This window comes from Nematostella vectensis, chromosome 10 (assembly GCF_932526225.1).
Source record: "Nematostella vectensis chromosome 10, jaNemVect1.1, whole genome shotgun sequence".
Taxonomy (NCBI): domain Eukaryota; kingdom Metazoa; phylum Cnidaria; class Anthozoa; order Actiniaria; family Edwardsiidae; genus Nematostella; species Nematostella vectensis.
In genome coordinates, this window is record NC_064043.1 from 3077901 (window position 1) to 3360400 (window position 282500).

Consider the following 282500-nt stretch of genomic DNA (forward strand, 5'->3'; position numbering starts at 1 on the left):
TCAAGTTCATGCATCCTCAGAAGTTTTCTCAACAAATTGCACTTATTGGGGATTTCTGGGAGCATTTCTGGACTTGAGTTATCATGCCATGGTTTTCGAAAGTTTCCATTTTCGTCCATCCCCACAGCACCGAAGGGGTATTATCTTTAAATTGTTCCACTCTAGCGATCGTTTTCAAATCGTTTTGATGTTAATCATCGTTTTCTCGTTTCTGTGTGGACGATACCCGTATCCGTAACAGAAAGGTTGCGTTTTTAAACAAAAACGGATATGTGGGGATGGGGTCTTAGTCTTACAGTATATAAGAATTAAACGATGCAAAGCAGAACTGTGAAATAATCTAAATACAGTATATAGAAGTTCATCACGCTTGGTACAGAAGAAGCATGTGGGTCAAACAGAATTGAATTTATTATGAAATACCAACTTAGATGGTATATTTGTGGCAGCCTCCTTGGATTCAAGCTATCAAGATGCCTGAACCAAGTGTGGATTTAAAAATTTTTTGGCTGAAGATGTGATACACAACACAATATTAAAATTTGTTTATTTTTAACAAAGGAAAACAATACATTTACTCAATTTTCTGGGCACATCCTGTTTGTAAGACCTCATACAAACAATAAAATTTGCATAATACTTTTCAGAAGAACTTTTGAAAAGTTTTAGACTTGAGTTAAGTGCAATGGATCTACACTATCTGCAGGAGCTTCAGTGAGATGCACCAGATGTTACTAATTTCTCCATGGCTTTCATCACTTCCTCGCTCTTCATGTCTTGCAATGAAACACTGCTCTCCTTGCCATAATCTGATAAGATATTCAAAATATGATACCCTTAAGAGACAGACTTAGGTTTTGAGACTGAGTTTTGAAGAATACCAACCCTCCCAATTTAGCTGTCTCCAGACTCTAGTCCTTCACAACAGTCTACTGGCTTAAACATCATCTCTCTCATTCAAGACATTCTAGATCAAGCTGAATTTGGCAAATTTCTAAGGTTGGTTTCTAGACCGCAACACTGTTTCTGTCAATCAAATCTCTTGAAGCTAAAGTATTATATTTGTCAGTTAGATATGGCTCATTAAATACCCCGAGGGGGGGGGATATTGAGGGGGGTGCTCTGAAAATTTTTAACCACCATAAGGGGGCTGGGCCCCAAAAATGGTAATCTAGTTTTTAGCAAAAATACAGATTGTCTTTATAAACCATGATATAGATACTTCCAGCTTTCAGTGTACACCTATTTTAATTAATGTTGTCTTTGCAAATGCCAAATGGCAGTTCTACGACCTAAAGGTGCTTATGGGTATTGATTATCTGTAAAAGTAAAGGTAGTAAATAAACTCAAGCGATGTCAGAAACGTAAATAAATTACATTCAATGGAGAGTTGTATATTTTATCTATATGTTTCTGAATTCGGTCATCATCGGTTTTCATTTCGGTCTTAGAACAGGCATTTGTCAATCACCATTTGCCATTTACACTGCCGTTTTTTGAAATTGGTGTATAAGAGTTGGATTTACCGATACTGTTTATAATCAGTTAACAGGAAATAAACTTCAGTGGTGAAGCATGCAAATCCACAAAAGGATATACATAAAATGTTTTATTCAATTTTTAATATATACAAATGTATATATTAACTCCTTCATGATGTATGTATAACTCCTTCACAGGCATCCTTAGGGGCGGACCATGTGACTTTTTTTTGGGGGGGGGGGAGGGGGGATGATTTGGAAAAAAAAAGTTCCTGCAAGCAACTGATTAAGAAAAAAACAACCCTGCACCATTTATACACGATTTTACATGCAAATGAAGATTATGAAATCATGAAGGCCGAAATCGAAAGTTGTCAAGAAAAGATCTCAGGTTCTGAAATGATGAATTGACTGGATCATCAACTCAAACAAAGAGGGCAATTTCGCAGCAATAATTTTCCAGATTTAAAGACTTTTGTTTATTGAGGTCGTAAAGGGAGGGGGGGGGGGGGCACTGAAAATTTTGGGGTCTGAAAAGAGGGGAACAAAAAAAATGTTTACAATGAAAGGGGGGCTTTGAAATTTTGAGGTGTCTTGAGTGTAAAACTTAACTCCCATACCATATCACTGTGTGATATTTATCAGGAAAAAAAATGTAATGCTGTCAAGAATTCAAGCTTGATTAAAGGCAGCCAGTGACATTATTTGTTGGTGGGAGGGGGGGATTGGCTGACAGTATTATGCAAAAGGCAACTACATTGGATGCACAGCATACATATTTTGATAGTGAGGGCTTAAAGTGAAAATGTATCACAAGCAAAGGGGCATAAAATCCCCCATCTTCACGGAAGAGGGTCTAACATCACTACACTTCTTAACTCACCAAATCTTGCATACATCTTAGGCTGGATACCACTGCACTCTCTTATCAATATTGGAAACTTTGGATTTGCTTTTTTGATATCAACATAGTTCTTCTCGATAAATGACCTGAAATAAGATTTAGAATAAATTACTTCCTGCTGAAATTATGCCAACTAGAAAATTATAAATATGCTTTAAATATCACCACCATGTTACTGTAGGGTAAAGCCTTTCGCCTTAAGGTACTAGCAACGGCTGTTTTAGGGTATTTTGGGCTTGATATAAAATTAAACTGCCACAGAATGGATCAAAACTGACTATAGATATAGAAAAAATAGTTACTAAAGATCAGTTTGAAAAAGGGTGGTTGATGAGATTGACAGCTGAAGGTGTTAATTTCATTAAATAGTGTGTGTCCTTTTTTCACTAAATTTGCGTTTTTTACCTTCGCTTTTGATAATAATAAGATTTTTTTTAGCAATATTCGATCACAATGATAAAACGAAGAATCTAGCGGGAGTTTTTTAAACAATCTTTTTGCTGGAAAAATAGAGCAATTACAAAAAATTCAAAATATCAGAAAACATCATGCGTTTGTATTATGGAATTTTGGAAAAACTCCAAAAAATTATTCATCGCTCAACGGAACAGGGCTTCAAAATTCTTTACTTGTTTACCTCAATACCCCTAGCAGTAACTGCAATATTTGGCTAAAATTACTTTATTTATCATGTAGATATACACCAAAGAATATAGTTTGAATCCCCATAATTTAATTATTTTGCAGAATAAGCATGCATTTTGCACAAAATTCAACTAAAAATCCAGCAAAACTATGTGCTAGCATCACCTCCAGTATATTTTCTTTGAAATACCGCTGGCTTTTGCTCTAAAAGTTGCTCCTAGCCCTCCCCAGAAGGGAAATTCTGTGACTTTTTGCACTTCAATACTATGTAAACTTACGATGTTGTACAAGCATGACCTTATCTAAGTGTTGACAGATGTGCAAAGCTACTAATGACTCACATCCACAAAAACAGCGAGTTTTGACTCCCTTTTAGCAAGATAACTTTTTGATGTAAAGAAAAAAAAATTGCATATCGAAATCGAAATCGATAATAATCGATACTCACAGACAGGAGTACTTAATCATATTGATTATTATCGATTAATATCGGGTTTTATCGATTTCTTATATTTAAAACTGACTGCTGGAAAATTGAATCTGTAATCAACCATTAGCATCTGGACCTGTGTTCATCTGTAAATGTTATTTCATCTCAAGTACTTTCAATATGAGTAATGATACAACATTTGAAGTTGTCATGAAGGGATTCCACGACATTCCAGTTTCAGAATTTCACAATTAGGTCCAGCAGGCAAAAGCACGAAGTATGAACAGGGCGTTAGACATCGTATTATACATACTTCGTCTTTATACATCGTAGGGTTGCTTTCCAATCAGCTAATATAACGGCTGAGTAGTGTTCAGAAATATCTTTTCGAGAATTATATGGAATGTTTTTGTTAATATTATATATCGTGAATGTGGTTTGCAAATGGTAAAGTTGAGCCCTTTTGAAGCGATATAAAGACTCACTTTGTTTATCTTATCTTGTCTATCTGATTTTATTTGAAGAAAAAAAGTCAAGCAATTCAGTCAATCGATAATTTCAATATTTTTCGAAATCGATAATAATCGATAATCACACAGTTTCATGTTATCCATTTCTATTGATTTCCGATATTAATCAATTGATTGATATTGACTTTTATCGATTACTATTGATTATAGGAATTATCGATTGGTAGGGCCGGGTGAAATGCGTTTTGTATGGCACAAAATAGACAACAATCAAATTCTAAGCACCATAACCGTACTTCGTCAAATAGATAAGCTTACATACCTAACTCCTTGGCTACTTGGTGATTTCTGACACAAATGAATGCGAATTTCCTTTGCAAACTTGCCCAACTGAGATCGCCAAGCAGCCGCCATCTTGGATTGCTAGGATTACCCATAGTACCCCTCCGGTATACCACAGGGAACCCGCAATCAGACAAAAAAGAGCAAGGTTCCTGGAAAAATAGCCAGCTCACATTTTCTAGACTATTTCTGCGATTTAGAATTTTCATGATACTCAAGAGTACATGAGGGGGTGGTAGTGGCATTTAGCATATGTTCTGCTAAAATAGAGCAGAAATGATGCGCTGAAAACAGTATCGCATCTCTAGATATATATAAAGCGTAAAACCGTTTGTTTGCATCATGGTTCGCGCATCCGCATACGTTCTTCAGCACTGTCAGTTAGCCTTCGCCAACTCGTGTAGCAAGTGCGAAGAGACCGCGCGCGCCTGGGGAAAGGAGGAAAGAAAGAGCTCCTTTTTTTTTTTTTTATTCCATTCTACTACGATATACGCGACTACGGTAGGTGTTTGATAGAAAATGTGTTTTCTTCTATTCTACTACGATATACGCGACTACGGTAGGTGTTTGATAGAAAATGTGTTTTATTCCATTCTACTACGATATACGCGACTACGGTAGGTGTTTGATAGAAAATGTGTTTTCTTCTATTCTACTACGATACTACGGTTGTATGGTAGGGGTTTGATGGAAAATTCCTTTTTTGTTTTGTCTCTTCTACGATCAAAATACTACGATAGGGGTTATTTAAATTATATTTCTACATACTTTAATATATGGCGAGATTGTTCGGTAAAATAACCCAATTGGATGTAGTATTAGATCAGGCAGCAACAAGGTTGTGAGCTGTTGCAGCGAACCTTTCTCATATGCTCTACCGATTTGAGTTGTTGCAGCGAGTTTGACTTTTGACGCTCTACTACGGTACTACGGCCGTAGTAGAAAAACTTTGGTTATATATCGGGCCCCTCATGGCTGTACCCCCCTCCAATATTTTCTTTAAGTTTCTGTATCGCCCTAGTCTGCTTAGCAGCCGCTTTTAGTGTCACCTGCTAAGCAGGGTGACCATGAGACACCCTGTCACGACAAATAATTTCAATAACTTTTTTTTATATAAATAATGTCTTTTTTTTAATATTTTTGTTCTGCTTGAAATATTTACACTCGTTTTTATAAATAAATGTTTTACTTAGAATTAAGTTTAAATTTGGCTTGAGTATAAAATCCATATACATGCGATTACCGTCTTTATTACGTTTTTATCGTAATCATGGACGGATAAGTTTGACAAGGACAAGTGATCGTTGGCTCGCAACAGGTGGAAGAGCTTGTCCCCAGATTTAGGCGATGTGTCTCATACTTCGCCTTCAGACTGCGTTAGTTTTCTCATATGTTAACTAGTTGTTTCCTACCAACCCCAGACAAATAAATGACATGTTTCCACCTGTGCTACGGTTCCGATAATAGAAAACTTGCGGATAGAAAGCTTCTGACTTACATGGGATAACAAGTATTATAAGGTCTCTAAGGAAGAAAGGATGTCTTGTACTTGTCTGGAACAAGAGTTAAGTCTCTGATGAGGCTTCCTCAAGAACACACCAAGCATTGCTCTTGTAATGTCATCGGTTAAAAGACGTCGTTGCAATGCACATTTTATCAACTCCAGGGCAACTTTCATATTCCTGACGGGCTCCAAGGGCACTTCGCTCTTCAGTAATCCCAAGTACACAAGTAGAAGCTCTCCTGTTCTGACTCTTCTACGCAATAGAGCTGCTTCTTGAGAATCTAGAATAGTGACCCAACACTCCACTGCGACATCCCAGAATTGACGAGGAAGCATGTCTGATATTTGCTTGAGTCCTCTCCCAACAACAGAGGTATCTTTAGATGATGACAAAATGTTCTTTAGTAAAGCAGCCGTTAAGGCCTTCTTGAGAAGTTCTGGATGTTGAGATAATCTTGTATTTGGTTTTGTAAGAAATGCGACAAAAAAGCATGTAAGAGATTGAGGAAAATAGCTCTGCTGAAAGACATGTGAAAGAGCAAGGAGTTGTCTTTCCAAATCATCACAGTACTCTAAGCCGCCTTCATCTTTTAGCAAGCCCATTCGTATTATTACCCTAGTAAATAGCTTCGTGTTGTCACAAACATAACATGCTTTGCTAAAAAGGAACTCGACAACCTCAAGAAGTATATGATGGCTTTGTACCCCTTTGCAAATTGCCATAAACAATTTGGCGACTAGATCTTCGTCCCAGTTGAGTAACGGGAAAGTCTTAATGATTAGAAATGTCAACAATTGTAGGCGACGTAAAGCGAATGTACATAATCCTTTGGGGTTGTCTAGCAAAAGTTGTAAAAGAGCAGACGAGAAAGATGGAGGAGAACTGTCCTTTTTAGCAATGTAGTGAAGGATTAGTAAAAAGGAGCAGTGCTCTTCGACAGAAATATTCTCCCATGGTATACGTTTGGTCATTTTTGTTTCCAATAGGTTTACTCGACCCAGTAACGCGCACGCAATGTCTTCAGGTGCCACAACACTCGAGAAGACCAAATCAGTAGCGGCATCGACAAGCAACAGGACAACCTTAGGGCGACTGTTGTACTCTTTGCTTACTCTAAATATAAGCTGGGCGAAATCGTCAGGTGTCCAACTCATTGTTTTTCTGCTGAATTTCCAGTTTACGGGTAAAGAACGACATCTTCTTAAACGATAACATCTAGTTCCATTTCCTTCGTATGATGACGTTCTTATCCCCATTAGAAGCTTGGACAACAGCTCTCGCGCTGGTAATTTTGTCTGGTCACATAGCTTTGTATGCCAGTCGTCCGGGCTCCATTTTCGCAACGGGAACGTTTCAACTACAGAGGAAACAGTTCTTTCATCATGTTCAGAAGTCGCGCGCGAGGCGTTACTGATGAGAATAACACTACATTCTTCCTCGACTTCTTTATTCCCTTTACCATTTTTTTCCATGGACTTGATGTCTTCCTCCTCTAACTCCTCACTCTTTACAGTTCCATCCACTGTCACTGGAGTTTGTAAACCATAATATCCACATCTTTCGATAGATTGTTCTTTTAGAACAATCTCAGACTTACTTTTTCCCCCGTTCATCTGCTCATTAGCGCCTTGACTTTCTTTCATGTGGGACTCTTGTTCGCTATCGCCTTTACTTACTTTTAGGGCTTTCCCTATTACCATCATATCTTGACTTCCTACAACGTGGAACTCTTGTTCGTCTTCATTTACTTTTAGGGTTTGCCCTATTACCATCATATCTTGACTTTCTTCCATGTGGGTCTCATGTTCGCCTTCATTTACTTTTAGGGTTTGCCCTATTACCATCATATCTTGACTTCCTTCCATGTGGAACTCTTGTTTGCCTTCATTTACTGTCAGGGTTCTCCCTATTACAGTCATACTATGCTCGTCTTTGTGTCCTTCTCGATCTTTCTTATACTTATCTACTAGAAATGGCTTTTCGATGTCCAGATACTTAGCACCGTTATGCGGATTTCCAGGGTCCGCTAGACCGTCCAAATATTCACTTCCATCAAGTCTGGATAGTTTTTTAGCTTCTTGAAATTCACTTACGCAACCATGCGCAACGTATTCCTCGTCAGTTTTCGCGAGTTCCACTCCATCTTCGACTACTTCTTCGCTACTAAAATCCCCCTCATTGCCGTACGCGCCTTTGGTTCCTTTCAGATCAATCTCGTGAATGGTCCTATCTCCTTCGATGGTACGTAGTCTACCATGATTCAATGTCCCTTCAGGTCTTGAAGTTTCTTCTTCGGTCACGTTTACTTCAAAGCTGAGCATCTCGCCTATATTTTGTGTATTGTGTTTCAGCACGTCACCTCGGTACACTCTACATTCATCGCAGGGTCTCTCGCGGAAATTCGGAATATCATCGTGTGTTCGTGTCTCGTCGTTGTCCGCTTTAATTTCATCACAGGGTCTCTCGGCGAAATCCGGAATAACATCGTGTGTTCGTGACTCGTCGTGGCCTGCTTTCTTGAAATAGCTCGGCTTTGCCTCGGCCTCATCGTGTTTTGGCGTCATGTCTTGGTTCTCCTTTACTTCACCACAGTTTTTCTCGAAGAAGTTCAGAATGTCGACGTGTGTTCGTGACCCGTCGTGTTTAGCTTTCTTGTCATAACAAGGTCTAGTGTCGGCCTCATCTTGTTTTGGAGTCCTCTCGTGGTTCTTTTTTACCTCAACGCAGGGTCTCTCGCGGAAATACGGAATATCATCGCGCGTTCGTGTCACGTCGTGGTCCGCTTTTACTTTATCGGAAGGTCTCTCGCAGGAGTTCGGTATGCCATCGTGTGTTCTTATCTCGTCATCTTTGTGGTTCGGCTGCCCAGGGCGGTTAGTTGTGTCATCCAATATCGGCTTCTCACGTTCTACCGCTTCTTCGTAACTTGACCTCTTGCCGTTATTTGCTCTGTCAATGTGCATCTCAGCTTGTAATTTTTTTTCTTTATGTCTTAATTTCCCGTCATTTTTTGATGTCACATTATTTTGAGGAGACTCGTTGAGATTTATATTTCCTTCACGATTTGTTCCGTGGTTCGGTGCCTCCTCGTTGTGGTGTGAATCGTCATCCACCATTTTCTCATGAGGACTGTCCTGGTTCTGGGTCTCGTCGTAGTTCAATGTCTCGTCGTGGTTCTGGGTTTCGTCGCATTTCGGTGTCTCGTCGAGGTTTGTTGTCTCATCGTAGTTAAGAGTCTTGTCTTTGTTCGGTGTCTCGTTGTGGTTCTGGGTTTCGGCGTAGTTCAGAGTCCCGTCCTTGCTCGGTGTCTCGTCGTGGTTCTGGGTCTCGTCGCAGTTCGGTGTCTGGTCGTGGTTTGGGGTCTCGACGTAGATAGGTGTATCGCCGTTGTTGAATGTCTCGTCGTGGTTCTGGGTTTCGTCGCATTCCGGTGTCTCGTCGAGGTTTGTTGTCCCGTCGTAGTTACGAGTCTCTTCCTTGTTCGGTGTCTTGTCGTGGTTCTGGGTCTCGTCGCAGTTTGGTGTATCGCCGTTGTCCAATGTCTCGTCGCAGTTCGGTGTCTGGTCGTGGTTTGGGGTCTCGTCGCAGTTCGGTGTCTGGTCGTGGTTTGGGGTCTTGTCGCAGTTCGGTGTCTGGTGGGGGTTTTTGGTCCCGACGTAGTTAGGTGTTTCGCCGTTGTTCAATGTCTGGTCGTGGTTCTGGGTTTCGTCACATTTCGGTGTCTGGTCGAGGTTTGTTGTCTCGTCGTAGTTCACAGTCTCGTCCTTGTTCGGTGTCTCGTCGTGGTTCTGGGTCTTTTCGCAGTTCGGTGTTTCTTTGTAGATCGGTGTCTCGTTGTAATTTGGGGTATCTTCGTAGTTCGGTGTCTCATGGTAGTTCGTTGTATTGTCATAGTCTGGTTTCTTGTCCTTGTTTAATGTCTCGTCGTGGGTCTGGGTTTCGTCGCAGTTCGGTGTCTCGCCGAGGTTTGTTGTCTCATCGTAGTTAAGAGTCCCTCCCTTGATTGGTGTTTTATCGTGGTTCTGGGTCTCGTCGCAGTTCGGTGTCTCGTCGTGGTTTGGGGTCTCAACGTAGTTAGGTGTTTCGCCGTTGTTCAATGTCTCGTCGTGGTTCTGGGTTTCGTCGCATTTCGGTGTCTCGTCAAGGTTTGTGGTCTCGTCGTAGTTCACAGTCTCGTCCTTGTTCGGTGTCTCGTCGTGGTTCTGGGTCTCTTCGCAGTTCGGTGTTTCTTTGTAGATCGGTGTCTCGTCGTAATTTGGGGTATCTTCGTAGTTCGGTGTCTCATGGTAGTTCGTTTTCTCGTCATAGTCCGGTTTCTTGTCCTTGTTTAATGTCTTGTCGTGGGTCTGGGTTTCGTCGCATTTCGGTGTCTCGTCAAGGTTTGTTGTCTCATCGTAGTTAAGAGTCTTGTCTTTGTTCGGTGTCTGGTCGTGGTTCTGGGTCTCTTCGCAGTTCGGTGTCTGGTCGTGGTTTGGGGTCTCGACGTAGTTAGGTGTATCGCCGTTGTTCAATGTTTCGTCGTGGTTCTCGGTTTCGCCGCATTTCGGTGTCTCGTCGAGGTTTGTTGTCTCGTCGTAGTTCAGAGTCTCGTCCTTGTTCGGTGTCTTATCGTGGTTCTGGGTCTCTTCGCAGTTCGGTGTATCGCCGTTGTTCAATGTCTCGTCGCAGTTCGGTGTTTCTTTGTAGTTCGGTGTCTCGTCGTAATTTGGGGTCTCGTCGTAGTTTGGTATCTCTTCGTGGATTGTTGTCTCGTCGTGGTTCAGAGTCTCGTCCTTGTTCGGTGTCTCGTCGTGGTTCTGGGTCTCGTCGCATTTCGGTGTTTCTTTGTAGATCGGTGTCTCGTCGTAATTTGGGGTCTCGTCGTAGTTCGGTGTCTCGTTGTAGTTCGTTGTCTCGTCATAGTCTGGTTTCTTGTCCTTGTTTGGTGTGTCGTCCTTGTTCGGTGTCTCGTTCTTGTTTGGTATCTCGCCGTAGTTCGATGTCACGTCGTAGTTCGGTACCTCGTCGTGTTTCGGGGTCTCGCCGTAGTTCGGATTCTTGTCGTAGTTCGGTGTCTTATCATGACTCGGCGTTACGTCGTAGTTCGGTGTCTCGTCATAGTCCAGTGTCTGGTCATAGTTCAGTGTTTCGTGGTGGTTCGGTTCCTCGTTGTGGTCAACCTTTACTTCATGGCTCGGTTTGCCGTTGAAGCTTGGGACTCCCCCTACATAATAGAATTCACCAATCTTTGGCTTCTCATCGTATTTCGCTGCTTCTTCGTGGCGTGCCCTTACACCGACTTTCACTCTGTCATCGTTTTTCGGCATCTTCCCTTGATACGTGTTCCCTTGACGGCTTGGGTTTTTGCCGTTATACATTGTAATATCGTTTTTCCGGATTGACTCCTCGGGCTCCATCTTTTCTTCGTGGCTTTGCTTTACGCCAGCACGTCCGTATCTCGACATTTCGTGGTCGACCACTTTTTCCTCATTACTTGGGCTTTTGTTGAAGTCTGGTGCCTCATCGTATGTCAGTTTTTCCTCAAAGTCCAACTCTACTTCAAGAAACGGTATCTCACTACAACAAGGGATTATTCTTAGATCATACTCTTCATTCTCTTCATGACTTGTACCTGTGATGCAGTCTGGTGTCTCTACTTCAAGACGCGGTACCTCACTAAAACAAGTGATTTCCCTCAGATAATAGATCTTTTTATTTTCTTCCTTATCTTCATGACTTCGTCCTTTGATCTTATCGTGTTGCTCGACCTCTTTATTATTCGGCCTTCTGCTGTAGTTCGCCGTCTCATCGTATTTTGAACCTGTAGACTCGCTTTTTGTTTCCTTTTGGTCTTTGGCGTCAAGATGGTTGGCCCTTCCATAACAGCACGATCTGTTGATGTAGTCTTCTCTCTCGCTGGGACTTGACTCCATACTATACGTCTTTCTGTGTTTTGGTAGCTTACCACGGCTCATTACTCTTTCGTGGTCTGCTGCAACAGTTTTGCATAGGCTTGTATCGTAGCTTGGCATCTCTTCGCCATTTGGTGCCTTTTTCATTTTCTTGATGCAACTTGGACACCTACTGGCAGGCGTGTCGTAGTTGTCTTTCTCACTGTTGCTTAATAAAACGACATGGTCCGCTGCCTCATCCTTGTGCGATCTTCCATCTGTTGTCTTGCTGAGGCTTTGATCGAATTTCAGCATTTTGTCCTGGTTTTGTTGGGCATTATTATTTGTTGTATCGCTTTGATCCGTACCCCGGCCACTACAAATTTTGTTACCATTGTTTCCCGTTCTCTTGTCGTGATCTGCTTCGTAATCCCCTTTGTGTGTGCTATTTCTTGGGTTGTGGTGTTTGAATTTTTTGAAGGTTAACGGAATCTGTTCGTAGTTCGATAGCGTGTATTCCTCAGATGGTGTTACACTAAGCGATAAAGTTGATGTCGCCGATGTCCCATTATTCCTCGCTGTATTTTTGCAAAACTGTGTCTCCTCGTGATTCTTTGTCTCGTCGCATTTCGGACTTTTTTCTTGCAGCGGCTTCAAGTATTTGGTGTTAGTCTCGTTGATATTCTTTTCCAAGTGGTTGATTAGCACGCAACTAATATTGTCGTGGCTAACCCTCTCGTCTTGAAATAAACCCCAAAGTTTTTCTAATGTCTCAACTTTCTCGGCCTTTCTTGATTCCTTGACAATTCGTTTCTCTGGAATGTAACGAAGTAAGAACTCCACGCACGCGTGGTGTTCAAAGTTCCTAGCAAGGTCTACAGCTTTAGCGCGGAACTTATCCTGAACATCTCTTTCACAGCCTGCATCGAGCAGCACCCTCAGATACTCCAGATAACCACGTCTGGCAGCAAGATGTAATGCTGTTCTCCCAACCTTGTTTCTTATGTTTACGCATGCGCCTACTGAGCAGAGCGCTGACACGACGTCCCGACATCCATCGCTGTCGCTTGCTATATGTAGCGGGCTCATGCCTTCCTGGGATAAGATAGATAAAAAAGAGAGAGTCACCACACAAACGTATATCCATGGTTTTATTAATGAAAATGATAGGGAAAAACAATCAAAGATCTTATTGGTGAGTGAGATTATGACCTATTAGACCAAAATAAAAAAATACTAATATTTGATGAACTCATACTGTTTCCTACGGAGATTCAATCCTTGATTTAATCAGTTTTGTCTTATATGAAATAGGATATATTTCAAGGCAAATGAGACAAACCTTCTGCTTAGCTCAACTTTTTGTATTCTTACACGATGTCTGACAAGACTCTCAACTTAAGTCTCTATGCTCCATGCGCATAGTTAGCATTTGTGCAGGCAATGATCGGTTAGATCGATTAATAGTGTTAGGAGATGGGGGGGGGAGGATTCAATAGCAGGGTGCCCCTGCGCTCAGAACCAGTACTTCATACAAGGCCCAAAAGTCAGTACTTCATGCAGGGATAGGGTTTGGGAGTGCCAGTTCTTGGGGGGGGTCTTACATAAAGTACTAATTTACAGCTTACCCATGTCAGTGTCGTTGGATCGCTGCCTGCGTTGATGAGCCTCCTTACAAGATCAGCGGACTTCTCCAATGTCGCAACATGCAACGCAGTAAAGCCATTGGAGTCCCTTTGTTCAAGCTCACAGCCAATAAGAAGCAAGGAATTGAGATACTCTAAATCACGTGATATAACGGCAGCATGTAACGCAGAGTAGCCATATTCGCTACTACAGTGGCTGCCTGTGTCACTCGAGTCCGAGTGGCTGCCATATTTAGACTGGGCCCTCACTTTTGTCAACAAATGGGAAGCCATGGTTCGGAAACCGAAATAGTGTAAAGTTATGACGTGGCTTCATCGGTCTCTCTGAAATGAAATAAAATTGATTGTAAGACAGTAAGACGCTTATAAAATCATGTTTATCGGTAGCGTAGATGGAATTCTCGAAATCTAGGGAGAGTGCGTAGGCATAGATATGATATAAAAAGGCTAATTTGTGTCTCATATAAATTAAAGTGGGGTCAACTGTGCGTGGATAACTGGAAATGGCTCACTTTAACAGTAACAGAAGGGAGCAAAATATGTCGCGAAAATCGCACGAACAATGTCCTTTTTAGTGCAACCTCGGGAACCCAGGGAAACGCGGAGACCAGAAGCGGGAGTAAGCGCGAAGACGAAAGACGACGAGGGAAAAAAAGGGGGAAAAGACGTCTTTCTTCCCTTTCTTTCGTCTTCGCTGTTACTCCCGCTTCTGGTCTCCGTGTCACCCTGGGTCCCCGAGGATGTTTTAGCTTATATTCTTTATAGGGCTATTGTAAAGCAAACAGTTTTATTTCTAAGATATGCTATTATTTAAATCTATTATTTTAAAGTAATAAAAAAAAAAGCATCAAAATAATACAGAATATTTAAAAATAAAGTTTGAAGTTAGTACAAGGCGCAACCGAAGAGATGAGAAACACAATCATGAATCGACAATTATTACTTATTACAGAAATATCCAAAGACAAACGTATCGAGTGTTTCGTTGATTATGCCAGATATTTCGAAAATTTGTCATCGCGTGACAGAGAATTCCAAATTAATATCTCCTGTGGAATCTTTCAGGACCACATTAGTGGGTCAAGTTATTTTCAGACAAATTTCTTGAGATAGACGGCGCAAGAGGCTAATGTGTGTGACCTCGGAGTTGAAAATACGAAATCAGAGAATGACGATTAGAATATTTCAATGTCGTCATTTGAAAATTATGAATACGAATAAACGACAAACCGTTTAAAACGAAAAAATTCTTACCCGTGCCCCTAAATACTTTAGGGGTTTAAAGTCGAGCGCACAATTATTTCAATTAACAGTGTTATGAAAATCCCGTTTTACATAGACAAACAATGATCTTGTTTATATCTTAACAAAATGGACAAAAAATTTCACCAGAAGAGTTATACTATTCCGGCTTTCGTTATATATAATATATATGATATATATATATATATATATACATCGTAATGAAATTCGAGGTAAGTTACTATATCCCCCTGTACTTACAAAACTGGGTCGCGTAAATCGCCTCAAATGAGTGCAGAATATTCCAAACCGCAAAACATTTTGACACACTGAGGTCCAATTTACACTTCGTCTTTAGTTGTTCGTGTCTGCTTGTGGTATTTGATAACCAGTCCTGTTGGTTAAAGTTTTGGGATGACCAGATGGTTGACAAATGACTAGGCTGATAGTTCACATGCGATTACGAAGATTTAACCCATGACATGTGCCACAATTCGTGTTTAATGCGCGCAACCGGGATGCGACCGAGGTTTCACTTAAAACTCCCCCCCCCCAGGCCGAGTGCTCTAGAGTTCAAAGCAAAAAAGCATCACGCTAAAACGCACAAGCCTCGAATGAAAGCGAAAGACAGGTCAACTCGTGTTTGTGAATGGACAGAACGAACGTCTATTTGAACAAGTTAACAAACGGCTTTTTTAATAAAACAGGTCAAGTTTACTTACTTTTCCACGGCTTTTAAGATGAGGTTTGAAGTACAAGCAGCTCCAATTTGTAGCGTAATACCACACCATTGGGTTGCGACCTTAGTGGGTATATTGCTGTTGTATTATACCATTTGGACTGGGTATTTATGGCTTGCTGACGCGAATTGCTTTAACCTTCTGAAGTATCTTGAGTTGGAGATTTGTTTACAATTTTCTACCAGCGTTGAAGTGCAGCGGTTTAGCGCAACGCTTTGAGTCTTTTGTTCTTTCTTAGTAATTGATGGTTTGATTATTAGAATACAAGATGATACCTCAAAGAAAAGAATGCCTATGATACGCAAGGGGCGAGTTTGAACCGCGCAAAGAGTTTCTTCACATTCCTTTGGTACATTGCAAAGTGACATATTTCCGTTGTGTCAATCAGATAGCAAATAAAATTACAATAAGCTCAAATTTCAAAATATATATTAGAAAGAAACGAAGAATACCCGTGATTATCCAAAATAAAAGAAAATTCCCTGAGATCAAGCAGACAAACAAAGTCTTTCGAAATAAGCCGAAAGCTTCTCAAAAAACACCATCTTACCAAATTAACGCGTCTTGTTAATAGATAACAGAATTTATGTGTAATTGTTTTACTAATGTACACACGTGTGTTTGTATGTTGTGAGGTCTTCAAGGGCAGATTCACCTGTGAAGTGATGACACGTCCCATGTGGCCTTGCAGTTAGTGAACGATGACGGGTGTCCCAACATGCCTTGCGTGACGCTGTTGTTTTGTTAAAAAGTATCTTTATCATCATGAAAAATATAATTATCCTGCATTTTATGCTATAGTAACAGAGCAAAGGCATTCGTATTGTAGCAACTCCTTGTACATATGTTTCGTGTCTTTTTTTAATTCAAAAGAAAAAGTCGACAACAACGCGGATTTTTTAAAATATATATCAATATTTCGGCGGGCCAGTACGTGCCTCCTGCATGTGTTACATACAGAGTGTACAAAAGTTAATTGTTGATTAATGACTAACAAAAAATAATAAAAGAAAATAGAGAAGTGGATAATGACAAATAAAAGGGTATAGATTTAAACGGTATCTTCTCGCTGGTTGAGGCCCCCGGGTTCTAAAGTGCCAGAACGAGTTATCAATGCGGCTTCTCTTCATTTTTTTTCTGCTGGAACGGAAGGAAGATTGGTTGCCACAGTGATGTGTCGCAGCAAATGTCAGACGTGTAAACAGGAGGTGGTGCAAAATATTACTTACTAATATTACATACACGTGGATCATATGAAGAAAACTTTGTCGTTATGGGGGTCTGGTACCGAGGAATCTTGTTTATTTTTAGATAATTTTTTTATAGACTAAAGATGGTCACAGTCACTGTTTTTCTCTTCTGATTACAAGTCATAAAGTTTACGAAGCCCCTGCGATACGACAACCTGACAAGAATCATGCAGCTTTTCCTTATACGGAAGTGACCGCGTTTGGCAAAAACGACAATTTTTGGCTGAATTTTCTCGACATGCTTGGAGAAAAAAGGAAAGCCGACAGTAGTTGGGACTCTTCGTACAGGGGGGGATTTTTTTTAATTTCTGGGCAGTTCAATTTCAGATTTTTTTTAAATTTCTGGGCAGACGATCTGTTTTTATATGTCTTTTGTAAAATTCCTGAGACTACGTAGCTGCTAGGAGCCCACAAGACTATTTTTAGACGCGCAATTAGCCAATCAGATGACAAGCTTCGGGGCGGTTGCAAAGGATGATTGCCCATACTTATGGGCCCCTGTTGGGAATTATTTACAAAAAAATGTCCTGTTGCTCGTTGTTGGTCCAATTTTCACACAAAATTGCTCGACTCTCGGCTAATATACAGCACTTTCGGAATTCGTTACGTATGTTCGGCACCGCACCCATAATCTTGACCGTGTGGGACTGACACTAGCCCACCACCGCTGACCAGATGACGTCTTCGCAATGGCCGCTAGCTGAGCCGCGTGGCTGCGAATATCCCAAACTTCATCGATTCGAATAACTAATCCTTTCCCGAAAACTCGACAACTTAACCACAATGGGCACAATGTTTTAATTCCCTTTAAGTAATTCGACCAGGGCGCCGATAACTACCTTCAAAATGCCCACTACTTTGGCGAAAAGAAAGAAAAAGCCAGTTCCAAGCAACGCCAATGTAGGGACGTTTAGCGAGCCTGCAATGGACGATTACTTGGCGAAGAGAAACTTATACAGAAAGCCTATCGCCAAGGACGGTTCGTGCCTGTTTAGAGCCGTTTCTGAGCAGGTATTACACTTCAACTAACAAGTAATTTAGGTATTTTTTTTGACAGAATGATCTAGTATTTAATTGAGTTGTCTTTTGTCTGTAAAGACAAGTTTTTACCATGCGGTAGGTCCGGATAAAAAGTCCTGTATTGAACTTTGTGAATGCCCTGCTTCCTGTATGATCGGGTGACTATATTCACCATTTACTGTGTGTCAAAAATTGTGTGAATGTGAGGGGGGTGTGACCGGCGTTTTGGTGGTGTTCTATAAGTTGATCTGCGCTATCTTTGTACGTGAGATATTATTCAATTACGTCATTTGATCGTCCCTCCTTACCATTTATTATTATACTACCTTACTGCTAAACTTAGATAATCGAATCAAGTTTAAATTCCGACTAACTTTCTTATACTATCTTACTATTTGCTTGTAATCTCACTTCCTTGGAAGTATGTACTTATGTTGTTGTTGATCCTTTGCTTTTGCCAAAAAGAGGATAAAATGATATTTTTAAACTCAATCATTTTATTAGCCTATTCCGAAACCGATTTTTGCTTTACTAGTGTTTTCCATTGAAAAAAGGATATTTTTGAATTTATCATATCTTCTAAGTGAAATTATACAAATCGAATCTTATCTTGATTGTGAGTTCATTTGAATTTGGTGATTTTTGTTTTAATGGCCAAACTTATCCAAATCAATTAGCAATTGCATGCTTGAATATGCAGCATACTTAGCGGGCGCTCCCAAGAGGTCACCCCTGCGTGAGAGGCGCTGGAAAAGTTTGTAACAATTTTAAATTCTTTCTTGAATTTAAATAAACTTACGAGTGAAAATTTGCCTGCTGGAGCAAACAAATGCTAAATTTCCCACATTTTGTCTACAACAGCGTTTCTTCTCAAAAAGACAAATCCTCACTATTCTCTCTGTTTCATTCACTAATTACACCATCTCATTTGATGTATATTTGTCTTTTTAATCATCCATCATTTCTGTGTTCTTTAGGTGTATAACTGCCAAGCCAGGCACCTTGATGTTAGAAGGGACTGCATTCAATTCATGAGTAGAAATAGAGAGCAGTTTGAAGAGGTTTGTTATCTGAACTATGATAGTGACTTTGGCCTCTAGATTAACCAGTATGCTTTGTTTGTTGATATATTAAACTTGTAACATTTGTGTTCAGTTTGTAGAGGGACCATTTGACCATCATCTACATCAGCTGCAGAATCCCAAGGAGTGGGCAGGGCAAGTTGAGATAACAGCCATCGCCATGATGTATAAGTATGTTTGTTAGATGTACAGCCTAAGATAGCCAATGCAGTGCCCATGTAGCCATTTATAGAGGAAATTGAAGGAGATTAATCCTCACGAAACTATTCAAACTGATTGCCATTTAGTCAATTATGTTTCCTAGCAGATTTGGTACCAAAATAAGCTTCTTGATTTGTTGTCAGGTTAATGCCATGTCTTCCTTTTCCGAATCTCTTACAGGCTTTGGTTTGTTCACTTGGTAAAATAAACCCAGGCAAAAAAGTAATATTTCAATAAAACAAAGAAAAGTAACCTACTGATATTTTGTGGCTTGGGCGGTTTTGAAAGAGCTTTGACCTTAGTCTAGAAAAAGGTGACCTATATTCTAAATTTATTCTCATTAGGTTTTCCCACACCTCAGAATTCCAACCTGAATGATATAGCAAAAGCGAAAAATGCTTTCTTTCTTTAATTCCAGAAAAGACTTTGTTGTATACCAAGACATCAATTCTGCCCCAACTAAAGTTACAGACTACGGGTTTAAGGACAAGATTCTGCTTTGCTACTCAAATGGTAACCATTATGATGCGGTTTATCCTGCCAAGTACAAGAAGGATGCAGCCTTCTGCCAATGTGAGTACATAAAAAATAAAAATACTAAATATAGACATCACACAAACCCTACGCTGTGCACTCAGTGTGTATATAGACCTTCAAGTGAATGTCGTGGGAAAGTTTATATTTAAGAAGGCCACACCACCGGCACACATCCTCCTGAATACCAAGTGATGTGCAGCATCCATTTTCATTGGTTAATTCAAGCATGCACCTAATATAGTTAACCTTGAGTATTCCTTATTGAGTATCAGACTTTGTAAATGGTATGTTAAACCTCTCAGTAGCAGATTGTGATGTTTTCGAATGTATAGCAACAGTGTGGTTGATTGACATTTTTAGCACCATCATGCCACCAAATTATCAAGGGCTTTATGAGTTTATTGTGCATTTTATAGCCTAAGTTTTTAACAAGATGGGAACTTCATAAAAAATAATAATTATTATAATTTATTTATTTATTTACAAACTAGCTTTGGTCTATGAGCTGCTGTACAACAATGTATTTACTGAGCTTGACAAGCGAGAAACCAACAGCCTGAAGAGGAACACAAGCAGTGGACAAAAAACAATTATTGAGATGGTCAGAAATGGTGACATGGTAGCAGATAGCGAATCACAGGACTCAACTGAAGATGAAGGCTGGACACAGGTCAAGAGTCGCAGTAAAGGTAATTGAAATTGCACTGGACAGAATGTAAAGTCACAAAGAATTGTATTCTGGTCATGCAAGGATTTAAGACCTTTTAAACCAATTTTCATGGGTGCTTGCATAGGATGCATGAATTTTACATTTTTTTTCATAAGTATAGGTCATACAGTACCCCCCCCCCCCCCCTTGCATAAGAAAATACTTGCAGAAACTGCATTATGGGTTCTCAAACCTTCTCCCAAAAATAAAAATTACTGGCGTTATCATATATTTTTATGTCTCTTCCTTAGCAAAAGTGGCCAGACAGGTAAAACCAGTGGAACAAGAAGAAAGAAGAGAAAGAGAGGAAGTAAAACCCAAGCCAAATCAAGATCAGAAGTGGGTGTGGGAACTCAAGCGGTCTCTTGATGTGGAACTCTTTCGTAATGTTGCCTTGGAAGTTTGGGAAGAAGACAAAAATGAGCAGAACCAGCAAGACCTGGCCATGGCCACCTCACTGCAGTTCAGAAATGGAGACAAGTGTTTAGTAAGAGGCTTCTTTGTCTACAATAAACACTGTTCCTTGTTGATACAATGAATTATTGATCAGATACAAGTGTTAGAAAGAGGCTTCTTCGTCTACAATAAACCTTGTTCCTTGTTGATATGATAAATGATTGATCAGATACAAGTGTTTACTGAGAGTCTTTTGTTTGTTTGCAATATAATCTTGTTCCTTGTTGATATGGGGAGGGGGCATAAATTTGGACAGATTTCGTAATATTCTGTTGAAATTTGTCCTAATTTTTTTTTCTTTGTTTACAATGCTAAGGCCAAATTGGGACCACCAAGTGCTCCTGTTGAAAAGAACTATGCTGTTATTGTGAAAGAGGATTACACAGGCTCTGGAAGTATTTTGGTAAGCAAAGGATATGCTTTGTGTAATGTACATCATTTGTTTGCTTCATCATTTGTTCACATGACTTTCACTTTGAAAACACTGACGTGGGCTAAAGACTCATAGAGTTATTCACTTTTCATGACTCAATATATTACCTTACTAAGCATGTAGAATATCTATTTTATTACATATTGTTACAGTGAATTGTTTGGGAATCTGGATACATTCAAATATGTAGCTATTTGAGTTGACCTTTCTTTGCAAGCAGTCCACCGTCACCCTCCATGGCCAGATCTATGGGGTGGGCCCACTATTGTCAGTGATCTTGCTTTGAGATATAAAGAAATATAAGGAGATCCACAAAAGAAGAGTAAATCCCCTCTTACTAAACATCATTGCTTTGGCACCCAGTTATTGAAACCCCAATAGCAACCCCTGCCCTCTGTAGCACGCCTGTTATTCAGCTATGAATTACTATTATGTTTTTTATTAATTAAATTGTGTCCACATTTTGTCTCAGGTTTATGTCCATGAACTCAAGGAAAGGTAAGAAATTATAATAAACTGTAAACTGGTATGGCTAAAAAAAAACAGACAAGCTGAACAATAACTATAGGTGGTTTGTGTAGTTGTTGTGGAATCAGGGAAATATATCAACACAACACAATTTCAAGTGTTCGCACTTTGTTTGAGCAAAATGGCTAATGCATAAAACTACTCTGTTTTTGCAGAGGCATAACATATCCCATTTCAACCTTGCATTGATTTGTTTCCCTGATTATTAACCAGATTATGAAATGAACTGTAATCGGCAATCAACCATTTCTTACAGTGCTGTTGGACTTTCTAACTGGTCACAATTATTTCTCCTTATTTTCAAGGTTGACTGTTCCTATCCAATGCCTGAAGCCTTCTGACGTAAACCAGGGTACATAATTTGAGTAAAACCCTTAACCTGCGGTATAAAAGGCACGGACCTGGTCCGTCATTCCTGCTAGACCATATATCTAAAAAGCAGAGCTGTAGATTAAATTTAATCACTTTGAAGTTGATAATATTGTTCTGTATACACGAGGCAATAACGGCGAACCTCTTATGAGTAAATATATGGTAACAACGACATAAATTGTGATTGAAAAATTATTCAAATATTATTCATCTCATTTGAAATGATGCTATTTTTTAGCACACCCATGAAAATAATGAAACCTGAAAACTTTTTTGCCCGCCATTCTCTTATCCGTCCGGTCACTAGAGCAGATTGAAAGTTTGCACTATTGATGTTGAAGACATTATTTCCAACTTGATCGTATTTTGCTTTTTTTTATGGAGCTCTAACTCTTCGGGTTTAATCCCGCAACTTCTTAAGTCACCTCCATTCAGTATTTTTCATAGCTTGTCTAGTCTTCCAAATTTGGCCCAATATTTTTCCTGTTTTACCTTTCAATAGGCTCGTAAATTCATTACTTCATTTTAGGTTTGATCCCATTTGCAGATCCATCATACAGGGATTTGTCGGGTTATTACAAGAAGAATGAAACTCCTAATGGATCTGCTAGTGAAGGAGGTACAATCATGAAATAATCTTTTACGTCATTTCAATTATCTGACAACAGTATACTGTGTAACATTTCTTGATTTAAGCATTACAAATCTCTTCATCAACCTTTCTTTTCCCTAGATCTCAAAGACGATAAAAACAAGAAAAAGAGGCCTCCAAGAAATCGCAGAGGAGTTGGTCGGGTAAACAAATAAAACCATTGAGATAATGTATGCTTATTTGTGTTTTTAAACAAGCCCTTATTTTTTTATATTTTTTTTTTCAGGGAGATGAGCCTGGCTCTTTCACAGTAAGTCAAAAATCTAGGGAGGTAGCTGGCATAACTTTGTTTGTCTAGGTTGTTCCTTCTTTTGTATCCTAAATTTTTAAATAGGGTGATGAGGGGGGCAGAAGTGCCACGCCTGTCTTAGCATATTACCCCCCCCTCCCCCACCCTTAAACACCTGTCTTCTTAGCATATTACCCCCCCCTCCCCCACCCTTAAACACCTGTCTTCTTAGCATATTACCCCCCCCCTCCCCCACCCTTAAACACCCCTTTTCCAACTCCTGGCTACGCATGGCAAAATAAAATGTTGTTGGTTTTAATCCCAATTCCAATTTATTCTTTGCAGGATGATGGCCCTCGTGGCCGTGGTGGGCGTGGCTTTGGCCGTCGAGGGGGGAGATTTGGGCGGGGCAGAGATGACAAGCTGCAAAAAGATGATGAAGAAGCCAGGTTTATTGCTGTGAGTACTGTCACAGAAAAAATAAGCAATGTCATGCTAATTACCCATGTGGATAAAACGCGAGTGCATATAAGTTGTGGACATAGGTAGGCGTCTCAGGCAGCTCCCATACAACTTATGTCTTGTCACAAAACACAATACAACTTATGTCTTGTCACAGAACACCATACAACTTATGTCTTGTCACAGAACACCATACAACTTATGTCTTATCACAGAACACCATACAACTTATGTCTTATCACAGAACACCATACAACTTATGTCTTGTCACAGAACACAATACAACTTATGTCTTATCACAGAACACAATACAACTTATGTCTTATCACAGAACACAATACAACTTATGTCTTATCACAGAACACCATACAACTTATTTCTTGTCACAAAACACAAAACAACTTATGTCTTGTCACAGAACACAATACAACTTATGTCTTATCACAGAACACAATACAACTTATGTCTTGTCACAGAACACCATACAACTTATGTCTTATTATAGAACACAATACAACTTATGTCTTGTCACAGAACACCATACAACTTACTGTATGTCTTATCACAGAACACAATACAACTTATGTCTTATCACAGAACACAATACAACTTATGTCTTATCACAGAACACAATACAACTTATGTCTTATCACAGAACACAATACAACTTATGTCTTATCACAGAACACAATACAACTTATGTCTTATCACAGAACACCATACAACTTATTTCTTGTCACAAAACACAAAACAACTTATGTCTTGTCACAGAACACCATACAACTTATGTCTTATCACAGAACACAATACAACTTATGTCTTATCACAGAACACCATACAACTTATGTCTTGTCACAGAACACCATACAACTTATGTCTTATTATAGAACACAATACAACTTATGTCTTGTCACAGAACACCATACAACTTACTGTATGTCTTATCACAGAACACAATACAACTTATGTCTTATCACAGAACACAATACAACTTATGTCTTATCACAGAACACCATACAACTTATGTCTTGTCACAGAACACCATACAACTTATTTCTTATCACAGAACACCATACAACTTATGTCTTATCACAGAACACAATACAACTTATGTCTTGTCACAGAACACCATACAACTTATGTCTTATCACAAAACACCATACAACTTATGTCTTGTCACAGAACACAATACAACTTATGTCTTGTCACAGAACACCATACAACTTATGTCTTATCACAGAACACCATACAACTTATGTCTTGTCACAGAACACCATACAACTTATTTCTTATCACAGAACACAATACAACTTATGTCTTATCACAGAACACAATACAACTTATGTCTTGTCACAAAACACAATACAACTTATGTCTTATCACAGAACACCATACAACTTATGTCTTATCACAGAACACCATACAACTTATGTCTTATCACAGAACACCATACAACTTATGTCTTGTCACAGAACACCATACAACTTATGTCTTATCACAGAACACCATACAACTTGTCTTATCACAGAACACCATACAACTTATGTCTTGTCACAACCCACAATAAACTTATGTCTTATCACAGAACACAATACAACTTATGTCTTATTATAGAACACAATACAACTTATGTCTTGTCACAGAACACCATACAACTTATGTCTTATCACAAAACACCATACAACTTATGTCTTATTATAGAACACAATACAACTTATGTCTTGTCATAGAACACAATACAACTTATGTCTTATCACAGAACACCATACAACTTATGTCTTGTCACAGAACACCATACAACTTATGTCTTATCACAAAACACCATACAACTTATGTCTTATTATAGAACACAATACAACTTATGTCTTGTCATAGAACACAATACAACTTATGTCTTATCACAGAACACAATACAACTTATGTCTTGTCACAGAACACAATACAACTTATGTCTTATCACAGAACACCATACAACTTATGTCTTATCACAGAATACAATACAACTTATGTCTTATCACAGAACACCATACAACTTACGTCTTATCACAGAACACCATACAACTTATGTCTTATTATAGAACACAATACAACTTATGTCTTGTCACAGAACACCATACAACTTATGTCTTATCACAAAACACCATACAACTTATGTCTTATTATAGAACACAATACAACTTATGTCTTGTCATAGAACACAATACAACTTATGTCTTATCACAGAACACCATACAACTTATGTCTTGTCACAGAACACCATACAACTTATGTCTTATCACAAAACACCATACAACTTATGTCTTATTATAGAACACAATACAACTTATGTCTTGTCATAGAACACAATACAAATTATGTCTTATCACAGAACACAATACAACTTATGTCTTGTCACAGAACACAATACAACTTATGTCTTATCACAGAACACCATACAACTTATGTCTTATCACAGAATACAATACAACTTATGTCTTATCACAGAACACCATACAACTTACGTCTTATCACAGAACACCATACAACTTATGTCTTATCACAGAACACCATACAACTTATGTCTTATCACAGAACACCATACAACTTATGTCTTATCACAGAACACCATACAACTTATGTCTTATCACAGAACACCATACAACTTATGTCTTATCACAGAACACCATACAACTTATGTCTTATCACAGAACACCATACAACTTATGTCTTATCACAGAACACCATACAACTTATGTCTTATCACAGAACACCATACAACTTATGTCTTATCACAGAACACCATACAATTTATGTCCTATCACAGAACACCATACAACTTATGTCTTATCACAGAACACCATACAACTTATGTCTTATCACAGAACACCATACAACTTATGTCTTAACACAGAACACAATACAACTTATGTCTTATCACAGAACACAATACAACTTATGTCTTATCACAGAACACCATACAACTTATGTCTTATCACAGAACACAATACAACTTATGTCTTATCACAGAACACAATACAACTTATGTCTTGTCACAAAACACAATACAACTTATGTCTTATCACAGAACACCATACAACTTATGTCTTATCACAGAACACCATACAACTTATGTCTTATCACAGAACACATCTTAAGGGTTTTTTTTTCATTTTCTTTTTTATTTATTTTTTTGGGGGTTGAGGAACCGAGGAGATTTTGTAAAAAAATTCTTGACCATTTTAATTGGGTTTGCCCAACAGGAACAGCTTCAACTTGTTGAGATCCAAGAGAAAGATCCCAAAGCATTTCCAGCCCTGCCAGTACGAAGTGGAGGCACTCCAGTACCTCAGCCACCACCTCCAGCAGCCGACTCCATCCCCACCCCGCCCCAGCCACAACCCCCTGCTACTAGTCCTGAGGTACAAGAAACTTAACTTTTTGTGCGCTAATTTTGCACGTTTTTTGTGTGTAATTTGGGTGTAATTAGATTCATACACTCCAACTACACGCACCTTGAGTGGACTACACACACGACTATTTATTTATTTATTTATTTAAGCAGGCAAGCCTAATTCAGCAAAAGCTGGTTTAAATAGAGGCCTGAAAAATTTGATCGAAAGTTGCTTGAATTAGGGGATGGAAATGGCTTCCTTCAGTGACTCTGTAATGTGCAAGTGCCAAGTCACTAGATTATTTTATGCATTTTTAAAGGTTGAAGAAGTGCCAGTCCAACTGGAACAGGCTCCCTCTGTTGAAGCAGGGCAAGAGCCAAGCCCTGCAGAGTTCTGGAGTCGCCTGAAAAATGCCAAGACACAGTCCAAGCAGACTGACTCATCACCTAGCACATCTAAACCAGCTACTCCCGTCACTTCACCTACAGAGGGAAAGCAATCACATTCACAGCTCCCAGCTGACAAGGGCCAAGCCTCTGTGGTGGAGGAAGATAGTGATAACGGAAGTTTGGAGTTATCAGACATTGTTGATAAGGGGCCATTATCTATACAGAGTTTGAATAGACTTAATGATGAACAAAAAACTGAGCAATTCCACGACGCACCACAGATAAAGCCCATGGCTGTCAGTAGTTCTGTTGCTGTCAAAAACTGTAACAAACCTGATTTTGATAAAGGCCCAGCAGACTACACCCCATCAACAGATGAAGAAAATCATATATCTGATTACCAACAATTGTCAGAAAAACCCAAGAATGAATTAAATAAGAATGTTATTGCAAAAGAGGGAATGTCTGAAAAAACTGATATCTTGATGAGTAATGAACCAAAGAAGAATGAACTTTCTAACAATGACCAAATAAAATTTAAGAGAACTAAAGCATTTGAAGATACAACGCGAAAAGACAGTCAAAGACAATCGCCTCTTAAAGATGATCTACCAAAAGATGAATCCCTCACTGTACAAAAGAGCTTCAGTGATGAAATTCCCATCAAACGACCAATGCCAAAATCAGTGCTAGTGACTGAAAATTCTGGCAATAGTAGTCCAGAGAGAAAGACAGTTACTTTCGCTGATGAACCCAAGGAGATCCCATCCAAAACCAACAACCAACCTGGAATACTTTACGTAAATGGTGCCAACAACCTCAGTAGGAACAGAATCAACCCAGTACCTTCTGAACCAGCGGATGACATCAAAAGGGATACCGGTAAGTGCTGGAGTGTGCAATGACGAATGTATAAAGACTGTCAAATCACTTATAGACAGCACAAAGACAGCAGATACTGTAATTCTGTTACCCAGTGTGGCATTTGAGTCTTACTATTGCTGTCTAGAACTGACCAAAGTTAGTGAAGTTTTAAGGGAGAACTGACATTAGTGTTGCTCAGTAACGACGTTGCTACGCTGGTGGCGTTGAGCGCGTGCATAGATAACACGGAATTCGTCATTCGCAAGCTTCCTTGAAGTAAAAGAAACAAAAATATGCATTCCAAGTTTCCAAGTATTGACTTTATGTTGATCTCAATCTTTCCGGGTCATAATATTTCCAATTTCTGTAAAAAACAAACAAAGTGAAGACTTCAAGCCAACGTTTTTGAAGCCCAAGTTTTCAATTCTTCACTTACCTGCGTGCGCTGCAAACACAGGTTGCAAACGCTCATGCACACAATGAAAATATTATTTCAAAGTAGTGCATGCTGTAGAATCTTAAAATATTTTTTTCAGTTTGATCATGACATTACGGATATTGTTCTTAGAAATAAAATACTACAAACACTTTTGGAATTTGTTTTTAAACTTCATTTCAATTCATGAAATCATCATGTGAGATATCTGTGTGTCTGGCCGTCTGTGCCTGGGCCGGCTTTGGATTACTTCTGGTTCTGCCTTTTAAAAAAAGCATTTATTGTGGCCAAAATATTTCAAAACACAATATTTTTTCAGTATTCCTTTTCATTAAAATCACCTCAATATAGACAAGCATGGATTTAGCGTTAATCTAACAGAAAGTTAAATTATATCAAATAATCTAGATTTCATGACCATCAAAAAAAATATTTAAAAATAATTCCTCAATCATTTTTTAAACGCATGCTTGGCTTAATGCACCCATCCCTCAAGATTCATATGACATATTCAACATTTGTTTTAGAGCAAGTTTACTTGAAATATTTGCTTTTTTCTGTATCTATGACGTCACGTGGTAACATCATAATAATAGTCAGCACACTTTTGTTGGTCAACTTGGCAAATATCAGACCCTTCTGATACAAGGCACACTTTTGTTGGTCAACTTGGCAAATATCAGACCCTCCTTTCTACAAGGCTTTTATGCTATATTCAATTTTCCTTAGCAACAGATGTCAGTCCACCCTCAACATACAGACTTTGGACAGATCTTTTCCTCCCTGCTAGAGTTGGACTTGTAAACATGTCTTTTCTCTATCTAATATAGCTATTTTTACAGTCTTTGGTCTTTCCATACATCTTTTCCCTATATGCTAGCGTTGGACTTGTAAACACATATTTTCCTACCTGCTAAAGTAGGACTTGTAAACACATCTTTTCCCTATCTGATAGGGTAGGACATCATGCATCTTCTGGAGAAGATGAGCACTCAGCTGTTACCTGAATTGATCTAACTTCTTTATTTTAATGCTATATTTATTTTTATTGCAGCCTTCAAGGGAGGTTACAACATTCCTTTGTCTTTTGCACGAGAAGAGAATGCTTCACCCCAGGTATGTACCGTTTTACTGGAGCTTAGTAAATACATTCTTTTTTATAGTTCAGTATTTTGTACTGTATAATGCCATCTGTCATACCATTTGTTATGCCATTCCAGCTCTATTGCTAGGGACATTAAGCATTGACCACAACAACTTTACATTTGTTTCTAACCATAATATTTTGCTTTTTCCATTGCTACTAGTTGGGTGTTGAATGCCAAGCACGAAAGCATAAATGTTTTTATCTTGTCACCATTGTTGTCGTCTTTGCTTAAGGCCCCTACTAATGCATGTACTGATGTCCTTCCACTTTTGCAATTATTTCAAGACTCATGAACAATCTCATTTTTTCCACAGAACAATGTATACAAGCCTTATAAAGACTTAGAGCCAAAGTCATTTACAGTCAGTCATGTGGACAGTGACATGGATCCATCAACCACACTATCTCTAGATGCGGAGACGGAAGGAGACCAGCAGGCAGACCCACAGGGTCAAGCCCAATTCCTACAGATGCCCTACCATGGGGGTCTCCCACCCGCTGCCACGCCCTCCCTTGATCCTACAGGTGCAGACCTGCCGCAGGGTAAGTGAATAACCCACGTCCACAGGAATTATATGAATGTATAAGGTCAGCTGCAGGGTAAGGGAATAACCCACGTCCACAGGAATTATATGAATGTATATGGTCAGCCCCAGGGTAAGTGAATAACCCATGTCCACAGGAATTATATGAATGTATAAGGTCAGCCCCAGGGTAAGTGAATAACCCACATCCACAGGAATTATATGAATGTATAAGGTCAGCCCCAGGGTAAGTGAATAACCCATGTCCACAGGAATTATATGAATGTATAAGGTCAGCCCCAGGGTAAGTGAATAACCCATGTCCACAGGAATTATATGAATGTATAAGGTCAGCCCCAGGGTAAGTGAATAACCCATGTCCACAGGAATTATATGAATGTATAAGGTCAGCCCCAGGGTAAGTGAATAACCCACGTCCACAGGAATTTTATGAATGTATATGGTCAGCCCCAGGGTAAGTGAATAACCCACATCCACAGGAATTATATGAATGTATATGGTCAGCCCCAGGGTAAGTGAATAACCCACGTCACAGGAATTATATGAATGTATATGGTCAGCCCCAGGGTAAGTGAATAACCCACATCCACAGGAATTATATGAATGTATATGGTCAGCCCCAGGGTAAGTGAATAACCCACGTCACACGAATTATATGAATGTATAAGGTCAGCCCCAGGGTAAGTGAATAACCCATGTCCACAGGAATTATATGAATGAATAAGGTCAGCCCCAGGGTAAGTGAATAACCCACGTCCACAGGAATTATATGAATGTATAAGGTCAGCCCCAGGCTAAGTGAATAACCCACGTCCACGGGAATTATATGGATGTATAAGGTCAGCCCCAGGGTAAGTGAATAACCCACGTCCACAGGAATTATATGAATGTATATGGTCAGCCCCAGGGTAAGTGAATAACCCATGTCCACAGGAATTATATGAATTTATAAGGTCAGCCCCAGGGTAAGTGAATAACCCACGTCACAGGAATTATATGAATGTATAAGGTCAGCTTATTTACTAGCCGTTTCTGTTAATCCATTGGGTGGAAGGATTATATGATGGCAATGCCTTGGCTGGAAATACAGCCTGTGAATAGTGCAACAGTGGTGATATTTTTATTTATAATTATATGATTTTTTTTATTCTTCTCAGACATGACAGTATTGAGGTTCTTCTATAATTTTGGATACCAACAGGTGAGACTGGCCGAGTGTGCTATCACGTCACATGGGTCAGAAACAATCCTTCAAAGTCCTATTATGAATTTCATGCTTGTCTAGCAACAACATATTTCTATGTACAGGACCACCATTGATCTCATTTTTATAATGATTTTTTAAATAGCGTATTATTGTGTGACGTGTGCTTCTTTGGCCTCCTTGACAGTAATTCAACAAAAATGGGAAAAACATGCTTATCTAATTAGCATCCACATGTCAACCATGTGTTGTTGTTGCGCGAGCTCACGTTAGAACTTGTTGTGAAGTTCATGACAATCTCTTATGCTACTGTAATTGGCCGACTTTCTAAAAACTTTGTCTTTGTGGCTATGGTAACGCCTGTCACACTATAAGACGTCAGATTGAGTTTTAGCCTTAACTTGTTTGTTGTTATTCTGCAAGCTTCACCTGCTGAATTTGAATCTAAGAGGAACAGATAGTAAGACGTCTAATTTTAAGCCCAACCGAACAAATACAAGGTGTGACTGAATGTGGAGTCCTTCCTTGGCCGATGTTTGATGCCGTTATTATATTTCTAGTACATGCAGATGCTTCAGATGAACCAGCCCATGGTCTACATGCATCCTGCAGCGATGCCTGACCAAATGATGCAGCCCGTCACGTCCATGTACACAGGGATCCCACAGCAACTCTACCAGCACCAGGGCCTGCAGGTGAGGGAGGGGCTGAGAATTGAAGAATTTCGATAGACCACTCCTCTGTTATTGTTGACGTTTGGAAATACCACAGGTAGCCCAAGCTCTTTATTTGTGCCCATTTACATTACCTAAAAAAAGAGAAATAAAAATAATAACTTGCTGGAAAGAATAATGTAGTTTAGTATTGTGTTTACTGAACATTGTTAGAATCGTGATTCTTCAAAACACCAAAGACACCAGAGAACAGAGGAAAATGACCGCAAAACACGCAAATCGTGAACATAAACACAATATAAAATTACATTTTTCTTTCCAGAAAGTTATTTTTTGTTTTTCACTTTTTTGTGTTTCGTAAAATGTTTACCGTAAGGCACAAATACAGAGCTTGGGCTCTACCTTTGGAAATACTAAAGTGTTTTTGCATAGAGACGATTCTTGAATGAAGTCAAATACCTTATTGCAAATATTTTTTTAAGCATCTCAGTTACTCGCTTGAATCAGTCGATGGAAATAGATTCTTTACGTGAGTCGGTATTAAGCGGGAGCATAAAATGGCGGCGTGATTGGCCTTGTCTATTTGGGTGCGGAATGGTAATCTCTAGGCGGAAACAAGATGGTAATCATCTACAACTCTTTGTTGTTCGTTTCGCATTGTTTACTCTGATTTTTGTTGTTTTAGCAATGCAATGGATCAAAATCACTATCTTATTTTCTTCAAGATTGTACTAACAGATCTCAACATGCGCACTTGATCGTATTTAGAATATTAGATTGTGCAATATAAAGTAATATTTACATTGTTATTGGCGTGACCCTTAAAACTGTGTTATAATACATCTCTTACAGTCGTATCACCAGCCTTACCAAGTGCCAACTTCGTCGCAAGAATCACCCATCCCTACAGATATCCGAAACACCGATCGCACTGCTCACACCCCTCAGCAGTCACAGCCAACTCCCCAGCCGCACCAGCACCAACAACAACAGCAGCAGCCTCACCATCAGATCCATCTCACCCAACCGCACTTCCAGGCTCAGTTTCAGCCCCCAAACGGTCAGCAGACGTGGCGGGGGCCTAGGCCTCACTTTAGCTCCAACAACAAGCAGTACTACAGTAGCGGGCAGCACGGAGGCTCGCCCCAAGCTCCCAGGCCCTCGTTCCATCAAAACACGGGAAATCTGCGCCAGCAGCACTTTAACCAGAAGCCAAGACGATCACAATCCAAAGGCCACCGCAATGAACAATTCATGCCCCACTATAACTCCGCATCCTCTAACCTACTTGTCAATCATTCTCAGGCAATGGGAGCACCTCCCCAGGGGAGTTATTACTCTGTAGCTGGTGATCAGAGTAAGGGACAGGGCGATGTTTACGCCCCGAGCCCTCAACCCCTCTATGGATATCAACACCAGGCACCAGGCACCACAAGACCGCAGTACAACTAGGGATCCCATGCAATCTGCCTCATTAATGACGTAACGCCACGGAGGTGACCCTACCCAAACCACTGTGTTCCTTTTTGTAAGAGAAATTTCAACAAAAGTTTTCGAGCTATATATACATCGAAACATGTAACCTGAACAATCAAGTGGTTCAATGGTTGCCTTATGTGAGAACATACGAACAACTGGAGAGCACCGTACATCACATAGGTAAACAATGCCCTTGTGAAACTTAATCAAAATGCCACGCAGTTACTTTGCAAGTTTTCGCGCCTAAACCTTGTAGTTACCGGATCATCACACCAGATAACCAAATATGGTGTGCGGTGCTTGTGACTCCTCAATTTGTGCTATCAGTTTTGAACAGCGCCAACATTGCTGGCCCGGTGAATAGACCACTTGCATTGAGAAATCACGTGATTTTTGTATAGCAAACTCGCCTTTAGATAAGCACAGAAATGGCTGTGGCCGTCATGCCAGAAAACGACAAAAAATATATTTTAATAAAAGCCTTTCTCGCTGGTTTGGAAGCACAGAATGACTTCACATTTCGACTGAGCGAGCTTGTTTATCAATGCTAGGCAATGTCGGTGCTGTTTTTACCGAGCTTTCTCCCTTCGTTTCACTTCCATGTCACTTCCGTGCTATTTTGTCGGCTCAAGATTGTGTTGTGTTAGGCAATTATTTTTTCCTCGGTTATTATGGGGATGGGGGAGGGTGATATCGAAGTGTATATGATTTAGTTTTTCCTTTTCATAAAACTTCGAACGAGATACAAAAAGTTGTTTCACAATTTTTGCTTGATGGTGGTTTTCTAGAAATCTGAAAATGCGTTGGTTCTTTTTGAAAAGAAACGTTTCCTTTTTTTAGTTTTCAAGCCAACATACAGAACATGAATATGTTTCCAAATACGGCAACATATAGCACATAGAATATGTTTCCTAATAAGGCAAATAGACATGTATTTATCTATGCAGCACTGAAAGCACATCCTTTGAATTAGATTGTGTTTTTTTTGTACGTTTAATGCTGCTGTATTACTGCATTTTATTGCGGTTGTGATAGCACAGATTTATGCCAGAAATCGCCTGGTTTACCAGACGTTTTGCCAGACGCTTGTAGAAGTCTGGTAAATCAGGCAAAGCAGAACTAGACAGATGTTAATTCTCATTTGGGCACTGGTGCCATATGTCCCAAAAATATGTTGAAAAATTATAAAGAAATGACCTGAAGAGGCGAGGCGTTGCAACCATCTCCCCCCCCCCCCCCAAAAAAAAAAACATTGGGGCCTGCTACATCTCTGAAAACATTATTAAGTATTAAATTGGTTTAACGTTTGTTTTTGTTTGTGAGAGAGTTGACACCAAACAAATCGAGTGCAGTATCTGTTTGAGTGCTTTTCTTGTAAAAACTTCAAAACGCGGAATATTCTTAAAAATATAATTTTTTTGAGCTTATTTTTTTAGGAGGCTTCTAATTTGAAAGTATTCCTGAAAAATGTGTCTTATATATACACGAAAAAATCATAGCAAGGTTGGGAAGGAAAATAATGGGATAAATGGAATATGGGATGGATAATGGGAAATATTGAATTTATATGAATTTATTAACCTTCCCTTTAAGTCATACTACACTCCTAGTTGATATGTTAAGAAAAGTTATTATGAGATCCTTAGATTTGGTGACTTATGGTTAGGATGATTGTCCTATTGACCTTTTGAGAAGGGGGGATTGTGGAGATTCCTGTTGTGTTAGTTTATGCCATAAAAATTCCAACAATCCTTGTATTATGTTACTCTGAACCACTTCAGAACATTGGTAAGTGTGTGTGATGGAAAGCATCTCAAGACCACGCCTGTCTGTTTGGTGAAGCTTAAATATTTAATGTCTGTTGGAGTTTAGTCAATGTAAATAGTAGTTTGCTTGTATTTTCGTCGTTTGTCACACTTGTAGTCTTTGGGAAATTTTATGTTATTTGTCATTACTTATTTTATATAAAAACATCAATAACAAGAAAAAAAGGTGTTAAATATTATTAACTAAATCGCCAAGTGATTGCAAATTTGTTCATGCTGTCTGTCACTGACATTTGTCTGCTTTTTGTTTTATTGTTTTTAAGTGCTACCTGCTTGTAACTCTAGCAACGTTATTGGTAAAATCCCAACCAATAAATTTCATTTAAAAAACTGCTAAGAATTTTAGTTTTTTATTTTATTTTGTGGTCTGTGGTAAATTTAAACCGATCAAAGCAATCGTCCATACGCCCATATATCATGCCAAGCACCCAGATGTTCCCATCATGCCAAGCACCCAGATATTCCCATCATGCCAAGCACCCAGATATTCCCATCATGCCACGCACCCAGATATCATTCCCATCATGCCACGCACCCAGATATTCCCATCATGCCACGCACCCAGATATCATTACCATCATGCCACGCACCCAGATATTCCCATCATGCAAAGCACCCAGATACTCCCATCATGCCACGCACCCAGATATAATTCCCATCAAGCCAAGTACCCAGATATTCCCATCATGCCACGCGCCCAGATATTCCCATCATGCCAAGCACCCAGATATCATTCCCATCATGCCAAGCACCCGGATATTCCCATCATGCCAAGCACCCGGATATTCCCATCATGCCAAGCACCCAGATATTCCCATCATGCCACGCACCCAGATATTCCCATCATGCCACGCACCCAGATATTCCCATCATGCAAAGCACCCAGATATTCCCATCATGCAAAGCACCCAGATATTCCCATCATGCAAAGCACCCAGATACTCCCATCATGCCACGCACCCAGATATCATTCCCATCAAGCCAAGTACCCAGATATTCCCATCATGCCACGCGCCCAGATGTTCCCATCATGCCAAGCACCCAGATATCATTCCCATCATGCCAAGCACTCAGATATTCCCATCATGACAAGCACTCAGATATTCCCATCATGCCACGCACCCAGATATCATTCCCATCATGCCACGCACCCAAATATCAATCCCATCATGACAAGCACCCAGATACCATTCCCATCATGCCACGCACCCAGATACCATTTCCATCATGCCACGCACCCAGATACCATTCCCATCATGCCACGCACCCAGATACCATTTCCATCATGCCACGCACCCAGAAATTCCCATCATGCCACGCACCCAGATACCATTTCCATCATGCCACGCACCCAGATATCATTCCCATCATGCCTCGCACCCAGATATTCCCATCATGCCATACAAAGGTAGTGGGTGTTTGCCAAGGGGAGTAATTTTCTTGTTAGCTTCTTGCAGAATGTTTAACAGTTTAAGGTAAAACACATCATTAGAGCCTTTATTTCCAGCCGTCTTTAGGCCAACGGACAGTCGGCTTACGGAAACGAGAATGAAATCTAGGGAACCCCAGAAAGAGACAAATCGGTACGATAAGGATTTCTCGAAACCATAAGATTGGTATCTCAAACCGCCAAAAGAACGTGGGAAGTACTCAACTAGCAGTTGTACCTTTTGATGTGAGCAAGGAATGAAGATATTTAGAAAAAAAAAGCGCTTTTTTATTTCTACCATTTCATGACGCTTTGTACAAAGACACAGTTGCAAATCAAGACCTATAAAAGCGAAAAAAAATATATCAGGAGAACCCCCATTATCCTTAAAACACTGAGATAGACATTTTTAAAACATGGCTAAACAAAGACTGAGTAAAAGGAATACGAACAAGCACGTAAAAAATAGCGAAAAATCTCACCTTTGTTTTCCCGTACTCGGACAACGCGAAAACATGAAGTTTGCCGTAGTAGAAAGGCCGGCTACGGCAGGAAATGAAAGCTCCTTCGCGGGTTTCCCCTGCGCGCATGCGCAGTATTGCACAACCTCATTTCCGGTTGCCGTAGCGTCCCCAAATCCGTCGGTGCTAAAAGTCCCTATAAATTATACAACGACAGCCGTAAATCGCGCGCTCTGATTGGTCAAGTGTCCATGAGTAATTAGAGGACACACGAGCGCCCAAAATTACATGGATTTTTTTAACAGAACGACTGCGAGGACAGCAAGAAGTCTTAAATTTAGTAAATGAGGCATACAGCTTTGTTTATGTGGTTATTTTACAATTCTTTTTTCATATATCTATATAATAACGGATATTATTTCTGCTACCAGCTGGTTCCTCAATCCTTTTTCCTCTGGAATTCTTCGGAAGATTTATTTTTCCTTGAACGGCCAGTCAGATATCAAATGGTCGGTCACTCAAAATGGTCTAACTTACTAGAGCTCTCTAAAAATAATCTACTGAAGCCGAATGTTTATGCAAACAAGTAGATGTGTTATCACAGATCCGTTTGGAACGTCGAGTTTTCAAATTCCATAATCACGCTTCCACTGTCGGGGTCCCAATTCATTGGGGACGAGGATCGTTCGATTCCCACAATCCTGATCTCCAGGATATTTCTTCCCCTCCCCTTAATCCATCTAGCAGATCCCTCCCTTGGGTCATAAAATTCCTTTTTTCCAACGTTTAAATCTCGCATCGGGTTATTTCCATTGGTCTGGTAGTTTCGGAGTTTTGGGCTGTTGATCTCGTCGTTTGGGAGTCTTGGGCTGTTGACCTGTTTCTCGTATACGGTGTAAGCCTGACGAATTCTTTGCTGATGTTGAGGATGGTGGTTCATGACACACCGACACGCCATTTTGAACCCATCCCTGTAATTTTGATTAAAAAGAGCGTAAAGGTAAGGATTCGCCGCGCTGTTCCCATGACCAAGGAAAAGCGATACAAAGTACAAAGCAGTGTTGCTGGTATCAGGACAAAAGGGAGCGAAAAAACTTATGAAGCTAAAAACATGTAATGGTAGCCATGAAAATGTAAACAACATTATAACAGTTATCAGCATTTTGATAACTTTTTTGCGTGAGACTTCGTTTTTTGAGCTCGCTGAAGGGATGACTTCCCCGATTCGCCTTCTTCGCCAAAGTTTTCTGACAATGATTGCGTAAAGGACCGCCATAGTTAGCATCGGGACAGCATACAACATGACAAACAGTACAACCGTGTAGTCACGAGGGGCCGTCTTGGCGTCAAAGGCCGGTGTCCAGTCCTCAGTACACTGGTTGTTATGAACTTTAGTAGCGTAAATCAGAGGTGCCATTATCCCAAGGGAAAGAGACCATATTAGCATGATAATAGTCTTTGCCGTCTTGAAGCTCATTCTTGGGCGAAACGGGAAAATAATAGCGACGAAACGGTCCTTTGTTATAGCTAACAGTGTTAACACTGAGCTACCCACGGAAACACTTTGAAGGTACACCACTAGTTTACACAGAACCGTACCAAACATCCACTCAGTCGTGTACAACTCGGTGATTTGATGAGGCATGCCAAGGAAGGTTATGAGGAGATCGCTTGCGGCCAGATTTGCGATGAACAGATTGGTGACGCTTTTCATGTGTCTGTTCCGACACACCGTGAATATAACGACAGTGTTACCGACCAGGGACAAGGCGATGATCGTGGCGTAAGCTAATGTCTTACAAACCTTCTCAGGTTGAGTGTAGACATGCGGAATACATCCCGATGAAGTATTCTCGCTGGCCATTTCCGTGCCCTTTCTACGCGTATCTGGGTGTCTTTACTGACTGCTTGTTATTTCATAACCCTCATAACCTGGACTTAGCCAACATGTTACTTGTGTAATGAGAATCCCGAGTTTTCCAGGAAAATTGAACGACTTAGATCACCACTCCCGGATCCTTCGTCGTAATTACCTTAAGGTATTCCAGTCGATAGTAAGTTATCCTTGTAAATAAGAAAATCCGATAATAACATCCCCTTATGTCCCTATTAGCAGATGAAGTTGTTTTCTCATGTTTGGGTGATTCCGACCTTATTAAATGGTCGTCTCAATGGTATTTGCCCAATCAAAAAAGACCGCGCTAGTCAATAAATCCTTCAAGCGTGTTAGTCTAATGCGTACTACTTTTGTTCCTTAGAGATGAAAATAAATAACTTAAGCTGTAAAAGGTTCGCTGTCAAAAGCTAGGCTCATACAAAATGCATAGGCATTTATTAACTTTCAAAAAAGTAATTACCAAAAACAAAAGATTTCAAAACCAATATTGATCAAATAGATACATATAATAACGAATTGTGATAATATATATGTATGCAGCCTCGGTCGATATAAGCGCTAGACCTCCGGCAAGATTAATGCTTTGAAGAGGTGTTTCATTCGGCACTACTTGTGGCGAAACTGCGTGTTTCTCGTAAAAATCAAATACGTATATTTTAACATTCTTCAATTCCCTGTCAAACACCACCGTTAGCTACAAAAGTTGGATGATGACATTAAAGTACTATTTCGCAATCTCACAAACAAAATAAAAACCAGGTGATATTGAAAAAAAATGCACGTACTTTTTTTCATGTACCTTAGCCTGTACCCTAGAAGCCAAACGCTTTAAAATACTTCACTAGCAAAAAGAAAGGAAAAGAGTCCGATGCTGATCGCACAAACATGTACCATAGCCTGATGGTAGCGCGTGCGAAAGGCTGCATGTACCATTTAGTAAATGTGGAATACATCCCGATGAAGTATTCTCGCTGGTACATAAACCCTTTCTTGCGGCTGGGATATCGGCGGATGATGTCTAAGGATGCAAAATGGTAGGAAGATAAACTGTGAAATTTTGAGGATTATTGCTTTATCCTGGAAGTCAAAGGGCTAAATTACGAGGACTGAAGACTGCTAGAAGATATACATATGTCTTATTACAATTACAAAGATTTGCAGACGTTTTGTGTTTCTAACCTGTTGAATAAAGCTACAGGCCAATCTATTTATTCTTTCTCGCGCAAGTACATGCAAGTCATGTCTTGGGTAGCTAATAAATTTCTTGCATGGAGATGCGATCTTCCAGGAAAGTTCTAATAGATTTTACTAGCGATGAAAATGAAAACGCTTCGTGTGGACGCAGACCTTTTTGAAAACGGAACAAAAAGGTTGAGTTTTAATTGAGACCGGATACATGCGAAGGGGTCTAAAGATCGTCATAGAGTTTTGTAAGGGGGGGGGGAGGGGGGAGGCAAAGGTGGAGGGCTGGGTCACAGGAGTCTGTGGAGCATGTAAAACGAGGTGATTCACAGCATGTTATTCTTTTCTCTCATTTTACCCTGCAACTCCCACAACTCCTCTTCTAGATGCGTTTTTGTTTGTTTAATGTTTTCGAAGAAAATAAATAGCAAGATATAACGACAGCAAACACCCGTCGCGCTTCCCCCGTCGCGGCGCTGAATTCGGAGACACAGGAAGACCAGAAATAGAAAGCTGAAATGTTCATCGTTGTTAAGCTGATGTTGCGGATGCGTTGACAGAACATTTCTACATCTATGAAAGATAATCAATTTCTATTTATTTGTCAAAGATTACGCTCCATTTTTCTTTCAGGCAATATAAATGGGTTAATTTATTGAGATCTTAATATTAGTAATGTATTGTGATAAATAGAAGCTGTATCGTTTTGAAGAGCATGCTCAGATTCTGACTAGGAATGTTAAGGCCTTCGGTAGCAGCGGTCAGCGGGAATTTTTATTTGAGCAAGTGTGAGCCAACGGATTCCAAAGCCTTCTTCAAGTTTTTTTTTCTTCTCCAAGCGGCGAATGGGGAAAACATTGATACAAATTGTGTTTGAGGGACTACTGTCTGTACGACAGACTGTTAAGTTTCTAGGCTTTGTTTTCTATCAGTTTTTAATTGTTGCATGGTACACATAAGGGGGACCAAGAGAGCAGAATAAATCTTATGATCTCTTAGGGGGGGTATTTGCACGACGCTGGCAAGAGGACGCGGTCTCGCGCGCGTTCGACTGCACACGCATGGAAGTCCTATGTCCATGTTCAGGACGGGATTTCATGTTTTCTTTTGGCCTCTTTAGGACGCGGAGCAAAACTCAGCGTGGCCGCGGAATCGAACATACCCGAGCCGGCGTCGTAGATCTTAAGCATCGTGTTCCCGCTTTACCCATGGTACACTGCTAATCCCGTTCCAGGATACACCGCGCGCCTATCACAGTGGTTGAATTTAGGTATCTCTTGATGAGGTTTAACTTTACAAGTAATCCAAGCAATACGAGATTCCTAGGCACACTTATCAAGTGATCCAAGCTTTACGAGATTTCTCGCACCTCTCACCACGGGCTTGTAACCTCCCCTATATCGGTGCCAGAACTATATATACTTTATATATCAAATCTATAGTCATATGTCCATTATCTGCTTTGTGCGTACTTCTTATGGTGCTAACATACATTACTATCTGTACAATTCTAATTAGCACTGCTTCCAAACACTTCCCGCCACGTTACCGAACTCTCGTTGCGCGACGTGGTTGTTTCGTGACATTGCTAGAAGGGGTAGCGTGACACAAAGACGTATAGAGTACTGCGGTACCGTGACTCTAGTTTTCCGCCCACGATCACCTCCCCGTAGAACTGCAGCACGTATTCCGCCTCCTCCGTCATCGTGATGCGAGTCCAGATCTCCACTTGATTTTGGTTCAGCCGTCGGATCTCGAAGTGGCCCTTCTCGTTACCGGACGCAAATCGATATTGAATCGTGACAGTTTCTTGGTAGCCTGAGAATAAAAAGAAACTCGATCGATATTGAATCGTAACAGTTGTTATACAAATCTATATATCATCGTACATGTTTGTGTGTTGTTTGAAGACACGATACAGGAATCGATACTTTTCGTAATAGTTTGCAAGGTTGAGAGAGAGACTCAAGTCGATAGTTTATCGTGTATGTTTGTGGGTGGCCTGGAGACGAACACGATACCCGAATCGATACTCTGTCGCAACATTTGGTTCATACTCTAAGGGCGAAGAGCATCGTAAGAGAAAAAGCACTACTGTAAACCTGAAAATCTTTTGCGCGCAAATAATTTCGCGCACCTTGTCACTTATGGCAATAATTTTGATATGGCTCCATTTTAGTGTGATTTCTGATATGGTTCAGCTCTTGAATGTTTTCTTTAACAGCTATTTCGTGCGGAACAATAGTAACCAGCAAATAAGAAATGTATATCCCTCCGATGATCTCTATCACAAAGCGCCACAACTTTCGTATGTTGTAATATTGAGTTCAGTCAGAATTAAGTGCGTGTTTTTAGTGGGAAAAAAATGGTCAAGTCATTTTTATCTTTGTAAGGTGGAGTGACGGGGGCAAGTTGACTCTAGGCTCTTACCGAAAGTGCTCGTTAAAAAAGCATTAAATGCTAAAAGCAGTGCTTGTTTTTTGCCAAAAAAGTGCTAAAATAATGCTATTTTTTTAAATGCTTGTGGATTAAAAAAAATGCTAATTTTTTCAGACTTTTTTTAATCATATAGAACATTACATTTTCAGATTTTCGCTCACATGTTTTAACATCAAAATTTAACGATCAATTTTTTTTTCCATTTAAGTCCAACACACGCTTCTCATTGGGTCATCATTACCCATTTTAGAAGTTAGTCATCGCTTGTTGTACTGGGTCATCACACTTGCTTGCAGATAGTCAACTAAGGCATGCTCCTGTTGGTCGTTGAATGCGGAATTGAGAACAGAGAATACCCTTTCTGCTGCAGCCGAGGATGGCTGCACCAACAGCACTTTCTTCACTGCAGAAGCCCAGTGAGGGAGCTGTTCCTTGTGGTCGTGCCACCATTTTACCTTTCGCTCTTCTGTGTTGATTACCACATCTGCAGTGGCAGCTAAGTAAGCAGGTAGTTCAGCTTTTAGTCCGTTGATAATGCAATTATCATTGAGAAAAGGGAAGATTCGCAAGGCCTCTACTGAGTGCTGAGTTGGCTTCAGCCACTGGACGCTGACCGGACACATATACCTCGCAGCCTTGAACGCTAACACTGTGTTGTATAGTTGGACATTGAACTTTCTCAGAAACCAATCTATGGCTGGTTGAACACATGCCTTTGCCTGCTGTTCGAGGGCTGCTACGTTTTGGGCAGGATTTTCTTCAGCGATTGCTGCTGCGACTGCACGCACGTTTGGAAAGTGAGGGGCTTGGCAGGCTTGGGCGACAGCATGGAGTTTCTCATAACACGAGAACACGAGAGGGCCATCACCTTCCAAGAAATAGGTCGCTTTTACAAAGTGCTCCCCAACATCGATGGTGATGGCGAGCTCGAGCTTCAGGTTGATCACTCGATCAGGATCGGAAAGTATTGCCTGGAGTTGAGGGAGTAACTGTGGACCAATATTAGCGGCTTCTGCTTCTATCAAGAATCCCTCAATATCTCCAAACTGCAGTAACATTTGTTTGTAGACTTCCCACTTTGACCACCATCTGGTCTCACTGTATGATCTCGGTCTTTGCCCAGTCAGATCTTTCCACAACAGCTTGTATCTATGGCGGAACAGGCGAAGCCACACTCTACCGAACTCTAGAAAAGTTGGAATGACAAGATGATTCCCAACATTGTCAAGCGTGTGTGAGAAACACACAACGTTGAGCAGCTTAGGAAAGATAAATGCAATCCTATCCAACGCCGCCTGGTTCACACTTGCCCCATCTCTAATGGCTGCGAGTAACGAATTGGCCTTGACACCATAATCAACTGATAGGCACTGATTAAGAACTTGTGCAAGATCATCCGCATTCACTGACTTGGAACATATATCAATTTTGACGAGACGTTGAATAATCGACCAATTCTCGTCAAGGAAACGCAGGATGACAGCAATTGCTTCTCCTTGTCGTGTACTTCCGTCAAAGATCATCGAAACATCTCTTGTCATGCCAGTCTGGCCAGGCAAAGTCAGTTCATTTTTTATCCTTTCGACTTCCTGCTTGAGAACAGTTGAAATGTACTGACCAAGTTGAGCACTTGCTGTGAAACGTTGGCCATTCTGTTCTAAGAGGGAGCGTAGCTTATCGATTTTCCCAAGTGGGATGCCTTCCTTCAGCAACTCTTCGACCGCTTCGAGTCGGTAGGCCCGTTCAGATATTGGTAGAGTGCTGTCTTTCTGCGTCATGTAAGCCGCTCTAAAAGCCTCCATAATAGTCTGATCCTTCAACTTATACTTCTTCAGTTTCTCTTTACCATTTCCATGTTTCTTTGAAGCCAAGTGTGTAGTTAGAATACTCTTCTTCGAAGACACTATTTCGCGGCATGCCAGACAAAACAACTTCCCGTCTTTGATTGTTAGTTCCTCTCCTGAATATTGCTGAATCCGATCATGTATGCTTATGTTCTTTACATCACAGTTCCCCGTAGTTTTGTTTTTTCCACTGATTGATGGCAGAGTACGCTCTCGAGCTATCTCTGCCTTGCTTGGCTGACTTCCAGTATTGCTAGTGAATGACGCCACCTTGGAACGAGTCACGAGGAGGACTGACGAGAAGGACCGGGTTCTAGAAGGCAACCGCTGACCTATCAAACATATTCCCCAGCCTCCTCGGCTCCTTTGACGAAAATGAATTCAAATTGCCGCTTTGGACGACATATGTGAAGTCAGAGTGTGCTGATTAACGCGAAATTATATATATAATCAGTCGATAATAAGAAAAAATGCTAGCAGTGCTTTTTGTGAAAAAGTGCTCGCGAAGCCAAATAATGCAAAAAAAGTGCTAGCACTTTCGGTAAGAGCCTAGTTGACTCACCTCTGGTCCAAAGACTGTAGTCAAAAAGCTTCTTGCTCTCCTCCCCCTTGCGCAGGGAAAACGTGTAAAACCGCAGACCCTTCTCTCGGATGGAGGCGCAATCCGGGATCTCGCTGCACGTGTCGATAAGCTTGCATCCGCTGAAAAGAGAAAAGAGTACGCGGGCTCAGTAAAAAATGAAAGAAATTTGTCTACATAAAATGGGCATTGGTAAGATTTGTTGCAATATCAAATGTCGTAATTTTTCAAATGCTTTTTATCAAGTCCGTAGCCTATAAATATACTTCGACTATGACATTTGTTTTGACGCTCTTTTTCGTTTTATTAGAACACCTTTTTTTATAAGAACGTCCAGGCTTAATTTTCACCGAGAACATGCTAAGAACATGCCGAGGCTCAGATAGCAGAAAAAAATGTCTTTTTTAGTCCTGATGCGTTCTAAAATGCAGAATCAAATTGTACTCATAGTAACAACCTTATCATTAGCGTTAAATCTCATCCTAATAATTCATTGGGTATTATATTCTTATATACACTAAAATTTAAGAACCTCGTTAAGAACATATTGATCCTTAAAATGTCCCAAAAAAAAGAACGGTCCTGCCTCAACTGGAAATTGGATGTTCTTATAAAAAAAAGGGTGTATTCGAGATAAAAACAACCGCAATAGAGCATACTAACATGCTATCAGATGCCATTTAATTAAAAAAGTAAACTGACAAAATGAAAAATATATATATGCAACTGGGTGAGTATCGAACTCGCACCAATATTTGAAAATCCAATCATTCAGACATCCGCTGAATCACCGTATAGGCTGGAGATTTCGGCCCCAACATCGCTATCTAGCGAACAGTACACCACAAATGTACTGAGGCGCCCGCGCATTAATGGGGAGGCAATAACCAGGTTCCTAGCCCTGTATTAGTCGGTTACGCCACGCACAGCTCGCTGTGACGTATGAAGACAAATATTGAGATCTATTCTTGGTGCCTTGGTCTCTTGGTGGTCCCTAAGGCTGGCCCATAGCGGTGATGAAATCGCCATGCACGTGCTTATGAAATCTTTTATGCACGAGACAACAAAATTCAACTCGTTTGTGAATAAAGATTATGCCACTTTTTCCAAAACAAAGATATCTTTTCCCAAAGATAACAAAAATATATTTTCCCAAAGATAACAAAGATATCTTTTTCCAAAGATAACAAATATATCTTTTTCCAAAGATAACATGTTTTAATAAACGGTGGATACTAACAGAGTAGGTCGAGATGAAACTCGTCGGTTCTTCAGCCAAAGAAATGGCACATTTCTCAACATTTTATTTTACATGGCACGGAGAATGTAAGAGGACCTTTGTGCCGTATATGTAAGGGGACCTATGTGTTGTATATGTAAGGGGACCTTTGTGTTGTAATGTAAGGGGACCTTTGTGCTGTATATGTAAGGGGGACTTTGTGCCGTATATGTAAGGGGACCTTTGTGTTGTATATGTTAGGGGACCTTTGTGTTGTATATGTAAGAAGACCTTTGTGCTGTATATGTTAGGGGACCTTTGTGCTGTATATATAAGGGGAACTTTTTGCTTTATATGTAAGAGGACCTTTGTGTGGTATATGTAAGAGGACCTTTGTGCTGTATATGTAAGAGGACCTTTGTGCTGTATATATAAGGGGAACTTTTTGCTTTATATGTAATAGGACCTTTGTGTGGTATATGTAAGAGGACCTTTGTGCTGTATATGTAAGAGGACCTTTGTACTGTATATATAAGGGGAACTTTGTGTTTTATATGTAAGGGGACCTTTGTGTTGTATATGTAAGAGGACCTTTGTGCTGTATATGTAAGGGGACCTTTGTGCTGTATATAACATACTTGTCTCCCTCTTTCTTGTAATACTTGGGGGGACACACAAAGGGGATACATCGGTAGTATCCGAAAGCGTTGCGGCACACCGTGTCGGGTCGTGTGCAAATATTGGGCGTCTCGGTGCATTCGTCAATATCTAGGGATCAACATAATCATAATCAAATTCGTGGTATTTAAAAAATACTACGTCTACATGAAGTAGGCACCCCCCCCCCCCAACCCCTAAGCAAACGTAAGCCCCCTCCCCCTTACCCCTACGTCCTTTTTATTTGTTTCAGGGTCATTAGAAGAGAGGGGAGAGGGGGGTTGTGCTAAATGTCTCTGAGGGGGGGGATGAAGTTTTCCCGGCAGTAACATTTCATTTACATTCCTACATTCCGATTGCGGCACCAATCCTGTTTTACGGGCCTAAAATTAGGCGGATCTGTGGTCTGTTGGATCTTGGAACCTGCCGTTGAATTTCATTCAACGACTACCTCACGAGGAATTATGGACGTGTAGTCGTACAATACTCTCTTGCCGCCCACACACCGTAGTCCCGTAAACAATAGTTATGCTAATTGCAATCTACTTGCAGCCCTTCTTGCTGACAAAAACTAGTAAGCCATCCCATAGAATACCCCAATCACACCGGCCACAACCTGTCAAAAACTAGTAAGCCATCCCATAGAATACCCCAATCACACCGGCCACAACCTGTCAAAAACTAGTAAGCCATCCCATAGAATACCCCAATCACACCGGCCACAACCTGTCAAAAACTAGTAAGCCATCCCATAGAATACCCCAATCACACCGGCCACAACCTGTCAAAAACTAGTAAGCCATCCCATAGAATACCCCAATCACACCGGCCACAACCTGTCAAAAACTAGTAAGCCATCCCATAGAATACCCCAATCACCCCCCTCACCCCGACTACATCCCTTGCCACCCCCCTCACCCCGACTACATCCCTTGCCACCCCCTTCACCCCGACTACATCCCTTGCCACCCCCTTCACCCCGACTACATCCCTTGCCACCCCCTTCACCCCGACTACATCCCTTGCCAACCCCTTCACTCTGACTACATCCCTTGCCACCCCCTTTACTCTGACTACATCCCTTGCCACCCCCCTCACCCCGACTACATCCCTTGCCACCCCCTTCACTCTGACTACATCCCTTGCCACCCCCTTCACTCTGACTACATCCCTTGCCACCCCCTTCACCCCGACTACATCCCTTGCCACCCCCTTTACTCTGACTACATCCCTTGCCACCCCCCTCACCCCGACTACATCCCTTGCCAGCCCCTTAACTCTGACTACATCCCTTGCCACCCCCTTCACTCTGACTACATCCCTTGCCACCCCCTTCACCCCGACTACATCCCTTGCCACCCCCTTCACTCTGACTACATCCCTTGCCACCCCCTTTACTCTGACTACATCCCTTGCCACCCCCTTCACTCTGACTACATCCCTTGCCACCCCCTTCACTCTGACTACATCCCTTGCCACCCCCTTTACTCTGACTACATCCCTTGCCACCCCCTTCACCCCGACTACATCCCTTGCCACCCCCTTCACCCCGACTACATCCCTTGCCACCCCCTTCACTCTGACTACATCCCTTGCCACCCCCTTCACTCTGACTACATCCCTTGCCACCCCCTTCACTCTGACTACATCCCTTGCCACCCCCTTCACTCTGACTACATCCCTTGCCACCCCCTTCACTCTGACTACATCCCTTGCCACCCCCTTCACTCTGACTACATCCCTTGCCACCCCCTTCACTCTGACTACATCCCTTGCCACCCCCTTCACTCTGACTACATCCCTTGCCACCCCCTTTACTCTGACTACATCCCTTGCCACCCCCTTCTTTCTGACTACATCCCTTGCCACCCCCTTCACTCTGACTACATCCCTTGCCACCCCCTTCACTCTGACTACATCCCTTGCCACCCCCTTCACTCTGACTACATCCCTTGCCACCCCCTTCACTCTGACATTTCGAAACTTTCCTTAACCCTGAAAACCCCATAGATACCCCACCCCTTCAATCTGACCACACCCTGACGTACCGTAGCAGTTCCTTCCTCCTGACAGCTTGTACCCGGCGGGACATGTGCACCTGTAGCTACCGGGGGAGTTGAGGCACTGGTACTGGCACGGACTGTATAAACCGACAGAAGAGTACTGCTGCCCTCGGCACTCGTCGATATCTAATCACCATGGTAACAAGCATTACAATACACTTAGTGCAACTCTTTACATCCTTTTTTTTTGTAAGATGGTCACAGTGGCTTTAGTCACAAAACCAAGGCCTCCCTATTATGAGCTGTGCATGGGACCCCTGTGAGAAACAGGCTTCCCTTCACAGGTTTGTTTGGGCACTGGCGGTGTTGCCATATTAACAGTAGCATTTACAACCTTAGTACTATGTGGTCCCTGTGGTACACAGGCTTACCATCACAGGAGCGTTTATCGGCGGCTAGTGTGTAGCCATCTTTGCAGTAGCACTGATATGATCCATATCTGTTGCGGCACTCATGCTGGCAGGGAGGATTAGGTAGACTGCACTCGTCTATATCTACAATAGGAGAATTCAGTGTTGATTATAGACTATTATAGAGTCATTAGGGGGGAGGGGTGTGTAGGGAGGATTAGGTAGACTACACTCGTCTATATCTACAATAGGAGAATTCAGTGTTGATTATAGACTAATATAGAGTCATTAGGGGGGAGGGGTGTGTAGGGAGGATTAGGTAGACTGCACTCGTCTATATCTACAATAGGAGAATTCAGTGTTGATTATAGACTATTATAGAGTCATTAGGGGGGAGGGGTGTGTAGGGAGGATTAGGTAGACTACACTCATCTATATCTACAATAGGAGAATTCAGTGTTGATTATAGACTATTATAGAGTCATTAGGGGGGAGGGGTGTGTAGGGAGGATTAGGTAGACTACACTCGTCTATATCTACAATAGGAGAATTCAGTGTTGATTATAGACTATTATAGAGTCATTAGGGGGGAGGGGTGTGTAGGAAGGATTAGGTAGACTGCACTCGTCTATATCTACAATAGGAGAATTCAGTGTTGATTATAGACTAATATAGAGTCATTAGGGGGGAGGGGTGTGTAGGGAGGATTAGGTAGACTGCACTCGTCTATATCTACAATAGGAGAATTCAGTGCAGGCCCATAGCCCATAGTCAAGGATTTTACGCGGGGCGGTTCGTTTAACCATAAAGCGGACCATTTTCTCATAGGTAGCTCGCAGTGGCGCTCAGTTTTATTACCCGTCCTGTCTTTAATCCCTTCTGATTTTTTACCCGCCGTTTTTATTTATCGGCGTCCGCTGTGGCTTACCTCTGCAAGATCGCTTGTCAGGCTCCAGCTTAAAACCACGCCTGCACGAACAGATAAACGAACCAGGTGTGTTGGTACACTCATGCGCGCACACGACTCCGATACGGCATTCGTCCCGATCTGAAATACGAAACTGAGACTTATACAAGCCACACGACTCCGACACGGTTGATATACGCCCCCCGGCCTGTTACACATTCTAGATTGTGTTGTTCCAGAAAATATCTTTACCCCCCCCCCCCCCCCATCCCCCATTGCGGGGATTGGAAATTCCGGGGGGTGGGGGGTTTCAAACGCCCAGGAATTTCCAGAGGAGAGGGAGGGGGGTAAATTGCCCTTTATCCTTAACAGTTACTGTATTTATTTATTTCCAGGGGGTTGGAAATTCCAGAGGGGTGGGGGGTCATACCTCTGACCCCCCAATAAGGGGGGGGGGGGGGGGGGTAGGTACGGATATTTTCTGGAACTACACATTGACCTATACCTTTGCACGTATTTGTGATTCTATCTCTCTCGTATCCGGGGGGGCACTGGCAGATATAGTGCCCTAGGCGATTGATGCAGGTCTCCCCCCTGTTGCAAGCGTTCGGTTTCTCCACACATTCGTTGATATCTAGGGAACAATGGCCATGCATCGGTTAGTGTATATCAGAACTGGGTAACAGGCAAAAGAATTACATACAGAAAGACAGGATGATAAATTCAACTCAATAACCAGGTAGCACCTACATGAATAGTAATCGTTAACCAAAAACTAGTACTCGACAACGAAGTTTGGCAGTGTCAAGTACCAGATTTTGGTGAACCATATTCAATATTCTGGTTAACGAACACGGCTATTTTAGTACCGATAGCTATATATGGTAGTCAATCTTTTTTTAAATTCTACTTATTATGCTACTTCCATCTATGTTTTCAATTTCGAAGGGTATATTTTTTAAACTTTTTCATCTCACAAATAGCTATTGATGCCTTGAAACTATTATCTCTACCTCTAGTAGGAAGGGCAAATTTGAGCATTTTTGTATCTTAACGTAATAGCATTGAGAAAATTCCATTACTCTATAATTATTACCTTCGCACGTAGGGCTTCCATTTTTTACCACGCATTTGAAGTTCGCAGGGCACCTAAAGCGGTCACTCGAACACGGATTGTCCGCTGTAGAAAAAATACAAGAATATTTATTGATGACTTTGATGCGGCAAACAATTCAACAAAAATAGAACACTTGATCTACTTCAACGGGAATTTATTTTGGTTCTAGTTCGCAAAGCCCGGGTAAGCGAGGGTTTCTATAGCTACTTCAACGGGAATTTATTTTGGTTCTAGTTCGCAAAGCCCGGGTAAGCAAGGGTTTCTATAGCTACTTCAACAGGCATCGGTTTTGGTTCTAGTTCGCAAAGCCCGGGTTAGCGAGGGTGTCTATATCAACAACGAAAAGCCCAGGTTAGCGAGGCTGTCTACATCATATATAAATAGCTTGATCCACCAAGTTGAAAATCAGCAAAGAAATCTGGAGCCAAAAAATTGTCAGAGTGTTTTATGAAATGATATGATTCGACGGCTGTATGATTATAATTTCACAGATTCTTTGTCTTTAATAAATAATTTCACTTTCATTTAACTCTTTTAATGAAGGAAATTATAAAATCAATAACGCGCTGGTCTTAACCCCATGGGCCGCGAGTTGAAGCACATGGGCCAAAGCGTAATAAAGACAATCAATTACTCACCGTTACACATATCCACCATCTGCCAAACTACCTTATTTACTTCATATTACATCGGGGTAAAACTTATTAAAAATAGCAAGTGTTACTTACAATGTTTGTTTTGCTTCAGATTAATCGAAAAACTAGTTAAATTTTCTCTTTCAATCAATTTGATTTGTGTCACCGCACTATTTAGTTTATCATTCATAAGTTTGCATTCTATACCCCGAAATGCCTCGCAATCGGTTTGACTTTCAGTCGTTTTAACTCGATTTAGAAGAGGACGAGAGCTCCGTCGCATTTTAAAATGGTTAAACGAGCACGAGGCCGAACGCATTAACGCTTTTCTGTCAAAATGAAGTGGATTTAAATTAGCAAACACAATTACAGGCTGGGGCTTTTCACGAGAGCTCATTAGCGAGGATAAATTTTACATTGTCTTCAACCCATTGAAAGCAAAACAAAAACAAGATTGAAAGTCTCGCTTAAGTACTTTAGAAAATAATGTCGTAGAAAAGCTGAAATTAAATGTTGTCTTTGTCCGGCTGTTACGATAATGAATAACAGTATTAAATAAAGGCTGGAGGCTACAAAACTGTAGATTAGTAGGGCTGCCCGGATAATGAACCACCATTCACACAAATTTAATATTCTGGTTACAATTAGATGAAATTCGCCAGGCTGGCCATTCACAAGTCAGCCTCGCCGGGAGAAGCCGCACATAATGATGTCGCTACGACATAAGAAGCTAAATTAAACGAGGTAATTTCAGTTTACATGCGATACTGGAAAGGAAAGGATAAAAACAACGACGCGTGGAGTTAAAATCGTGAACACGTGATAACGCGAAGATTTACGAAAAGGAAAACTTGCCAGGAATTATAAAACGAAGTGACTGCTAACATGGGTAAGATTGGATTGATTTTCTAGAAAACTCAATTATCAACTTGAAATATAATGTATCTTTACTAGAAAAAGCGATTTCATCTTCGCGTATGCTAAATTTCTTTAAGGCGAAAGTTAAAACGCAGAATCATAAACGACGAAATGTAGTTTCGTTTTTCGCCGTGAAATGCTAATACATTACTATACGTTAAAGTATTAACGCTAGAAATAGCCAATTAAGAATATCATTTTTTTGTTCAACCTTGATCTTGAAATTAATGTATGGCTGTTCTAAACCAACCTCGGGAAAGAATGCACCCTGAAACACATCTCGTAAATGAATCGTAAATATTCCCAAGTAAAAAAAACATGCCTCATACGACTGAATGTATTTTTAAATCGCCTTTAAAAGTTTATTGCTTGAATATCGAAGAGTCTTAATTAAAAATCTGCTTTTATTTCCTTTTAAATCCCAACAATAGCTAGGATTATGTAGGCAAGTCAACATTTTCGTAGGCGATAATTAAACAGATAACACCTGCCAGTGACGCGTAAAAAAGATCAGAGTTAATTTAAATTATCGATGGGTAAGCTCTATATTCTTTCTACGCAAACTTATTTAATAGGAATGTTTTCTTGTATCTATCGTTCTTGATTTGCCTATTTTTTCTTTAAAAATATATATTATTTTAAAACGATAATATTTAAAACAGAAGACACGTTCTCTTTATATATAATACGGCACACATAATACGACTTATACGCCATATTTTTATTTTAGCGTGGTTTTCATGATGCCAGTCTCTCATTTTATTTACCTGGACAAAATTACAGAGAATATCATACTTAATGATTATTTTCTCGCTAATTTGTGTGTGATATTATATCACATATTTGCACGGTTTTCCTTGTTCTTTTCCAGTTTTTCATATACACATGAAGCAATTTACTGCCAATTTATAAAGATCATCACATGTTTTTGTTTTTTTAAGACCCTGACCCAACAACGTCGCCGCCGCCATTTTTTTTTTTTTTTTGCAAAAAACCAAGCGTGAAAGCATCTATTTTTATCGGCTGATTGGGGAAAGCTATTGACAATAGTAGAAGTACAGTACTATTTTGTATCGAGTTTGGTAGAAGAGTAAAATTGTCTTTAGATGGATATTTCGAGGTTTCTTTGCATAATTTGACCTCAAATATTAAGTGAAAACAATCACAAAGGCGCTGCTGTCTTTGATCTCATCCTTATGACTTTTAAATTTCTCATCAGCTGCGACAAAAGTAGCTTTCCTCGACATCCCGGTGGAGCGGAGACTGTGCCGGAGTTGCAACGAGCCAATCAGCGACAAGTATGTGTTGCAGGCCCTCGGCTCGTACTGGCACGAGGGATGTCTTAAGTGCGAGTGTTGCGACAGCAGACTTGGGGACATCGGGTCTTCCCTCTACAGCAAGGCTAACCTCATTCTTTGCAAGAGAGACTATCTTAGGTAACTATTCATGTGATACAAAAAGGGGAGGAGAGGAGAGGACCTGGTATAGCATATAACTCTGTTCTTGTTTGCAGATTGTTCGGTATCCCAGGGGTGTGTTCTCACTGTAACAAACCGATTGCCGCCTTTGAACTGGTGATGCGCGCCCGCAATAACGCCTATCACATCGAATGCTTCGGGTGTCAGCGGTGTCGCAAGAGACTGGTGGTCGGGGAAGCATTTTGTTTCCATGACAACAAAGTGTTGTGTCTTGATCGATGCGCGAAAGAAGTAAAGGGACATGAGCCCGCAAGCACACAAAAGACAAAACGACCGAACAAGAGAACTGCAAAGACCTGATTGTACGACAGTCCTTGAATTAACGCCTTGTGGTTGAAATTTTGTCCAAGTAACCAGGCATCAGCTACAAGAGAATTGGAGGAATGGCCAGTGCTGAAAAACGCAAGACTAGTTCCAGTACCGCGCGGTTAAACCAGCCTTTTTGTTTTGAAATGGCGGCTTTTTACCGATGAACTGTCACATTTTGGCGAATGCTAAGAAAACTAGACCAAACCTAAGGCTATAATTTTCTTTATGACTCCCTTATTATCACACAAATCTGTCACCTTTTGTACAGTATGGTTTTAATGCTGTACAGTTAGTCAAATCAGCGACTGAAGTCAGCCTTTCGTACCTTTTCTCGAACGATTCAACACTACGATTGTGCTTATTTTCGCCAAAGCACGCACATGCGCATACGTTATTCAGCACAGTCGGCGGAATGTAATATCTTGCGAAGATAGGATTATTGCCCTAAATTGCATTGACAATTGGCCATCTCTAACCTTTGCAGCAACAATTAATATCTTGCGTAAGAGAAGTTAGGAAATTGTGATGTGAATCACAATCTGATCAAGATTGGCTCTATTCTTATAGTATAGTATAAGAATCTCAACGGAAGAAACAAAATTCATACTTCGCAACATATATAGTGCGTAGGGGTTATGTCCTTTGCAACATATATTGTGCGTAGGGGTTATGTCCTTTGCAACATATATTGTGCGTAGGGTTATGTCCTTTGCAACATATATTGTGCGTAGGGGTTATGTCCTTTGCAACATATATTGTGCGTAGGGGTTATGTCCTTTGCAACATATATTGTGCGTAGGGGTTATGTCCTTTGCAACATATATTGTGCGTAGGGGTTATGTCCTTTGCAACATATATTGTGCGTAGGGGTTATGTCCTTTGCAACATATATTGTGCGTAGGGGTTATGTCGACATATCAAGAAAAGAACAAGAGGCACTTATGCATCCACGTTTGTTATTCTTCAAACGCTATGGTGTACAACCTAGAGGTTTCTATTTTATTGCACAGAACTAGATAAAAAATATGTTATAAGTTTATAAAGATTAAAAAATCACGTTTAAAATGAAACTCAATAAAAGTAACGTCTAAAATAAATGAACCAGGCGTCTGTATGGGTAGAGTGCTATGGTTACGGTGTGTTCACAGATAACTTAACATCGCAGTAATGAACACCGCAGCACTTCTTGACCAGGATAGTGAAGCCAAGTCAATCAGAAATCGTGTTTCTCGTATCCTATTTGGTTTACTTCACGGGCCTTACAAGGTGGCTATGGTAGCGCGCGTTGTCAAGGTGACCACGGTAGTGCGCGTCGTCAGGGTGACCATGGTAGCGCGCGTTGTCAAGGTGGCCATGGTAGCGCGCATCGTCAAGGTGACCACGGTAGCACGCGTCGTCAGAGTACTTACATTCACACACGCCGTTGACTCGGATGTAGCCGGAAGGACACGGCATGGGCTGACATGTAAACCCGCCCACGCGGTTGACGCATACCGTCCCTGGTTGGCAAACCTTGCCGTCCCCGGTACACTCGTTTATATCTACAATGTGACGGAATGAGACGTCAACATGAACCAGAACATCTTTAACACGACGCCACCCTCAAATGAATACCACACATTGAACTTGCAAATCATTTACCGCCTCCTACGATGGTATGACTAGAAAAACTACAGGCAAGCTTTAGAATAAAAAAATATACAAACAGTGACGCATGGGCTTCCTGGTCAATGCGCAACATTGCAGATTTCTCAGGACAACGCAAAAAAAAACAGTTGCATTTTACGACTGGGCTACCACAGGTATCCCAGTAACAAGATGGTATCACTAGAAAAACTACAGACAAGGTTTAGAATACAACATGGTATGACAAAAAATACTAAAGACAAGCTTTAGAATAGCTAGGTGGTATGACTAGAAAAAATACTACAGACAAGCTTTAGAATAGCTAGGTGGTACGACTAGAAAAAAACTACAGATAAGCTGTAGAATAACTAGGTGGTCTGCGTAGGCGTGGTGGAATCAGGGAATAAATAAACACAAGGTTTAAATTGTGTATATTACGCCTCAATGAAAACCGAGTAGTTTTGCTGCCGTTTCGAGTGTTAGCCCTTCGTCGGAGCAAAACACGATGAAGAGCCAACGTTTGAAACGTTTTCATAGAGGCTCAAAATATACTATCTAAAATTTGTTTTGATTTATTTCCGTGTTTCTTTTCCATTTGCATCGCCTGATTTATTGTGATATTTTCGATAAAGTTTAATAGATAAAGCATATACTTGAATGCAATGATAAGGTTTTTTCTCATAATTTGTCCCCAAACATCGGGGTGAAAACATTAACAAAGGAGTGGATAACAAGGACGCTTTTAAAGATGGTATTACTGCTCCAAGTCTCACCTTCGCATTTCCCATTAACGGGCTCAAACCCTTGCTGGCATCGTATAGCCACGCCCTCGCATCGGTAACCCCCAGCAAGATTACGGCACACTGTGCCGAGCTGACATCGCGCTAGCCCCTCTCGGCACTCGTCGATATCTGCCAGCGCGAAGGGAGAGAGATAGATAAGAGATGGAGACCACATGAGAGAAATGCGCGAAAGGATGATTATCCCGTGAGAGAAATGCGCGAGAGGATGATGATCCCGTGAGAGAAATACGCGAGAGGATGATGATCCCGTGAGAAAAATGCGCGAAAGGATGATGATCCCGTGAGAGAAATACGCGAGCGGATGATGATCCCGTGAGAGAAATGCGCGAAAGGATGATTATCCCGTGAGAGAAATACGCGAAAGGATGATGATCCCGTGAGAGAAATGCGCGAGAGGATGATGATCCCGTGAGAGAAATACGCGAGAGGATGATGATCCCGTGAGAGAAATGCGCGAGAGGATAATGATCCCGTGAGAGAAATACGCGAGAGGATGATGATCCCGTGAGAGAAATGCGCGAGAGGATGATGATCCCGTGAGAGAAATGCAAGAGAGAATATCATGTATATGATATCTAACTCGAACAACCCTTGTAATCTAGCCAAAGGGCTACAATATGGGCAAATAAATAAATAAATCAATTAATCAAAGATCGCGGGAGAAAATGCTCAATCAATCAATCAAAAGATGATGACCACGTGAGATGAGAAGAGAGAAATTAATTGAGAAAGCAAAAGCCCCGTTGCCTAGCTCTCTTCTATGTCGCTTATACTTCTCTTCCTCTCTTTTACTCTTGCGTTGAATTTGACACCGATGGGGTATGTCCCTTCCCACCGAAGGGGTATGTCCCTACCACAGAAGGGGTACGTCCCTCCCACCGAAGGGGTATGTCCCTCACACCGAGGGGGTATGTCCCTCACACCGAAGGGGTATGTCCCTCACACCGAGGGGGTACGTCCCTCACACCGAAGTGGTATATCCCTTCCACCGAAGGGGTATGTCCCTCCCAATGAAGGGGTATGTCCCTCCCAATAAAGGGGTATGTCCCTCACACCAAAGGGGTATGTCCCTCCCAATGAAGGGGTTTGTCCCCCCCATTGAAGGGGTATGTCCCTCCCACCGAAGGGGTATGTCCCTTCCACCGAAGGGGTACGTCCCTCCCAACGAAGGGGTATGTCCCTCACACCGAAGGGATATGTCCCTCGCACAGAAGGGGTACGTCCCTTTCACCGAAGGGATATGTCCCTAGCACAGAAGGGGTACGTCCCTCCCACCGAAGAGATATGTCCCTCGCACAGAAGGGGTACGTCCCTCCCACCGAAGGGGTACGTCCCTTCCACCGAAGGGGTTTGTCCCTCCCACAGAAGGGGTACGTCCCTCACACCGAAGGGGTACGTCCCTCCCACCGAAGGGGTACGTCCCTCCCACTGGAGAGGTACGTCCCTCCCACCGAAGGGGTACGTCCCTCCCACCGAAGGGGTACGTCCCTCCCAACGAAGGGGTATGTCCCTCACACAGAAGGGGTATGTCCCTCACACCGAAGGAATGTCCCTCGCACAGAAGGGGTACGTCCCTCCCACCGAAGGGGTACGTCCCTCGCACAGAAGGGGTACGTCCCTCCGAAGGGGTACGTCCCTTCTACCGAAGGGGTACGTCCCTCCCACCGAAGGGGTACGTCCCTCGCACAGAAGGGGTACGTCCCTCCGAAGGGGTACGTCCCTTCTACCGAAGGGGTACGTCCCTCCCACGGAAGGGGTACGTCCCTCCCACCGAAGGGGTTTGTCCCTCCCACCGAAGGGGTTTGTCCCTCCCACCGAAGGGGTACGTCCCTCCCACCGAAGGGGTATGTCCCTCACACCAAAGGGATATGTCCCTCGCACAGAAGGGGCACGTCCCTCGCACAGAAGGGATATGTCCCTCGCACAGAAGGGGTACGTCCCTTCCACCGAAGGGGTACGTCCCTCCCACCGAAGGGATATGTCCCTCGCACAGATAGGGTACGTCCCTCCCACCGAAGTGGTACGTCCCTCACACCGAAGGGTTACGTCCCTCCCAAAGAAGGGGTACGTCCCTCCCAACGAAGGGGTACGTCCCTCCCACCGAAGGGGTACGTCCCTCCCAACGAAGGGGTACGTCCCTCCCAACGAAGGTGTACGTCCCTCCCAACGAAGGGGTACGTCCCTCCCAACGAAGGGGTACGTCCCTCCCAACGAAGGGGTACGTCCCTCCCACCGCAGGGCTATGTCCCTCACACCGAAGGGGTATGACCCTCACACCGAAGGGGTACATCCCTCCCAACGAAGGGGTACGTCCCTCCCAACGAAGGGGTACGTCCCTCCCAACGAAGGGGTACGTCCCTCCCACCGAAGGGGTACGTCCCTCCCAATGAAGGGGTACGTTCCTCCCAACGAAGGGGTACGTCCCTCCCACCGAAGGGGTACGTCCCTCCCACCGAAGGGGTACGTCCCTCCCACCGAAGGGGTACGTCCCTCCCACCGAAGGGGTACGCCCCTCCCACCGAAGGGGTACGCCCCTCCCACCGAAGGGGTACGCCCCTCCCACCGAAGGGGTACGTCCTTCTTACTGAAGGTGTAATAGCGACGGGCACAACATTGCATCGATATAACATTAGCAACACAATAACGATCATGCAAGACCAACATAACAACATTGCATCGATATAACATTAGCAACACAATAACGATCATGCAAGACCAACATAACAACATTGCATCGATATAACATTAGCAACACAATAACGATCATGCAAGACCAACATAACAACATTGCATTGATATAACATTAGCAACACAATAACGATCATGCAAGACCAACATAACAACATTGCATCGATATAACATTAGCAACACAATAACGATCATGCAAGACCAACATAACAACATTGCATCGATATAACATTAGCAACACAATAACGATCATGCAAGACCAACATAACAACATTGTATCGATATAACATTAGCAACACAATAACGATCATGCAAGACCAACATAACAACATTGCATCGATATAACATTAGCAACACAATAACGATCATGCAAGACCAACATAACAACATTGTATCGATATAACATTAGCAACACAATAACGATCATGCAAGACCAACATAACAACATTGCATCGATATAACATTAGCAACACAATAACGATCATGCAAGACCAACATAACAACATTGCATCGATATAACATTAGCAACACAATAACGATCATGCAAGACCAACATAACAACATTGCATCGATATAACATTAGCAACACAATAACGATCATGCAAGACCAACATAACAACATTGTATCGATATAACATTAGCAACACAAGAACGATCATGCAAGACCAACATAACAACATTGCATCGATATAACATTAGCAACACAATAACGATCATGCAAGACCAACATAACAACATTGTATCGATATAACATTAGCAACACAATAACGATCATGCAAGACCAACATAACAACATTGCATCGATATAACATTAGCAACACAATAACGATCATGCAAGACCAACATAACAACATTGCATCGATAATACAGTATGGGAGTACAGAAAACAGTGAAATAACATATGTAACAAATATAACAAACGATATTCACCTACGCAGCGGCCGTTGGTGAAGCGATATCCAGTCCTACATGTCACACAGCGGTACGCACCCTCCACATTCTCACAGAACTGCTCTCGGCCGCACCGAGCAATACCCGAAGCACACTCGTCGATATCTACTCGGAAAAAAACGAGTAAAAGTCGATTTTGTATCGTTTTGGTCGTAATACAATGGCTCTTGCATTTGGTGCTATTATTTGTCATTGTAACGAGTTTTTGTTTTGTTTTGGTCGAGGCAATAGTTCTTGCAATTGGTAGCGTGTATTTGTCATTGTCCTGTTCTTCCCGTGACGTGGTACATTTATCCTAGATGGGCGTGGTTTAATAGAGGTAGACGCCCACACTACTCTTGAGGTAATACATTCCCCTAGATGGGCGTGGTTTACCTTGGCATTTGCCCCCCCTGAACTCGAATCCAGGGGAGCAGCCGATGGGAAGACAGCTGTAAGAGCCTTCCGTATTGACGCACGACTGGCCACTAGGACACCTAGCGAGGCCACTACTACACTCGTCAACATCTACAAACAAACGCAACATATAGGCAGCAACATAACAAGGAGATCACGCTACCACAGGGTGACCAAGCTACTACAGGTAAATGAACAAACCACGGAGCCACAAGGAGACCCCGCTACCACAGGGTGACCACTGGCCGCTAGGACACCTGGCGAGGCCACTACTACTACAACATCTACAAGCAAAGGCAAAAGATAGACAACAACATAACAACCTAGCAAGCCCGGTGACAATGGTACCACAGGGTGACCACAGGGAGACACACCAGGAGAACGACAAAAAGACAAGAGACAATGAATACACAGGAAGACCACGATATTAAACAAACACACCACGGGTCTACTGGTAGAACACGCAGCAAAACATGTAGACCACACACACGCCCCAGAAACACGGATCTACAAGTCCTACGAAAGACTACGTTACCACAGGAAGATCACACTCTTAACGCAACAATGGTACCACAGGTAGACTAGGGCATACTACGGATATACTAGGCCTAGTAGTGAGCACGCTACTACAGGGAGACCACGACAAAAGACGACATGCGCATGCAGATCCAATCACAGACTACTTTCCCATCACGACATAAAAAGGGGTGTTCACCTTGAATCTCTTTAACCGCAGGTAACGTGAGCCTTACCTACGCATCGGCCGTTTTGAGGCTCGTAGCCGCGGCTGCACTTGATTGCAGACGCCTGGCATCGGTATGACCCGAACACATTCTGACAAGTCTGGTCCGCTGCGCATGGATAGCTCCCCTCAGTACACTCATCAATATCTGCAGGGGAATGGATATAAAAAAGCTTCTATACTAGACTCTGGTGCGGAGACACATTTAAACCGTGTTACACGAAGTACTAGCGTTTATCTACCGAGCCGTGTATCTACCGAGCGGTGTATCTGCCGAGCCGTGTATCTACCGTGTATATACCGTACCGTGTATCTACCGAGCGCTCTATCTACCGAAACGTGTATCTACCGAGCCGTGAATCTACCAAATCGTGTATCTACCGAGTCCTGTATCTACCAAGCCGTTTATCTACCAAGCCGTGTATCTACCGAGCCGTGTATATATGGAACCGTGTATCTACCAAGCCCTGTATCTACCGAGCCGTGTATCTACCGAGCCGTGTATCTACCGAGCCGTGTATCTACCAAGCCCGGTATCTACCGAACCGTGTATCTACCGAGCCGTGTATCTACCAAGCCCGGTATCTACCGAACCGTGTATCTACCGAGCCGTGTATCTACCAAGCCGTGTATCTACCGAGCGGTGTATCTACCGAGCCGTGTATATACCAAGCCGTGTATCTACCAAGCCGTGTTTCTACCTAGCCGTGTATCTACCAAGCCCTGTATCCAAGCCGTGTATTTACCAAGCCGTGTATCTACCAAGCCGTGTATCTACCGAGCTGTGTATATACCAAGCCGTGTATATACCAAGCCGTGGATCTACCAAGCCGTGTAACTACCGAGCCGTGTATCTACCATGCCGTGTATCTACTGAGCCGTGTATCTACCGAGCCATGTATCTACCAAGCCGTGTATCTACCGAGCCGTGTATCTACCGAGCCGTGTACCTACCGAGCGGTGTATCTACCAAGCCGTGTATCTACCAAGCCGTGTATCTACCGAGCCGTGTATCTACCGAGCCGTGTATCTACCGAGCCGTGTATCTACCAAGCCGTGTATCTACCAAGCCATGTATCTACCAAGCCGTGTATCTACCAAGCCGTGTATCTACCGAGCCGTGTATCTACCGAGCCGTGTACCTACCGAGCGGTGTATCTACCAAGCCGTGTATCTACCAAGCCGTGTATCTACCGAGCGGTGTATCTACCAAGCCGTGTATCTACCAAGCCGTGTATCTACCGAGCCGTGTATCTACCGAGCCGTGTATCTACCGAGCCGTGTATCTACCGAGCCGTGTATCTACCAAGCCGTGTATCTACCAAGCCATGTATCTACCAAGCCGTGTATCTACCAAGCCGTGTATCTACCGAGCCGTGTATCTACCGAGCCGTGTACCTACCGAGCGGTGTACCTACCGAGCGGTGTATCTACCAAGCCGTGTATCTACCAAGCCGTGTATCTACCGAGCGGTGTATCTACCAAGCCGTGTATCTACCAAGCCGTGTATCTACCGAGCCGTGTATCTACCGAGCCGTGTATCTACCGAGCCGTGTATCTACCAAGCCGTGTATCTACCAAGCCATGTATCTACCAAGCCGTGTATCTACCGAGCCGTGTATCTACCAAGCCGTGTATCTACCGAGCCATGTATCTACCAAGCCGTGTACCTACCGTACCGTGTACCATGCTATGTGTTAGACTTCTGTTGTTAAGTTTCCACTTACCTGCGCATTTGTTGTTGACGACTCGCGTGCCTGAAGGACAAGTGACGCAGCGATATGAGCCGTCGGTGTTCATGCAGTAAGCGTTAGCCTGGCAGCGGGCAGCCCCAGTAGAGCACTCGTTTACATCTAAACAAAATGAAAAAGCAATCATGGCTAGTGCAGTTGACAGAGCGTCGCTTTGTAGACCCTGTGGTTCTCACCACTTGGTACCGGGTTCGATATCCGGTTTTGACGTGAGTGGAGTTAGTTAGCCTCGCCTTTGATCCGAGGGGTTTTCTCCGGGTTCTCCGTCTTTTCCTTCTCTACAAAAATCATGCAGTGCGATCCTGAACTGTGTTCCGTGGGTCGTATGAAGGCCGACTTAGGCGCCTTTTTTGCCTTCGACTCGACCACGCTGCGCTCTTGTAATTCAGCATTCCAGCTAGGTCCTACTAGCTTCACAAATTTGTATTGTTATTATTATCATTTTCAATCTTAATCAAGCATCAGTCGAACATGCTGATTTATTGCGGAATCTTATCGGTCATGCAAAGAGACATAACATTGTCCTTCAAGTTACATTTCCCGACCGATGTCTTCTCACTGTTACTATAACTCCCCGATTCTATCAGTGCATCTTCGCTTGCTTCTACAGAACCGGCGCCTTGTTTGACCAAATGATGGTCACCTTAAACTTCGACGACAAAAACAAACACTGCAAATCCATGGAAATCCATTTGGGGAAGCTCAAAAAGGTTTGATGCATATACACGCCGAGCAGCTTTTCACGGACTATTAAAAGTACGAACGTTTTATTGTAAGCTCTTCTCTATTCATCCTGGGAACTTTATGTCGTTTTTCGGCTGTAATACTTTTATCGTGGTCTTGGACGCACCCCAGCAGGCGTCCCTGGTCAAGTTGACTTGCGCCAGCAGGCGTCCCTGGTCAAGTTGACTTGCGCCAGCAGGCGTCCCTGGTCAAGTTGACTTGCGCCAGCAGGCGTCCCTGGTCAAGTTGACTTGCGTCAGCAGGCGTCCCTGGTCAAGTTGACTTGCACCAGCAGGCGTTACTGGTCAAGTTGACCTGCACCAGCAGGCGTCCCTGGTCAAGTTGACTTGCGCCAGCAGGCGTCCCTGGTCAAGTTGACTTGCGTCAGCAGGCGTCCCTGGTCAAGTTGACTTGCGTCAGCAGGCGTTACTGGTCAAGTTGACCTGCACCAGCAGGCGTCCCTGGTCAACTTGACTTGCGCCAGCAGGCGTCCCTGGTCAACTTGACTTGCGCCAGCAGGCGTTACTGGTCAAGTTGACTTGCGTCAGCAGGCGTCCCTGGTCAAGTTGACTTGCGTCAGCAGGCGTCCCTGGTCAAGTTGACCTGCACCAGCAGGCGTTACTGGTCAAGTTGACTTGCGCCAGCAGGCGTCCCTGGTCAAGTTGACCTGCACCAGCAGGCGTTACTGGTCAAGTTGACTTGCGCCAGCAGGCGTCCCTGGTCAACTTGACTTGCGTCAGCAGGCGTCCCTGGTCAAGTTGACCTGCACCAGCAGGCGTTACTGGTCAAGTTGACTTGCGCCAGCAGGCGTCCCTGGTCAACTTGACTTGCGCCAGCAGGCGTTACTGGTCAAGTTGACTTGCGCCAGCAGGCGTCCCTGGTCAAGTTGACTTGCGTCAGCAGGCGTCCCTGGTCAAGTTGACTTGCGTCAGCAGGCGTCCCTGGTCAAGTTGACTTGCACCAGCAGGCGTTACTGGTCAAGTTGACTTGCGCCAGCAGGCGTCCCTGGTCAAGTTGACTTGCGCCAGCAGGCGTCCCTGGTCAAGTTGACTTGCACCAGCAGGCGTTACTGGTCAAGTTGACCTGCACCAGCAGGCGTTACTGGTCAAGTTGACTTGCGCCAGCAGGCGTCCCTGGTCAAGTTGACTTGCGCCAGCAGGCGTCCCTGGTCAAGTTGACTTGCGTCAGCAGGCGTCCCTGGTCAAGTTGACTTGCGTCAGCAGGCGTTACTGGTCACGTTTCATTACTCATGCAACGTGCAAGGAATAATAAATTGATACCTGCTCTTTTTGATAATGCATGCGAGTTCCATTATCCATGCAAGCTATTGTGACGTGCTTGCTACTCTCCGACACAACCGGTACCCGGCTGACGGGTCTTACCCGGCCATACGAGAATTTGTGGCTGTCTAGCGGTATAAGGCATGCGAGTTCCATTATCCATGCAAGCTACTGTGACGTGCTTGCTACTCACCGACACACCCGGCACCCGGCTGACGGGTCTTACCCGGACCACACGGGATTTGTACACACTTGTACGACCCATCGGTATTTACGCATCGTGAACCGCTAGCGCAAATATTAGCATTGGTACATTCGTCGATATCTGATGGGAACGCAACACACCGATCAAAACCTTAACCTCGTAAATATTAGTACCACCGCATTTATTGATATCTGCCGGAAACGTGACAAATTTGTTTGAGAAAAATCTCGCAGCTTGGTATCAGATTAGTAGCAACAACAAAATATGTGTATATGGAAAAATTAGATTTTTTTACTGATAGGTTTCAGACCGTCTAAAGCTCATCGGCAGTACCTAGTGGTTGACTCACCTTGGCACTGATTACCCTCAGCCCTTGTGCCTGCGGGACAAGGCGCACAGCGGTATGAGCCGTCAGTGTTCACACATCGCGCCGTGGGTGGACAGCGGGCTTGCCCAGTAGCACACTCGTCAATGTCTGACACGGTAAGAAACACGTGTGATTACATGAATAGTCGTATTCCTGAATTTATAACCTAAATTTATATCCTGAATTAATAATCTTTTTAACCATGAGTCATGCAAATCTCGGCAAGTCAGTTATGCATGTGATTATTTATGTAGCTGATTCCTGGCTAATAGACCGACAATTTCAGCTATAGGCTTGTGCGCGCATCATGCAGCGCGCGCCTTCAAGCTTGCACCAGACGAAGCGCGCACTGCCTGACGGTAGCTGAGGTGGGTTTGCATGTTGAGTGCAAGCGCATGCTTTTAGCTGAAATGGACTTTTACGCGGACAGAACAATGGACAATATTCCTCCTGGTCACAAGCTTAGGCTGATGGTAGCGGTTATGAGCATGTGAGATTCTTTACTGGTGTGAGCCTTCGTCCTCTTTATAACGGGTCTTTCCCGGGTCAACGGGGATTTGAGGGTGTCTAGCGGTGATAGGGCATGCGTGTTCATTATCCATGCAAGCTGCGGTAATGTGCTCGCTACTCACCGACACACCCGGTACCCGGCTGAAGGGTCTTGCCCGGGCCACACGACATTTGTACACACTTGTACGACCCCTCGGTATTTACGCATCGTGAACCGCTACCGCAAATATTACCATTCACACATTCATCGATATCTGGTGGAAACGCAACACACCGATCAAAACCTTACTCTTCAACTAATATAGATCTGAAAGGGCTTTGAAGACTTAATGTTCAGTGACCCCCCCTCCCCCTACCGTTACCGCCAAATTGTTCTGGCTTGCATGCTCGTCGTAATGTATTGTATCTGGCTTGTTACAGATAATATAGTTTATTGCTTATTGGACAGTCCCCTCTCGAGTTCATATTCTACACGCTTCTTACCTACACACTGATTGTTCTCCAATTTTCTGCCAGCAGGACAAGGCACACAGCGATATGAGCCGTCTGCATTCACACAGCGCGTGGTTGGTGGGCAGCGGGCTTGCCCAGTAGCACATTCATCGATGTCTACCAAACAAAGGAAATTATGGGATATGTCGATTATGAAAGTCCTATAGAACAAAAAAGTTATACGTTCACTGAAGTACTCACCGGACTAGTGCCGAGTTCAAGTTCTCACCTGATTAGTACCGAATACTTACCAGATTAGTACCGAATACTCACCGGATTAGAGCCGAGTACTCACCAGATTAGTGACCAGTACTCACCGGATTAGTGCCGAATACTCACCGGATAAGTGCGGAGTACTCACCGGATAAGTGCCGAGTACTTACCGGACTAGTGCCGAGTACTCACCGGACTAGTGTCCAGTACTTACCGGATTAGTGCCGAGTACTTGTCGGTTAATGCCGAGTACTTACCGGACTTGTGTCCATTAGTCACCGGATAGTGCCGAGTACTCACCGGACTTGTGTCCATTAGTCACCGGATAGTAACGAGTACTCACCGGACTTGTGTCCATTAGTCACCGGATAGTAACGAGTACTCACCGGACTTGTGTCCATTAGTCACCGGATAGTGCCGAGTACTTACCGGACTTGTGTCCATTAGTCACCGGATAGTGCCGAGTACTCACCGGACTTGTGTCCGTTAGTCACCGGATAGTGCCGAGTACTCACCGGACTTGTGTCCGTTAGTCACCGGATAGTGCCGAGTACTCACCGGACTATTCCGTATGCTTACCGACACAATCGCTTCCCCTCTTTTCCTTGCCCGCAGGACACGTATTAGGAGAAGAGCAGATGTAGGTTCCAGGTAGATTCCTACAGACGTTTCCGGGCGGACAGAACGCAATCCCGGTGGCACATTCGTCCACATCTTAATACAAAACACAAATGTTTCAATTACATCATAAATATGGCGGCTTGTATCCTATTGCTGGTCAAAAAGGAACTGTACGCGGAAGACCGCTGGTCAAAAAGGAACTGTTCGCGGAAAACCGCTGGTCAAAAAGGAACTGTACGCGGAAGACCGCTGGTCAAAAAGGAACTGTACGCGGAAGACCGCTGGTCAAAAAGGAACTGTTCGCGGAAGACCACTGGTCAAAAAGGAACTGTACGAGGAAGACCGCTGGTCAAAAAGGAACTGTTCGCGGAAGACCGCTGGTCAAAAAGGAACTGTACGAGGAAGACCACTGGTCAAAAAGGAACTGTTCGCGGAAGACCGCTGGTCGGAAATGGAGTGCGCGCGGAAGACCGCTGGCCTGTGATCTAGAAATACAAAATGAGCTCAAACTTGACTAAAGGCTTTCAAAGTTTGTTTTGTAAGCATGACTTCACACGTGATAATGACGTCATATAAAAGCCTTGACTAAATGCTCACCGACACATTTGGGTCCTTCGGCTTTGTAACCACGCTTGCAGATGCAGCGGTAGGAGCCTTTCGTGTTTAGGCAAATTTGTCCATCACCACAGGTAACCTGACCCGTGGCACACTCGTTAATGTCTACGAACCATCAGACAATAAAGAGAAAAATATCAGTCTACTGGATTTACTTGCGTGTCTGCTCGAGCTCAGGCTTCGCGTGCGTGTAATCCCGTGTCTGAGTGCGTGTTATTGCGTGTATGAGCGCGTGTAATTGCGTGTTCGAGTGCGTGTAATTGCGTGTTCGAGTGCGTGTAATCGCGTGTTCGAGTGCGTGTAATTGCGTGTATGAGTGCGTGTAATTGCGTGTTCGAGTGCGTGTAATTGCGTGTTCGAGTACGTGTAATTGCGTGTTTGAGCGCGTATTAATGCATTGATTATGTACAGATCAGAGTTGATTGTTTGTGTTGGTGTTAGTGGTGTTGTTACTTTTATAATTAAGGACACTTTTTAATCTAGGTACCTCCTTATCCTATGAAAAGTAGTGTTATCGAGCGTTTGTATCATGGCTTTGTATCATGGCTGTTTCGTGTTTGTGTTGTGCTGTGTAGTGTTTGTGTTGTATCGTGTCGTGTTGTGCTGTGCTGTGTCGTGTTTGTGTCGTATCGTGTCGTGTCGTATCGTGTTGTGATGGGTTGTGTCGTGTTGTGTTTGTGTTGTGATGTGTTTGTGTTGTGTTTGTGTTGTGTCGTGTTGTATCGTGTCGTGTTGTTTGTATATCTAATAAGTGGCAGATTACCTCCTTGGTCACAGCACTCATTTCGCCCTGTCGTTTGAAGGGAAGAACACATTACCTACCGAGGCACACTCCATTTGTGAGCTCCATTCCCTCGTCGCAAGGGTTCTTGATATCTGAGCCCGCAACACAGCGGTAGGACCCGCGAGTGTTGATACATCGTTGACTCCGGCTACAGGGATTGCGCCTACACTCATTCACATCTACACAAAGGATCAGTGAGAAAAGATACACATTCACATCTACACAAAGGAGCAGTGAGAAGAGATACTCATTCACATCTACACAAAGGAGCAGTGAGAAATGATACTCATTCACATCTACACAAAGGATCAGTGAGAAAAGATACACATTCAAATCTACACAAAGGAGCAGTGAGAAATGATACTCATTCACATCTACACAAAGGATCAGTGAGAAGAGATACACATTCACATCTACACAAAGGATCAGTTAGAAGAGATACACATTCACATCTACACAAAGGATCAGTGAGAAAAGATACTCATTCACATCTACACAAAGAATCAGTGAGAACAAGAGACCATGATGTAAGAGAACGAATCCCCCGTATTAGGGTATGTTCCAATGATGACGTCCGTGAAAGCTATTTTTAGAACAAGCAGTTATTTTTAGATACGCCTCTGATTGGTTAGCGCTCACGTTTCCTAGCAACATGAGTCAAACGCGCGATCACATCTTGAGCGATGTGAACCGGCAGAGGCTATTATGGAAATCTTTTTGACCGAAAACCATCCTTTTTTACAAACGCTGTGAAAATGATCTTCCATGGAGTACGCTGGATCCAATCAACCGTTTCTCGGACATTGAAATGCATAGAGTGCGTGATTTTAGGCTCGGGGATCAACTTCACCAGTAACAGTTTTCACGGCTGATTCGCAAATTATAAGTAAAACAACAATCAATCATAAATCTGTGTTTACAACACACAATTCTCTTTCAATTCCCTTTTAATGAAAAAGATATATCCAGAACTTAATACCATTATATTCACACCGATATTGTGGTCATTAAGGCAGGTATTTCACAAATAAAAGATTTCAAGTCTCCATAATGAAGTAAATCTTATTCCGGTGACAAGGGTTTCTCGAGTGACATGATTTCTGAACATTTGCGTGAAGAAAAGTTCATTCATCATCTAAAAATATTGTAAATCAAAGAAAAATAAAGGCCTTCTTGTATTTAAATACATAACATAGACTGAGAATGCCTAAGTTTTTCATCTCACCGTATTGAAGAGAAAAAGAACTTTTTAGGAGTCAGCCTGATGCATCTTGAATGACATCCAAACTCGCTGTTTCCCCGACGTCTTCCCGTTCAATATTTATATAACATTTAGATAACTTAACATTAGATAACTTAACAGATACCAGGACACCATCCTACAAGTAGCATTGTAATCATGAGCTATGAGAAGCAGCTAAAAGGATAAAAACAGGTAGCGAACGAAGTCAAGAAGTGCAGAGGGAAAAAAATTGGGAAAATGTACTATAGCTCGCGAGGTGCCCATAACCAAATATGGCGCGATGAACCATATATGGATGCTATGATTGACAAGCTCGCGCAATCTAAAAAATAGCTTTCATGGACGTTATCATGGGCCAAGGGGGATTCGTTCTCTTATATCATGGTCTCTTGGTGAGAAATGATACTCATTCACATCTACACAAAGGAGCAGTGAGAAAAAATAAAATAAAAATAAAATAAATAAATTGGAGTAGCTAATCACTTTCATTGCAGCTGGGAAGCTGAATTACGAGAGCGCAGATTCAGACGTGGTCGAGTTGAAGGCATATAGGAAGGCGCCTCAGGCAGCCGCCATACAACTCATGTCTGACCACGGATCACAGCTAAGATCGAAATTGTTGGTTTTGTGGAGGGATGAAAACCGGAGAACCCGGAGAAAAACCCTCGGAGCAAAGGTAAGAACAACTAACTCTACTCACGTCGGAACCGGGAATCGAACCCAGAACCCAGTGGTGAGAGGCACAGGCACTACAGAGCGACGCTCTGCCAACTGCGCCACCTAGGCTCCCAACTCCCAAGATACACATTCACATCTAAAGGAGCAGTGAGAAATGATACTCATTCCCATCTACACAAAGGAGCAGTGAGAAAAGATACACATTCATATCTAAAGGAGCAGTGAGAAATGATACTCATTCACATCTACACAAAGGAGCGGTGCCACTGAGCTATGGCTTCAGACTCTAACCTACCAACGCATGACTCCTTGTCGTTTGTGAGTGAGAATCCACGCCTACAATAACACATGGGGATTCCATTATTGCTCTCTCGGCAGATATGTTGACAGTTGAGCTTAGCACAGCCGCTAGCGGGAGCCTTGCTTGTAGAAGGTGGAGGGGGACGGGTCCCAGGGGGCGGCAGTGTCCCAAGCGGAGGAGCTGGCGTGACACCTGCACGCACAAGCAAAACACCAATTAAAACAAGTTAGCTCCGATTAGTCCGACTTAGAACGCCCTGCAAGCACACAGACGTCTCTTGGGCTGCCTAATCACAAAAGCAAGAGGAAGGGGAGGGGGCTAATTTGTTACCCTGTTATCCACTACATAGGGGGTAGGGGGTTCAAATGGGGAAAGGGGGAGGGGGGCTTACCCTACTTACCATTGCAGCATTTAACGAATAATCTCGTGGGCGAGAAGGGGGTACCCTGTTTTCTAAACCCAGGGGGGTGGGGATGGGGGCTGAGATGGGAGGGGGTAGTGGTTAACCTTACTTAACATTGCAGCATTCAACGACGAATCTCGTGGACGAGAAGGGGGGACACCTTACTTACCATTGCAGCATTCGACGAAGACCTTGGCGCATGGGTTGGTGATGGACGAGAAGAGTATGTTGAACGTAGAGCAGTTTGTGTTTGAAAACCGCGCCTTGATCCCTAGTTTACAACAGTCACAACACTCCACATAGTCATCACCACCGATATGTGCTCGCCTCGGCATGCACGACTTGTCCTGGCTACAAAAAACGACATAAATATACACATAAATATACACCTTACACAAGTCAACAGCCTAAATAATTTATCATGTTGTTAGTAATTATTGTAGTTATAATAATTCATTGAAAAAAGGGTAAACAGCAATACACCGCACATTTGATTTAGAAATGACGAGGTGTGGAAAATGAAGTAAAAAAAAAAAAAATGAAGCAAATTTCCGTCCTGTTTTTAATGTGAGCTATTCCATTACGTTTTAAAGTAACACGAACTAAGAATATTTGCGCGTGTATTAACCTCGCATGTATTAATGTCGCGTGTATTAGCCTTCGTGCATTAACATCGCGTATTTCGTATGTATTGCGTATTTCATTGGGTTCTTACTAGGCCGTGTGTTTGCCATGTGTGCAGCTCAACTCGTATGTATTGCGTATTGCGTTTTTACTATGCCGTGTGTTTGCCATGCGTGCAGCTCAACTCGTATGTATTGCGTATTGCGTCCTTACTATGCCGTGTGTTTGCCATGCGTGCAGCTCAACTTGTATGTATTGCGTATTGCGTTCTTACTATGCCGTGTGTTTGCAATGCGTGCAGCTCAACTTGTATGTATTGCGTATTGCGTTTTTACTATGCCGTGTGTTTGCAATGCGCGCAGCTCAACTCGTATGTATTGCGCATTGCGTTTTTACTATGCCGTGTGTTTGCCATGCGCGCAGCTCAACTCGTATGTATTGCGTATTGCGTTCTTACTATGCCGTGTGTTTGCCATGCGTGCAGCTCAACTCGTATGTATTGCGTATTGCGTTCTTACTATGCCGTGTGTTTGCCATGCGTGCAGCTCAACTCGTATGTATTGCGTATTGCGTTCTTACTATGCCGTGTGTTTGCCATGCGCGCAGCTCAACTTCTGGATTTCCTTCATGCAACACATTCGCTCTGACCAGCGGCAGATCATCCGCTCCATAGCTTTGAACTGGCTTCTCCTGTCAAGGTCGTCATGGTTACACACATCAGGGTCGCCCTTGGAGATGACTGCCTTGTGCATGCCCTTACGACAGCAGCGGGGCGCCCATGTCTGCAGCCCTGCAAAGCGATCAATCAGAGGCTCAGTTAAACGTTTTGTAGTATATATGCAAGTGGCGCGCAATAGGTTGTCGTATGTTATCCGCGCGCGATAGCTTGTGGGATGTATGTTATCCGCGCACGATAGCTTGTGGGATGTATGTTATCCGCGCACGATAGCTTGTGGGAAGTATTTTATCCGCGCGCGAAAGCTTATGGGATGTATGTTAGCGGCGCGCGATAGCTTGTGGGATGTATGTTATCCGCGCGCGATAGCTTGTGGGATGTATGTTATCCACGCGCGATATAGCTTGTGTGATGTATGTTATCCGCGCGCGATAGCTTGTGGGAAGTATGCTATCCGCGCGTGATAGCTTGTTGGATGTATGTTATCCGCGCGCGATATCTTGTGTGATGTATGTTATCCGCGCGCGATAGCTTGTGGGATGTATGTTATCCGCGCACGATAGCTTGTGGGATGTATGTTATCCGCGCACGATAGCTTGTGGGATGTATGTTATCCGCGCACGATAGCTTGTGTGATGTATTTTATCTGCGCACGATAGCTTGTGGGAAGTATGTTATCCGCGCGCGAAAGCTTATGGGGATGTATGTTATCCGCGCACGATAGCTTGTGTGATGTATGTTATCCACGCGCGATATAGCTTGTGTGATGTATGTTATCCGCGCGCGATATAGCTTGTGTGATGTATGTTATCCTTGCGCGATATAGCTTGTGTGATGTATGTTATCCACGCGCGATATAGCTTGTGTGATGTATGTTATCCGCGCGCGATAGCTTGTGGGAAGTATGTTATCCGCGCGTGAAAGCTTATGGGATGTATGTTAGCGGCGCGCGATAGCTTGTGGGATGCATGTTAGCGACGCGCGATAGCTTGTAGGATGTATGTTATCCGCGCGCGATAGCTTGTGGGATGTATGTTATCCACGCGCAATATAGCTTGTGTGATGTATGTTATCCGCGCGCGATAGCTTGTGGGAAGTATGTTATCCGCGCGCGAAAGTTTGTGGGATGTATGTTAGCGGCGCGCGATAGCTTGTGGGATGTATGTTAGCGGCGCGCAATAGCTTGTGTTATGTATGTTATCCGCGCGCGATAGCTTGTGGGAAGTATGCTATCCGCGGGCGATAGCTTGTTGGATGTATGTTATCCGCGCGCGATATCTTGTGTGATGTATGTTATCCGCGCGCGATAGCTTGTGGGATGTATGTTATCCGCGCGCGATAGCTTGTGGAAAGTATGTTATCCGCGCGCGAAAGTTTGTGGGATGTATGCTAGCGGCGCGCGATAGCTTGTGGGATGTATGTTAGCGGCGCGCAATAGCTTGTGTTATGTATGTTATCCGCGCGCGATAGCTTGTGGGTTGTATGTTATCCGCGGGCGATAGCTTGTGTGATGTATGTTATCCGCGCGCGATAGCTTGTGGGATGTATGTTATCCGCGCGCGATAGCTTGTGGGATGTATGTTATCCGCGCGCGATAGCTTGTGGGATGTATGTTAGCGGCGCGCGATAGCTTGTGGGATGTATGTTAGCGGCGCGCGATAGCTTGTGGGATGTATGTTAGCGGCGCGCGATAGCTTGTGGGATGTATGTTAGCGGCGCGCGATAGCTTGTGGGATGTATGTTAGCGGAGCGCAATAGCTTGTGGTCATACAAGTGGAGCGCAATAATTTAAGGGAAGTATGTAAGCGGTTTTTGAGGAACGCGCAATAGCATGTGGGTTGTATAGGGTATGCGTTGGATTGTGACATATCAAGTTCTTAAGGTATCAAAGTCTAACAACTAAGCTTTTATTCCAAGTTCTGTGCCACTCATTGAGCATTTCCGAGTATTTCCTGGTAAAATCAGATGTTTCCCTTTGCCAAAGCTACTTTTCCCTACGGTTTCTATTTGTTTTGATTGTCATTTTTGCATCCGACCCAAATGTTTTATTCGCATACATATTTTAGGAGACATCCTCCTCCTCGGGAACAAAGTGGAAGGGAGCCGATAAGTCACAGACTCTCACTTTATATCGTGACATGCTCAAGTATTTCCTGTTGATTATCCTCAACAACATGATCCGAGATTTGTGGCGCAAGCTTGAGTCTAGTCGCAAATGACAAGACAAGCAAATGATCATGTGATTAAGCCTCTTTCTCCATCCCTAAGTTGCTGTACATATTCATAAAAAGGTGATTTGACGTAGTATACAGAGTACCAGCGAACCAGAAACGTGTGAAAAGGTCCGGGATATCATTCTGATAACGCTCAGTAGATGTGGGTACAATAACCTACACAAGGAACTACTGGGTGGGCGGTAAACACCTTTTTAATCTAGTAATATTATCGCCATGGCTTATGATAAATGTCTTTTTTCTGTTAAAACATTATTATCAGCTTAGATGGTTATGAAGAAAAGACAAAAATATTTCTTTAGTTTCTTCGTCGACTCTCCAATTCAGCCAAACACATATTACTAAGTGCTAAGTTTCCTTGTTTTTTTTTTATTTTATTACTGTTCTTATTATTTGCTGTTGAGTTTATTTTAAAATGTATTGAATTTCGCGCGATTGTCAGCATTATTTGCTGTGACGAGAGCGAGAAGAGTGACAATACTAGAAGACTACTAGGGGCCCTCAGTGCTGACATCTCGCTATGTGACCTCTAAATTACAAATACAATTACGATGTCGTACAAGTCTCAACGGCAGCGAATATCAGTGCTGCGCAAGCGAATTGCTATAGAGTTATGAGACCACGTTATGTAACGTGCTATTACCGTAAAATTACGAAAAGCTTGTTAAATTTGTAGCATCGTAAGAGTTCGTTAGAAACAAAAGTATATTGAAGTTCTAGGTGGGTCTTTAAAGTGCGAAGATGCGTGAAAAGTTATTGCATTAAGGGATCGCGATAAATCATACCTTAATAATGATAATATCGACATTTGCATTGTTTACATTCTCTCGTGCAATTTAATCTATAAGTCTTTAAACAGTTCTGAGGGATCCTTAAGTTTGAGTGCTTATTTTCCTGGGCATTTGTAGTTCGATACGAATGACTGTAGACTCCGCGATCAATCCGTCTAGGGGATCAAAAGTTCAGGTTATTTTAGCCTAAACCATGGGCTTGTCTGATAACAAATGCAATACTTCAAACTTTGTGGTTTCCTTTTCCGATACAAGAGCAGTAGACAGAACACCCTAGAATTTTCAGAGCGAACAAAACCCATTCACTAAAGGGGTTCTTAAAAGAGCCACTTAGAGACTCGACTAGCCGCTCTATTGGCTAGCTCCCATTTTATATTACTCGCATCTAAGTGTTAGATAGTTTAGTAAAAAAAATGACGCGTTGTTTGAACAAAACTAAAATGTTACGATGAATTAACGCGTCCAGTCGAGGATCCTCAATGGAAGCGTGCGCTTGTTAAATGCAATATCATTTAAGTAACTTACAACTATTAAAGGTATGTGTTTGGTTTGGAGCTTTGTATGACCGCGTTCCATGCATCACATTAGCTCACTATTGATCACTAATGATGGTATTACGGGCAAACTGAGGATAAGCTCCCGCAATTTGTGGTCAGAGGATCCTTACCTTGACAAAACCCGACCCAAAACGCACAGAAGAAGACGAGAATCAGGCAGTGATGCGACGCCATTATCCCAAGAGTGTTGTTAATCACCGACGGCACACGCGTGCGTGCGTAAGCTAAGGCTACGAGATGAATTCCTCCAGTGCAGATAACATGCGCTGTCAATCGATACTCCCGCATATGAAATCCGATATACACATTGGGCGGGAATGAGGGCACTCGGGTCGCTTCCTCTAATGCTGCTGCGCGTGTGACAGAATTTGCTGTTCAATCTTATCGCGGGCACCGGAAGTGAGTGGCTTCTGATGAATAACGCATAAGCTTTTATGCCTATCTGAGCAAATATAATGCAATCACGGTCCTAGCGAGGATAAGACATTTTCTCGGGCGCACCCATAGACTAGCTGCCTACTCCAACCCTCCACTGTTGAAATAACACGGAGGGTGGTATAGTTTTCTTTCAAGTTTAGATCACGCAGTCTCTCGCCACTGTCACGCAACCTCTGTCACGCAATGCGCTTGTACTTATAAGGATACAAGACGAGGGATGATACTTATAGAGCCATAATGACAATACATAAATGCTTGGCTAGAAAGCGCGAACACAAAGCTCCCGGAAATTCTTTCACGCGCGCATCAGCATTAGAGGCGTGGTGCTCGAGTTACTGAGTTCGAGTTATCTGAGTTCTAGTTAGAGGGGTGCTCGAGTTATCTGAGTTCGAGTTAGCGGGGAGTTCAAGTTATCTGAGTTCGAGTGAGCGGGGAGTTCGAGTTACTGAGTTCGAGTTAGCGGGGTGCGCGAGTCATCTGAGTTGGAGTTAGCGGGGTACTTGAGTTATCTGAGTTCGAGTTAGCGGGGAGTTCGAGTTATCTCAGTTCGAGTTAGCGGGGAGAGTTCGAGTTAATGAGTTCGAGTTAGCGGGGTGCTCGAATTATCTGTGTTCGAGTTAGCGGGGTGCTCGAGTTATCTGAGTTCGAGTTATCGGGGTGCTCGAGTTATCTGAGTATAAGTTAGCGGGGTGCTCGAGTTATCTGAGTTCGAGTTATCGGGGTGCTCGAGTTATCTGGGTTCGAGTTTGCGTGGTGCTCGAGTTATCTAAAAATGAGTTAGCGGGGTGCTCGGGTTATCTGAGTTCGATTTATTGGGGTGCTCGAGTTATCTGAGTTCGAGTTTGCGGGGTGCTCGAGTTATCTAAGTATGAGTTAGCGGGGTGCTCGGGTTATCTGAGTTCGAGTTAGCGGGGTGCTCAAGATATCTGAGTTCGAGTTAGCGGGGTGCTCGAATTATCTAAGTTCGATTTAGAGGGAGGTTCTTGTCATCCGAGTTCGAATTAGCGGGAAGTTCAAGTTACCTAGTAGAAATATTTGGATGACCTTGATGCGTTAGCGGGGCTGTATTTTATTGTTTAATTAATAATTACTCATAAATCAATACCATTATCTCTCACTAGTTTCAGTGTGTCCTAAATAGAAAGCCAACAAGAATGACTTCTTTCGTGGTCTTCCATTTTGTTATCCGTGTCCCATTAGAGAAATGGCAGGTTTTCCTGAGAACATAGAAAGTCCAGGTCAGCGGTTGGCACTCGCGGTGACAGAGTTTGCGGTGGCAGAGTTTGCCCTAATAATCCAGTCTCGTACCCAGACGCCGCGCGATGCATTTTGGGGAGGTTGAATAAGCGCATGGTGCATGACGGTCAGGGTGCGGTTTCGGGGTCGGAGGGTTCCTGTGGATGTCCCCGCAACAGCAAATGACGACTGGGTACGAGTCTGTTAATACCCCCTAGTTTCGTGACAAAAAATATTGGTGACATTCTCCTTGACAATTCCTTGTGAAAGCATAAACTATAGAATCGGAACCCTGTTCAAGACAGAGTGGCTTAAAATAATTCCCTTGAATTGCACTGCGCACCCCTTCTGCGCATAGTGGCGCGCGCTGTTTGTTCTAATTGTCCGGTATAAAGTGCGCTCTCGCGGGCCACAGTTGTGCAAGAAAACAAAGCAAAAGGTGCACGTTTTTTACTTAAAATCGCTTTGACAGAAAAACGAAGTCGGTTACCCCCATTTTTTATTTGCTCAAATAGTTAAAAATATATTTATTTTCTCTTAAAAGCCGTAAAAATACTTCAAAATTGCGCTTTTTACCGTATAAATATTTGCGAAAACAGTGTCTTTTAGTGCGATCTCTTAAAATGTGATTTGTTTTGAATAAAAGCTACTACGGGTTATTGTTTAGGAGATCGGATTTTGGCAGCTCCCAAACAGAACTTAATTTTCTAAAGATTATAGGCACTCATTTAGAAAACTAAGAAGTGGGATTTTCCCTTCGCGCGATCAGTAAAAACGCGTCAACTCTACGCCCCTCTGATGTGAAAACGAGGTCGGTACCCTCATTTTTTATTACATTTTTTGGAAGCCCTTAACATCAATATTGTTTATGCCAAGTTTTAAAAAATTCTGGGTTGTAGAACTATTTCAAGGGAATTACCTTAAATACCCCATTTAAGATAAATAGCTTTAGATATATAACCTGAGTAGTAGGGTTTTGGCGCAGCTGGCGCAACTTTTTGATCTCCCCAAATTTCATTCCAAAATGGCGCGAAAGTCTCCGCGCACCTCCGCCAAGCCTCGCGACCTGCGCATGCGCGAGTTTGCTAGAGATCTCTTGCACGACCACGCCCACCTGTCAATCACTTTGTCACGTGACGACCACGCCCACCTGTCAATCATTTTGTCAAAAACCTGTCAATCATTTTGTCGAAAACCTGTCAATCACTTTGTCACGTGATAGCCACGCCCACCTGTCAATCACTTTGTCACGTGATAGCCACGCCCACCTGTCAATCACTTTGTCACGTGATAACCAAGCCCACCTGTCAATCATTTTGTCACGTGATAGCCACGCCCACCTGTCAATCATTTTGTCGAAAACCTGTCAATCATTTTGTCACGTGTCGCATCTAGGGGGAGCTCGAGGGGGCTAACCTCTAAGCTTCACATCTAAAAAAAAGCTTTTGAAAAGTGGTTTAAAGACATGGCTGGTTTGATAGAAATGGAGAACCTGAAGGTGAAAGATCTGAAAGCCCTCGCCAAGGAGCGGGGTATCCCAAGATATTACTGGATGCGGAGAGACGAGCTCGTCGGGGCGCTGACCAGCACGTCACCACCACCACCACCCCGACGGGTTCCTTTACCCAAACTTGTCAAAGGGCTGCCACGACCACCCCGCATTACCCCGTCCAACACGTCGGAGAGTATTCTCGACGGCCCGGTACCTGAGATTAATGTCCCTATTCTAAAACCCTCCCAACCCCCACGGAGTTCCCGCGTCCAATCACTCAAGCATTTTGCAAACAGGGCGGCCAACTCGATCAAGAGCGAGTTAGACAAGTTTGTGGATTGGATACTATCTTATGTCCCCGAGCCCGTCAAAAAGACCGTCAAAGAGGCTGCAGATAAACGGGTCGAACGTCTGAAGGAGAGGATTAAGCGTCTACACGAGGAGGTGGAAGATCGCTTCACACCCAAGGAACAACAGACGGCGTTGAAGGGGTATCTTAAAACCCACGGAATAGCCGGGCAGAGAGGTTACGACCCCAAGACATTCATCGCCAGAATCAAACCGAAAGTCTTAGAGCTCATCAGTCAACAAAAAAAGCCTATCAAAGTGAAGTTTATCTTTACTTGCGGGTTTATAAAAGAGGATCCGGCTACAGCTCAGATCGAAGAAGAACTGGGATATTTTCATACAGAAAAGCCCGAGATTGTGACAGAGTCGACTGATCTCTCTGATTTGTTCGATACGATGACAAATTATTTACTCGGATTAGTTGAGCTGTTCCAGAAGCAAGGCTCCGGATGGCAGTTTGACCAAGTGGAATACTTTGACATCAACATAGATCCCTTTGAACCGCTTTCTGGGTCTTCCTATATTCCGCTGCCGCCGAAACTAGCGTCTAAGAAGGCGATCATCAATGTTAAGAACGAGAATGATCACGAATGTTTCAAGTGGGCAGTAACCTCTGCTGTGTATCCTAGGGAGAAAGATCCTCAAAGGTTCAGTAAACAAATGATAGAGAACTCTGAGAAATTCGACTGGTCAGGGATAGAGTTCCCCGTCTCACTAAAACAGATTGACAAGTTCGAGAAACAGAACCAGTATACGGTTAATGTGTTTGGATACGAAACCAAAATATATCCATTGAGAATCAGTGAGAAGGATCCAGATAATGCGATCAACTTACTTCTCATCTCGGATGATGAGACGAATCATTACTGCTGGATAAAGAATATGATGAGATTAGTATCTACTCAAATTGATGAGTTTCATCATACTCGTTTTTTATGCTGTAGATGTCTGAACTCGTTTCGGTGCAAACAATCATTAGAAAAACATTCTGAATGCTGCGGCAATCATGAAGCGGTTGGAATAGAGATGCCTAAGATAGATAAGGATGGAAATCTACCCCACATTAAATTCAAAAACTACAACAGAAAAATGCGTGTCCCCTTTGTTGTCTATGCCGACTTTGAGAGCTTCACAGAGAATATAGACACATGCTCCCCAGATGGGAGTAAAAGCTTCACTAAGCAATACCAGAAACACAAACCGTCTGGTTTCTGCTATCTCATCAAGTGTTTCGACGGAGATATATCCCCACCCGAGCTTGTACGATACACAGCTGAATCTCCAGACGAAGATATCCCACAGCTTTTCGTAGAGTCTTTGGAGTCAGACATTAAGAAAATTTACGATAAGTTCAGGTTCCCTAAGAAGGTGAAAATGACTCCGAAGGACAAAATCGCCTATAACGACGCCACTCACTGCCACATCTGTGAGGGTGGATTAGGGGAAGACAAGGTTTTAGACCATTGCCACCTTACAGGGAAGTACAGAGGTGCTGCTCACAACGCATGCAACTTAGATCACAAAATTCCAAAGTTCTTTCCTGTTATCTTTCACAATCTGTCTGGGTACGACAGCCATCTATTTATCAAGAACCTTGGTACATCGGAAGGTAAAATAAACTGTATACCTAATAACGAGGAAAAGTATATTTCTTTCACAAAACAGATTGTAGTCGACAGTTTCACGAACAAGGAGGGCAACAAGATTGATGTTAAACGTGATATCAGATTTATCGACAGTTTCAGGTTTATGTCGGCCAGTCTCGACAGTCTAGTGGGTAATATGTCAAGGGAGTGCTTCAAAAACCTGGCGGAGTACTATGAGGGGGAGGAGCTCCAGCTGTTGTTGAGGAAGGGTGTTTTCCCTTACGACTGGTTCGACGGCTTTAGCAAGCTCGACGCAACACAGCTCCCACAGAGAGAGGCATTCCACTCCAAACTTAACGACACCGACATATCGGAGGAGGATCACCTGCACGTGCGGAGAGTGTGGGAGGTCTTTGGGATGGGGACCATGAGGGATTACCACAATCTGTACCTAGAGTCGGATGTGTTGCTTTTAGCTGACGTTTTCGAGAACTTTAGGGACGTTTGTCTCAAGAATTACGGTCTGGACCCCGCTTGGTACTACACAGCGCCAGGGTTGGCTTGGGATGCAGCGTTGAAGACCACCAAGGTGAGGCTAGAGCTTCTAACGGACTATGACATGTTGCTCATGATTGAGAAGGGCATCCGTGGGGGTGTCTCCATGATAAGCAACAGACATGGGGAGGCAAATAACCCTTACATGAAGGAGTATGACCCTGACCTACCCACAAAATATATCACCTACCTTGATGCTAACAATTTGTATGGCTGGGCGATGAGCAACCCTTTACCGACTCACGGTTTCAGGTGGATGGGTGACCAAGAGATGTCAGGTTGGAGAGACCGCCCATGCATTCTGGAGGTTGACTTGGAGTACCCTCACCACCTACATGACTTACACAACGATTACCCACTAGCCCCGGAATCTATCGGGCTAGGTAATGTGGACAAGTTGGTCCCCAACCTTAACGACAAGACAAAGTACGTTATCCACCATGAGACTCTGAGACTTTATGTGAGTTTTGGGCTAAAAGTCACTAAGATTCACAGGGGTGTCACTTTTGAGGAGTCTGCTTGGCTGGGGCCCTACATTGACTTGAACACCGATCTGAGAGCCAAGGCGACAAACGATTTTGAGAAAGATTTTTTCAAGTTAATGAACAACTCCGTCTTTGGTAAGACTATGGAGAACATTAGGAACAGGGTGGACATTCGGTTGGTGACGGACGAGAAGCAGGCCAAGAAGCTCATATCAAAGCCGAACTATCAACATCGCACCATCTTTTGCGAGAATCTAGCCGCCATCCACATGAAGAAGACAAAGCTGATCTTCAACAAGCCTGTCTACTTGGGCATGTCCATTCTGGACCTGAGTAAGACGCTCATGTACGATTTCCACTACAACTTCGTCAAGCCCAAGTACGGTGAGGATGCAAAGCTCTTATTCACTGATACTGACAGCCTGATGTATGAGATCGAGACGAAAGACTTTTACGAGGACATCAGCGGGGATGTGAGGTCCACGTTCGACACCAGCAACTTTCCGAAGGGTCACCCATCTGGTATTGAGGTGGGTGTGAACAAGAAAGTCATCGGAATGTTTAAAGATGAGGCTGGGGGTCAGCAAATCACAGAATTTGTAGGACTGAGGGCCAAACTTTACTCGTACAAGATGGATGAAGGTAAAGAAGAAAAGAAATGCAAGGGCGTCAAGAGAGCAGTCGTCAAGAAGAGCATCGGTTTCGATGACTACAAGGATTGCTTATTTGGTAAGAAACCTCAGATGAGACTTATGAATGTCATCAGAAGTCATAAGCATGATGTTTACACTGAAACGGTGAACAAGGTCGCTCTATCTCATGAGGATGATAAACGGGTCATCTGTGATGATGGTATTCACACCTTCGCTCACGGTCATTTCAGAACGCTATTAGGTGGTGGCTCAGTATCTTCAGGGACGACTTGAAGTTCTTCCCTAACGAACGACCTCCTTGGAGCGCCTTCGGAGAGGTAGTACAACACAGGCTGTCCAACTGAAACAACACTGCGTGATAGATCAAACACTTTTAAACTCCAAATAGGATCTGTGGCTCGTCTGCGTTCACCTCCTTCCTCTTCTCCAGGAGCTAACAGATATCTAACTCTAACCCCTGGTGGTAGTCTAACTTCATCAAGTCCAACAGGCCGCTTATACGTTGGAGGGTCAATATCAACCTCTTTCAAACCAATAGATTTTGCAGGCTCTTTGCCAGTAATTCTTATGGGTTGACTATTCAGAGTTTTCAAAACATCTGGCAATCGTTTCACCCAAACTCTAGACCGATCATCGCTAATCATTTCTTGAGCATACTGATGAGAAAACAACCTCTCCGCCAGTGTTCTATTGGCGCGTTCGACAAAAGCCTGTGCGCGATGGTTCCCAGCTTCGCTTCGCTGGATGGTAACCCCCTTCTTTTTCATAATCTTCGTTACCTCTCCCCTAAATTCTGTCCCCGGGTCGACAATCACCGTATGAGGCCATTTAAGTTTTCTGGAGTATATCTTTTCAAACCCTCTAGCAATTCCACTCGAATCCTTGGTAGTCAGTGCTTCTGCATCTTTATATCTCGAGGCAATATCAATCACGACCAACGCGTAACGGTAGGTTTTTCTGCCTACGTTATCGTGGGGCATAAACAACAGATCGGCTTGGTGAATCTGATTAGGTTTATTCACAGTCCAATGCGGTCTGGGGACATACTTTGGGGCTGGGAGGTAGATCTGCCACAACGCCTGTTTTTCAAGCCACCTCTTAGCCTCGGCTTCACTGACTTTAGCGACACTAGCTAACTTAGAAATAGCTGAATACCCTTTCCAGTATCCATCGGTGGAATAGTATATTTTTGATAACCTGCTTTCGTTACTCATTTAAAGATTATCTCTCTTTTCTTAAAATAAAAGATGGCACAAGCGATATCAGAAAAAATTAACCCAAACAGGATCCCACGGGAACCCTTCGGCCTGAAAGCGGAATCGTCGCTGAATCGGATTACATTCAATCCCTCATCGGCAAGTCCTGGAGAAACCCTCTATATAAATATTCCAAAACTTGCTGAAAATGTAGTGATTGTTCCAGGTAGTGTATCCTTACTATTTGACTTAGACGTCGCAGGACACGCGAATAATACTCTCGTCAACAACGTTGGCCGGAACCTAGTGTCAAGACTCAAGATTCTTTTCGGTGGAGAAACACTACAGGATACTCAAAGATACGATCTCTTCCAAACCTATCACGACTTATACTTACAAGCTGAAGATCGTGAGGATAGAATAAAACAAGGTATCTCCTCTGAAAACATGAGGAAGCTCAGGACAAATGCAGGTGACAAAGCGACATCAGATGCTAAGGAAGTAGCTCTTGCAGCGGTTCACAACACCAAGTACTGCATTCCACTCGACCATCCTATTCTCGGCGAGCATGGGGTCTTTTATCCAAAGGCGTTACCTCATCCGCTAATCTTTGAAATTACTCTAGCCCCAGTTTCCGACGTCGTTGTTTATGCTGACACGGTCAAGACTCCAACGTACACAATCACAAACCTCGAGTTGGAATATGCTTGCATCTCAAGTGAATACTTGGCTCGTGAGGCGTTGTCGGCTTATCAGGTTGGTAGAGGATTCTTTTACGAGAACGTCATTCTCCACAAAACGTTCACCATCTCCAAACCTAATGATGGTGTCATAAACGAGCACATTAATCTGCCGAGGAGGTCAATGACAGGGATATTGTGCCTGTTCACAGAGAGCTACACCGGAGGAGCAAGGGATTCCGAAAAGTTTGTCAATCCAAGCATCACATCGATCAACATTAATGTGGATGGCATGCCAAACCGTCTCTACTCCAAGGGGATGACACCGCCGGACCTCTGGGAGTCGGTAAAGAAACGTTTCGGTAGAGAGGGTGTTAAGCAAAAGGATTTTTACGCTAATAACAAGTTTGCTCTGTGGGTCGACTTGAGGGCACATCCAGATAACAGCATTCACGGAGGAGGTCTGGTCTTGAACAACACGCGGGACGGAGTAAAACTAGAAATGAAACGGAAAGTTGGAGGAACGGGAAACATCACCTGCTACATGTTTGTAGTAGCCGACGCGTTGATGGAGGTTATGAACTCGAATTTGAGAGCAATCATGTATTAAAAAGGACTTGTGTGATAATACAAAAAGAATGGAAGAATTACGGGAAAAAGTTCCTTTTCATTGTATTATCACAGGACCTACTAATTGTGGGAAGACAAAGTACCTCACGGAACAGCTCCGAGGGCCGTTCCGGCATGTGTTTGAATACATTGTGTTGATTTGTCCGACTTATGCGAAAAACAAGTCCTATCGTAGATTTGCTCACGGAGATAAACGTTTCTTGGTATTATCGCCGGATGCTAGTAACACCGATGAGATTAACGAGTTACTAACAGATTGTGCGGTGCTATTTTCTGGTACAAATACGTTACTCGTTTTGGATGACTGTGCTGTATCGAAAGATCTAAAGCAACGCTCGAACAAGTTTATCAATCTAGCGTTCTCAGGGAGACACGAAGGATTATCAGTGTGGGTATTGACGCAACAATTAACATCCATAGCAAAGCCCTTCCGTGATAACGTCGCCTGTGTGGTTACATTCCATAATCCATCTCAAATCGGTACCAAAACACTGTTTGAAGATTATGGGGGTGACTTAGACGTCGAGACTCGTAAAAAGTTTGTAGAACTGCTGAAAACTGAAAAGTATTCCAGACTCTGTTTCTGCCTACGACATCCATTCCAACGTTATTTGGAGATTCCTGCCACGCGGTGAGAGCTCGAGGGGCTGACCCCTCGAAGTGGTTTAAAAACATCTTGGTCTACTTACAAAATAAGATGGCAAGCATTGAGGATTATATGGAAGAGGAGCCTAAGTCTAAGGGGAGCTCGAAGGGTGAGCCTCTCGAAGACGATGTTGAAGTCAAACGAGAATCGCTGGCTATTCTCGCATCTCTTGGGACTACGAAGGAATTTCTTGGTGTGGACATGAGTTTAGGGGATATCAAGAAGCTCTCGGCGAAAGACGTCGAAAAGTACTTTGTTCGCTACCAGACTGTCTTAGGCAAACAAGTTACTGATGGATTAGTAGAATCAGCACTTCAAGTGGTGTCTCAAGTCATTTCCTACGTGGTTCCTGTAGATGACACCGAAGCGCTTAGCAAAGACTTACAGAACGACGAGTTGGTTAAACGCGAATTGTCAAACTTTGCAGGTCTCTTGGTATTGAAGGGAGGAAGGATGGTAGCACTTGCTAGTGCCCTCTTTCGGGTCGCTAAGCATGTTAAACTAACACCTTCACAGGAGACTTCCAACAAACTTCAAGAAGTTTCAAGCACAACTGAGCAAACTCTTGACCACACCTGAGCACACCTAAGCAAGCTCTTGAGCACACCTGAGCACGTCTAAGCAAGCTCTTGAGCACAACTGGGCAAGCTCTTGAGCACACCTGAGCAAGCTCTTGAGCATGATGTGATTTAAAGATTCTTTATCCAGAGTAAAGAATCATGTCTGACGAAAATCAAGAGGTTGAGCAAATCACAAAGGACCCTCCCCCCAGGAAGAAGAGTGCCGCTAAGGAGAAAGATCCTATAAAAGTCGCTTCTGGTAAGAGAGTTGCCGAATATAATAGGAGGTGTAGAGAAGCACTTGCTAGGGAGATGAAACGCGAGGCGGAGGCGAGTTCAGAAGACGCTGCACGAGCAGAGACACCCCACCAAGAGGGAGCTCGAGAGGATAGCCTCTCGGACGCTTGGATTCCAGAGCTATCGTTTACAACTGTACTGGCTCTAGTCGGAATAGGGCTCACCGCATTGGATATGTATATGCGTTTTTACAAAAAGACGCCTAAGATCAACGCCAACGAGACTGAAACTTTCGAGAGGCCTGCCGCCCGAGGGGCTAGCCTCCCGAACGCGACGCCAAAAATAGGAATGTTGTGATTTAAAGATTATCTGAATCTGTAATAAATAAAATCATGTCAACTGAAAACAAACTTGTGAAAACGATCACCGACTCAGCAGTCATCATCGGATTAGCCGCCGGTATGGGTTATGTTGCTAAAAAGGCTATGAAAGAGTCATTCATCAGCGACCCTTCGTCAAGTGTTACAAACTACGCTAAATGGGTTGCTGTCCTGTCCGGTAGTATGTATCTGAAAGATTATCTGGAAACACAAAAGATTTTGCCAAAACCGCTGTAGGTGACTTAAAGATCTTATAGATTGATTAATAAATGGCGAGTATAGCATTTATGATTGGTGGAGCTATTCTTAATGCGACGGCATTCGTTGGAGGGAGTTACCTAGCGAGATACTTATCTTCTGACGCTACTCATGTTGATAAAGAAAAAATAAGACACGATAAAGCGCTTGAAAAGTATCAACAAGCAATGGGTGATTGGCAGAAAAAACGACAGGAATATCAGGATTGGTTGGGGGAAGAATATAATAATAAACTTCGTGCAGACCAGAATGATAAGGAGACCGATCAGGCTTTCAAACTATACGCTCAAACACATCCAGATTTTGATTTGAAAGAGCCTGAGCTCTCAGATTACTACAGACCAAGTAGCAACCAAAAGATGGGAGAGATGGCATATGTTGGAGGTGGAATGTTAGCTCTTGGCTATGTAGCGAGTAGGTGGATATGAGCCGGCACGACTTAAAGATTTCTTATTTTCAAACAAAATAAGAAATGGATATAGATTTTGATCCCACAACAGAAGAAGGTAGAGAAGATTTGAATACTACCGTGGACGAAGAATATGATTCTCTTCTTCCAAACGATGATGAGGGAGTAGAACCATGGATTAAAAGGATCTCAACTAGATTCGGTAGAGCTACAAGCCACGTGATAGGGAGGTTGCGTGATTTATGGAAAACACGAAACCCTGGGAAGGCTGTCCCCGAGTACATGGAGTTACAGAATATGGGGGGTTCTTCTTCAACGGACGCACTTAGGGTAGACCTTTTGTTATCGAAATATCCAGATCTTGATGAAAATTTAGTTCAGATTTCAACGGATGAAAGAGGGAAACAATTCATTTCCTTCTATTCTGCGAGAAAAGGTGGTTGGACTAGACCAGAAAGGTTGTATAATGAGGATAGAACGGTGCGGAAGAGTGTTGACGACAAAATCAGATCCGGAAAGTACAAGCAAATTCAGATTCAACTCGATGAACTAGACGCTACAGGTAATACACTCAGAGAAGAAGAAGAGAGAAACACCGAGCAAATGAGAAAAAATAATGAGGAACGAAGTGAAACAACTAACCAAGAAAGACTAAGAGCTATAGATCGTAAAAATGAAGAGCTCAGCGAAAGAAATTCTGTCATAGATGAGACTTTGGAAGAGAATCAATTGGAGAGAGAAAATCTTGAAGAGAGAATGCCGTTGAAAGATCGTGTCAAAGCGATTTTTAAGAAATACGGATTTACAGTCGCTGCTGTCGTTACCGCTGTGGGTGTTGTTATCGGTGTTATCGTCTCTAACCTGAAGACGGGTTTGACAAGTGTTGTAAAAGGCGTTGGAGACGGTCTTAAAACAATAGGCAAGAAATTAGGAGAAATACTCCCAGGAATGGTTGGTGCGATAGCTAGTTTCATCTTTAGAACGGCAGGTGAAGTTGTTGGCTTTTTAGCTAAAAACGCATGGCTTCTCATCGTCGCTGTCGTCCTGTATTTCGTAGAACGATTTAAAAGGAGACGGAAATCATAACAAATGGTATTACTCTACATTGAAGGGAACGTTGGTGACTTTACCGTCTATTTAGAACACCCTATTGAAAAGCCGCGGTTTATCGCGCTGCGAGGATGTGCGTTTCATAATCGTTGTAACAGTCTCTCAAGCGAGGGAACGGTCTCCAACGGTGAGAACATTATCCTTAGGATCCCCGCGGGGCAGTATACGATCGAGACGCTAAAACGTCAAATAGATGGGGGTATGCGTCTTGGTGAAAAGTCAGTCTCTATTAGAGACTCGTCACTCGAAGTTCATCGGAACGTCGTGTTGAATGAGCCGCTCGCCTGCCTGTTAGGACTCAAGACCAGGGAGCTGGAAGCAAACACTCGCCACGAGATAAAGATGATAGGTCACGAGGCTATTTTTATCCACTGCGATCTTGTGAACGCGTCCGACTCCCTCCAACAAGGGGCGCCCTCACAAATCCTAGCAAGTGTAGAACTTGATGAAGGAAAGATATACCTCAATCCAAGCGATCCGGTACGGATTAGTACCACATCAGTCGGTTACGTGAGTAGTCTCCGTCTTAGTATAAAGGGCGGTGACGGAAACACAATAGAGCGCGGTCTCTACCCGATACGTCTAATCTTAGAAATTACTTAAAGAATAAACTCTCCCCATAATAAAGCTATGGAAGAGTACAACTCGATCTACCCGAACGTACCCCGAGGGGTCAGCCCCTCGGGTGATAACTTCAGACTCCAAAAGACCCACGATGTTTTGGGAAGTTTGGAGCAAGAAGTTAAACATTACGAGAACGTGAGGAAAAAGTATAAACGAGGGCAGAGCGTGTTTTCAAAGTTAAGTGTGGTCTTAGGACTCTTATCCGTCATTCTTGGGTCTAGTGGTTTGGGGACTTCTCTGTCAGGTTTGGGCATCATCGTTGGAGTTCCGTTGGGTGCTTTGGCTGGTGTTTTCGGTCTCACCTCTGTAGGCTGTGCGGCGGTTTCTAAACGGCTGTCGCAAAAAGTCTCCAAGCACGACCAAACAGCGGCGATGGCAAAGGCAAAAGTAAATAGCATACGCGACCTGGTCTCTAAAGCTTTAAAAGACAACAAAATATCAGACGAAGAGTTCTCTTTAATCTTGAACGAGTTGGACAAGTTTGAGGCTCTAAAGCTCCAGATCCGTCAAAAGTCGGTAAGAGAGGACGAAAAAAACGTAAACATTACCAAGCTGAGGGAAACAGTAAGAGAAGAGATTTTGAAAGACCTGGCGAGTCGACCCGCTCGGTGAAATTTCTGTACGAGAGAACCCCCGTCGGATGGATCTATGAATTGAGATGCGTAAAGGACTGATTTAAAAACATCTTATATGTCATATAAGATGAAGTTTACAGAATTTGTGAAAAGGTACCCTTACTATTCACGCTTAAGGTTCTCTGCCGACGAGCACGGCAATGCGCAATTCGTTTTCAATGGGGACGAATACGATCCATTCGACAAGAATGGGAATCTAGTCAAAACGTTATATCACTTCCCTGGTAATAGCTGGAAACCCGAGAATATCCAGGATTTTCTAGTCGCCGACGACACACAAGCATACAAGGAAACGATCCAGCAACTGTTTGGGTTCCCAAAACAATACAGACTAGACGCGCGTGCAGAGTACAAGATATTGCCGTTGGACGAAAACCCTACGAGAAATAATTACGTCTCTTTTGATGTTTTTATAACACCAAAGGTGAAGACACACTTTGTTTTTAGGGACATATTCACCGACAGCTTGCTAGTATTCAGAACAGCAAAGGAGGCTAGTAGGTGGCTCGACGCCCCGAACCTCAGTTATTGGAGTCAAGCCTTAAATTTTGCTATGTTTTGCGCGACTGCTGGATGTGGTGTGACGCGTGACATGATTGACGGCTCTCAAGTGGGGTCATTCTACAGATTTCACATCATTTTCACTATCAGACGAATATTAAACGAGCTACAATGCCCTCTTCCAAAAGATAGGCTCTTTAGTTGGAATAAAAACTTCTACAGCGAAGCGGCTTACCAAAAACTAAGAACAGAATTCCGAACTGGTGACGATTTCCGGTTCCTCGGACCGATAAATCATGGGTTAGGGAACGTTTATAATTATGATTATCACGGCTTGTCATCTTCTAACGACAAGTATAAGCCTTATGACACCATTGATCAATTACACGACGAATGGGACGCTGCCAAAAGCGACCACGAACACATGAATCACTTTGAGATCGAATACCTGAAAGATCTTAGAACTGGGTTTCAGTATGAGTGGTTCTTTCCGGAAAAATCAATGGGGTTAACCAAAGCTGGGTTGTCTAGGATAAACCAGAGCATCGAAGCCTTTGTTTACTGTATTCTAGGCGCGCAAGTTCAGACCCGGTCGTCAATCGTTGGTGATAGCGGTTCAGCTCAGGAAACGAAACAGGTCTTTTCGAAACTCTTTGAAAGCGCGGTGGTGGAAAACAGTATATCGAAAAGTATACAACGGTATCAGTCTGCTTTACAACAGGCGAGACAAAAACTAGACCTGGCTTTCGCCCTCGGCTGTTGGTTAAGTCCATCGTATCTTGTGATAAATAACAACACTTCGATCGCTGGCTATAATAACAAGTTACAAAAAGCCACCACAGATATGAAACTGGGGTTGAATCCGATAAATAACGAGATAAAAACGATCCCAAAACATAATATGGGTCATTCAAAGATTGTGTTACCTCATACCGAGTCAGTCACGGCTCACAAACCGGAACCGGAGGCGAAAACTAACCCAAAGCCGGACGTGATTAAACCCACGAACACACAGCACGAAACTAACCTTGCCACGATCACAGCCTTTACGGCTGGTTTAGCTTGGTATCTATTCCGGTAACATGCGGGGTGCATGTGGACGGATGTGACGTACCGCAAGAAGACAATACCTGTTCACGTGCCAAACAATAGACTGCATACCAGACCACCCTGGCGACCGCGAACTCCCAATGTAAATACAAAACCTATTTTCAGAATCGCTAGTTGTTAGGGCGATTAGGAATGTATGTGTTTTGTAACGTGAGACGCGTTACAAAACTGAGTGGGTCAATGCTAATTTCCGTTACACGTTCTGCAATGGTGCTTTTGTCTATCGTGTTCGCATATTTGAGACCCTCCGCATAACTTACAAAAGGGTCTCTGTTTGCCGTGTCCACACATCCCTTTCCCCTTGCAGTCTTTACAGACATATCTTGCTCGTCTGTGCTCACAAATGCTACCGCCGTTACATTCTCTGCACCGCGTTTTTCTCCGGTTGTGAGGGCAGATTTGCGATCCGTGACAATCTTTGCAATAATATTTCACTCTACCATGAAGACACTTATAATCCGTTGTTCGCTTTACGGGGGATACTTTCGGGTCTTTCACCGTTTGGTTCTCCATTTCTATCAAACCGGTCATGTCCTTAAATCACTTTTCAGTTTTTCACGCCTCGATACTCACCCTCCTAGCCGGCCGACGTCTACCTGGCGAAACACTCTTCCAACATTCCCTTCTCTTGCTCATCCATGCACCAATCCCAAAACCTGTCTGGGTGCCAAGCTACTGGCATTAGTTCGTCCTCCAGCTTTCTACGGAATCTCACCTTGTGTAGCTTCTCCGGGAGCTCCTCATGCACGAGACTCCACCCCCAAGCTGCACGTATCACCGCGAGAATCTCGTGTAGACCTAAGAATCGCGCGTAGTTCATATGTACAATGAGATCGGTCGCGCCCCACTCCAAGCACATCCTGACGACCTCGAGGTTGCCAGATTCGGTGGCTGGTGTTATAGCATAGTCCGGGTCAAACTCGCTGAAGTTTTCTCTCAGCAACTTTAGAACCTCAACGTGACCATTGTACGCCGCCTCAGCGGTGGCCCAACCGACATCGACATCGGCACCTAGATCTATCAACAACTCAACAACCCCCACCTGACCTTCCGCCGCCGCAGCACCCATGGCCTCGGTCATGGCCTCTCCTCCGTCGGCACAATACTCGCCCATCACCTTCAAAACCTCTACGTGCCCGCCTTTCGCGGCCATGGACGCTGGATACATGAAGTCACAGGCGCCCGACTCACAACACATCTTAACGATCTCGGCGTGGCCGTTCATTGCGGCCCTGACCATCGGCTTTTCGAAATCCGTCGCACCCCAACTCTTACACAACCTCACGGTCTCGACGCACCCCTCCCACGCCGCGCGCTCCATAACGGCGTCAAAGTCTGCGGCTCCCCACCTCGCTAAGGTGGCGGCTTGATCCTCCACGGTGAGATTTGTAAGACTTCCAGCACTTTGCATATCCATTTTGTTATTACATCCACGTCTTTAAACCACTTTTTTCGAATTTTTTTAGACGTGTTAATTCACATCTACTCCGAACTGACAGTTTTCTGGAAATCCTGATTTCTCTGGAAATCAGGAAACATCATACCACACCAGGCGTACCCAGGACTGTGGCCACTTCTCTCGCTTTCCTACTGATGGTTAACTCGGAGACGCCCGTTCTTTCGGAGAATTTTTTAAGTGTAATATCGACCCCCTTTAGCCGTACCCAGTAATAGGTTAAAGCGACCGCAAAGGATTGTGGGCGAGCGCGATTCAACTCAGACGAGCGGTTCTTAGATCTGTAGTAGAGCTGGACCACCTCTCCCTTCTGTGCGGGGGACGCCGAGAATCTGTCCATCACGTCGTGAATGTGATGCACAACTGTGGGAGACGCTCCATGTAGTAAGTAATCTTTAGGCGCGTTAACACTAAAGATTTTTAGACCCTTAAGGCAGCTCTTCTTGCTCAATCCAAAAGTTTCCATCAAGGTTTTCGGTGTCTGACACTTACCGGACATCTTGTAGGCGTAGTAGATGCATGCAAAGACGATCGCCTTCCGTGGGTCGCCGCGAAAAATCTGGCCTTTCGTCACCTGAGTGTATATCTCGTTAGCTTTGGCTACAATTACCCCGCTAAAACCCATGTTCTCCACATCCTTGTCAATGTTTCTATCCTCAGACCTACGTACCTGGACCCGACTTGGATTCGAAGACCGTTTGCCGTCGGAATGTCCGTAAAAACCCCATTCTCTTTCGTGCGCGATCACGCGCTGCATCTGTTCCCCGCACTCTAAGCAACTAGTGACCCCGTCTTCTGTGACCAGGTCGTCATGATTGCAAAGGGTGTTACTACTATCCTCGTCTCCCAAGGAGGCTCTACTAGTCTCGTATTTGGTGAGGGCTCGGTCAAACAGTGCAAACTCCGGCATGAGGGTGGGGACGTTAATCCTGGGTACCGGCCCGTCGGGGATATTATATGGTGGTGGTGACCGGTCTTCGGCCGTACGTTCAACCGTTTGTTCCCCCATTTTATTGAACTGTTCACGTCTTTAAGCCACTTTTCAAAGGCTTTTTAGATGTGAAGTCAAGATGCTAGCCTCTCGAGCTGCCTCTAGGCGTGTTGTGTGTGGTCGCTAAGACTTCCGAAGGGGTCCGCGTGAGGGCGGTGCGGTCTAAAGTCTCCACACCTCATTCGTGGACTAGTATCTTACCCATCTTTTTTCGCCATACCGTGGCATGGAGACTAACATTGCTAGAACACCAAGGACAATTGTCGCCGCTCCGGCCACAAACCCAACGGGGTCGAAGCTTCCGTATTCTGAGTCTTCATAGTAATCAGCGTTACAACAGCAGTGTTCAGGCCCCGCATCCGCAGTGTTACTCACATTCACCTCCGGCACCGAACAACCGCCGGCGGTAGCCGCACCATCTCTAATCTTAACCTCCGTCTTTAATGTCATTTTATCTAGGACCCCATACGTCTTTAGACCAGAATAGCCTCCCCGAGCTCCCCCTAGGTGCGACACGTGACAAAATGATCGACAGGTTTTTGACAAAATGATCGACAGGTGGGCGTGGCTATCACGTGACAAAGTGATTGACAGGTTTTTGACAAAATGATTGACAGGTGGGCGTGGTCGTCACGTGACAAAATGATTGACAGGTTTTTGACAAAATGATCGACAGGTGGGCGTGGTCGTCACGTGACAAAGTGATTGACAGGTGGGCGTGGCTATCACGTGACAAAGTGATTGACAGGTTTTTGACAAAATGATTGACAGGTGGGCGTGGTCGTCACGTGACAAAATGATTGACAGGTTTTTGACAAAATGATCGACAGGTGGGCGTGGTCGTCACGTGACAAAGTGATTGACAGGTGGGCGTGGTCGTGCAAGAGATCTCTAGCAAACTCGCGCATGCGCAGGTCGCGAGGCTTGGCGGAGGTGCGCGGAGACTTTCGCGCCATTTTGGAATGAAATTTGGGGAGATCAAAAAGTTGCGCCAGCTGCGCCAAAACCCTACTACTACCTGTCTAGGTAGAGAAGGTATAGGCGAGTAAAACCCAGGTGCAAACGTTCAAGCGATAATATGCTAAATAATGAATAGCCACATATAAAATCTTGATGCTTGTAATGAATATGACTTGATGGGTTAGATACTTCAACTATACCAAAATGCGATTTGAGAACAAACGGGAAAACATCGTCTACGCCAAGATCACGGAAACACAGATTCCTAGCGATACGAAACAGGGGAAGAAAAAGATTTGGATTCTTTAGAAATCTAATAAAAATTTTTTACAACCTGATACAACTTACCTTTATTGAGTTCATTTTATCACCGTTTCTTTTGATTCTTTTATCAGTGGCGGCAATGTCCTTTCCTCTAGAAGCTTTTTATTTAGTCTTATCGCTGTACTACCCATTTTATATCATCTCATAATTTGTTTTAAATTTTACTACTCTTAAAATGTATTAATGGGGTGATCTTGGGTAATGTCGACTATATTGGCTTTATAAATAGAACTCAGCTCATTTCCTCCATACGTGTCACAAAATGCAAAACAATAGATTGATTTTCATTTTCATGTTCTAAGAAGCCGTATCAGGAAAGTCTCAGAAAATAGTGTCTTGCATCTTTTATTCTAGCTTGCAAGATGGTGATTTGTTGCGACTATGTCAAAGCAGCCCAAATGCCTCAGGTTCTCACCTGAAAGAATGTAGAAACCCAATATTGGAATTGCGGGGAGGGCAGGGCTGAAGAGCGGTGTCTATTAAAAGACGTGGTTGTTTTTTATTCGCAGTCACCTAACGTGGTGTCGGAGGCAGGGGGTGGTGGAATATGCTCGCTTTTAGATAAAAGAAAAGGGCAAAACGTCAGGTACTTAAGTCAGGCCTTTGTCTGTGTCGATAATGATTTCGTATTTATTTAGGATTATGCATCTTAACATATAAAACTCTATATACTCTTATAAAAGTGGATACTCACTAAATTGTTCATCCCTCTCTTTCACACACAAACGAAATGCGAATCCTGAAATACGAGCTTCGTAACGAATTCCGCCGGATGAGGTTCATGCACTTGTTACTGCATTAGCTAACACCTAAATAATGCGGAATAAATGAACAATAGCATCTTGTACTGAGTTGACATGTGGACATTCCTTTCCAAAGGCACCAGGTAGATCCCTCCTTTCATCCCTGTACACATTAGGGATAAGAAGGTGGGGAGGGAGGGGGTAGTATACAACAATATCTAACACAGTAATAAAGCATTTTTTATATGCTTAACGCATGTCTTTACTTCCATCTTAATCTTTTCTGGGTTTTATTATTATCTAATGATGGATGACTTTTGTTTGTATCTATAATTTATGACCTAAACTCTAGTAACATTTTTTTTCACGAATTATCATTGACACCATGCCACGCATTTTCAAGTGCAGTAAAAACCTTCATGTTGTTATATCTGTAAATGTGGACTTTAAAAACACACTAGCATACACACATTGGCACCAGTCGGGCCAAGACGGGACGCTAGCACAGTCTATTACCTGTGCAGTTCGGCAACCATGGACAGCTGTTTCGTCCTTATTAGGACTCGTCAGCATGGCATAGCCGGTTTGCCTCAGTTAAACTTCATCGGCAAAAAAAAAACTGCAGGGCGACTTCGACTCGAACGAAGTGCTTTAAACCACAGCTTAGATCCATGTGGGATCTAGAGCTGCGACCGTGCTAGCGTGATGCCAATTGTGCGGATCACGCATGCGACCTTTGCTAGTCTAAAACTCCGTCGGATAGCCAAACTATCCTTGCGAGTATGTATACATAAATGTGGACTTTAAAAGCACACTAGCATACACACATTGGCACCAGTCGGGCCAAGACGGGACGCTAGCACAGTCTATTACCTGTGCAGTTCGGCAAATCCAGACAACAGCTCCATCAACTCATTTTTCACCCAGTCCCAACAGATATTAGGCTTATGATTAATTCCTATGATATATCGATTTCATGGCATAGTTCTTTTGGAAATTCTCGCAATGAAAGTGATCGCTATCGCTTCAGTCCATGCTCACGGACAAGCGCTTTTTTTTTAAACGCTCGCAAAGTACGCTGGATCTTCCAGCATGGCTCCCGTCATGAATGCCACGCACTTTAAAACGTCACGCAATAACATTGGGTCACGCAATAACGAGGGAATTTGAACATCCGGCAGTATCTTTATCCTGCTAGTAGCTGCTTGAATTTATTCGGTTCTGTGAGGCTTGACGTCGCGAGGTAGAATAACACTGGTGTTGTGACAAGCAGGAACATGGGTCCGTGTACGGAGGGTTGCGTTACTTCCGTCACGGCCAGTAATCCATACGCATTGATCAGCCAATGACCAAACACGATTGAGATGTGCCGTTTACTGCCCATTAGTTGGCGGATGTTCTAAAACGAGAAATCAAAGAATAAAAAGTCAGTTTTTGAACTGCGCAAATCAACATCGCGAATCTGGATCAGATGCGCCTAACGCGACATGGAGCCTGGGTGGAGCTTCTGCCACTAAGCCAGGTGAGTCACTCTTTCATGAAGTCACTACTTCGTTAGTCACTCCTTCATCAAGTTCTAGGGAGATGCCTAAAACAGTAGTTTTAGGGAGAAGTTTTTAGAGTGCCAGTTCATCAGGTCTTACACGACACGCAAGCTTGAACGTCAAGACAGAAGTTTTAAGAATACAAAGAAACGGGCTTTGTAAAGCTAGTCTTTCCATTGGCCTAATAAAGGATGTCAGTCCATCACTCAGTTATTGTTCTGGCTGGCATTAATTCAAATAGATCAACTTTGCCTCGTTTATGGTTTTAAAGCAACTCCCTCTTCCCCACAAAAAAAACTGAAAAGGACATATAAAATACAAATATATATTGCTACAAAGCCCCACCAGAATTGAAATGCAGCGTTGATACAAATAAGGCTCCTCTTCTCTTTTAGACACATTAGCTCATAGTGTGGGGGTGGGCGTGAAAGTGGACTTTACCGGAAGTCAGCTATCGGCCACGACACGAGTACATGACTTCCGGTATAGCGTATTTCACTCAAATAATGCATTACTCGTTGACGAGAAATGTGGAACTGCCAATGCTACATCCAATTTCACAAAACACATAAACTAAATACTCAAATTTTGGCCGTAGAGAAAGAACTTTGAAACATGTCTAATACAGCAAATGATAAAATAGACAAGTGAAAACCAAAGGGGGGAGGGGCTACTTACTGTTATCTTGTTTTTCGATAGCACTACTGCTGTACTTATGACGGATACAACCAGAGTTATGTATGGATAGGAATAGTCTGAAATTGAATTAAAAATATATTTAATTAGTGCAGCCACTGTTGTCTGAACACAAAACACACAGAGATAATTTTAACATAACTAGGAGAGGAAAAAATTTGATAAGGACAACACATTTTTGTAAGATGAACAAAGTTTTAAAAGCTGGCATGCAAATTACAGCGTTGATTAAAAAGTGCCAAAGAGAGCCAAGGGGGAAGGGCCGGGGGGTATGCTCACATTTACCATTCCCAAATCTTATACTAGCCTAACATAAAGCAATTTGCCTAGCAAGGGGGTGGGGGTGTCTAGGATCTGGGTACCCCCTTGGTCAGTCAAGGGGGGGGGGGGGGGTAAACATGCCCATCCATAGCTATGCCCCTGATAGAGGTCTATGTGACCTAGCGTTTACTTACACAGCAGTCCCCCTAACAGAGCATGGACGGCAGCCAACACAGGCAGGAAATACATAGCTGCATAGATGGAGGAAAGGCCACTCCCTGCGCACATGCGATGGGACAGAACTGGTCTGATCAGGATTAACATGGTCACAGCTATTGCATGGAACGTAAGCACTATAGTGTACCTATATCAAACAAATATTATCAGAAATTATTAATTATCAGCAATCGACATACAGGCTAAGCTACTCCACAGTGTGAAGCCAGCTTTTTCATATGATCTTCAGAAATCACGCAAAGAAATCTAATAATAATGGGAACAACAGAAGTCATTTTTATAGTTATAAGGGACTGATACAGAAGCACCATAAAGGGGAGGGAGGGGAGGAGCCAAGAATTCAAGGGAATCTGGATTTATTGTCCTTCTGTAGATTTCTTTACATAAAAGCAAAACCTTTGCAAATAGTTCTCCTCTAAAGCCTCTTCTCTAAGCTTCTACAGATAGCTGCTTGAAAACTGCTGTTGTTGCTTTGTAGAGTGCATATTCTGTGAGGTACTTACAGGGGATAGACAGCCTCATTTGTGCAATGAATTGTATTCACATAGTCAGGTTTAGGGTTGAAGAATACTGTGTACCAGTCTGATAGTCTCTCTGTCCAACAAGCCGTTAAGTTCAAGGTGCCTGGGGAGAACCAAAGATTGTTAAACTGGTTTAGGGTTGAAGAATACTGTGTACAAGTCTGATAGTCTCTCTGTCCAACAAGCCGTTAAGTTCGAGGTGCCTGGGGAGAACCAAAAATTGTTAAACTAACTTATCTGCAAAATATTTAGTGATGTGCAACAACTAACTGTTTCAAATTGAAAAAAAAAAGAAAATAGAAGAAAAGATGATCAATGAATTCTTTTGTAAATATTGTGCCAAATATAAGAATAAAAGCTGCAAATAACATATCATATGGTATTGTGTTCTGTCTATATATGGATGGTGTCATTCACCCAAAACAATTGGATAGGGGGTGGATGTAATTTTTTCTGGAATTTTTTAAAAATACTTTTTCCCCTAAAGTTCTAGCTTTAGCAAGACTAATGAAGCTGAGCTTACACAAGTTATTTCTATGTGGTATGAAGTAGGATGTCCACAAGGACAAGCTGTACAAGATGCTTTTTTCATACCTTTAGGTTCATTAACTAGCAGAGTGAATATGGCTGCCAAGGTGGTCTCTATTACAGAACTCACAAATAGGAGTATCATGCTGAAAGAAAGAAAAAACAACATTAACAAATAGTTCAGGAAAATAGAAATGTGTGTTTGTTGCAAAGGCAAAGAATATACTGTATATGCTGCAAAAAAACTCACATATTCGTCAAATAGTTCAGGAAAATTCTATGCTTTTCACAAAGGCAAGGAATATATATGCTGCAAAAAACTCACATATTCAGCCAATAATGTATCGTTGTGTAGTGTGGCCCAAGGTGTGGGTGGGTGTGTTATGTTATAATTAGGAGATATGACGCTCGCGACACAAGGACAATATTAAGTGATAACAAGTCACCAGAGTGATGGCACTTAAAGACTTTAATGGGTAATAATTAATCTATCTAGAGTAATTGTCATTGAATGTAAGCAAATACCATATATTAATATTCCCCCCAGGGCACCTACTTTTGTCTCACTCTTTGAACAAAATAGTCAATGAAGAACCAGTGAAGAACTATGACAGTGAGGATGATGAAGCCCAGATAAAGCCAGTCATGGAGTCGTAAGGACTTGGTGCACTTTACACAAAGGTCCCCATATGACCGGTAACCTCTAGGACAAGCCTGCAGAAAACAAAGCACACAGGAACAATTACATTTAACATAAATGTCCAATATGTCCTTTAGGACAAGCGAGAAAATAAACCACACAGGAACATTTACCTGGAGCTGATGCACTAAACACAATACTGGCTTTAAAATGTTCTAAAATAAGTACAATATTTGTGCCACAAATATACCACAAGAACAATATTTCCTACCAAATTTAGCAAAAGCATGAATTACATTCTTTTTTACAATATTGTCTGAGCCCTTTTCCTGTATCCCAGATCAGTGCTTCCGATGCCCTCCACCAACCAGGACATGAGATTCACAGTGTCGTTTTACAATGAGAAACGTGTCTGTTTGTAACGGCATACCTGGCACTTTCCAAATTTGCCATTACGATCTTGCACTCTTCCGCAGTACTGCCCGGGACATTTCTCTAATTCAACTGACAAATAAAACAGTGTTGAAAACATAGTAAGCTTGAGTTAGAAGGTTTAACTTAGGGGATTTGCTTATTGGTGCGTACATTTTTACATTGCATACATAAAATTTTGCTGCATTTTTCCTGTGCAAGCATCTATGTGAGCATACTTATCAGCCCTTCACATGCTACTGGAAACTTGTCAGTATTGATTGGACTGCTCAGAGAGCACGAGGGATTCACAGTATTAGTAGATAATTCATAGTATTGTTAGAGAGGCAGCGACGCAGCTATCTACAACTCTGATTGAACGCAGGTCCTCATGCTTGAGAGGCAAGGCCCATGTCACTGAGCTATTGTGGCTCTCTAAATTTTTTAAAAGCGAGTAAAAGCCAGCCTTTACTCACAAGTATGAAACTGTGCTCTGATAAACATGGAGGACATAAGTTTAAGTTTTTCCTTGAGTTCTAATCTAAAAAATCAAGGTGTGAAAAGGGGTACTAAAAATACTATACATTTCAGAGCATTATTATACATATTCCTTTGAACGTCAATAAGCAAAAACAACCAAAAACCATTGGAGGCCAACAGGCCCGGCAATTTATTTGTAAGAAGTCCTGAGAAGGTGATAGATCTAGCGTCAACGTTTAATTCAGTATAAAACTGTGAGATTAGAAGAGACGACACCTATGTATTTACACGAACAACACACCAGCAGGTAGAGTGACCCCTGCAAGACAGCAAACTCTACCTTCTTTGCCAAGAACTTGATGCACCGCCGACAAAGTGACGATTATAAACAACAGATGCTTGGCTTTCGCCATATTCCACAAGCTTCCGGCCTCAGAGACCACTTCTGTCGCATTACCAATAATCCCTGATACTTAAAATATGATCTTGTTACATTTAAAGCAGAATGCACGGTACTTCTTAGAGGAAAAGCCTGCAAATATCTGAAAAGACGGATACGAAGGCCGCCATCTTTTTTTTTTTTACTTAGTCTCTCTCTTTACTCGTCAGATTTACATCGAAGGGGCCTGGGGCGAGATCAGCTACAGCAGAGAGGATGGGGGGGGGGGGGGGGGGGGGGGGAGGAAGGGGGGAATGGCGGATGTAACCCTTTTCTGTAAGTAAGTCAATCCCCTGTTTTGTTGTTGTGTTTTTTTTATATACGAAATATAAATGGAAAATTTCCGAATAATGTTCGTACCCTCAAGTCACTAATAAAATCCTGGATTTGCTCTGGTTGTAGAAAACATGTTCCCCTAGGGAAAATTCTGAGCAAAACAGACTGAAAACATAATTCCCCACCTCTAATTTCAAGTTCCACACTTACCAGTGAAGTTTGTCTTGAAGTTACCACAATGCACTGCAGTCAGTCTACAGTCTAGCGATGGCGCTGACAACAGCCTTGCTTGAAATTTGCTACACATCGTTTAGATTAAGGTCCAGTCAACCAAAATCCTAATAAAAGATGCAGTATTCACTTACTAGAAAGAGTATATCTGTATATAGGTGATGCATTTTAGTGGTTTATCTTAACCACTACTATAGTCTTATGTTAAAATTTTAGGGATGGGTGTTAAGTTGGAATTTCGATCTAGCTTGCCAACTCTCAATTTTGAAAAGATGTTTGATCATGTGCCTATAAACCTAGCCATCATTAAAAACTGACCATGTCTTAGAAGAAAATTATACATTATTACAAAAAAACATTTCGTGACGACCATAAGCGCAGCAATATGTTCATATGTTACTTGTAAATGCAAGAAATAAATATCAGTGTTTCTACTTTAGGCGTGTTTCGGGTCGCGCTTCAGTTGAGCTTTATATTGTCCCCATAAGGTATTTACATGTTCTAGCAGTTACCATACAACACGGCATCGTCGGTGAGGACATTTAGTCGCCCGCGAACAGTACGTAAGCGGTCTTCATTGCCCTTGACTACGTAAAGATGGCGTCTTAGTTGGAAAAGCCCATTGTATTTTAAACCAATCAAAAACAGCATATTTTAAGCCACTAATGTGCAAATGATCCAGGGGAAGCGGGTTTTTGGCCTTGAGGACAGAAAACGGCATCAATTTTGCTAAAATTCTCGAGAAAATCGACCTATAATGATGGCAATCGAATTCCCCCTCGATAAAAATATTACCCATTTAGCTAGGAATGGCTTCATTTTGCTGTCTTGTCGGAGTTTTCCAAGGAAATCTGAGGGTAACTGGTTGAAGTATTAGCTCTCATGAATGGAATCACGAGGTAAGTTCGTGTCGCGAATGATTATTAAACATTCTACGATCTTATCCGTCTTGGCATGTTTTGTTGGTTGTGTATCGCATCGCCATTAGAGGCTTCAGCTGTTTTTATTGATTGTGGCTTTCAAATTGGTTTTACATAAAGTTAGTCGCTTACTATCATAATGCTATGGTTTCAGAAAACCTCTACGATAACTTTAAGCAACTTAAATATTTTGCAAGCTTCTACAATAATTAGTATGAATATTATGTTTTCGTATTTCGTTTGCTAAAATAATGGAGTCTGCCTGATTCAACCGAAAGCTATAAGTAGTTACTTAATTTATACAAATATATTGCAATGATATCGGCCTTTAATTCTAACTTCTAACTTCATTGCTTTTCTTTGCTTTTAAGATTACGCCGTTTCTTCTCAGGAATAACGTTCCTGTTAGCCGGTGCAACGATCACGTAGTGATCTTGGATGATGGCTTTGAGGCGATTTGTAGCCGGCTTTGTTTGGCTGTGCGTACGGTGCAGGGCCTGAAGCTCATGGTGGATTGATTCGCCTCCCTGCTCCCCGAAAAAGCCCAAATGGAATCTCCAGCGCCTGATGAATTTCCACGACGTGGTGCTCCAGCATGTGTAACTTGGGAGGGAAAGACTCATCAGGAAATGTTTCGCGGTAGTAACCACATAGTAGTTTGATATCTTGCTCTGTTGGCGAAAAATAAGTCAAAATAGGTTTGAATATTCAGGTTGTAGAATGGCACTATTTCAATTCGTATTTACCCAGAATTGATAACTGTTCTTGGGACATCGGGGTCGCAGAATTGTACTTGAAGTGGCAAACACTGAATAAGCTGAACAACTGTTGGAATTTTGCCTTGACAGTTCTTGCCTGGCCAAGTAGTTCTGGACACTCAGTCTGGCAGACCTCAATGACTCTGTGGCAAACGGCTTCGATATTCTTGGGCTTTGTGAACAAAATGTGGACAAAATCCAGTTACTAAACCACCTGTCGTAGCGAAACAAATACTTTAAGATATGTTGCTACTTCAACCAATTATTTCGTTTCTAACAAAGGATTAATTTAGATTTTTATAAATAAAAACCTACCGCGTAAGCTTTCCAAGGGCAAACCAAGGTAGGCGGAGGTCAGCTTTCATGGCCAAGGCCTCTCCCTCTGGAATCTGCAAGATGAGTTCCTTGCCAAGGGCTTTCTTTAGAACTGCCTCGCGCTCCTTCTTCTCCTTTTGTCGCAGTTGATGGATAACCAGGGTGTCCATCTCCCCACCCGCGCTTAGCCTCCCACCGACCTTCTGTAAATGTAACCTCGTCATTTGGCTTTTGGGAATTTGGCGTGTGTTTTAACACCAATGACTGTGGATCAAAAACAGTAATTAGCTTATTTTGACAAGAAGAAATGATCAAATTGAATGTTTTTTTTCGGGGGGGGGGGGGGGGTGGGTGGGTATTTACCTTTCCGCGGCATGGTAGTGAGACGGTTTTGTCAGCTGAGCGCTTTAAAAGTTCTCGCACCACTGCAGTCCCCAGTTCGGCGACCTCCCTATTCATTTTCCCATCTCTCAGGTCTTTTAGGGCCTCGCTGATTGTCTGGGATGGCTGCTGTTGGGCGACGTTTGGGGGGGCGCTGCCTTCGCTTGGTCGACATTCATGTTCCCCACAATGCTGATATTGTACTTCCTTACCGCATCCTTTGCACTTGTATATTTGACTTTCTATCAGACCAAGTAGCGTATGGTTGAACTTTTTGATGTCGTCCCCGGAACTGAGGATTGTTTTACACACCGGGCATGAAGAGTTAACGGCAAGGGCTTGTGTAAGGCACGCGCCACAAGCATTATGCGTAAAGATTGTCTCGACCGGTTTGTCCAATAGCTCGCAGCAAATTGGACAATAGAAGTCGTCTTTTCGGATTTCGTTCAACTCGAACCGTTCTGAAAAATTATCAATCCGTCGACTTGCAATCTCTTTTGTCACATCGGCTATTTAATCTTGTAACGCCGCAACAGAGTCTACAAAGGAGATCCGTCGCTGCGCTTTTCTTGTGTTTCCACCACCTCGCTTTGACTTTTTTGGTCTTCCTCCTTTTCTTGCAAACTCTTCTTTTTCGCAAGTACTGCAAGTGTCAGTCTGTTTTTCCCAAAAAACGACCTCGCGAGTGTGGATGCGATACGACCGAAAACACTCACGACAGAACTTCGATGGGTGAATCGTCTGATCGTCCTTTTCAATACTCAAATTGTAGGTTTCAGCAAGAAATACTACGTGGCCCTTGCAATTATAACTAGTTTCGAACCGGTCTTTGTATTTCTTGAGGCGATTTCCACAAACTCTGCAAATTTTTTCAAGATTTTGTAGGTGAATACTGTTAATGCGTTCACCTTCCGAGGTCGCGCCGGCCATGAACTCCAAATATTAAGTAAGTTCAGAAATCAGTCAAAAAGCATTCGCGATACCGTATGAGTGTAGAAATGAGAACTGTAAAGGGGGGAGATTGCATTGAATGCAGTGGTTGCGATATAAAAACTCAGGCAAGATCATAGTCTGAACATGAAGTCATTTATTTTGCGCAATTTGTTTCCGCCATTAATTGCCTTAGCACTGTAAAGTAAACTCTTCTTATTGTTACAGTATTCATGGCACTGCCGCTTATAGCACCTTATCTGTGAGGTAATTTCCTAAATATTCTAAAAATGCTCATTGCGCACACTTGTCTTTCAACACTAGCTGGTACGCATCACGTTTTTTACTTCCAAGTATCGAGGAAGCGTGCGCCGAGCGCCGCGCGTTAGTCATTAACAGAGTTAATAACCACGACTTCCGGTCTGTTATTAAAAGCGCGGTCGCTCAGCTAAATGTCCTCTTAGCGGCTGTTTGAAATAGCCGTGACAATCTCGAATATGATTAGATCGATGAGGTGTGCACTTCTGTTGTTTACAGGAGTGTTAAAGCGAATGCCAATTTGCTGAAATCTCAAGAGAACGGTATGTAAAACTCATAGTAGACCACCTAATATGTACAAGCTCGTATTATTTGGTCAGCATTAAAAAGGTGTATAATCGCCATATTCGAGCTATCGCTTTATGCTCCAGAGTTGAGTTTAACTGATTCCTACTGTGATTATAAGGACGGTATTATAAGGGGGTTATGAATACAACAAAGAAGCCTGTACTAAAAAAAACTGTTTATTTATTATGTTCGATCATAAACGTAAACTTTTAGGTTTGTAGTGCTATCTGGCCTAGTGGTTTGGTAGGTGTCTTTCTCTGTGTAGTTTCTGTATGATTCTGGTTAACATCATGGCGTGACCATATTGTCCATCTCCGCACTGCATACCGTTCGTACTTTCTAAACTACTTTGTTTTCGCATATGACTCTAAACAGAAAATAGTAACTGCGACTAAATTCACTTTTTATACAACAAACTACCATCCTATAAACAGTTATTACTAGAAAAGGAGCGACTACTACTGGGCCAATGGGTTTTCACACCATGATTTCTATAGAACGACGCAATAAATACAATGGAAATGCAAATAAGTTTGGATTCTGTAGACTAGCTCGTTAGCTAGCGTCACAAGCGGGAGGCAATACAACTTCAGTGAAACTACTTTGTTTTCACAGTATCCGTTACACTAAAATCCTTTACACGCTTTGAGTTCCCTGTGGCGCTGTTTTTTTATGTTCCTAGAAATTGATTCCGCGGAAAGAATAAAAAGGTTTTAAGTTTTCCGGGAAATCTGACGAACATATGGGGGTTTTGGTTGTAACGGAGAATAATACTAGTAGCACTAGTATCAACACTCTATTCGCTACCAGGCCATGAAATGTCGACCCTAAGAGTCATGAGCATCGAGCATGAGATACTCAAGGACGACCATGAGATACTCGAGGGCGAGCATGAGATACTCGAGGACGAGCATGAGATACTCGAGGGCGAGCATGAGATACTCGAGGACGAGCATGAGATACTCGAGGAATATCATGATTTCCGATCGACTACTACGAGAACTGGACCACACGACAAACTCGCAATCAAATATGATTTGTTATTTGAAATTTTCGGGGTCTTTAGTCTTGTATTTCGCTTAGGAAAATGGGTAAGTTCATTTTATTTTGCTGCGTTTTGCATAACAGTAGCAAACAATATTGTCGCATTACACATGATTCAGGGTATAAACTCAGGTCTAAATCTACATCGTATCACAGGTAGCCCAGGCAATGGTTTTGAAGCTTGTTCGTAGCTTGGAATCGGCTGTTATTCTTAGAGATAAAACGAGTGGATTGAAGTCGCGATTTTTTGTGAAAGAAAAACTGTTGTTTTAAGGCAATTTTAAGACAAACTTGTTGTTGTCATATTTATGTGTAATATACGATTTTGGGGGGTTTTCGTAACGGAATATATGATTCTCTCCCCCTACTAAGGAAAGAAACAAGGTTGGAGGCGCCTCGGTAGCAATCAAATACCGTCGAAATTCGCGAGGAAAATACAACAAACGAAATATTTTTATCTCGCAGACCTATGCCAGGGTACACTTACATTCGATATGTGGCAAAACATCCGAGCTTAATCATTTTCCCTGGCCGCTAGCCATTTTTTAAAACTGGTAAGCAGCGATTTGAATCCTTGACCGGCGCCGTTGGACAATTAGGTACGCTCGGCTGAACACGGGAGCGAAGCAAACAACTTATAGCGCGAGGTGTCACCGGCGCATTCGATACGGATTTCATAATTTTTCGTGGTCTAAAATTCAGAACTATCAGTTTTCGAAGCAAGTTAAGTAATCTGTTATCTCTTATTTTTGTTTAATTTATATAACAGATTACTTTTCAATGATAAGACCGGTCATGGAATATGCTTCTCCAGTATGGAACCCCTTCACGGATAGAGACATCAACAAATTAGAGCAAGTGCAGAAAAATGCGGCGCGTTTCGTTACTGGTACCTACGACCCCAGGGCAAGCTCATCTGACCTTGTTAAATCCCTGAATTGGGACTCGCTTGAAGTGCGACGTCAGCTCGCCCAACTATGCCTCTTCTATAAAATCCGCAACAATTTAGTGAACATTGCTCTACCTCAACAATTTCAGCCAAACCTTCGACCGTCCAGAACAAACTCCTCTAAATATAACCAGATTCAGTCCAATGTACTTTCCCACTCATACTCTTTTTTTCCTAGAACTATCAGGACTTGGAACTTGCTTCCCTCCGAGGTTGTCGAGTCCTCGTCGATTGACTCCTTTAAATCAAGTGCACTGCCAGTCTTAAGATCCTTACGGATCCCTGGCCACCTTCGCCGCCTATAATACCTTGGCGCCCCCTAGAAATAAGCGCAAGCTTTAATAGGGTCTAACATTTAAGCATTAAGCACTATGCGCCGATGACAGCCTTGCAAACTTTCCACCTCGCAGGCTAATAATAGTTTGCAACAACAATGCAATTTTATTGGCAATGTTTCACAAAAAATCCACTCGTTTTACCTCTAAGAATAACAGCCGATTCCAAGCTACGAACAAGCTTCGAAACCATTGCCTGGGCTACCTGTGATCGTATCAGAGGCCTACTTCGACCACTGATACGAGTCGTTTCAACGAGTTCGTTACGGTTAAATATGCTGATTACATTTAAATTAATTGTACTTTATTGTAGTGCTTACTTGTATCTCTGACTCACCTGTAATCCAGTCTATACTGCGGAAGGTTGAATTAAACTAATTATTATTATTACTACTACTATTACTACTACTACTACTACCACTACTACCACTACTACTACTACTATTACTACTACTATTACTATTACTATTACTATTACTATTACTATTGCTATTGCTATTGCTATTGCTATTGCTATTGCTATTGCTATTGCTATTGCTATTGCTATTGCTATTGCTATTGCTATTGCTATTGCTATTGCTATTGCTATTGCTATTGCTATTGCTATTGCTATTGCTATTGCTATTGCTATTGCTATTGCTATTGCTATTGCTATTGCTATTGCTATTGCTATTGCTATTGCTATTGCTATTGCTATTGCTATTGCTATTGCTATTGCTATTGCTATTGCTATTGCTATTGCTATTGCTATTGCTATTGCTATTGCTATTGCTATTGCTATTGCTATTGCTATTGCTATTGCTATTGCTATTGCTATTGCTATTGCTATTGCTATTGCTATTGCTATTGCTATTGCTATTGCTATTGCTATTGCTATTGCTATTGCTATTGCTATTGCTATTGCTATTGCTATTGCTATTGCTATTGCTATTGCTATTGCTATTATTATTATTATTATTATTATTATTATTATTATTATTATTATTATTAGCGTCACTGGACGAGAGTCTGAAGGCTCTGGTACCCAGGGTAATAGAATCCATACTTTAATGGAAAAAAATCTAGGCTACAAGCTTTTTTCTACTTTAGTGAACACAGTTGGGTTTGCAGTGCAAACTTTCCTGTCCTCGCTAGAGATAGAAAGGTAACTTTATTTCAGTGTCAAATTAATAGCAGTGACCCACTAAGTACGGACATTATAACTAAAACTAAAATATTACAAATTTATAGTAGTATAGGGGTATAAGAATATGAAATTTCTAAAACCTACTGATTTATGATTATAGATATCTAACTATTTACAAAAGACTATTTACACACGAATATTTACAAATTGGCTAAGATGCGCACAAAAAGCAGTCCCCGAAGTCACCAGCCATGAGCTGCTCAATGTCAAATTTGGTAATTGTGCTCTTGAACGCACCGGTACTAGGTGTATTGCGGGTATTTGAATCAAGCTTAGACCAAAGTGAGGGCCCTAAGAATCTTATAGAATGTTTCCCATAGCCTGTAGTGTTTACTAGGTAGTACGAACTCCTTAGTTCTTAGACTGTACTTGCTGTTCTTAATTACAAATAAGTCAGCGATATACTTAGGACATATTCCATTTTTGACTCTTAGGTTAAGAATACCGCAGACCCCGATCGTCCCGGCAAAATCGCTCGCGCTCGCGTCGGATTAAAACAAATGTCAACAAACTATATATCAATCTAAAGCTTAATGATTGTACTTTCCTCCTAAAAAAAACATTTTTTATACGCGCTTAATTTTGAGTGCTTTTGCCTGGTCCGAAGTGCGAAATCGATCCCTTATGCGAATTATTTATACACACCAAAAGCGCGTAACCTCCCGGGATCTGCTTTATATCTTTCGTCATGTACTGAACTGACAAACCGTGTCTACATTTGGCGTCACACAGCCTCGTTGATTAATAATCAAGGGTGAAAGTTAGGCGTGGAATAATTTTGCTTCTTTGGCTACAACGCGCTAATTAAGTCCGTAGCAAAAAAAGCTATTGATTATCCGCGGCACGGTGTGACAGAACAATATCTATACTAGACACTTGCCAACTTGCGCAGGAATCGGGCGGTTGGAAGTGTATCTTTAATTCAGATATTTAGAGTAAGATGGGGCGAAACTTGATTGCGAGATATCGGGAATTGAAGTTGTGTAAACATTAGAGGCAGCGTGACAGTAATGACAGACGAAGAGCAAATAGAGCCGCGTATGGCAACCAATCACATTGCACGCTCTACACGCAGCGGGAAAACTCTTAGGCGCTCAAATGTCATAGCGCTAGTCGTGCAAGTGAAGGAAGATGCCTAGACCGAAGCGAGCCTGCACCGAAAAAAAGAAGAGCGCGGAAAAATTAAAAAGACCGCGAATGAAGACAACTCTATGTTTTGGGCTTTTTTCCTCGCTTAGCCTTCTTCAAGGAAGCCAAGGATTCTTACTTAATCTTAGCGTAGTTTACAACTATGCAAACTTTAGAGAAAACGCTTATAAAGTTGATATAAATACGGATAAATCTCGGATAAAACGTCGACAATGATACTGACGCGCTTGTATGCTAATTAGAGGGAAAAGCCGTAAAACTTAGTTCCCCGGATGTTGATCGCGGGACTTTGAGCTAATTAAACAGGATTATGGGATTATTGACGCCTTCGAGAGTAACGCTACACTTGTTCGAATTCGTTTTTTCTTGAATATCTGGCAGAGTATTTAAGATTTTGGTGGTATTTTTTTTTGCTAACATCTAGAGTGTGCCTATTGTCAGCGAATGGGATAATAAAAAAATTTCTCCCGAAATGAAGCCATTTGGGTCTACGGTATCGTTAATAGCTCCCTATAGGAGGCATTCCAATTACAGTAAACTGCACTCAGAGTCCTTTCTTGGACTCTCACAAGTTTCCGTGAATCGCTAGCCTTGCCAAAATGCCATACTGTGCTGCAATAGGTGAGATGCGGTAAGATTGCTGCTTTAAACAACTGCAACTTTGCATCAGGTGCAAGAAGGTTACGCAGCCTAACAAAACCCACTTTTTGACTACTTACAAATCGAATAGAACTTATGTGCACAGAGAATGTAAGCTTACTGTCAATATTTACCCCTAGCAGTGTAATGTTTTGTTCGGGCTCTATACTTTAATCTTTGACTCTAATATCCATCTCCCTCTTTTCAGTTCTACTTATCATCAAACTACCGTACTTCTTGAATCCTTGCCCACGGCGAGTAAATAAAATATTTGTATGAGCGAACAAATCTTGTTTAAAATAAATATTGCGACTTCAAAATAAAATAGTAGTTTGACGGTGTACTATAATCTTAATCCCGCGTTTTATTGCCATTCTAAGCTGTTTTAGTCGCTGCAAATTCTTCCTGTCGCCTCCTGTATGTAAAATGGACATCGCACTAAATTGTTATTCTATACCTGTAGGTAAAATAGAAATCGCAGTAAATAGTTATTCTATACCTGTATGTAAAATAGACATCGCAGTAAATAGTTATTCTATATATGTATGTAAAATGGACATCGCAGTAAATAGTTATTCTATACCTGTATGTAAAATAGAAATCGCAGTAAATAGTTATTCTATACCTGTATGTTAAATAGACATCGCAGTAAATAGTTATTCTATACCTGTATGTAAAATAGAAATCGCAGTAAATAGTTATTCTATACCTGTATGTAAAATAGACATCGCAGTAAATAGTTATTCTATACCTGTATGTAAAATAGAAATCGCAGTAAATAGTTATTCTATACCTGTATGTTAAATGGACATCGCAGTAAATAGTTATTCTATACCTGTATGTAAAATAGACATCACAGTAAATAGTTATTCTATACCTGTATGTTAAATGGACATCGCAGTAAATAGTTATTCTATACCTGTATGTAAAATAGACATCGCAGTAAATAGTTATTCTATACCTGTATGTAAAATAGACATCGCAGTAAATAGTTATTCTATACCTGTATGTAAAATAGACATCGCAGTAAATAGTTATTCTATACCTGTGTGTTAAATGGACATCGCAGTAAATAGTTATTCTATACCTGTATGTAAAATAGACATCGCAGTAAATAGTTATTCTATACCTGTATGTTAAATAGACATCGCAGTAAATAGTTATTCTATACCTGTATGTTAAATAGACATCGCAGTAAATAGTTATTCTATACCTGTATGTAAAATAGACATCGCAGTAAATAGTTATTCTATACCTGTATGTAAAATAGACATCGCAGTAAATAGTTATTCTATACCTGTATGTTAAATAGACATCGCAGTAAATAGTTATTCTATACTTATGGGGAGGTTGAAGAGAGCACATGCACCAGTCTCCTCCTGCTACGGCCCAGCTGTAGTGCCTTGCAATGCGCCGTAAACATGGTGTCTAATGTGTTTTATAGGTCAGGTGCCATAATTCTTGTTATGTGTTCCAGGGCATCATGACATTCATGCTAGTGTGGTGTATCGTCGTCGGTTGTTGCATGGCCTATTTACATCCTGGTGCAGTCGCTGACCTGCCCAGTTGTCAGGAGATCAAAGGCAACAGCACCGCTCAGGTCTGTATCGACGGCAACTGCACTTTCAACTGCTCCCGTAACATGGGGTATGGCTCGTGCGACCAGCTCTGCCTACAGAACAAGGATCAGAAACCGTGCCCTAGATTAAAATGTGCCGCAAGCACTTGCAATCAGAGATGCCTGTCTGGAGGATGCACAGATGTGGCTTGTAACTCCCATACTTGTCTCCAAACTTGCACCAGTAATTGCACTAATATGGAATGCCATTCCAACACCAAGTGCACCCAGGAGTGCGAAGACGGCGCCTGCGGTCTTGCGACCAGCGGTTCAGGCAAAGCTGAGCAGATTTGCCGAGGGGTAGGATGTAAGAGGATGCAGTGCGCAAGCGCAGAGTCTTGTAACCAAGATTGTACCAGAGGATGTCAACTGGACTGCTCCAACGAAAACACCGCTGACTGCACTCAGGAATGTAAGACGGGCTCGTGTTCCTTTAATTGTGCTGCACAAACTTGCGAAAGTAGCTGCGCCCACGGCTCTTGTCCAAATATGACCTGCGGCGGAACCAACTGCACCCAGAAATGCGGAAAGGACTGCCAACAGGTTGTCTGCTCAGCATCGGGTAAATGCGACCAGTCATGTGACGGTGAGGGATGTAACTTGTATTGTAGTGAGGGGGCCAAAACATGCAATCAAAAGTGTCAGGGTGCATGCGTGACAGATTGCAAGTCACGTTGGTGCGGCGTAACATGTACCGGAAGTGGCTGTGATGTGAAGTGCCCAAATAATGGAACAGAGTCATGTGATCAGACCTGTCAAAAGTCGGCCGGTGACTGCAAGATGCGGTGCGATGCTAAGGTCTGTACCTCCAAGTGTACAGACGGACGCTGCCAAGCGATCAGTTGTGGAGGCGACCGGTGCACGCAGGAATGTGGCAAAAACTGCACAAGCATGGCTTGCACTGCCAAGTCTTGTGAGCTGTCATGCCCTGGAGGGGGCTGTATAATGTCATGCTCGTCATCTGTAGAGGTAGGTCATTGTCTGTTTCTTGGAAGGAGGGGAGGGGGGGAGAGGGAGAGGGGGGTTGGCTGGATGAATCCCGGAGGTGGCTGTATCTTGTTGTGCACGTCAGCTGTAGAGGTAAGTAATGGTCTGTTTCTGGGGGGTGGGGGTGAGGGGGTTGGAGTGGAGTGGAGGGGAGAGGGGCGGAGGAGACGGATGGAGGTGGCTTGATGAGACCTGAGGATGTCTGTATCATGTCGTGCCAATCAGCTTTAGATGGGAAATAAAAAAGGTTATAAATATGGAATAATGAAAAAGGTTTGACGCACAGAGATTGATTTTAACTTGGTCGCAGCAGTTTTACGGCCTCGGAAAAAAGAGACCAACAGCAACAAGAACATCTTGAATATAAATGAGTAACTAAATTGAACAACTTTGCCTCTGACTTGTAGAACTGGGGTTATATAGCGGGGGCTAATTTTGAAAGCTTTGGCTTATAAGGGATGAGGGGATATTTGAGGGATGGGGACTTGATCTAGATTTTACGGTAATTGGAAACGTTTCCTTTGATACATAGAACTGCACCATGTCATGTCCAGGGGGGGGATGCAGTCAACACTGCGTTGCGACGGGCAAGTGCAACTTCGACCTAGACTGCAAGGGCTGTACCATTTCTGGCAATGTTCCCACTTCCAAAACACCTAGTGGCGGCGCGGGAATAACAGCTACCCAGTCACTGCTCGTGGGCTCAGCTTGGCTGGCCCTGTCTGCCAGTCGTGTGCACAATTTCGTGGTGTAACGTCACCTACATAACGTCACCTACATAACGCCACCTACATACCTTAACTGCATAAACTAAATGAATAACTGGTGTATTTATTTCATAACATGTTTGCTTTGAAAAGTGTAATAAATACGAAGGATATGGCATGGATTAATGTAAAAAATCCTTTTTTAAATCACATATTTCAAAATTGTAAAATATAGGTGTTTTAACATGCGACAAATAAATTGTATAATCTTCTTTTCGAGTTTTTGTTGATTTTTTGTTGATTATTTTGACGTCTTGTGTTGGGGCCCCCAAATAGCCCTCAGAGTTTGACATCTTGCAGTTAGTTGATATAGCACGCACATATGTTGAATGGGAACTGTTTTTTTCTGTGTTTTTTTTCTTAGTCACCCCTTACTGCTATGTTTTATTTCTCCCATATGAAAAGAGTAAACAAACTAGTCAGCATGACTAAGAAGAAAGTGAAGAAAGTAATTTCCCACATAAGTGAGAATCTGTAGTGAGAAACAGTTTAACACAAGCGCAACACAAATTAGAATCAGTCAAACATATGCGCAACACAAGGGAAAATCCGTCAAACACAAGGCAACACAAGTGAGAATCCGCGTCGAACACAAGCGCAGCACAAGTGAGAATCCGTCAATTACAAACCAAGGCGCAAGAAAATCAAGCAGTTGTTTATAAGACGACAAGGGTAGTCGGTGAGCGGTATTCGCGTGGTCCTCTTCCTAGCTCTTCCTAGCCCTAACCCAGTTGCGCTAACCCTAACGCAGTTGCGAAATCACTAACCCAGTTGCGCTAACCCTAACGCAGTTGCGAAATCACTAACCCAGTTGCGCTAGCAGTAACCTAGTTGCGCTAACCCTAACCCAGTTGCGCTAACCCTTGCCCAGTTGCTCTAGCAGCTACCCAGTTGCGCTAGCAGTAACCCAGTTGCGCTAAACCTTTCCCAGTTGCGCTAGCCCTAGTCCCGTTCTCGGCCTCTTAACATTGTGTTCTCTGGTGCTTCCGCTAGAACAGGTGTTACTAAGATGTCCAAGAAAGATAGTAAGACGGCTACAAAACCTTTGATTTTGATGCTGATAGAAGCTAGAGCAATCAAATAAGTATCAAATATCAAATATTTATCTGCTTACAGTTTTTTTTATTAATACCAGTACTAATATTGTAGACGCGTCGATCTAGCCCAAAGCGGTGTAAACAATCTGCTCAAATAATCAACTCGGCGGCGTATTGGTAATACCATTTTAATCAAACGATATGTTACAATCGCATACTTCTTTTTTTAATTTAAATATCGAGATAAGATTTAACTCGGAAGGACATAGTTACACTACACAAAAAGAACTCCAGGAAGATCATGGAGCCGGAACTTGTAACAGAAGAAGAGCGTGCTCGCAAAGTGCTCGCAACACGGGATCGTATGTCGATTGTCGTCGAGTCGATCATCGCAACCCTGGTCGTGTTCGTTGCATTGACCGGTGGGTGTCAAAATTCAAACTACGGATAAAATATTAGTGTCATAGATACAAGTGGTACAGTAATCCATCGATTTCATTTGTACATTTTGGCATCTTGGTAGTAAAAAAGCAAAGAGGATCGGAAACAGAGAGTTAAAAATCGCTGTTGCTTCTACCCCATTTTCCCTAAGCTAATTGTGCTAATCTTTTTAAGGCTAAGTTTATCGTCGTCAATTAATTTATATTTCTATCATATTGAGTTCTGCAAAAGGAAGTAAAACGTCAGCCTAGCGAAGTTTTCTCTTTTCTTTCCATAGGTAATTGTCTTGTGTGTATCGCCGTGTGTCGTTGTCCTCGCCTGCGCACAATATCCAATGCTTTCATCGGATCTCTCGCCATGGCTGACTTCCTTATTGCCGTTACCGTGGTAACCCCCTCCATAGCATTGACAATCACCAACCGAATGATTCTTCCCGAAGCGATTTGCCAAAGTCAGGCCTATTTCGCGCTATCTTTACTCTCCGTCTCTCTCCTCACTATGTGTTTGACTGCGATTCATCGATACATGAAGGTAGTCCGACCCCCTCATCGCGGGCAGATTCTTGTAACTAAAAGGTCGGTAGCCCTTGCCATATCATCCTCTTGGATCTTCTCCTTTATGTTCCCCTCCATATACTGGGCGGCTGGTAGGAAAGCTAGGTTCTATCCCGGCGAGATGTTGTGCTTTTTTGACCTCTTAGTCGTCAAGACCCCAGGAATCACTATGAGTTACGTGATCATCTTCGGCATCATCATCTACGGAACTATCGTTTTCTGCTACGCACAGGTTTATCGCACAGTAAGGCAGCACAAGCAGCGATTACGAGCCCGTACAGTACAACCTCAAGGCATACGGAGGCAAAATACCCGGTTGAGCGTCGAAGAGCTTCGTGTAACCCGCCTTCTGGTCGCTGTGGTCCTTAGCTACGTGATATGTTGGCTTCCAGCGCTAGTGCTATGGGGCTTCAAGGCTTATGGTGTGCCCGTCCATCGTCGGTTGGAGTACTGGGGATCAACAATGTCAGCGCTAAGCTCAGTGATTAACCCCATTCTGTACGGCGCCTGGAACACGGACTTTAGGGCGGAGTTCAAGAGAATGCTATGTCGCGCCGAAAGGACAAGAATCGCGCCATTTCTATAGGCCTAAAATGGCACCATTACCAGTTGAAGGGTCGGGAGACTAAACGAGAGTTTATTTCTAGTCACAAGAGTATGCTTGATGCTCGAAATGATCTTGATGCCCAGACGAGCTCCATACCCAACAGACGGTGCGAAGGAGGAGTTTGTCCGGACAGTTCTACTGAGGGTGTATAAGCGGACTTTAGAAGCACACTAGCATACACACATTGGCACCAGTCGGGCCAAGACGCACAATTGGCATCACGCTAGCCCGGTCGCAGCTCTAGATCCCACATGGATCTGAGCTGTGGTTTAAAGCACTTCGTTCGAGTCGAAGTCGCCCTGCAGTTTTTTTGCCGATGAAGTTTAACTGAGGCAAACCGGCTATGCCATGCTGACGAGTCCTAATAAGGACGAAACAGCTGTCCATGGTTGCCGAACTGCACGGGTAATAGACTGTGCTAGCGTCCCGTCTTGGCCCGACTGGTGCCAATGTGTGAATGCTAGTGTGCTTCTAAAGTTCACATTGGTGTATAAGCGATAAATGTGTAATTCCAGAAAATATCCATACTCCCCCCCACCCCCCCCCACCCCCCCACACACACCTCTCAATAATTCCGACCCCCTGGAAATAAATAAATACATTAATTGTTAAGGAAAAAGGGCATTTTACCCCCCTCCCCTCTGGAAATTCCTTGGCGTCTGAACCCCTCACCCCCCGGGGGTATGGATATTTTCTGGAACTACACAATCATCTATCACCCCCAACTACTGCGAACAACTTTTACATAATCACCGTTTAGGTTGGGTGCATTCACGGTAGACTGGTGGCTGTGATCCCCCTGTTTTCTTATTTAACGTCTTCTGTATCACATGACCCATTTCCTTCTTTCGTTCTGTTTCGCCAACCGAAACAGAACAAAATCCCCATAATGGTAAAAGAAGCGAAACAAATATTGTATTTAAACCAAATGGTTTGACAAAACTAACAGTTCTTCGATTAATGACTCAGCAAAGATGAACGAAAAAAGAACATGGGAAACTCTGTCCATATAATATGCTTCTAACGCGGTTTACGATAAGCTGGAAACTCTGTCCGTGCTTGTAACGGTTTATGATGGTATACTGTAAACGTACACTTTCTTGACTTTTCGCTGCCTTTTTCGCAAAATTCAAGTTTTTTTTTCAATATCGCCCAATGCATAATATATCCGCATTTAAATAAGCAAGGAAATAAAGTGTTTTTGAAGAGTAGCAGCTGCTTACGAAAACAAAGCAAGATCAAGTAATATCCCTTTCATTTGATATTGATTCATGCAGATATTGATAAAGGCATGTTAGTAATAACTTTGACACCAAAAGTAATAAAGATTGAAACGATACGGATCCATTTTAGATCGTCCGGCTGTTCACTATTACCCAACCTACATAGCAAGCGTCACAGAGGCGCTGAATAAAGATTATGACCGTTTGATAAATTAAAACAGAGGCGAAGCTTTCTCCATTCTGACTTCATCAATAATTTTCAAACTAGTCATTCAACAGATGCGTCATGATTGGTTCGAGTGCAAGAAAGCATCCACTTCAAACTGCTAATTTGGTGAAGCTTTTAATATTTACGATCGAAGTAGGTAAATGTCATATAAATCTTTGTTTCAAATGGGTACATTGTCTTTGCACGGGGTTTTAAGGTTAAACAGGCCGGAGAATGGGCTCTTTGCATGGGGTTTTAAGGTTAAACAGGCCGGAGAATGGGCTCTTTGCACGGGGGGTTTTAAGGTTAAACAGGCCGGAGAATGGGCTCTTTGCACGGGGTTTTAAGGTTAAACAGCCGGAGAATGGGCTCTTTGCACGGGGGGTTTTAAGGTTAAACAGGCCGGAGAATGGGCTCTTTGCACGGGGTTTTAAGGTTAAACAGGCCGGAGAAAGGGCTGTTTGCACGGGGTTTTAAGGTTAAACAGGCCGGAGAAAGGGCTGTTTGCACGGGGTTTTAAGGTTAAACAGGCCGGAGAAAGGGCTGTTTGCACGGGGTTTTAAGGTTAAACAGGCCGGAGAATGGGCTGTTTGCACGGGGTTTTAAGGTTAAACAGGCCGGAGAATGGGCTGTTTGCACGGGGTTTTAAGGTTAAACAGGCCAGAGAAAGGGCTGTTTGCACGGGGTTTTAAGGTTAAACAGGCCAGAGAAAAGGCTGTTTGCACGGGGTTTTAAGGTTAAACAGGCCGGAAAAAGGGCTGTTTGCACGGGGTTTTAAGGTTAAACAGGCCGGAGAATGGGCTGTTTGCACGGGGTTTTAAGGTTAAACAGGCCGGAGAATGAGCTGTTTGCACGGGGTTTTAAGGTTAAACAGGCCAGAGAAAGGGCTGTTTGCACGGGGTTTTAAGGTTAAACAGGCCAGAGAAAAGGCTGTTTGCACGGGGTTTTAAGGTTAAACAGGCCGGAAAAAGGGCTGTTTGCACGGGGTTTTAAGGTTAAACAGGCCGGAGAAAGGGCTGTTTGCACGGGGTTTTAAGGTTAAACAGGCCGGAGAAAGGGCTGTTTGCACGGGGTTTTAAGGTTAAACAGGCCGGAGAAAGGGCTCTTTGCACGGGGTTTTAAGGTTAAACAGGCCGGAGAATGGGCTCTTTGCACGGGGTTTTAAGGTTAAACAGGCCAGAGAAAGGGCTGTTTGCACGGGGTTTTAAGGTTAAACAGGCCGGAGAAAAGGCTGTTTGCACGGGGTTTTAAGGTTAAACAGGCGGGAGAAAGGGCTGTTTGCACGGGGTTTTAAGGTTAAACAGGCCGGAGAAAGGGCTGTTTGCACGGGGTTTTAAGGTTAAACAGGCCGGAGAATGGGCTCTTTGCACGGGGTTTTAAGGTTAAACAGGCAGGAGAAAGGGCTGTTTGCACGGGGTTTTAAGGTTAAACAGGCCGGAGAAAAGGCTGTTTGCACGGGGTTTTAAGGTTAAACAGGCCGGAGAAAGGGCTGTTTGCACGGGGTTTTAAGGTTAAACAGGCCGGAGAATGGGCTCTTTGCACGGGGTTTTAAGGTTAAACAGGCCGGAGAATGGGCTCTTTGCACGGAGTTTTAAGGTTAAACAGGCCGGAGAAAGGGCTGTTTGCACGGGGTTTTAAGGTTAAACAGGCCGGAGAAAGGGCTCTTTGCACGGGGTTTTAAGGTTAAACAGGCCGGAGAAAGGGCTCTTTGCACGGGGTTTTAAAGCCGCATTGTCACCAGTTTACTTCCGGAGGTCCGACGGAAACTTCAACCCTTAAAAAACAAAAGAATCTATTAAAATCCGAGATATAAAACAGGCCATCCGCTCTAAATTATCAATCACATCCTCAAAGAAACTTCCAATAGACACACTGCTTTCAATATTTTTCGCGTTTTCCGTTTAAAATCATCGGATTTGTTTACGTAATCGACCGGAAGTAAACTGGTGACAATGCGGCTTAAAGTTTAAACAGGCCGGAGAAAGGGCTCTTTGCACGGGGCTTAAACAGGGGGTTAAACAGGCCGGAGGAAGGGATGTTTATTAAGTGCAAGGTACACCAAGAGTTAGTAGTGTTAACTTTATTTATATGGGAAAGTAAAGATTTATCTAGTTCTACATGCCCAGGGAGCTTGCGAAATGGAATGGAAGCAGTTTACCTAAAATATTTTACAAAAGCCCTTGAAAATAACGTCATAATTACTGAAATTATCCTACACTGTAAAGCGCTGTCATTCCTTTACTCGCGGTGCATCCTGGGTAAGACAGGTACTGCCCAGCACTGACGGTTTTTTGGTCAGCGGTAAGCAGCGTAAGTATAGTTGCAAAGTTTCTACTTTCAGCTTTAGCATTGTAAGGATTTAAAATCCAAAGGAATATCTTAGAAGCGATTATGTACAATTCTATTAGGAATAATTTAGTTGCATTACAGTGCGTATGGATAAAATTTCTTTTTGAGTGTTTCACAGTAAGCATCGATAATTTACAGCCGAATTCGTAGTTTTGCGACCGTCCCCGCGTAGTAAATCAAACCAAAACAACAACACCGCAGCGATCGATCAACTACGCGCCTTCCCAAAGAAGACAAGTCATGTCGCTGGCGCGAAACCACGAAATCCGCAGGTAGCGATGTTCCGTACACGCCAACTTCACCAAGTGTTAATCGGACATCATACGGAAATGCATCGTACCTCGCCCCAGTTTCCCCCGGTGGCAAAAGGAGCGTTTGTAAAGTTATTGGCTCTCCCAAAATGAACAAGTCGGAGATTAATGTATTCCGTTTGAATCGTTATATATAATACTTATATCTTTGTATGTATAATAGAAAGACTCAATTTTCCCACTTTAACTTTAAAATTCATACGATCGTTTTTTTTTTTGCCTGGTATTCTCTTAAATGGCTATAGTACAGTCTTTAAAGTCTAGGTTTGCTAGACAAAATAAGGCGCAGTACTAGCTTTGCGGGGGGCAGTATAGCATACTTTGTGGGTTGCCTGTTGTAAATTATCTACAGCCAACACACAAAGGTTTAACAAAATGACGAATGGGACGCGTTTTAGAAGTTATGGCTTGGTAAGCTGTCGTCGCTAATCTACATGCTGCAATTCTTGCACAAAACAGTGCATATCGGCATCTCTTAGGGGAAAGATTGGGATGACTATTTGACATCTGGAGGTGGTGATAAGACTTTGTTTGCCTCGTTTAGAGTAAATTCCAGGGAGGTATATTTCAAATTATCCCGAGATTTTCGGCTTTATTAGAGCCCTTGTCAGCCACATCTTTGTTAATTTTTATAATCAATATTAGGAAAGAAATTGTGTTAAAATCTCGCATTTAACATCTAAAAACAAAGGTTTATACCTCATTTACCAAATTCAATCGGAAAAATCGCAATTACTATCTCAAATCAGCCGATGAAAGTGGATGCTCTCTCACACTTGCTATTTTGTTACGATGACAAAATGGCGGCTGGTAGAGACTCTTTAAATTGTGATATTGAAAGTCATATCACCTCCATCAGCTTTCAAATAGGTGGCCTACAGTTTGCGGAATCCATGAGCTGATCTTTAAGATTCTTATAACTTATGATTACGCTGAATAAATATATCGTATAGTATTGCGGACAATTCAATTTCATTAACACAGAGAGAATGGTTCTTTGTACATAGGAGAGATTTACTTAGAGAATTCAATATAATGCGACGGTAGCCCTGGCCTTACTCGGCTGTGAAGGTTTAACAACCAAAGCTTCTGATTGGCTAGTGCTGCTGTAGCCCTATCTTCTGATTGGCTAGTGCTATGGGGCGTGGTAGTCCTAGCTGTGATTGGCTAGATGCCCCAGGACTGCTTAAGGGCGCGCACGGCATTGTGGATCTTTGTCATAGGGCCCAGTTTGTTCTCGGTCAGAGACTCCAACATTTCTTGCGTTAGGAGTAATAGTGCTTTGCCGTCTATCTCCTTTGGAAAAAATAAAATAAGGAATAAATATTGTGACGTCCAGTGAATTAGTAGTAAGTTGTAGTTAGCAGAAAAAAGGAATAAATATTGTTATATGGAGATGTTTCATGTCTGTTTATGCCTTGTTTTCAACCAAAATCGGAAGATTATTTGAAAAAAAAAAGTAACCATAGTAAAAATAAAGTAATTTAGTTCGGAAATATCTCAAAATCAGCCGATGGAAATGGATGCTTTTTCACATTTGGCACTTTGCTAGGATGACAAAATGGGGCTGACGGAGGCTCTCAGTTTAATCGGAGCTCTGATTGGTATATCAGTGCGTTAGTTGGATGCGCTGACCTCTTTGATAAACGCCTCGGCGTAGTTGGAGCACCCTATAGATAGCATGAAGTTCGCCACGTCCTGCATATTCCACATGCGCGGGTCCTTGCTGTTATTACAGCTGTGGTAAAGCAGCACGGAGGCCGCGTCCGAGTCCTGTTCGGCAGTACCCGGTAGGTTACTGGTACTCGTTACCATCGCCTCGTGCGGCGAGTCCTTGCGCTCTGTTTTTATTGGCAGGGCCAGCTCCCCAGACGGGTCCGGGACGGGGTCCATGGGGTTTAGAGGTTCCGTCACGTCCACCCCTTGTTCTGTCTGGTCCTCGGGGTCAACCACTAGGCGGCCGTCGCTTGTTGATGTCACGCTGTTGTCTTTAGCTGTTGAAAAGAGAGTGACCGTGGATTCAAATCTATCAGTGCTCCATTACCTTTCTGAGACGCATCAGTAGATAAAACATTTTGAGGCTACCCTGATCAAGTAGGTCACCTTGACTCAACTCGACTCATACAGAGCGGGCTACAATAGCCCATGGGGTACCTATTTCATACAAGCAGATCGCCTTGACTTACCTCGACTCATACAGAGCGGGCTACAATAGCCCATGGGGTACCTATTTCATACAAGCAGATCGCCTTGACTTACCTCGGCTCATACAGAGCGGGCTACGGTAGCCCATGGGGTACCTATTTTATACAAGTAGATCGCCCTGACTTACCTCGACTCATACAGAGCGGGCTACGGTAGCCCATGGGGTACCTATTTTATACAAGTAGATCGCCCTGACTTACCTCGGCTCATACAGAGCGGGCTACGGTAGCCCATGGGGTACCTATTTTATACAAGCAGATCGCCTTGACTTACCTCGGCTCATACAGAGCGGGCTACAATAGCCCATGGGGTACCTATTTTATACAAGCAGATCGCCTCGACTCACCTCGACTCATACAGAGCGGGCTACAGTAGCCCATGGGGTACCTATTTTATACAAGCAGATCATCTTGACTTACCTCGACTCATACAGAGCGGGCTACAGTAGCCCATGGGGTACCTATTTTATACAAGCAGATCGCCTTGACTTACCTCGGCTCATACAGAGCGGGCTACAGTAGACCATGGGGTACCTATTTTATACAAGCAGATCGCCTTGACTTACCTCGGCTCATGCAGAGCGGGCTACAATAGCCAATGGGGTATTTATTTCATACAAGCAGATCGCCTTGACTTACCTCGACTCATACAGAGCGGGCTACAGTAGCCCATGGGGTACCTATTTTATACAAGCAGATCGCCTTGACTTACCTCGACTCATACAGAGCGGGCTACAATAGCCCATGGGGTACCTATTTCATACAAGCAGATCGCCTTGACTTACCTCGGCTCATACAGAGCGGGCTACAATAGCCCATAGGGTACCTATTTCATACAAGCAGATTGCCTTGACTTACCTCGACTCATACAGAGCGGGCTACAATAGCCCATGGGGTACCTATTTCATACAAGCAGATCGCCTTGACTTACCTCGACTCATACAGAGCGGGCTACAGTAGCCCATGGGGTACCTATTTTATACAAGCAGATCGCCTTGACTTACCTCGACTCATACAGAGCGGGCTACAGTAACCCATGGGGTACCTATTTTATACAAGCAGATCGCCTTGACTTACCTCGACTCATACAGAGCGGGCTACAATAGCCCATGGGGTACCTATTTCATACAAGCAGATCGCCTTGACTTACCTCGACTCATACAGAGCGGGCTACAGTAGCCCATAGGGTACCTATTTCATACAAGCAGATCGCCTTGACTTACCACGGCTCATACAGAGCGGGCTACAGTAGCCCATGGGGTACCTATTTCATACAAGCAGATCGTCTTGACTTACCTCGGCTCATACAGAGCGGGCTACAGTAGCCCATGGGGTACCTATTTTATACAAGGAGATCGTCTTGACTCACCTCGACTCATACAGAGCAGGCTACAATAGCCCATGGGGTACCTATTTTATACAAGCAGATCGTCTTGACTCACCTCGACTCATATAGAGCGGGCTACAATAGCCCATGGGGTACCTATTTTATACAAGCAGATCGTCTTGACTCACCTCGACTCATACAGAGCGGGCTACAATAGCCCATGGGGTACCTATTTCATACAAGCAGATCGTCTTGACTTACCTCGGCTCATACAGAGCGGGCTACAGTAGCCCATGGGGTACCTATTTTATACAAGGAGATCGCCTTGACTTACCTCGACTCATACAGAGCGGGCTACAGTAGCCCATGGGGTACCTATTTCATACAAGCAGATCGTCTTGACTTACCTCGGCTCATACAGAGCGGGCTACAATAGCCCATGGGGTACCTATTTTATACAAGCAGATCGCCTTGACTTACCTCGACTCATACAGAGCGGGCTACAGTAGCCCATGGGGTACCTATTTCATACAAGCAGATCGCCTCGACTCACCTCGACTCATACAGAGCGGGCTACAGTAGCCCATGGGGTACCTATTTCATACAAGCAGATCGCCTTGACTTACCTCGGCTCATACAGAGCGGGCTACAGTAGCCCATGGGGTACCTATTTTATACAAGCAGACCGCCTTGACTTACCTCGACTCATACAGAGCGGGCTACGGTAGCCCATGGGGTACCTATTTTATACAAGCAGATCGCCTTGACTTACCTCGACTCATACAGAGCGGGCTACAGTAGCCCATGGGGTACCTATTTTATACAAGCAGATCGCCTTGACTTATCTCGGCTCATACAGAGCGGGCTACAGTAGCCCATGGGGTACCTATTTTATACAAGCAGATCGCCTTGACTTACCTCGACTCATACAGAGCGGGCTACAATAGCCAATGGGGTACCTATTTTATACAAGCAGATCGCCTTGACTTACCTCGACTCATACAGAGCGGGCTACAGTAGCCCATGGGGTATCGGGTGGCACTGACGACCTCTGGGCAGCAGTTCAAGACCTCGCAGACCCGCTGGAGGTATGGTCCCAGATGGTCCGTCTTGTTAACCACTCGCACACGCCTCATAATCCTCTTGCCGTTTTTACTTTTCGTCTCGATGCATACGGTGCCGCCGAGTTGAAGATCTTTGTTCTTTTTGTTCTGGTAAAACTCCCGACTGAAGAGCTCCAGTACCTGGAATGAAAATTTAGGCATTTACTGCGAAATGAATTTAAAAGTATCTTAGCACAGTCATTTTTTTATATATCATAATCACATATTTTAAGGGGGGGATGATATTGCTTCGAAAATTCTTCTGTACTGCCCTACAGCCCTGTTTTTTCGCTAACACTAGTCACGTGAACGTCGAGTATAAAGGTAAAAGGAAGAGAAAAAAATACTTAAAGAGCTGGTATGTTTGATCAACTTTCCACACGGACCGATCCGAAACACGGAAAATTTTCAAGAGTCTGTATTAACTGTAATGGATATACATTTGTATGTGAAGCGGATTTAGCTAAATTCATCCAACCAAATAGTAGCCAGATTAACCCGTTTAGTAGACAGACAAACCTGTTTAGTAACTAGACTAACCTGTTTCGGGTTTAGTGCAGCCGAGACGAGGTTCTGCATGCACATGCGCATAATGTTGTGCTTCTCCGGACCGATCACGGCGCCTCGTACGAAGTCGGGCAGGTTTCGTACAAGCTCTCGGTTAAGGTTCGGCCCTGGGTAGCATTTCCGATTGAAATAGATAGTTTCTTGCGGATAGAGCGACTTGGCTGAGGAATAGAATATTTTTTGATTAGCTCAACATAAAAACTTTTGTTTACCTGTCAACATCAGTATTTCAGGACGCGGCAATTTGTACCTTTTTTCTTTTGCCCCTTATCATCTTGTGGTCCCGTCGGTGGTGGTTTTCTTTTCGGCGTTTGCTTCGCAGACTCAAGTTCTGGTCCATACTTTTCGACATACTTGTCCGGCATTGGCCTGTTAGTATAAATAGTCCGAGTTATATAAAGATCATTGCAAAGAGAGGTGCCGCAGGATCAACTAATTAACGGGATGAGAAAGAATGGCATAAAAATAGGAATTAAGAGTGAGAGTGTATATATCTATTAAACTGCAAATGTAGATCGGCAAATGGCAGTCCTACGTCCGAATATGGATCAATCATATGATAACCATTAAAAGCTATTTATGTATTGCTCTGGCATCGCTGCAGTTAATCTACATACTGTAGTTCCCAAAAACACCTTAAAGTACTTGCAAATAATTATGATACAATTTTTTAAAATTTGTTGTTTCGAATTGAGGGTATTTTAGGGTAAAGAAACGGAGGCCAAGCAAAAGTGAAAATAGGTGCAAGAAAACATGTTCAAGATGGAGTGAGGGGGAGGGGGGTGACTGCATTTAGGCAGCGTGGTGGGTTTGGGTGTTACATAGCAAATAGTGGAGTTATTTCTCACCCAGGCGGTTGTAGCGGATGTCCGACCGACACACAGTAGCTAACAGGGAAGATATCCAGCGAGTCCATGTCCACCAGCTGGTCGTAAGAATCGTCCCACCCATCAAAGTGTATTCTTAGCAACGGTCCCTTCACATCAGTCACGGTCGCTGGACACACAAGTGCAGGCTCACGCAAGTCTACAGCCTCCAGCTTCATGCCGATTCGGAAGCCATTCATGCGCCGCTCCTGAAGGCAACGAGGCAAGAAACACATTAACAAACAAGAACGGGACACAGGATATCATGAAAACCCTTCAAGATCACTGAGCGGTATATGAAGGATAAAAAAGAAAGCAGTGTTATGAGGAATCGGATGATTCCAACACGCCTAAACACACCACCTAATTTTCCTATTGCCTGTAGTCTTGCTAGCTAGACAATGTCTGTCTCACCTGTTTGAAAAGATGCACCGGCGCCTCGATGCCTCCTGTCTTGTCGAGATACTCAGGCCAGCTGAACGTCTCAGGGGAATAGTCTGAGATCAGAGAGGAATGCCACACTAATCAGGGGGGTCAGAAATCCGTCCCACATGGAACAAAACATACAGCCGAACCAGGTTATATTAACAGGCCGCTGAAAACCACAGCTGGCCAAAAGTTAGACTTTAGTCCGCCGCTTTTTAGACTTGTTTTAGGTTTTTGTTTTGTGCTTTTTTATATTTGATGTTTTGTTAAATATCAAGCCGTTTAAAAGTGCCACACATTTGTGTATGATGGTTACAATGAAATTTGAACCTGAATTTTAGGAAGATTAAGGGTGATTTTATTTCATTGAGGTTTAAAATGTTAAGAAATATCCTCACGCATTGTAGATCAAATTTAAACGTACAAAGCTTGTTTAATGATTTTATGCATAACTGTTTATAGCTTTTAAAAGCAAGCGTTAGCTTGCATTATAACCGGGTTCAACTGTTCAACATGACACGTGACTCGTTACCAGTTACCTCTGGGTGGAGTGAGGGGGAGGGACTGGGACCTAGCCCAGCCACATGGGAAGATGTTCCGGCTGTTTGCATGACAAACGAAGTAAGTGGCAAGTGAGTCGACTCCAAGCACGAAATAATTGAATCGCAACACCTTGATGACCGTAACGACCACAATATGACTGGGGCTAAACGGGTCAATCGCCTCAAATTTCATGCCTACTTTGAACTGGTGCAAACCCGGGGCCGTGCCCGTGGAATCCTAAAAAATGAAACCAAATAATATACACTTAACGAACAATAATATACAATTAATGGCCGAATAATATACAAGACAAGACCAAAAAAAATTAACTTAATGGCCAAATAATATACAATTAGTGGCCAAATAATATACAATAAAAGACCAAATGATTTTCACTTAATGGCCAAATAACATACAATTAAAGACCAAATAATATTCACTTAATGACCAAATAATATACAATTAATGACCGCATAACATACAATTTATGACAAAATAATATACAATTAATGACCATATAATATACAATTAATGACCAAATAATATACAATTAATGACCGTATAACATACAATTTATGACCAAATAATATACAATTAATGACCGCATAACATACAATTAATGACCAAAAATATTCACTTAATGACCAAATAATATACAATTAATGACCGCATAACATACAATTTATGACCAAATAATATACAATTAATGACCGCATAACATACAATTTATGACCAAATAATATACAATTAATGACCGCATAACATACAATTTATGGCCAAATAATATTCAATTAATGACCAAATAATATACAATTAATGACCATATAATAAACAATTAATGACCATATTATATACAATTAATAACCAAATAATATACAATTAAGAACCAATAGCTCTCACAACTTTAAGCCCACTTTACGATAAAGCTTTAAGGGTTCCTGGCTAATCTATTAAAACCAAGCTAAGAAATATAAGGATATCAACACCAGCCTGCTCAAGCTTTCACACTTTAATTTTCTATTACTGTATATGGAAAATGGCCTATCCCCAAAGATCAAAGAAACAGAAAGCTGCTTATACTTAATACCATTTATACAACAGAAGAGCTGAATGATTCAGCATTATGGTCTAGGAGGACTAATATCCTATCATAACTACATATCCTAGAATACAGACTTTGTTACAAGGGAAACTCGAAGCTTATGAATTCACCTGGACAAAGAACTCCTGGGGAGCATCCACTGAGTTCGCCAGGTCGTCGGCCAGGAACTCATTCCACTTGCTAAGACTGTGCTTCCATCCTGGAGAAAAAATCTATGTCACAACTTTCTGCCATTCTACTTTCACACAATTAAATTGTATGTTACTTATCGATGGGGAGATTCTAAACAATTATTGTACTTACCAATAGGGGGCTGGAGAGTGTGTCCTACTAGAGACGACCAGCCGATAGGGTGGATTTCAGAGGATAGATAATGACACCAGAAATCCTCTGCAACATCTGCCTCAAGACCATCATATCTAAAGATGTAATCATTAATATTAATCACACAAGACCCTCAAGATGATCAGAGAGTATCTACAGAATACCAGTTCCCTTAAACTACCCATATCTTAATGTAAGGATGGTCAAGTCATAGCCACACATCTGCCTCAAGACCATCATATCTAAAGACGTAATCATTGATATTAATCACACAAGACCAACTACCTCAAGATGATCAGAAAGTATCTACAGAATACCAGTTCCCTTAAACTACCGGTATCGTAATATGAAGATGGTCAACTCATAGCCATGCACACCCCTTTGTTATAACACCCTGTCTCAATCATCTCAGTCTGTCCTAGATGACATCAACTATCATAGTCACACACATGCCTGTATTATAACAATCCTTTGTCTCAATTACCTCATTCTGTCCTAGATAACATCAACTATCATAGTCACACATATCCCTGTATTATAACACCCCTTTGTCTCAATCACCTCAGTCTGTCCTAGATGACATCAACTATCATAGTCACACACATCCCTCTATTATAACACACCTTTGTCATAATTACCTCAGTCTGTCCTAGATAAGATCATCAACTATCATAGTCACACACATCCCTGTATTATAACACCCCTTTGTCTCAATCACCTCAGTCTGTCCTAGATAACATCAACTATCATAGCCACACACATACCTCTGTTATAACACCCCTTTGTCTCGATTACCTCAGTCTGTCCTAGATAACATCAACTATCATAGCCACATACATCCCTCTGTTATAACACCCCTTTGTCTCAATCACCTCAGTCTGTCCTAGATGACATCAACTATCATAGTCACACACATCCCTCTATTACAACACACCTTTGTCTTAATTACCTCAGTCTGTCCTAGATAAGATCATCAACTATCATAGTCACACACATCCCTGTATTATAACACCCCTTTGTCTCAATCACCTCAGTCTGTCCTAGATAACATCAACTATCATAGCCACATACATCCCTCTGGTATAACACCCCTTTGTCTCAATCACCTCAGTCTATCCTAGATAACATCAACTATCATAGCCACATACATCCCTCTGTTATAACACCCCTTTGTCTCAATCACCTCAGTCTGTCCTAGATGACATCAACTATCATAGCCACATACATCCCTCTGGTATAACACCCCTTTGTCTCAATCACCTCAGTCTATCCTAGATAACATCAACTATCATAGCCACATACATCCCTCTGTTATAACACCCCTTTGTCTCAATCACCTCAGTCTGTCCTAGATGACATCAACTATCATAGCCACATACATCCCTCTGTTATAACACCCCTTTGTCTCAATTACCTTAGTCTTAGCCTGTCTCCGATGACATCAACTATTGTAGCCACACACATGGAGTACATATTTTTACGATCGGCTACCTCGACTTTCATTCCCTTCTGGAATCTGTTATAGGGCTGGTCTTGCAGCTGCAAATAATACCAACAACTACGGTGTTAACCCACAAAAATGCACTTTTTACTCCAAAAGGCATTTAAAACCAGAATGAGCTTATTCACAGAACAGTTTCTTATACATATACATAAAAAATCACTGATACTTATTTGCAAAACATTAAAAAATAACATATTTCACCCTGTTAAGACTTTTATTGTGCAAACAAATGTAAACTACAGACAATTATTGTTAAAACAGAAGTAATGAGAAAATTATTTTAATTTTTATCATCATTATCTTTTTCCTCGATCAGGATCCTCCAAATTCCCTTTATATACTTCTCTTGATAATCATATTTATGATTTTCTTTTAATTGTTTGCGTTTTCCTGTTTTGCATATAATCAAACAAATTGGAAAAAAAGGAGAAACAAACACTCTGATGATTATCATGTGATGTATGGCATGTAGAATACCTATTGTAGATGATTATCATGTGATGTATGGCATGTAGAATACCTGTTGTAGATGATTATCATGTGATGTATGGCATGTAGCATACCTGTTGTAGATGATTATCATGTGATGTATGGCATGTAGCATACCTGTTGTAGGAACTCAGCTGAGAATGTCTTCGCTCCTGACAAGCACTTAAACAAGTAGTCCCGCCAGTTGGTGCAGTTTTCTCGGATTGCTTAAAGAGATAAATGCATTGCTTAGTAAAATGATATCAAATCTTAAACAAGTAGTCCCGCCAGTTGGTGCAGTTTTCTCGGATTGCTTAAAGAGATAAATGCATTGCTTAGTAAAATGATATCAAATCTGCCTCAAAGAATATTATGTCTGTCCTCACATATTACTGCAATGTCAGATTGAGGGAAGAAGTCTTGGTTGCTTTAGATAATTCCTGAAGTGTCAGAAATTGCTGATGTGAGAAATTGCTGTTGTCAGAAATCAGGATGATATATACTCTTGATTGAAGTATTCCTTGGCACACAAAACCAATGACTATTTAATATTTTGAATTGAATATATTTGACCCATTTTCTTACCAGGTGGTGGTATAAGAAGCTTGTTTCTCTTAGCACACCACCCCACAGGGTGTATATTCATTGAGCGCAGGTCAAACCAGAAGTCTGCCGAGTCGTCATCCTCATAGCCCTCATACCGTAACAACACCCTATGTTGCCGTAGCTGCTTGACAGTGGCCACCCAAAAGGCCACCTCTGTGTCGTCCACCACATCCATGCCGCAGTTGACAACCTCCACCTTCATGCCAACATGGACTCCCTTGAGACAGGGGTTCATACAGACCTGAACACCAACATAATAATACATTTAGTATGCCATATACAGTAATAATATATAAAGCATAACATGATAATGCCTCCTTGAGTATGAGTTTTGTTGTAATAGGTGAGCCCACACACTTGCAGGGGTTTTCCAGTTTTTGCTATTTGTTTTATGTGGCAATAACAACTCTGCATCCTACCAAACACAAAACCTTGTGTAATACAATAAGCCACAATGACAACTGACCATTTTCATGTGTCATTGTTTTAAAGTGAAATTATATTCTTACTCCAATACGCTATATGTATTTCTACATTTTTGTAGAAAGTTTTTCAAATTCCCCACAACTAGCCAAGGCAGTCACCTTCACTCTACATGAATTTTTTTAAAAAAATCAGCAAAACCTATGAAACCTTTGCAAAAATAGTATAAATCATGTAAAAGAACTGTAGCCTACCACAGTAAGAAGGATTTAGTTCTACTCCTCTACCACAAGTTTGTAATGAAACCTAGGGAATAATTCATAGCCACTCACATGTTTGAACATAAATGCAGGTACAGACTTTGCTCCTGTCTTCTTCAGATAGTCAGACCAGTCAAATGTCTTATTCTGCCAGCTTTCCCCCACTGAAAGGAAATACTATTTAGAGAAAGGAACTTTGCCCACAATCAACATTAAACAGTGAGTTTTTTTATCAGGAATCAATAGAAAAGAAAACAACAGCACTTGTACCTTCTCTGATATGCACCGTACCAAGGCCTTGCATAGAGGACTATGAGAAAAACAAATTAAGAGTATTAAAAACTATGACCCAACAAAGAATGATCAATTTATTGGAATTTCCAAGTTGATAGAATTTGTCATAATGGCTCTACCCTATGAATTGTCAATGTTATTGTTAACTGAAACGCTTGATTGCAAGTAAATCTCAGCATACCTTTTCAACAGGCACTGGGGGCGGGGAAGGAGTCATAACAGTCGATGCACTGGGCATGGCTTTGGCTGTATCTGGAGCAGTACTGCTTCTTGTCACCGTACTAGATGTGGGCTTTGTGTGCTTTTTCTTGGTTGCTCCTATTTTATCCTTTGCTTTCTTTTTGATGTTTGATGCAGAGTATCTCTTGGCACATTCCATTTTGCAGAATCTTTTTGATTTGGAAAAGAATGATTCCCGCTCTCCAATGTGACTGCAGAACTCACATTTTGCTGCAAGAAATCAGGTTCAGTATCGGTTTCTTAACTAAAAAAGACATTTCGAGACTCAAGGGCAATACCTCAAATTAGCATAACACAGCTATTTCTTCTTCTATAATCCTTAAAATTTCCAATTAATATAAAAGGTCCAAATATTCCTGCTCTGAAGGGCTCTAATTAAAGACGGAAATTTGGCAGAGTTGAATACCAGTTTTTGGTGTATTTTGGTGTAATGTACTTTAAATTTCCAGGTTCACAAAAAAATTTGATGTGTGTTCTAGGTCCCTACTAAACCAGAAGTTCACGAAGATATAATCTTACCCATGTTCTCTGGCAAAGGCTCTTCCTTCGGTTCTTCAGGGATTGGCTCCTGTGGCTCTCTTGTCATTGGTGTTTCTGGTGTCGGCTGTTATAGGGAAAGCAGAACACATCCAGTGAATCCAGTTATGTGATTAGAAGAATATTAAGTTAAAAAGCTTCTCGCAATGTGTATAGCCATGATCAGGTGAAAAAAAAAAACAACTAGCAGATGCATTTTGGGATCAAATTTTATATTTCTATATTTATCTATTTAACTTCCACAATTGGTGAGGGTCTTGCAATAAAGCCTGTGTACAACAGGGGCCAACATAACCCTAGAGGATTTTTGTCACAAGGCTGTCCCTAAGTGCCTGCTACCAGGGAATTTTGCCAAACGGAAGCAAGTTCTACCTGGCCATTTTCTAGCAAAGTTCTAGACAAATTTGTAATGCCCCTCCTCTTACTTTGTTGTCTCCCTCTGCCTACCTGTATCATACTGGTATCCATAGAAGCTGGACTCTGTGTTACCCCGGGCAGCAGGGTAGACCCAGCTGAATCAGATGAAGCTTTCATTTCCCCTCCTGATGGCGGTCTTGTTTCTGATGTCTCAAATGTGCTGGACTCATCTTCTCCATAGAAAGCAAGCATCTGACCCTCACTTTCTCGATCTAGCTGCTGCTGATGAGGTAAAATAAATTTATTTATCTATTTTATTAGCTTTGCTGCAATATTACATACTTTACGACAGACAAACAAAGAGAATGGATAACATCAATAACAAATGAGGCAAGGACACCACGACAAATGATTATAAAAAAATAAAAATAATAAATACTAGGTAAAATAAGACAAAACTGGGTAAACATCGAGGCTGAAAAAGAAATCAAGGGCAAACCAATCATCCAATAATGCAGAAATAGAAACACAGTTCAACAAGTAATAAAAAGTAATTTAGTTAATAAAAAGTCAATTTTCAAAAACAATAATTTTAAAAAAATGTCTTATTATGTCATAAACATGAAAGTTTTTATTGATTTTCCAGCCCCCAGTTTTTTCTCACTTTTACTTACTTGCAAAAAAAGGTTAAATGAAAAAAAAGAAAAAAAAATTAAGAGAGAATTTATAAGAACTTAGAGCAGCCAATTGCCAAAAATAGTGTAATACCATAATTTAGAAATTCAGAAGTTTCTGTTTGCAGTGCAGTGAAAGACAAACTCAAATTTGAGTTCATTATGTCTGGTTTAACCTCATAAATTAAACTTTTGACCAAACAAAATTGAATATGACGTTTCCACTTAACACTGAATACTCTGCCAAAGGTACTCAAGTAGGGCAGACAATAATGACCTTATCAGAGTCTGTCTGGACTTGAGGGTTATCAATAGTCTGTAGGGAGTCTGTGCACTCCATCTCAGTGGGTCTTGGGTGCTCTGTAGTTAAGCTTGCTCCATCGTGATCTGTAAAAGAAACTTGAAAATGAAATGCACAATTTACCACCTGCCCGGTTGCTAACATGTTTTTACAAATAACAAACTTCTCATGATGTCTTGTTAACTCCCAAGAGCTAAAAAAATTAAAGTTATATACATGTACATTGAAGATCTCACAGGAATAAGTAAAATCTACAAGCAATTTTTGGGTACATATACATGAGCATATTACACATTAATAAAAAAAAAACATGGTCCAAATTCTAACAACTTGTCTTGTTTCCATGGCGGTAATCTCCATGTACATATTTTAATTACTGTCTATCCAATAAAACTGCCACAAACTGACAAGTGTTTTAGTAGTTTTTGATAGCTCTTTATTTTAAATTCCACTCAACTCATAGTTACTAAAATCTCAATGTAAGAGAAACTTGCTGTATATTGTACTTCCCCAGTCAATTTCAAGTGACAGTGCCAAGTGTCAACTTTGAAAAGTGCTTCATATAATTTAAGCGTTTCAATCTAACGTGTCTACTTCCAAAGCTCCTGTCAAGGACAGTAAGGCATAATCAATTCTAGCTGATAGAATTACAGTTTGTTTGATTCATCTGCTGTAATATTTTTCTTCCCATTTTTGATAAACACCCTGTCGTATGTAGTAAGTATAAAAGCTATCTAAGCAATTACTTTTTATCAAAAGTAAACAGTCACATCCCTGTATGATTTTTCTATTTAAAAAAATACTTAAACTTGTACAAGGCAATTTTCCCTGCTGAAAATTTCGAATCTTCATTCTATTAAAAAAATGATTTGCAAAATTTGCATTAAATTTTCAAAAAAATTAAAGCTTTTTTCTTTATACAATGCAATGGAGTAATTTATTCCATGAAAAAAATTATCATACACGTGAACATATGTAATATCTGGGAGAAACTTTGAAAACAAACTCAAGCAATAAGGCTATTAAGCTTAGCATGTGGTCTATTATCTTTCTCTATCCATCATAATATTACTTTTAGAGTAAAACACCCAAATATTTACACAAAAATACATAATCTGTTATCAATGCAATTTAAATGATTTTAACCAAACCAAAATGTTATTTTCACCACAACCAGTAAAGAGACTGCAGATGACAAAATTGACATACCTCGGGTTAGTGTGACTGCTTTATCCTGAGGAAAAAAAATTAAATAAATCAATGGATAATAATTCTAAGAGTTTCCAATTTGAAGACCAGAGACTAATTTCATCATAAAGATTTTCACTAAGCAAATATCCTCTTTTCATTTTTTTGGCATTTCAGCGAATAAAAAATAAAGACATTTCACTTCTAGTAGATAACATATACATTACTTTAGGCCATTACTCATGCCAGAGTAAAGTAAACTTACAACAGTAAGTTTAATGTAACATTATAGTTACTCCTCTAATTCATAATTCATCATGTAACATACAGCCTGTTTTGTCATGAGCACCTATTGGTATTAGTATCAGGTTGCCTTGGCAATGGCTCTACGTCAAGAGAATGCCACCTGTGTTTAAATGGCAATTTATGGAAATAATAACAGCTAAACTTGAGTAGGAAAATAGTAAAAATTACCAAAAATTGTGCTATCATATTAATTTGTCTAGTCAGAAAAACAATTCAAGAAAAATATCATCTAATTTAAAATATATTGGACACAAATTTACTATATAAAAAGTAACAAGTTATGTTTAAATTCTTTCAGCTCTTTAAGAAATCATGAAATTTGAAAACATTTAAAAATCAAATTACTTAAAATGTATCAATGATGAAAATATGGTTCTTTGACTATAGGTGATGGCATAGGAGAAATAGGATATATGACCAACATACCCTTTGTTGCTGATTGCATCAGAGCACTTAAAAATATAAATCCCTAGGGCATTAACATAAGCATTGAATATATCAGAAAAATAAATCCTCCTAGAGAGGGGAAACAATATCACTTCTTTAAAGAATTGGAGATTGACAGCACTCTAGTGGTATGTATACTGTGCTTGTATCTGATGCAAGAACAGTATTGTAGAATAATTTATTCTGATGGACTCCTTGTAGTTGTTGTGCTTGTATCAGATGCAAGTACAGTATTGTAGAATAATTAATTCTGATGGACTCCTTGTGGTTGTTATTTAAATGCAAATGTGGAAGCAAAAAGACTAATGGCTCACCCTTTTGACACATACCATTTGGGGATAAATGGTGATACTATAGATGAATAATAACTATTACAAATATTATTATTTGTTTCATAAAAAAGTCAACACATATCTTTTTCCTCCACAGGTTACAAGATATACATGAAATTTCATGTAGATTCAGAATGATAGCTAAGACACTCAACTGAAAAAAGGCAACACATTAGCATTGTGTTTTTGAAAGATTTAAAATGGCTCAAGCAATCGATCAAAGGTGGTAGGGAATATTTGCATTATAAAAAAGGGCAAACAACTTTTGGTCTCTAGTAACACAGAATATTCTCCTTAAAAAAGCATCTTTTTCATCCTTGATTATGCTGTTATCAAAACGCAATGCCATTATGTCATTCAATAATGTGTAAAGCACAGCTTAATTGATTTAAAAGAAAAGAAACATTTCAAAAAATACAAGTTTAACTAAGTAAGCTTGTACACTTAGGTCAATAGAAAATGCTTTAAAACTCTGAACCAATGCAATTATGGTTTTGGTAAGATAATCTTGTGTGGTTTATAATTTCACAATGCATTGTCCATTTCAAAAGTACAGTGATACCAAGATAAATGAAAAATACATTAAACTACTTGCTTTACAGCTACATTAAAAGAGACAAAAAAATTCAACTGTACTATATAATATACATATTATATCTACCAAGCAATCTGGTATAATTTAGTCATACAAGTACTAGGTCAAATCCTCACTTTTCTAAAAGACTAATGCTAGAGCCAAAGACAAAAACATATTTCAAATTCAGTTAATTAATATTTCTAAAACTGGAATCTTACAAATACTATACATACAACTAAATCTGACAGACAATCTTATAATAACAATAAAAGAAAAATACTTGGAACATGTTCTATGAGAAGATCAATACTGGATCGGCTTTTCAGTGAGATAAAAAGGATGTTATAGAGCGTTTCCCTACAAAACATCTGCTCTTTTTGCTTAAATTTACGATTTTCTCACATTTATAATGGGGGCAGAAAAATTTTAGGGAATACAAATGAGGTTGGCCACTAACAAATACATTTGTAACAAAAGAAAAAAAATCCCTAATACACCACGTTATAGCCACAACTATCAAGAGTATTTTTCTCTCGCAAGACGAAACTAGAATTAAAGTGTTGTAACATGTTCATATGGGCTTATTTATTACATGTAAACAAACATAAGACACACTGCCAAGTGTAAAAGCTCTCTTAGCTTACAAGCAAACCACAAACGACACTAAATTCAAACTAGAATATCTCTTGCAACCATTAAGCAAGGTTAAACAGGTCGGTTCCTTAGAGTTTTGTTATCTACTGAGCCGTGTTTCTACCCAAAATAAATTTTAGTTCGCCTCCTCGGAGTCATTGTTTTCATGACAAGATCTATTGTTCCGCGGGTAAAATTTGACGAATTGAAACTGATCCTCTAGATGACCAAAACCTCAATAATACCAGCCAGAAATTCAGTTAAATAAATGATCTAAATTCGCTGGTGTTTTTCGTGGCGTTATTGAGTCCATGACGGGTAAAAAAGAGAAGCGAATTCTCGGCAATACTCACATTTAGCGTCTCAGCTGTCGCCATCGTTCAGAATGCAGCCTCGACCTGGTGTCATACAACACCCGACCCAGGCCATTCAAACACTCACCGACGAAAACACCTTGAAATCTTTCCCTAAAATTCCGCGCATAACACTCGACGGATTAAGCCTCTTTAACGTAAATACTCCCTATTAAGCTTACCTTCATAATGTGAGGCACCTTGTGACAGCTTTTTCGCTAGTGTTTCTTCGCTGTTTTGTGTGCGTGATGGATTTCTAAGTGTTCGTGACCGGGCGTAGCCTCGGGTCTAGTTATTATTCTCTAGTGCCCAAGCCTCACTCGTTCACGTCAACATGCCGTCCTTTCTTGCAAAGAGCATTCCATAGTCTTGACGAAAATCATCACTTTGAGGTGATCACAAGGTTAAACAGTCCAATAAAAGGTGAGACAGTCTAGGCTATATCATAAACTAGCAGTTGGACTTGTTACTATTTCATGTAAAGTGGAGAAGGTTATTTTTTTAGTAGTTTGATTTCCAGCTTCCTGTTACTCCCTCGCAAAGGAAAGCGAATTTCACGATTGACAACTTGAAAGAATGCAAATTCTTTTCTCCCTAATCCGTGACTGGCTTCGTCTTATTGATAAAACAAATCAAATTGACGCTTTAAGTATGATTGTATCTGTTGTTTTGTGGATCCTTGTTCATTTCCAGTCTCAAAATGAGAGTACCGAACATAAAAACAATCTTCTACGTATTTCCGATGCGAATTCCCTCCGCCGACTGAAGCTAATCTCTCATCTCTGATCAAGTAACTAAATTTAAACGATAATTAAAGGACGGCAACCATACTAGGTAAAGTGTCTCTTTTGCTTGCCGTAGCTCCCTAAATATGCTCATTTTTACTCTATCAAGCGATAGGATCTCCTCACTCTATGATTCACGCGCAATACAAGAAAATAACATTATTATTAATAGCTAGCTATGGAAACAATGGAGTCTTTGCTGCCAAATAGTATATTGATTATTAAAGAAAGAACAAAATTTTTTTTTAATCATACAAGTGCAGCTGCCCGTTAGCTTGGATTGATAATTAAGTAAAATAGATTAATATTGCACTTGAAAAGGTGTTTTCTCTTTAAGAGCATGTGGGTAGTTAACTCTTCTCTAAACTAGGTGTAATTGTGCTTGTCTGGACACATTGTTTTCAGAAATCCGTGTGATATTTGATATAACAGGAACTTATAACCGCAGGTGCTAAAGTTAATAGGAAAAGGAGGGTAGGGGGAGTTGTAAAGGTGCCATGCTGCTTGCATGTCTGTCCTTGTTTACTGAACCCAGCGAATTATGACTTTGGAGCTTATAAATTGACAGCTAGCCTTTCTTCCCACAACTGTAAAATTATAGGAACCTTTAAAGTGGCCAATATGGATGGTCCAAAGCGACAACACAGCCACAATAGCAAAGCAGAGGGAGGCCTAGGAACAGTTATCGAGGATGGCAATGTTAAGGTAGTTGTCAAATCTCCCTAATTTTTACTGAATTTTCCCTTTGTGTTATATTCAAATGATGATTTAGATTTTAATGTTATTAAAGTTACATTTTGTCTATTGTTTTAATGGTCAACTCAATGTTTTTATCAAATGACTCCCTGGGCTTAGTCAAGTTACAAGGCTTAGAAAGCTCTTTTATTAATAGTATATTTGAATAATTTCCAAGTACTGTATTCATTCACTCTTGATGAACAAACATGTATATTTGTTTTTGACATATTCATATTATAACCGTGGAATATTTATGGCATATTGGTTAATTCCCAGGCTGAATTGTCTGCCAACCAAGGAGAGCTTGCCCTGTGTAAAGGAGAAAAGCCCCAAGCAACAGGTGAAGGATTTTAAAGCATAAGAAATCTTGTACTACGAAGTCTTTTGGTTAGTGTTAATATACTGTATAATATATGTATCATGTATATAATATATGTATCATGTTTTATCAATATATAATATATGTATCATGTATCCAAACCTATACCCTAAGACTACATTCAAAATTATGGAATTATTACTTGGTACACAATTTTCTGCTGTGGGCTGTTTGAAGTTATAATAAATTCTCTGTTAGTTTCTAATGCTCACTTGCATCAAAATTGTAGCCAGGAGGGGGCTTATTGGGCTCTGAGTCCCCTAACTCAACTAGATTCTGCCCAAGTAAAAGAAAAATTCAGTACTACTACAAGCTTAGATGAGTTACCTAAGGCATCAAGTCGATTGTTTCATCTTCATTTGCATGCATTTGCATTGAATACGGCTCATGGATAATACGATGTTTGAACTTAGCCTAAAAGAAATTGTCTTCTTGCATATCTGGGTATCCCTCTCCCCCTTCTCCCTCCCTCTTAAATATAGTTATGTGCAGTGCTCATCAACACAAAGGATACAATTTTTAAACTTGTTTTCAATCACATGTGCGCCCTTCGTTTACGAGCCACAACTGTTTTTTTTTGGTGAACATCAGTCATGACTTTTGAGCTTGTCCAATTCTGCATCTGTCACGCTGCTTTAGATTGACCCCAACCAAAACAACATCAAAGTGGTTTGCTTTCTTAGCTACTCTTACTGAGAAAAACAGATAAACACAAAGCCAGCAATTGAAAATAAAGTGTAAATTGGTTGCTGTTGACTTAGTGCATATGCATTTCTTGATAGATAGATAGATAGATAGATAGATAGATAGATAGATAGATAGATAGATAGATAGATAGATAGATAGATAGATAGATAGATAGATAGATAGATAGATAGATAGATAGATAGATAGATAGATAGATAGATAGATAGATAGATAGATAGATAGATAGATAGATAGATAGATAGATAGATAGATAGATAGATAGATAGATAGATAGATAGATAGATAGATAGATAGATAGATAGATAGATAGATAGATAGATAGATAGATAGATAGATAGATAGATAGATAGATAGATAGATAGATAGATAGATAGATAGATAGATAGATAGATAGATAGATAGATAGATAGATAGATAGATAGATAGATAGATAGATAGATAGATAGATAGATAGATAGATAGATAGATAGATAGATAGATAGATAGATAGATAGATAGATAGATAGATAGATAGATAGATAGATAGATAGATAGATAGATAGATAGATAGATAGATAGATAGATAGATAGATAGATAGATAGATAGATAGATAGATAGATAGATAGATAGATAGATAGATAGATAGATAGATAGATAGATAGATAGATAGATAGATAGATAGATAGATAGATAGATAGATAGATAGATAGATAGATAGATAGATAGATAGATAGATAGATAGATAGATAGATAGATAGATAGATAGATAGATAGATAGATAGATAGATAGATAGATAGATAGATAGATAGATAGATAGATAGATAGATAGATAGATAGATAGATAGATAGATAGATAGATAGATAGATAGATAGATAGATAGATAGATAGATAGATAGATAGATAGATAGATAGATAGATAGATAGATAGATAGATAGATAGATAGATAGATAGATAGATAGATAGATAGATAGATAGATAGATAGATAGATAGATAGATAGATAGATAGATAGATAGATAGATAGATAGATAGATAGATAGATAGATAGATAGATAGATAGATAGATAGATAGATAGATAGATAGATAGATAGATAGATAGATAGATAGATAGATAGATAGATAGATAGATAGATAGATAGATAGATAGATAGATAGATAGATAGATAGATAGATAGATAGATAGATAGATAGATAGATAGATAGATAGATAGATAGATAGATAGATAGATAGATAGATAGATAGATAGATAGATAGATAGATAGATAGATAGATAGATAGATAGATAGATAGATAGATAGATAGATAGATAGATAGATAGATAGATAGATAGATAGATAGATAGATAGATAGATAGATAGATAGATAGATAGATAGATAGATAGATAGATAGATAGATAGATAGATAGATAGATAGATAGATAGATAGATAGATAGATAGATAGATAGATAGATAGATAGATAGATAGATAGATAGATAGATAGATAGATAGATAGATAGATAGATAGATAGATAGATAGATAGATAGATAGATAGATAGATAGATAGATAGATAGATAGATAGATAGATAGATAGATAGATAGATAGATAGATAGATAGATAGATAGATAGATAGATAGATAGATAGATAGATAGATAGATAGATAGATAGATAGATAGATAGATAGATTTATTCAAAAACTTTGCAACCCGAAGGTTGAATTACGTTATGTTACAATAGTCAAATACTTAAAAATTCTAAAAATCTGAAATATGAATCTAAAATTACAGGCTTGATCAAATCTATACTGCGTTGATTAAATATCTAGTCGTAAAATTTAGTTGAGGCATTGAACATTAAAAAAACTTTTTGCAAAACGTTGCGTTATGTTACAATAGTCAAATACTTAAAAAATTATACAAATCTAAAATATGAATCTAAAATTACAGGCTTGATAAAATCTATACTGCGTTGATTAAATATCTAGTCGTAAAATTTAGTGGAGGCATTGAACATTAAAAAACTTTTTGCAAAATGTTGCGTGTTGGCTTTGATGGCAAAGACCCGCCTCTTCCTAATATTAATTCTAGTGTTCTGCTGAGGGAGCAGCCTATGTAGTTTGTGGTTTGGACTGGCCATGACTTCGCTAAAGAGTTTGTTTGCTTTCTTGGCACCTGGTGCTTTTTGGCCCTCTGTCATTGGTTAGCAGTCTAGCAGCTGCCGTAACTGCAAAATGGCTTCCATCACCAAACACCAGTTGCAACTCAGAAATGAAAAACATAAGGTTCATGTGTGATTAAAAATGAGTGTAAGCTTGTTCAGATTATTGCTCTATACTTTATATGTTTTCTTCATAAAATAAATGATAATTTTGTTAGGTCATCTGTATTCTCACTCATGTTAATTTGTTCCCATTCTAGCTAAGGATGTGACCTACTTATGTCCATTCACCGGTCCTGTGCGTGGGTTCCTCTATATCACCAACTATAAGCTGTTCTTCAAAGCAGATGATGTAAGTCCTTTCTTCCCCTACTGCCACAACTATAAGGGTAATAGTCAGATTTGTCATCATTATCATCTATATATCCACTACCTATTACTACATTTATATCCTGATCATTATTATAATCATTGTTATCATCATTAAAAATAATTTGTTCATAACCATCACTTTTATAATCTGATTTGTTATCAACATCATCTTTTTGTAGTCAATACCACATTTTCATCATTTACCGTTATTATCATCATCATACGCATCATCATATTCAGAATTCTTGTTTAGTTGTGGTATTCTATCATGTAGACAGATCCTTGCTTTGCCAATATTTCTCTCACCTTTATTAGTTAGTCATTGGCAAACAGGGAAACCAGACAACAAGCATACTTTTATTTAGCACCTGTATCCTTGCTCAAGCTAATGTATCCTCAAAGAATCTTTTAAGGCAAAAAAAATCAATGTGCTCTTTACTCATTTGTCAAAACAAATTGTGGTGTTTGCAAATGCTTACCAATAAACATCAACTTGTTAAAAAGAATTATGACATTATAACCTATTAGGACCATTTTTTTCTAATTTGGGAAGTCAAAAGCTTGACACTTCCAGGATGCTCATGTTGTCTGCTTCCCTCTTCTGTTGATAAATTTTGTTACATTTGCAGGACATTCCTTTTACAGTAGAAGTACCCCTTGGAACAATTTACAGAGTTGAGAAAATTGGTGGCACCACGAGCAGAGGCGAGAATGCTTATGGATTAGAGATTTACTGTAAGGTAATAAAAAAAAGTTTGACAATATATCTTCTTATATCTTTGCAAAAAAATAAATAAATAAAAGTTAGGAACATAGTTTAAAATTTTTTTTTGAAGATCATCCAAAGTTATGTTTGGCAGATAGGGGAAACAATCTGATTCAGGAAAGTGTTGCCATAGTAACTGAGGCTTACTTGTTTTTTTTTTAGGATTTTAGGAATCTGCGATTTGCACACAAGCAAGAAAATCACTCAAGAAGGCTGATTTATGAGAGAATCATGGTAGGCGTCTCATCTAGTTTGTTGCTTCTCTCCCTTTTTTATTTATTACATTTTATGTATATACCTAACAGCTTTTTATTGAACTTTTCTTCAATAGCACTATGCTTTTCCTGCTTCTAATGGAAAGGTGAGTTAAACTTTCCCTAAAAAGTATTTTGTAATATTTTGGAGTGGATTGGTTTATGTATAACTCTGTGCATATTCCACACCCCTGTATAGTTCTGCTCAATAAAAGATGAAATTTGCATTATGCCAAGAGGTATAATCAATAAGACAAGACAAAATTTTTAGTGTTCTTCATGCCAAGTTTACTGTAAGAAGGTTGTCAAATTTTACACAATATAAAATATAAATGAAACATTCTTTTTCAATATAAATAAAACATCCTTTTTTTGTGCCTTCATTTAGTTTTTGAAACCTTGGAATTCTCAAGCAGATTTGAAGCACTCGACCTGCGTTCTCGTGCTCAACTGATCTGCTTTCAAATTCTCCCAAACAAAAACACCTCAGTTTTCAAACCTCAATGAAGGCGCGCAAAGAATGGTTAAATTGGAGTATGGTTACTATAAATTTCAATTATTATTTTTGTATTTCAGCCATACTTTGCTTATTCCTTCAAAGATGAGTTTGAGTACAATGGCTGGGATGTATATGATGCAGAAAAGGAGTTTGAAAGATTGGTAAGTATTGTAATTTAAATCCAGTGTGGTTTTGGAGGAGGGGGGCTAGAGCATTTTCAAACATTAAAGATATGTTGCTTTGTTTGAATGGCGAACTAGCAAATAGCAACCTACATTTTACAAGCTGAACAAAATCAACTGATGAGCCAACACACAAAGCAACCAACTAACCAACTGACCGACCAGACATTCCGATGGTACAATAATGCTAAAGGTATTTGAGCAAACAGCATTTTTTTATGTTAAGATTTCATGTATGCATATTGCAGGGGCTGCCGACAGATTGCTGGTATGTGACAAGAATTAATGAGAAGTATGAACTAAGTGACACATACCCTGCCGTGGTAAGAACTCTTGTTGCTTGAAAAACATAAAACGTGTGCTTGAGTGAAGAAGTACAAACATTTTATGCTTTTATCAAAGGTTGGTGTACCATCATCAGTTAGTGATGAAGACATTAAAAAAGTTGCAGTTTTTAGAAGCAGGAACAGGCTGCCAGTAAGTACTGTAAATGACTTTGAAATAAAGAGGTCTGAATACAAAATCTTTTTTAAAGTCTCATGCAAAAATGCAATCCATCTGATAGATCTTAACATTACTCTGCCAACCTCAACATGTAAACACTTTAATGGACGTAGGGGTGATTGCACTGTTAACATGCACTTTCTTTGATTATATGTTGGAGTGTTAACTCTAGGTGTTTTTACTAAAACTAGTCTAGAATTCACTGCAAAGTGTGAAAAATATTGATATGGTCAAATCATCCCAGTCGTTATCATTTTTACAAATTCCTTTGTAAAACTACAGTATAGAAATTTTTTTTCAAACGAGCATGTGTGACATGTGTTTATTCAATCTCTTAGGTACTGTGTTGGCTACACCCAACCAACAATGCATCAATAACAAGGGCGAGTCAGCCTAACAGAGGTCTATTGGCTAGGAACAAAGATGACGAAAAGTATTTTCAGGTAATTTGTCTTACATGTTGTGTAGCTGAAACATCTCCACTTCTCAGTAAAAATTTGAGAATATCAAAGGTCCACATTCACTGTTAAATTTACAAGTTATGGTACTGTTAAATGCGGTTCAATACTAATGATAATAATCATGTTGACGAGGGAGGGTATGTATACTGGATGAATCAAACCTCAGCTGAGGAAAAGGGAGGTTGAGTGGGAGTATTGCCTTAGTTATAGTTGGTCTATTTATCATCAGGGTATGGTTAGTGGTAACGTTTTGTAGAAGGATGTCAAGAGATTCTATTTTAGCTAAGAACATGCCCAGTTTCTGAGTTGGAGCATCAGAAACTCTTGTAATTTTTTTTGGTTTGTTTTGTGCTACCTTCTTTACCTTATGAAATAATTCTTGGAACTTTCTCATTTCCTTGTTATTTCCTTTTTTGGATTGTTTTAGCTATTATAAGGTATGATAATCTAGATTATGTTACCTTTCCAGGCTATTCTTGAAGCAAATCCTCAATGCCACAAGCTTCTGATCTTTGATGCAAGACCAAGAATCAATGCAGTGGCCAACCAGGTGTGTACATTCATTTGATGTGCCTGCGTGGAAAAGCCATTACCAACAAAAGCTTGATTTGTATTTATCTTCAGGCCAAAGGAGGTGGATACGAGACAGAAGAGAACTACCAGAATACAGAAGTGATATTTCTGGATATTGCCAACATCCATGTGATGAGAGAGAGGTGGGTTATAATACCATTCACTGTCTGACTGACTGACTGATTCACTCACTCACCCACCCACCCACCCACCCACACCTTGCGCAAGTTAAAGAACATCTGCTTTCCTTATGTTCATAATACTCATCCATTCATTCCTATTATTCTGTACTGATGCATACATATCTTGCAGCTTGCGCAAGTTAAAGGACATCTGTTTCCCTAATATTGATGATACCCACTGGCTGACCAACTTGGAGAACACAAAATGGCTGGATCACATCAAGGTGATAGATAATGATAAAAGAATGATTTAAAAAAAATAGAAAAAAATTCGCTGATTTGAAAGATATACAGATTTTATTCCATGGACCTAAATGTGTAAACTGTTCCCTAGATGATTATGGCGGGTGCTGTTCGTATTGCTGATGCAGTGGACAGATGTAGAACATCAGTAGTTGTTCACTGCAGTGATGGATGGGACAGAACTCCTCAGGTATTAAATAAGGTGTATAATGATCTAATAAACGCCCTCTATCTAAAGAAGACCTCCTGGTCTAATGAACGCCCCCCCCCCCCCCTCTAAGCTTCCTAAGTTTATATTAAACGTCCCTTTCTATTAAAAAAAAGACACCTCTCTATTTAACGCCTCCCCCACCTGCCTTCCCTCCCAGCTTAAAATTTAATACATAGGAATTCCGGTAATATAAATCAAATTCAATTTCCTTCTTGCTTAATCCAAACTTGGCTTCTACTGGTTGAAACTTGCCTAATGTCAAGAAACGCTTGCCACTCAGGCTAAAATTAAACTTGATCATGACTGAGATTAGAACCCCACTGCACTTGGATTTGTTACATTGTTATAGCTTGTACAGTATGCCCCACTCTAATAAACGCCTCCTATCTATTGAACGTCCCCCCTCAGGCTATCGAAATTCAAAAACGCCTGGGCGTTTATTACATCATTTACGGCAGGGGGAGATACAGAGCAGGTGGGGGGGGGGGGGTGGATTGGGTGAAAATCCACCCCCTTTTTGAGTAAAAAAATTGAAAAGTTACTTTGTTTGAAGAGAATAAATGTCTGAGGGACATGAGGGACTGTCCATTTTCCTTCGCCTGCTTGAATTTGCTGAAGTATTGTTAGATCTATGTAGCGACCTACCAAGAACCGCTCGATCAGTTTTAAGCCGTCTATCCCGCCATTATCCACCCCCCATTTTGAAACCCTGGATGAAATGGTGTGCAAACTGTCAAAGTCTTGCACTAGATAGTACATCAATCACAAAATACCTTGCTGTCTTCTCTAGAATTTCTCCCTTGTTTACAACATCTTTTTTGCAGCTTACAGCTCTTGCCATGCTTTTGATGGATCCATATTACAGAACTATCATCGGCTTTGAGGTATGTACCATGTGTTGGCAAACATATTTGTCAGAACACACATTTGTGTACCCTTGACGTTTAGGTACCACAACCATTTGTGTACCCACGCCAAATCCAGCCAATAGGCGTGCATACACACTTGCACAAATTAGAAGTGGATAGATAGCAATAGAGGTGAATGTGCTGGTGTCATGCTAGTCTCTTGGGAAGTGGCTCTCACCTCTGTCATACAACACGCTTGGTCTAGTTCAGAGAACTGCCTAGCGAACTAGCACTTATGTTTTACCTAGTGTCAGCAAATGTCCCTCCACTGTCCGCAAATAGGAGGAAAACACATACTAAATGCGTTTATGATCTCCAGGTGCTGATTGAGAAGGAGTGGCTCAGTTTTGGACACAAATTCAATCAGGTGCAGCATTGCCCCAGTCATGGTTTTACTTTTATCCCGGTTGTGTATGGCCCTGTTTAGCCTAGGACGGTTCTCACCTAATTTTATCCCGGTTGTGTATGGCCCTGTTTAGTGAGGACGATTCTCATCTAATTTTATCCCGGTTGTGTATGGCCCTGTTTAGCGTAGGACGGTTCTCATCTAATTTTATCCTGGTTGTGTATGGCCCTGTTTAGCGTAGGACGGTTCTCATCTAATCTCACCCCGGTTGTGTATGGCCCTGTATAGCGTAGGACGGTGTTTCGCTTAAAATGGCCCAGTTTCGCCTCTGTAGATTGTCTCAAAGATGAGCATATTATTTTGATGGTGTTTGTTCCGAAGTTTGTTTGTGGCAAAGTATAATACAACAAGGGTCGCAATGACTGATTTTGTCAGTTGAAATTTTTTTTAGTTGAAATTTCTAAAATGTCAATCCAGCCTCTTTAATTGTTCAGTCAAGTAAATCCAAAAGTGAATCCAATATCTTACATCGATCGAATTGAAATAGATGCCTCGTAAGCTGTTTACATATATTTTTAGGTAAATTAGTTTCTCCCTGTTCGTCATTGTCTTGCGTCATGCCAGCAACCATTTGAGTCGAAGGTTTGGACGGGCCGCTGACAGGTCAAATAATCGCCATTTTGCAAAATGTCAAGTAGAAGAAGCAACCATTTCCATCGACTGATTTGGGAAAGTTTTGGGATATTTTTTTTTTCGATATAGTAAATAAATTGTAGACTTTTGTTAGATGGCTATTTCTTCTCATAATTCATATATTTAGCAAAACAATAACAAAGTTGTGCCTTTTAACTTTCTTTTGTCTGAGATTCTTGCTCTCTATCCAGCGCTACGGCCACGGAGACAAGAACCATGCCGATGACCAGCGGTCTCCTGTGTTTTTACAGTTCATAGACTGCGTATGGCAAGTTACAAGACAGGTACATAGACTGCGTATGGCAAGTTACAAGACAGGTACATAGACTGTGTATGGCAAGTTACAAGACAGGTACATAGACTGCGTATGGCAAGTTACTAGACAGGTACATTGACTGCGTATGGCAAGTTACTAGACAGGTACATAGACTGCGTATGGCAAGTTACTAGACAGGTACATAGACTGTGTATGGCAAGTTACAAGACAGGTACATAGACTGCGTATGGCAAGTTACAAGACAGGTACATAGACTGTGTATGGCAAGTTACAAGACAGGTACATAGACTGCGTATGGCAAGTTACTAGACAGGTACATTGACTGCGTATGGCAAGTTACTAGACAGGTACATAGACTGCGTATGGCAAGTTACTAGACAGGTACATAGACTGCGTATGGCAAGTCACTAGACAGGTACACAGACTGCGTATGGCAAGTTACTAGACAGGTACATAGACTGCGTATGGCAAGTTACTAGACAGGTACATAGACTGCGTATGGCAAGTTACTAGACAGGTACACAGACTGCGTATGGCAAGTCACAAGACAGGTACATAGACTGCGTATGGCAAGTTACTAGACAGGTACATAGACTGCGTATGGCAAGTCACTAGACAGATACATAGACTGCGTATGGCAAGTTACTAGACAGATACATAGACTGCGTATGGCAAGTTACATGACAGGTACATAGACTGCGTATGGCAAGTTACAAGACAGGTACATAGACTGCGTATGGCAAGTTACTACACAGGTACATAGACTGCGTATGGCAAGTTACTAGACAGGTACATAGACTGCGTATGGCAAGTTACTAGACAGGTACACAGACTGCGTATGGCAAGTTACTAGACAGGTACATAGACTGCGTATGGCAAGTTACTAGACAGGTACACAGACTGCGTATGGCAAGTTACTAGACAGGTACATAGACTGCGTATGGCAAGTTACTAGACAGGTACACAGACTGCGTATGGCAAGTTACAAGACAGGTACACAGACTGCGTATGGCAAGTTACTAGACAGGTACATAGACTGCGTATGGCAAGTTACTAGACAGGTACACAGACTGCGTATGGCAAGTTACTACACAGGTACATAGACTGCGTATGGCAAGTTACTAGACAGGTACATAGACTGCGTATGGCAAGTTACTAGACAGGTACATAGACTGCGTATGGCAAGTTACTAGACAGGTACACAGACTGCGTATGGCAAGTTACTAGACAGGTACATAGACTGCGTATGGCAAGTTACTAGACAGGTACACAGACTGCGTATGGCAAGTTACAAGACAGGTACATAGACTGCGTATGGCAAGTTACAAGACAGGTACACAGACTGCGTATGGCAAGTTACTAGACAGGTACATAGACTGCGTATGGCAAGTTACTAGACAGGTACATAGACTGCGTATGGCAAGTTACTAGACAGGTACATAGACTGCGTATGGCAAGTTACTAGACAGGTACATAGACTGCGTATGGCAAGTTACTAGACAGGTACATAGACTGCGTATAGCAAGTTACTAGACAGGTACATAGACTGCGTATGGCAAGTTACTAGACAGGTACATAGACTGCGTATGGCAAGTTACTAGACAGGTACATAGACTGCGTATGGCAAGTTACTAGACAGGTACATAGACTGCGTATGGCAAGTTACTAGACAGGTGCATAGACTGCGTATGGCAAGTTACTAGACAGGTACATAGACTGCGTATGGCAAGTTACTAGACAGGTACACAGACTGCGTATGGCAAGTTACATGACAGGTACATAGACTGCGTATGGCAAGTTACAAGACAGGTACATAGACTGCGTATGGCAAGTTACTACACAGGTACATAGACTGCGTATGGCAAGTTACTACACAGGTACATAGACTGCGTATGGCAAGTTACTAGACAGGTACACAGACTGCGTATGGCAAGTTACAAGACAGGTACACAGACTGCGTATGGCAAGTTACTAGACAGGTACATAGACTGCGTATGGCAAGTTACTAGACAGGTACACAGACTGCGTATGGCAAGTTACTAGACAGGTACAAGATAACTGATCACTCATAAGAGAAAATCGGAAGCTGGTTGAACCATGACGTTTTTATGGACGTAACGGGCTCATTAATGTTTTTTTTTAAAGTTCCCGTGTGCATTCGAGTTCAACGAGACGTTTCTCATCACGATCCTGGACCACCTGTACAGGTAAACGAGCAATAAAGCGAACAAGTGAGTAATCGAATGAGCGATTAAGAGAACAATTAACCAAGCGAACAAATGATCAATCGAATGATCGATCAAAAGAACGAATAATCAAGCGAACGTGTGCTTGGCGGACGTGTGCAGTCCTGGATTTAACCGCTCATTATTTTATCGTAGGAGGAGGGCTGGGAATAATCCTAATCCCTGCCCCCCCCCTCCCCCCATGGGAAATCTGAGTATTTGGAGCCAACTTCTTGGGTTCGGCGTCATGTCATGGGTTTCGGGCTCCCCGTTAAAAGTTTAAGTCTCCCCCCCCCCCCCCCCCCTTTCCTGTGATAATTTGTAAAGACCCATCTCGCCCATCTCCCGTTCCTTTATACTGATTTTTTTCCTCCACCTGGCTGCATGTTTGGGACGTCTCCCGGTCCCTATAAGTGAGACTTTGGACTGATTTTTTTCTTCCTTTTAGCTGCATGTTTGGGACGTTTCTGTACAACTCGGAGTCTCAAAGGGAGAAGGAGGTAAGTGGGCGTGGCCCTTACATACCGCGAGGTTACCCCTGTAGCGACCATGGCCAACACGTACCGTCGCCATACGTTCGTGGTTTTCAAAACTTGGATTTGTTTGTTGTCAAATATTTTACTTACACGGTTAAAACCACGCGAGAGGCTTTCACGCGCGCTTATAGCTCTCCAACAAAAGTATAACCCGAGAAGGCCTCACGCTAAAGTATCACGCGAGAAGGCTACACGCTAAAGTATCACTCGAGAAGGCTTCACGCTAAAGTATCACCCTAGAAGGCTTCAGGCTAAAGTATCACCCGAGAAGGCTTAACGCTAAAGTATCACCCGAGAAAGCTTCACGCATAAAAGTAACATGCGATAGGTTTTCACGCAGACATTACGCGGTTTTATTGAATACGCGAATGGCTTTTACGTCAAAGGAAACTGTACGTGACGTTTTCACTCTAATAAGACGTAACTGTCGAAATTTTGCGCTATCTTGGTCCAAAAAAGAGTCTGTCAGACGACATTTTGTCATGCAAGCAAAATACCAAGTGCGGAAAACCGTTTTCACCGGTTGATGGTTGAGGTATTCATTTCGATATTTTCGAGTGAAATTGGTTAATAAAGTATAAATGCTTGGTTTTGGATAATTATTCTAAGATTCCTTCAAATAATTTGTCTTCCAAGCTGCATGAAAACATAACAAAGGTGTGACTTACAAGGGCTCTTTAACTGAACGCTCGCCATCTGCCTGGCCTCACGCGTCATCAGCTTGACAAATAATGGCGGCCCACTAAAAGCCTAATAACTCATATTGTCATTATTATCTCGCATCCAACTGCTAGCAGTAACCTCGTGCAAAGCGTGCGGGAAAAAAATGACGATATACTCAAAGACGTCACTCCGCGATCTCCGGTTATTATATCTCGTATACGTGCAGTTGTAGAATGGGGGGGAGGGGGAGGGGGAGTCTTGATTCTGTTACGTGATATGTTTTCTACTCTTTAAATTCATTCTACAGGATGTCAAGACTAGAACTACTTCATTATGGAGTTACATCAACACAAGCGTAAGTGGACTCCTGTCACCTGCCACTTCCACCGGCTGATAAAGATGAGCCTTTGATATATTTTTGTTTGAATTTTGAGTATAAAACTGTTGTTTTAAGATGGCTATCACATAATTTGTCTCCCAATATGCAACGAAAACAATGACAAAAGTGTGAGCAGGGCTCTGCAGCAGCAAGACTTTATTACTCGCCTTTAGCGGCTCAGCGCGACTTAACAGTTCTGTTATCGATTGGCTTAAAGTTGTCCTTTTCTCAAGCGCAGAGAATAGTCAAAACAAAGCATTTCATTAAAATGCAAATGCCCGCCATCACTCTTCATCCCAGTGGGACGCCTTTCCTATTTGTCCCATCCTCCCATTTCTCCCACGGAGCGTTTAAGAATCTTATCTTTATTATCGACTCAGTAAAAAGTCCATTAAGAGATGTCCGTTTTCCCCCACTGCTATTTTATACATCATAGCAATGCTAATCGGAATTATTATTCTTCCATCTACCTCGAAAATTAAAATAAAACACATCTCTCCCATTGAGATTCAATCACAAAGCAACTTCCTACAAACTAATTAAATAAAGATGGAACACTGCTGATTCCATCTAATCCTGCTAAGAAAATCCTCTTTCAAAAGCTTATCATTCCACTTGAAGGTTATTGTTTAGCCAAACCTGTATCCTAGACTCCGCGAGAGGGAATCTAAAATGGCGACTTGTGTCAAGTCTTGGTAACTCCCAGCAACACTGACAAAGCCATGCACGCACCAAAGGAGGGGGAGGGTTGGCACCGGCTAATTTTGCTGCCAAGAAGTGGGTCATTTCTTATTTATGGACCGTCAATTGCTATCCTTTTTTTTATCTTTGCACCGCCTCAGCAAATCCTGGGTACGCGCTTTTAAAACGAAAACTGCGAATACGTTTTCTTAACAAAGGATTTGGGGATTTGGAGAACGCTTTGAAATTTAGTAAAAGGAATACAGTAATTAGCATAAGTGAACACTTGCACCAAGCGTTGTGATCTGCTTATGTTTTATACATCATATTTGAATATAGCGAGCGCGCACAATTAGCCTGGAAATGAACGACTTGTGGAAGAAGGGCTACGCGCGCATTTAGCCTGGAAATGATCGGCTTGTGGAAGAAGGGCCGTGCGCTAAGTCGCAGTCTCGTATGCATGCTTCCTGCGTACGCAGCCGGCATGTCTGATCACTATTTATTGGTTGCTAGATGATGGAATTCAAGAATCCTTTGTACGCCCCTTATCTCCACCAACACGTAAGTATGTATAGAACAACTGATCTAAATAGAACACCCGATCTATATAGAACAACTGATCTACATAGAACGCCCGATCTAAAGAGAACAACTGACCTAAATAGAACGCCCGATCTAAATAGAAGAACTGGTCTACATAGAACGCCCGATCTAAAGAACGCCCGATCTAAAGAGAACCACTGATCTAAATAGAACGCCTGATCTAAATAGAACGCCCAATCTAAATAGAATAACTAATCTAAATAGAACAGCCTATCTAAAAAGAACAAAAGATCTTAATATACAGACTGATCCAAATAGAACGTACTGATCTAAAAGAAGGACTAACACTCTAATATCTTGCTTATCATACAGAAGAGACAGCTTTGGACTATTTGTACCTAGTTTATTTAAGGAGCTTTATTGTTCTTCATGGAGTTTATTTGCTGATCTTTAAGAAATTCGCTCTTTAGCATCTGTGTGTCGTTAACAGTCTCACTCCTCGTTCCAAGGTCCTGTTCCCTGTTCCGAGTTTGCGAAGGCTGGAGTTGTGGACACGCTACTACATCCGCTGGAATCCGCGAATGCAGGCGCAGGTAATGTAGACATTTATTCCTAATCATCATAGAATTCGTCTGAGCTAAGACCTTTGGACGTTTCTTTTAGGAGTCAGAAGAACAACGCAACAGAGATTTGTTCTTTCTGTGTGAGCAGGTAAGAACTGTCTATCTTTCTTTCTGTCCGTCTGACGGTATATGTGTGTGTGTGTCTGTCCGTCCGTCTGACTATCTGTCCCTCTGTGTCCGTCTGTCTGTGTGTCTGTCCATCCGTCCGTCTGTCTGTCCGAAAGTCCGTCTGACTGAATGTCTGTGTGTGTGTCTTTGTCGATATTTCTCTCCGATTGTCTGTCTGTCCGTCCATCTGACTTCTCTGTGTGTCTATTGCATCCATCCGTCTAAACGTTTCTCCTTCTGTGTGTTCGTTTATCTGACTGCCTCTATGTGTCTGTCAATTCATCCGTCCGACTGCCTGTCTGTGTATTTGTCCGTCTATCTGTGTGTCTGTCTATGGCGCTCTTTCTGTCCGTCTTCTTGTCTGGCTTTCACCGTCTTATTGTTTCTTTATCGTCCCAGCTGCGCCAGAAGTGCGAGGAGCTGCAGCAGGAGATTGACCAGCGGATGACGGTTGAAGTTCCGTCCACTCCAGATGCCGTCTCTCTCCACAGCACGAACTCGAACTCGCAATGGGCGACGGCGCAGCTGTAGCTTGGTACCACTGGTAACCCAGATAATCGCCTAAATACCCTAACGGATTGTGATAAGGGAACAGCTGTATTCAAGAAAGGTTGCATACAAAAGTATTTAACTCTAACTGGCTGCGTTAAACGAACTGCTTCCCTGGAAGTTTTGTACAGATAATATTAAATGAACCGCTGTGTTCTCAGGACAAGTTGCTTTTATTGGTTAAGCCTTGTGTTCGTCGTTGAATTTTGAAAACTTTGAACAATAACCTGGAGCAATGTTGGTACGATTTATTCAAGTTCTCGTCCCAGGACTTTCGAGTACTTTGTCATGTGCGTACACTGCTTGGAGCTAGAACAAAGTAGTTCGGGACACGTGAATGGTTGTACTTAATTTATTCCCTTGCGCTTATCTTAATGCTCTAATAAGCGCCGGCGTATTGAATTGTTCCTGTCCCAGGCAAGATGCAGATTCGGGGAAGGCGCTTATTTAAAATTCCGTTTCATCTATAAAGATTATTTTTTTGTTTTCTTAACGTTCAAGGAATAAAAAAATTACCATTTAACAAAACAATGTTTTGGCGGGTAACACTGCTAAATTTCGTTCGTTCATCACTTCTAAACTTACAGTTCCCCTCGTCATTGAAGTCTGTCTAATAAGTGCGACACGTTTAGGCAAGGTGCTGAGTATGGCGCTTACTAGAGCGAGGCTGTACAGGACCCGAAATGATCCCAGGACCCGAAACGATCCCAGGACCCGAAGTGATCCCCAAAAGTACCCCAAATGATCCTGGGACCCGAAACGATACCGAGGAGTCCCCGAAATTAACCCCAAGGAATTGCGGTAATGGACAAAGGAAAAGCAGAAGAAATACTTGAAATTCTTGAAGCATAATTAAGGGTTAACAGCGACTCAATTTCTAAACAACGTGACTTAAAAATATTAAATTCCAATACAATACTTCTATTTATTACATTAGTAGTAGGGTTTTGGCGCAGCTGGCGCAACTTTTTGATCTCCCCAAATTTCATTCCAAAATGGCGCGAAAGTCTCCGCGCACCTCCGCCAAGCCTCGCGACCTGCGCATGCGCGAGTTTGCTAGAGATCTCTTGCACGACCACGCCCACCTGTCAATCACTTTGTCACGTGACGACCACGCCCACCTGTCGATCATTTTGTCAAAAACCTGTCAATCATTTTGTCACGTGACGACCACGCCCACCTGTCAATCATTTTGTCAAAAACCTGTCAATCACTTTGTCACGTGATAGCCACGCCCACCTGTCGATCATTTTGTCAAAAACCTGTCGATCATTTTGTCACGTGTCGCACCTAGGGGGAGCTCGGGGAGGCTATTCTGGTCTAAAGACGTATGGGGTCCTAGATAAAATGACATTAAAGACGGAGGTTAAGATTAGAGATGGTGCGGCTACCGCCGGCGGTTGTTCGGTGCCGGAGGTGAATGTGAGTAACACTGCGGATGCGGGGCCTGAACACTGCTGTTGTAACGCTGATTACTATGAAGACTCAGAATACGGAAGCTTCGACCCCGTTGGGTTTGTGGCCGGAGCGGCGACAATTGTCCTTGGTGTTCTAGCAATGTTAGTCTCCATGCCACGGTATGGCGAAAAAAGATGGGTAAGATACTAGTCCACGAATGAGGTGTGGAGACTTTAGACCGCACCGCCCTCACGCGGACCCCTTCGGAAGTCTTAGCGACCACACACAACACGCCTAGAGGCAGCTCGAGAGGCTAGCATCTTGACTTCACATCTAAAAAGCCTTTGAAAAGTGGCTTAAAGACGTGAACAGTTCAATAAAATGGGGGAACAAACGGTTGAACGTACGGCCGAAGACCGGTCACCACCACCATATAATATCCCCGACGGGCCGGTACCCAGGATTAACGTCCCCACCCTCATGCCGGAGTTTGCACTGTTTGACCGAGCCCTCACCAAATACGAGACTAGTAGAGCCTCCTTGGGAGACGAGGATAGTAGTAACACCCTTTGCAATCATGACGACCTGGTCACAGAAGACGGGGTCACTAGTTGCTTAGAGTGCGGGGAACAGATGCAGCGCGTGATCGCGCACGAAAGAGAATGGGGTTTTTACGGACATTCCGACGGCAAACGGTCTTCGAATCCAAGTCGGGTCCAGGTACGTAGGTCTGAGGATAGAAACATTGACAAGGATGTGGAGAACATGGGTTTTAGCGGGGTAATTGTAGCCAAAGCTAACGAGATATACACTCAGGTGACGAAAGGCCAGATTTTTCGCGGCGACCCACGGAAGGCGATCGTCTTTGCATGCATCTACTACGCCTACAAGATGTCCGGTAAGTGTCAGACACCGAAAACCTTGATGGAAACTTTTGGATTGAGCAAGAAGAGCTGCCTTAAGGGTCTAAAAATCTTTAGTGTTAACGCGCCTAAAGATTACTTACTACATGGAGCGTCTCCCACAGTTGTGCATCACATTCACGACGTGATGGACAGATTCTCGGCGTCCCCCGCACAGAAGGGAGAGGTGGTCCAGCTCTACTACAGATCTAAGAACCGCTCGTCTGAGTTGAATCGCGCTCGCCCACAATCCTTTGCGGTCGCTTTAACCTATTACTGGGTACGGCTAAAGGGGGTCGATATTACACTTAAAAAATTCTCCGAAAGAACGGGCGTCTCCGAGTTAACCATCAGTAGGAAAGCGAGAGAAGTGGCCACAGTCCTGGGTACGCCTGGTGTGGTATGATGTTTCCTGATTTCCAGAGAAATCAGGATTTCCAGAAAACTGTCAGTTCGGAGTAGATGTGAATTAACACGTCTAAAAAAATTCGAAAAAAGTGGTTTAAAGACGTGGATGTAATAACAAAATGGATATGCAAAGTGCTGGAAGTCTTACAAATCTCACCGTGGAGGATCAAGCCGCCACCTTAGCGAGGTGGGGAGCCGCAGACTTTGACGCCGTTATGGAGCGCGCGGCGTGGGAGGGGTGCGTCGAGACCGTGAGGTTGTGTAAGAGTTGGGGTGCGACGGATTTCGAAAAGCCGATGGTCAGGGCCGCAATGAACGGCCACGCCGAGATCGTTAAGATGTGTTGTGAGTCGGGCGCCTGTGACTTCATGTATCCAGCGTCCATGGCCGCGAAAGGCGGGCACGTAGAGGTTTTGAAGGTGATGGGCGAGTATTGTGCCGACGGAGGAGAGGCCATGACCGAGGCCATGGGTGCTGCGGCGGCGGAAGGTCAGGTGGGGGTTGTTGAGTTGTTGATAGATCTAGGTGCCGATGTCGATGTCGGTTGGGCCACCGCTGAGGCGGCGTACAATGGTCACGTTGAGGTTCTAAAGTTGCTGAGAGAAAACTTCAGCGAGTTTGACCCGGACTATGCTATAACACCAGCCACCGAATCTGGCAACCTCGAGGTCGTCAGGATGTGCTTGGAGTGGGGCGCGACCGATCTCATTGTACATATGAACTACGCGCGATTCTTAGGTCTACACGAGATTCTCGCGGTGATACGTGCAGCTTGGGGGTGGAGTCTCGTGCATGAGGAGCTCCCGGAGAAGCTACACAAGGTGAGATTCCGTAGAAAGCTGGAGGACGAACTAATGCCAGTAGCTTGGCACCCAGACAGGTTTTGGGATTGGTGCATGGATGAGCAAGAGAAGGGAATGTTGGAAGAGTGTTTCGCCAGGTAGACGTCGGCCGGCTAGGAGGGTGAGTATCGAGGCGTGAAAAACTGAAAAGTGATTTAAGGACATGACCGGTTTGATAGAAATGGAGAACCAAACGGTGAAAGACCCGAAAGTATCCCCCGTAAAGCGAACAACGGATTATAAGTGTCTTCATGGTAGAGTGAAATATTATTGCAAAGATTGTCACGGATCGCAAATCTGCCCTCACAACCGGAGAAAAACGCGGTGCAGAGAATGTAACGGCGGTAGCATTTGTGAGCACAGACGAGCAAGATATGTCTGTAAAGACTGCAAGGGGAAAGGGATGTGTGGACACGGCAAACAGAGACCCTTTTGTAAGTTATGCGGAGGGTCTCAAATATGCGAACACGATAGACAAAAGCACCATTGCAGAACGTGTAACGGAAATTAGCATTGACCCACTCAGTTTTGTAACGCGTCTCACGTTACAAAACACATACATTCCTAATCGCCCTAACAACTAGCGATTCTGAAAATAGGTTTTGTATTTACATTGGGAGTTCGCGGTCGCCAGGGTGGTCTGGTATGCAGTCTATTGTTTGGCACGTGAACAGGTATTGTCTTCTTGCGGTACGTCACATCCGTCCACATGCACCCCGCATGTTACCGGAATAGATACCAAGCTAAACCAGCCGTAAAGGCTGTGATCGTGGCAAGGTTAGTTTCGTGCTGTGTGTTCGTGGGTTTAATCACGTCCGGCTTTGGGTTAGTTTTCGCCTCCGGTTCCGGTTTGTGAGCCGTGACTGACTCGGTATGAGGTAACACAATCTTTGAATGACCCATATTATGTTTTGGGATCGTTTTTATCTCGTTATTTATCGGATTCAACCCCAGTTTCATATCTGTGGTGGCTTTTTGTAACTTGTTATTATAGCCAGCGATCGAAGTGTTGTTATTTATCACAAGATACGATGGACTTAACCAACAGCCGAGGGCGAAAGCCAGGTCTAGTTTTTGTCTCGCCTGTTGTAGAGCAAACTGATACCGTTGTATACTTTTCGATATACTGTTTTCCACCACCGCGCTTTCAAAGAGTTTCGTGAAGACCTGTTTCGTTTCCTGAGCTGAACCGCTATCACCGACGATTGACGACCGGGTCTGAACTTGCGCGCCTAGAATACAGTAGACAAAGGCTTCGATGCTCTGGTTTATCCTAGACAACCCAGCTTTGGTTAACCCCATTGATTTTTCCGGAAAGAACCACTCATACTGAAACCCAGTTCTAAGGTCTTTCAGGTACTCGATCTCAAAGTGATTCATGTGTTCGTGGTCGCTTTTGGCAGCGTCCCATTCGTCGTGTAATTGATCAATGGTGCCATAAGGCTTATACTTGTCGTTAGAAGATGACAAGCCGTGATAATCATAATTATAAACGTTCCCTAACCCGTGATTTATCGGTCTGAGGAACCGGAAATCGTCACCAGTTCGGAATTCTGTTCTTAGTTTTTGGTAAGCCGCTTCGCTGTAAAAGTTTTTATTCCAACTAAAGAGCCTATCTTTTGGAAGAGGGCATTGTAGCTCGTTTAATATTCGTCTGATAGTGAAAATGATGTGAAATCTGTAGAATGACCCCACTTGAGAGTCGTCAATCATGTCACGCGTCACACCACATCCAGCAGTCGCGCAAAACATAGCAAAATTTAAGGCTTGACTCCAATAACTGAGGTTTGGGGCGTCGAGCCACCTACTAGCCTCCTTTGCTGTTCTGAATACTAGCAAGCTGTCGGTGAATATGTCCCTAAAAACAAAGTGTGTCTTCACCTTTGGTGTTATAAAAACATTAAAAGAGACGTAATTATTTCTCGTAGGGTTTTCGTCCCACGGCAATATCTTGTACTCTGCACGCGCGTCTAGTCTGTATTGTTTTGGGAACCCAAACAGTTGCTGGATCGTTTCCTTGTATGCTTGTGTGTCGTCGGCGACTAGAAAATCCTGGATATTCTCGGGTTTCCAGCTATTACCAGGGAAGTGATATAACGTTTTGACTAGATTCCCATTCTTGTCGAATGGATCGTATTCGTCCCCATTGAAAACGAATTGCACATTGCCGTGCTCGTCGGCAGAGAACCTGAAGCGTGAGTAGTAGGGGTACCTTTTCACAAATTCTGTAAACTTCATCTTATATGACATATAAGATGTTTTTAAATCAGTCCTTTACGCATCTCAATTCATAGATCCATCCGACGGGAGTTCTCTCGTACAGAAATTTCACCGAGCGGGTCGACTCGCCAGGTCTTTCAAAATCTCTTCTCTTACTGTTTCCCTCAGCTTGGTAATGTTTACGTTTTTTTCGTCCTCTCTTACCGACTTTTGACGGATCTGGAGCTTTAGAGCCTCAAACTTGTCCACCTCGTTCAAGATTAAAGAGAACTCTTCGTCTGATATTTTGTTGTCTTTTAAAGCTTTAGAGACCAGGTCGCGTATGCTATTTACTTTTGCCTTTGCCATCGCCGCTGTTTGGTCGTGCTTGGAGACTTTTTGCGACAGCCGTTTAGAAACCGCCGCACAGCCTACAGAGGTGAGACCGAAAACACCAGCCAAAGCACCCAACGGAACTCCAACGATGATGCCCAAACCTGACAGAGAAGTCCCCAAACCACTAGACCCAAGAATGACGGATAAGAGTCCTAAGACCACACTTAACTTTGAAAACACGCTCTGCCCTCGTTTATACTTTTTCCTCACGTTCTCGTAATGTTTAACTTCTTGCTCCAAACTTCCCAAAACATCGTGGGTCTTTTGGAGTCTGAAGTTATCACCCGAGGGGCTGACCCCTCGGGGTACGTTCGGGTAGATCGAGTTGTACTCTTCCATAGCTTTATTATGGGGAGAGTTTATTCTTTAAGTAATTTCTAAGATTAGACGTATCGGGTAGAGACCGCGCTCTATTGTGTTTCCGTCACCGCCCTTTATACTAAGACGGAGACTACTCACGTAACCGACTGATGTGGTACTAATCCGTACCGGATCGCTTGGATTGAGGTATATCTTTCCTTCATCAAGTTCTACACTTGCTAGGATTTGTGAGGGCGCCCCTTGTTGGAGGGAGTCGGACGCGTTCACAAGATCGCAGTGGATAAAAATAGCCTCGTGACCTATCATCTTTATCTCGTGGCGAGTGTTTGCTTCCAGCTCCCTGGTCTTGAGTCCTAACAGGCAGGCGAGCGGCTCATTCAACACGACGTTCCGATGAACTTCGAGTGACGAGTCTCTAATAGAGACTGACTTTTCACCAAGACGCATACCCCCATCTATTTGACGTTTTAGCGTCTCGATCGTATACTGCCCCGCGGGGATCCTAAGGATAATGTTCTCACCGTTGGAGACCGTTCCCTCGCTTGAGAGACTGTTACAACGATTATGAAACGCACATCCTCGCAGCGCGATAAACCGCGGCTTTTCAATAGGGTGTTCTAAATAGACGGTAAAGTCACCAACGTTCCCTTCAATGTAGAGTAATACCATTTGTTATGATTTCCGTCTCCTTTTAAATCGTTCTACGAAATACAGGACGACAGCGACGATGAGAAGCCATGCGTTTTTAGCTAAAAAGCCAACAACTTCACCTGCCGTTCTAAAGATGAAACTAGCTATCGCACCAACCATTCCTGGGAGTATTTCTCCTAATTTCTTGCCTATTGTTTTAAGACCGTCTCCAACGCCTTTTACAACACTTGTCAAACCCGTCTTCAGGTTAGAGACGATAACACCGATAACAACACCCACAGCGGTAACGACAGCAGCGACTGTAAATCCGTATTTCTTAAAAATCGCTTTGACACGATCTTTCAACGGCATTCTCTCTTCAAGATTTTCTCTCTCCAATTGATTCTCTTCCAAAGTCTCATCTATGACAGAATTTCTTTCGCTGAGCTCTTCATTTTTACGATCTATAGCTCTTAGTCTTTCTTGGTTAGTTGTTTCACTTCGTTCCTCATTATTTTTTCTCATTTGCTCGGTGTTTCTCTCTTCTTCTTCTCTGAGTGTATTACCTGTAGCGTCTAGTTCATCGAGTTGAATCTGAATTTGCTTGTACTTTCCGGATCTGATTTTGTCGTCAACACTCTTCCGCACCGTTCTATCCTCATTATACAACCTTTCTGGTCTAGTCCAACCACCTTTTCTCGCAGAATAGAAGGAAATGAATTGTTTCCCTCTTTCATCCGTTGAAATCTGAACTAAATTTTCATCAAGATCTGGATATTTCGATAACAAAAGGTCTACCCTAAGTGCGTCCGTTGAAGAAGAACCCCCCATATTCTGTAACTCCATGTACTCGGGGACAGCCTTCCCAGGGTTTCGTGTTTTCCATAAATCACGCAACCTCCCTATCACGTGGCTTGTAGCTCTACCGAATCTAGTTGAGATCCTTTTAATCCATGGTTCTACTCCCTCATCATCGTTTGGAAGAAGAGAATCATATTCTTCGTCCACGGTAGTATTCAAATCTTCTCTACCTTCTTCTGTTGTGGGATCAAAATCTATATCCATTTCTTATTTTGTTTGAAAATAAGAAATCTTTAAGTCGTGCCGGCTCATATCCACCTACTCGCTACATAGCCAAGAGCTAACATTCCACCTCCAACATATGCCATCTCTCCCATCTTTTGGTTGCTACTTGGTCTGTAGTAATCTGAGAGCTCAGGCTCTTTCAAATCAAAATCTGGATGTGTTTGAGCGTATAGTTTGAAAGCCTGATCGGTCTCCTTATCATTCTGGTCTGCACGAAGTTTATTATTATATTCTTCCCCCAACCAATCCTGATATTCCTGTCGTTTTTTCTGCCAATCACCCATTGCTTGTTGATACTTTTCAAGCGCTTTATCGTGTCTTATTTTTTCTTTATCAACATGAGTAGCGTCAGAAGATAAGTATCTCGCTAGGTAACTCCCTCCAACGAATGCCGTCGCATTAAGAATAGCTCCACCAATCATAAATGCTATACTCGCCATTTATTAATCAATCTATAAGATCTTTAAGTCACCTACAGCGGTTTTGGCAAAATCTTTTGTGTTTCCAGATAATCTTTCAGATACATACTACCGGACAGGACAGCAACCCATTTAGCGTAGTTTGTAACACTTGACGAAGGGTCGCTGATGAATGACTCTTTCATAGCCTTTTTAGCAACATAACCCATACCGGCGGCTAATCCGATGATGACTGCTGAGTCGGTGATCGTTTTCACAAGTTTGTTTTCAGTTGACATGATTTTATTTATTACAGATTCAGATAATCTTTAAATCACAACATTCCTATTTTTGGCGTCGCGTTCGGGAGGCTAGCCCCTCGGGCGGCAGGCCTCTCGAAAGTTTCAGTCTCGTTGGCGTTGATCTTAGGCGTCTTTTTGTAAAAACGCATATACATATCCAATGCGGTGAGCCCTATTCCGACTAGAGCCAGTACAGTTGTAAACGATAGCTCTGGAATCCAAGCGTCCGAGAGGCTATCCCCTCGAGCTCCCTCTTGGTGGGGTGTCTCTGCTCGTGCAGCGTCTTCTGAACTCGCCTCCGCCTCGCGTTTCATCTCCCTAGCAAGTGCTTCTCTACACCTCCTATTATATTCGGCAACTCTCTTACCAGAAGCGACTTTTATAGGATCTTTCTCCTTAGCGGCACTCTTCTTCCTGGGGGGAGGGTCCTTTGTGATTTGCTCAACCTCTTGATTTTCGTCAGACATGATTCTTTACTCTGGATAAAGAATCTTTAAATCACATCATGCTCAAGAGCTTGCTCAGGTGTGCTCAAGAGCTTGCCCAGTTGTGCTCAAGAGCTTGCTTAGACGTGCTCAGGTGTGCTCAAGAGCTTGCTTAGGTGTGCTCAGGTGTGGTCAAGAGTTTGCTCAGTTGTGCTTGAAACTTCTTGAAGTTTGTTGGAAGTCTCCTGTGAAGGTGTTAGTTTAACATGCTTAGCGACCCGAAAGAGGGCACTAGCAAGTGCTACCATCCTTCCTCCCTTCAATACCAAGAGACCTGCAAAGTTTGACAATTCGCGTTTAACCAACTCGTCGTTCTGTAAGTCTTTGCTAAGCGCTTCGGTGTCATCTACAGGAACCACGTAGGAAATGACTTGAGACACCACTTGAAGTGCTGATTCTACTAATCCATCAGTAACTTGTTTGCCTAAGACAGTCTGGTAGCGAACAAAGTACTTTTCGACGTCTTTCGCCGAGAGCTTCTTGATATCCCCTAAACTCATGTCCACACCAAGAAATTCCTTCGTAGTCCCAAGAGATGCGAGAATAGCCAGCGATTCTCGTTTGACTTCAACATCGTCTTCGAGAGGCTCACCCTTCGAGCTCCCCTTAGACTTAGGCTCCTCTTCCATATAATCCTCAATGCTTGCCATCTTATTTTGTAAGTAGACCAAGATGTTTTTAAACCACTTCGAGGGGTCAGCCCCTCGAGCTCTCACCGCGTGGCAGGAATCTCCAAATAACGTTGGAATGGATGTCGTAGGCAGAAACAGAGTCTGGAATACTTTTCAGTTTTCAGCAGTTCTACAAACTTTTTACGAGTCTCGACGTCTAAGTCACCCCCATAATCTTCAAACAGTGTTTTGGTACCGATTTGAGATGGATTATGGAATGTAACCACACAGGCGACGTTATCACGGAAGGGCTTTGCTATGGATGTTAATTGTTGCGTCAATACCCACACTGATAATCCTTCGTGTCTCCCTGAGAACGCTAGATTGATAAACTTGTTCGAGCGTTGCTTTAGATCTTTCGATACAGCACAGTCATCCAAAACGAGTAACGTATTTGTACCAGAAAATAGCACCGCACAATCTGTTAGTAACTCGTTAATCTCATCGGTGTTACTAGCATCCGGCGATAATACCAAGAAACGTTTATCTCCGTGAGCAAATCTACGATAGGACTTGTTTTTCGCATAAGTCGGACAAATCAACACAATGTATTCAAACACATGCCGGAACGGCCCTCGGAGCTGTTCCGTGAGGTACTTTGTCTTCCCACAATTAGTAGGCCCTGTGATAATACAATGAAAAGGAACTTTTTCCCGTAATTCTTCCATTCTTTTTGTATTATCACACAAGTCCTTTTTAATACATGATTGCTCTCAAATTCGAGTTCATAACCTCCATCAACGCGTCGGCTACTACAAACATGTAGCAGGTGATGTTTCCCGTTCCTCCAACTTTTCGTTTCATTTCTAGTTTTACTCCGTCCCGCGTGTTGTTCAAGACCAGACCTCCTCCGTGAATGCTGTTATCTGGATGTGCCCTCAAGTCGACCCACAGAGCAAACTTGTTATTAGCGTAAAAATCCTTTTGCTTAACACCCTCTCTACCGAAACGTTTCTTTACCGACTCCCAGAGGTCTGGCGGTGTCATCCCCTTGGAGTAGAGACGGTTTGGCATGCCATCCACATTAATGTTGATCGATGTGATACTTGGATTGACAAACTTTTCGGAATCCCTTGCTCCTCCTGTGTAGCTCTCTGTGAACAGACATAATATCCCTGTCATTGACCTCCTCGGCAGATTGATGTGCTCGTTTATGACACCATCATTAGGTTTGGAAATGGTGAACGTTTTGTGGAGAATGACGTTCTCGTAAAAGAATCCTCTACCAACCTGATAAGCTGACAACGCCTCACGAGCCAAGTATTCACTTGAGATGCAAGCATATTCCAACTCGAGGTTTGTGATTGTGTACGTTGGAGTCTTGACCGTGTCAGCATAAACAACGACGTCGGAAACTGGGGCTAGAGTAATTTCAAAGATTAGCGGATGAGGTAACGCCTTTGGATAAAAGACTCCATGCTCGCCGAGAATAGGATGGTCGAGTGGAATGCAGTACTTGGTGTTGTGAACTGCTGCAAGAGCTACTTCCTTAGCATCTGATGTCGCTTTATCACCTGCATTTGTCCTGAGCTTCCTCATGTTTTCAGAGGAGATACCTTGTCTTATTCTATCCTCACGATCTTCAGCTTGTAAGTATAAGTCGTGATAGGTTTGAAAGAGATCGTATCTTTGAGTATCCTGTAGTGTTTCTCCACCGAAGAGAATCTTGAGCCTTGACACTAGGTTTCGACCAACGTTGTTGATGAGAGTATTATTCGCGTGTCCTGCGACGTTTAAGTCAAATAGTAAGGATACACTACCTGGAACAATCACTACATTTTCAGCAAGTTTTGGAATATTTATATAGAGGGTTTCTCCAGGACTTGCCGATGAGGGATTGAATGTAATCCGATTCAGCGACGATTCCGCTTTCAGGCCGAAGGGTTCCCGTGGGATCCTGTTTGGGTTAATTTTTTCTGATATCGCTTGTGCCATCTTTTATTTTAAGAAAAGAGAGATAATCTTTAAATGAGTAACGAAAGCAGGTTATCAAAAATATACTATTCCACCGATGGGTACTGGAAAGGGTATTCGGCTATTTCTAAGTTAGCTAGTGCCGCTAAAGTCAGTGAAGCCGAGGCTAAGAAGTGGCTTGAAAAACAGGCGTTGTGGCAGATCTACCTCCCAGCCCCAAAGTATGTCCCCAGACCGCATTGGACTGTGAATAAACCTAATCAGATTCACCAAGCCGATCTGTTGTTTATGCCCCACGATAACGTAGGCAGAAAAACCTACCGTTACGTGTTGGTCGTGATTGATATTGCCTCGAGATATAAAGATGCAGAAGCACTGACTACCAAGGATTCGAGTGGAATTGCTAAAGGGTTTGAAAAGATATACTCCAGAAAACTTAAATGGCCTCATACGGTGATTGTCGATCCGGGGACAGAATTTAGGGGAGAGGTAACGAAGATTATGAAAAAGAAGGGGGTTACCATCCAGCGAAGCGAAGCTGGGAACCATCGCGCACAGGCTTTTGTCGAACGCGCCAATAGAACACTGGCGGAGAGGTTGTTTTCTCATCAGTATGCTCAAGAAATGATTAGTGATGATCGATCTAGAGTTTGGGTGAAACGATTGCCAGATGTTTTGAAAACTCTGAATAGTCAACCCATAAGAATCACTGGCAAAGAGCCTGCAAAATCTATTGGTTTGAAAGAGGTTGATATTGATCCTCCAACGTATAAGCGGCCTGTTGGACTTGATGAAGTTAGACTACCACCGGGGGTTAGAGTTAGATATCTATTAGCTCCTGGAGAAGAGGAAGGAGGTGAACGCAGACGAGCCACAGACCCCATTTGGAGTTTGAAAGTGTTTGATCTATCACGCAGTGTTGTTTCGGTTGGGCAGCCTGTGTTGTATTACCTCTCCGAAGGTGCTCCAAGGAGGTCGTTCGTTAGGGAAGAACTTCAAGTCGTCCCTGAAGATACTGAGCCACCACCTAATAGCGTTCTGAAATGACCGTGAGCGAAGGTGTGAATACCATCATCACAGATGACCCGTTTATCATCCTCATGAGATAGAGCGACCTTGTTCACCGTTTCAGTGTAAACATCATGCTTATGACTTCTGATGACATTCATAAGTCTCATCTGAGGTTTCTTACCAAATAAGCAATCCTTGTAGTCATCGAAACCGATGCTCTTCTTGACGACTGCTCTCTTGACGCCCTTGCATTTCTTTTCTTCTTTACCTTCATCCATCTTGTACGAGTAAAGTTTGGCCCTCAGTCCTACAAATTCTGTGATTTGCTGACCCCCAGCCTCATCTTTAAACATTCCGATGACTTTCTTGTTCACACCCACCTCAATACCAGATGGGTGACCCTTCGGAAAGTTGCTGGTGTCGAACGTGGACCTCACATCCCCGCTGATGTCCTCGTAAAAGTCTTTCGTCTCGATCTCATACATCAGGCTGTCAGTATCAGTGAATAAGAGCTTTGCATCCTCACCGTACTTGGGCTTGACGAAGTTGTAGTGGAAATCGTACATGAGCGTCTTACTCAGGTCCAGAATGGACATGCCCAAGTAGACAGGCTTGTTGAAGATCAGCTTTGTCTTCTTCATGTGGATGGCGGCTAGATTCTCGCAAAAGATGGTGCGATGTTGATAGTTCGGCTTTGATATGAGCTTCTTGGCCTGCTTCTCGTCCGTCACCAACCGAATGTCCACCCTGTTCCTAATGTTCTCCATAGTCTTACCAAAGACGGAGTTGTTCATTAACTTGAAAAAATCTTTCTCAAAATCGTTTGTCGCCTTGGCTCTCAGATCGGTGTTCAAGTCAATGTAGGGCCCCAGCCAAGCAGACTCCTCAAAAGTGACACCCCTGTGAATCTTAGTGACTTTTAGCCCAAAACTCACATAAAGTCTCAGAGTCTCATGGTGGATAACGTACTTTGTCTTGTCGTTAAGGTTGGGGACCAACTTGTCCACATTACCTAGCCCGATAGATTCCGGGGCTAGTGGGTAATCGTTGTGTAAGTCATGTAGGTGGTGAGGGTACTCCAAGTCAACCTCCAGAATGCATGGGCGGTCTCTCCAACCTGACATCTCTTGGTCACCCATCCACCTGAAACCGTGAGTCGGTAAAGGGTTGCTCATCGCCCAGCCATACAAATTGTTAGCATCAAGGTAGGTGATATATTTTGTGGGTAGGTCAGGGTCATACTCCTTCATGTAAGGGTTATTTGCCTCCCCATGTCTGTTGCTTATCATGGAGACACCCCCACGGATGCCCTTCTCAATCATGAGCAGCATGTCATAGTCCGTTAGAAGCTCTAGCCTCACCTTGGTGGTCTTCAACGCTGCATCCCAAGCCAACCCTGGCGCTGTGTAGTACCAAGCGGGGTCCAGACCGTAATTCTTGAGACAAACGTCCCTAAAGTTCTCGAAAACGTCAGCTAAAAGCAACACATCCGACTCTAGGTACAGATTGTGGTAATCCCTCATGGTCCCCATCCCAAAGACCTCCCACACTCTCCGCACGTGCAGGTGATCCTCCTCCGATATGTCGGTGTCGTTAAGTTTGGAGTGGAATGCCTCTCTCTGTGGGAGCTGTGTTGCGTCGAGCTTGCTAAAGCCGTCGAACCAGTCGTAAGGGAAAACACCCTTCCTCAACAACAGCTGGAGCTCCTCCCCCTCATAGTACTCCGCCAGGTTTTTGAAGCACTCCCTTGACATATTACCCACTAGACTGTCGAGACTGGCCGACATAAACCTGAAACTGTCGATAAATCTGATATCACGTTTAACATCAATCTTGTTGCCCTCCTTGTTCGTGAAACTGTCGACTACAATCTGTTTTGTGAAAGAAATATACTTTTCCTCGTTATTAGGTATACAGTTTATTTTACCTTCCGATGTACCAAGGTTCTTGATAAATAGATGGCTGTCGTACCCAGACAGATTGTGAAAGATAACAGGAAAGAACTTTGGAATTTTGTGATCTAAGTTGCATGCGTTGTGAGCAGCACCTCTGTACTTCCCTGTAAGGTGGCAATGGTCTAAAACCTTGTCTTCCCCTAATCCACCCTCACAGATGTGGCAGTGAGTGGCGTCGTTATAGGCGATTTTGTCCTTCGGAGTCATTTTCACCTTCTTAGGGAACCTGAACTTATCGTAAATTTTCTTAATGTCTGACTCCAAAGACTCTACGAAAAGCTGTGGGATATCTTCGTCTGGAGATTCAGCTGTGTATCGTACAAGCTCGGGTGGGGATATATCTCCGTCGAAACACTTGATGAGATAGCAGAAACCAGACGGTTTGTGTTTCTGGTATTGCTTAGTGAAGCTTTTACTCCCATCTGGGGAGCATGTGTCTATATTCTCTGTGAAGCTCTCAAAGTCGGCATAGACAACAAAGGGGACACGCATTTTTCTGTTGTAGTTTTTGAATTTAATGTGGGGTAGATTTCCATCCTTATCTATCTTAGGCATCTCTATTCCAACCGCTTCATGATTGCCGCAGCATTCAGAATGTTTTTCTAATGATTGTTTGCACCGAAACGAGTTCAGACATCTACAGCATAAAAAACGAGTATGATGAAACTCATCAATTTGAGTAGATACTAATCTCATCATATTCTTTATCCAGCAGTAATGATTCGTCTCATCATCCGAGATGAGAAGTAAGTTGATCGCATTATCTGGATCCTTCTCACTGATTCTCAATGGATATATTTTGGTTTCGTATCCAAACACATTAACCGTATACTGGTTCTGTTTCTCGAACTTGTCAATCTGTTTTAGTGAGACGGGGAACTCTATCCCTGACCAGTCGAATTTCTCAGAGTTCTCTATCATTTGTTTACTGAACCTTTGAGGATCTTTCTCCCTAGGATACACAGCAGAGGTTACTGCCCACTTGAAACATTCGTGATCATTCTCGTTCTTAACATTGATGATCGCCTTCTTAGACGCTAGTTTCGGCGGCAGCGGAATATAGGAAGACCCAGAAAGCGGTTCAAAGGGATCTATGTTGATGTCAAAGTATTCCACTTGGTCAAACTGCCATCCGGAGCCTTGCTTCTGGAACAGCTCAACTAATCCGAGTAAATAATTTGTCATCGTATCGAACAAATCAGAGAGATCAGTCGACTCTGTCACAATCTCGGGCTTTTCTGTATGAAAATATCCCAGTTCTTCTTCGATCTGAGCTGTAGCCGGATCCTCTTTTATAAACCCGCAAGTAAAGATAAACTTCACTTTGATAGGCTTTTTTTGTTGACTGATGAGCTCTAAGACTTTCGGTTTGATTCTGGCGATGAATGTCTTGGGGTCGTAACCTCTCTGCCCGGCTATTCCGTGGGTTTTAAGATACCCCTTCAACGCCGTCTGTTGTTCCTTGGGTGTGAAGCGATCTTCCACCTCCTCGTGTAGACGCTTAATCCTCTCCTTCAGACGTTCGACCCGTTTATCTGCAGCCTCTTTGACGGTCTTTTTGACGGGCTCGGGGACATAAGATAGTATCCAATCCACAAACTTGTCTAACTCGCTCTTGATCGAGTTGGCCGCCCTGTTTGCAAAATGCTTGAGTGATTGGACGCGGGAACTCCGTGGGGGTTGGGAGGGTTTTAGAATAGGGACATTAATCTCAGGTACCGGGCCGTCGAGAATACTCTCCGACGTGTTGGACGGGGTAATGCGGGGTGGTCGTGGCAGCCCTTTGACAAGTTTGGGTAAAGGAACCCGTCGGGGTGGTGGTGGTGGTGACGTGCTGGTCAGCGCCCCGACGAGCTCGTCTCTCCGCATCCAGTAATATCTTGGGATACCCCGCTCCTTGGCGAGGGCTTTCAGATCTTTCACCTTCAGGTTCTCCATTTCTATCAAACCAGCCATGTCTTTAAACCACTTTTCAAAAGCTTTTTTTTAGATGTGAAGCTTAGAGGTTAGCCCCCTCGAGCTCCCCCTAGATGCGACACGTGACAAAATGATTGACAGGTTTTCGACAAAATGATTGACAGGTGGGCGTGGCTATCACGTGACAAAATGATTGACAGGTGGGCTTGGTTATCACGTGACAAAGTGATTGACAGGTGGGCGTGGCTATCACGTGACAAAGTGATTGACAGGTGGGCGTGGCTATCACGTGACAAAGTGATTGACAGGTTTTCGACAAAATGATTGACAGGTTTTTGACAAAATGATTGACAGGTGGGCGTGGTCGTCACGTGACAAAGTGATTGACGGGTGGGCGTGGTCGTGCAAGAGATCTCTAGCAAACTCGCGCATGCGCAGGTCGCGAGGCTTGGCGGAGGTGCGCGGAGACTTTCGCGCCATTTTGGAATGAAATTTGGGGAGATCAAAAAGTTGCGCCAGCTGCGCCAAAACCCTACTACTACATTGCCCGGCGTTAAACACATAAACAGAGTCCAAAACAAATACACAACTTTCAATTGCTACTGAAAGGAATACAGCATAAACATAGCACAGCTTTGCTCAGATCAACCAAACTCTCGACCTTCCATCACACTCTAAACATTTTGCGGTTCCGACACATGACTCTCATTTCCGGTAAACATCACCCCTAAAAATTAATATTCATTTGACAACCAAACATGTATTTCACCACGAAATTCTTGTTTACACGAGCGAATATTTACCGACACATTATATTTAGGCAGCCGGTTTGGCCGAGAAGATGGAACGACAAAAGCACACTGAGTAATACACTCGAACAACCAACCCATCTACTACCGATGCAAAATATTAAGAGGATGTGGCATTTGTTGAAAGCAATATTATGTGAGTTTTGAATTTCCTCATGTAGTCGTGCGTACACCCCGGCATGATCTCATGATAGGATAGGTCTTTCATTCGCCGAATAAAAACATGCAAAAAAATAACCTTAACCCATTTCGCTTCCTATGAAAAGCAGCATGTCCTATCCTTTCTTTTTGGCTTTTTATGTAAAAATGATTTATCCACACCGTGTTCTTCAAATTACTATCACAGGAATTGTTAGTTGACCCCAATTTCTGACTCAACCACTGTATTTCCCCCGCAGTCGTATATTAATATCTTAATACTATAGTTTTAGTTAATGTAAATTTCCTTTTAATAACATAAATAAAGCTAAATGTTTCAAATGTTTTTAAAACTGAAAGCCAATCCTTACACATTCCTTTTGTTGTCCATTACTGCAATTCCTTGGGGTTCATTTCGGGGACTCTTGGGGATCGTTTCGGGTCCCGGGATCAGTTGGGGAACTTTTGGGGATCGTTTCGGGTCCTGGGATCGTTTCGGGTCCTGGGATCATTTCGGGTCCTGTACAAGGCGCTTATTTGGTCAATTGCCGTACTCGGTGCGTAGTTTCTTTTATCCAATCCACTCCTCTTTCTGTTTCGTGATGATCAGATCAAATTTTATTTTGTACATAATGGAATTAATTGCCTTTGTCAGATTGAATATTTGTCACTCTTTACTGAAATAATAATGGCTGACGTAGGTAATTAGTCTTCCTCGTGTGAAGATTAATGTTATTTTATTTCGTAAGAATAGAAGATTGTGTAGTTTCTTTTATTCCATCCACTCCTCTTTCTGTTTTGTGTTGATCACATCAAATTTTATTTTGTACATAATGGAATGAATTGCCTTTGTCAGATTGAATATTTGTCACTCTTTACTGAAATAATAATGGCTGACGTAGGTAATTAGTCTTCCTCGTGTGAAGATTAATGTTATTTAATTTCGTAAGAATAGAAGATTAATGGTATTTCATGATAAACTGTAAGAGTGACACGGCAAATTTAAAGAGTAAATAAACTATCATTATTACTATGGCAACAAATTATTTGTTAAAGTTACACTCGTAACGGCCCCGAACATGCTAACATTTTGCTATTTTAAAGCCGCATTGTCACCAGTTTACTTCCGGTCGACCACGTAACAATATCCGATGATTTTTACCGGAAAACGCGAAAAATATTTCAAAATATTGAAAGCAGTGTGTTTATTGGAAGTTTCTTTGAAGATCTGAATGATAATTTAGAGCGGATGGCCTGTTTAATATCTTGGATTTTTATAGATTCTTTTGTCTTTTAACGGTTGAGGTTTCCGTCGGACCTCCGGAAGTGAACTGGTGATAATGCGGCTTTAAACTCTAGTTTTCTATGCCCTACTCAATATAACTCGCAAATATGTAAGAGTGGAAATCCCGGGTATGAATTTATCGAGCACTCTGTTGTGATTCATCATCAAAAAAAACACCCCGATGTATAATGACTTACGTCTGCTTTGAAGAGGTCAGATGAGCAGTCTGATATATGAATTATAAACGACATTCAATCATTCAAGGAGCCACCGACTTCCAATTATCATCAATTAGTCCTCAGGGTGCAATATACATGTCCCTTACGCAACGTCTCGAGTAGCAAGTAGTTTAAATTTTATCGAGTTAACCGAATTGCAGCAGCTTTTAAGTGAAAAAGAAAAAAAAATAGTGCTACAGCTACTGTGCGTGACAGCCTGAACTATCAGAATTTACTCTGTTGCTACTCGGTGAAATTAGCAAGGGTCACATGGGGTCTCCTAAGACGTCATCGCATGCTCCTTGATTGTACCCAACATGCTTCAGGGGATGATAAGCGTGGTGACACATGAATGGCTTTTCGCGCCAGACTACACGATGTCAGTCCGTGTGCTCAAGTTTCCGACGTATCACCACTCGCTTTTGCTCGTTCGTATTGCACTTGTATTATATAATAGCCCTGTTTTGTTAGTTCGGGCTTCGGAGGCGTGACTACGAATATTCCTTATTTGGTGGGAAACCAATCCATCTTTGTCTGGCAAACAACAGTGTTAACGGTCCTTAAGGGTTGTTATTCTTTAATTTTCACGATTCGTATGATTTAAGCAGGTGTAGCCTACTATGTGAGGCGTGTTTCCGAGGCTACGATTTTTGGAGAATATTCTGGCAGTGTGTTAAGGCTTGGTATCTTGAGAAGAAGTACTTTTCTCGTACATTTTGTCTCATAACCCCCTGCTTACATCCCCGGGGCTAATAAACAGAACAATACAACGGTTTACTTAAGTCTATTATATTGTTATAAATGTACTTGAGTCGTATACATAGAAAATGAGAATACTTGCTCTACACAGACGTCTGAAATTTGACTTAAGCGAATCGGGTAGCTCATTTGAAACAAGAATTCCAGACGAAAGGTCCAGTGTTTGCCTTAGAAAGACTAGAACGCGCTCGGCGTCACATAGTGGCGTGACCTCTAGGGAATTGAATAAACAATGTTGTTAGGTTTATAACGAAGAGGGTAGGGTATAATGCTCCTAAACTACTACTAGAAGTCAGACAATTTTGATCTCTCAAGGCTCCTAGTGACGAAGGGATTAAGGAGTGTAAAGAAATGCTAATACAATAATGGCAGAGCTTTTGTTTATGGTTGTTCGTCGGTGGCAAATTAAGGACTGCAAAGTTTACTGCGGGCAAGCAACCAAACACATGGTTGTCACGAAGACTGGATTGACCCAAATGGAGTGTTTTCCGAGTACTGGGTAGCAAAAGAGATGTACTGTTTCTCGAGTTACATAGATCGATCGAAATCAGGAACGGGGAGCTCGGAAAAGTCCCAGAAAGTCCACTCAGCAAATTGGAAAGAGGAGATACAGTTGAGGAAGGAGCTTGACTGTCTAAATAAACAGGAACAACAACGAGTAAGCAGAATTTCAATAGAGCAAAGACTGGCGGTGGATAGATTCCATAGGAAGTTATCAAGAAGTGTTGAGATTGCGAAGAGTCATGACGAGATCCGTGCGGACCTGGAAAACAAAAGAAAAGAACGCGAAAGTCACAAAGACTCGGATAACACTTCTAGGCACATGAGAATGGTGAGGTGTCTGAATGCTTTCCCTAAACCGCCTCTACCGACATTTACACACAGACCCAAGTCATGCGAGCCCGTTACAGGACGGAAAAATGCTGAAAATATCACCAAAGAAAACGTAGATGTGTTACCTAGACCCATGACAGCATTAGAAAGACGTAACAAAGTCTGGGAAAAGCAACTGGATACTGTGACGCAAAGGATCAACAGAGCACGGAGCGCACCGGCCAAGACAAAGTTTTACAAAGTACCCGAGTTCGCCGATGTGGCCGAGAATACTATGAAAGCGCGCCCGAAGAGCTCCTCCCCTAGAAAAGGGAACACGTCTCAGAGTAACTCCTCGAGTAAAAGAACAAGTTATGAGATTGATATGAATATTTATAGATACTTTCGAGAGATAGAGCTGAAAAGACAGCGCGATGCAGTGAGAGAGTTTATTAAGAGTATAGAACCGTTGGAGCTGGTTCCGTGGGAGCCATATGATGCGGTATCCAGCTCTCAAGATACGGACTTTACTGGGGGGAGGGGTGGGGTGGGTATGGCCGAGAGAAGGGACTCTAGTAGAAAGCAAAGTCTTGTCGTGGATCGAAGGACTTCGCATGTTACTGTGAAGACGGATGCCTGGGCGTAACGCGAGGGAATATGCAACTCGAATTCCCACAACTCGTATTTCCCTCGACTCGAGTACTCCGCAACTCGAATTTCCCGCTACGCGCTAATAAATCTTTATTGGATAGAAGTGTTCAAGTTCATGTGATATTTTTAAAATTAAGAGGAAAACTTGCTACTCGCTATTGAATCTGTATGGGATAAAAGTGTTCCGAGTAGTGTGTTCGAGTTCTTTTTTTAGAATTGAGGCCGAAAAAAATACCAAATTAAAATAATTTTTAAACTGTATATTTGGAATAAGATATATTTGGCGAACTTCGCTTCTTCTCGCCACTCGAACTATGTAAGGGATAGTCGCGGTGGCTCGGGTATTAAGATCGAGATATTGAGAGAGATTGGTTTTATAATCTTCTCACTCGAACTGTCTAAGGGATATTCGCTTGGGTTATATAATCTCAAGAGAAAGGGGGTATTGTGAAGTCATCCTAATCATCTCGCTTGGGTTATAGAAGATATCTAGTATCAAGGCCCCCGCCCATGTGCGGCACAGAGGTTCGCTTTACGCATGATACCTAAAAAAAGCATCCATTTCCACTGGCTAATTCGATCAATTAGATATCGTTAATAAAGTATCAGACTTTAATCGTGGATTGATATTCTGCTATTCTGAAGTTTCCTTGCAAATGAACCGTCGGGTTTCCAATTGTTTACAATAAAAAGTGAGTGGCTGATCGACATTCTTTAAGGAGGAATACAAAGAATCGATTTGAAAGAGACATGCCTATCATATCATCTTCAAAGACGTGCTGCGCGCTGGCACCAAATGTAGTTCAGTAGCGAGTAATGGAATTGCTTGGTCTGTACAACAAGTCTTTAGATCAGGGTCCTTCTTTGTATGTATGTGATTCAAATGTGGAGAAGTTATCATAGTATTCACTGAACGTTCAACAGCTACACAAAGTAATTATCTTTATAGATTGGTTTTGTTAGGTATTTCATTATGCTGTTTACAAAAGCGCGCGGGCTTTATTGACCTACTGTAATTACTTGCTAAACAAAGCGCATAGTTGAAGGCCAATACGTACCGCCTTTGTTTTACTCAATGCAAGCTCACTCTTCCGTAAAGTTTATAGCAACAACTTCACGACACCAAGATTTGATTAGATTTGGTCGCGAAGAAGGGGTGATTTTGGGAGGCTTCATGGGAAGCCAGAGGGGTTATTCGGGTGTCACTCCCTTCGATGTGCTGCTAGGGACGATTGCGAACAATCTAGGCCGTAAGGATGTGCGGAGAATGAAGATCCATCTACAAGGGCATATAAACAAAGAGTGTTTGGATAAACTTAAGAATGGACAGCAAGTAATTGATATATTGTGCGAAAGAGGGCTTTTGACAGAGCGGAAATTGGCGTTTTTCAGAAAAGTTTTGCTAGAATGTGGTTTGGAGGAGTTAGCTGGGTTTCTTGAGGAGTTCAAACGGGCGGCTCAGTCTTCGGACAACTCGGGGTCTACCGGTAGGTAGTGGCATGCTTTATATCAAACGCAAACGTGAGAGAGTAGAGGTATACCACTCAAACTGGTGATAAAAACGATTAAAACGGTAAGTATCGGGATGTTGGAAAAAGCATATGGATAAAATGGTATCTTCTCAGCAAAGTACTGTACAAGGCTTGCATTCTACTACAGCTGATAACATTTTCTAGCTATGAGCCTTCCTCGTGCAATATTCGTGTATGTTTCCTTGTTTTATTCATTTTATTCCTTTATTTGTGACGATGAAATTCCAGATGCCTTAAAAGTCAAGAAAAGACTACAGGACTTGACGACGGTCATAGAAAGACTCAACCAAGAAATAGCAAATCAAAAGGCGATAGGAGACGAGCTAAGAAGCCGCCTAGAAGAAAAACAAGCATCTCTAGATAGACAAAAAGAAGTCTGCATAGAACAACACGAAGCCGTGGAAACCCTGTGTGACCAGGCAGACCGGGAGGAACTGGACCGAGAAACGGCAACCGAGCGAGCCCTGGAGACTGATGAGGTCATTAGTATTCAGGAACGAGATGTGAGGAGTCTGAAAGAAGCTTTCAATAAGGCAAAGTGAGTAAGAGAGGAAAGTGTCAGAAGTCCTCAATAAGGCAAAGTGAGAAAGAGAGGAAAGTGCTAGAAGTCCTCAATAAGGCAAAGCGAGTAAGAGAGGAAAGTGCTAGAAGTCCTCAATAAGGCAAAGCGAGTAAGAGAGAAAAGTGTCAGAGTAAAGAAAAGTGTCAGAAGTCCTCAATAAGGCAAAGTGAGTAAGAGAGGAAAGTGTCAGAAGTCCTCAATAAGGCAAAGTGAGTAAGAGAGAAAAGTGTCAGAAGTCCTCAATAAGGCAATGTGAGTAAAAGAGAAAAGTGTCAGAAGTCCTCAATAAGGCAAAGCGAGTAAGAGAGAAAAGTGTCAGAAGTCCTCAATAAGGCAAAGTGAGTAAAAGAGAAAAGTGTCGGAAGTCCTCAATAGGGCAAAGTGAGTAAGAGAGAAAAGTGTCAGAAGTCCTCAATAAGGCAAAGCGAGTAAGATAAGAAATTGTCAGAAGTCCTCAATAAGGCAAAGGGAGTAAGAGAGAAAAGTGTCAGAAGTCCTCAATAAGGCAGAGTAAGAGAGAAAAGTGCTAGAAGTCCTCAATAAGGCAAAGTGAGTAAGAGAGAAAAGTGTCAGAAGTCTTCAATAAGGCAAAGTGAGTAAGAGAGAAAAGTGTCAGAGTAAAGAAAAGTGTCAGAAGTCCTCAATAAGGCAAAGTGAGTAAGAGAGGAAAGTGTCAGAAGTCCTCAATAAGGCAAAGTGAGTAAGAGAGAAAAGTGTCAGAAGTCCTCAATAAGGCAATGTGAGTAAAAGAGAAAAGTGTCAGAAGTCCTCAATAAGGCAAAGCGAGTAAGAGAGAAAAGTGTCAGAAGTCCTCAATAAGGCAAAGTGAGTAAAAGAGAAAAGTGTCGGAAGTCCTCAATAGGGCAAAGTGAGTAAGAGAGAAAAGTGTCAGAAGTCCTCAATAAGGCAAAGCGAGTAAGAGAAGAAATTGTCAGAAGTCCTCAATAAGGCAAAGGGAGTAAGAGAGAAAAGTGTCAGAAGTCCTCAATAAGGCAGAGTAAGAGAGAAAAGTGCTAGAAGTCCTCAATAAGGCAAAGTGAGTAAGAGAGAAAAGTGTCAGAAGTCTTCAATAAGGCAAAGTGAGTAAGAGAGAAAAGTGTCAGAAGTCCTCAATAAGGCAAAGGGAGTAAGAGAGGAAAGTGTCAGAAGTCCTCGATAAGGCAATGTGAGTAAAAGAGAAAAGTGTCAGAAGTCCTCAATAAGGCAAAGAGAGTAAGAGAGAAAAGTGTCAGAAGTCCTCAATAAGGCAAAGTGAGTAAGAGAGGAAAGTGTCAGAAGTCCTCAATAGGGCCACCAGATCCAGGCCCATGCGCTTCAGTACCTCGAGCGGCACCTTCATTCAAATCATGAAAATAAAATCTCTAAAAAAGTTATTATACCTAATCCATCGTTAACCTTTTATCCTTGTAGACCTAAGAGGGATGCCAAATACAAGCGTGTAAGTGTCTTCAACGTCGTCCTTGACAAACACTCCAAAAAATCCCTTGAAATCATGAAACAGAAAGAGGACAAAGAGGAAACATTGAAAAAGTCCCGCACAGCGAGCGTGGAGATATGGGGAAGCCTGTACGCCAGGAGGGAGACCCTGCGCGAAACCAGGGCGGACATACTCGACAAGACCACTCAGCTAGTGGAGATGGACTGGGAACTACTCCAGACGTACGACGAGATCAAGAACTTGAAACAGAAGATTCGCAGAAATGAGATCGACGAGTTTGATTTGGCTCACGAGCTGGACGAGGCTAGAGAGGAGTACAATAGGACTGAGAAGAGAGGACTGGACGAACGGCCTGTGGAGGTACCGGTATGGAGAATATACGTCACCGGCAAGCAACCAAAGGTGATCAACAGGGAATGTATTGAGAGGAAGGGGGGGGGGTGGGGGTGGTTAAGCATGTGATTAGCGATGTCTGTCTGTACTCAGGTTAGGGTGAGGAGCCTGGTACTCAGATTAGAATGAGACTGATTCAGTCATCTTGTTTTAGGTTATCGACTATCAGAACATCCTGGACACCAACTGCTACTTCATCGGTTCCTATGGCAACAAGCCCGACTTCCCACAATTCCATTCGCCGCTAGGGATACACGTGACAAAGAAAGACGTTGTGGTAGTCGGTGACCATGGCAACAGCCGCGTTCACTTTCTGGATTTAGCCGGACAACCAATCAGAGATCCTATGACCATTAAAAACACTCACCCGTCATCCTTAGCGGTCACGCGGAATGGGAATCTGATTCTCTCCGATGGCGAAATTATAAAAGTCTTCACTTCGGATGGAATGCTATCAAACAACTTCCTCCCGATTTACAACAAAAACGACAAGCGTCCTTCCATTTCTGCATTAGCGCTTGACATAGACGGCAATATACTAGTAGCGGACATGAGCAACCATCGCGTACAAAAGTTCAGTGTCGACGGACGGTTCCTAGGATTCATAGGCGGGCCCGCGTTTCTTAGCTCGCCCAGCGGTATCGCCGTCACCAAACAAGGTGACGTCATAATCTCCGAGTACGAGAATCACACGGTGAAGGTGTTTCACCATCATGGCCGCTCCTTTAAGACTTTAGGCGGACCAGGAATCGGGAAGGGACTGTTTATGTTTCCTAGGGGCATAGCTGTCGATAATGATGGGAATCTTTTAATCGCAGACAGTTTGAACAATAGAGTACAAGTCATTACGATAGAGGGAGAGTTCGTCAGCAGTTTTGGGAGACTGGGCTCTTCTCCCGGATATCTCGATGTCCCGTATGCAGTTGCTGTCAACCGTAGGGGTCACGTGCTTGTTGCAGAGAAAAGAAATCACAGGGTGTCCGTGTTTACCTGATTTCTCTTTTAATAAAATGGAGATAATGTACACCTATATGAATAATTATGATGTACCTAATTTGATTGAAATACCACCGATCGACCATCGATGTATTATTTAAACCTATTTAAAGTGTCTTAATTTTCGGTAATCCCGCTTGCGGGACCATTGTTTTGTAGGCTATGAAACCCTATTCAAATACTTGTAGTAATAGTAGGCTATGAAACCCTATGCAAAAGGTTATAGTGATAATAGGCTTTAAACCCCTATGCAAACGGTTATAGTGATAGTAGGCTATGAAACCCTATGCAAAAGGGTATAGTGATAATAGGCTTTAAACCCCTATGCAAATGGTTATAGTGATAGTAGGCTATGAAACCCTATGCAAATGGTTATAGTGATAGTAGGCTATGAAACCCTATGCAAATGGTTGTAGTAATAATAATAGTAGTAATAGTAGATTGTAATCCATCCCATCATAGAAACGACTCGTGTTTATTTCTAAAGTAATAATTTTGCAGTGGAAGTTACATTTATGAAAAAAAAAAACAAGTTTTACGGGCTTAAAGTCGCAGCGATCGTTAACAATAAGAAAAAGAACCGGAAACCTTGACGAGGGTGAGTCGTATTGCAATTTTAGAATGAAAGTGGTCGTGGTCGATGTTGCTCCTTTTTTAAGCATCTATTCGAGTTGGTATTCTAATAAAATAATATTTTTAGATAGCGCGCGCATAATTCCCATCCATGAATGAAGAGGCGCTGTTCCGACAATCTTAGTGCCACACCACTTGGTACAGGAGTATAAAGACTACTGTTCAGTTATGATTGTCTTCGTGTCACACCAAATCTGAAAGAAAAAGGCCGATAAGAATGGGTTATCAGGGGGTAGGGCACCCAATATTTTCAAAACTTACCACCCCCTCCCCCCCTCAACATAATATTTCGAAGTTTGCTACAGCGCTGGTTATAGAATCAAAATTTAAACTGGTGTGACTTGGGTATAAGCGAGCTATTTAGCCATTCTTCTTTCCCCCATTTAAACTTGTCTATAAGCGAGCTATTTAGCCATTCTTCTTGCCCCCATTTAAACTTGTGTATAAGCGAGCTATTTAGCCATTCTTCTTGTCCCCATTTAAACTTGTCTATAAGCGAGCTATTTAGCCATTCTTCTTGCCCCCATTTAAACTTGTGTATAAGCGAGCTATTTAGCCATTCTTCTTGTCCCCATTTAAACTTGTCTATAAGCGAGCTATTTAGCCATTCTTCTTGCCCCCATTTAAACTTGTGTATAAGCGAGCTATTTAGCCATTCTTCTTGTCCCCATTTAAACTTGTCTATAAGCGAGCTATTTAGCCATTCTTCTCCCCCCCTCTCGCTTTTTGACTTTCTTTGCGTTTGTTATATCACAGGGTGAAGACTTTTCATACAAAAACACTTCTGTTGGGCAAAAAAGTGATGTGACTTGAAGCCCCAGCAACCCTTATCATTGCATTAATTTGATAAGACAACTGTGCTCACCCGAGCAGAAAGCTCTTGCCATTTCATCCTCTACCGTGGCATTTAAATCTGCGAACCCATTGAACGTCCTAGCGTACGGTGGACCTGTGGCGAATGTCTCCGGATCCTTGTACACGGTTCCAACAGTCAGTACAAAGACGCGCGCACACTTGCCCGCCACAGCATTATTGATGTCAGCCACTTTACCCGACCCACTATCCAGGTTATTGTTAGCTATGAGTACCACTACACGGTGCGCCAATGGTCTGGCGCCGTGCTGGCTACTGAAAGCCTGCGTCACCGAAAGGTTCAATGCCTTGTCGTATCTTGAACCGCTCTCCAATGACAAAGAGATTGCTCTTACTTTGGTAAAGAATTCCGAGCTGGTGGAGAAGTTGTTAAAGGACAATTCCAGCTTCGCTCCTTCGTCATAAGTGATCACAGAAGGCATGGTGGCTTCCTGGCCGAGGTCGAATTTTTTAAGCACGTTTTCGATGAAGGCTTTTTGGCTTGTCAAGACAGATGACAGTGTGACGTATGTATCGATGAGGAAGACAATGTCCAGAGGCTTCCCACACCATCCTGGGAAATGTCAAGATCGTGGAATAATACGTTACAGTTATCATAGAAAGGACTTTCTTAACGAAATACATTTGATATCCTCTATTTCTAAGGCATTAGCTGTCAAAATCTGTAGCGAAACCAAAAAAGCTATCCTATTTACATTTATCCCAGAGAAGGAGTGTGAGCCAAGAATGATAAGGCCTAATGGCTGAAAATGCAAGGAAATTAGTGTTAGAAAGGAAATGGGTAGAACTACTAAAATGCAAGGGGCCGAATTAGTGTTAGAAAGGAAATGAGTAGAACGACTAAATGCAAGGGAATCAGTGTTAGAAAGGACATGGGTAGAACGACTAAATGCAAGGGAATAAGTGTTAGAAAAGAGATGGGTAGAACGACTAAATGCAAGGGAATTAGTGTTAGGAGATGGGTAAAACGACTAAATGCAAGGGCCAAATTAGTGTTAGAAAGGAAATGGGTAGAACTACTAAAATGCAAGGGGCCGAATTAGTGTTAGAAAGGAAATGAGTAGAACGACTAAATGCAAGGGAATCAGTGTTAGAAAGGACATGGGTAGAACGACTAAATGCAAGGGAATCAGTGTTAGAAAGAAGATGGGTAGAACGACTAAATGCAAGGGAATTAGTGTTAGGAGATGGGTAGAACGACTAAATGCAAGGGAATCAGTGTTAGAAAGGACATGGGTAGAACGACTAAATGCAAGGGAATCAGTGTTAGAAAGGACATGGGTAGAACGACTAAATGCAAGGGAATCAGTGTTAGAAAGGAGATGGGTAGAACGACTAAATGCAAGGGAATCAGTGTTAGAAAGGAGATGGGTAGAACGACTAAATGCAAGGGAATTAGTGTTGTATGATTGCCCATATTTGTAAGATGTCCTGTGACGTCATGGGCTTAGGTTAGATGAATAAAGGAGACTCGCACTTACAACATGGTGGTGGCAGTGAGTGAGTTTCTGAGCCGTAAAACGCCATAAATACACGCCAAAATCATTCTCAAACACATCCCAAGACCTTACAGTACATCCGCGAAGAGGAACAGCTGAGTCAGGACGAAGGGACAGTGAAAAAAGAGGACAAAATTCGCCGATTTGGAGACAAAAAGACGAGCGACCAAGGCAACCGTCGTCTTCATTCAAGGGGGGGGGGGGGGGGGGGGGGGTGAATAGGTTCGCGGATCGGCGGATCCGGCCCCGAAATGCTCACGGATCACGGATTTTGATAAGAAACAAGCGCTACGTTTTCGCCACACAAGTAAACTAACAAAGAACTCATAACTTACTTGTTTATCATCCTTCTCATGAACTGTGGTTGTTCCATAATTTAGTGTAGAGTAGAGTAGTTAGTGCTAGACTTACAGGTTTACGAACTTTGGAAAACGTTGGCAAAACGTCGTGGACATTTTGACAGAGCGATACAACGATCGCGCGCGGACTGGGTCGAACCACAGGGTTCCCGCGGCAGCTGAAACGTATTTTTAGTGTTTTTCGCTAAATTTGTGAATTTCTGTCCGAACTTTCGCAGTATCACAACTTTTCACGCAATTATTGTTAAGTTTAACACATTGTGCAATGCGTTTATTTACACATTATGGCTACTTTATCAGATACCTGCCCCTCAGCCTATGTGTACTAGGGGGAATGTAGTGGAAAACTGGAAAGACTTCGAGAACTCGTGGGACTACTACATCATAGCGACATCATAGAGATAGTGGCTGCCACACTGTGTACAGTGATGGGGTCGGATTGTAAGAAGATCATGAACTCCTTACCAGGCCTCTCCACCGAGGACAAGAAAGACAAAGACAAAATCATTCAAGAGCTTAGAAAGAATTTTATACCCCAGAGGAATGTCCTTTATGAGCGGTTCATTTTTAACTCAGTTGCTCAAAAAACCGGCGAGACCGTCAATGAGTTCATTGTCCGTCTGCGACAGCAGGCCGAGTCATGTGAGTTTGGGGCCCTGAAGGACTCCTTGGTCCGGGACCGCATCGTTATCGGCACCTCAGATGAAAGCGGAAGGGAGCGGCTACTGCGAGAGAGACCTGTTCCAGACCTTGCTAGGGTAGTAGAAAGTTTAAGAGCTGCAGAGATTTCAAGAGCTCACAAGCAAGTGATAAGTGGGAAACCAGAACCGGAACCTATCCACCACGCAGACAGAGGTCGCAACAACCCTGCAAAGAAAAGAAGTGCTCCTAGAGGTCCAGGCAACAAAGGCAGTGATCAACAGAGAGGTTCTGGCCCTTCAGCCTTCGGCAAATCCACACAACCGCCAGAAAACTAGCAGCAGATCCCGCGTTGCCGTTGGTGTGAAAGACAGGCAGTTCACCTTCGAAAAGACTGCCCCGCCAAGAATATCCAGTGTCACAACTGTCAGAAGATTGGTCATTTCGCAACAGTGTGCCAATCAGCTAAACAAGTCCATGAAGTGGATGACCATGATGACAGCAACTTTGACGCCTTCTACATGATGGGCGAAGTAAACTATATCAGCGAGAACTTCTGGTCAGTGGAATTACTTGTCGATGGGAATGCATGCGACTTCAAGCTGGACAGCGGGTCCAAGGTGACAGTTGTCAGCGACCAAACACCTTGGATCAAAGGCATGCAGCTCGAGGAAGTCAAGACTGAGTTCCGAGGTCCCGGTGGAGTAAAACTGTCTCACCTCATGAAAGGGCAGATCACGAACGCAACATTTTAAGCCGGCGATAAGGCGCACCACGAGGCACTTCGACTACTCGTTCCGGCACCCGAAGTAAATAACATGGAAAAGGTGCCGAACTTTAGGAAAGAATTCCCTAAGCTCTTTAAGGGCCTTGGCATGATGAAAGAGCCCTACAAGGTACCGCTGAAAAAAGACGCAGTACCAGTCTGTCTGTACACTCCACGTCGTATACTGCATCCACTATTACCCAAGGTAAAACAGAAGCTATAGGTAATGGTCGCCCAGGGGGTCATATCACCTGTAACCACCCCTACTGACTGGTGCCCCGGGATGGTCAATGCCCCTAAGAGGAATGGAGACGCCAGGATCTGTGTGGACCTCACCTCACTTAACAAGGCCGTGAAGAGGGAGATCCACCAAATGGCAAGTGTAGATGAAAATCTCGCAAAGCTGAAAGACAGATCTTCTCGGAGCTTGACGCCAACTCTGACTTCTGGCAGATTCCACTCGACGATTCCTATCCCCATCCATCTAATCCTCGAATCTAAGCCTCATCCTATCCCCATCCAGCTAATCCTCGAATCTAAGCCTCATCCTATCCCCATCCATCTAATCCTCGAATCTAAGCCTCATCCTATCCCCATCCAGCTAATCCTCGAATCTAAGCCTCATCCTATCCCCATCCATCTAATCCTCGAATCTAAGCCTCATCCTCCCCATCCAGCTAATCCCCGAATCTAAGCCTCATCCTATCCCCATCCAGCTAATCCTCGAATCTAAGCCTCATCCTATCCCCATCCAGCTAATCCTCGAATCTGAACCTCATCCTATCCCCATCCAGCTAATCCTCGAACCTAAGCCTCATCCTATCCCCATCCATCTAATCCTCGAACCTAAGCCTAATCCTCACCACCTTTGTGACACCCTATGGTCGGTTCTGCTTCAATCGACTCCCATTCGGGATAAGCTCCGCACCCGAAGTCTTTCAACGTACCATGTCTATGACACTATCTTGACGATATCTTGATCCATGGACCCACGCAAGAGGTTCATGACGAACGTGTAAGTCTAGTCCTCGAGCGTCTCCTCAAGGCAGGAATCACGTTGAATGACAAATGCGAATTTTCGAAGCACAAGATTAAGTTTCTGGGACACATAATATCCGAGAAAGGAGTTGAAGCTGACCCAGAGAAGAACAAATCTATCCAAGTTTTCCAAAGGCCAAACACAGTTAAAGAGCTACAGCGCTTCGACGGCATGGTCAATCAACTAGCCAAGTTCCTTCCAGACCTTGCCAAGATCAACGAGCCCCTGCGCCAGCTGCTAAGAAAGGAGCAACAATGGCTTTGGGATCAGCCGCAAGAACGGGCTTTCCAGGAGATCAAGAAGAAGCTGACATCTACTGAAGTCCTAGCACACTATGACCCTGGAAAGAGAAGCATTGTCGCCGCAGACGCATATCAAGATGGACTTGGAGCGGTCCTTATGCAGATTGATGACCTTGGCGACCGCCCACCTATAGCTTACGCTTCACTCACAGATGCAGAGAAGCGGTACGCCGTAATCGAAAAGGAAGCACTAGCAGCCACATGGGCTTGTGATAAGTTCTCCGATTACATCCTGGGGACAACATTCTCTCTAGAGACAGATCACCGCCCGCTAGTACCCTTACTCGCAAGCACCGATCTATCAAAGCTCCCGCCAAGAATCCTCAGGTTTCGATTGAGGATGGCAAGATACGCACCAGACGTGACGTATGTCCAGGGGGTCCACCAGAACACAGCGGACGCCCTGTCACGTGCCTTGACAAGCAAGCTAACACTGGAGGATCTAAAGCTTGTCGATGAAGTTGAGGAGCAAAGTGAGTCTGTCTTAAAGTCAATGCCCGCGACAGATCAGCTGTTGGAAGAAATCAAGGCAGCTCAAGATAGTGATGCAATATGCAAGCAAGTAAAGAGTTATTGTCAAGACGGATGGCCACTGATAATGCCATCAAAACCACTCCTCAGGCCGTATTGGGAGAAAAAACAACACATGACGGTTACCAATGGGCTTCTGATGTTTAATGACTGAATAGTCATTCCGATGTCCCTTCAGTTACAGATGCTAGATGCAATTCATGAAGGCCACCTGGGGGTCACAAAGTGTCAAGGTCGTTCCAGCTAATCAGTGTGGTGGCCACCATCACAAAACAGATCGAAGCTATGGTGAATAAGTGCCATATCTGCGCAAAGCTGCGTCCTGAGAAGAGAGAGCCCCTGATGGCACCGTCATTTCCTGAGAAACCATGGACTCGTCTAGGCACTGACCTGTTCGAGCTAGACCGGAAGACCTACATAATTGTAGTCAACTATACAAGCCAGTGGTTTGAAGTGGAAGAGCTCCGAAGCATATCATCGTCTGCAGTTATCAAAGTCCTACAGGAACTCTTTGCTACACACGGCATCCCTCAAGTCGTCATGTCTGACAACGGTCCCCAATATGCAAGCCATGAGTTCAGTGCCTTTGCCAGAGAATGGGGTTTCAACCACGCAACCACTTCGCCAATAGCCAAGAGCATCCTGAAAAAGAATGCAGACCCACACCTCGGCTTACTTGCCCACCGATCAGCTCCTCTAAGGAATGGCTTGACACCTAGTGAAATTCTGATGAACCGGAAGCTCAGGACCAGACTGCCAGCGCCTCCAGAAGCAATGCAACCCACAGAGATTGACAAAGACAAGATGAAAGCTAAAGAAGAGGCATACAGGGAGGCTTACATAAGAAGCTACAACTTGCGGCACCGGGTTATATCACTCCCAGCCCTGGAGGAAGTAGGTGAAGTGTACGTCAGAGACCAAGGAAGATTTGGAGAAGTAAGCAATCCCAGATCCTACCAGGTTCTCACTAATGCAGGCTCCAGTGTCCGCCGAAACAGACGCCATCTCATCCACCTAGGAGAGAAGACCGACGAGGCTACCAAGAGCTTGGTCAATGACCCACTACCATCCGCCAATGGCGGAGATGCAGCCCCATCAGAGAAACATAAAGTCCTAGCCGCTTGTCCAGTTGCTACATCCCCCAATCCAGGCGTTACACCAGTTCGTAAGTCAGGCCGACTGGTAGGATCGAACCAGCGGCCAGATATGGTTTATTATTAGAGAAGGTAGTTTAGAAAGTGAAAGAACACGTTTGTTACTGTTTGTTTGTTATTAAGTTTACTGTTGAACCACCCTAGTATAAACTTGAAGGGAGGTGCTGTATGATTGGCCATATTTGTAAGATGTCCTGTGACGTCATGGGCTTAGGTTAGATGAATAAATGAGACTCGCACTTACAACAATTAGTGCTAGAAAGAAGATGGGTAGAACGACTAAATGCAAGGGAATTAGTGTTAGCAGATGGGTAAAACGGCTAAATGCAAGGGAAAAAGTGCTAGAAAGGAGATGGGTAGAACGACTAAATGCAAGGGAATCAGTGTTAGAAAGGACATGGGTAGAACGACTAAATGCAAGGGAATAAGTGTTAGAAAAGAGATGGGTAGAACGGCTACATGCAAGGGATAAAGTGTTAAAAAGGAGATGGGTAGAACGACTTAATGCAAGGGCTGAATTAGTGTTAGAAAGGAAATGGGTAGAACGACTAAACGCAAGGGGAATTAGTGTTAGAAAGGAGATGGGTAGAACGACTAAATGCAAGGGAATTAGTGTTAGGAGATGGGTAGAACGACTAAATGCAAGGGGAATTAGTGTTAGAAAGGAGATGGGTAAAACGACTAAATGCAAGGGAATTAGTGCTAGAAAGGAGATGGGTAGAACGACTAAATGCAAGGCGACGGATTTGGCAGAAAAAAAGGTACACGAAGCAGCAACGAACAAACACCGACGAACCTTACCTCAGGCACCCCTCCTACGCTATCGCCTGGATGCGAGGGTACTATGAAGAAAGCACGCACATAAAGGGATACAGGGATAAAGAAATACGAAGGCTTACCTGTATCAAACGACGAGATCTCATTACAGAGGCCATCTGTCCCACAAATAGGTACCAGCCACTACACGAGATAAGAAAGTTGACATTGGTTAGATCTTATCTGTCCGTCTAAATCTTTCTTTCTAAAACAGGCCTCTATCGCTGGGTTAGCGATACAAATGTTTGCATTCTTGTCACAAGAAAACAAATGTATGCATTCTTGCCACAAGTCCAAGTGTATTCAAAAAATATCCATCCCTTTTCGTTTGACTATATTATATCGCTGTCCTTGACGGTCCGCCCCCCCCCCCCTTCCCCCCAACAAACACACGCATAGAATATGCATTGAATATGATATCAATAAGCATCATTGCCGTAGAGAACGTGAATCAGCATCTATTTGTCGATTTTGAATATATTTCTTGAAGATTAGTTTTAGAAACCAATGACATCTTACCACAATCAGGTGATTGGTGACAGCGTAGACAAAATATACTTTTCTTAGCCGAACAAGCCAGCTAAAGGTGCACACAAAATATACTTTTCTTAGCATAACAAGCCAGCTAAAGGTGCACACAAAATATACTTTTCTTAGCATAACAAGCCAGCTAAAGGTGCACACAAAATATACTTTTCTTAGCATAACAAGCCAGCTAAAGGTGCACACAAAATATACTTTTCTTAGCATAACAAGCCAGCTAAAGGTGCACACAAAATATACTTTTCTTAGCCGAACAAGCCAGCTAAAGGTGCACACAAAATATACTTTTCTTAGCATAACAAGCCAGCTAAAGGTGCACACAAAATATACTTTTCTTAGCATAACAAGCCAGCTAAAGGTGCACACAAAATATACTTTTCTTAGCCTAACAAGCCAGCTAAAGGTGCACACAAAATATACTTTTCTTAGCCTAACAAGCCAGCTAAAGGTGCTCACAAAATATACTTTTCTTAGCCTAACTAGCCAGCTAAAAGTGAAGACAAAGTATACTTTTCTTAGCCTAACAAGCCAGCTAAAGGTGCACACAAAATATACTTTTCTTAGCCTAACAAGCCAGCTAAAGGTGCACACAAAATATACTTTTCTTAGCCTAACAAGCCAGCTAAAGGTGCACACAAAATATACTTTTCTTAGCTTAACAAGCCAGCTAAAGGTGCACACAAAATATACTTTTCTAGCCTAACAATCCAGCTAAAGGTGCACACAAAATATACTTTTCTTAGCATAACAAGCCAGCTAAAGGTGCACACAAAATATACTTTTCTTAGCATAACAAGCCAGCTAAAGGTGCACACAAAATATACTTTTCTTAGCCTAACAAGCCAGCTAAAGGTGCACACAAAATAAACTTTTCTTAGCATAACAAGCCAGCTAAAGGTGTAAACAAAACATACTTTTCTTAGCCTAACTAGCCAGCTAAAAGTGTAGACAAAACATACAATTCTTAGCCTAACTAGCCAGCTAAAAGTGAAGACAAAATATACTTTTCTTAGCCTAACAAGCCAACTAATAAAGTGAAGACAAAACATACTTTAGTTTTCTTAGGAAGGCAACGTGGATATCATCTCAACTTAAACAAGTGATGGCAGATGCGTTTCTGTATTTCTAACAGCGACTGCAGTGAGCCAAATTGCTTTCATATGAAAACTTTTATTGTTCGTCCACAGACCGCTACTCTCGGTATTTCCTTTGCTTATTTACTGTACAATTTTCCATAACATTATCACTTAATAAATTAAATTGCGTCAATACGTATTGCATGATGGAAAGATGTATCATTCTAAATACAAGGGCATACAGCGAGCCCCCCTTACCGAAACACGTTAAAGTGGCACACTTCGTCGTTTGAATATGTTCTGATGCCGAAAATATCAATTTAAAATGTTGCTGGGAAAGCAATTATCTGTTCCTTTATCACAGGAGGGACCATTCTTTTTCCCCTTATTGGTTAGATTTTAGTACATTAACTATTGCCCGTATAACCGATCGGGACGATTTTTTCCCCAAGCATCCGCTCTAGCGCCCCCAAACATATTCCCAGTACAACTGGTTCGACTTCACAAATTTGCCAGCAGAACCATTCGGGACGAGTTTTTTTTCCAAGCAACCGAGGGGTCTAACATCTTTCCAGCCAGCAAAAAAAAAAAAAAAAAACGGGCCGCGGACAGATATTTTGCGGAACAGATCCGTTTTGTGCCCAAAACAGCTCAAACAGATCAAATGGGATGTGCACTAGAATCTGCGCAGTGCTTTTTTTTATTTCCGCGCAAACTCTTTGGTTTTGCCAAGAAAGAGTATTTCCCAAAATGATAAATACAAAAAGCCCAAATAGTCGTGTTCGTGAATACAATACATCAAAAACTGGAATTCGACAAATTTTCGTCTTTAACAAGATTTCTTCAGGGCAGACGTGAAAATTTGGCAAAGTCGAAAATTTTTTGATGTATTGTATTCCAAAATGATAAGATAGTGGTGTAGAAAGTATCATCTGGCACATGGTGATAGACTAAGTATTATTTCCTTTGCTTATCTGAACATGCTAAGGGAGTGTTCATTAAATACACCGAGGGGGGGAGGAAAGATATTGAGGGGGGCTCTGAAAATTTTTAACCACCAAAAGGGCGGGCTACGAAAAAAAAGGTCCTTTAAGGGAAAAAGAAATAAAATTTTGGGGTTCTATAAGGGGGGGGGGGGGGGGCACCGAAAAAAAATGTTTACAATGAAAGGGGGCTCGGAAATTTTAAGGTGTCGAGTAAAAATCTTCCCTCCCCCCTCGGTGTAATTAATGAACACTCCCTAACAGCACGTTTATAGTCCGTTCGAACGTGCGAACAAACGGTTTAATTTAAAGGGTCATGTAGAAGCTATCAAAAGATTTCACCACATTGGATTGATGTACCACAGACGAAGAACGAGAATACATTGGAACAATGAGATAATCAATCCCGCTAGGCTTTACGAGCGGGCTTCTACACTTGTCGGAGGAGAAGCTTGTGAGGACCCTTACATGAAGAGGAAGTGAGTTTACTAACGACTGTTATTACAGACACTTGCGACAATGGATTTCTCAATGGGTCATGCGCGCCAGAAGTTGTTAAAAAGGCAATAAATGATAAGTGACAGCCTAAAACAGCCGCTATTGTTGGTACTTAGAGAGCAGAAGATATGCCCTAGCTCTCTCTTATTAGCTCCTCGATGCTGCTAATCATCAAAAGCTTAATTGGCGAAATGAATATTTTTTTTTGGCCTAGTGTTTGTTTTTGTATTTGTATTTTTGTCTTGGTCCTTCGAGCCAGAATTTGGGGTTTTATTTCAACATCACTTTTTTTGTGTGAAAAAAAAATTACTGTCTGCTTATAATAGTTACAGCTAACTAAATGCTTTAAAGGCAAAATAAGTTATATCCATTAGCTCTTTAACTCGAAGGAGGATTTCCTTGTGACTAAATGGCGGAATTATAGAACAATTAGAGTTAATGCGATTTCCCTGTCTTCGTAGATAGTTTTACAATTTGGCTGTCATTGAATGCATTATATATCGTTTATAGCAGAACGGAACAACTTAAACTGCTTTTGTTAAAAGAGAACAATATAGCACCAGGGATGGATTTCTATTCCACTTTCAATATAAGAAAATTTGAAAACTGTTTTTTTTTAGGTCCCTGTATAAATTTCGTGAAGTATCTATGCAACCAGATTTCTCAGCATGGAACTTTCCAATAAAAAGCGTTGACAGCAAACAAAGTGTCTGTTTAGTGAGTATTCATGTTTTAATTTTGTTGTTTAGGGGCAATGCTACTTAAAATAGAACAATAAAAACTCAAAATATCAAATAAACAGAAAATATTAAAATTTTATTATAAAACATAAGATTATCGGAATAGTGGGTCTTAATAAAGTACGAGATTGTATCTAAGAACTTCATAAAGAATCTATTATAATCCGAGTTCCGTAAAGCACCTACCCGTTTGAAAGGACCACGGTTGATCCACGCAGTAAAACTACCTTCCTTTTCAACCAGTTTACTCTTAAGCACACTTTCCAAAGACTTCGAGTACATCTTGCAGACACTGAGTTTAGAATCATAAGCGTAGAACTCGCAACCCTCTTGCCTTATACAATGATCAAAGCACTGTAGGAGGGAAACTGCGTTAGCGCTCGCCAACAGGTCTCCGCCATCTACAGTGCATTTAGAAATGTGTCCATCCGAGCCTGGGCAGTTTGAACATATGGCGGCTGTACTTCTTGTGATTAAAAGCGCCAAAATAGCAGCGCGTAAGATCGAGTGAAGAACGCTCATCCCTTGACTTGTGATTTGTGCGTGTGTTGTCGAAGTTTTTTACGTCTTCATGTGGCAGGTTTGAGATATGATCGTAAGGGGGTGGCGGAAGTACACATACTTTGATAAATTTATTACAATTGGGCTCTCCCGGCAAATAATATCGGTGAGTGATTGGCTGTCATCGCAGTGGCTCTAAATATACATCCCTTTTGTTGATTATCTGACGCTTGATGACTAGATAATAGTACAACTGTTGCCAAGAAAGTTCCCGGTTGCAGTTATGCTTGCTTTGGGATCCCTGTGGTATGATTTATTGCGTGGTATCAAATTTAATTGACTCGCAACTTTTCGCGCGTTTATGAACACATATAAATGCTGTGTTTTTTTTTTTACAAATTTGCGCAATCAGGAATGATCTTAAAAACCATATAAATAGAAAGATACGGGACTAAAGACAACAAGCCGCGGGAAATTTCTTTTAAAAGCATGTCAACGGCGTTTTCTAGTATTTAACCGCGCGACCTGAGAGTTCTTGATTGTTCCAAACCAATAACATAAAATGATACACGACGGGCAAGTCGTTAACGATGATTAGTTGCATCTTTCTACTTTGCATGTGAAACACCTCACAGGACGATTATCATTGACGAATAACCGCTCCATATAGTCGTAAGGGTCGTAACAGCCGTCTAGGGTTTGGCACCCGATGTGAACACACGACTCGCGAAGGCTAGAGGTAGTGATTTTTTGTTTACGGGCCGCAGAAATCTAAAGGAATGGCCGCTTAAACTGCCGATGGTGATAGGTAATGAATTTTTGCAGACGACAGTTACGACCCTTACGACTGTAACGGCTATATGGAAACCAAGTTTTAACTTGGAGCAACGCTCCATGCCTTTCGAGGTAAAGTATAGAAAAAAAGAGTCCTCGTGAAATGTTGATTTGTTGGCCGCCACCTTTTTATTGCATAAGAGAGAATGGAAGCTTTCGGGTCCATTTCTTTAGAGTAGTTGATTACGTAACATATGCAAGTTAAATGCATCGTGACGTTTCGATACAAGGCGCGCCAATCATGACGTCACATACATAGCGTATATATGACGTCATGCAAGGGACATGACGCATGGCACAAAGCACTAAAATACGTACTGATCCAAGTTCCACTTATCATGACGTCAATCTCAGGCGGAATAATAATGATTCTCTCTAGCTAGATTGAAACCTCACTACAATATTTCTATTTCCATCGTGGCTATAACTGCAATATCTTTAATGCTATCAGCTGTCAGTGTATCAATAAATAATATCTAAGGTTCCAATTACATAAGAGGTTGACATGATGGGATACCACCCTGATGACCTGTAGCATGGTGCCCTATAGATGGCCGCCCATCAGACCACGGGGACTAAGATAGTCCCAGTCTTTTGAATTTCAAACAGAATCGTTATGTGTGTGCATCCACTGAACTATTGATATCTACTACTAAAACTGAGCTAATTTATACTTTAAAATGTTTCTGATTTACCCTCCGGCCTTTGAAGAGCCCTCTCAAATCCTTTAAACCGCCCCGAAGTCACTTCGGCTTAATTAACTGATTAATGATTTAACTGGCGCTAAGCGTTCTACAAACAAACCAAGTCGCTAGCATGCGCGGGTAACTATTCATCCCTGGGAGGGAGGGGGAGGCTATTCATAAGGGGTGTTTTTTTTTAGATTCTGCTATCTCTTAGGGTTCAAAATTCCTTCCACCACACCCAATTTGCCATCTCCTAGGGTTAAAATCGATTTTGCCGACGATCACCCACGTCTGTTTTTATCGGAATGCCCCCCCCCCCCGGGCTATGCATACGTGAAGAAGCTGCTTTGTCTCCTATTATCTTTGTTCTACAAAGGAGTTCTTTTGTCTCTATTCTTCTCGTTCTTTGTGTCGAGGTGCGGATAATTGTTCATTTGCCCAATCAAATTGCAGCTTGTAAGAGCTGCGTACTGATCCTGAAAGAGTGGACAGCGGCGAGTTTGATTGGGAGTGAATCCCTCGATTGAACAGACATAGAGTTGCCGCTTCCTGACGAGCCTTGATACTCTGCCAACCAAGCGTTTGTAGGTGTCGGGTGATGGTCCCTGGCCCGAATGAATAAAAGTAGCAAGTGACGAAACGTACCGCCCTTCGCTGCACTTTAACTAGCTCGTTTAGTATATTTTGGGTACGGGGGGGCCAAACTGCACATGCGTAGTCCATGACCGGGCGGACACCAAGCCAAAGTATGCTGCTTCTTTAGTCTTCACATCGCAGAAGTACAGGTTTCTCCTGAGAAGGCCTAGGATCTTGTTCGCCCTTTTCGTGACGTCAGCGACGTGCTTGTGCCAGCGGAAGTTGTGTGTTATAGTAACACCTAGGTACTTCACTTCCTTGACCGAGTCGAGCGCGCTATCCCTTAGATGGTACAAATATGGGATGTAATTGCGCGTATTTGTCGAGATTTGCATGGTTTTGCACTAAGAGGGGGCAAAGTCCATTAGCCAGGTATCAGCCCAGGATGATAGGCTGTCAATATCGCGCTGCAGCTGATTACAGTCCTCCTGTGACCGCACAGTCCTGTAGCAGATACAATCTTCCGCAAAAATTCGGACCTCTGAGCCGCTACTCACAACTTCGACGCTATCGTTAATAAATAAATTAAACAATCCGGACGAAGAACGGTGCCTTGAGGGACGCCAGATGCCACTTGCGTCCACTTCGACTTTGATCCATTCACTACTACCCGCTGCCTCCGGTGACATAAAAAGGCATCACAATAGCGTAGAACCGCATATGCCATAGCTGGCGAGCTTGGACTTTAGTCGCTCATGCGGTACCTCGAATGCTTTCTCAAAATCGATTATGAAAGCGTCGGACTGCAATCCAGAATCAATACCCAGTTATGAACTATGATTCCTCCTGAACGCGTGCTGGCGGTCTGAAAATATGTTGTGAGATTCAATGTAAGCCATTATGTTAGTACAAATGATTTGCTCCAGGACTTTGCACACAATACTAAGTCAATGAGATTGGCCGATAGTTAACTGCAAGGGATCTATCGCCATTTTTGAAGAGCGGGCACACATTAGCGATGCGCCAGTCCTCGGGCAGGCTCCCGGAGTCAATAGACTTTTGGAAGATGTACGTCAGCATAGGTTTAATAATGGTTGCTACCTCTTTAAGGATTGTAGGGTGCAACCTGTCGGGGCCGGCTGATTTTGATGTCTTGAGACCTTCTAAGAGTTTTAAGACGCCACCCTGTGTTACACGAATGTCAGTAATTTTCGGGCACCTGCGTTGGAGATGAGGGATCGAGTTATTGTTCTCAGAGGAGAAGTTAAGGCAGAACTGCTGGTTTAACACTGTCGCCTTCTCTGTATCTAATTCAACGAGGGAGTGGTCATGGTTTTAAAGGGATGGCATAGATTGGCCGTCTTTACGCTGTGAGGCGAGGATCTTCCAGAAGGGCTTGGAATTTGATCGGACATCCCCAATGACATCGGTGATGTAGTTATTGCGCGCCTACCGCAGAGCGGAGCTCAAAAGCCTCCTAACCGAGTTCCATTTTGAGCGCAGTCTTGCACTTCCCGTCTTTTTGAACTTTGTGTGTAGGCGGTGGTTTTGCCTAATAAGGCGCCGCAGGCTCGGAGTTAGCCATGGTAATTTATCGCGTCCACTAATAAGCTTAGATGGGATGTTAGCTTCAATGGACCTTTGAAGCGCCCCTTTGAATAGATTCCAGTCCACCTTGATCGGTCTTTCATAAGGGCAAGATGAGAAGCACTTCCTTTCATGCTACTGCATATCCGTGCGAATCTAATCGTTATCACCCTTAGAGTAAAGATACACTTTCCTGCGAGGTTTTCTGTTAACTGGAGTAGAACAGTTAAGTGAACAGCCAATTGCATCGTGGTCGCTGAACTATGCAGGAGATCTGGGATTTGACACCGGGCCTGGACAGTTAGTTATTAAAAGATCCACGGTTTTATCTTCACGTGTGGGAAAGGTGATCATTTGTTCCATGTAAAAGTCCCGCATGATCTCAATAAGAGCGAGGCCTTCAGAGGGACAGAGCTCCCACCGTTACAATGAGTGATGGTAACCACGGTAACCCTGTCCACATGTCGGAAATTGAAATCACCAACAAATAGATAGCTGGAGGGTTGTCCGGTGGGTGGAGTTTGCAGACGCCGCCAAGCTCACGTAAAGCTGATAACTCATCCACTGACAACAAAAATCCTGAACATGCGCACTTCGAAGAGATGGAGAAAGAAGATACAATTTCTTACAATGGCCATTAGTTTCTTGTATTTCGGACTGATTTTCCGCTTTCAAAACACAAATAACACGAGGCCGAGATGCACATACCCAGATTTTGGCTTTTTAAGATAATGTTTCCTTGATCATCCTTGCGCTATGTATTAGCTCGCTTAGGACGAAAGCTCAAATTTCAATGACACTTTACAAAAAAGCCGCATCAATTTGAAAAAACGTCGCATTTGATATTTTGTTTGATATTATATTACTCACTAAGTACTTAGGTGAATTTTCCGTCTTATTTGATGTGAAATGAGCTTATTGGAAACGTCAAGTCATGTGTTTCCGTCAGGTCTCCACTGACTGATCAGGGGGTCTGTAAAAACTACAAAAGTAGAACAACCGACCGCGCATGCGTATCCGAGCCCAAATACTCTCAGAACTTTCCGTGTTAATGTCAGTACAGACCAGTGGCGCCATAGATGACTTAATGGCCAAGAGAACTCCTCCGCCACCCAGTATCCTGGTGGAAAGAGTTCATTGTCTAGCACACTGGGTGGCGGAGGAGTTCTCTTGGCCATTAAGTCATCTATGGCGCCACTGGTCAGGTGGAAAGAGTTTATTGTCTAGCACACTGGGGTCGATCTTGGTTTCCGGCAGTGCCACAATATCTGTTGCTCGATTTCCAGATAAAAATGAAGCTCAAGTTTTTTTCCCTTTACGCTGTTTATATTTGCGCTCACAACTGTAACTGCGTTTGTCTTGTTGGTTTTTGTCTTCCACCCAAGCCGCCGTGTGGCTCTTTATCGGGTTTGGTGTAAGTTCAACATTTGGCTAGAAAAATAAGTTCCACTTTTTCGAATTTCGTCCCCCCCCCCCCCCCCCCAAGAAAAATCCTGGGTACCGGCCTGTTGACTCCGAAGATGAGATCGCTCCCTATCGGTATGCCTGTGGTGGATATAAGGCCTGGATACACGCTTCATGGAAACTGACAACAAACAAAATGGAGGGCATTGCAACCCAACTAACAGCATTATCCGACCTGCTAAAACCGCCCGAAGATGGAGACTCAAGCGATGATGTAAGTATGAAACTAAGGGACTAGAACCTAGTTCTTTTTGTGTGTAATGAGTTTTTTATTGCAGGAACTGGAGAAACCAAACCGACCCAAGTTTACTCCCGGCAACATCGGACCAGTGAAGAAGACGTCAAGGGCAGGTTTGTTGGAGGCCTTGTTATTGTGTTTCGATGCTGTTTATCGATGTGATTTGAGCGTAGATATTATTAACCAGACGACTACATATCCTGATGTCTCAAGTTCTTATTGAAAGAAATATTTGTGTTACATCTTTTATGGAGTTGAATGTGTCAATATTGGTCTTGTATTATCAATATCATGGGGGCTCAATATTGGGTGTGGAGCACTGACTTTGAGCGATATTGAGTTGAAATGGCTTGATTACGACTGCGATCTTTCGAATACAATTAAGGAAATGTCTGATAAGTTAACGATACCGTAGACCCAAATGGCTTCATTTCGGGTGAAATTTTTTTGTTATGCCATTCGATGACAATAGGCACACTCTAGATGTTAGCAAAAAAATACCACCAAAATCTTAAATACTCCGCCAGATATTCAAGAAAAACCGAATTCGAACGAGTGTAGCGTTATTCTCAAAGGCGTCAATAATCCCATAATCCTTTTTACTTAGCTCAAAGTCCTGTGATCAACATCCGGGGAACTTAGTTTTACGGCTTTTCCCTCTAATTAGCATACAAGCATGTCAGTATCATTATCGACGAATTATCCGAGATTCATCCGTATTTATATCAACTTTATAAGCGTATACTCTAAATTTTGCATAGTTGTAAACTACGCCAAGATTAAGTAAGAATCCTTGGCTTCCTTCGAAGAAGGCTAAGTGAGGAAGAAAGCCCAAAACATAGAGTTGTCTCCGTTTGTGGTCTTTTTAAGTTTTCCGCGCTCTTCTTTTCTTTGGTGCAAGCTCGCTTCGGTCTAGGCATCTTCCTTCACATGCACGACTAGCGCTATTACATTTGAGCGCCTAAGAGTTTTCCTGCTGCGTGTAGAGCGTGCAATGTGATTGGTTGCCATACGCGGCTCTATTTGCTCTTCGTCTGTCAGTACTGTCACGCTGCCTCTAATGTTAACACAAATTCCATCCCCGATATCTTGCAATCAAATTTCACCCCATCTTACTCTAAATATCTGAATTAAAGATACACTTCCAACCGCCCGATTCCAGCGCAACTTGGCAAGCATCTTGTATAGATATTGTTCTGTCACACCGTGCCGCGGATAATCAATAGCTTTTTTTGCTACGGACTTAAATAGCGCGTTGTAGCCAAAGAAGCAAAATTATTCCACGTCTAACTTTGATCCTTGATTATTAATCAACGAGGCTGTGTGACGTAAAATGTAGACACGGTTTGTCAGTTTAGTATATGACGAAAGATATAAAGCAGATCCAGGGAGGTTACATGTTTTTGGTGTGTATAAATAATTCGCATAAGTGATCGATTTCGCACTTCGGACCAGGCAAAAGCACTCAAAATAAAGTGCGTATAAAAAATGAGCTTTAAATTGATGTATAGTTTGCTGGCATTTGCTTTAATCTGGCGCGAGCGCGAGCGATTTTGCCGGGACGATTGGGGTAATTACCGCTTGGGTCTACTGTATCCTTAAGAGGAAATGGGGAGGGTGGCCAGAAACATTGTAGTGGGGCTCCGCTAAATGGTGGAGCACAAGTTTGCCACTTAAAAAAATACATGATTTCTTAGTGCAATTTCAACACGAAATCTTTGAACTCATTAGATCCAAAAGAAAACAAAGTAACCACTAAAGACATCTGGGAGCCTGAGGAAATTCCAGACAGCGCTCACGCAGAAGATGAATTTGATCCAAGGCCCTCCCCAGAGTAAGACATTTATAACTGTTTGATCTTCACAACTCATTTGATTTCTGAAAGGAGTCAGGGGACCTTGAAGTACTTTTATAACAAAGACAGTATTCCTTTTTTTGATAGCACAGAATAGAGGTATGGACAATTTAAAAAAAGAGTTTTTTTTACATTTTTACCAAATTTAGCCCTTAAATTGCTAAGTTATACTCTCTTGAAATACTCAACTTTTTTTTGTAAATTGGGTGCCCACAAAATATAGTACCAATAGGATAGTTTTCATTATTGTTTAGTTCATCTCATGAACTTGATTACGTCCATAAGAACTGAGATTTCACCTGGCTTTAGGTATGATATGGTTTTCAAGCAAGCTATATCACCAGAAGAGATGTTCCTGCAAATGGGGAATAGAAACCCATCTAGTGCATCTTGCGAGGAGATTGTGGTGAGAATAAGGAATTGGATTATTTTCTTATGCACTGATAGAGAATAAAATGATATATATATATATAGCACGTTTTATAATTTTCCAAAGATGGGTCAAGGATTTGTTGAAGGGTGGGGGCAGTATAGGTAATCAATATACATAAAACATGACTGGGGGTAAATTTGTGGGATTTACATTTCATCAATAATTTCTGTCCAAAGACATTGCTACAAAGTATGATGATAAAGAATATTTTGTAAATAGGAATATGAATTGAAAACCAATTGCTATTTTTCATTATGAATGTATTTGGAGCCATGCCCATGAGTCAGAAATGAAAAGGTGCCAAATAAAATAATTGAATTGAATATATAAAACATGACAGCAAATGTGTGGAATGTACATTTCACATTTCTACCCAAATGAGTAGGAAGGCTGCAGCTCTGGCTAATAGTGTATCCTTTGATTAAAATGAGCTGTCAAACCATTGACACACTGAGAGCTATTTTTATTCCTTGAAGTCCTCTTAGCCCATTCCCTGTTGGTCTAAAAAGGGGTCAACCTCTATGATGGGAACATCTTTCGACCTCTGGTTCCCAGGATTCTTTAATATACTTACCGAGAAAAGCTAGTAAATTTTCTTATAACTGTTTTTGCCCAGGTAAAGATCAAACTTCCAGACACAGAGTACAAGGATGTTGATCTTGATGTCACTGATACGTTCCTGGACTGTAGAACACCCAAATAGTAAGTCTTCCTCTTCTTGATACAGTTAATGTTAATAATAATAAGGTGGTTAATGTGGTGCTGAAAAGCCTGTGCTAGTGGGTTCTGGTTCAGATTTTTTATGCTGAAGAAAGTTTAAAATTGATATGGTTTTTGTTTGAAGTCAAAACTGAATTGGTAGCAACATGCTCTAGAATGCAAACGATGATGACAATCATCAATGGGCCTATTAAAAAGTCGAAATTCACAGCTTCAAATCTAGAGGGCCTTTTGATTTGGGCAACTTATAAGTGTCTGACTTGGTCTCAGCTAGATTTCAATTAGTGCCCTTTCTGCTAATGTTTTTCACCCATGGCACTGTTGTTTCCCCTCTTCCACAAAGACACGGCAGAATATGAGTTAAATGATGGCTGCTTTAGTCTCTTTTTATTGCTTTGACTCACCAACCACGGTATTTGGTATAGCTTCAAAACTTATTTATCCCTGTGTAAATAAGTTATTTATTACTCCATATATCTCATTTGGGAAGCTACTACTTTCTTTTTTTTTTCAGCAAACTTGGCATCCATCTTCCTAATCCTGTCGATAGTAAAAATGGAAAGGCAAAGTGGGACAAAAGAACAGAATTACTGACAGTCACTCTAAGACTTGTGAGAGAATATGACTTTTTGAACTTTTGATGTGCTATACTCTGACATAGAGAGTGGGTCATCGGTGAATACTAGGCTGTCGATATGTACATTTGTAAATTTTCTAGCAATCTTATGACAACAAGTAAAGAAGTTTGTAATTTTCTTTAGTTTCTCTGTTATTATCTTTAAGGGTTCTTATGTTGAGCTGTACACCCTCCTTTACAGTGCTATAGGTGACGCTTTTTTCCATTTTTTCGATGTGGAGAAGAGCGAAACGGAAATCTCCATTGTGGAGGGAAGGGATTGTAAAGCTATGATGTCCATTTTTAATTCACGAAAAAGGTTAAGAAACTAAACGAAATCTGATTTCGAAAATGCTTCGTACTTACCATGTTTCCTCGAATGATGATATCCCGTAATAAAAACAAAACAAAATCATTTTTATCAACACTCCCTCCCCCGTGCTGCGGTTTGAGGCGAAAAAGAACAACTCGGATATCGCCATTTATTCAAGAGCCACAGTAGGCCTCGAAAGATTGGGGGGGAGGGGGGCACAATACAGAAACATTAAGAAAATATTGGGGGGGCACAGCCACGCCCCTACTGGTCATTTCCTTATATTTTTGTGAACATATTGGGGAGGGGGGGGGGGCACGTGCCCCCAGTGCCCCACCCCTGCTTCGGCCCTCAACAACAAGTAATTGCTTTTGCTAAGCGACTGGAAACTCGACAGGAAACAGTGTTTTTGGACATGTTTATTAATCAAAAGGTATTATCCATAAGGAATTCGATAGACGGGAATGCATGGTTCTCTGGTCGTGCATGTTTTTTATGCATTTTGTTGCAGATTTATTGATTGCATTTTGTTACAGATTTTGGTTCTTTATTGGTGTGTCATGCGCTTATTGGTTCGATAGTCGCACGACTAAAGTTTTATATTAAAGTGTAGTTTAATTGAATCCAATCTATCAATGCAATATAATACCTTTTATTTATGCATTTCTCCCATTTAAATCTTCAAAAGAATTGCCATAGTATAATTTTCACAGTTTATAGATATTTTTGTTTTTAAGGAAAGATATGGTACCTGTAGCCTATATTAACCGTAGGGTTTTCTTATTAGGCGCCAGGGTAAGAATGAAGATTTGTTTATTTTTTCAAGAAAAAGTAATCATTTCTATAATTAAGGAAACTACTACAAAAAATTTTCTTTTACTAAACAGAATAGCAGTGAACAGCGTAGCTGGGCCCATATGTTCTGGCGCTTTCCTTTTTACACCATGTGGGATCTGGTGCGAAGTAAATCTCCAACTTTTCATTTGCCTTGTGGTCAACCAGCTCTGCCACAATGCTCGGTAATTTTCGCGCTGTTTGCGGATCTTAAGGCAAACACCAAACCTATTTCGGAAATGCACTATGGCGAAGACCAAACGTTCATTTCACTGTCAAAACGTCGGTGTCTTAATTTTGCTGTATCGGAACAAAATGAAACCTGCAGGCTCAATCTTTGTGTCGACATTTCATTTTCCGACACTAGCAATGTCATTTATATTTCTTGCATAAATGCCAGAAAGCGCACCGCTTGCGCGGCACGGAAAGTGATCTGCACTCTATCCTTTGTGCCTTCGGCAATCTACAGCTAGCGAGGGTATCTTTTTTCAAAAAACACCGAACGGTCACAGCGTTTTCAAAAACATAGACCCAAAAGGGAAGAATTCGTAAATCGGCAAATACGCAAATGTGTTTTTTCGTACAAGATTCTCCTTTACTGGTTGCTGTGATGTTTTTGTTAACCTTTCCATGTTATATTTTTATGATTTGTGCACTGGTGAATCAGCCATTTATCGCCCGCTCTGACGGGAGTACAAGATCAGTTTATAATCAAATAGTGCCAGACTTAGGCGGAAACTTAATCGAGAAAACGTCTACCGAAGACGAGTTTTCGTGTGCAAAGCTGTGCACAGAGTACCTGAAGTGCGGCGATGCGGGCTTCCAGCCTCGATCTGGTGTGTGTGTCCTGAGAGACGCGGCGCGTATCCCAAGAGGGGGTGGTACTGGTATATCCTTGGGCACGGTTACTCGCATGATAAAGGTTAGTGTTTGAAAAACGTGTCTCAGGAAATGCTTGTACTCATACTATAACAACACAAGCAGAGCTTCTAATGTCCGAAAAGAGTATAGAATATATGATACGAGGAAAGTTTAAACGGTACTTCCCTTTACTACAATCTCCCCTTTAAGTAGTTTTAAACATAAGCATGAATAAATTGTTTAAGCATGAATAAATTGCGTATTGACAAGTCTAGAGTAAGAACCGAGGCTAATGGCTGTCTAGCTGTCTAGCTCCGAAAATTAAGTTTACTAATGGATTTCTGGGTATTCCTTGGTGTTACGGGAGCTTTGTTTTTGGTGCCCACGGCCTTTGTACTCTATTTCATTGTCTCGTTCTAAGGTCTTTGTTTTTGGCTTTTGTTCCATTGTGTTTTTGGTGCTGGTGCTCCGTAACGCCAATAAACTACCGGATTTCTCCACTAATCCGACAGAAGTCTCACTCGTTACTATAATATATTTTTGGTATTAGCTAGAGAAAAAAATGTATGCAAACAATTCATGGCAGTTGGTGGGATGTAATCCGGTGGCTATTTTTCTTTGTCAGGTGCGGACTCTGGATGACTTGGCATTCGGTGAGTTGAACCATGCGAATGAATAGGCTACCTGACAGATCCAAGGGGAGGAGGGATGAGAGATAGGTGATGTAGGTGTGCAAACAATAGTAGTTGGTTGGTAGCGCTTGGTGTGTAGTAGTGTAATAGACGAAGTAGTATGTAAATATATTTTTGAAATAGCGCTCTTTACAAATATATAATCATACTACCCTTCGATTCACGCATAGTATTTCATTAACTCCTTAGAGACTCGATTACAGCAAACTTTTTCTGTTGCTAGGGAAACGAAGTGACACTGCTGTGAAAACATGTAAAGATCTCAAGTACAAGTCCCTTATGCAACATCCGGGATCTATTGGATTCAGCCCGATCCCCATGGCAAACCCGTTCCAGGCCTACTGCGACCAGGTCACGGACGGAGGGGGCTGGACACTAGTCTGGACCTATACCTTCACAAACTACACAAACTTCAACAGCGGCACAAACGCGGTCACCCCTATACCGGATGGCTGGCTAAAGAATTTCCATACGTTCAGGGCGCATGCTCCAGTATCTACCGCTGTGCCAATATCACAGACACAGCTTGGCGCAATGGAGTTTGATCTGTGGAAAGCGATCTAATATAAACACGGGGTTTTCATGCAAACCTGAAAACCCCCATACAGGGCTATCATACATGGTGAACGGGCCTATAAACTGTACGAAAATAAGTCCGGTACCGGGAAATTGTAGCAGCCTCGATACCGTACCTACCGGATTTACGGTCTACAATCCATACGGACCTCCACTGCATAATACAACGGCGATATCTACAGGTTTGACGGTGACATCGGGGATATCTACAGGTTTGACGGTGACATCGGGGATATCTACAGGTTTGACGGTGACATCGGGGATATCTGCAGGTTTGACGGTGACATCGGGGATATCTACAGGTTTGACGGTGACATCGGGGATATCTACAGGTTTGGCGGTGACATCGGGGATATCTACAGGTTTGACGGTGACATCGGGGATATCTACAGGTTCGACGGTGACATCGGGGATATCTACAGGTTCGACGGTGACATCGGGGATATCTACAGGTTTGACGGTGACAACGGCGTTATCTACAGGTTTGACGGTGACATCGGGGATATCTACAGGTTTGACGGTGACAACGGCGTTATCTACAGGTTTGACGGTGACATCGGGGATATCTACAGGTTTGACGGTGACATCGGGGATATCTACAGGTTTGACGGTGACATCGGGGATATCTACAGGTTTGGCGGTGACATCGGGGATATTACAGGTTTGACGGTGACATCGGGGATATCTACAGGTTTGACGGTGACATCGGGGATATCTACAGGTTTGACGGTGACATCGGGGATATCTACAGGTTTGACGGTGACATCGGGGATATCTACAGGTTTGACGGTGACATCGGCGTTATCTACAGGTTTGACGGTGACATCGGGAATATCTACAGGTTTGACGGTGACATCGGGGATATCTACAGGTTTGACGGTGACATCGGGGATATCTACAGGTTTGACGGTGACATCGGGGATATCTACAGGTTTGACGGTGACACCGGGGATATCTACAGGTTTGACAGTGACATCGGGGATATCTAGGTTTGACGGTGACATCGGGGATATCTACAGGTTTGGCGGTGACATCGGGGATATCTACAGGTTTGACGGTGACATCGGGGATATCTACAGGTTTGACGGTGACATCGGGGATATCTACAGGTTTGACGGTGACATCGGGGATATCTACAGGTTTGGCGGTGACATCGGGGATATCTACAGGTTTGACGGTGACATCGGGGATATCTACAGGTTTGACGGTGACATCGGGGATATCTACAGGTTTGACGGTGACATCGGGGATATCTACAGGTTTGACGGTGACATCGGGGATATCTACAGGTTTGACGGGGACACCGGGGATATCTACAGGTTTGACGGTGACATCGGGGATATCTACAGGTTTGACGGTGACATCGGGGATATCTACAGGTTTGACGGTGACATCGGGGATATCTACAGGTTTGACGGTGACATCGGGGATATCTACAGGTTTGACGGTGACATCGGGGATATCTACAGGTTTGACGGTGACATCGGGGATATCTACAGGTTTGACGGTGACATCGGGGATACCGCTGTAGTGCCGGTACACGACCCTTGCGCCCGGGGTTTAAAATATCCGGGAATCGCTAACGCCACCTCACCTCGTGGAAACGTATTTTTCCGATGACTTTAAGACAAGTTATTGTAAAGGGGATTTATAGATTCTTGTAGCGATTCAAGTAGTGAACAATCTTGCCTTGTGATAGGGAAGTGGATTATTCAAGTGTCATGTTACTAAAATAGTCTCAGATCTTCAAGAATAGAAAGGCTAATACGCACTACAATGACCACCAATACGCACTACCGTGACCACCAACACGCGCTACCGTGACCACCAATACGCGGTACCGTGACCACCAATACGCGGTACCGTGACCACCAATACGCGGTACCGTGACTACAAACACTTGCTACAGTGACCACCAATACGCACTACCGTGACAACCAACACGCGCTACCGTGACTACAAACACGCGCTACCGTGACCACCAACACGCGTTACCCTGACCACAAACACGCGCTACCTTGACCACCAACACGCACTACAATGACCACCAACACGCACTACCGTGACCACCAACACGCGTTACCGTGACTGCAAACACGCGCTACCGTGACTAGAAACACGCGCTACCGTGACAACGCACATTGAAGGCACGAATAGACTAGGATAGGAAAAAAGAGAAAAGGAGATATGCAGCTAAAGCAACCTCTAGGTCTATCTTTACATTTATTATAAATTCTACCATACATTCTACATTTTCTCACACATTCAAATGAATATGTAACCGATATAAATTCTCATTCTGATTTGGTCACTCGAATTTTCATCTAATGATATGTACTGTATATTACGAGGCTTGTCAATCTTAATATCCTCCAATATTTTGCTTTTCTTTCGTCCGAATAAAACATCATTCAACTCTAGCCCTTCCCATACGTTTCTATTTACATAATTCGCAAAAAGCAACTGTTGGTAAATGAATGATTGCGCTTACGCTGAACGAAGAACTAAAATCTTTCTACGATTCGTCTAATTTATAACCTGCCCAAAGTCATTCTCGATACAATGCTTGTAGACAGGTTAAACATCGCTTCGTTGGATACCAACGCAGCGTACTGCTAGCTAACTCCAGCGAGCTTTTGCTGAGCAATAATGAACTGCAGTTTCCCATGCTCAACGACCCATCGCTTTTTAGACTGAGAAATCGACATCGGAGCGACTGCAAAGCACGCCGGGTCACCGAGCATGCGTACTTGACACGAACATATCGGGAACGCGCAATTGCACAATGGATTAAAAACGGACATTAAAAGCAACCGATTAAAATTACAATCCTCGTCGCCAGGCACGCAGAACAAATAATTGATTTCTCAATTTAAGTAACCTTGACTTTTTGTGCATTGGACTGCCCCGTACTGGCCTCAGTAACATCACTGCTTTTCTTATCTCTATATTTCTAATTAGCTTATTAGCTATCACATTTTCATTATTAATGTCATACTATTCTTTTTTTTTATTTTCTTTTTTCTTTGTGTGCTTCAAGTTCCCTCCGGTAAGTCATGTTTGACTTTCGAGGTTGGACTTTGCTAAAATTCTGTGTTGTTTGTTGACCGCTATGCTCTTTAAAATATCGACTTGACTCGTCTTTTCTAGTTCTAGGGCGAGCCGAGGTGTATCTCAATTATATTGTTTTGAATAGGTCCTTTGAGGCCTTGGAAAGCGAGAACGCGCTCTCTTTTCCGCATGGAGTTCCCGGTACGTAGTCAGTAAGGGATAATGAATCCTGAAGTCTGCACCGATCAAGAGACTCGACGTGAGGTCACGTGACTATGGAGTGTAAGACGTGTTGAGCGATGATCCGGTGCCGACACAGTGCCTCTCCTGGTAATGCCAGAGTGTACGATCAGTGCCAGATTGTACTATCAGTGGTTATAAGTCATCATCATCGTCCATGTCTATACTGCCCGGGCTAGGGTTTCTGGAGGAAGCGAGAGAACAGCCGTCCATAGGTTCGTGCGAAACCGACCCGTCCTCCACCTCCACGGGCTCTTGTTTGACCCGCACACTGCATGTCGACACGGGAGACTTGGGCTCAGGCTTCACCGTGAGCAGCGTTGATAGCAGAGCGGTGCTTGTGTCTGAGGTCAGCGGTGTCGTGGGGATACCATGCGCCCTGGCGTGCATCTCGAGTTCCTGCAAAAAATAACACACTTGATATGTCAGCTGTTAGTTAAATCAGGTCGGTGGATCTCTTTTCTAGCGGAGGCATCTATTTGAAATATTTTGCGTGGCTTAGTGTTTGCAAGAGGCGATGAAATAGTATTCTTCTGCTTGTAATCATTTTGCGGCTTTTAATGTTGTTTCTCCTGTTGCTATTTTTGGGTTGCCTGTGCTTTTGTTACCCTGCTACTACCGCTGTGGTTTTCGTCATTCAAAATTATTCAAGCGTTTTCATTGGCCATCTCTGAAATTAACAATCATTTCTCCTGGCAGATCATTGTAAATCGCAGTGAAGCTTTGTTATCTTTGTTGAAAATTGTATTTATTTGGGGCGTGGAACTGACCTGAACTCGTAGCAAGAGTTTTCTATTTAACATCTCAAGCTGGCGTTTTTCTTCCTCGATGAGTTTCATTTTGTCAACATCCTTCTTGAGATTGCGAATGTAATCCACCGACGCTTTGAGAATCGTTCCCTTATTCTGCCTGGAATCACTGCTAGGTCAAAGGAAAAGTAAAAATGCTTTATTAGCAAAAAAAAAACAAACAAACAAAAAAAAAACAACAGTAGGTTGGGGGACAAATAAGAGTACCCCACCTCACAAAGGATATGATGTTCATAGATGCTAAATGCGACCTAATGTCGCATAAGTCAATCATCAAAAACTCTTCAGTAGCGAGTTGCGAGTTAAATCCACTTGAATTGCTATGGAATACAATCCATCCTACATTTAAACAGCTCCATTCTAAACCTAAACTATAAAAAAAACTGAATTATAAAAAAAACATTATTTTTTTAAAGATAAGCAAGAAAACTTCAAGCAAAACAACCGTCTTTTATATGACGGCTATGACGGCTAAACTATACAAAAATGCTAAAACTTGCTAAATCGATTTCTTTTTCCGTCATTCCGTCAAACAGGTTAGTGCTTTTTGGTTAGCGTCTGGCGGAGAGATGTCGTTATTGGGAGCCATTTCAGAGTTGGCCAATGGAAACGCTTCAAAGATATCGAATGACGGAAACCAGAACACGATTTAGAGGTTGTAAATCGTCGGCGAAAATATTTTTGGACATCCTCGCAGGATATTGAAAACAGCGGGAAGCGCTCGAGTTTCCAGTCGAAATGAGTGACTTACGGGTCTTGTTTCGGTAGCATCGTCCCCAATTCTTTGATGCGGTCATTGATGTTAAATCGTCTTCTTCTCTCAACTGCAAAAGATGATCAAAGACATGATTAATCGAAAGTCGAGTGTACAAAACAAGATTTGGAAATAAAATGCTGTAAACGTCTTCTGCGAATAATAATTGTAACTAATTGTAATAATAGGTAACTATTTGCGCCAGGTCGTTGGTGTGCTGTCCCTATCCAGTGATTCTGTAAAATATCAGGCCCGTAGCCAGGGGGGGTTCGGAAGAACCACCCCACTGGAATGGAAGGTCCGCTCTAATGAAGGAAAATTGAGTACCACTGCGGCCTAGGGCGAGTTATCTAAGAGAAAATGGTCCGCTAAATGGGTAAACGAACCCCCCCCCCCCCCCCCCCCGCTCAAAATCCTGGCTAGGGGCCTAAATATTTTCTCTTTGTTGTTATTTTCGTCTGCATCACAGCACGTAAGTTAAGATATTTTATTTTCTGTTTATTTATCGATCACATAAACAAACGTCTTCTCAAACGTACAGTCTGCACTAGTTACAGCAAACTGTTGTGAGTGCAATGATTAATACCTAATCTTCCCTCATGCTCAAAGAAAACAAGGATGCCCAAAAGATACTCACTCATATTATGATTGTCTTTTTTCTGTCTGTCTCGCGCTAACATATTTGGGTCCATTGATATACCAGGCTCGTTTAAGACAGCAGGACACGAAGAAGGTGCAGCGTTTTGAACCTGCGAAATGATCCAGTTAAAGGTCATTTTACTCCTGCACAATACAAAGGTACAAAAAGCATCCATTTTCAACGGCTAGTTCAAGCAAGTAAAAGTGATATTAATAAATAATCAGTGTCCAATTGTGGGTGGTTATTTTGAATTATTCTTGCAAATAGGATGTATTTTCCAATGTAAACAATAACAAAAGAGTAGCTAATCGACATTCTATAAAATAACCGCTCTATTCTCACAGTTAACGCTGCAAGTTAAGACATTTTTTTCTTCCATCACTTTCATTTTTCGATCAAAAATTATCTAATGCAAAATAATGTTATAAATATAAAACGCACAACAGTTTATTTAAATTTTCAGCATCAAGTGAGAATAACACAAGAAAAGTCTAGATTGGGAAGGTCTTCATTAGGACAAAAGAGCAATTAATAGAAATAAAATAATAAACTAAAGAAACTTTGTTTCTTTACCATAGGTGTGAAGTTCAAGCCGCCATAAAGATCGTACATGCTGCTTGCTACTGGGCCCTGCACAATAACCACAATCTAAACATCAGAACTTAAATACATTCAATTTTTTTAAATACTCTAAGTACGATGTTGTTATGACAAAAAAATTGTAGCCTGTACCTATGTTCTTTTAGCGTAATAAATTCATAGGATAACACCTATAAAAGTAAATCCTTAAGTGTTATTTCAACAGATGATAAAGGGAATGAGAACATACCACGGTATTCAGCATGGATGGATCATTCCATGTGATGGCCTGGTCATCCATCTGATTTGACTCCAAGCTAAATGAACAAGAGACATCATACTGGTAAATCAACTGTTCCTTACTTGGTCGCTGATACATTGAAAATGAATGTGAACTAATAGACTCTCACCTTATAATGTCGTCCAAGAGGTTATCAACCTGAACCCAAACAAACACAAACAGTCAATAATAACATTTGTTTAGGTAGCCACTTCCTGTTTCAACCAGAAAAAAACCTCTCTGAAGTGCAGCAATGTTTAGACATCACAAATTAGGCAATGTTAACCTTTGTTCTATCAGTGTTGCTAGGAGACCTCTTTTTCAAATATTTTCTTACAACAAAGATTAGGATCTTTAAATTGGAAAATTGCCTCTCCCAGCTGAGAGAAATCATTACAGATTTATGAAATAAGCACCTTGAAACATCTTAACTAAACAAATGGCCAAGATATCATAGTAAAATTTTCTTACAATATGACTACACTTGATTGAATTTGAAATATGTTGTTTAGCACTGTGTATAAAAAGTGATTTCATTTGTACCTCTGCATTTGCTGCGGCCTCAGAGCTTGTTACACTAGGTTTAAGCCTTTTCGTCAAAGTAGCTACGGCCTGTTGGTTGATGGCATTTAATGTTGGTTGACTACTCGGTCCAGTGTTGGTTGCAGTAGGTTCAATGGTGAAGTGGTTTGGTAATGACATTGTTGAAGTTGAGGAGTTCTTAAGGTATTCTTTGACCTGTCTTTTTTGCTGTTGAGCGACATAGTATCTGGTCGGATTTTCCAATTTAGTCTTAACCTGGGGAAAAAGAAAGCAGTGTCATTTTTTTGTGCTCTGAATACAAAACACAGGACAAAGCAAGAAAGACAAGTTAGGGCAAACAACAGAAATTTATAGTAAGAATAAATAGAACTGGATAGATAAAATTCTTTCGGCAGCATCAAAATATTTGGCTTCCTAAATGTCTTACAGAGTTTCAGAAGTTCACTTCCTTCTCATATATTTTTATCAGCAAATTGTTTGTGTGGCAACATAACATGTCATGCTAATCTTAAACTTTCCACAAAACCAAACAAACCATACTGGAACTAAAGTTGGGACTCTTCATTGAGTGAAACATGACCTCAACAGAAGTACTATCCTCGACAATCATGACATCAGCATCAAACTCCTCTCCATATTTCACCTCTTATTAGCTATGGCTTTCAATACTACATCATTATAACAGGCTTAGATAAAAAATACAATGTTTTTATTGTGCTTTCTTTTTTGCATGCTATGTTATGTTATGCATGGGTATGTCTGTGTGTACCTTTTTTAAATTGATTAAAAATAACAAAAAAGTCTCTTTTTTGTGTGATTTTATTCACTTAACATCAGTCCACCAAAATAAAGACAATTATTGTAACAAAAGCAATCACTAGTAAAACACTTACAGGTACTTCATCCTGAGAATGGTTTGATATTTATTGTAAGGTATACTTTTAACTGCTTTCACTTACTAATAATACACTTGTAGGTGTGTCAGAGGATAGTATGCTGTGTAATGTATTATATGGATATGTTTTCCACTCACTTGTAACACACTCGTGGGGACTTCAGAAGATGCTAATGTAGGTGGAGAGGGGTTTTGTGGTATACTGATTCCTTGAGAGCTCTCAAATCCACTTTGAACAAACTTCTTTTCCTGTTGGTCCATCTGCTCCAGTTGCTGCCTTTGAAGTTGTTGCTTGAAGGTGGTCCGTGTCATGGGGGAGCCCACGGCAGGCGATTTTAGGCTACTACTCTCCATGGTACTGTTCAAAAGATAACCCATAGACGATTTGTCAAGTTGGCTTGACGGATAAATGTAAGGGTTTGACGGGCTAAAAACCACTGGCCTTGTGGTAGGGTAAAAATTCCATGAAGGAATATGATCCCCTTTGGTATATCTGTGCTTTGTCATTTTGGATGTTATTAAAATTTCCTAAATTTGAGGAAGTAAAATGGGTTGCCTACTCCCACACAATTTCAATAAGGAGTGAGTAGAAAAGTAAAGAGCTCGGATATATGCCCTGTGTTTAGGCTATAATTAGATGTGAGTTTGTTGAGACTTCAGCAGCCTGATCCAGCCCTTGTAACAAAGGTCAACAAAAACCAACCATATAAAGATATAAGACAGGAAGTCAATTATAAGGGGATCACTTCCTGTTGGCAAAATGTCACACAACAGTGTTGCCTTATTTGGAAAGTGCATAGAGGCTAGCCCAGATTGATATTGATAATGCTCTAATGGTCCTACAGAGGTCCTAAGTTCAGGATATAGGATGTGGTTTGTCAAAGGTTCAGGTGATTTTAATAACATTTTCTTCCTTCCTTTCCTTCCTTCTGTACACTTAATGTGAAGAGTTAGGTAAGTCAAAACTCCAGTCCAAGGAATCCCCCTTGGCTTGAAATAAGGGATGATGTGATAACTAATTTCATTAACCACACAGATCATAAGAAGTCTACTAATTGTGACATATTACAGTGAAACATACATAAAAGATATCTTTTTCTGATAACAGGATGTTAGAAAATAAATAGATGTGAATAAAAAATGAATGTTTACTAGTTTGAATCACTCAAAAGTCACGGGAAAATCAGCAATTGTTATCAAAGAAAAAGAACAATGGAACAAAATACATTATCAATGGTTCGCTGATCAAACCGATTGAGTCTAGTACGAGAAAGTACTAGATAACTTATACACAAAAGCTGTCATCTAAACAATGACACCATTAAACATACCTTGAAGAAAATCCACTCAAAGACAAAATATCAAGGCCCGGAACCAAATTATTTTTTTCATTTTAATGGATTAGTAAGAACAGCAAAATCGCTCGAGCTTTATTTTCGAATGACTGATCAAGCATGTCGTCCATGTACCTTAAAAGAGAAGCCATTAAATGAAAAGATTCAGGTTACAAAATAACGAAAATAAACACTCGAGTACCTTATTTTACGCTTTGTTTAGGTAAGGACCGCACGAAAGTGAAACACAATGTTTGAGATTAGAAAACAATAACATACGAACAGGCATTAGAATTTAATAAAATTGGATGTCTAAAATCCTGTCTATATAAAAACAATAACATCGACGACATCAAAAATATTATTTTTTCAGGCACACTGCACGAAACAAAAAATAGCAAGATCTGCCGAGACTCTTGTACCTGTTATTGCAGTTCTTAATAGAATATTTAGTGAGTAATTAATATTATTTACCCGTTTGGGCATAAATTCAATGGAAAAAAGCTGTAAGACTTCACAATTTCGAGGCTTTTCAAGTGGATGTAGTAATCTGATCTGTTGGCTGGGGTTTTGGCAAGCAAGGACAAGTTTGAAATACGATGATTACAGCCCGGGCAACGCTGAGGACGTCATACTGTGTGCTTCTGTACCATTACACGACTTCTCAAAAAAATTTGATCAGGCGCACGAAAATAGCACACGTAGCTGGGAAAGTGAAAGTTCCACATAACTTTAAAATATTTCTAAGCGTTTGAAGGCAGTATACAGCAATAAAGTTGCAGGTATTTTCGGCCAGCTTGCATTCGCGGATTTCCGCTCGATAATGTTTTCCTGCCTGATGGGTTATGGTTTGGTTGATATTTTGTGCCATTTGCGAGTAATACAACGTCAGAAAACAACGTAAGTTATAAACAAAGGTTTGCTCACCGATCAGCTAGTAATAAAATACGATTAGGCTTAAAAAAAGAACTATAATACAGAGAAACTATCTATTATTTCTGCACGTGCGACCGTATCGTTTTCACAACGCATGGGGGCAGTTCCCTTCAACTCAAGAAAAGCGTCGCTTTCAATTTTCAATACGCGAATTTCTGCCTTAAAATAAACTAATATTGCTATTCTCCAACTCTTCTATATAGTCAGTAAATGAGAATGAATGTTGTAATGGTTTGATGTCTGGCGAAATACCTTGAAGGCTCCACAACTCTCCACTTTAGCTCAGTTAGTCCCTCGCCGAAACCTTCGTCAAATCCGTCTTGTAGGAGATCGAAGCCTAAATCCACCCCTGATTCGGTCATTTGAGCACTGCAAACCTTACCCTTTCGAGGAAAGGGGTTGAATATAGTAGGACTAGTCTCTAAGCACCCGAAAATAGCAATAAAACACCACTCTTCTCAAGAAACTTGTTCTCGTAGCGAAATTCAGGCTTCCATATTTTCTTGGTCGCAACAAAGCGGCGATTGGTTGAGAGAGACCACATGGTACCGTAAATAGCTTGTGATGTCAGCATTGGTTAGAATCGGCGGTGCGCTCCCTAGGAATCAAGGAGGGGCGCTGCGTCATAGGCTATTGTTTTATTGTTTCAAGACATTTCTCGCTCCATATATGGATATGAGTTGCATCATTGCTAGTAACAGCGGCAAAAAAGAAAATCTTTTCTAAAAAAAAACAAAACACAATTTCATATCGATAGGGGCACAATAGTTTACATACATTTACTTTAGCCCTCTTGAAAACAAAAACAACAACAAAACTACAGGGAATCTTAGTTGCTTGCTTTTGTCAACAATTTTTTTCTACCTTCAAAAATAATTTGGCTCCTGAGATCCACAGAAAATTTTCTTTAAAGCTGACCACTGCTTGACAGACTAAAATTAATGGGGGGGGGGGGGGGGGTAACCACAATGCCTCACTTCCTGTTTCAGCCCTGTTATCTCTATGCCGAACTGCATCAACAACAGCCAGTCATTATTAGCACAATAATTATGCTTGGTTGACAAAGGGTAGGTGAATTATTCCACAGCACCTCCAGGTGCATGCTGGTTGTTTTGGCTGGGGATGCTGGCACGGTTTGCCTGAGGCTAAGGGGTTTTCAACTAATACTAAAATAAAATAACATAAACTTCAAAATAGATGAAAACAGTTTCTTTAATTTTCAAAATGAATAAGTACAGGGGTGTAAGTAGGAATAAATTATTTGTTCAGTTCCACCATGCTCATCGCCACGTTGGTATAATCTATAAAATCTTACCAACAAGGCACATATTGATAATCTATCAGATTTTATCAATCTTCATGGCTGCATCCTGAGTGCTCCATCAATCCTGATGGTCTCTCCGTTCATCATGGGATTTTCCATGACACTCTGTACAAGGTGAGCATACTCATCTGGATGGCCGAGGCGTGGAGGAAATGGAACGGTCTTCGCTAGTGCAATGCGGACCTTCTCAGGTAGGCTTTCCAGCAGTGGGGTTAGAAACAAACCTACAATAGCACACAAAGATAGCCTTCCAGATAACATATTTAATAAAAGCAATAATTACTGTGAAAGGATTCATTTTTTTCTTTTGGACCCAGCATTGTCTTTCTTCAGTGGTAGAGAAATCTGCAGAGGGGATAGAAATCTGCAGTAGGGACCTTTGGGGAGCACACACAAGGGCCGCCAAGTCTCAACCAACATAACTATTGTCATCAAATGAGAGACAAACTTATGAAAACACAGGAAATGCATCTGGGTCTTTCACATCACAAGAAGGCAAGAGGGTAGAGATGGGTGATTTGAAAGCTCAAGTACTGTATGTATTAGTTTCAGACCCAACCCAGAATTCAAACTCCTTGTATCGTTTGGTAATAGCACGTAGTCAATCAAGCTTAAAGTGCCATCCCTTAGGGTTATAATAGATTTACAGACGATCACACCCGTCTGTTTTTATATCCCCCCTCCTAGGGATGATGCTAGATGACTTAGCAGCACTTGTAAGGATTACGGTGATAATTGACCTGGTGCAATGGTGTTGACTCTAATGCCATTCCTGGCCAAATCTCTTGCAATGGGGAGTGTCATCCCAACAATCCCTCCCTTGGAAGCCGAATAAGCGGCTTGGCCCATCTGCCCATCAAATGCTGCCACGCTGGCAGTGTTAGTGATAACGCCTCTCTCTCCACCCTCTGTTGGTTCATTCTTGATCATTTGCTCTGCCACTAAGCGGATGACATTAAAGCTTCCGGTGGTATTAACCTATAATGATATAATAGAGATATAGATATTTTTAAATGGATGGCCTTGATCGTACCAGTATTTTTTGTGTGTCTGTAATAGAAATATAAAATAAAAAAACAAGTCACTTTATAATAAATAATATGTGCATTTATATAGCGCTTATACCAACCATGTTCTAAGCACTTTACATTTAAAATCCTAATGTATTAAGAGTGTCCCATCTTGGGACTGAGAAACACAAGCTTCTAGTAAGCTCACATACGTTCAACAAGTCAAATTCAGGGCCGAGAAACAGAAAGATACTATCCATGTCTCGACCGGGAATCGAACCCGTTTCAGCAGAGGTGAGAGGCCCCATAAGCTGACGCGCTAACACACTGGGCCACCTTTGATTCCGTACTTTGTAACATTTAATGTTAATTTTTCAGGGGAGTTCACTAGGGTTATAATAATATTGATATCAATAAAAGAAGGTGAAATTGGTACTGTAGCTATAACAGAGTCAAACATCAAACTCTAATTGTTTCAAATGATAAAAATAACTTTTAATTTGCTTTGAACTGCTACCGGGCATCCAAGCCCTGTGCAGGAGTTATACAGCCACTCCCATCATCAAATGTCCAAGGCATTCCGACTGACCTTGAGAACTTTTTCAAATAGGTCCAGGGCATGAGCTTCTCCTGTCTTTGAAAGTGTCTTAACAGCAATGCCAATTCCAGCACAATTCACAGCAGCATTCAATGGCCCAAACTTCTCATTAGCTACGGCAATGGCTTGTCGAACATCAGCCTCAGAAGTTACCTGAATACCAGGATTGTGCTCAACATAAAGTAGTATAGTATCAAGGATAACCCTGCGGTAACTGGTGGGTGCATGGGATGCGTTCCTGCCCCCCACCCAAAAATCCTAACCCTAACTAAAAGCAGATATTTAAGGGCTGTAAATTCATCTCATTTTTAATCTTGAACAAATAATTTGTATCAGTGATAGGAGCAGTTATGGCGGTGGTGAAGCAGCAACAACAACTGATCGAAGCAAAGGAGCTAAAATGTATTTATACAAAATTTGTACTATGCTGTTGATTGGTCAATTAAATTTACTATTGTAGAAGTTTTCCATATTTGGAGGATAGTACCATTCGAGTCACACTGGTTTTCACTTTGGCACCACATATACAAACAAAATCATTTCAGCTTAGCCGATGATAAGTGCGAAAGTGGGGAATCTTTTAGTTCTTTCCCAAGCCTGGAAATAAAAGCTATATCCTGTGCTTCCGATATTTCTGTGAACCTTGACTTTAATGAGCTTGTCTCGTCTTGTCTTGTTAAGTGAGCTTGCCTTCCCTATCCTATCTAGTTCTTAAACTCAATTTGTGCAAATTACAGAGTATTTGATTTTTTCCAAGCAAATGCTCCATTTGAGCATAGATGATAGACACTCTATAAACTTCTCCCTTTAAGCCTTTGTTTCAGAAAACAAATTGAACTGACCTAGAACACACTTTTTTGGTGTTGCACACTTGATTAAAATTATTTGGATTAAATACAAAGTTCACTACATCCTTCGCGATTGCCATATCGCACAAAACTCAGAAACTCACATATAACACAAACACAAACATTTTGACAGTTTTGACATTCTTACGTGACTGACATCATGATTATAAACCGGTTTGGCAAGTAATCTGAGACCTTGCTAGCACCACAGTGAGGCTGGTAATCAGTTGCACCAGAGGCTCCTACACTTCCCTTAGTCGTTGTTGTTGCTTCATGGCTATTTGAAGAGAAGTTTTGAGCCTGCGGCATGGTGACAGTAGCTAAGAAGGCAATCCTCTTTGATGGAAACTGAGCCTAGGTAAGCAGGTGAAGAGGCTCAAAATCTTGTGACACCCACCTAATGTGGGTGAGTTGATAGCTATTTTTGATGTAGTTTGGTTGTGATCAATCTAAAGGTGTGACAGGTGCAGAATTGGAAACATTCAAAATTCATGATATTCATGACTGACATCCACTAAAATACAGTTGTGACCTGTAAAGGAAAGGCACAGGGTGCATGTGTGACTGAAAACGAGTAATCACTGTAAGCATCACCAAAGAGTAACTAAATTAGATAGCAGACCTGTCAACTCTCCCGGATAACCTGGGATCCCCCAGATTTTGAAGCAAATCTCCAAGTCTCCAGGTTAAACGCTAAATCTCCAGGTTAAGTAATATTCTCGAACACTCTGAGCTGTAATTGCCTGGCTTTTTTCCAAAAGCCAGTCAGTGTGACAAGCCATGTGTAATAGATTTCTGTGCAATTCAAAGAGAGTTTTTAGGGGCACTTCCTTCTGGATTTTTGTGCGACAGCATTTCGTAAGACTTCCAACATTTTCCAGTAGCATTGAAACTTTCCTACATTTTTTTACACTAATTTAGTCTTTTGCATTAGCTGAAGCATAGATAAATAAATATACAGCATTAAAGTGGATTAAAAAAATTTGTCTGTCTTTTCTCTTTATTTTGCTGGGCTGGCATATCCACAAAAGGAAATAAGTAGAGGAAAGAATGATGGCCATTAGCGTCCAGGGGGAGGTATTCTTTGAAAATTTTTGTAAAGGGATGCTCCGCCCAGACTTTGGAATGCTTTTATATAGTGTATTATATTTGAAACGATCAGCAATCTTCTGGCAACATATTTGGTTAAAAAAGTAGTCACTGAAATCTGCAAAACATTGTTCCATTCAAGGTATATTGACCGTCTTATGGTGAAAATTGTGAATTTTCTATCCTTTTATATAGTGAAATAATCCCAAAACTGCAACGAGGTATATTGACCGTTTTATGGTGAAAATTGTGAATTTTCTATCCTTTTATATAGTGAAATAATCCCAAAACTGCAACGAGGTACATTGACCGTTTTATGGTGAAAATTGTGAATTTTCTTTCCTTTTATATAGTGAAATAATCCCAAAACTGCAACGAGGTACATTGACCGTTTTATGGTGAAAATTGCGAATTTTCTACCCTTTTATATAGTGAAATAATCCCAAAACTGCAACGAGGTACATTGACTGTTTTATGGTGAAAATTGTGAATTTTCTTTCCTTTTATATAGTGAAATAATCCCAAAACTGCAACGAGGTACATTGACCGTTTTATGGTGAAAATTGCGAATTTTCTACCCTTTTATATAGTGAAATAATCCCAAAACTGCAACGAGGTACATTGACTGTTTTATGGTGAAAATTGCAAATTTTCTACCCTTTTATATAGTGAAATAATCCCAAAACTGCAACGAGGTACATTGACTGTTTTATGGTGAAAATTGCAAATTTTCTACCCTTTTATATAGTGAAATAATCCCAAAACTGCAACGAGGTACATTGACTGTTTTATGGTGAAAATTGCAAATTTTCTACCCTTTTATATAGTGAAATAATCCCAAAACTGCAACGAGGTACATTGACTGTTTTATGGTGAAAATTGCAAATTTTCTACCCTTTTATATAGTGAAATAATCCCAAAACTGCAACGAGGTACATTGACCGTCTTATGGTGAAAATTGCAAATTTTCTACCCTTTTATATAGTGAAATAATCCCAAAACTGCAACGAGGTACATTGACCGTCTTATGGTGAAAATTGCAAATTTTCTACCCTTTTATATAGTGAAATAATCCCAAAACTGCAACGAGGTACATTGACTGTTTTATGGTGAAAATTGCAAATTTTCTACCCTTTTATATAGTGAAATAATCCCAAAACTGCAACGAGGTACATTGACCGTCTTATGGTGAAAATTGCAAATTTTCTACCCTTTTATATAGTGAAATAATCCCAAAACTGCAACGAGGTACATTGACCGTCTTATGGTGAAAATTGCAAATTTTCTACCCTTTTATATAGTGAAATAATCCCAAAACTGCAACGAGGTACATTGACTGTTTTATGGTGAAAATTGCAAATTTTCTACCCTTTTATATAGTGAAATAATCCCAAAACTGCAACGAGGTACATTGACCGTCTTATGGTGAAAATTGCAAATTTTCTACCCTTTTATATAGTGAAATAATCCCAAAACTGCAACGAGGTACATTGACTGTTTTATGGTGAAAATTGCAAATTTTCTACCCTTTTATATAGTGAAATAATCCCAAAACTGCAACGAGGTACATTGACTGTTTTATGGTGAAAATTGCAAATTTTCTACCCTTTTATATAGTGAAATAATCCCAAAACTGCAACGAGGTACATTGACCGTCTTATGGTGAAAATTGCAAATTTTCTACCCTTTTATATAGTGAAATAATCCCAAAACTGCAACGAGGTACATTGACCGTCTTATGGTGAAAATTGCAAATTTTCTACCCTTTTATATAGTGAAATAATCCCAAAACTGCAACGAGGTACATTGACCGTCTTATGGTGAAAATTGCAAATTTTCTACCCTTTTATATAGTGAAATAATCCCAAAACTGCAACGAGGTACATTGACTGTTTTATGGTGAAAATTGCAAATTTTCTACCCTTTTATATAGTGAAATAATCCCAAAACTGCAACGAGGTACATTGACTGTTTTATGGTGAAAATTGCAAATTTTCTACCCTTTTATATAGTGAAATAATCCCAAAACTGCAACCCAAGCCCACATGGTAGAGGACCCCCCCACCCCTGGTGTCACATGGCTTTGAATAAAATCAATCTAATCAACAACAACAGGAAACAAACTGGTATATTTATAAAAATGTGTATACCATAAATAATCTATATTGGGGGAGGGGGGCTTTCAATAGGTAGGAGGCATGGAGTGGAGTTCTTTACAAACTATGAAAATATAACAAATCCAAGTGCAGTGGAGTTCTAGTCTGTCAGGATCACATTAAATTATAGCCTGCATAGCAAGCTTTCCTTGACATTAAGCAAGTCTCACCCAGTAGAAGCCAAACTACTATGCTGTTTGTTTTTAACCTGGGAGGGAGGGTAAGGGGGGGGGGGCGATAAATAGAGGGGGACGCTTATTAGAGAGGGGTATTTATTTAAAACTTGTAAGGTTAGGGGGTTCGTTAATTAGATACGAGCCGTTCATTAGATAGGGGGCATTTATTGGATCATTTACTACAGTAATATGGTAAAGTAAAGCTGTTTGTATTGTTATTAAAGTTGTAGCGAAATAGATTAGCATAGCCCTAATAAAAACAATGTATAAGCCCGTATGTCTCTTTTTAGGACTGAAGTCATGTATATACCACAGAAACCACAACCAATCACTTATATGTCCCCTGACCCCAACTCCCCGTACCCCCTCGTAGGAATCTCCAGGTTTAAGAAATTTTGGGGTTCACAGGTAATTTATGAGATAGGTCATATGTACTTAAGTTAACAAAAGAGCCTTATCAAAAAAGTAAATTCCCCAGAAGTTACATGCACTCTGAGTTAAGATGTACAGCAACGAAGCAAAGCAAAGAGTAATATCATCCACCTGGTACAGACATACGACACGTCCTCAGGGCCACATGTCTGTTCACTTACTTACATCAGTTGGCGCGAAGGCACAATTTTTACCAAGTTCCTTTGCCACGTTATTCCCATCACTGGAAGGAAGATCAGCGATAACTACCCGTGCTCCATTTCGCACAAGTCTTGCCGCTGTGGCCCGCCCTAGACCCGAAGCACCACCAGTAACTAGGCACGTGAATCGCTGCATAGACGGGATAGACGCCATCTTGTGAGAGGGGAAGGCAGTACCCAGTCTTTTATTTGATGGGTATACACAGGGTACCCATTCTGGATATAAAGCTTTAGTCATCGATCTTCTCATGCAAATGTTGTTTTTTGTTGAAGGGGTAAAGTTGAATGAATACAAGTAGCCAAAAAATGTTTTGGTCTGATGGCGCCTAGGATTTTTTTGGAGTAGTATTTTTGGAGAGCCTTTTTACTGGCCCCTTCCCTGATCCATATACTGTTAGAGCTCCCCCTACGCACACACACACCTCACGCTCTACTAAAACTGCTATGTTAAATAAACCGGCAGTGGAATTTTAAACCATGTATGCAGCTCTTTAAAAAAATGCGCAATTTAATTTGTAAACACATCATTTAACTTATCATCTTATCATGGAATGCTTTATCCTGTGGGACTTTTCCTAGAACACTTTAACTTTAAATAACGTAATTGCCACTAGCGAGCTAATCCGGCAATTGGCGGTCAGCGGAGGCTGGCGCGTGAGGACGATAACGGACGTCAACATGTACAAAAACAATGATAATACAATGAAAATACTTGCTATGCGCATAACTTTACGTGACATGCAATAGCAAACAAACGAAAAGCACGATGAAAGCCCATCATCGGATTAGCTCACTAGGTAAGGCCGCTACAAAGTTGGCTGCAGATGGTAGACAGGGAAAAACTGCCTGCGGTAGAGCATTCCAGACGGGAATAGTGCGCGAGTAGAAGGATAACTGGAAAGCGTTAATTTTAGCTGGGAGGAGTGAAAATTGGTAGCTATTACAGGCACTGGTTCTTGTGAAGTAGACGGCAGGCTTAGGTGAAACATCAGGCGGAAAATCAATTTTGACGAGGCCGGAGTTTATCTTATAAAAAAGTGCGAGGTCGCTAACTATTCTTCGATGTTGGAGTGACTGCCAGCCTAACACATTAATCATTTGGGTAACGCTACTTGTTTCTTGGTAATCCCCTGTGGTAAAGCGTGCGGCTCTACGCTGGACAGATTCCAACGTGCTAATATCCCTCTTGGTATGTGGCGACCATGCCACCGAACCGTACTAGGCCGGGTGTCCCACAAAACAGACCTTGTATCCATCTACTGCTTTGCCTTCCCATTTTTCTTGAGTATGCTGCATTTGCGTAGTTCTCTGCAATTCTTAAAGAGTAAGGGGTCCAACGTTGTGCATTACAAATCATATTTCCTGGCCATTTTACTAGGGAACCCTTTAGGATACCCTTATTAGCTTTGGGTATTATCTTAGGTCTGGCAACATGCACCAAGAGCCAGGATAAAACATTTTCAAGAATTCTGTACAGTCAAACATGCTGGCTCCAAAGTGTAATTCAGCTTTTAACAGCAGGAGTTGGAATATTCTAAAAGCGCAAAGCCCCATCAATTCTTATTATCTCTCCATTTATCATGGGATTCTCAATTACAGCCTGTACCAGCTGGGCAAATTCCTCAGGCTTTCCAGTACGTCTTGGGAATGGCACACTTTTAGTAATTGCTTCACGTGATTCTTTAGTTCTGCCTGCCATAAACATTGGAGTATTAAAAATACCTGTGTAATGAATTAAAAAAATCAAAAGGATTATTTATCTCTTGGTTGTATGGAAAAAATAAGCATTTACAATAAATGTAAGGAGGGGGGTGGTAACCTGTCGGCCCTTCCACAAGATCCACCTCACTATTCGTTAATGTATTACCCACCTGGTGATATGGTGTTGACTCTAATTCCTAATTTGGCCAGATCCCTAGCCATCGGTAACGTCATGGCGTTTATTGCTCCTTTTGTTGCCGCATATGCCACTTTGCCACTCTGACCCTCAGTTCCATGGATGCTTGAGACATTTACTATGACACCTCGTTCCCCTTCCTGGTCAGGGGTATTAGTTGCCATTGATTCTGCCACAAGCCGAGCAACGTTGAAAGTACCAACAGCATTAATCTTTAAAATATCAGATGGGTAGGAGTTATGGAGTCATGCCTGGAACAGCAGGCCCGTTCCTAGGGGGGTGAAGGGGGTGCAAACGCACCCCCCCAGAACGGCCGAAAGTCGATATTCGGTTTTCAATAGAGTATTAGACGTTTTGTCGTCAAATCTTCAAAGCATAAGCTAGATCACTTTGGTATGTCATCAATCAAGTCAGACTTTTTGTAGCCAAATCCGACAATAGTCCCTTGGAGATAATGCAAAGGCATAAAAAATCCCTTTTTGTCCTTTCAGGGTTGGTCAGATTTTTACCACGAAAACTCTCTCCCTTCTCCCCCTCAACCCCCAAAAAATCTGATTTGAACCAAGGCCCTTTGTATGGTAAACAAAAAGCGCCAGGCGATATCATTGTTGAAAAAAAAAAACTGGAAAAACTTCTACCTTCATTGTTTCCTCAAATAACTCCAGTGGATGTGGGCATCCTGACTCTGAGAGGGTGAGTTCTTTTGTATTCAGTGCTGCAGTATTTATGGAAGCATTAACACATCCATATTTCTCTTTTGCTACTTTAATAGCTGCTTTGATCTCAGACTCTGAATCAACCTAAGAGAGAAAAAAATTGCTGCTATATGCTGCATTATTTCACTGTTTAGGGGTTTTGTGGTGGTACAATCTTCAGTTATCAACCAGTTCAACCCCCCCCCCCCTCCATCCCCCTTCATTAGGGTGATTTAGATCCACGACGTCGGCAAGAGGACGCCGCTTCTTGCCGGAGTCCCGTCCTGAAGAGGATGTTTAAAAGCATGAAATGCTGTCCTGAACAGGACGTGACGCTGGCAAGAAAACTGTGCACGCGCAATCGAGTATGGCGAGGCGGCGTCCTTTTGCGTCATGGATCTTAATCACCCTATTACTGTTGTTGAATCTGGTAGGGGGGAAGCCAGGCTTTATCCCCCCTGTGGTCGATATGATACTTGACTCTCATCCGCTCCCCTAAGCCAATCCTTTGAAAACACAGAAACAAGCTAGAAATCAAGCCTGTGGGGCAAGTTTCTCATCACGAAAGGGCAACTGAGAACAATTTATTTCATATTTATATTAAAAATGTAAGTTAATGGGGGGCAACATATTCATAAGAATGGAGAAAGAATGAGAGAGACCGCGCATTTTTAGTTGTTGAATAAATCGAGCAGCGAGCACATCGAAAAATACAATGAGGGCTGAGCACATCGAAATTTCGGGGGACCATTAGGGGCCCACGATGGAACAAAAGTAAAACGATCGTTGCGTAGAATATAATAATTACGAAGGAATTGAAAACAAAAGATTTTTTCAGCTCTCTATTGTCCATAGTAAAGTTGTAAAAAAAAAATGTTTGTTTCGTTCGATTCGCTCACATGTCCTGGAATGAATGTGCAATGGCTGCCGAATTCCTGTGCCGTGTTTTGTCCTTCGCTGCTTGGTAGGTCCACGATTACAGCCCTAGCGCCAGCTCGAATGAGTCTTATAGCTGTAGCTCGGCCAATTCCAGACGCACCGCCTACTATAAGCGCTACAACTTTCTCCAATAACATTCTTAGAAAACAAAACCAGATTAGCGTTTTACTCTTGGCGCTTTGATCTTTGAGCTCTGAGGTGAGGGACTGGAGAAACCGGAGTCCAGTCCCCCTCCCTTTCTACTATGTTGAGCAGGTCGGGGGTGGGGAGGGGGGTTATTATCCTTTAGTCACTGTTTTGAGCCAACGGCAACGCCGTAGTTTGAAACTGCAAGGGTGGAATAAAAGATAAAAGTGTTTTTTTTGGGTGTTGTTTTTGTGGCTTAGAATTTCTGGGTCATTTTTTTCATTTTCCAATGATGGTCACCCAGCCCTTTTAAATTAACCCAAAATACTTGAATTAGTTTAAATATTTTTATTTTAATTTCTAAAAGAATGAACAAATACATCATTGTTGTTCATCAAATATTATTACCTACTTGTAAAATAGCATCTACAACATTGCCTTCGTGGCGCAACGCCTTCACAGCCACATTCCTATCTACATCTAACTGGTCCATGATCATTTTAATCTCGTTCTGGTCCAAACCTTCCTCACTTTCAGTTACTTCACCAAATGCAAGAAATAATGTCCCATCAACAAAAACATCACAGATGTTGAGATTATTAACTAGTCTTCCCTTGTGAATAACCTTTAGTTTTGTTACTGGAATGTGGAGAAGACTTGAAATAGCTTCAAAAACATTTTGATTTTTTTCAACATTGAGTTCATGTTTTTTGTGATTGTGCTTGATAAAGATTTTTAGCTTGGGTTCACCACTCTTAGTATGATTATTTTTAGACCTATGCTGTAAATCATAGCTATTTTCTTGTCTCGTACCCTCTATGGGTAAGGAGTTCTTATCAGACGTTTGCTGTAAGTCATTGCTATCTTCTTGTCTTGCGCCCACCACTGGTATGGAGTTCTTATTTGTCTTTTCATGCTGCCCAATGTTGTGTAAAGTTTTAGGAGTTTCACCAGCAAAATAACTCCCAATTCCAGTTTTTATCTCTCCACATTCTCTGGAAACTTGATCACAAATTGAGTCGTTTTTACATGTTGCTGTTGGCTTGCACGTCACTTTGTGTTTTGGCCAATGAATGCTTTGACAAGATCTTGAACTGTAAGGAACAAAAACAGATAGGGTAAATAATAATTAAGTACACCCTGAATCATGTCTCTTGGATTCATGTATTTTTATATATTATATGTAATCATAGTTAGTAATAATATTATGATGTAATAAAAAGTAAAGATTAGGGCCAGGGGTGCTTGGCGCATTCAAATCAAAGTTTTTAAACCAAAATAGCCCTTGCGAGATCTTACCAATATAAGACTCCTCTACAGCGCGTACAAATCTTCATGTGATTTTGTTTCTGGCGACAAACAGCACAATAAGCATTGACACCTTCGAAGTCTGAACCATCCGCCATGTTTTTTTTGTATCAGCGGACTGGTGTGTGGCGCATGCGCATGTGACTATTTTGGTTTTCATGGCTGTCTTGAAACGCGAAAAAATGGTTTCTGTTTCCCCCGAAAAAAGATATTAAAGTAATGGGCATAAAACACAAATGGTAGGTCCAAGTGTTACAGCGCTATCTTTTAGTTTATAATAGAGGTATAACGAGTTTTTCTAATTGCTTTACAGGGTGCCAACACTTCTCAACTCGAGAAAGAAATTGGTCATGAATTTCCTCCGAATGAACATTTCTTTGGGCTTGTAAACGTAAGTAGTGCTTACTTTGTTGCAGACCTCTTTCTCGTTGCGTTATTTAATACATATATGTTATACCAGACTTAAATAATCAATTCGTACTCTTTCATATCCGCAGTTTGGAAATACTTGTTATTGCAACTCGGTGCTGCAAGCTTTGTTTTTCTGCCGGCCTTTTCGCGACAAGGTCCTGTCATACAAGCCACCTTCGAAGAGGAAAGAGACCTTACTCACATGTTTAGCAGATTTGTTCAACAACATCGCTTCGCAGAAGAAAAAAGTGGGTGTCATCGCACCTAAGAAATTTGTTGCAAGACTTAGAAAAGAGAACGGTGAGATTTTCGACTTTAACTACTTCCTCCGCTGAGAAAATAATTATTGATATAATCCTGCAGAATATTTAATCGTCTCTGTAAGATCGAAAGCCTAGCGACGATCGTTATTCACAAAATATTGGATCAAAGCTCCTAATACTTATTCAATATATTTATGCTTCTGTCAATGCAAGTAATCTTAAGTAATTCGAATCTTTGGTCTTGCAAACTGCAAGAGGGAAACTGATTGAGTTACGTACTCGCAGAGAAGTGTTCAGTGAAGCGTCAAACATCTCTGAAACCGGTTCATTTTTTGTTGATGTCGGCGATTTTCTATATCATGCAACCTTAAAAAATAATGGAATACCAGGAATTTCATAGGTTTCCCTTGGAAAAATATACAAATGCATTAAGTGATAATTTTTCTTATTTATTCTAATTTTCTCTTTATTTTTATTTGATTATGCAAGTATCTCAAGACTAATGCAACAGATTGCAAAGTACCCTCTTATTCTTTTCTTTTTTTTTCTGTTGAAAAAGAGGTGAAAAAGTCACCTTGATTTGTATTTCTAAAATTATGAGAAATCCCCAAAGATCAGTGGTAACAATTCTGTGCTCAGATTGGATTATTCTAGGTCAGAGGTGGGTTTTGTGTAATTAAGAGAGTTTCTAAAATCCAGGTTCAGCCCTGCAATATCTAAAGCTCATGTCTTATTTGTCTGAGGTATTCACCAAAGATTAATGATATGTATGTTCTTCTGTAAATTTGAGGGTATTAGTTCTATATGTAGTGATAATGATGATGATGATAACAGTCATTTATGTTTACTATACCCTAAATGACCCAATAAACGCCCCTTATCTAAAGAAAGCCTCTGATCTAATCAACGCCCCCTCTAAGCTTACAAGTTTGTAATGAGCGCCCCTCTCTAATAAACGCCCCCCTCTATTAAATGCCCCTCCCCTCCCCTGCTCCCTTCCCTGCCAGCTTAAAGACAAATGACATAGGAATTCCGGAAAATATATGGTAATTTAATTGTCATCTTGCTTTAATTCCGGAAATATAAATGGTAATTTAATTGCCATCCTGCTTTAATTGCCATCTTGCACTGGTAAGCAAGTAGCATCTTGTTTAATGTCAAGTTCAAAATGAGGGTACCACTCTCTAACGTTCCAGATCTCATTGCCTATGATGTCTGCAATTTTCTTTCGTTTTGTCCTCGCAGGGTAGCATCCAGGAATAACAAGGCCTACTTCTTGTTTCTGTTTACCGACATACCGCATACTTGCACCGTTAAATCATTACATTCGTCACAGGGTATACGCTTGCTAGGCAGGCTATAAATTAAAGTGATCCTGGCTGAGACTAGAATCCCACTGCACTTGGGCAGGGTCGTAGCCAGCATGAGGCAAATGAGGCACTCGCCTCGGTAAAATTTTGATGTTTAGTGTTTCACAATTGAAAAGTATGAGATAAAACACCTGCTTTTGTTGGATTTATCATCCAGTGGCTACCTTTGCCTTGGTGAAATTTTGATTCTGGTTACAGGCCTGTTGGATTTGTTTTATTTTCATAGTTTGTAAAGAACGGCCCTATCTAATAAATGCCTCCTATCTAATGAGCCCCCTCGGACCATTGAAATTTAACAAACGCCCCAGGCGTTTATTAGGTCATTTATGGTAAGTATGCACAAGAAAGGGTCATGTTGCATGGCTGTTGTTCATGACAGGCTGTGGTGTAGTCCATGGATAATTTGGGAACACATAAAAAATGAGATATATTTGTTTTATACATCAACAGAAAAGTAATTTTAGTAGAGAGAGCACGCACAACAATGTCAAACACAGTGGCACCCCTCACCCATTCAGGCATAGCATTTTTGTATGAATAGCATAACACCAGACTAGTGCTTACAGATGATCTAACTGGTCATACTCTTTATCTTTAGAATTATTTGATAACTACATGCAACAGGATGCTCATGAATTCTTGAATTATCTACTCAACACGATAGCTGATCTTCTGCAAGGTAATGAATTCTTGAATTATCTATCCAACATGATAGCTCATCTTCTGCAAGGTAATGAATTCTTGAATCATCTACCCAACATAATAGCTCATCGTCTGCAGGGCTTCTGGAATTACGTGGAAAAAAACTCAAAATAACGCGGGATTCTTTGCTAAATTACGTGCTAAATTATCTGAAAAATCAATCATTACGCGCTAAATTACGCGTGATTTTGCAATACATGTTTCTTAAAAAATAAAAATTTTGCAGGATTCTTTACTGAATCACGCGCTAAATTACACGGAATATCAACTGTTACGCCCAAACTACATTTTGTTAGAATTCTTGATTTATCTACTTAACACAATTGCTTATCTTCTGCAAGGTAATGCTATAACGCGAAAAAAAAAGCTAAAACAGATCCAACAACTGGAATATATGTGATTTCATTGATTTAGTATTTATATAGTATTTATTTTCTCAACCCACTATTTAGTTAACCCACTTTTAAAATGCATGATGATAATGCACATGAATAATCTGTATCAACCTTACAGCCAAGCAACTAACCAAATGCAAATAGATATTAAATCAATTGTATTACACATGTGAGGAAGGAAAGTTTATTTTAAAATATACTTTACTTGAAACTTTGAAATTGGTGACATATATATTGAATCCAGGTTTCGAAAATGAAACTGTGATTTTACTTTTTGTGAAACTACTGACAGAAATATTATTTTAACTCTCATTCACACCCTTGTGAACAAATTGAAGAAGTCCAAAGTGCATGAGAGTGCACAGGCAAAGGCCATGAGAGTTGAAACCCTCAACAATTCTCCTCTCTATTTAATCTAGGCTTATCTGAATTTTTTAGTGTTTTGAAGACATACACATATAGCCTGCATTGATGATTCTTTTAACAAACTTTTTTCAGGTGAAAAAGTGAAAGAAAAGGAAAAGGAAAAGCACAGCAGTAGCGGGAGCATTAGCAGCAAGGGCAGCCTAAGCTCTGCCAGTACCATAGGGTCTATCACTCCCGCAATACCTAACGGCACTGCCAACTGCATCATCAATAATCCAACCACCACTAACAGCAATATGCGTACAGAAACCACATGGGTGCACGAGATGTTTGAGGGAACGCTGACAAACGAGACAAGGTGTCTCTGCTGTGAATCAGTGAGTGTCATGAATTAAATAGTTGTTTGTGTTCTTGTAAAATATAAGAATTCTAAATGACCATAAATGTTAATGGACAAAAGCCATATTTATTTCCGGGTCAGAGCTTGGGAGGATACATCATGCATTGTAACTAGCAAACTATAAAAGTCTTAAAAGACAGTGCTTCAAATTTCTGGTCTTTGTTGTTAAGCAAAATGGGGTCCCTCTTTATACTTGCTGTGTGTGTGGACTGTTCTTACCTCAAATTTCAAGCTTCTTAGCTGATTATTTGAATACCTCTATGTTCAATAAACTCACTCAGGTTAATTAGCAGGGATGGATGTATGTAGTCCAGACCTGGGACTCTCTTTCCTCTCAACATTCTGGCTCACATGGAAGAGGCTCCAGTATATATTGCATGCACATGCACGAAAATACACCACATATATGTGGTGTGGCGTGATGGCTACGAAAGGGATGAGCGAGGGTATTTCAGAAATAATATGCTTATTTTGGTCGTTGGTAAATACTTGATTAACAATCTTTTCTGGGAACAGGACAAATGATAATAAGAGTCTGAAAAAAAGATATGAATCGATGAGCTTTTTAGTTTTCGTTATTTTCACACATTCACTTAAGAACAATAGTGACATTTCAAACGAGCGCACACTTTATTTGGAATTTGATTTTCAATCACATTTTATTGCATTGTTATAGAAAGCAAATCACAATAAGTTCACTGATGTTCCTTCACATGTATAAAACATTCTTTTCAACTTAGCGATGATCGATTTTCAGAGCTCTGCACTCAACAATGTCTAGTGGGAATTGACTCACCTTAGGCCTGTCATTATTGTGCACACTTGTATTTCAAATTTTGCCCTGAGCGTTCTGATTGGTACATGTTCACACATGTGCATGCAATAAATATTGGACCCTCTTTCAAGCGCGCCAGAATGTCGAGCGCAAAGATAGTCCAGGTTTGGACTAGGATGTATGCTAAGAATAACCCAACCCTTTGTGATTTTCTCAATATGCTGTACATATGATACATATATTTTATTGCTTTGGCCTGACAGGAACTTACAGAGCCAATTTTATTTATTCCATTGTTTTATAACCTGTGAGCTTCACACTGGACCTATGAAACAATGGGGGCATTCTTGGATCCATTAAGTTAATTAACAGCAACCATATTAATGCCATCATCCCTTTTTTAAACAGGTAAGCAGCAAAGATGAGTCATTCCTTGACTTGTCGGTGGATGTGGAGCAAAATACTTCTATTACCCATTGTTTAAGGTGACCTTTCTCAGACTTTTATGTGCTACTTTAATTATATTACTCATTGTTTAAGGTGACCTTCTCAGCCTTTTATGTGCTACTTTAATTCATTGTTTAAGGTGACCTTTCTCAGCCTTTTATGTGCTACTTTAATGATATTACCTATTGTTTTAGGTGACCTTTTTCAGACCTTATATGTATATTTTTTAATGTGTGCCAGTGACTCTATTCACATTAGTTCAAAGTTTAATTTTGGTTGCTATTTTTATCTGCAGGGGGTTCTCTTCCACAGAGACATTGTGTAGTGAATATAAGTATTTTTGTGAAACCTGCTGTACAAAGCAAGAGGCACAAAAACGGTGAGATTCTAAATTTAAACAAATAATGTACTCTTCCTCCATGCACAGTTCATTTGAGAGTGTCTATTTAAGTTGTCTTCCTACTCTCGTCTTAAATTTCCTAAATCTTGAAGCACATGCAAAATTCAGTGACAATATCGGGCTTTGCTCTACAGAATGCGAGTAAAGAAACTTCCTAAGCTCCTTGCCCTCCACTTGAAGAGATTCAAATACATGGAGCAGCTTCAGAGATACACCAAGCTGTCATATCGTGTTGTGTTCCCATTTGAGCTTAGGTTATTCAATACGGTGAGTATTAACCTTGTCCTCATCTTACGTCAAGCTGCCATATCATGTCTTCATGGTGCTATCCAGGCAGTAATGACCGTTTTTTGGGTATAAAGTTATGTATGACATCACCAATTTATGCATATACTCCCACCACCCCCTATCCCAAACAGTTAATCATCTTGAGCATGAAATCTCATGCTGTTCTATTTGCAGTCTGACGATGCTGTCAATCAGTTGTACAGTTCAGATCAGTTGTACGACCCCATTCATTTATGCTATCATACCCCCACCCCCTGGCCAATAAGTTGATAATTATCTCGACCATGAACGCTCATCAAGGCTTTTTTATTTGCAGTCTGACGATGCTGTTAACAATGATCAGTTGTACGACCTAGTGTCTGTTGTTATTCATTGTGGGAGGTGAGTTCAAAATTCTTTTTTCTTCTATGAACCTTTTATGTAATCATGAATTATTTGTTTCAGTTTGGAAATATGTTGCAACCTAATGTTGCAACAGGCAAAAAGCAAATTTTTTGCAACCCGGGAAATATTGTTACCTTGAATTGTTTTTGTGCATTCTTTTTTTATGAGCACAAAAAAGCAAAATCATAAAAAGTACAGTGCATGTAAAAATGGATAGCAGGAATGCAAAGAAACATAGCTATATTTAATTAGCAAGTTGGTCTCATAGATTAGCCATTTGTATTATGTGTGTCTGTACACTGACAAGTAAAGTATGTCACATGTGAAGCACATTTGATTATGTCTTGCAACCTTAATTTATGCTATATAGATACTCGACATTTCATTTAATACCATACCTCTTTGTGTTTATGTGTGAGTGTATCCTTTGATCTCTTTACCTCTTTGTGTATATGTCTATCCTTTCATCTTTTCACCCCTTTGTGTTTATTTCTATCCTTTCATCTTTTCACCCCTTTGTGTTTATGTCTATCCTTTCATCTTTTCACCCCTTTGTGTTTATGTCTATCCTTTCATCTTTTCACCCCTTTGTGCTTATGTGTGATGTCTATCCTTTCATCTTTTCACCCCTTTGTGCTTATGTGTGATGTGTATCCTTTGATCTCTCAAAAGTGGTCCTAACCGAGGTCATTACATCACAATAGTCAAGAGTCATGGATTCTGGCTGCTTTTTGACGATGACATTGTAGAGGTATGAAATGTTTGTCGGTATGATTTTATGTTGAATTGAATGACTATAGTAGCTATTACGTGCTTTTAAATACTTCAGATGGTTTATCCCGTTTTTCACTAGTGAAGAAAACGTAGACAGAGAAGGATAAATAGCCATAAGAGCATTTGTGAAAAATCATTCCAAAGGAGACGCAAGTGGAGAAGGAAGAAAAGGAGTTGTTCAATTCCTTCCCTTTCCACTTCCTTTTCCACTTCCTTCTCCTTCTACATTTTACATTTTTCTTCTCCGCTTCCTCCAATTCCCTCTCAATTTCCTTCTCCACTTTTCCACTTCCACTTTCTTCTCCTTCTCCGCTTACTTCTCCGCTTTCTTCTCTTTCTCCGCTTACTTCCCTCCATACTTCTCTGCTTCATTTTCAATTTCCTTCTCTGCATCCATCCCTGCTTCTGTATACTTTGCACCCATTTTCACATGCATAGCAGGTAACTAACGTCTCCACTCTCTCCTCTGTCTCTGCTTCACTTTCCACTTCCTTCTCTGCGCCTTCCCCGCTTCTGTCTTCTTTGCACCCATTTTCACATGCATAGCAGGTGACAAACGTCTCTCTTCTGTCTCTGCTTCCTGTTCCACTTCCTTCTCTGCTTACTTCTCCTTTGCATTGATTTTCACACACAAAGCAGGCATCTCCCGTCTTTGATTCCTTGTCCATCTCCGCTTCCTTCCGTGTCTCCGCATCCTTCTCCATCTCGTCTACTTCGCTAGTGAAAATAGGCCTTAATAGCGATATAAGTAGGAAACAATATGTTAACTAGAATTTGATTGGATTCAATCTTAGAAAATTGAGCCACATACAATAGAAGACTTCTATGGCCTTACTTCCGATATCCACAAGTCCTCAGAATCTGGGTATATCTTGTTCTACGAGGCGCGCGTCTGACAACTCCTTGGATTTATTCTAGCGATTTAGATAGACAAATAGGGATTTTTCAGGTAATTGGTTCTAAGTTAAAAGGACCCCTAAGGTGAAAGATTTCTAGCTTTACGATTATCTAGAGATTTCCAAACTGAAATCCTCCAATTTAGTTCTAACCATTTTTGATCATAGAAATACTGCGTTATTCTTTATCTTCTTATTTCCTTGTCTTGCTCCTTCCATTATGCGTCTTCTTGTTTGTTGTCATGAATGAATGATGGATGCTCTTAGCGTAGGTTCCATTTGTTTCTGTGAATGGGGCTCTTCTTTGAGTTGTTGGTATCAGGGTGTTGCCTTCTCGGCCTTTGCATGACTAGTCTCTAGGTGACTAGCCTCTGGCGTGACTAGCCTTTGGCGTGACTAGTCTCTGGCGTGACTAGCCTCTGGCGTGACTAGCCTCTGGCGTGACTAGCCTCTGGCGTGACTAGCCTCTGGCATGACTAGTCTCTTGCGTGACAAGCCGCTTGTGTGACTAGACTCAAATTGGCAGAAATCCGATGCGATTCGTACCTATTTTCATGTTATGTTAGACAGATGTCTGAAGGAAAACTGATCTGTCTCATGTATCCTGAATCTACCTCTTCATTCTTGTTTTCTTGACTTTCTTACTTGAGTAATAGCTAACTGTAGCTGATACTGTTCATTTTTTTCAATTTGAAATCCAATTTCTTCTTCAAACCATAGGTTCCTACTTCAATTAAATGACCAACAAAATGATGAACGTTTCTCTGTTGTATCGGTTGGCGCTTTGTGGTGAAATGGTGTGATCTGATCTTAATCCTGGCCCAGAGGGCTTTTGACTAACGAAAGTATATCGGAGTTAATCGACCGGTAATTCTAACTGGAGCTCACAGAATGTTGAAAAGCGCGTACCCGGTTGGTTCGTGATTCGAATGTTTTTAATGTGACCATTGCTTCTGGATTATCTATGGAGGCTTAACAAGCTGGACACACGGCGGGGTCGACTCCTAATTGCCCTGTTACCCAGTTGCACTTTTAGTGGAATGCCACTATTAGGAAATATAATATGTTGTCAAATATGTGGTAAGTGATGCTTTCACGCATGCGCCTCACGCTATCGTGATATCACTTTGGAGGCACATTTTAATTGTAATTATTCAAGGTATTGTACATATATTTCCGGTTGTATGTAAGCCGTACAATTGATGTGAATAAAAAAGAAATGCCTATAAAATGTTCTCTTCTGTATATTATTTCCTCCATGTGTGTTGTGCTTGTGTTCACCTATGATGGTTCACATGTGTGTTGTGTTCTCCTTTATGGTTTACATGTGTGTTGTCCTTGCGTTCACCTAGGATGGTTACATGTGTGTTGTGTTCACCTATGATGGTTTACATGTGTGTTGTGTTCACCTATGATGGTTCACATGTGTGTTGTGTTCACCTATGATGGTTCACATGTGTGTTGTGTTCACCTATGATGGTTTACATGTGTTGTGTTCACCTATGATGGTTCACATGTGTGTTGTGTTCACCTATGATGGTTCACATGTGTGTTGTGTTCACCTATGATGGTTCACATGTGTGTTGTGTTCACCTATGATGGTTCACATGTGTGTTGTGTTCACCTATGATGGTTTACATGTGTGTTGTGTTCACCTATGATGGTTTGCATGTGTGTTGTCCTTGCGTTCACTTATGATGGTTTAAATGTGTGTTGTGTTCACCTATGATGGTTTACATGTGTGTTGTGTTCACCTATTATGGTTTACATGTGTGTTGTGTTCACCTATTATGGTTCACATGTGTGTTGTGCTCTCCTTTATGGTTTACATGTGTGTTTTCCTTGCGTTCACCTATGATGGTTTACATGCGTGTTGCATACCTGTCAACTCTCCCGCATTAGGCGGGAGTCTCAAGATTTTGGACAACATCTCCCGCTCTCCCGCGTGAAGCACCAAATCTCCCGCCTTTTAGCGATTTTGATCTCTTCCTAAAAGTTTTTCCTTAGAAAAAAATAGCCTCAGCCTATTTTATAAGTAATAAAGAATAATAATTTTCTTCTGTAGCGCCGTTTTTCTACCACGCACGCATTTTTTCCGCGAGATATTTCCGTACTGCAAAAGTCCTTTGATTGGCTCAACGGTAAGCAAGAAAGCCATTTAGCTGCTAAAAATTACACATGGCACATGCTGGCGGGAAATTAAGTCTTCCTCGCTTGCCTCCGGTACCGGTGGCAAGATGGCAACTTTTGAAACTTTCTCGGCTTTACAGAAAGAGTTTCTGGGGGCAATTGAATTAGGTTATGAGGCTACCAGGGCAATGATAGCCCAAAAGAAAATACCCCTTTTTGCCGTTAATAAATTGAAGCCATATAGCATCTTTTCTAAAGGTAAGGTTACTTTACAGTAGTTATTATTACCCGAAAGGGCTACGAATCAGTTTTGCCAAAAATCGAGCCTAGAGAAAGTAGTGACCCGCATGCTACAGCAATATGCGCCACAGCAGGTTTCAGCGGTTGAAGGAAGCGTTCAGCAATCCAATGACGGAGGTGTATCTGCTGTTCTACCAGTCAGCATTACAGATATTCCTACAGCTCAATCTCTACTTGCAAAGAGAGGATCCCCTCATTGGCAGCGTCTGTGGATCAATAAGAAGGTTCCTTCGGCTTCTTGCGTGTAAATTTGTCCCTCCCACATTGGTGAAGGATGCCGATGCCTTTAAAGATTTTCTTGATACCGACAATCATCTCCCAGGTAGAGTAAGGGGTATTTAAAACAATAGAGTTTCGTTTCTAAAACTGATAGAGCCGTAAAATTCAACCTAGAGGCCCGCTGCACCCCCTTGTCAAGGGACGCTTCAAAAAACGGCTGTTGCGTACTCAACATAGCCGTAGCAGGCCACGTAAGATTGAAGGGGGGGGGGGGGGGAATACAGAAATATGAAGAAAATATTGAGGGGGGACCTCACCTACCCCTGCTACGGCCCTGCTCAATTATGGATCGTACGAGTGAGCAGTACATGATGATCCAGGTACTCTGCATTTACATAACGATTAACAGATTCGCTACAATATTATGATTTTTCTCCTTAGATTCTGGCATTGACTTGGGTTTCATGACTAAGAGCAGATTGAATCACCTTCTTGGATCTGGGGATATCAGCGATAAGGATAGGAAGATATTTTTAGTTGGAGCCCGGGCATTTTTCGTGAGGTCATTTGAATATGCCGTTAGGAATATGCCTGTCGATGATCAACTTCTTAAGAAAGCTGCATTTGTTCAGTTCGAGGAAAGACAGAGAGTGTCCATAGCGATGGTGCAGTACTTTGTTGAAAGGTGGGAACAATCGTTTTCGCTTATTTATATAAGTGCTGAATGCCAACTTTAAAGGGAGCACCCCCGTATTTTTGTCGCAACGCTATTCTGAAAGCTAACATTATGTTTTGTGTTTTCCAAAGGTTAGCATATAAATATATGCACGCAAGTATATAGAAAAACTACCCCATCAACTGTCTATGCCGCAATACATTTATATAATTGCACAAATGTCATTTTGGTTATCTAGATACTCTCAGCTTCTGTCATTCACCTCTGCGGTAGACATGGATGCGCTGACACAAGAGATGCACGACTACCAAATGATGGACGACCAGGAGCTGCCCACTTCTGATGCTGCAGCTGATGGACAGTCCAGGGCAGACCTATCGTATGGAATAAAATGGGCATGATGGTCCGGCCTGATGGACAGCTGTGGTTTCCAAAGCTTTCGAAGATTGCACTCCTGGTGCTTACCATCCCGCATTCCAACGCATCAGAGGAGAGGGTATTTTCCATGGTGCGGAAAAATAAGACATCATTCCGTGCCAGCCTTAATGATGATAACACGCTAGGCAGCATTCTTACAGTGAAAATGGAGCTGCAAAATTCCGGGAATCCCAAAGGGTCGGTACATGGGCTTCCCCCTTCAGTTCTTGCAGATGCCAAGCATGCCACCACAGCGTACCAAATGAGGCTACTTAACAGACAGCCTTTCTTTCATATTCAGTTTTAAGCACGAAGGTGTATCCAGATTTTCCCCTGGCATGGAACCATGCTCTAAAAGCAGTCAAGTTGTCGTAATAGCACAATTATCTTATAGGACTGCTAGTGCATACTGTATGCGTTGTAAATCGCTATACTCTCTTAGAGTCTATCAATAAATAGAGCTTCACATTGTATTAGATTCTTGATTACTTATTATTGAAGCTTACAAACCACTTGTAAAGGAAAGCCCCACCCCCCCAAAAAATGAAATATACCCCACCCCACCCCTACCCCCCAAAAAATACACCCGCCCCTACCCCCCTAAAAGTCTCAAGCCTTGGGATTTTCTGGGGTTGACAGGTATGGTGTTGTGTTCACCTATTTTGGTTTACATGTGTTGTGTTCACCTATGATGGTTAACATGTGTGTTGTGTTCACCTATGATGGTTTACATGTGTTGTGTTCACCTATGATGGTTTAAATGTGTGTTGTGTTCACCTATGATGGTTCACATGTGTGTTGTGTTCACCTATGATGGTTCACATGTGTGTTGTGTTCACCTATGATGGTTTACATGTGTGTTGTGTTCACCTATGATAGCTTAAATGTGTGTTGTGTTCACCTATGATGGTTCACATGTGTGTTGTGTTCACCTATGATGGTTCACATGTGTGTTGTGTTCACCTATGATGGTTCACATGTGTGTTGTGTTCACCTATGATGGCTTAAATGTGTGTTGTGTTCACCTATGATAGCTTAAATGTGTGTTGTGTTCACCTATGATGGTTCACATGTGTGTTATGTTAAGCTATAAGGACATTAAGACAAGGACATTGAATGCAAATATTTAATGGAATGATTCATTAATCACAAGCTCACAAAGCAATTTTGGAAGGCACACAAGATGGTACCTTATTCTTTGGTAAGCACACCTTGTTTGAACTTGTAACCTCGGTCACAAGTTTCCTTATCCGGGTAATTATGATCATGTATCTGAGAAACGGGTACCGCTGTCACATTGTAGGCTCAATCGCTGGTAACTACTTTAAGTACGCATCCTGAAGTGTATCAAAAGATAGTGTAACATACCGTATCATACCACACCATACACACCATACAAAGCTATCTACACCATACACAGCTATCCACAGCTATCAACACCATACACAGCTATCCACACCATACACAGCTATCCACAGCTATCCATACTATACACAGCCATACACACAATACACAGCTATCCACAGCTATACACAGGCCATACACAGCTATCCACACCATTCACAATTATCTACACCATCTACAATTATCTACAGCGATCCACACCATACACAGCAATCTACACCATCCACAGCTATCCACAGCTATACACAGCTATCCACACCATACACAGCCATACACAGCTATCCACACTATACACAGCTATCCACACTATACACAGCCATACACACAATACACGGCTATCCACACCATACACAGACAGCTATCCACACCATACACAGCTATCCACACCATACACAGCTATCCACACTATACACAGCCATACACACCATCCACAGCTATCCACTCCATCCACAGCTATCCACACCATACACAGCTATCCACAGCCATACACAGCTATCCACACCATACACAGCTATCCACATCATCCACAACCATAAACACCATACCCAGCTATCCACACTATACACAGCCATACACAGCTATCCACAACCATCCACATCATACCCAGCTATCCACACCATACACAGCTATCCACACTATACACAGCCATACACAGCTATCCACACCATCCACAGCTATCCATACCATCCACAACCATACACACCATACACAACTATCCACACTATACCCAGCTATCCATACCATACACAGCTATCCATACCATCCACAACCATACACAGCTATCCACAACCATCCACATCATACCCAGCTATCCACACCATACACAGCTATCCACACCATACACAGCTATCCACACCATACACAGCTATCCACACTATACACAGCCATACACAGCTATCCACACCATCCACACTATACACAGCCATACACAGCTATCCACACCATCCACAACCATCCACATCTATCCACACTATACACAGCCATACACAGCTATCCACACCATACACAGCTATCCACACCATACATAGCTATCCAAACAATTACACAGCCATCCACACCATCCACAGCTATCCACACCATACACAACCATCTACACCATACACAGCTATCCACACCATACACAGCTATCCACACAATTACACAGCCATACAAACCATCCACAGCTATCCACAGCATACACATCTATCCACAGCTTACACAACTATCCACAGCTATCCACACTATACACAGAATGGCTTGGGAACGAGAGTAAATTTGCGCACGCCAATAGTCCAATCCTCACCACGTGGACAGTCTTGTCATTGGACTTTCTTGTTGACTGAATTCAACTTAAAATTGGCAAAGTGGCATCGAATCTTTCGCGCGACGTGAAACTCGGATATCCCAAGATAAAAGAGCAAATCAGAGCTATCTACTTGTTTGCAGAATCCCTTAAGCTGGTTATTTACCGGCTTGGAGGTCCGTATAGTTAAATTGTGCCCGAGGTTCTGAATAGGTGCTGACTGTTACGTGTTGTGTTCAATAGTTTATTCACAAAGAGAGAGAGATCAGATCTACATGGGAGTAGGTAATACAATACAGTATCATTGTGTTGTCAATCATCTAAATATAGCGCTAAGAACAATCTGTAAAGTAATCACGTAACATCCCCCCTCTACAGAAGTAAGATGTCTAAAGTTCAATTCGAATATGATTGAAGATAACAAAACAAAATGAAAGAATAATGCTCGAATGCACTAGAACAAGTCTCTTGTTATACACAGATATACAAAGTCAGCGTCGGACATAGTCCTTCAAGTAGACTGGTTCCCTGGTGATCCGCTTTGGTCTTGCAGGAGTTTCTGGTCTTTTGTCGCTTGGTGGGAGTTTCTTCGTGGCAGACGTAGCTGCTGGTGACGATACTGATGGAGGGTCTGGACCAGGCACTGTGGCTGCCGGTGCGGGGCTCTGGTCTTCAGGGGATGGTGTCTGCTGCATCCGGTTATCGACACGGTTTCTTCTGAGTGTTGTACCATCGTCAGTCTCAATTTCATATGATCTCTCGTCAAGCCGTTTGCGGACAGTCGCTCTGTCCCATTCCTTCTTCCCAAGCCTAAACGGCCTCATTCTCACTACGCCCCCTTCATCCAATGGCTCCAGGTCGCGAGCTCCCCTGTCGTAGTATTTCGCCTGTCGTTGTTGCTGCTCTTTTTTCTGCTTCTTTATTAGCTCAGTCGACACTGTCTGGGGACGCAACAGCTCCCTCGTTGTTGGTAGCCTGGTCTTGCATCTTCTTCCTAGCAAACGCTGTGCCGGACTAGAGCCCTTCGAGTTAGTTGGTGTGTTCCTGACCGCGAGTAATCCCAAGTATATGTCTTCCCTACTAGATTTCCCTTTCCGAATGAGCTTCTTGGCTTGCTCGACAGAGGCTTCAGCCTTCCCGTTGGACTGCTGGTGTCCTGGGCTTCAGGTTCTGTGCTCAAAACCTCAGCAATTCGTAAACGCTGCAAACTCTCCACAATAAAACTGTGGTCCATTGTCGCTGATGACTACGTCTGGAATTCCATGTCTAGCAAAATGGGCCTTGAGCTTCTTGACGACGGTTGGTGCTTTGCAATCGGATGTAAGTGGGTCAATCTCCCAGAATCCTGAGAAGTAATCTACCACAACGAGGTAATCTTTACCATCAATTGTGAATAGATCAATGCCGACTTTCTCCCATGGACGCTCTGTCGTCTCGTGGCTCATCAGGGTTTCTCTTTGCTGCTTGTTGTCGTACATGCAACAGCTCTCGCACTGCGAGATGAATTCTTTTATCTCGCTGGTCATGCCAGGCCAGAACAGGCATTCTCTCGCTCGACGTAGGCATCCATTCACCCCAATGTGTGAGCTGTGTAGCCTTTCTTTCATGCTTGCACGCATGGCCTTCGGGACAATTAGACAATTAGACTCCTTTGAACACTAGACCATCGTAGATAGCAAGCTCATCCCGACAACTGAAGTAGGGGATCAGGCAAGCAGGGAGTTCTTTCCTCTTTCCAGGCCAGCCGATCTGAATCACTTGTCTCAGCTGCTGTAGGACCTCGTCATCCCTGGTGTGTTTCTTGAGCTTGGCTAGACGCTCGTCAGTGATTGGGAGTAACTTTACCGCATTGATTCTCTCGAACTCCCTCTGTGCATTCTTTGATGACTGCAAAAATGCCCGGCTTAGCGTGTCTGCTAAATACATCTCCGTTCCGGGCTTGTATACAATGGTAACGCAGTATCTCTGCATCTTCAGAAGCATACCCTGTAGGCGTTTTGGGGCGCTCCTCAAGGGCTTTGTTACAATCGCTGCTAAGGGCTTATGTCGCTTTCCACTGTTACTGGCCCCTTTGCGTTAGAGCGGCCCCCAGTCCTTTCTCACTGGCGTCGCACTGCACAGTCAGCTTCACGTCCGGCTCATAGTACTTCAGTACCGGTGCCTTGCTTGTGAGCTCTTTGATCTTCCCAAATGCTTGATCGTGCTCCGGTCGCCACTGCCATTCAACATCGTGCCTTGTTAGTTGCTGGATTGGCCCTATGACGCTCGCCAGGTTTGGGAGGAATTTGGCTAGGTAGTTGACAAACCCACAAAACCTTCTAACGCCTTTTACGTCAGTTGGCTGTGGCATCTCTTGGACAGCCTTAACCTTATCCGGGTCAGGCTTCAGGCCGTCTCGCGTGAGCACGTGACCCAAGTACGGGATCTCTTCGCATCCCTTTTGAAGCTTCTTCTTGTTTAATTTTACGCCGCGCTCTCTACACCTCTGTAGAAAACGTTTCAGATTCTCGTCATGATCATCCTGTGCCTCTTCCTCAGTCTCGCCGACTCCATAAATCACCATGTCGTCATGTACCGTGAGTACACCGTCCAGCCTATCCAAGGCTTGGGTGAGCTTCTTTTGAAACATCTCACTAGATACCGAGATTCCAAACGGTAGCCGCTTCCAGGCAAATCTGCCGAAGGGCATGTCAAACGTGGTCAGCTTGATGGACTCATCGTCAAGTTGGACGTGCCAGTATCCGTTACGCGCATCCACTTTGGTGAAGATCTTTGCTTTTGAAAGATTCGGGAGAACATCATCAATAACTGGGAGGGGGTACCTCTCCCTCTTCAGAGCTTTGTTAAGTGGCTTAGGGTCCAAGCACAGCCTTAGGTCTCCCGATTCCTTAGTTGCCACCACAAGGTTGTTCACCTAGTCCGTTGGCTCATCAACAGGCACTTTAACACCAATGTCCGTCAGTCTTTGTAGCTCGGCTTCCAGCTGCGGCTTCAGCGTAAAAGGTACCCGTCTTGACGGTGCAATGTTAGGTGGCACTGTCGGGTCTACAGCCAGATGCTGCTTTCCTTCGAGTGTCCCTAAGTCGCCACTAAATACATCATTGTACTGCTCTATTATCTGCTTCGCTGTTGTACTTCCGGTTGTTCTCTCTTCGCGCACCTTGCCTTTGGTGACGCACACCTTTTCAAAGTTCTCTTCCTGCACTTTGATCAGCTTCATTTTTTGAATTGTGTGTACTCCCAAGAGTGGTGTCAGGTTCTCCTTGACGATCATGAATTCAACATCAAAGCTCTCTCTGGTCTTCGGATTTGTGACGTTCACGCGGTAGACTCCTTGTGGTTTGAGCTCCGACTTGTCGGCTTTATGTCGCTTTTCTTTACGTATTTGCTCTGGAGAATATTCACTGTTGCTCCACAGTCCACATGGAACTTCACTTTCTGATCTCCTATCAGCATTTTTGCGTGTATCTCTCTTGGCTTTACCGCAGCGAGCTGTGCGTGGCGTAACCGTATAAGATAGGGCTAGGAACCTGGTTATTGCATCCCTATTGAGGCGCGGTTGCCTTTTGTACCTTCGTTTTAACAGTTCGCTAGATAGAGGTGTACGGGCCGAATATGCCGTAGCCTGGAGCCATATGCAATATATCTGCAATATCTGTATTTGGTTTTTATCAGGTTCGATACTTGGCCAATGGAGCTCGATTTCTTTTGTCTTTTCAATCTTTTCAATCACTTATATTTTAAAGGCTGTTTACGGGGCTTGACAAAGCTGAATGTAGCATCGTACACCCACCGCCCCCCATTTCCAATTATATATTTCCCTTTGAAGTGCAATTTAAATATTTATTGAGTGGAATTTGGGGTTTGAAAAAGTATATTTAACAATTAGACTACGAGTTCGAGTTTTCTATGAGTTAATTTCGTGAAAAAAGGTTGAGATTGAATCTGGGTTCTGAACCCAAAAGCCCCGTTTGTTAGAGAGGCCACATGGGCACTTCTAGGCCATTTTCACCCAAATTATGGTTAGTCTCGTGAATCTTGGTATATTTTGATTCCATATTATGTTAAGGCAGAGCAATGACATCTACTTTTTCAGCTGTATCTGTTGCCCTGATAGCAGTGTATGGTGTCTATAGATCTCTATGGTTGTCTATTACTGTAGGGGTTTATGGTGTCTATAGATCTCTATGGTTGTCTATTACTGTAGGGGTGTATGGTATCTATAGATCTCTATAGTTGTCTATTAGGGGTGTGTGGTATCTATAGATCTCTATGGTTGTCTATTAGGGTTTATGGTGTCTATAGATCTCTATGGTTGTCTGATAGGGGTTTATGGTGTCTATAGATCTCTATGGTTGTCTATTAGGGGTGTGTGGTGTCTATAGATCTCTATGGTTGTCTATTACTGTAGGGGTGTGTGGTGTCTATAGATCTCTATGGTTGTCTATTAGAGGTGTGTGGTGTCTATAGATCTCTATGGTTGTCTATTAGGGGTGTGTGGTATTTATAGATCTCTATGGTTGTCTATTAGGGGTGTGTGGTATCTATAGATCTCTATGGTTGTCTATTAGGGGTGTGTGGTGTCTATAAATCTCTATGGTTGTCTGATAGGGGTGTGTGGTGTCTATAGATCTCTATGGTTGTCTATTAGGGGTATATGGTATCTATAGATCTCTATGGTTGTCTATTAGGGTTTATGGTGTCTATAGATCTCTATGGTTGTCTATTAGGCGTGTATGGTATCTATAGATCTCTATGGTTGTCTATTAGGGGTATATGGTATCTATAGATCTCTATGGTTGTCTATTAGGGTTTATGGTGTCTATAGATCTCTATGGTTGTCTGATAGGGGTTTATGGTGTATATAGATCTCTATGGTTGTCTATTAGGGTTTATGGTGTATATAGATCTCTATGGTTGTCTATTAGGGGTGTGTGGTGTCTATAAATCTCTATGGTTGTCTGATAGGGGTGTGTGGTGTCTATAGATCTCTATGGTTGTCTATTAGGGGTATATGGTATCTATAGATCTCTATGGTTGTCTATTAGGGTTTATGGTGTCTATAGATCTCTATGGTTGTCTATTAGGGGTTTATGGTGTCTATAGATCTCTATGGTTGTCTATTAGGGGTGTGTGGTATCTATAGATCTCTATGGTTGTCTGATAGGAGTTTATGGTGTATATAGATCTCTATGGTTGTCTATTAGGGTTTATGGTGTCTATAGATCTCTATGGTTGTCTATTAGGGGTTTATGGTGTATATAGATATCTATGGTTGTCTATTAGGGTTTATGGTGTCTATAGATCTCTATGGTTGTCTATTAGGGTTTATGGTGTCTATAGATCTCTATGGTTGTCTATTAGAGGTGTATGGTGTCTATAGATCTCTATGGTTGTCTATTAGGGGTGTATGGTGTCTATAGATCTCTATGGTTGTCCATTACTGTAGGGGTGTGTGGTATCTATTGATCTCTATTGTTGTCTGATAGGAGTGTATGCGTCTGGAAAGTTGAACTTGAATTTGTCCTGGGAGCCAGAGATGAGTGGTAAGATTCCTGCAGTTGGGATCACATTCCATGACAGATGTAGACTAATATTCCTGTTACCCCTGAAATGAAAAGTTGAAATGGTTACAGTGAGCAATGACAGTGAGACTGCACCACGATCAACAAGTTAAAGATAATAAGTCAGGCGGGTGTGAGTTTCACAGTTATGATTTACACAGTTTTCTAAGCTGGGCTTTTAAAAGGCACATGAACATTTGTTTGCTATGTTAATTGACATTCTTTTCAATCAAATACTGTAGCATCTTTTTCTTTTTAAAAACGTTTACCCCCTACTTATAGTATGAACCTTTTTTTGGAAGTCTCGTGCTCATAACATGTTTACCCAACCCAGCCCACCAAATAATACATATCATGTAAGCTTTATAATTATTTCTTATAACTTTGGATCCACAATTAATGAATTTGGCTGTTGTGGTGCCCCTGCCCCATTAGATGTTATATTTGCTATGTTATAATGAATTTTCATTGACTGTTTGTAGTGTGGTACAATAAAATATTGCAATAAATATTTGCATGTCTTTACTCACTTCAGTCCTGAGCCGTCATCAAAGAAGTAATATTTGGTGTTCATCCCCTGGTAATTCAACTGGGAATTGTCGCTCCGCAAGATGATCTTATCCCAAACCACAACTTGATTAAATTTCTGAAATCAAATCATAATCTGCAATGCTAAATTAACTCAAACTACAGTAATAAAATCAAAATTCCCAAGAAACAAATTCTCAGTCATTTCTACATGCTTAAGTCAAAATCTGTTTGTGGCAAATGTTTGACAGACAGACACACAAATGGACACCATGCGCCCAGCACTTACATTTGTTTGGGTCTCATATTCCGCTGTAACATAGATAAACAACTGTTTGGTGTTCCAGTTAAAAAGCCTTTTGAAATGTGAAGAAAGTCAAGGAAAATTTATAATAATAATAACAACAACAACAACAAGAATTATGATGATGATGATTTATCCTTTCTATAGATCCTAGGTGCTTTTCTGATAATATGGCTGCTTCTGCTCGATGAAATTCTACATCTTGCTGAACTACATGTGTTATAACACAATATGGCCATTACATCACCAGGTCATCTTGTACTTCCATTTTCGTCATGTGTGCACAGCACAGGTGTTCATTGTCATCCAAAGTTTGTATGCGCAAACATTGTCTTTACAAATTTCTGCAGCCTACTCCAACACAATGGTAAATCATTATTTACTAGACCTAACAATGCTGGACACCCTTGTTTGTCACGAATTTGACCATTGTTTTAATTATTAGGGGAATTCCACTGAGTAAAAAAAACACAAGCTGTTGCGCAAAGAAAATGGAAGTTCCACACAAATCCATCTGACCTGGCAAACACTTCGATCATTTCATGTTTTAGTAAGCTAGATACAACGACAATGAGAACAAAAGGATATCAGTCTTTAAATCGAAAGTGATAAATCCAAGATCATTCTTCTCTCTAGATACGCTGAAATCTGGAACATGTCGCCTATGAAAGAAAGAAAGAAACCCTCAAATAAACAATGCATGGACATCTAAACAACAGAGAGAACCCAGATGCTATATAACCAGCATACTCACACTAAGGCTTTCTGTGTGCTGATGTCAACTTTTACTTGGTAATCGAGAAAAACAGTTGAAATAAAACATAGAAACGTAAGGCCAGCAAGTACAGTTAAGGTGAACGCGAATACAGTGTTTAGCCTCGAAAGAAATGTGTTCATTTTGGTTGACTCACGGCTAAAAGTGTGAAATAAGTCAGGAAAATCCAAAAGCCGATCTTTTCTTCTCAGAGTTGGCGAGAGGTCATTGGCTGAATCTGCGGTCAGCGGGGCTCCGTAAGCGCGCATATGCAACCACAGGAAACCCATGAAAACCATATCAAAACGAGAAAAGCAAAACTTCGACGCCAACAAGAAACACGGAAGTCTTTACAAAGAAAACAATATATTTGAATGGGTAAGGATATTCGGTGACAGATTTCTGGTCTTTCGATTGCACGAGAGGTACGTTTTGGCTCTCAAATCTTTTAAAAGAGAAGAGTCCCGCGTTTTATTTTGTTATGACCGGGATTAACCAGACGTTGCATTCGCTATTTTTGGACGCAGCTGAGAAATGTCCGGACAACATCGCTCTCACCTACTGCACTAGGGACAATATAGAACACAAAACATACAGACAGCTAGTTGAGGATGCTGATAAAGTAACTTCAAGTCTAATAAAGGTTGTCCAGCACAGTAAGAATGGAGTGATTGGTATATTTTCCAGGCAAAGTCCAGGTCTATTGGAATGCCTAATTGGTGTTCTGCAAATGCCGGCAGCGTTTGCACCTATCGGAACTAGCTGGCCTTCGGCAATGATATGTGAGTTTCTTTCTAATGTGGGAATTGATACAATCCTAGTAGAAGCAAGCCTTCTATTGCAATTTAAAGAGACTCTTCAGAAGTATGATGGCAACTCAAGTGAAAATCATCCAAAGCCATTTAGGATTATCAATGATCAAGCCCTCTCAAGTATTGGATTTACACTGGTAAAGCTCCAAGACATAAAGCAAGAACTGCCAAAGTTGAGTTTGGCTTTTGTAATTCAAACATCTGGAACAACAGGAAAACCGACAACCGTCATGGTGCCACACCAGTGCATAGTCCCCAACATTATCAGCCTGTCTCAGATATTTGCCGTCACACCTGAAGACTCAGTGATAGTGGTATCCCCATATACCTTCGACCCATTTGTTGTCCAGGTATTTCTGGCACTTGAGGCAGGGGCCAGGGCAGTTCTTTTACATGAAACGGATAGGATCTTACCATCAAGACTGTGTTCAGTAATCAAGAGCCAGAATATCACAATCCTTCAGGTGATTATTGCTGAATTTGAATCAGAGCAAATGAGTATGTATTGTGTATCCTACCCTTAGAGATCGCAATTTGTAACAACATTTGCCACACAGTAGAGCTTACCTAAACAGGACTCAGATATAAGGGATGTACTTGCATAACAGTACTTACTTTCCAGTCTTACTTCCTGAAACACATTTAGAAACACGTTTAGACGAGTCTTACTATATTATGCTAAGTATTTTTATTCTTACAAATCTACTTATTCCTACAGCCAACACCATCCCTCATGAATTACATCGGTCTTGATTTGATAAGGACCAGCCTGCTTGCCCATGATTCACCATTAAGGGTGCTGGCGCTGGGGGGTGAGCCGTTTCCATCGACAAGTGTCCTGTTTCAGTGGAAACACCCTGACTGCACAACTAAAATATTCAACCTCTACGGGATTACTGAAGTCTCAAGCTGGGCAACATGCCAGAAAATCGTGATTTGTTCAAAAGGTGCACAGCAGGTGTCAAAGGATGGAGTGCATCTTTCTGTTGACGAAAGGATTCCAATCGGGGAGCCTCTTCAAGATACACTAGTTGATATAAGAGATGAGGAAGGGAAGAAGATTTCTCATGGCATAGGGCAGATGTATATTGGTACGTGTCAGTGACAACTAAAAGTTATCAGATTGGTCACAAGGAACTTTATGACTAATGCTATTATTTTCCAGGATTTCTTATTTTAATCAAAATTATTTTATTCAACTTCTATTTCCAGGCGGACATAATCGTATTTGTTTTCTTAACAATGAGATGGATGTTTCACCAGGAACAATGCGCGCATCTGGAGACTGGGCACTGATCAATAATGATCAAATATGGTTCCTTGGCCGGAAAGACCGACAAATAAAGCGATTGGGTCAAAGGACCAACCTACTATGGATAGAGCAAGCACTAGCTAGAGTTTTGCCAAGGCATACATTTGTTGCTGTTGTTGTAAAAAGTAAAGTTAGCTCTGAACAGCAAATGTTTCAACTACCAAAGATGGACCGTCTTCACCTGTTTGTAACATCAAGTGATGACTCATCTTCATGGGATTTGTCTTTTCGAGTTCGGTCTATAATCAAAGATGTCCTTCCAGTTCACGCCCACCCTGATCACATCCATATCGTATCAGACTTACCTCTGACTTCTCACGGTAAAGTTGACATGGAGACTTTACTAGAGGGCATCAGGTCTTATCAACATGTGGAGACGAGTTCTAGAGGACACATCAATAAGATGTGGCTAGAGGCGACAGGGTTTGGCAACAATACTGGCAAATATGCGCCTAGTTCTGAGAAAGACCGCAAGGACGATCTTAAGAAGTCAAGAAGAGAACGAATTACTGAAGGTGATGAAGACTATGACTTGGACACCAGCTCATCATCCCGTCTTACTCTTGTTGAGGCAGGCAGTATGTTTTTAGCAAGTGGGGGGAATTCATTGCAAGCTGTCAAACTAGCGGAAAGTATAACATGGTGGTTGCAAAAGAACAAAAGCGGCAAGTGTTTAGAACTTGACGATTTGTTGGATGTTATCTTGAACAAGCCGTTTGGTGAACTTTGTCGGTATGTCGAGCAAAAATGTTCAGTTTTGCATACTGATGATGAGCGATTGGACAAGGGAGCACACGTGATATCAGAATGGAATGGGAACAGTGGCGTAAGTACAATCAAGGTTGGGAAACTGTCAAGCGGGGAAGATTGTCATCGTCTGCCAGGAAGTGGTGCCCAATTTTCTGTAGGGGAATCCATAACAGATCCTTCAGGGAAACGAAGCTGTTTGCGTAAGCAAGGTTTTAATGTGAAGAGAATAAAGCATGGAGCCACTTCATCAGTGACTGATGTATTTGAGCCAAAGGGTGTTTGCTGCTGTTCTGTACGTAGGGGTGTGCAGATCACAATTTGTAAGCTCTGTGCGGGGTCATCCTCTTCGCAGCCTATAAGTCACAGTGACTGTGTTAGCTACTCTGGAAGACGTCTTGGTAACAGGACTGTACAGCTATCCAAAAAGTGGCGCGCAAATCTTTACAAGTGTACTGACGCATCTCCCCTTGTGGTCGGCTGTAGGGTAGCGGATCTAGATTCTACTGAGAAGGGTTCGGGCGAAGCGGCTCTCTTCCACGTGGAGTCTGGGCTTGTATACGTTGGCTCCCACGCGCACGTGTTCAAAGCTATGCGGCTATCAGACGGTGAAGTTATGTGGGAAACTGAAGTCGGCGATAGAATCGAGTCTTCGGCAGTGTTATCGAGATGCGGGACATGCATTATTTTTGGTAAGATTATATTTTTTAAAAACTTAAGATGAAAAATGAAACTATGCAAATCTTTATCGCTTCCCGGTAGCGGGAAAGAATAAAAAGATAAAAGGGCCTGGCACTCGGGCTATGATATGATTTTCCGCGGATTTACCGCTAGTTGGGCGGAAGAGGAGAAGGGGTGTGTGTTTGTGGGGAGGGGGGGGGGGGGCGTCCCGTGTCCGCCTCCGGCGCCTTTATGGTCAACCAGCCGTGACAGAGTAATCATGACAACAGACAATAATGACGATATAACATTGTCTTTTTGAGATTACCTTTATTATGGATGGTCATGTTTTTTTATCTTCCCAGGTTGTTATGACGGGAAGATTTACATCATCAATCGCTTCTCAGGAGTCATCGGGTGGACCTATCAGACACACGCCCCAGTAAAAAGCTCCCCTTGCGTCGACCCTACTACGGGTCTTGTCTGGGTTGGGTCACATGACCACCACCTGTACGCTCTAGATATAACAAATCGTGTAAGCGCATGCGCAATTGACTGTGGTGGCTCATGCTTTAGCTCGCCGCGTCTGAATCCCACATGGGAGAGACTTTTCGCTGCCACACTATCTGGAGTTTTACTTTGCATAAATACTAGCGACATGATGATAGACTGGAGTACTAAGTGCCCAAAGCCTGTTTTTGCTTCTCCTCTTGTGACTGATGTCGGCGTAGTGTGCGGGTGTGTCGACGGTTATTTGTACGCGTTTGATCTAAGCGGAGCTCCTCTATGGAGTCTTGCGACCTCTGGGCCAATATTTAGTTCCCCTGTACTCGCTAGGAGGAGGTCACTTTGCCAGGAAGCCATTGTATTTGGGTGTCACGACTCGCATGTCTATTGCGTTTCTACGCGCGGGGAGCTGGAATGGTCCTTTAAGGCTGATTCTCCCATATACTCTACGCCTTTTATCGTGCCTTTTAATAACATCGTTCAATTGAGAGAGCAGTCCTTTACACCCAATGATATTAGCAAGGTAGTTGGCGTAAAGGTGAGACAAGCAGAGCATTCCTTCTCACCCAATGATATAAGTGATGTAGATGGCAATGTTGAATGCCCCGCCTTTGTACATCTCAATAGTACTTGTAATGAGTCTGTAAGCGAGAACTTTATCTCCACCAAAAGAGACACCTTGGAGGATGAGCTAGTGCTAGTTGCATCTACTCGCGGGACTGTGTACATGTTAACCCTTGACACGGGGTGCTTGCTTGGCTCAATGGCGCTTCCGGGGGAAGTGTTTTCATCACCTGTTATTGGAAGGGGTGCGATATTGATTGGCTGCAGGGATAACTATTTGTACTCCCTCAAGGTTGAGTCGATATGACTCCAAAGCTAACGAAAACATGAACGTCCTTGGATGATGCATATCTTAATTATGTTTCATGGGGGTAGATCTTTTTATTGCGGTGTGTTGGTGGAGGTGCATCGTCGGATCACTCATGTGTAAACTTCCGGTGTGTAAACTTCCGGTTAACTTTTGTTGGATGGTCCATCGATCATCCGTAAACTTTTTGTGGTCTTTCTGTGCTCTTGCAACACAGCAATCCTTAGATCATATAAACTTCCAGTGTTCAACTTCCGGTTAAAGCCTAGTACTGTAAAAGGGCTTCGTCATAGAACTGTGGTCCTCTACGGTCGCTGCCTAGTATGACTGTAAAGTATATACTAGAAGTTTCTAATAGAAAGTGAATGCTCGGGGGACGGGACGAACATGTTTCAGTACAGGGGTTCTCGAAAAAGACCGCTGGTCAGCATGAAACCAAAATACAAATCAGCCGACTGGGAAGCCTGTGGTGTGGACACGAAAAGCTGCATCCACTATATGAAACTCGCGCATGCGTTAAAAAGACCGCTGATCCGCATGAAATAAAAACACAAATAAGCCGACTGGGAAGCCTGTGGTTTGGACACAAAAAATTGCATCCACTATATGAAACTCGCGCATGCGCTAAAAAGACCACTGATCAGAATACAATCAAAATACAAATCAGCCGACTGGGAAACCTGTGGTGTGGACACGAAAAATCGCATCCACTATATGAAACTCGCGCATGCGCCAAAAAGACTGCTTAGAAATTGTCTAGAATAAATTTTCTCCTCTACGATGATATTTTTGGAGATATAGGGGTTATTTGCCCAAAAGACTTAGCAGTTTTATTATTTCACATATCATTAACCTCATTGAGACTAATCATTCGATACCAATTATGGCAGTTACTGTTGCTATGGTAACCAAGCCACACCCAAAATACATGATTTTAATGCTCTTACGGTAACAGCTCTAGCTCTGAAACTATAATTGGAACACAAACCAAACTAAGGATATTCATTGCTAATACCTCAAACTATGTAATGAACCTAAAATTGCTATATAGTTGACATAAATGGAAAATTATCAAGTAAACAAACAAAAAGCTTATAATTTTAACCAGCATTCTTTGGTAAAAAGCCTTCATATTACTAAGCATTGTAAAAATTTCAAGGTTTTTGAGGTTCATTACACTACTACAATATCAATAATTATTCCTGCCAAATTTCATGCAATAATATTAAAAACACAGGAACTAGTGAGTGTTACGCTGAGCCATACATTAACGGATCATACCCCCTTAACTTACCACGGGCGTTCTTAGTGATTAACTTACCACGGCCGTTCTTAGTGATTAACTTACCACGGGCGTTCTTTGTGATTAACTTACCACGGGCATTCTAAGTGATTAACTTACCACGGGCATTCTAAGTGATTAACTTACCACGGGCGTTCTAAGAGATTAACTTACCACGGGCGTTCTAAGAGGTTAACTTACCACGGGCGTTCTAAGAGATTAACTTACCACGGGCGTTCTAAGAGATTAACTTACCACGGGCGTTCTTAGTGATTAACTTACCACGGGCATTCTAAGAGATTAACTCACCACGGGCGTTCTTAGTCATTAACTCACCACGGGCGTTCTTAGTGATTAACTTACCACGGGCGTTCTAAGAGATTACCTTATCACGGGCGTTCTAATCCGCATATTTAACAGTAACGAACTCGTTGAAACGACTCGTATTAGTAGGCCTCTGATACGATGTAGATTTAGACCCGAGGTTATACCCTGAAACATGTGTAATGCGACGCCCTTTAATGATACGAAAAAGAGGATTCTGTGGTTTGATTCTGGAAACGAACAGCCGGCATGCAATATTTCTTCGCTCGTGCAACGTTGGAAGGTTTGCAAACGTGACTGAACCCTCATAACTACGACTTGGGAAAGTAAATGTTCATTTCATACTATTTCATTCCAGTTACCTAAGTCACTTGGTAACGAGGTTTGAGACCTCGAGGGGTAATAAAAAATACTTAAAAATAGTAATGTTTTTTTTTTGTAAACTAAAACTCGCTGCGGGTTAAAACTCCACGGGTTTCTTTGGTATTCTGTTTAGTATCGCGGTGTTATTTACATACATTTAGGGCGCCTGTCAGGGAATGCGGCGCTTATTCATTCATACTAAGATATGGTGAGGGGTGAAGGTTAATTAATAATGAGGCTGTCAATACATACTACAGTGTATTGCCCCAATTACGGACGGTTTTTGCATTTACCACCATAACTTTATAGAACACTTAGAATATAACACTTTTGATATTTTTCCAGTAACAAGATTAGACGTTAACCTAATAAAATACTTATAATATATTTACATATTTTTTCAATTTTAGGGCGCCATGCTCGAAAAGTATGGGTCACTGATTTGCCCTAATCCCGGTCTTCGTAAGATCTTTCATCCACGTTAATTACATTGAGTTCGTTTTTTTTCCTGGAAGAAATAACAGAATACCACTCGTGACAATTGGCTTTAATTCGATAGCAATTGATCCGAATCAAACTAAACTCATATAGATGAAAGATCTTGGTAAGATCTCTCATCCATGTTAATTAGATTGAGATCGCACCAATTTCCAGGAAGAAATTAACAGAATACCACTCGTGACAATTGGCTTTAATTCGATAGCAATTGATCCAAATCAAACCAAACTCAAACAGACGAAAGGTCTTGGTAAGATCTCTCATCCACGATAATATCATATAGTAGTATAGATATTGAAATGGAAGTTTTCTTACACTTGGCTAGGATGACAAAAGGGCAGCTGAAAGGGACTCTTTGGCACAGATGTTAACCACTAATAGCCATAGCATACCAGCAGCAACAGCCCCCTATTACCAAGTCTCTCAATTTGGATTTTTATCCTTAGAAAGATGCCCTGTATTTGAAAGTTGGCATGAATACAGGAGTTCTGGTTGTTTATATGAAATGGAGCAGTGCAGGAGTTATTCATAGCTATTTATAGAGGAGCAGCCCATCATGTTGCATCAGCGCCATTTTCTTTTTCTGGTTTTGGTGTACTCTCATCATGTTGAGTTTTCATTTCTTCATCAAGCCTTTCCTTGGCCCGAACAACCTGCAAATTAACAACAGTACATTAACAATAGCATAATTAAAAATATTATAATTAAGTATTCAGCACTAAAATAATTCAATAATAGGGCAACTTGCTGTGGATGACATGTTTTAAAGCTTGATGTATACTATTTCAATCTGTTCAAGTTCCAATCTGAGGGAGCCCAGAGGGTAAGAACAGCTTTGAATATTGTCTAATTTTGAATTTCACAATGCTGGACAAAGCCCTGAGGTTGTGGTACAGAGAGAGCCTTGGTTTAAGGGAAAACACAAATACCATAGACACCACAAGTTCATGTAGGGTTTTAGTTAGGTGTATGTACAAACAACACAAATACCATAGACACCACAAGTTCATGTAGGGTTTTAGTTAGGTGTACGTACAAACAACACAAATATCATAGACACCACAAGTTCATGTAGGGTTTTAGTTAGGTGTACATACAAACAACACAAATACCATAGACACCACAAGTTCATGTAGGGTTTTAGTTAGGTGTACGTACAAACAACACAAGTGCAATCTCCACAATACCTTGGACTGGAGGTAGAATGAACCCCCTGCAGCCTTGTCATTAACTTTAAAAAGATGATCATAACTCTGGAAACCAAGCACAAAGTTAATAACATGTTTTTATGAGTATAGAAGACTGTTGATTATGGTACTGATGAATACACTTACTTTCTGGATTGCTTCTTGTTCAAGATTTTGAACATTCAGTATCTGCTTCGCTTCCTGTCAAAACAAAGGAGAAAATTCAAAAAGTATTTCCTTTGATTGAAAATTCAGTACTAGAAACAGCACCCTCAAATAAGAAATGTTACAAATTTTCACTATGTTTAATGCAATAGCATTTTCACTTAATTTTCTGGGGGTATGGTCAACTTTAAAGAAAGAATAAATTTTACTTTGCAGCCATTCAGAAGAGAATAATAAATTCTATGCACATGAAAATCTTAAAGCTTAGAATAAAACAGTTCGCCTGAGACTCGCACTGTATTAATACATTAGTGTGTGTGTCGGTGTGTAATGTGCAAGTTCAAATTGTAAATCTAATAAACACACCAGCACTAGTAGGCCAAGAATGGCACATATAGCAGAGATACATGTATATTATGCTATGGATCCAAAAATTGTCAGACAGTGAGTACTTGACTAACCTGTAGCGTCATCCCCATCATGCTATTGGCTGCAGCTCTTTTGGCTCCTTCCTTGGCACCGCTGGCTGTCCGTTGTGCAGCTCCGCCTTGAAAAAAAACAAAGCCAAGTAAGGCCTTGCCATCTACTTGTGTCAACTCAAATACATTTTATTTCCCCAAGAGATTACTTAAAAGAAAATTAAGACGACCATAACGTCATTAAGGGTGGCATACAGCCTATAGTCATGTAAAAGTGCCCCTGTGCCCAATACAAATAATGAGGTTGGATGCAGCAGGATGGATATGAATAAGGCCTTAGCCACAATACAGTTTTCATTGAAAGATCTAAGAACATTTTACACGTGTTAGTAGGGAAAACTAGCTAAAACTGTCCACACAGTATCTAAAATACGATGATAATATACGATTTATACCGACAAAGTATTGGTTAGCATAGAGCAAGAACACTCTATTTAGATGATATTCTCGCATGATCTCGTGAGGGTGTATAAGTAAATGTACTCAATATTTCAATATTACGTCATTCATCGGGTAGCATGGCGCAAATGAAGTCCAAATCTAAAGTAATTCTTTAATTCTACGAAACATAAACCAGTTATAAGTTACAAATATAAGAGCCCCAACAGAGCACAGAATCCATATTAAGTACAGTCTAAAAAAACTCACTCTGAAATTCTTGCTTTAGCGCCTGTGCAAAAGCACGTCCGACCACTTGCCCGCCAAGGATGATGATTTGTGCCAGAAAACGCGCCTAAAACAACAAATTTCGCATAAAAAACCTTTAAGTGGGAAAGGATCTCCGTGTGGTTTAAGCGCAGTAAGGATACATACCATAATTTAGTATTTTTCGCGAATTTCCGTGAATTACACATGAAGTTGATGTTGTTTGGCAGACATTTTTTCCCAGAATGCTTTGCAAGAAAGCATGTGGAGACTAGGCTCCAGGTCTTTCCTGAACAGATTACATAAGTAAACCAATATGTAAACCTGCGATCCCTCGAGCAAGGGCATTAGCTTAGAAACACAGTTTGTCAAGCTACATGAACGCAGTCATACCAGGTGGTATGACTAGAAAAACTACAGAAAAGCTGTAGAACGACAACAACCTTTTTTATAAGAACGTTCAATTTCCAGTTGAGGCTGGGCCGTTCTTATTTTTGGGACATTTTAAGACTGAATATGTTCTCAACGATGTTCTTAAATTTTTAGTTTATATAAGAATATAATACCCAATGAATTATTAGAAAGAGAATTACACCTAATGATCAATAGTATTAATAAGGTTGTTACTATTAGGACAATTCGATTCTGCATTTTAGAACGCATCAGGACAAAAAAAGATTTTTTTTTCTGCTATCTGAGCCTCGGCATGTTCTTAGCGTGTTCTTGAAATTTGGTGAAATCTCAGGCTGGGCGAAATAGTGGAAAGGCAGGGGCGTAGCCAGGGGTGGCCAAGGGGGAGCCCCCCCAGCCAAAAATACGGGCAGTAAATGTATCGAGACATTATCTAAAATACAGGAGAAAATGCCTTGAAAGTCCCTTTTGGGCTCCCTCCTGTTAAAGATCCTGACAACGCCGCTGAAGGGTTAGAATAACTAAGTGGTCTGACTGCGTAGGTGGGCGGAGAAATCAGGGAATTCTGACGAAGTTTTTACAGGCGTGTAAAACATACCATTTTAAACTTGTATTAATTTATTCCCTGTTTAACTATGGGTCTTGCTCTTTTTTTGAACTGCGTGCAATATTATATATCTTCATACACAATGCTGTGTAACAAGTATGTGTAAGCCAAAATGCACTGGTTTTCTAACATGACAACACATAATTCCCAAGAGAAGCCTAAGTGAAAAAGATCCCGATATTTTTTTTCAAATTGAACAAAGAGAGTTGTGCGTGGCGTAACCGTATAAGACTAGCATTGGCCTCCCTATTAATGTGCGGCCTTAATGTGCGAGCGCCTCTTGTACCTTTGCATCGTACAGTACGCTAGAAAGCGGTTTTGGGGCTGAAATCTGCAGCCAGCCGTAAGGCTTTAGCTTTCACTCCAACTCCAACTCGTTAGTTTTAAATGGGTGATGTTCGACCCTTTGCTAATATGCTAGTTTTAATGGGTGATGTTCGACCCTAAGCTAATATGCTAGTTTTAAATGGGTGATGTTAGACCCTAAGCTAATACGCTCGTCTTTGTTTTTCGTTTCTGTTTTGTTTTATATCACTTATACGCCGTGTTTTTTATGGCTGTATTACGGAGCTTTTTTTCTCGTTCACGTTCATATTGCAATAAAGTATATCACAGGGGCGGCGGAAGGGGAGGGGCAGGGGGGGCGAAAGCCCCCCACTTTTGAAAGTAGGGGACAGCGCCCCCCACTTATCTGAGAGAATGTTTCTTTAGATATATATGAATTTTTTTTTCTAAACCACGCCACCCCTTCCCCCTGAATCCACAGCCCCCCCCCCCGTTCCCACCAACTTTCGCCCCCCCCCCTAACACACACTTATGGGACCACTCCGCCGCCCATGTATTATTAAAGTCGGAAAGCCAGTAATTACGAACAGGGGCGCGCATGCGCGAGAACTTCATTGGGTTTTCTTTTTATTATTTGGTTTCTACATCTTTTATGTCAGTCAACGTATCTCTCTGATCTTTTACAACGCTTTCTTACAATGCTTTTCTGCTCATATCCTTTTAATTAATATAATAAGCCAAATCTACACTTTACCATCATCTAATATACAGGTATATAATTCCGATTTGGATCCAAGCAGAGTTCTTGCGCCATTATCACTTCTTTTTACCTAAAAGAAAAGAAATTATTTTTTTAAGGTTTGGTTTACACATGCCGATTTACGTATTTTTGTGTATACACTTATTCTAAAAAAACGTCAGTGTGCAAATGGCAAACGGGCATTGACAAATGCCATTTCTACGACCGAAAGGACCCATGGATCCCAAAATATTTGTTCCAAATTCAGAAATATATAAATAAAACATACGGCTATCCATTTAATAGAATTAATATATGGTTCTGATAACGCTTGAGTTTATTTATCATCTTTATTTTTACAAATGAATGCTACCCATAGCACCTTTCGGTCGTAGAACTGCCATTTGGCAATTGCCATTCGCCGTTCGCACTGACAACCTTTATTGAAATAGGTGAATTCATTAGGTTTGCGTACATTCATTCGGTTTGGCGTACATTGATTCTTTCGGTTTTGTATACATTCATTCGGCAAAGGCGCTACAACTGACGCTAATTTTTGTGTATGTCGGTCCCGATTCTTTTTTTTCATTGAAAAAAGCAATGGCCCCGCAAAAAAAATCGCATCTTGCGAGGCGAGTATTCGCTTCTCGCAAGATCTCCCCGGGAGATCCAAGTTGACGATGTTGATTAATGCCCCACCACACCTCCTCTTAAATTAATTTAATAAATGACAAGAGCAGCTGGTCTAACATTAGTCGATTCCCTCTCATCAGTGACCTTAGTGGACCTGTTCTGTAATGTATTCCCATCTCCAGATATGTTTTATTGTTTCACCTTTTGATTTCGGTTTTCCTTTACATTTGTGTCGCGCATCAGTGTCGTCATGGCAGCCAAAGACACCGTCACACGACCGTCTCTTAGGTGCACAGGCTTTTTTGTATTGGTATCCCTGTGATGGAATTGAACGTGAGTACATCTGGAAGAATAAGGGCTACCCATATCAACATATCGCCGTTTACACCGCGGCCACGTTACTGTGCCATCATAGTAACATCGCATAACACAACATACCTTAGATACGAAGTAACTATAGAACATTGCCGGATGTGTCTTTGTGCTTTGCGATTGTTGCTGGTGTGGCTCTAGTGGCGTGACTGTAGGCTTGGCTTCGGCTATCGCCATCACCTTGACGGCGCCTGCGGGGGGCTTGGGTCTAGTTTCGACAGCGTCTGTAAGTGCTGTGGCGCAATCTACCTTAGAAGAGTAATAAGTGTCCATGGAAGCGAGGTCGGCGAGAGAAGGAGTGGGCGCTATTGGAGGCCTGGTCGCCTGCTGTTTCTTTTTCTTGCCAGTTCGCTGAAGGGTCGAATGTCGTTTCTTCCATGGTATTATACACACAGGGCGGCGACGGCGTGATACTGTCGTACCTGCAGAACCAAAGGGAATTGGTATTTAATGGCAAGCAAGGGATATACTGATACAGCAGCGATGAGCGCGTAGGGAGTCGCTTCACATGTATTAAGACAAATATTGTATTATTGTTTACCATAGACGCCTGTCGCACATGTTTAAATGACTTTCTCAGACTTTTCGCGCACTAATATTCCAATTTTATTCTTTTCTAATTTATTTTCTAATTTTTCGGAGTGGTTAAATATTTGCGCGAAATAGAAAAATAGCAAAAGCGCGACAAAACAACAGCATTTTTTTGCTCCGCATCCGACTCTCCGTCATTGCTACCACGCGAGACTTGTTGGAATACTGTAAATAACGCGTACGTCCTGCTGTTTACGCGTTAGATGTCGTGCGTAGCCATGCCCTTCAACGCCCCTCTTTTAATAGGTATCAGGTCTAAATCACAGATCGATTTGGATTCAAAGCACAAGCTTTCATTTGCTTGTTCTTCGATTCCAAATCTGTGAGCTCTGAGTCGGAGCTCCTTGTGCCGCTAAGCATTTGAGGTCAGAAAGCGTCCTTTTCTTGAACGCTGTGTCTACTTGCACGGCTTCCGGTAAAGGAGGAAAAAAAACTAGCTGCACGGCTGTCTCCCATTTTCTCGATTTTTAGTCTAAATAACAAGTTTCTGGCTTTGAAACACTTCCACTATTATTAAGAACAGCCAAGAGATGATTTTTAGCTTGAAAAGCTGTGCATTGAGTGAAACGCAAATGCTCGGCACAGCATTCTTTCACAAGTAGACACAGCGTTTCTCGAATTATGCAATTCCCCAATAACGATTCCAAAAGACAACTATATTTTTCCTTGTCGCCATGCTAAGAGGGAAAATCCTATATATTAATAAATGATGAATTTCTAAACGAAATCCATGATATAAAATAGATGGCGAGATCTTGAACGAAAAATACGGGCCAAGTAAACCTTCAAAGGGCTTCAAAATTTTTGTGGTTATGTGGCTGTATATCTACGCAGCTACCGGAAGTGTGGTCGCCATAATGGGGTTCGTCCTTTGGGCGAGAACGCTAATGCAATATTCATCACTGCTTCGAGCAAAATAATATTTTCAATACGTTCATGAAATTGCTGCTTTTCGCCGTAGTCGCTTACTAAACGAGCGTGAACGCAGCTTGCACGTGAAGTCTGTTTCTGGGTGCTAAGAAGCAAACCAAACAGTGGGAAATTCTAATTGACCTTACCGGCTTCTTTGTGTGAAAGCCTCTCCTCTGGACATCCAAAATACCCGTCACACTCAAGCTTTGAACTATGCTTACACGCCATTTTACTAACATTACACGAGAACTGTCGAGCGAGACTTGAGCTCTGGAACCTTGTAGTTGAGATGGTTGGGTAGAAATCCAGATTTTCCATCCATTGGTTCAAAGACTGTGAGTCATGATCGCTAGGGTCACCACCATCGTCCACACATTCGCGTGGACTTCTCTCGACAGGTGCATCCGTCGACTCCGAATACGCGATGCTGTTCCCTACTAATTGAAATTCATTTAGAGAGAAATAGCTTGGCACATAGTTATGGCTTTGAACCAGGAAAACATGCCCGAATGAAAATCTGTTTGTGCTCATTGTTGGCGTAATAAATGCCGATGTATTTTGTCTGGATTTGTTTCTTGTTTTTACTTCAAACGCTTGCGTTGATCGTCGCACATTACGCGGCAAACACGACAGCAAATCGCAATCAAACATTTAACATAAGTTTAGTGGAATAATTTGAGTATCAGCTGATTAAAGCTGGGAGCTAAGGCGGTGTTTTTGGTTTCTAAAACTGATGACACAAATATATAGCATAAATAGTTAATAATCTCCCGTGAAACTAAATATCTATCAAACAGAAGCAACAATCTAGAAAGCTAAGGAGAGTATCAACCCACTTCACGTATTAGATGTCAAAATAGTACCCTCTTCCCCTCGCTAAGTGCAGTCAAAATAACAACTAAATGAATGAAGACCATTAAAATAAGATCACTTCAAATCACTGGAGATGTTAAATAGAAAAGACAAAAAGAGAGAAAGTCGTATTAATGATCAACTTCCTATAAATAAGTAAAATCATAGAATTCAAGACAGACAAATCCTGCTCCTCATTTTTTTTTTCCATTTCAAAATAGACGTCATCTATTAATTTCAAAAATATACTTGCGGGATTTAACAATAATACAAAGCAGTTACTGCAATAGTAACTATTTATTTCCACTTGCATAGCTCATGTGATATTTACAAATTACTTTGGCGTGCTATTGCCGGCAAATTCAAGATTATCTTTTATATAATTCCTACCTAAAATTTCAATTACCGTTGATATAGTTTTAACAAATACGCCTCTCTAGAATATTCATCTGGCTAATGATATAGAAAACTCGTCTCAGTAAAATATGTTACTTACAAAAGTACAAAATAGCAATCTGTGAAAATGTATTAAGGCGGGCAGAGGCGATATTTTTATATTGCTATTATAGAATTGGTAGGCAATGCGTCGACTTTCTGTCTTTGACACAACAATCACCGTTCGTGTCATATAAGATTTCTCTGAAAACGTAAGGGAGGGCAAATACTAAGATCAGCGTGCAATGCACGATGGCTCCTTGATAACAAAATTCATCGAAACGTCAAAATCGTTTTACAAAAAACGTGCACCCGCGTACGGGAAAAATTAAGAAAGTGTTAAGGTATTCACATACTTTCGTGGCATTCTGTATAAAGGTCTGGAGCGAAGCGAATACGTTATGACTGTCCATATCTTTGGCTTCCGTACCGTAATGACCATCTTACATATATTGTTGTGTGAATTATATGGCTTTCTATTTCATTTTGTTTACCGGCCCTTCCCATCAATCTCTGCGAGCAACACTCCCCTCAGGCAGAAATCTCAACTATGGGCAGTGTCGTCACCAGGAAAACACAACTTTCAAATACATTTCTGTTTTTGCTCGGTTACACCACAGGGTACCCAACGCTAAACGTCTCTTGATTTGTCGGTTTCCTTTATAGCTTTGTATAAATTACACGAATTCCATGTAAAAGCACCAGAGCCTCGGTTTCCAGCCCGTCGAGAAATCCCTCGGTAAAAAGACGCCACAGGCATCCATTTCGTTGCACGCTGCATCGGTGTTTCCAGTTACCAGTCTGTCGAGATACCCCTCGGCAAAAAGACGCCACAGGCATCATCTTCGGAGTACATGACACAGTGGTTTTCATTGATTTCCATAATCTCCACGGACGTCCATTTTCTGAAGACGGTTTTGCATGGATGAATTCTTTTTTTTAGAATTTCTCTGAGAATACGCCTGGGAAGAGACCAGTCTTTCCGTTACGTTCCAGTGTTCCCTTGTACCAGCCATCTTGCCTCTTTTTACTCACGAAGACAATATCACCAACTCGTAACTCAAGCTCCGCCTCGCTCTGCGGCGGGTAGGGCATGATGACGCGGTACCTAAGCAGGAAAAGCACATCTGTGAGGTGTGTGTGTGTGTTTGAGGGGGGGGGGGGGGGTGAGGGTTGTTATAAGATCTACACAGGGAAACGACTCTGACTCGAAACAATCCTGACCCGACCCAGGAGTACCTTTCTGAGATTGGGACGTTTTCCTGACCCGACCCAGGAGTACCTTTCTGAGATTGGGACGTTTTCCTGACCCGACCCAGGAGTACCTTTCTGAGATTGGGACGTTTTCCTGACCCGACCCAGGAGTACCTTTCTGAGATTGGGACGTTTTCCTGACCCGACCCAGGATGACCTTTCTGAGATTGGGACGTTTTCCTGCCCCGACCCAGGAGTACCTTTCTGAGATTGGGACGTTTTCCTGACCCGACCCAGGAGTACCTTTCTGAGATTGGGACGTTTTCCTGACCCGACCCAGGAGTACCTTTCTGAGATTGGGACGTTTTCCTGACCCGACCCAGGAGTACCTTTCTGAGATTGGGACGTTTTCCTGACCCGACCCAGGAGTACCTTTCTGAGATTGGGACGTTTTCCTGCCTGCTGTGCGGGCGGCCCTCCCTTGCAACCTGGCAAGAGGCATAGCATAGTCATACGAACTACTAACAAGACATAACAAGCATAGCATAGTCATACGAACTACTAACAAGACATAACAAGCATAGCGTAGTCATAAGAACAACAAGACATAACAGGCATAGCATAGTCATACGAACTACTAACAAGACATAACAAGCATAGCGTACTCATAAGAACAACTAACAAGACATAACAGGCATAGCGTAATCATAAAAACAACAAGACATAACAGGCATAGCGTAGTCATTAGCACAACTCAACAAGACGTAACTGGATTTATGGGTTACCTGTGCAGCATGTAGTCGGGTTGTAGGCCTGGGCTGTACTGTGTAGGGAGGAGGCGGGGTGACTGGCGTCATATGGTTGTTCAACGGCATGCTAAGTTGCATGTGGCCGCTTGGAACCGCCCTGGAAGCAAACACAATTTTCATTGCTTTATAAAACACGGATCCACTTTCTTGGCAACTATTGAGCTATTACTTTATGGAATTGGTCATTTTTGACAGGCACTTAAAATGAAGAGCAAATACACAGGACGTATGAAAGGTTTGATGACATTTTTAATTTTCATTGCTGTTTTTGCTGTACTTCCACAACAGAAAACAAACTGATTTGGTAAGATTCGGATAGGTACAGAAGGTAGGCTACAACAGGAGAGCCATGAATACAGCCAAATGTACACAAAGAATTCCCTCTTGCGTAAAGGGGCAGCTACATCTTCTCAACACTTTCACGTTCTTATTGGAACATTCCATACAAGCAGATGGCTTTTAACAAGCACCCACAACCAGCGACTCACACAAACTTGCAGCGAGTCACAAGAAGCAAATGCACCAATTTGACAATTGGTCAGACCACTAAACCCAACAGGGGTAAGCGACAGGCCCATGTTTACCTCCGCGAGTTTGATTCATGCGAAATTATGCTACCGCAGCATACAAGAATCCTACAAGTCTCACCGTTACAAGAATTCTACAAGTCTCACCGTTACAAGAATTCTACAAGTCTCACCGTTACAAGAATTCTACAAGTCTCATCGTTACAAGAATTCTACAAATCTCACCGTTACAAGAATTCTACAAATCTCACCGTTACAAGAATTCTACAAATCTCACCGTTACAAGAATTCTACAAGTCTCACCGTTACAAGAATTCTACAAGTCTCACCGTTACAAGAATTCTACAAGTCTCACCGTTACAAGAATTCTACAAATCTCATCGTTACAAGAATTTTACAAGTCTCACCGTTACAAGAATTCTACAAGTCTTACCGTTACAAGAATTCTACAAGTCTCACCGTTACAAGAATTCTACAAGTCTCACCGTTACAAGAATTCTACAAGTCTCACCGTTACAAGAATTCTACAAGTCTCACCGTTACAAGAATTCTACAAGTCTCACCGTTACAAGAATTCTACAAGTCTCACCGTTACAAGAATTCTACAAGTCTCACCGTTACAAGAATTCTACAAGTCTCACCGTTACAAGAATTCTACAAGTCTCACCGTTACAAGAATTCTACAAGTCTCACCGTTACAAGAATTCTACAAGTCTCACCGTTACAAGAATTCTACAAGTCTCACCGTTACAAGAATTCTACAAGTCTCGCCGTTACAAGAATTCTACAAGTCTCACCGTTACAAGAATTCTACAAGTCTCACCGTCTGTATGGTGGCGGGGGGGCGGGGGGATCTGACGTCCTATCCTTCTTTTTGTTTTTCAATTTCTTCCAAAAACTTCCCTGTGAAAACGAAGAATAAAATGAGCTTATGAAATAAATGAATATAAACAACACTTTGAAAGTCAATTAATTATATCTCCCCTAACTCTGACAAGATTACTATAGCTCTAACTCCTGTAAAAATGTCGACAAGCCACTCCCTTCTTTATTATAGTGAAAAATACACCAGTCGGTCTAACATATACACTTTGTATTTGATGGAAAGTATTTACAACAAATACTTTTTAATGAAGTAGATGTTCTGTGTGACATTGTGTAGTGAGCGAACAGTGACAAAAAGATAAAATTTGACCTTTTTACTAACATGAGCTATATAGCAGGTGGGCATCTAGGATTTGTTCAGAGGAGGGGGGTGCAATCTTAGGTATCACATGGGAAAAAGATAATATTTGCAAAGATCCTTCAATTAGAAGTAAATGTCGAGGGGGATGTGTGCGCACCCCGTTTACATGCCTGACACCTGAATCTGTGACCAGTGTGTAGAGGGTGTGATAGCGTCTTACCGTTTTGGGGACAGGTGGAGGAGGAATGAGTGGTACAAAGGGCTGATCGGCCTCATCCATCCCATTATTAGTTGTTCTCGTTACTACAAAGTGGTTCTCAGTTGGCGTTGGCACTGTCCTTTGTACAAGGAAGGTTGGTGTCGACTCTGAGCGGTGGTACCTGGGGCGTGTCTGTACGGGGTTTTGCACCAAAGGGCGAGGGATCTGACGGGGGGATGGGGTAGGTGCTTGCTGAGTGGCACGGGTAGAGCTACGGGAGCTTGTCAGGAGGCTATGTATACTGCAACAAAATATGCGCATGAGATTCTCCAAGAAATGTGTAGAGCATTACCTTATACATACATTTGAACCTCAATATAATGATATGACAATAAAGTTATTTCTAAATATAACTATATCTAACAATATTGTTAAATCAAGAAACATTTCTATTAAAATTTGTCTCCAATACAATTATTTAAATTTACACTCATTCTGGGGAATGCATCCTCCATTTCTGCAGGACATACTGTACACCCCCCACCCCCCAAATAAGTATAAAACATCTCAGATGCTGATACATATGCCATGCTGCTCACAATTCTGATTACCCCAGCACACTTAAGTTACCATTGATGGTATGTACCTTGTTAGTCGGACATAATTGCCAGGGAAAACCCCTCGTTTCTGAGAGTGTAGTGAAACCCCCTTGAACCAGCCATCTTTGCATTTTTCCAGCACATAGTAGCACTCTCCTTGTTTTAACTCTAATTCATCTTCCTTTTGTGGCTTGTAGTTGTACAGGGCAGTATATCTGAGACACAAACAATGCATAAATTCAATGTGGTGAGAAGTTCTGGCACTCTGTCTGCTATTCTGAGTAGTTTTGGATATACAGTTATTCCCAAATTAAATGTGCTTTGTAACAGCAGTCGATTACTCTACTGATGGGTTGTCAGTTGTTTGTGAAGGTTAGGTGAGCATGCCTGCGTAGACACATGTGCTATAAAAAAGCAACACATCAATTTATTTTTTATTCAATAATACTCACAGTTCTTTGCCAATCTCAGCTGAGTTTGGGCGCGGAGCTGCAGCTTGAGCAGTGGTTGTGACTGGAGGACAGCTAGTAGCTATGGTTACAAGAGGTCTGCATAGGTTCACAGTCAGGGGTGAGGTGACAACACTTGATGTAAATGATGGTGATTGGGTGTGGCCATTCACAAGTGAGTTTGGGGGAGGTAGAGGACGATTGGGAAGCGTTTGCGTCTGCAAAGAAATGAAGCATAAAAAAAAGTGTTTTATAAGATAAGTATCAAAATGAAATACATTTAACAATGCCCTTACTAGAAAAGAATCTACACAGATTTTGGTGTATTATTGTAACTGGGCCCACAGTAATCGGCCTATAGCTGTTGCAGTGTCCCTGTCATTTGTAGTGTAAATTTGTAATTTATGTTTAATGGCAAAGCCAATAGATAAATAAAATAAGCTTGAAGCCCTAACCAAAAACACCTGGTTTCAAAGAGGACTAATCAACAACTCATGTCAACATGTAGTTGGTAAGAAGAGTGTGTCATCTTGCTTTACCAGCAACACCTTTCACACTGTTAAAAAACCAACAACTCTATTTATACAAAACAAAAAGCTCATCTTGATTGCAATGGAATGAGGAGTGCTCACCCCCTATGCCATCAATGTCACCCTACCACACCTTCTACTACGCCAATAGCACACCCTGGTACTAATGGAACCAATAACCACCCATACCACTCTACTCCACCCATTCCACTCTACTCCCCCATACCACTCTACTCCACTCATACCACTCTACTCCACTCATACCACTCTACTCCCCCATACCACTCTACTCCCCCATACCACTCTACTCCCCCATACCACTCTACTCCACCCACACCACTCTACTCCACCCACACCACTCTACTCCGCCCACACCACTCTACTCCGCCCATACCACTCTACTCCGCCCATACCACTCTACTCCACCATACCACTCTGCTCCACCCATACCACTCTGCTCCACCCATACCACTCTACTCCCCCCATACCACTCTACTCCCCCATACCACTCTACTCCACCATACCACTCTACTCCACCATACCACTCTACTCCACCCATACCACTCTACTCCACCATACCACTCTACTCCCCCCATACCACTCTACTCCACCATACCACTCTGCTCCACCCATACCACTCTACTCCACCCATACCACTCTACTCCACCCATACCACTCTGCTCCCCATTTACCACTCTACTCCCCCATACCACTCTACTCCCCCATACCACTCTACTCCCCCATACCACTCTACTCCCCCCATACCACTCTACTCCCCCCATACCACTCTACTCCCCCATACCACTCTACTCCCCCCATACCACTCTACTCCCCCATACCACATTACTCCACCCACACCACTCTACTCCACCCACACCACTCTACTCCACCCACACCACTCTACTCCACCCACACCACTCTACTCCACCCACACCACTCTACTCCACCACACCACTCTACTCCACCCACACCACTCTACTCCACCCACACCACTCTACTCCACCCACACCACTCTACTCCACCCATACCACTCTACTCCACCATACCACTCTACTCCGCCCATACCACTCTACTCCACCATACCACTCTACTCCACCCATACCACTCTACTCCCCCATACCACTCTACTCCACTCATACCACTCTACTCCACCCATACCACTCTACTCCACCCATACCACTCCACTCCACCCATACCACTCTACTCCACCCATACCACTCTACTCCACCCATATCACTCTACCATACCACTCTTCTCCCCCATACCACTCTACTCCACCCATACCACTCTACTCCCCCATACCACTCTACTCCACCCATTCCACTCTACTCCCCCCATACCACTCTACCCCCCCATACCACTCTACTCCCCCATACCACTCTACTCCCCCATACCACTCTACTCCCCCCATACCACTCTACTCCCCCCATACCACTCTACTCCACCATACCACTCTACTCCGCCCATACCACTCTACTCCACCATACCACTCTACTCCACCCATACCACTCTACTCCACCCATACCACTCTACTCCACCATACCACTCTACTCCACCCATACCACTCTACTCCACCCATACCACTCTACTCCACCCATACCACTCTGCTCCACCCATACCACTCTACTCCACCCATACCACTCTACTCCGCCCATACCACTCTACTCCACCATACCACTCTACTCCACCCATACCACTCTACTCCCCCATACCACTCTACTCCGCCCATACCACTCTACTCCCCCCATACTACTCTACTCCACCCATACCACTCTACTCCACCCATACCACTCTACTCCCCATACCACTCTACTCCACCCATACCACTCTACTCCCCATACCACTCTACTCCACCCATACCACTCTGCTCCCCATTTACCACTCTACTCCCCCATACCACTCTACTCCGCCTATACCACTTACCCTGCTACTAATGGAAGTTGTTACAGCATCTGATAAATCTCCTAACAAAGCAGTAGTGACAGGAGGATCAGCTCTTGAGCTTACACCAGCATCACCAAAAGCTTGCTCCAGTCTTTCAGATGTTGTAATCTCAACAGAATGTCTATTGGGTGTTTGGCTGAGGCTAGAACTCTGCTCCAAATTATTACCACCATGTATTGTGTGCCTCTTGGGAACTTTTTCCTTTGTCTTGCTTTTCCTTGCAGGTTTGGCGATTGGCCCATTAGCAGCTGATGCACCAGATGGTCCTGCCACACCTTCAGGACTTATTATGATTGCCTTGGCAACAGAGTTGAGCTAGAAAATAAAATAGAATACATAGCAGGTCTATTAGGTGTGCATATTTTGGGCTTGATTTCTTAATGCGTCATAACAGAATTAGAGTAATGCAAGAACAAAAGGCCTTGACATGAACATTATATTTATAACGTGGCATGACAACAGTGGTTGATATGCTTGAAACCCAAGAGTCTACTTATTAATTAATTGTGGCAATCATAAAAAATAGGACCGAGAACACGTGTGCATAAACCTCTGGGCCAAGCAGGAAATGTAAGCTTTTGCATAAAATGATGATGTGAACTACACAGATTAACAGCTATATCTACAACAAGTTATAGTATCAGGAAATGTTAATATTGACCTCCACAAAGTTTATTGGGAATATCCCACATTTGTTATTCAGCTTTCCTTCACACCAGTTCTCATCCACTTTGCGGATGACACTGATCACATCACCCTGTTGGCAAATAAAAATAAAAATCACATTTGAACTCTAAAAAAGTTGAGACTAGAAATATTTTTGGTCAATTATATAGATCAAACGTTTTTACATCATTTCTGTGGATTTCTCACAGATGAAGAAATAGATAATTAATGATAATGGGAGCATGGTTACGATAATGGCTTTCACTGTTGTGTTCAGGGTTTGATCCCTTGGCGCTGAGGGTTTTCTCCAGGTTCTCTGTTTTTTTCCCTCCACACAAAAACTAGCAATTTTCTATTAAAGCTCTCTTGGGTGGACAGACATTAGTCAATACACGGCTGCCTAAGGCAGGGCTTCTGGAATTACGTGGAAAAAGTACGAATAGTAGTATGAATAATAACTGTCTTTTTTATGAGAAATAGAGGTAAGAAACCTAAAAGAACACATCAGCTGTGCACTTAAATGTTTTGTCTTTCAAAATTTAGCGAAATTATGCTAAATTACGCGAAATTTTGTGGGTTATGCGGAGAAAGGCAAATTTCGCGCTTCCGCACAAGGGTGTAATTCCAGAAGCCCTGCCAAGGGGCCTTCTATGCCTACTGTACGCCTTGACAATGTTGTATCCATGCTAACATAATCCAGCATTCAAGCTGAGGTGAGAGTAGTTAGCTTCCCAAAATTATTCATTGATTATTTTATTGCATGCCTGTTTGAATGGTAGAATATCTTGTTCCTCGCCCCCGTCAAAGTCATACAAAGCCTTTGCAACAGGATCATTGTAATCGTCGTCAAGGCATGGTAATGCACTGATGACCTGAGACAAAAGTGAACAGCCTTATCATATACAGAACCATCACATATGAATGTTGGGGAACTTAATCATTTAGTCATGGCAATAGGGTGTGCTTGTAAGAAAATGTACATACATAATCAGGAATAGCTTAGGAATAGGCCACTACAGTCTGCAGGCCTGTGGCCAAGGGGAGTTCAGGGGATTTCCCCACCCTGCTCAACTTGAAGATCTAATCAGATCTCCCATATACAAACAGTTAACAGCCTGGCTACAGGTCTAAGTTTCTTGATTCTTCAATAAAAAATAGCCTTATTTGCATCTGAAGGGGGAGGGTTGTAGAGTTTAGCAAAATACCCTTTAAAGATATACATATTGTCCTGCATAAAAAGCCAAATAACTTGGGTGATTTGTTGCCATCAAAAACACTGATTCCAACTCTTTTTATCTGAATTTTACAAAAGTTGCACATCATTGCAGAGACGTTTTAAGAGCTGTACAGTAACCTATAAGTTTTCCAGGCCAACAGGTGTGAGATTCTTAAAGATGTCACAGAGATTTCGAGCAAAACTTCAAAGTTATAACGACAACCACCACCACATATTTATCATGGAGAACCTTTCACCAGTACAGCCCATACCTCTACATAGTTGGATGGTAGAAACCCCTGGCAGCCATTCACTTGCCCTTCAAACCAGTTCTCATCAACTTGCCGTAGGAGGTAGACAAAATCCCCTTTGCATAAGGCCAGGTCCCTGTAAAAAATGAACACTCATAAAATAGAACTGAACAAGAAGGGTGTGAAACAGAAATGACAGTTGATGAGTGTTGATGAGAGCCCAAACTCTCATGACCATTCAACCATGCACTCTTATCTCCATTTACTCAAGGCACCAACTCAGTGCTTGGAGATGACAGAATACTGAACTAGGATTTTGGGTAAGGCGTGGGAGGGGAGGGTGGGGATGTCAGGTTATTATTTAGGAGACAAGGTATTTCCTCCAAGGGCACAGAGAGGTGGTTCTTCTGAACACCTAAATCCCCTTCTTTAAAGGATACCGGTATAAAAAGAGAGGGCTGAGAATTAAAAGAATATGTATTTTCTTGTCTAGAATTAGAATGTTTTTAAATGAGTTTATTATCTGACTTTTTCCCCTATTTTTCTTTTTCTTTCTTGTACAAACAGTAGCCTTATTTGGAAACAGGGTCAAGTTACTTAAAAGCATTCTGTTACATATCTAAACAGCATGACTCATTTCTAAGGGTGAACCTGCAGGGGCCATTGCTTAATGGCTAATTTACAATTATGGAAAACAGAACCATGGCTTCTTGGAGGTGACCTTTTATTCTCCCTATAAGCCAGGATATTCTCTCATCTGTGCTAGATTTAAATCATCAAGTAATATTCCACCTACCCTTGCTCCCGTGGTTCAAAGTCATACAGCACCCGGGCACAGGGTTTAGTTGTCCTCTGCAAATAAAGGATGACCTTGACCTTAGAAATATTCCATTCATTATAATCAGGCAAAGTTTCCCCAGAATTACAGTCAAAGCTAACTTGAAAACCAGCTTACAAAGAACAGATGTAAGAGTGTTGCTAATCTGTGCTGTGTATCTTTATACAATCGAGTGTTGGTAGCATTTTGAGCCAATCATAGCAATGCTCAGTCCCCCAAAATAGTTGTGGGAGGAAAGAACAGATAGTGTTTATCTTTTGTGGTCAAAATCATAAAATGAAGACATCATTATAGCCATGTGTACTTTATACAAATTGCAGTATATCATTCATAGTTGGTGATTTCGTAGGTCCAGATCATATTCTGGTGCATACCATTTATCACAATATTCTTTTTCAAAACCAAAATGTTTCAGTAAGTCTTCCACAGACATTTGGTTAGCCACCACCAGACACATGGAAGACATGGATTCCACCATGAAAAAAATCAGAATCCCTTAGTTATTATAAACAAAATCACGGTTACATTATTTCGTGAGATCATCAATGAAATTAAGAAAAAAAATTCGCATGATGTTAAGATAAATTTGAAATAAACGCATGGTAAAATGATGACGCTTTCTAAAGCTCCTTCTTATATGTAATTTAAACGCCTCGCCTTTGGTTTTAACTATGGGAGTATTTCCGTTTCCTCCGGAGGATGAACAAGCCCTTTTAAGCATCGCTCACTAAAAAATAATGAATCCTTATAAACAATAAAAGTCCCATGGCACGAGATAGTAAAATTTCTAACACTGCCGGGGTATACGATGCAAATTAAACAAGCGAATGTTGTCAGGAAGCGTAAAAACAACGACATCATCAACAATAGTGGATTAATTAGACTTTTTATACAACACTTTTGACCCGCTTCGATCGAGCCTCGTAAGCTGTTGACGATGTATACTTAACGAAAACAATGACAATTGCAGTTTTAATGTGAAATGGTACTCCTATTACAAGGGGCGGCAATTCGAGATAAATTATCTAGGAATAGAACAAGTCATTGATCATGTAGCGACCCGGGATGTCCCATAGAATTATTTGTACTGCTGTCATGGGGTTCTTGTGCGATGCAATTCCAAACATTTACATTTATTTACACAACCGTCCTCATGGAAATAACACAGAGGCCGATAAAGATGGAAGATTCCATACCTGATCCGATGAATTTGGTCTTTTTCGATTCAAACCTTCAAGTATTCTCACAAGTAAAATGTTCGATGGTAACTCATCAACCTCTTGGTCAACTAAAATACGGCATTCTGGACAACGCAGTTCCTTTTTGGCGGCTTGAATCTCTTTTAAGCATCTTCTGCAAAAGGTGTGCTGGCAGGGTAGTACTTTAGACGTGTGATCGAGCCTTTCGAGACACACAGAACATTCCAACAGTTCGTTTAATTCTACGCTATCAAGCGACATTTTTCGCACATATCAAATTCGCTCGGTAACTTTGGCGCTCCACAAACTCTTGATTCCTACTGATAAATTCATCGTCTCGTAGTTCTACGTCTCCAACATTGCTTGATGGTATTCATGATTCGCTGAGAATAATAAAATTTCGAGTTTTCGCGAGAAAAAGCAGGAATTTGTATATGTTGTCCACTTTGGCTTGAACTTTTTCCTCGATTCATTCGAGTTTCCTGCTGCATAAGGACCGCTGCATTGATTTGTTGTCTTCTTTTGAGCATGCGTAGTGTGGGCATACCACAGGAAGCCCATGGGAGGCTTGAAATGCATCGAACAAAAAGGAGAAGGTAAACATTTTTAAAGAAATAAAATAAATTCACTTAACTTCTTGTCACTATATTGTACTTTTTTTTATAACAACTTTTTATAACTACTTCACCTATAGCGGAATAGCTCAAATATTCACGGATCACGAACCGCAAAGACTCTTTACTTAAGTTCAATAATTACTTAGGGCGTGTTTGTCCACGGTGTACAAACGCCTTTTTACTCTGGGTGCACAAAGACTAGAATTCGTACCGTGATAGAACCTCCATCATCATCTTCGGGTCCCTGGAGCTAGAGTATTGGCGCGCAAAGGGCCATAGTAATTCACGGTGCGTAAAAGCTCAACACGGCGCACATGGGCTCAACACGGTGCGTAAAGGCTCAACACGGTGCGTAAAGGCTCAACACAGTGCGCAAAGGCTCAACACGGTGCGCAAATGCTCAACACGGTGCGTAAAGG

At 41.9% G+C, this 282500-nt stretch overlaps 28 protein-coding genes across 56 annotated transcripts; 11 read left to right on the top strand and 17 right to left on the bottom strand.

Moving 5' to 3' along the window:
- Positions 1-530: 530 nt before the first annotated feature.
- On the bottom strand, positions 531-4398 carry LOC5516475 (NADH dehydrogenase [ubiquinone] 1 alpha subcomplex subunit 2). Its single transcript, XM_001636435.3, has 3 exons — positions 4253-4398; positions 2365-2471; positions 531-809 (listed from the first exon to the last, which is right to left on the bottom strand). Exons 1-3 carry the CDS (start codon positions 4342-4344, stop codon positions 712-714), a joined length of 297 nt encoding a protein of 98 aa, XP_001636485.1. The 5' UTR covers positions 4345-4398; the 3' UTR covers positions 531-711.
- Positions 4399-5375: 977 nt separating this feature from the next.
- Positions 5376-15631, bottom strand: LOC5516474. 4 transcript variants are annotated; one of them, XM_048733871.1, is made up of 5 exons: positions 15258-15631; positions 14797-14929; positions 13276-13617; positions 10676-12742; positions 5376-10639 (listed from the first exon to the last, which is right to left on the bottom strand). In XM_048733871.1, exons 3-5 carry the CDS (start codon positions 13564-13566, stop codon positions 5786-5788), a joined length of 7212 nt encoding a protein of 2403 aa, XP_048589828.1. In that variant the 5' UTR covers positions 13567-13617; positions 14797-14929; positions 15258-15631; the 3' UTR covers positions 5376-5785. The 4 variants fall into 4 exon arrangements, with proteins under 4 accessions (XP_048589828.1, XP_048589826.1, XP_048589827.1 ...); XM_048733869.1 differs by having other exon boundaries at positions 5376-12742; XM_048733870.1 differs by lacking the exon at positions 14797-14929 and having other exon boundaries at positions 5376-12742.
- A 1550-nt stretch (positions 15632-17181) lies between these two features.
- On the top strand, positions 17182-35473 carry LOC5516416. Its single transcript, XM_001636496.3, has 20 exons — positions 17182-17536; positions 18523-18606; positions 18701-18798; positions 19247-19401; positions 19857-20054; positions 20326-20561; positions 20847-20933; positions 21436-21461; positions 21797-21843; positions 22411-22482; positions 22597-22658; positions 22742-22765; positions 23090-23203; positions 26446-26604; positions 26897-27848; positions 29321-29382; positions 29728-29956; positions 31116-31159; positions 31723-31857; positions 32689-35473. Exons 1-20 carry the CDS (start codon positions 17372-17374, stop codon positions 33286-33288), a joined length of 3549 nt encoding a protein of 1182 aa, XP_001636546.2. The 5' UTR covers positions 17182-17371; the 3' UTR covers positions 33289-35473.
- Positions 35474-37350: 1877 nt separating this feature from the next.
- Positions 37351-40541, bottom strand: LOC5516473 (neuropeptide FF receptor 2). Its single transcript, XM_032386262.2, has one exon. It carries the CDS (start codon positions 38893-38895, stop codon positions 37630-37632), a length of 1266 nt encoding a protein of 421 aa, XP_032242153.1. The 5' UTR covers positions 38896-40541; the 3' UTR covers positions 37351-37629.
- A 145-nt stretch (positions 40542-40686) lies between these two features.
- Positions 40687-77185, bottom strand: LOC5516415 (fibulin-1). Of its 7 annotated transcripts, XM_032386256.2 has the most exons (25): positions 77011-77185; positions 73222-73432; positions 72188-72369; positions 71610-71807; positions 69432-69572; positions 68592-68714; positions 67953-68087; positions 67152-67277; positions 66791-66922; positions 66141-66266; positions 65780-65911; positions 63560-63685; positions 61843-61980; positions 61070-61201; positions 60674-60799; positions 57026-57163; positions 56036-56167; positions 51266-51349; positions 50675-50803; positions 50191-50310; positions 49284-49406; positions 48898-49038; positions 46831-46960; positions 44956-45095; positions 40687-41928 (listed from the first exon to the last, which is right to left on the bottom strand). In XM_032386256.2, the coding sequence occupies exons 1-25, from the start codon at positions 77072-77074 to the stop codon at positions 41699-41701; spliced, it is 3459 nt and encodes a 1152-aa protein (XP_032242147.1). In that variant the 5' UTR covers positions 77075-77185; the 3' UTR covers positions 40687-41698. The 7 variants fall into 7 exon arrangements, with proteins under 7 accessions (XP_032242147.1, XP_032242149.1, XP_032242148.1 ...); XM_032386258.2 differs by lacking the exon at positions 61070-61201; XM_032386257.2 differs by lacking the exon at positions 65780-65911 and having other exon boundaries at positions 77011-77184.
- Positions 52012-54826, top strand: LOC116620686 (LIM domain only protein 3). Its single transcript, XM_032386263.2, has 3 exons — positions 52012-52810; positions 54059-54275; positions 54353-54826. The coding sequence occupies exons 1-3, from the start codon at positions 52807-52809 to the stop codon at positions 54615-54617; spliced, it is 486 nt and encodes a 161-aa protein (XP_032242154.1). The 5' UTR covers positions 52012-52806; the 3' UTR covers positions 54618-54826.
- A 17022-nt stretch (positions 77186-94207) lies between the features above and the next one.
- Positions 94208-95134, bottom strand: LOC125573136 (transcription initiation factor IIB-like). Its single transcript, XM_048733487.1, has one exon. The coding sequence runs from the start codon at positions 95132-95134 to the stop codon at positions 94208-94210; it is 927 nt and encodes a 308-aa protein (XP_048589444.1).
- A 2253-nt stretch (positions 95135-97387) lies between these two features.
- On the bottom strand, positions 97388-103053 carry LOC5516413 (JNK1/MAPK8-associated membrane protein). The gene is made up of 8 exons (XM_001636428.3): positions 102802-103053; positions 102001-102074; positions 101487-101644; positions 100997-101076; positions 100385-100505; positions 99839-100008; positions 99366-99442; positions 97388-98542 (listed from the first exon to the last, which is right to left on the bottom strand). Exons 1-8 carry the CDS (start codon positions 102872-102874, stop codon positions 98330-98332), a joined length of 966 nt encoding a protein of 321 aa, XP_001636478.2. The 5' UTR covers positions 102875-103053; the 3' UTR covers positions 97388-98329.
- Positions 103054-106289: 3236 nt separating this feature from the next.
- Positions 106290-116203, top strand: LOC116620700 (keratin-associated protein 5-1). Of its 3 annotated transcripts, none has more exons than XM_032386325.2 (4): positions 106290-107292; positions 108128-108408; positions 114097-115206; positions 115757-116203. In XM_032386325.2, the coding sequence occupies exons 2-4, from the start codon at positions 108136-108138 to the stop codon at positions 115976-115978; spliced, it is 1605 nt and encodes a 534-aa protein (XP_032242216.1). In that variant the 5' UTR covers positions 106290-107292; positions 108128-108135; the 3' UTR covers positions 115979-116203. The 3 variants fall into 3 exon arrangements, with proteins under 3 accessions (XP_032242216.1, XP_032242219.1, XP_048589837.1); XM_048733880.1 differs by lacking the exon at positions 106290-107292 and having other exon boundaries at positions 107860-108192; positions 108235-108408; XM_032386328.2 differs by lacking the exon at positions 108128-108408.
- Positions 116204-116310: 107 nt separating this feature from the next.
- LOC125573323 (beta-3 adrenergic receptor-like) lies at positions 116311-118844 on the top strand. The gene has a single exon (XM_048733881.1). The coding sequence runs from the start codon at positions 117827-117829 to the stop codon at positions 118607-118609; it is 783 nt and encodes a 260-aa protein (XP_048589838.1). The 5' UTR covers positions 116311-117826; the 3' UTR covers positions 118610-118844.
- Positions 118845-122126: 3282 nt separating this feature from the next.
- On the bottom strand, positions 122127-140966 carry LOC5516472 (MBT domain-containing protein 1-like). 12 transcript variants are annotated; one of them, XM_048733886.1, is made up of 21 exons: positions 140866-140966; positions 138057-138081; positions 136824-136945; positions 135963-136154; positions 135498-135582; positions 134920-135188; positions 134715-134754; positions 134517-134608; positions 133741-134002; positions 133294-133382; positions 132598-132722; positions 131163-131278; positions 130970-131058; positions 129754-129994; positions 129203-129309; positions 128771-128997; positions 128173-128291; positions 127896-128083; positions 127244-127496; positions 124357-124715; positions 122127-124017 (listed from the first exon to the last, which is right to left on the bottom strand). In XM_048733886.1, exons 1-21 carry the CDS (start codon positions 140869-140871, stop codon positions 123889-123891), a joined length of 3135 nt encoding a protein of 1044 aa, XP_048589843.1. In that variant the 5' UTR covers positions 140872-140966; the 3' UTR covers positions 122127-123888. The 12 variants fall into 12 exon arrangements, with proteins under 12 accessions (XP_048589843.1, XP_048589845.1, XP_048589842.1 ...); XM_048733888.1 differs by having other exon boundaries at positions 136824-136933; positions 140866-140963; XM_048733885.1 differs by lacking the exon at positions 140866-140966 and adding an exon at positions 140684-140820 and having other exon boundaries at positions 135963-136151; positions 136824-136933.
- LOC5516409 (myotubularin-related protein 2) lies at positions 140952-158532 on the top strand. Its single transcript, XM_048733894.1, has 25 exons — positions 140952-141106; positions 142070-142173; positions 142483-142546; positions 145677-145768; positions 146418-146528; positions 146717-146788; positions 146886-146915; positions 147385-147468; positions 147738-147812; positions 147892-147966; positions 148332-148436; positions 148924-149004; positions 149079-149170; positions 149340-149433; positions 149544-149642; positions 150488-150547; positions 150891-150938; positions 151802-151894; positions 154033-154094; positions 154561-154612; positions 155619-155666; positions 156885-156932; positions 157424-157507; positions 157578-157625; positions 158045-158532. Exons 2-25 carry the CDS (start codon positions 142090-142092, stop codon positions 158174-158176), a joined length of 1833 nt encoding a protein of 610 aa, XP_048589851.1. The 5' UTR covers positions 140952-141106; positions 142070-142089; the 3' UTR covers positions 158177-158532.
- Positions 158533-159973: 1441 nt separating this feature from the next.
- Positions 159974-160900, top strand: LOC125573137 (transcription initiation factor IIB-like). Its single transcript, XM_048733488.1, has one exon. It carries the CDS (start codon positions 159974-159976, stop codon positions 160898-160900), a length of 927 nt encoding a protein of 308 aa, XP_048589445.1.
- Positions 160901-177219: 16319 nt separating this feature from the next.
- Positions 177220-179963, top strand: LOC116620698. Its single transcript, XM_032386321.2, has one exon. It carries the CDS (start codon positions 178750-178752, stop codon positions 179695-179697), a length of 948 nt encoding a protein of 315 aa, XP_032242212.1. The 5' UTR covers positions 177220-178749; the 3' UTR covers positions 179698-179963.
- Positions 179964-180454: 491 nt separating this feature from the next.
- Positions 180455-184663, top strand: LOC5516408 (E3 ubiquitin-protein ligase TRIM71). Of its 2 annotated transcripts, none has more exons than XM_001636492.3 (4): positions 180455-181189; positions 181463-181772; positions 183207-183636; positions 183782-184663. In XM_001636492.3, exons 1-4 carry the CDS (start codon positions 180778-180780, stop codon positions 184619-184621), a joined length of 1992 nt encoding a protein of 663 aa, XP_001636542.3. In that variant the 5' UTR covers positions 180455-180777; the 3' UTR covers positions 184622-184663. The 2 variants fall into 2 exon arrangements, with proteins under 2 accessions (XP_001636542.3, XP_048589546.1); XM_048733589.1 differs by having other exon boundaries at positions 183207-183594.
- LOC125573206 lies at positions 184613-197726 on the bottom strand. The gene is made up of 4 exons (XM_048733590.1): positions 197261-197726; positions 193318-193378; positions 186122-186682; positions 184613-185450 (listed from the first exon to the last, which is right to left on the bottom strand). The coding sequence occupies exons 1-4, from the start codon at positions 197594-197596 to the stop codon at positions 185440-185442; spliced, it is 969 nt and encodes a 322-aa protein (XP_048589547.1). The 5' UTR covers positions 197597-197726; the 3' UTR covers positions 184613-185439.
- A 5085-nt stretch (positions 197727-202811) lies between these two features.
- LOC5516471 (dynein axonemal assembly factor 6) lies at positions 202812-206724 on the top strand. Its single transcript, XM_032386361.2, has 6 exons — positions 202812-202936; positions 203001-203073; positions 204692-204794; positions 205125-205221; positions 205865-205950; positions 206483-206724. Exons 1-6 carry the CDS (start codon positions 202859-202861, stop codon positions 206607-206609), a joined length of 564 nt encoding a protein of 187 aa, XP_032242252.1. The 5' UTR covers positions 202812-202858; the 3' UTR covers positions 206610-206724.
- Positions 206725-212066: 5342 nt separating this feature from the next.
- LOC5516468 (microphthalmia-associated transcription factor) lies at positions 212067-220457 on the bottom strand. 2 transcript variants are annotated; one of them, XM_001636424.3, is made up of 10 exons: positions 220174-220457; positions 217790-218009; positions 216757-217011; positions 216344-216372; positions 216184-216250; positions 215928-215984; positions 215352-215463; positions 214712-214784; positions 213922-214069; positions 212067-213550 (listed from the first exon to the last, which is right to left on the bottom strand). In XM_001636424.3, exons 1-10 carry the CDS (start codon positions 220281-220283, stop codon positions 213287-213289), a joined length of 1335 nt encoding a protein of 444 aa, XP_001636474.1. In that variant the 5' UTR covers positions 220284-220457; the 3' UTR covers positions 212067-213286. The 2 variants fall into 2 exon arrangements, with proteins under 2 accessions (XP_001636474.1, XP_048589259.1); XM_048733302.1 differs by having other exon boundaries at positions 213922-214072.
- A 658-nt stretch (positions 220458-221115) lies between these two features.
- LOC5516467 (3-hydroxyacyl-CoA dehydrogenase type-2) lies at positions 221116-227943 on the bottom strand. The gene is made up of 4 exons (XM_001636423.3): positions 227720-227943; positions 222845-223006; positions 221986-222223; positions 221116-221469 (listed from the first exon to the last, which is right to left on the bottom strand). The coding sequence occupies exons 1-4, from the start codon at positions 227906-227908 to the stop codon at positions 221279-221281; spliced, it is 780 nt and encodes a 259-aa protein (XP_001636473.1). The 5' UTR covers positions 227909-227943; the 3' UTR covers positions 221116-221278.
- LOC5516466 (3-hydroxyacyl-CoA dehydrogenase type-2) lies at positions 227748-231479 on the bottom strand. 2 transcript variants are annotated; one of them, XM_032386254.2, is made up of 4 exons: positions 231246-231479; positions 230290-230451; positions 229626-229863; positions 227748-229446 (listed from the first exon to the last, which is right to left on the bottom strand). In XM_032386254.2, the coding sequence occupies exons 1-4, from the start codon at positions 231420-231422 to the stop codon at positions 229289-229291; spliced, it is 735 nt and encodes a 244-aa protein (XP_032242145.1). In that variant the 5' UTR covers positions 231423-231479; the 3' UTR covers positions 227748-229288. The 2 variants fall into 2 exon arrangements, with proteins under 2 accessions (XP_032242145.1, XP_001636472.1); XM_001636422.3 differs by having other exon boundaries at positions 227748-229476.
- Positions 231480-231744: 265 nt separating this feature from the next.
- LOC116620680 (ubiquitin carboxyl-terminal hydrolase 15) lies at positions 231745-232848 on the bottom strand. Its single transcript, XM_032386241.2, has 2 exons — positions 232711-232848; positions 231745-232505 (listed from the first exon to the last, which is right to left on the bottom strand). The coding sequence occupies exons 1-2, from the start codon at positions 232815-232817 to the stop codon at positions 231806-231808; spliced, it is 807 nt and encodes a 268-aa protein (XP_032242132.1). The 5' UTR covers positions 232818-232848; the 3' UTR covers positions 231745-231805.
- A 1-nt stretch (position 232849) lies between these two features.
- LOC5516407 (ubiquitin carboxyl-terminal hydrolase 46) lies at positions 232850-241821 on the top strand. 2 transcript variants are annotated; one of them, XM_001636490.3, is made up of 11 exons: positions 232850-232958; positions 233033-233110; positions 233217-233430; positions 235362-235442; positions 236359-236603; positions 237810-237886; positions 238144-238227; positions 238383-238515; positions 238853-238917; positions 239593-239671; positions 240489-241821. In XM_001636490.3, the coding sequence occupies exons 1-11, from the start codon at positions 232956-232958 to the stop codon at positions 240588-240590; spliced, it is 1161 nt and encodes a 386-aa protein (XP_001636540.1). In that variant the 5' UTR covers positions 232850-232955; the 3' UTR covers positions 240591-241821. The 2 variants fall into 2 exon arrangements, with proteins under 2 accessions (XP_001636540.1, XP_032242130.1); XM_032386239.2 differs by lacking the exons at positions 238853-238917; positions 239593-239671; positions 240489-241821 and adding an exon at positions 238711-238821.
- Positions 241822-247509: 5688 nt separating this feature from the next.
- Positions 247510-248625, bottom strand: LOC116620672. Its single transcript, XM_048733495.1, has 2 exons — positions 248228-248625; positions 247510-248179 (listed from the first exon to the last, which is right to left on the bottom strand). Exons 1-2 carry the CDS (start codon positions 248623-248625, stop codon positions 247510-247512), a joined length of 1068 nt encoding a protein of 355 aa, XP_048589452.1.
- Positions 248626-251050: 2425 nt separating this feature from the next.
- LOC5516406 (signal peptidase complex subunit 3) lies at positions 251051-254411 on the bottom strand. The gene is made up of 5 exons (XM_032386238.2): positions 254169-254411; positions 254003-254076; positions 253400-253476; positions 253113-253228; positions 251051-252626 (listed from the first exon to the last, which is right to left on the bottom strand). The coding sequence occupies exons 1-5, from the start codon at positions 254309-254311 to the stop codon at positions 252491-252493; spliced, it is 546 nt and encodes a 181-aa protein (XP_032242129.1). The 5' UTR covers positions 254312-254411; the 3' UTR covers positions 251051-252490.
- Positions 254412-254437: 26 nt separating this feature from the next.
- On the top strand, positions 254438-260320 carry LOC5516405 (beta-alanine-activating enzyme). Of its 2 annotated transcripts, XM_048733369.1 has the most exons (5): positions 254439-254593; positions 254696-255444; positions 255699-256071; positions 256193-257731; positions 258065-260320. In XM_048733369.1, the coding sequence occupies exons 2-5, from the start codon at positions 254899-254901 to the stop codon at positions 259075-259077; spliced, it is 3471 nt and encodes a 1156-aa protein (XP_048589326.1). In that variant the 5' UTR covers positions 254439-254593; positions 254696-254898; the 3' UTR covers positions 259078-260320. The 2 variants fall into 2 exon arrangements, with proteins under 2 accessions (XP_032242128.2, XP_048589326.1); XM_032386237.2 differs by having other exon boundaries at positions 254438-255444.
- Positions 260321-261326: 1006 nt separating this feature from the next.
- LOC5516403 (mitochondrial import inner membrane translocase subunit tim16-B) lies at positions 261327-264300 on the bottom strand. Its single transcript, XM_001636420.3, has 6 exons — positions 264189-264300; positions 264024-264108; positions 263358-263443; positions 262879-262932; positions 262732-262797; positions 261327-262197 (listed from the first exon to the last, which is right to left on the bottom strand). The coding sequence occupies exons 1-6, from the start codon at positions 264189-264191 to the stop codon at positions 262099-262101; spliced, it is 393 nt and encodes a 130-aa protein (XP_001636470.1). The 5' UTR covers positions 264192-264300; the 3' UTR covers positions 261327-262098.
- Positions 264301-265933: 1633 nt separating this feature from the next.
- Positions 265934-269478, bottom strand: LOC116620702. The gene is made up of 4 exons (XM_032386335.2): positions 268717-269478; positions 267134-267489; positions 266897-267011; positions 265934-266153 (listed from the first exon to the last, which is right to left on the bottom strand). The coding sequence occupies exons 1-4, from the start codon at positions 269219-269221 to the stop codon at positions 266140-266142; spliced, it is 990 nt and encodes a 329-aa protein (XP_032242226.1). The 5' UTR covers positions 269222-269478; the 3' UTR covers positions 265934-266139.
- Positions 269479-269704: 226 nt separating this feature from the next.
- Positions 269705-281975, bottom strand: LOC5516385 (E3 ubiquitin-protein ligase SH3RF1). 2 transcript variants are annotated; one of them, XM_001636417.3, is made up of 13 exons: positions 281462-281974; positions 280224-280279; positions 279449-279563; positions 278725-278832; positions 277956-278051; positions 277274-277609; positions 274824-275038; positions 274419-274586; positions 273794-274073; positions 273211-273290; positions 271837-271957; positions 271484-271539; positions 269705-270965 (listed from the first exon to the last, which is right to left on the bottom strand). In XM_001636417.3, exons 1-13 carry the CDS (start codon positions 281723-281725, stop codon positions 270797-270799), a joined length of 2064 nt encoding a protein of 687 aa, XP_001636467.2. In that variant the 5' UTR covers positions 281726-281974; the 3' UTR covers positions 269705-270796. The 2 variants fall into 2 exon arrangements, with proteins under 2 accessions (XP_001636467.2, XP_048589149.1); XM_048733192.1 differs by having other exon boundaries at positions 270739-270965; positions 271441-271539; positions 281462-281975.
- Positions 281976-282500: the final 525 nt, after the last annotated feature.

Coding starts and splice junctions, on each gene's coding strand:
- LOC5516407 (XM_001636490.3), top strand. Junction 233,111..233,216: donor ATTTCTTTGGGCTTGTAAAC/GTAAGTAGTGCT, acceptor TCATATCCGCAG/TTTGGAAATACTTGTTATTG. Junction 238,918..239,592: donor GTTGTTATTCATTGTGGGAG/GTGAGTTCAAAA, acceptor ATCTCTCAAAAG/TGGTCCTAACCGAGGTCATT.
- LOC5516415 (XM_032386256.2), bottom strand. CDS start 77,074: ATGGCGTCGCATCACTGCCTGATTCTCGTCTTCTTCTGTGCGTTTTGG. Junction 63,686..65,779: donor GCCGGGTGCCGGGTGTGTCG/GTGAGTAGCAAG, acceptor CATTTTGTTTAG/ATGTAAACGAGTGCTCTACT. Junction 45,096..46,830: donor TACAAGAAAGAGGGAGACAA/GTATGTTATATA, acceptor TTCTCTTTTCAG/CGGATGCAAGCTTATCGACA.
- LOC5516405 (XM_032386237.2), top strand. CDS start 254,650: ATGACCGGGATTAACCAGACGTTGCATTCGCTATTTTTGGACGCAGCT. Junction 255,445..255,698: donor AGAATATCACAATCCTTCAG/GTGATTATTGCT, acceptor TTATTCCTACAG/CCAACACCATCCCTCATGAA. Junction 256,072..256,192: donor CATAGGGCAGATGTATATTG/GTACGTGTCAGT, acceptor TTCTATTTCCAG/GCGGACATAATCGTATTTGT.
- LOC5516406 (XM_032386238.2), bottom strand. CDS start 254,311: ATGAACACATTTCTTTCGAGGCTAAACACTGTATTCGCGTTCACCTTA. Junction 254,077..254,168: donor AGCACACAGAAAGCCTTAGT/GTGAGTATGCTG, acceptor TTTCTTTCATAG/GCGACATGTTCCAGATTTCA. Junction 252,627..253,112: donor GATGACGGCTCAGGACTGAA/GTGAGTAAAGAC, acceptor TTTTCATTTCAG/GGGTAACAGGAATATTAGTC.
- LOC116620702 (XM_032386335.2), bottom strand. CDS start 269,221: ATGTTTGATTGCGATTTGCTGTCGTGTTTGCCGCGTAATGTGCGACGA. Junction 267,490..268,716: donor GCTTTCACACAAAGAAGCCG/GTAAGGTCAATT, acceptor TTGGTTCTGCAG/GTACGACAGTATCACGCCGT. Junction 267,012..267,133: donor ATAGTTACTTCGTATCTAAG/GTATGTTGTGTT, acceptor ATTCCATCACAG/GGATACCAATACAAAAAAGC.
- LOC5516471 (XM_032386361.2), top strand. CDS start 202,859: ATGGAGGGCATTGCAACCCAACTAACAGCATTATCCGACCTGCTAAAA. Junction 203,074..204,691: donor GAAGAAGACGTCAAGGGCAG/GTTTGTTGGAGG, acceptor TGAACTCATTAG/ATCCAAAAGAAAACAAAGTA. Junction 204,795..205,124: donor GATCCAAGGCCCTCCCCAGA/GTAAGACATTTA, acceptor ACCTGGCTTTAG/GTATGATATGGTTTTCAAGC.
- LOC5516474 (XM_048733870.1), bottom strand. CDS start 13,566: ATGGCTTCCCATTTGTTGACAAAAGTGAGGGCCCAGTCTAAATATGGC. Junction 12,743..13,275: donor ATCCAACGACACTGACATGG/GTAAGCTGTAAA, acceptor ATCTTATCCCAG/GAAGGCATGAGCCCGCTACA.
- LOC5516385 (XM_001636417.3), bottom strand. CDS start 281,725: ATGTCGCTTGATAGCGTAGAATTAAACGAACTGTTGGAATGTTCTGTG. Junction 274,587..274,823: donor GCTGAGATTGGCAAAGAACT/GTGAGTATTATT, acceptor TTTGTGTCTCAG/ATATACTGCCCTGTACAACT. Junction 271,958..273,210: donor CCCCCGCCACCATACAGACG/GTGAGACTTGTA, acceptor GTTTGCTTCCAG/GGCGGTTCCAAGCGGCCACA.
- LOC5516473 (XM_032386262.2), bottom strand. CDS start 38,895: ATGGCCAGCGAGAATACTTCATCGGGATGTATTCCGCATGTCTACACT.
- LOC5516475 (XM_001636435.3), bottom strand. CDS start 4,344: ATGGCGGCTGCTTGGCGATCTCAGTTGGGCAAGTTTGCAAAGGAAATT. Junction 2,472..4,252: donor CCAAGTAGCCAAGGAGTTAG/GTATGTAAGCTT, acceptor ATCTTATTTCAG/GTCATTTATCGAGAAGAACT. Junction 810..2,364: donor TAAGATGTATGCAAGATTTG/GTGAGTTAAGAA, acceptor ATATCTTATCAG/ATTATGGCAAGGAGAGCAGT.
- LOC5516467 (XM_001636423.3), bottom strand. CDS start 227,908: ATGGCGTCTATCCCGTCTATGCAGCGATTCACGTGCCTAGTTACTGGT. Junction 222,224..222,844: donor TATTTGAAAAAGTTCTCAAG/GTCAGTCGGAAT, acceptor ATATCATTATAG/GTTAATACCACCGGAAGCTT. Junction 221,470..221,985: donor AGTCAACACCATTGCACCAG/GTCAATTATCAC, acceptor GTGCTATTGTAG/GTTTGTTTCTAACCCCACTG.
- LOC116620672 (XM_048733495.1), bottom strand. CDS start 248,625: ATGAAAGAAAGGCTACACAGCTCACACATTGGGGTGAATGGATGCCTA. Junction 248,180..248,227: donor CCACAGTTTTATTGTGGAGA/GTTTGCAGCGTT, acceptor CAGAACCTGAAG/CCCAGGACACCAGCAGTCCA.
- LOC5516472 (XM_048733882.1), bottom strand. CDS start 140,707: ATGGCGACAGCTGAGACGCTAAAT. Junction 134,755..134,919: donor CCCCAGTGCCTGTTGAAAAG/GTATGCTGAGAT, acceptor TTTTTCTCATAG/TCCTCTATGCAAGGCCTTGG. Junction 124,716..127,243: donor CCCGCTCTGTATGAGTCGAG/GTAAGTCAAGGC, acceptor TCTTTTCAACAG/CTAAAGACAACAGCGTGACA.
- LOC125573206 (XM_048733590.1), bottom strand. CDS start 197,596: ATGAGCGTTCTTCACTCGATCTTACGCGCTGCTATTTTGGCGCTTTTA. Junction 193,379..197,260: donor ACCGTGGTCCTTTCAAACGG/GTAGGTGCTTTA, acceptor TATCTCGTGTAG/TGGCTGGTACCTATTTGTGG. Junction 186,683..193,317: donor GATCTCGTCGTTTGATACAG/GTAAGCCTTCGT, acceptor GACATTTCCCAG/GATGGTGTGGGAAGCCTCTG.
- LOC116620698 (XM_032386321.2), top strand. CDS start 178,750: ATGTACTGTTTCTCGAGTTACATAGATCGATCGAAATCAGGAACGGGG.
- LOC125573137 (XM_048733488.1), top strand. CDS start 159,974: ATGGGGGAACAAACGGTTGAACGTACGGCCGAAGACCGGTCACCACCA.
- LOC5516409 (XM_048733894.1), top strand. CDS start 142,090: ATGGATGGTCCAAAGCGACAACACAGCCACAATAGCAAAGCAGAGGGA. Junction 147,967..148,331: donor GAAGCAGGAACAGGCTGCCA/GTAAGTACTGTA, acceptor TCAATCTCTTAG/GTACTGTGTTGGCTACACCC. Junction 154,613..155,618: donor AGTCTCAAAGGGAGAAGGAG/GTAAGTGGGCGT, acceptor TTCATTCTACAG/GATGTCAAGACTAGAACTAC.
- LOC125573323 (XM_048733881.1), top strand. CDS start 117,827: ATGGCTGACTTCCTTATTGCCGTTACCGTGGTAACCCCCTCCATAGCA.
- LOC5516468 (XM_048733302.1), bottom strand. CDS start 220,283: ATGACCGAATCAGGGGTGGATTTAGGCTTCGATCTCCTACAAGACGGA. Junction 216,251..216,343: donor CTCTTGGACGACATTATAAG/GTGAGAGTCTAT, acceptor TTGTTCATTTAG/CTTGGAGTCAAATCAGATGG. Junction 214,785..215,351: donor AAAAGACAATCATAATATGA/GTGAGTATCTTT, acceptor CATCTTTTGCAG/TTGAGAGAAGAAGACGATTT.
- LOC5516408 (XM_001636492.3), top strand. CDS start 180,778: ATGCAAGCTCACTCTTCCGTAAAGTTTATAGCAACAACTTCACGACAC. Junction 181,190..181,462: donor GGACAACTCGGGGTCTACCG/GTAGGTAGTGGC, acceptor ATGAAATTCCAG/ATGCCTTAAAAGTCAAGAAA. Junction 181,773..183,206: donor GAAGCTTTCAATAAGGCAAA/GTGAGTAAGAGA, acceptor TTATCCTTGTAG/ACCTAAGAGGGATGCCAAAT.
- LOC5516413 (XM_001636428.3), bottom strand. CDS start 102,874: ATGGCGAAAGCCAAGCATCTGTTGTTTATAATCGTCACTTTGTCGGCG. Junction 101,645..102,000: donor GCAAATTTGGAAAGTGCCAG/GTATGCCGTTAC, acceptor TGTTTTCTGCAG/GCTTGTCCTAGAGGTTACCG. Junction 101,077..101,486: donor GTTCAAAGAGTGAGACAAAA/GTAGGTGCCCTG, acceptor TCTTTCTTTCAG/CATGATACTCCTATTTGTGA.
- LOC125573136 (XM_048733487.1), bottom strand. CDS start 95,134: ATGGGGGAACAAACGGTTGAACGTACGGCCGAAGACCGGTCACCACCA.
- LOC116620680 (XM_032386241.2), bottom strand. CDS start 232,817: ATGGCGGATGGTTCAGACTTCGAAGGTGTCAATGCTTATTGTGCTGTT. Junction 232,506..232,710: donor TGTAGAGGAGTCTTATATTG/GTAAGATCTCGC, acceptor TGTTCCTTACAG/TTCAAGATCTTGTCAAAGCA.
- LOC5516403 (XM_001636420.3), bottom strand. Junction 262,933..263,357: donor TGATGGGGATGACGCTACAG/GTTAGTCAAGTA, acceptor TTGTTTTGACAG/GAAGCGAAGCAGATACTGAA. Junction 262,198..262,731: donor CATTCTACCTCCAGTCCAAG/GTATTGTGGAGA, acceptor GTTAATTTGCAG/GTTGTTCGGGCCAAGGAAAG.
- LOC116620700 (XM_032386325.2), top strand. CDS start 108,136: ATGTCGACCCTAAGAGTCATGAGCATCGAGCATGAGATACTCAAGGAC. Junction 108,409..114,096: donor TATTTCGCTTAGGAAAATGG/GTAAGTTCATTT, acceptor TATGTGTTCCAG/GGCATCATGACATTCATGCT. Junction 115,207..115,756: donor CATGCTCGTCATCTGTAGAG/GTAGGTCATTGT, acceptor TTTGATACATAG/AACTGCACCATGTCATGTCC.
- LOC116620686 (XM_032386263.2), top strand. Junction 54,276..54,352: donor TGCAAGAGAGACTATCTTAG/GTAACTATTCAT, acceptor TCTTGTTTGCAG/ATTGTTCGGTATCCCAGGGG.
- LOC5516466 (XM_001636422.3), bottom strand. CDS start 231,422: ATGTTATTGGAGAAAGTTGTAGCGCTTATAGTAGGCGGTGCGTCTGGA. Junction 230,452..231,245: donor GCACATTCATTCCAGGACAT/GTGAGCGAATCG, acceptor TTTCTCTCTTAG/GTTGATTCAGAGTCTGAGAT. Junction 229,864..230,289: donor TATTTGAGGAAACAATGAAG/GTAGAAGTTTTT, acceptor GATATTTTAAAG/ATTAATGCTGTTGGTACTTT.
- LOC5516416 (XM_001636496.3), top strand. CDS start 17,372: ATGCCCACTACTTTGGCGAAAAGAAAGAAAAAGCCAGTTCCAAGCAAC. Junction 23,204..26,445: donor AAGAAGCCAGGTTTATTGCT/GTGAGTACTGTC, acceptor TTTGCCCAACAG/GAACAGCTTCAACTTGTTGA. Junction 26,605..26,896: donor CCCCTGCTACTAGTCCTGAG/GTACAAGAAACT, acceptor GCATTTTTAAAG/GTTGAAGAAGTGCCAGTCCA.